Here is a 287,833-nt window from a genome sequence, read left to right as displayed (position 1 = left end):
CGATTTATATGACGCTTGACATTTCAACAAGTGGCTTTGTTCCTCTAAAGAGAAATCTGCCAAAAATTGCATGAATGCTACAGTTTGGTTGACCGCGAGGGGGGAAAAAACTCAAAACCCCAAAATACAATGAACTCTTGAGGAACAGAGTTTGGCGGGTTTAGGCTGAACCCTATAAACTTCCTCTTTTTGCTTCAATATTACGTGAACACATTTAAGTCTAAAAATATTAAATCTAAAAGGTTTCTTCTAACTGGGAACCCAACACATTCCTGCTGAAACTTTGAGTTCTCCTAAAAGCGTTTTCTAAAAGTTCAAATTTAGTCAGACAGTTGCTGTTTAAGGCGCCAAAAATTAATCTTAAAAAAGCAACAAAGAATCAAACATGTAAGCTGAAAGCTAAATGCCCAAAAAGTCAGATCAGACAATCAGAAAATATTAACAAAGTAGCATAAAGCTTTGTTAGGCCCCATCCCCACAGGTCTAATGTAATTCTCTTTGGAGTATTTTAGTGAGATGTTTCACAAGACACATGACATTTTGATCTGCTGCTGCATCAGAGGTAAAGTTAGAGGCTCGCAGGTCCTGTAGGCATGAACTGTGTGACGTCTGTAAAATATTTAATCTGACAATGTTGAGATGTTTCAGTCTGAACCAGAGTGGTGGACAGGCTTCCACCAGTAATCGTAAAAAGTCTTGAATAATATGGAAACTTATTAGACTCAGATGTGGATACATTTCTGAAATTGTCTGAAACTAAGGTGCACTGTGGAAAGTCTCTGCTTGTTTTCGAGCTGGTGTATGTGATGTGTGTTTACACAGGAGCTCGAGATCAGCAGGGAAAGACTAATACTGCAAATCAGGGCAGCAGTTACCGGTAAAGACCGATGACTTCAGAGAATAGCGCGAATCCATACGTCACGAGCGACATGACACTCGCAGCATGAGCAGGCGACTGTAAGAAGAAGTAAGAATAAAGCCTCTTACAAATACTTATTCTGTCACTTCAGAGCTAAAGGCAACACCTCAGATTACAGCCCACAAATCACTGTGCGATTATTTAGTGTGCCAACAGTGTGACGAAAGGTGTCCTGACAGCACAAGGGGAAACTGTGGTTACCTCTTTAAATATAATGGGGTACAATGCTCATCTTTTGCACATCCTTATTTTCTGTTTATTTTTTACAGTTACATAAAGTTAGTTGCTTTGTATGACGTGCATGTGCAGGTACCCTGTTTGTAACCTCAATTTTAACTTGCAGTAAGAATTGTGAGACTCAGAATTGAACCTCTTGTTTTTTGTACTTCCTCGCTTTCTGTTATTAGCAGGTTCTCTGTATCCTGCATGCAAAAAGACTAACGCTCCAACTTGTGTGCTATAGCCTAAAGTGTAAGAGTCATATTGTTGTGCAGCTCTGGGAGATTTAATGTAAGAACTGATATAAAAACCTTCTGAAATCAGTTCACTTGCCACGATCTATTGTGCTTTAATCACATCTTTATATCTGCATGAATTCAGAAACGTATTTCATCGTTATCCTCAAAGACTTCATGTTTCCAGCAGGATTTTCACGATGTTCTTTAAGTCATTGCGACAGAGACCCATATGCTTGTCAGTAAAGTCAGTGTTTACAGCATTCCTGACACAAAAGCATGCCAGAGAATATGAAAAGGAAAGAAGGATGGTAAAAAGAAAAAAAAAAAACAACTAATGAAAGTCAGAAAAAGAACAGACCGGAATAAAGAGAACATTTTTTATTCCTTTTGGACTGGTGTAAAATGTTCAACAGACTCTAAGAGGATGCAGTTTAGGTTAAAATTACAGACCCCGGCGCTCATATAGCCGGTGCTGCAAATAAACAAAGCAGAAGTAATGATTACATTATAAACAGAGGCAGAAATTAAAACTTGAGACTTCCTTCACAGACACTGTGTGTTTTCCTATTTCGAGATGACTTTGTCAGTAAAAACATGATGAAAAATGCTCGGAGATCTGCAAATGCATGACTATAACCGCTACACCAGATAATTTTTGAATTTCCATCACTGAATATACGACAACCTCTCTTGTACAGTTATTAAATCAAAGAAGTTAATCGCATTTTAGACTATAAGGATCAGGATACTCCTGTAGCGATTAAAGGCTATCATGGCACTTGGCAAGAGCCCTGTGTCCTCAATCTGTCATCACTTCTTTATAGACGTGTAATGGAATAACAGGTCACATGATCACCAGAGGACAGAAGTAGACATACTGAATATTGTAGTTTTCACAGCATCATTTGTTACATGTGTGACTATCACACTGGCTTTTAGGGTTTGGATCAAATCTGATGCATAAAGTGAAGAAAACCAGAGTTCATAAAGATTTTACGTGATGTTCTCATGGTACAAAATGAATCTAAAGTACATTTAGCTCATAATTTACATGTATACACTCCATGAAGATTTTATAATAGTGTGATTTTGTTTCTTTGTACATATTCTTAATACAGAGCTGAAACGCTCAAGTTACTTTTATTTAAATAGCACGTTTAAAGGTTGACTCCAAGTAAACCTAAAAACTAAATTTAAAAAATGCAAAAATAATCATGAAAATATGCAAAATACATAAAACACCATAAAAAGGCCCTTTTTTATGGTGTTTATAAACCTAGAATTTTAAAATGAGTCAAAATTAAATACACTTTATTTCTTTCACTCAGTAATTTGCTTTGTAAAGTTTCCTTGTATGAGTTTACTTGCAGACAGAGATGAAATTTTAGTGGCGTGGCGGTGATATAATGCACACACACCTGAGGTAGATGGCTTTCAGGTATTTAGACTGTGGTTAGATAAAAGCTGCCACTTTATCTCAATCATCAGTTACACAACTTGTAAACCTGTTAGGCTTTGTTATATCCTCGGTGTATGCGAACTGACTAATCCCCAGACCCTGCTGTTGAGCTTCTTCTTGCATCTGCTGGTGGCTCACTTATGCAATTTGCACATGTTTGTCATGAGGAAGAAGAAACATCAAGCGGAGAAAAGAAGAAGCACTTAAAATTATAAAAAAGAGGAGCTGAAATTATGACTTAAAAGCCCGGAGTCCCTTTTTGCATTTTTCTCCTACACATAATTATGAGAATAAAGAATGAATGAGGTTGCATGAAAAAGCTGTAAAAGGGGCAAATTTCATAAATAAATCACAATATGCAACATACAGTTCCCTGAAAATGTCTGCATGAAAAATAACCACTTATTATTGGAGGTCTTGAAAAATTCTTATAAGCTTTTTCCCCTTTTTTGATGTTGATGAAGGCCAGAAATTACCTGTAACAGCAAGATGAAGACAAAACCGACCTCGCAAACATCAAAAAGAATGTGATTAAAAAGAACTATATTAACTGTATGTATGAAACAGTAGTATACTGGCAACATTGTTATTATTTAAAATGATGCAGAGCTAAATTATTTGAATTATTATTCCAACTGCTGCTGATTTCTTTCTTAGTGTCATGTTTGGTCTGGTCATGGTTGCTGTGTGAGCGCTGACAGAGTCTTTGTTGTGTAGATTTCTTGGGTGGGTTGTGAACAACTTACAGACTGCCTGATCTGCTCAGCTGATCCTTGATCTCCACTCACCCTCTCAGTACTTATACTGCTCACTTCCACCTGCTCTCTGCCAGACTGTTGCCTTTCCATCGTAAATCAGAACCTGAAAGTGAACCTGAACCTGTTTGCCTGACTCATAATCTTATTACTAATTTAAAATTCCTCCCATCAAATATAGATCAATATAGAACATGGCTACCAAGGAAGAGCAACATCTTGACATTTACATGCAGGCTGCCAATTTGATCCCAAACTCCTTTTGCTCTTTCTCTGCTTCCTGTCCTGTTCTGTTCTTACTGATATTAATCGTATGTGTTGTATTAGGTGCAAATCCTTTCAAATGTGCTCTTCAAGTTTGAAACTTTAATAAAATTGAGGGTTGAGAAAAATGTGTGTTGGCATGTGTCCAGAATATTAATACATAAAAACCTTAATTTAAGTGAAAAAGTCCCAGTTTTTACATGAATGTGTTGCTTGTAAAAAGCTTTGGCCACAAACCTCTGACCCACATGGACGAGCTCCAATCTCGTTACAGCCACGAAAGCTGCCAGCTCGTCTGGTCACAGAGTGAAGAGTCACGCCTTCATGCCAGACCAAAGAACAAAGTGACAAACGGGGAACTGCTGATTAGTACATAGCATGAATCACCTGAGAGGTTCCAGGTTTTTCACTGCACTTGTTCTTACCTTCTGCATTCCAGCCCTGCAGATCAAATTTGGGAAGAAACAAAGTGTTTAAGATAACTGCCTCCACAATAGTCCCTGCTTTTCATGTGGTTCATCCACCCACCCATCCATTTTCTTCTGCTTACCCAACTCAGGTTCGTGGGGGAGCTGGAGCCCATCTCAGCTATCATAGCGCATCCGGGAGGCAACTGGAGAGAAACAACATGGAAACAGGAGAACATGCAAACAGCATGTCTAAGGGGTCACCACAGTGGATGGATCTGCACATGTGATTTGGCACAGATTTTTATGCTGGATGCCCTTCCTGTACTCCCGGCACTGGGAGACTGTGTCATTTCAATAACTTAACAGTATACATATAGAGTTGGGGGAGTGGGGGTGATTCTTGGATGTACAGGTTGCAGTTTGTGACAGATTTGCTTCTTAATACACTTGCAAACTATTGCTTCCAACAGTTGCCTGTAGCACTCAAAAACTAGAAATTTGGGGACATTTCTGGATACAATGCTCCTCCTTTCAGTTTTGTGGAAGAAGTAGGCAGCAGTTTGACTGACAGGGTTGTGGCTCGAGTATATGATCTTGCAGCAGTGAGAATCGTTCATATTTTTGTTGCATATATCAAATAAATTGATGCAGCAGACACTTTCAGGTTTGCCCATTAGTGCCAAATGCATCATATTGCATATGGTGGTCTTTGTCCATGCTTCAGGGCATTTAGAGGCTAAATTGTGTTGCATTGTCAGGTTCACTGTACACTAGCAGTTTGCAGTTTACATCTGTAGATTCAGCAATAATATATTCTTAATGAGAACACAAAACAAGGTGTACTCTGTACACTGCACAGACTGTCTGTGAGTGTAATCCTGTAAAAAAGACAGTAGAGGATATTTTTGCTCCACGTAACTATAAATACACTCTGAGCTTAGCTGAGCTTAACAAATGCAAAACCAAAAAATGTTGTAAGACGTAATTCAGAAACTTGCTTTTATTTCATTAACAACACCTGAAACAGTCGCCCGATGCTGATGCTGATGATGCAGCTGCGCCTGCGTCGAGCCCCCCTATAAAAAGCAACTTAAGGTGCACTCAGCTGCACTTGAAAAAGCAGTTTAAGGCGAACTGGAAGCCACACTGACAAAGCTTAAGACAATTAACACCATTAAGACTTAATTATCTTACATGGCTGTCTTTAAACAGCTCACATTTGCCTTTTACGAGTAACACAGTTTTGTTTGTTAGTGCTTTCTTTTTCTAATTCTCTTTGAATGCTTGAATGTTAAAAAATACTTGACTGTCAAAAAGACCTTGAATATTTTGCCCAGTGGCACTTTAAAGAAGTTCTAGCTCACAAAGTTTGCAGACTTTCCCCTAATGTTCATGTAAATTCATGGATTTTTTTTAAACGCATCAAGGCTTTGAAAATTATTCGAATTTTAGAAATGTATCATTTATTGCTGCAGGTAAAGTTAGTAGTTTTTTTACCTGCTGAGGTTTTGTCCATTTTATTTTTACTACTTTCATTCATTCATATTCACAGTGACTAACCCATACTCCGCTTCTGATGAGATCAGTTTTGTTGCAGACTAAAGCTCTGGTGGTCAAACAGCCGTGTCTCTGCTGCAGGCCCTCTTTTTAATGAACTGGCCAAAGGCTTTGGACTGATGTTTGTTATGTTTATGCCTCATTACACGAGGCAGTGTCCCTTTTGTCTGCTCACAGTTCAGAGGCTCGAACAGTTAATTGATGCAGTGACACAAAAGCACATTAGTATCCGGAGGCCTCACACATACTGTCACTGGCACCAACAAAAAGCACCAGACACACGCAAGCAGCAAAATGTTGCACTGCAAAGTCGCACTGAGAAGCTTAAATGCTGCTCAGAATACAGTGTAATTAAGTAACAAGTAGACACGCTTAAGTCATTTTAAAAACTATTTCTGTCTTCCATGAGCACAGACAAAACCCTGACACAACATCCTATTAACAGAATTTCTAATGTGTGAAATATACCAGTCACTTAGGAATACCCGTTTAACTGCCCATTAACACAAATATCTAATCAGCCAATCACATGGCAGGATTTCCTTGCATTCAGGCATATAGATATAGTCAAGTTGCTGCTAAAGTTCAAACCGAGCATCAGAATAGAGAAAAAAGGTTAAAGTTAAAATTACAAGTAAAGGAGGTGGGGAGAGAGTGTGTGTAACCATAACTGTATTTAAACAACAACAACAAATTAACCATTTTACTGTTGTTGTTCGTGTGTTATTAATAAAAGTTTCACTAACCAATTTGTCATGCAGTATGTCATGGTAATGGATGTACGGTGAAAAGAAAGAAAGAAAGAAAGAAAGAAAGAAAGAAAGAAAGAAAGGGGAACTGAGGCAGGCTGTCTTAAATACCTGACGCAGCCTACCTGTGCAGTGCTCAGTGTGCTCTTGTTTTACAGGTGAAGCATTCTCATATAAATAATAGATTTCATTTACATATCTTTGTTAATTTGTGCCACAATGTGTATGAAGTTACCTGAGAAATAGCAGGTGTCAGACTGCAGCTCTCAGACTGTACAATCAAAACTGCTCCCAACAAACACAGATGTTTACATCAGTGCTGTAACAACTTCTACTGTTATAACTGCACATTACTTTTCTCAGCTTATATATACACTAACTTATTGGAAGTTACATGTCTACTTTTTAATGCACAGGTACAATACACAGTCTGCACTTTTCTAATTATTCTAAATATTCTTAACTATTTAAACATCTTTCAGTATCCTGCTCTGTTTGCACACTATCTGTACGCTAATTTTAACAACTGTACTGTACTCTGCTCTGGTAACTACTGTCCATGATGTAAATATGTAAAAATTGTGTTTTCTGTTCTGTGTCCTGTTCTTTTTTGTATGTGTGTGGGGTTTTTTTGCTGCTGATACAACCAAATTTCCCCTTGTGGGACAATTAAAGGATTATTCAATTCTCTATTCTAAAAGCTATTTGTGGTATTTGTTAACCTAAACTGTTGCACCACACTCTATTTCCTCTTGTTTGACCAATAAAAGGATACCATCCCATTCTGGATGAAAGACCCAATAACGCATAAGTGTTAATTCCACCCATCCATCCTTTCCCTTCTGCTTATCCAGTTCAGATTTGTGTGTTAATATTTATAAATAAAATTAATATTAATCTGTAAAAAATTAAAAAAGCAAACTAATTTGTTTGCACACGTGCGTTTTAGTTTTTATCTGCCGTTAGTAAGCACAGCCTAATTGATGCTGATCGGCTAACCTAACACGACCTTTGCTGCAGTGTTCATTTATCAAACCTTTCTCTGCACTGGTGAAGAAAAAACAAAAGACTGCTTCTGTGAATAAGTAGGTCTGGTTGCCATGGAAACAGTATATTCAGTTACGCTCCTCGTCTTCAATTTTTTGCTCACAATTTATCCCTGAAGCCGGTTTTGTTTTATTTTATTATTATTTTTTTATTTTTAAAACAATTTGAGTTAATAACTGTGGATTTTACCGTTTTATACCCTGCAAATGAATCAGACCAGAGTCTGTGGTTATTGTACTGCTGTGTGCAAAATCCTAAATTAAACCTTCGGTGTTAATATGAGCTAAGACACAAAGACACGTAGTTAGTGGAAAATATTCTCATTTATTGAGTTCATTAAAAATATTTCCATTTACTGAGAAAATATAGGATTTATCTAATTCACTCAGGCGGGTTGTGAATTATAGACTTTCTCATTATAATAATGAAAAAAAAGCACAAACACACAAACACAAGGGAAATTTGCTAATACACAAAATAGACTGTGCAATGTTAATCAGCAGCTTTGGCGAGCAGAGGTGGTAGATGAGTTAAGAAGAACAGTCCAAAGATATCACAGATATCAAACTGTCTTTTATTCATTTTTATATTATTTTTTCTCTGCATGGGTTATTAGAGATGAAAGTGAGGGGTTCGGGAGATGAAGAGAAGCTGGGGATTAGGAAAAGTAGGAAAGGACGATGGAGCATTGGTGGAAAAGTGGGGGGAGGGTTGGGTGACAAAGTGCATGAGACAAAAGAGAGTGTGAGGGGGTTTGTTTTCAGGTCAAACCTCTAAAACATCAAAATCTGCCTCCTCTGTGCAGGTCGTAGAGTTCTAGCTGCTTAATTGACAGTAGGACCACATGAGGGGTAAACAGGGGGGAAAAAAGAAGAAAAACAGCTAAATGCTGCAATGTTTTTGCTAGCTGATCAATTTGTGTGCAATGTATCTCAAATTACATGAGGGACAATGAATATGAGGATGGGTATTTTGGGAAGGAGAAGGAAAGCTGGGCTGTGAGGTGAGAGACAGGAGGACTCGGTCCAAGAAAACAGTTGAGGTTTCTAGACGATTCCATATTTCGCCAGGTCGCTAAGCTCCATGTCCCCAAAGGCTTCCCATGGGCAGACCACGGTGAAGTCTGTGCCAAGACCCTCCATGCCGGGGATGTCGTCTCCAAATCTAATTGGAAGAAACAACAAGCTTTGATGAGCAAAACCAGCAGAAAGAAAGACAAAGTTATGGAAGAAAAGCTGCACGTGTGATGTTAAAAACAAAACAAAGAAAGCATCTCACCCCTTCTGGCCCGGTTTGGGCGCCTTGCTCTTGAAGGTGCGTGCGGCCCTCTGCTTAAATTTGGGAGGTGCTTTCTTGTCAGCGGGAGTTGCGACGTCTGCCATTGTGTTTGGTTCCTGAAAGAGAAAACAGGTTAAAAAATAACAGTAATATGTTGATTTCCTGCAAAGATACCACTAACAATTCAGATTTATTGGAGGAGAACTTGTAATTTCTTTTTCTCAGCATGTGTTTTGCTTATTCTTCTATCTTTGTGAATCACTTTCTGTGGGTTTCTTTTTTTATGCTGTTTCTTCATGCCTTTTATTGTCTTACATAAACCAGTTCCAGTGCCTTGGTGCTAAAGGTTGTTATAGAAATAAAACTGAATTTGCCTCTTTTCTTTGTTCGGCTACAGCAATCAATAATCTCCTCTTTACAGAGGAGTCATTGCACATCCCTTCTGGAAACACTTATATTTCACACTCAGGCTTGCAAACAACCAAGCAAATCACTAAATTATGACTGCATTAACCATTGGAAATAAAATCCTCAACCAGCAAGTTCACCCAAATCCAATCCAACAGTGCCTTGAGCAGTATTTACAAAAAGGCCATCACAAAGCATTGCTTCTTATGAAATGTCTCATTTCAACTCCATTTCAGGCGTGATACTCAGGAAGGAAAAGAAAAGCTGTAAAGCCAGTGCTCTGTTTTTCTCTGCTGTGAGGATGTAGTTACAAAAGCAGAAAAGAATCTGAGGTAATACAAAGCAATAATAGCCTAAACTCCTCGCACAAGAGCTGACAAAATTGCAGTTTCATCTCACCTTTTGTTCAAAGTCTCAAAGAGTTTTTCTGATGCTGTCTGGCGAGTCTGTCGTTTTCTCACTTGTGGTGTCTCTCTCAGACTGACGACCCGTTTTTAAAGTCCTCCGAGCTGCTAATCCACTCAGATGTTCGCTCTGTGATGTGCCAGCTCTGCCCTATTCTGAACCAGCTCAGCCACAAATAGAGGAGATAAAGGATAGTGAGATATAAATACAAGGTGTATTTCAAGATAGACATGCCTGTAAATGTGCAAACTGAAGCAAACTACAGAGGAGCCATTCACGGGCAGCAGCGGGCGACAGTGATTAACACACAAATCTAAATATGGAGAAAGATACCTGTCTATCTAACTGCCATAGCTACATTATCAATCAATCACTCATCGATCACCACACGCATCAGTTTCTACCTGAATCATGCAATCATTTACTGAATATTCACTGCCACTTCATTAGGCACACCTATTTAACTGCTTGCTAACATGGATATCTAATTAGTAAATCATGTGGCAGCAACTCTGTGATTTTATTCACGTCGACGCGATCAGAATGATCTGATGAAGTTCAAATCGAGCATAAGAATGAGGAAGAAAAGTGATTTAAGTAACTCTGGATTTTGGCTTGGCTTTTGGTGCCAGATGAGCTGGTCTGAGTATTAGTATCACAAACTGGTGGGACTTTCCCACACAGTCGTCTCTAGGGTTTACCGTGAATGGCCTGAAAAAGAGGAAATATTCAGTGGGCAGTTCTTCGGGTAAACCAAAACATTCCTTGCTGATGCCAGAGGTTGGAGGAAAAATTGCCAGACTGCTTCAAGTTGACATGAAAGCAAGTGTGACTTAAATAAGCACTTGTTACAACCAGGGTGCGCAGAAGAGCATCTCTGAACAGACAGCAGATCAAACCTTGAGGCAGATGGGCTACAGCAGCAGAACACCTCACCACTGTACACATCTTGCGATGGCTGCTTCACATGCAGGATGACGCCTCATGTCACAAAGTTCAAAACATCTCAATGTGGCTCTGTGATCGTCAACAGGCTGCGATGCTGAACAAAAAAGAAAATATGGAAATTAGATTGTGACAGTTAAGGAAATTATTTATACATTTTGATTGTGTTTCATTCTTTCAGTCCTGTTATCACCTGTACTTCAAGTACAGGTAAATTATTTTGTGCACAATCTCATCACCCTCCTGTGTGTTTCATGAGGTTATATTTATGAGGGTAAAATTTTGCATCCCTTCACTGACTTCACTGTACTGAAGGGGTAACCATCATTTCTTCTACCATTGTTTACCCAAATTTAATATTTTACACCTCTTCATGGATTGGAGATAATATTTGTAAACAAATGTGTCCTGACATAGCTTCAAGAGGATCTGGAGCACCACGTGATGTAAGAGCAGAGGTGCCCTGAACTCTCTTCAGGTGATGAATCAGATGCTGACAAATAAAGAACACTTATCTATTCAGCTTTTAATCCTTCAACACATGGCATGAACTGTGCCTAGGTACAGTATGTAGACCTTTAAATGAATGATTACCAATGTGACAGGTGTGGTCTGCAGGTAGTAACACACTAATGCTGTCTTTACAGTTAATGTACGGCAATAAAAAGAAAGAAAGAAAGAAAGAAAGAAAGAAAGAAAGAAAGAAAGAAAGAAAGAAAGAAAGAAAGAAAGAAAGAAAGAAAGAAAGAAAGAAAGAAAGAAAGAAAGAAAATCTGAGCTTTAAGGCTACTGTACAGCTTTTCTGGGGCTTTCCTAAATGTAATTATCTGATTAATACTGGAAGAAGTGCCTAAAAGCTCTGGGCAGGACTGGATTATTATTATTATTATTATTTTTGGTCAAATTTATTGTTTGTTTGTTTGTTTGTTTTTTCAAATTAAGAATGATCACAATCAGCTGATTATGATTTCAAGCTCAACTGTTATGTAGATTAACAAAAAGGTATTTGGTAAAATGCATCTACCAGAAAATATTCCTCTATTGACAGTCAGAATCAAGCCCCAAACAGGTTAATATCATTGAATGAACCTCTTAGTTTCTCTTCTCCGCTGTGCTTCATTATATAAGGAACATATGTCTTTATATGGCAAGACGCATTAGGGTGAACATATGAGGCCACTCCCTAAGCTAATCAAGGGAAAAATCTAGACCGTGCTGTAAAAAAAATAGGACAGAAAAGCTATGGATAAGCATGTTAGAGGGATTAGAGGGGAGAGTATATAAGCAGGGAGCAAGCCATAGACTACAACAACACGAACAGACCAGAGAGGCATAATCCAGAAGCCACCCGTGCTACTGCAACAACAGGTAAGATCTAACTCTGACTTTCACTCAGCTGTGGTTGACTTTCCATTCTGCAGTGAAGATTACTAAGAGAAGAATTAAAGAGTAAGAGTCACTTAAGAACTTTATTTTGGAGATATATTTTACACATTTCTAAAAAAATAAAACCAAAAGATCATTTCAAGCTTTATAGTTTAAAGTTTGTGCACTGTATGTCTTCTTTACATCATTTTTTTCTTCTTTATGCTTTCAATTTTGTAAATGCTGTTTAGAAAAGCATTTAAAAAGTCATTATAAGTTTTTTTTTAATTGTGTAAGACAGCCAAGGGAGGCTTATTTGTGGGGGGGTTTGCAAATAATGTCGAAATTAACAGAAACCTATGAAATATATCGCTCCCCTTGATACAAAAAACAAAAACCTTCAAGTAAACCTTCAAAAGGAAAAATTTATTTACACTGGCATCCTTTTAACTCTTTTATTTGTCTTATTATTTCAGCATGTTATAACACCTGTCACTATAGCCTTATTTAATTTGTACTAAAATTTTACGGAAAACCAAATAAAAAATATTCATTAATTAGTTTCTTTAAAATGATTAATTTATTTATGTAGTTGTGTTTTTGTACACAATTGCAATGTTATATATGTATATATGTATATATATATATATATATATATATATATATATATATATATATATATATATATACATATATACATATATATATATATATATATATAAAAAGCAGCAAGGTGTTGTAACTACATTATAAAAAGTTGAATAAAGGTGGGATACTTAGGAGTTAATCTGCTTGCTGTTACAAAAGTCCATCAGTGAGGTCAAAGCACATTTGTAATCAGGAGCACTGATGAGCTTAACTATGACACAGTCAACTGAGCCAAGAAAAGACCAGATTAAAGTAGACTGAAATTGTTGTTCAGGTCAAATCCCCTTATACCCGAGCTTATTATTTACACCACGCAGGTTAACCTTCAGTCTAACAGCAGAATTAGCAGAAATCCTGGTCTCTAAATATATGCCGTGTTAACTTGACCACACATGAACTCAAAAGTCAAGGTGTAAAAATAGCCACTGATGGTGTAACAAAGCTTAAGGTGCTATGGTAGCTTTGGTTTATAATTTGATCTAAGCTGCAAGTGTTATATCATCAAAGAGGAGGAGGACGACGAATGGTCTTAAACACCAAGATTAAGTGATTAACTGTTTATTCTTTTTCTCTCAGATCATAAACAATGGCAGACGCACCTGCACCTGCTGACAAGAAGGCACCTCCCAAGTTCAAACAGAGGACAGCCCGTACCTTCAAGAGCAAGGCCCCCAAACCAGGCCAGAAGGGGTGAGAGGAAGACACGGCACAACATTTCTAATACTTCACGCTCCAACCGCACTAAATATTAAAGCTAGCGCATGACAGTTAGGAGATAGTAGTCCATTTTAGCTTGAGGGATGACATTTAAAAATCATATTGCCACATCCTATAATAGAACAGTGTTGAAGACTAAAGCAGTGGCTCGTGAATATTTAATTTCACGGGTATTCGGATCAAACTTGTGATCGATTGGATTATTTTTGCTAAACTAGTTTCAAAACAGTTACATCGACTGTTGGACTAACATTTGCAACACAATACTTAAACAATCACAGGGGATAGTATTTCAATCACAGAACTCTTCTGCTTTCTTTGACACATGAAATCCTTGCTCGAGTATAGTCTTTGCATAGTACAGAGCATGGACGCCAAGCTCAATTTACATCGTGGGCCATGTACACCCCACTTTGATCTTAAGTGTCTAAGGAAGTTTAACTACCCATTCTAAAACTCAGAAATCTCTATTGTAGATAATAAAATATACTAATAGTTTCTATATTACTTCATTATTTTGGTATATTATGGGAGAGGTGTGTATCAGTGGGAAAAGGTGTAAAACTTATGAAAATACAGTTAAAAGTCCAAATCTAACCCCTCCTTCATATTCTTCGATGGCATCCAGTGGGCTGGACTGGAGTCTTACCCAGGCCTTGTGTTTGACACACCTGATATTGAGTACTCATTAAACGATACACAGTGAAAGCAGGTCAAGAGTTAAGACATACTTTTGTTGCTTTTTTTAGATTCGGAGACGACATCCCCGGCATGGAGGGTCTCGGTACAGACTTCACAGTGGTCTGCCCATGGGAAGCCTTTGGGGACATGGAGCTCAGCGACCTGGCGAAATATGGAATCGTCTAGAAACCCTCCCGTGCCCTTTCCTCAATTATAAACCTCCCTGCACTAATTTTCCTCCACTCAGTCCTCTTATCTTTCACTTCACAGCCCAGGAGGCTTTCCCCCTCCCCAAATCCCGACTTGGAGTTTATTGTGGTTGTTACACCCATATGTAGTTTGGGAAAAATTACACAAAACCTTCTATCCTCAAGGTTGATCCAACTATGTGTCAAAGCTATCATATATTACATTAAATAGCTCTATGTACATTTATTTATTTATATATGCTTCACTGAGGTGTCCGTGTGTCAACCTGCTCCTCCAAACTCCCTCCATTGTACTTTGTGCTGGTTTGTTTGTTCTGAGAGACCATTCAGATATGTTGAAAGCAAGTTTCCTCACAGCTGCATCATCACTAAACCTTCTCTCTTCTGCCTTTTCCGCTCCGCCCGTCCTCCACCTCTTTGGAGTTATTTTTTCTTAATGTACAGATGATGATGAATATATAAATAAAAATATTTTTATTTTTATGAAATATGAATGTAATGTTGCACATGCTATTAATGTAGGAATGGAAGTTATGTCAATAAATACTTTCCCCTATAAAAACCTTTGTGTCTTTTTGAACAGATACTATACTTTTAAGGTAATCAAAGAAAACAAACATTTATGCGAGCCAGACAACGTCAGAGATTTAAACATCTCAACATTAGTTACATGTATTATCACAAACTCGTGCAAGGGAACCTCATGGTTTCATGACATATGATGAAAAAATTTAGTTTTGTTAACGTAAATTATATAAAATTATATAGCTCCCATAGGTCATTTATAGCTATTTGATAGGTGGTTGCTGGGCAACGTGGCTATGTCATGAAATCTGATATAGATAAGAACCTTATGAAGCCTAAGATGGGCCTGCAAGTCGGGTTTGGGTGCTCGACTCCTGATCATGTAGGAGTAGTATGCGGACAAAGAAACAGACAAACAGACAGAAATGTATTATTTTATGTATAGATATCGATCACACAGACTGCTTTCCATGGATATTTGTGATCCTCGTTTTTTTTTTTCTTTTCTTCCTGTGTTCAACACAAGATTAAAGCTTTCACTTATCCAGTAATCCACTGAATCAATGATATGGCACAACATTGTTTATGGACCTTTGTTATGATTCCCAGGTAATATCAATGACTGTCAGGTTGCTATTTGAGGTTATGAACAAAGTATTTCACAAATACTGCCAACCAAACACTTGGGCACAATCACGGGTTGTTCTGATTGTGATTTAAAAAATTAAATCAACAACAACAAATAAAAAACCCTCCACTTTCCTCACTTGTATTTACTAAATCAGCCTCAGTGGTCTGCAAATTAGCTGTGGAAGATTCTCAAAACCATCTGTTTTGTCTGAAGGTTATCTCTGTAAGCTGTGAAAATTCATTGCAAATTTTTAGCCTGTGAGAATCTAGACCCAGTTTAAGGCCTGCACTTTTTCAAAATGGAGTCAAAATGTTTATTAGGTGAAAGAGTCTCAGTGCATGCTCAATAACAGGAAATCCCAGAAAGTAAATTGTGTTCATTTGAACAAAGCATTTTTTCCCACTAAAAACACTACAAATAGGATGAACGATCAACTTTCTGGGAATAGATGAGAGGATTGATGAGGTATGACCTTAACCTTGTGGACAGTTACACTGTTTTTGTAAAATGAAAATAAGACATTTGTGGGGCTTTATCTGAAGATGGTCTCTGCCACTTCATCTTGTGACTGGGGGGAAATAAATTCAGCCCATTGAAACTAGAATTTTGCTCATGCTTGATCAGCTTTATCCAAAGAACGGAAGAATACACTTGCTTTTAAAGCCACCTTCAGCTTCACTCAAGGGCTTGAGAGTGCTTGAAGGTCAGACAGTGACCCGAATTTTATATCTTTAGTCTACATAGAGTTTAATAGCAGAAAGAAAAAAGTAAGAAGATGTGCAAAAAAACATAAAAACAAAATAGATGGTTACCCGGCTTTGCTCCTTGGCCCTCAACTAGATTGGATGAACTGAAATAATTCTTCGTTGGTCATTAAAATCTGTGATAGTGTCATTTTACTTCTAGCACACTCATCCAGTGTAAAATCCTTATCAGCATGCTAACAAGTCACTTGACTTTGTCAGCAAACGATGGGAGGTCTGATTTGTGTGTGTCTCTCCAAGTGCTTTGATGTTTCAGTCAAACTACTGGGTTTACAGATGAGAAGAGCCGGATTCACTGACCAGACTTTAATAGGTATACCTTGCTAGTGTTGGGTTGGACTACATTTTGCCCCCTTTGGCTGCATATTTGTTGCTGCACATCCTTGATAGGAATCTTCAGCACATCCCCAAGGTCCTCTAGTCGATTAAAATCTGTGGACTCCTCAGGCCATCTGAGAAGAGTGAACTCACACCAACACCAGTCTGAACCATCAAGACAGAATGGATCAGTGTTTTTATGCTGTTTCAAGCCTAATTCCATCTTGACCATCTGTCACCAAAACTATGTCTTCAGCAGGTCTTCTTGGTCTTATGTGCATGCCTAAATGCACTGATCTGCTGCAGTGTGGTTGGCTGATTAGATATTTGCATTAACTAGTAGTTGAACAGCTGTACCTAATGAAATGGCAGTGGCAAATGCAATTCACAAGAGTTATTTGTGACCAAAACTGAGCTAAAAGTTGAATGTGGATTTTCTGGTGGAAACAGATACACCTACAGTACAGTGCATCCAGAAAGTATTCACAGTACTTCACTTTTTCCACTTTTTGTCATGTTACAGCCTTATTCCAAAATGGATACATTTATTTTTCCCCTCCAAATTCTGCACACAATACTCCATAATCCCAAAGTGAAAAGGTTTGTCCGAAATTATTGAAAATGTATTAAAAATAAAAAACAAAAAATATAATATGTACATAAGTATTCACAGCCTTTACTCAATACTTTGTTGAAGGACCTTGGCAGCAATTACAAGCTTAAGTATTTTTGAGAATGACGCTACAAGCTTGGTACATGCATTCATCTCTACCCTGACTGCTCCTCTGTCAAAAAGCATAATGCTGCCACTAACATGCTTCACTATAGGTGGTAGTGGCCAGGTTGCCTGGTTTCTTCACATCAAAAAAAAGTCAATTTTTATTTCATCAGACCAGAATTTTGTTTCTCATGGTCTGAGACACCTTCAGTTGCCTTTTAGCAAACTCCCGTTGGGCTTTTATGTGAGGAGTGGCTTCCGTCTGGCCACTCTACCATACAAGCCGGATTGATGAAGTGCTGCAGAAATGGGTACCCTTATAGAAGGTTCAGAATGACCATTTGGTTATTAGTCACCTCCCTGACTAAGGACCTTCTACCTTAGTAAAAGGGCCTTCCTATCTAGGAAAAAATGCTGTTGGTTCCGAACTCCAAACGACTGAGGCCACTGTCACTGTTGAAGAAATGTTCCTGTTGCGTTTGCCAGATCTCTCCCTCGATACATTGTGTCTCTGAGGTCTACACATAATCCCTTGGACTTCATGGCTTGGTCAGACATGCATTATCAACTGCGAGGCCTTACATAGACAGGCGTCCTATCAGCTGAATTTACCACAGGTGGACTCCAATCAAGTTGCAGAAACATCTGAGAGACGATCAGTGGAAAGAGGATGCACTTGAGCTCAATTTTGAGTTTCACTGAGATGGCTGTGAATACTTTTTTCACGTTGTCATTATGGGATGAAAAATGAATGAATTCCATTTTGAAATAAGGCGATGGTAATGTGACAAACTGTGGAATAAATTGATTGGACAGTAGAAATAAATAATGATGCTTATTTATAGTAGATACCATCATGTTCATCCTATTATCATGAACACAGTATCATGGTTACAGTTTGCTTGCAGTGGCCAGTGTGGACAATAAAAGTCAATCTGCATCTGGGTTTGCCAGCTGCACTATAATATAAGACTCAACCACTTTAATAATGCATAGAAAGAAAAAAACAATCTGAGAAGTTCAATCACAACAAAACATTTTTATATAAAACATTTTATATGGACATTCAATAACAAAAAAACATAATGGCAGTCAAGGGGGAATACAGACATGACAGAGGAAAGGGGACTGTCCATTGAGAAACCATAGCAACTATGAAGGATGACCACATAGTTTACTATAATACACTGGCAAGAAAACCACGACAGGAAAAAAAATGAAGCTGCCACGTGTCATTTGTGCGGCAGCCATTTTGTTTGTCACCGGGCCTTTTTGCCAAACAGCACTGTGCTCTTTGATGCGTTAACTAGCTTAGATTCGCTAGCTGCCTGTCATGGAGTTTAGTGGTAAAGAAGAACGCAGCTGGGCTCTGCTGCTCAGGAATCAAATATGAAAAGACACAAGATTCATGCAAAACTATTTTTTTATATATAACTCGACAAGTATCGCTCATGCTGGTTTGTCCATGCCTTCAGTGGCTCCAAAAGTCCATCTTAGAGTATTTTGTGTAGCACATGTCAAGCCAGAACATGCTGGGTACTGTTAGCATCTTTGGCTAGTGCCTTTTTTTTTTTCTTTTTTTAAAAAAAAGAAAAATTAAAAGTGTCTGAAGCACATTCTACATTAATATGGAGATTTTTTTTTAAAGTAACACTAAATGACTTGAGAAAATCCAACAGCAGCACATTTAAAAGAAAGGGAGAAAAAAAAGCATGTTAATGTTTTCCTGATTGTGAGAAGCAGAAAACACAAAAGGTAGCTTTGAAGATGGATAAAAACAACTTCATATCCCAATGCTGACAAATTGTTTTTCGCCAGGAACCTTAACCTGTGCATGTATGAGCGATAACACTTTTTTCAAACAAATCCAGAGTAGCCAAGCTGACAGATTTAGCCAGTGAAATGTAAGGAATCATTAAGATTTCAAACCAAAACAATACAGACTGCTTTAACTCAAGTGCTACAGGCCTATGTTCACTCATTCCAAATAGCTCAGTCGCTTGCAAAACATGGACACACGTACACAAAAAAAAGTGTTACTGTATATTTTGAAATATGATAAATGTCAAGCTAGCAGATCCTATGATCAATCAAAAACAAACAAACAAACAAACAAAAAATGACTGAATAGTCAACCAAAAGGACAAAAGTTTGGTGGTGTGACACGCATACCTTTGTTTGTCCCCAACCAGCTATGCTTTCCAGCTGAAGAACTTTACTCCCAAGAGAAAAAACAAAGTCACTTGAAAATGTCCTTGCACCTTACAGGACAAGGAACAACACAGAAGATGAAAGTAAATAATAAAAACAGCTGTAGGATTATGATAATAACAATAACAAAGATAATATATTTATACATACGGCAGAAAAATGTGCTTTCTACAAATCTTTGGAACAAAAACAAAAGCCCAAAAATAAAAAAAAAAGCCACATTTTGGAAATATAGAATACAATGGAATAGAAATATGCACAATTGTGTTTTGCATTTAAATATTTACTACAAACTCACTAACTGAATCTCTCTCTCTTGCTCAGCAGTTGCTGCTGCAGCATCTTAAACACAATACCAACAGAAGTATGTTTCAGGAAGACTCATCCATTGCTGGACACTCTACAAAAGATGGAATATGAGGGGAGGGGGATCCAAATAATATATTCCTACACTAAAAGGACCAACCACTATTTGAACCCCAGGGTTTAGTTTGGGTGTAAACTCCACTAAACGGGAACCTTTTCCCCCCCCTTCTTCTTCTGTGTAGTGTTGCCATGTTTGTAGTGTCGGGTGAAGTCCCGTGCACGGATATAAGCTGTTTTCATATACCTGACAGCATATTTGTACTTTGTTAATGACTTTTAACCCCAGGGTTCACTGTTGAATCCATGACAGCAGCGGCTGCTGACTCAAACATAAGAATGGTTTTATAAGAGTAATAATGAGAATAATTACAATTACAAATATCATTAATAATAATAATTTGGTAACTTTTTTTTCTCTCTAAACTAATTTCTTTGCATATAACAATTTTAAGTTTAAAGGTTTACCATTTCCACATACTAAGAAAACTTGAGGTAAGGAACAGCTCTAATAAACCCTCCCTCCTTCAGCTTTCGGACGTGATTTCTATAGCGTTATAAACCGTCACATCATCTCTCCAAGCTGCCACATTCAGTCTCCCTCTGCCAGAAAGAACACCGCGGGATTGGAAATCCTCTCCTTACTATCCGCCCACGTCGAGGAGGAATTATAAAATCCATCCGTGGGTGGTTTTATCATTTGACTCGTCATTCTGGTTCAGAATGTTTTCTCGGTGCTCTTTCTGCGCACCGTCTTTCTTCCTACTGCCCTGATGTTTTCCTTCAGCGGAGAGCGTGTGCAGGCCACACAACGCTCGGCTCTTTCATGCACTCACACACACACAAACACGCACACGGGTGACGGCTGTTTTAAGTGTCAGTTATCCACATGCAGCCTTTGGAAGAACATCTGGGCTCTGTCCCAAATCTTGTGCTGCTGAGTGCAGAGGGAATAAGAAGGGGAGACTATAATACAGCCGTGCAATAGGGAAGGAGGCCATCTTAAGTCTTATTTTTTTCTCTTCTTCTTCTTCTTTTTTTTTTTTAACATTAAGGCCATCCTTCAGTCTTTAATACAGCATTCCTCTATTTCTGTATTAGCGTATATAAGAAAACGTGGGACTGCTCTGGGGTGGGATCTGAAATATCTTCTTTGTGGTCAAGTCCACGTTTTAAAACTGGGTGCAGTCCACCTCCGTGACAACAGGGGGAGCTCTTTCAAAGTAATTCAATGGAAGAGAGGAGCTCCTGGGAAATGTAGTGTCTTTAGTAGGGAGCAAATCTACTGTAGCCTCCCCTGTACAGCGTAGCCTACAAAGCAATAAAAGGAACACTTAGTGAATAAAATCGTTCACTAGAGTCAGAATTGCAGTTGTTTCAAGCTGTGATTCGTCATTTTCGTCAATACATCACAGAAAAAGACCAAAACGAATTGATTTGTCAAACACGAGTTGCTGGTGTACGCATAGCCTAATAAAAGTACACAGAACCCTTATGCCAGATACACATTGGTAAAATAAAACTGCTCATTTTTCCTTAATTCAGGCTCTTTCTTAGTTGCATAAACACTATTATACATATTAATCAGTGACTACAACATAACATATTCAAACAATACTGATTAATACTAAAAATATTGACATTTTCTTGCGAACAGACCACAAAACAGTATTCACGCCCTACGTGGACTTACCATGGCTCCAACGCCGTAGGCAGCTGGGGCAAGTGCAGCGTGGTAGGGATCTGCCGTGTAAACTCGTCCATAACTATGAGGGGGGGGGAAAGGGTTACACAAGCTGATTTAGATTAGCTGCAAAATGATTCTGACATAGTGCAGGAGAGAAACAAGTGTTGTGTCTTTTTAAGAAGGCCCAAGATACCTCAAAATGTGAAGAAAGTTAGGCACACAAAATTAATTTTATCTTATTAGTATTTTTTCTGCTAGCTGTTAGAAACTACAACAGTGTCATACATACAGCCCACCCAAAGTGTTCAAATTACAGAGGAGGACGTCAACAAAATGTTAAACTTTTCCCTGTATTTTAGATCAGGAAACACGACACTGCAAAAGTTTAAGAACAGATCACATCGTTTCGTGTAAGCTAAAGGTTCATTTTTGTATTTAACCTTTACCTAACCGGGATTAAATGACTCCTCAGATTTAAAGTCTCTTTTGTAAGGGCGTCCCAGTCGACACAAGCATGACAACAATCACCTCTACATGCATCTGACATGGGAACCACCAGACGCTCAGTACTGCAATTATAAATATTGCAATTTATCACTTTTTTTCAACTGTACAATAGATCCTCAAATTTAAACTTTGCAAATATCTGTTTTATCCAGTAAAATAAAATTATCTGACTTCAGTTATTTTTTGTATTTTGTTGTGTTTTTGTATTTTATATTTTATATTGTTGTGTTTTTATATTTTCCTATTGTATATAGTATTTGTATTTCTATTTTATTCTATTGTATATATTATTCTATTTTATTCTATTGTATTTTATTGCATTCAAGTGTTTTCTAATATCTGCTGCATAACTTTGCACTTTTGCTGTAACAAAACAAATTTCCCACCTGTGGGACTAATAAAGGTCATCTTATCGTATCTTATCTTTTTTCTGCAAAAATGAGATCGTCGAGGAAACAAAACCTCCCAGAAACGTTGCCATAAGACAGACTCAGCCGCAGATTTTCTCCTAGATGTAAAAAGGTTGCTGTCTTATTTTTACTCGTGTGACTGAGGCTCTGAATCAGGAGGTAGCTTTGTCAACCTAAGCCTGGTTTTTCTGTAAAAGTTTGCTCACGTTGCTAATGTAACCTCAGGATGCTGGTGCATGAGATAGGCCTTGCTGTTCACAGTATTTCCAGAGTATTTTAATGTTTTTAATATATCGATATTGACACGATGTAGTTACGCAAAAGTAGCAATTGTGATAAAAAAGTGTCCAGGACACTACGCTCACCTGTCACTGTAAGCTGCCGCTGCAGCTGCTGCCGCCGCAGGCGTTGCTACTGCAGCCGGCTGGGCGTATCGATACGCTGCATAGCCACCCTGTGAGGAGTCGATGGAGACGAGAGAGGTGGAGGACAGAGAAGAGGGGAAGAGTGGAGCAGAGGAAAAGAGGAGAGAGAGAGAAAAAGAGATGCAATGAAAGGGCAGGAAGGACGGGACGGAAAGAAGAGAAAGGTCTTGTTTAAAGTTTGCCATATTTTCTCTGCAGACTATTAAAAAACACTAGCAGTGAATCTAACGTGTTACATTGTGAGAAAAAAAACTGCTGAGAAGAGAGCGAGAGATTAACAAGCAGTCAGTCAGCAAAACTGGCTAATCTGGTGCAGTACAGCATTCACAAGGATGTAGCTCAGGCTCTGTGTGGCTCTCTCACTTCATGGCTAATGTGGGGAAAAAAATACCCTTAATTGCACACAATGCTGTTGTTGTTTTTAGCGTTTGTAGCTCTGAATCGCCTTCATCTATCCCACAGTGAGTTAGACATGAAGGGAGAGAGAGTTCACAGCCATAACTGTGCCCCACCCCGGTTCCCCTACCAAAAACACACAGTTAAAGAAAGGGGAAGGAGTGGCAGGATGATCGTGTCATTATCTACGTTTGGATGAACAGCTGATGAACAGACACAAAAATAAAACTACAGGTGTAAGAAGACAAGTCAGCCAGTCGGATTTTAAAAAATGAAAAAAAAGAGGGCAAACACACACACTCTCACATGGCCAGCAACCAATCACTGACAGACACAGCATGCTTTCCCGAATTCAGAACAAACAGTGTATTAGGCCAAACATCCCTATGGAAACAAAAATAAATAAATAAGGAAAGAAACACACACCACTGCATTCTACCCTAAGGAATCAGTTCCTGCATTCAGGACCACACAGTTGCTGCTATGGGAGGAAGGCTGGACCGGGGGAGGAGGGGAAGATGAGGGAAGGAGAGACAGAGAAAGTAGAGGTGATGGAAAAGGATAGGAGGGAAGGTGGGAAACCACAGTGAACATAAGAGTAGAAAAGAAGGGTCTGATAATAATAAAAATGAAGAGGAAGAGAAAGTACTGAACTAGATAAGAACCTTTAGTAAAGGTCTACTTTAACAGTCAAAGGAGGAAAGGATGAATAAAAAGGGAGGTTGGCAGAAATAAAAGGAGAAGATTTGGGAGGAAAATACACGGGATGGGGGGCGGGGAGTCAGCCTTGTAAGTATGTCTGCATGCTGACATTGATTCAGTTAGCATGCCACAGGTGAAACAGATAGGGAGATTCCTGGAAGGGGTCTGAATGATCTGCTAATTGGATGAAGGAAAATCTCTCTCTACATCCCTTTAAAACTGCGAGTACTCTCTGTACTCAAATCACAGGTTTGGGTATTACTTATTTAGCTTATTTCATCTTCGTTAATACAGGAAATGCGACGTCTCGGAAAGCTACGGTGCACGATCGCTCAAGTGAAATTTAAAAAGCAGGTTTCACAAAATGAACAAGCGTTCGGACTCAAAAATGACAACGGCGATTCAACCCCAATTTTCAGGGAGTTTCTCACAAAATAAATAAAGAAAACAAAACGCAGTGATTAAAACATGAAGCCTAACATTTGTTTGTTCCATCAACAAGAAGCAAAAAGATCATGTTCGGGTCTACAGGGCTTAACAAATTTATTAGACCACCTGTCATAAATACAAGAAAACACAAATGAGTCTTGTTCAAAGACTAAGGATTATGTTTATTAGACAAATAGACCGATTTCATATTTTTACACCCAAAGTGGAGCCGAGCATCCTAAGAGGTCAGAAATTAATCAAGCTTAACATTAAAACCACTAAAACTATGTTTTTCTGCTCAGGGATGCAAGTAAATACCTGTAATTTAGCCGCTTAATTAAAAAAAAAAAAAGCTTTACTATTTTATTCTGCCTTTACTGTCAAACAGTACATTTTTAATTCATTAGTTACAACAATAATTAGCATTAAAAGTATCATTTTAATTAAAGAGCTTGTGCATACTGGCAGATTAACCATTACAGAAACATAAAAAATGATTTTGCTAATTACAAATCCTGTTAATTCAGGGCACTTGTGGTATAAACCAAACATTTGGTGGTGGTCTAATGAATGTGTTTAACACTGCGTGTGTGTGCACACTAATGGAAAGCTGAAGTGTCAGCATAGATCAGATTCAATCGAGTTTTTCAAGCTCTGACCAAACGTATATCCCTCGATCCCTTTTCCACTACTTCCGTTGGATACTGCACTTAATTTACAGAAAAACATATCAGACCAGCCGCCGTTTGGTTTTGTTTTTTCCTAATGTGTTTTGCATTCTTTCCTCCCCCTTCCGCAACTCCGCCCATGTCAGAATCCAGTGAGTTAGTAGAAGAAGACAGAGAAGGCATTTCAATCTCAGATGGTCAATAATGTCTAGCAGCACGCAGTCATTGGAGACGAGGAGGATGCACACTGGCTCTCACACAGAGTGTGTAAAACCCTACCTGGGGCAATCTGCCACTAATGTCCTGAAACACTAGTCTACAGAGAGAACAGAAACATCTATTGTCAACCTGGTCACACACGCGCGCACACACACCATTACACACAGGCACACACTCGTAATCACATTGGTACAAACTAACTCACAAATGCACAGAGACAAACCCTAGAGGAGTCTACTCACGAATGAGTGCACGGTTTTGCCGTGTTGTGCTGGACAGCTAAGCGAACGCTGGCGCGTTGAATGTGAGACTGTGCAAATTTTGATTTCAATCAAAGGCCTCGTTTAAGTTTCAGTAAAATGTCAAGCGGTGATGAGTCAAAACACTCAAAAGTACACGTCTCTACGGGTTTGATCCGTGCCATTTCACACTTGAAAACCCACAAGGCAACAAGGGGGAGGGGAAAGGTAGGTGACGAGGGAGGCAGTGGAGGAGAGGCAGGCGTACTTACATAGAGATCAGCTGCACCGTAAAAACCATCCTGATAGGCCATCACACTGAGAGAGAAACAGATAATACAGGAGAAAGGGGGGAGGACAGATAGAGAGTAGAAAAAGGAGCGGTGGTGGGAAGTCAAAACAAACAAAACGAAACAAAAGGGGAAAAAAAATGGTGTGATGCGCCACCATGTGGGCAGTGCAGAAAACAACAAAGAAGAGTGACGATTGAGGGGGGAAAGATGGGAAAACGGTGCCAAACAGATTGTGAGAGAGAGAAGAGAGAAAGAAGGGTGAGATTATTACACACCGTGCAACATGCAGGACAAAAATACCACCTCTTTGTATGCAAATGCCTCAAAGTGATACTACTGTTTCTTCGGCTGCTTATTAAACATTGAAAAAACTACTCAATGTAGCTATCATTACCATTTTGGACTTACAAGGAAATGGTATTTCAGCTCAGCCAACCATCAATGTCAACTCTCAATAAAAAATTATATTCAAACACACAGCATGCATTATTTTTTATTTTTTTACATAAAAAGTGCAGCCATGCTTCTAAGAAGACGATTGATCCGATCTGTGACATCATCGTCACTATTAGCGGTGTTGTTATTTTTGAGTGTGTTTACCCAGGATAGGTGGGGATGGCAGGCTGTGGGACAGCGGCCCTGACTGCGCTGTACACTGGCCGAGCCCGACCTCGGAGGTGAGCGCCTCGAAAGGTTGCAGCGGTCGAGGCAGCTGCTGCTGCTGCTGCTGCTGGGTACGGAAACCCTGGTACTGAGAGCAAGAGAGACAGAATTAAAACACGGTTTATTTTTACTGATGTCGATTAAACATTTAGATTGACTGAAATCACAATCATTTGTCCTACAAATCAATAAAAAGCAGCAAATGCTTGCTATAACTCCCCAGAGTTCAACTGATGTATTCAAATTCAACTAAAAACTAAAGATGACCTATCAACATCTATTATAAATCTATCTAACACACAGAAAGTATTGTACCTTCATTTTTAAGCATAAATGTCAAACAGCTGTAAAATACTGGAACAGCACGCTGAGTAATCCTTGCATTTCTTTTTTCTTCAATACACAGCAAACTTTTCGATGCAGACTAACTCTCGGGCTGGCGGTATTTTCTAGATGTCTAGTCACGACTGAATAATAGTCCCCCGGGAAAAAAATTCAACTGACATCGCAGAAGTTACCATAACGCCAGTTTGAGGTCACCTCAACGTTACCTGGATATCCTTGTAAGAGTTTTGAGAATTTTGTTTTGCATCGCTCTCCTTTTCAAGGAATTTTATTCCCAGATGAGATAAAAAAAAAATCTACATGAAAACATGTTTCTCAATGAAAAAGGAGAGAGAATGGGAAAGAAAGAACAAAACACCTCAACAGTGACTCAAACTCACAATCTCACACTTTCGGGTCCACCACTTCTCCCACTGAGCTAATTGATTTCACGTGTCAGTAGTAGCACTCCTTCCTGAGTTTAAGATGCTGACATCGCAGACAGCGAGGGGAGAAGTGTAAGCGTGTGATGCATCAAGTTCTTCCGGTAACAAGTGAAATGTAATTTGGGTATCTATTTAACTATTTAAAAAAAGATGTCATTAGATGTTGAGGTGACATTCACACAACAATGTGCTAGCTAAATTAGCTGTCATTGTTAAGAATAAATAAATAAATAAATAATCTGAACCGTGTTTTGCACTTTGTAAAAATCAGAAAAGTTTGGCCTGACCTCTTATTGTGATCAGTTTTGGGAGACATGCAAGCAATGTTTGCTGGGTATCAGTCAGGTAAGAATAAAGGAAGGCTTTCTTACCTGTATAGAGCTCAGGACTGTAAATGCCTCCAACCATAGGACTCAGCTTCCATCCAGCTATAATAAAGAAAATTGACAACAACATGTAAACAGAAACGTGTCACAGAAGCGACGGGCAGCCAGGGTTCACACGACATTTACTCATTCTTGCATGTTGTTTGTTTCTTTGGGGAATTTAATTTAGTGACAATAATTTCTGCCCCCTCTCTCTGGTCCAACCGTGCAAAATGCATTACCATATGGCAGTGCCGCAAGGCCCTCTCCGTTCGAGTACGGCGTGGTCATCTTCTTGTTTGTCATCACTCTGGCTGTGGCGTTATTAACCTGGACACCAAAGAAAGTGATCAGAGGCTCATTTCATTCACTTTTAATGGTTGACACAAGCACAGTCCAATCACAGGTCAGGTTACGCTGAGTTTTGTCTGTGACACTTCATATGATTACTGGAGCTTTCATATTCAGTGAGGTGTCGTTTTACTTTTCACAGTTTTGTACTTATGACAGGGGTTAATTCTGTTGATGAGCAGCGATGGTATTTGTTGCATGCGCTTCTTTTGAAGGAGAAAGACATTGAAAACAAGGATCCTGGTGAGTAGTCAGGCAGTTTTGCACGCAAACAATGCAACCATTGGCACACAGAACAAAGAAAACAACAAAATATCTGAGATCAAAGGCATTCAAAAAGAAATCCAAGACCATTATTTTGCTACCTTAAAAAAAAGGAGGGAAAAAGAAGGTGAATTAAGCGGCAGATTCATCAGTTGAACACAATGCAAAAAACATCAATCGAAGAGTTCATACACAAATTACACACGGCCAATCAAGAGCGCATCACATCACCAGAGGTGAGCAAAACTAGCCAGTCAGCAAGCATCAGATGCAGCAAGAGACCAATCAAATAAGGTCGGCAGCCCTCCCAATCAAATACACATCATACAGAAAAAAGGAGGAAGAGGAGGGAGAGAGAACAACAGAGAAAGGACAGAAATATAAAAGGGATGCAGAAGGAGGAGCCAGTCCACATGAAAACACACAGAAAAAACACACACATGACGTGGAGAAGAGAGACAGCGAGTGAACAGTCCATCCAAATGTGCAGTTCTTCAAACAAACGAACAATAAGATGCAATACACTCGTACAACATTCATCTGACCGTTTGCCTACATTGGATCTAACTGTACGTGAGCAGTGATGGAGAAATGATGGATGGAGCAAGAACGAGTACAGAAAGAGAAAAAGTCTAGATAAAAGACAGAGAGGATGGGGGATGCAAATATCATTCCTCAAATCAAAAAATAAAAATCAAATGAAAAAAAATCAAACAGAAACCACGGCTGTGAAACACTGCCAGGCATTTCAGATCAGTGTCACACGCCAGAAACACCTCGAAGCACACAACCACCAACACACACCATCCAGAACCAAACTTATCGAAAACAAGGAAACCGCTTAACAGAAATCAGAACAAAGAAAAGCTGTCGCTGATTTTAAAAAAATTCTACTAATTATTTCATGACAGCTTTTTTAAAATCTTTTGTATTTTTTTTTCTCAAATTACCACATTTAGTAAAATTGCTTTACGATATGCTTGCATCCCCTTTAGGGCAACACACTATTCATCCACAGGTACAGCTTTAAGAGGAAATGTCACGTCTGCACAGCCGTATCTCTGCAACTGTCTGCAGTCCGCAAATTGGTGCAGAAGGTTGTAGTCAAGCACTACAGCACGCCATGATATACAGACTACTATTATCCCCTCTCCAGTTAAGCTAACATTGCACACATGCTTTAGCATGCTGTCCCACTAAGGTGCAGAAAATGCAGCTATCAGCTGACACATGACACAGAGAGATGACATAGTACTATATGACGTCATACAGATGACGAGAAAGAGAGTAAACCATGCAGGATACAGCTCTGGAATTAAATGCTGAATGCAGTTAGAGAGGTGATTGGAATGAACGCATAAGAAGTGGTAGTCATAGTTGTTGCACTTGCAGATAGATGCAGTACATTCAGTTACACAAGTGGCCTTTTTGTAATGCCATGCGGTCAATGGCTAATCACGTAAATCGTTTCATTCACCACCTCCCCAAATCAATCACAGGATTAGCCAATCAGGTTCTGTCAATCGACCAATCAAGCCTCCCTTAAGTAAGAGGAGTCCTTCATTTGGGTGTTGGGTGCATCGTTATTTATTCTTTTTAATTTCATTTGGACGGATGGGGTTGGGGGGAGGGGTCATTCAAAGATGATGCCATGTGTACACAACTTACCGTTGGCAGGGAAACGGCGTGAGGACACGCGAGCAGTTACCGTGGAGACTGACAACAACAACAACATACAAAAATCATCAGGGAAATAGAGAAAATATATGTAAGAAAGAAATGATGAACCAAAAAAACCAAAAAAAAAAAAAAAGTAAACATAAACAAAACGAGGTAATGAAAAGCAACCCCCACCCTGTGGTAGAGAGGAAGTGATGTAACAGGTCACGTGTCAACAGTCACCTACAAGAATCAGCCACATCACAACAATCTAGCCTCTAAAAAAACAATTAAAAAAACAACAACAACAAAAAAACCCTCTGCGAACAAAGGAAAGAAATAGAACGGAAACAGAAAACGTCAGAAATTAAAATATAACTTGGGGAAGGAAACTACACGTTATAGTATTGTCCAGGTTATATTCAAATAACTGACAAAGTTATCACTCAAAGTCTAACTGATTCCCACTCTCTGGTGTTTGTGCTACCTGACTACATCCCAGGAAGGGGGAAATGGACAGAGAAATTTAGGTAGGAATGGACAGAAGAGATGAAGATGCATATGGGACACGGAGTGGGAAAGACAGACTGACTGGCCGGGTGGGGGGGAAAATAGAGTGGAGAAAGATGGAGGACCAATGAAATAAAAGGACAGGAGAGGGGATGACTATTCTCTTCACTTGTTTGTTCTGTCTCCACCCTCCATATTTTTTATTTATTCATTTTTTGAAACATTCTCCACACCCACACACAAGAGACAGAGAAGAGAGCAGGACATTCAGGACCATGCAGAAGAGCTTTAGTAGCAAGTAGAAATCATTTTTTAAAAAAGAAAAAAAAATCAAAAGCGTGATTTTAAAATCAAAAGAGCCAGAGCAAATGGCGAAAGCACGGTGTATTTGATCTCCCAGGCCATTTGCAACTGAAATCCGAGCTCATGCTAACAAATTAAAGGAAAAAAAAGGAAAAATAAGTCACAAGAAAAAGCACTTCCATGAGATCTAGTGTTGTTTTTCAGGAGCGCTGGATGCAGGTGTGTGTGTGTGTGTGTGTGTGTGTGTGTGTGTGTGTGTGTGTGTGTAAAACAACACTTCTCTTTTTATTTTTAACCGTTCATCTTGCACATCTGAGATTAAAGGGTGTTTTTTGTTGGCTTTTTTTTTTTTTACAAAAGCATCAGAAATGACACCACACTTCTCACAGCAGCCTTATTCCCAAAACTGCCCCCCTGAAAATGCCCCACCCCAACGCCCATCATGCATCAATCTCGTAAACACACCAAACGTAAAAAAACTACGACTCAGTGGCAGCCGCGCAATTTCAAGTGAAAAGAGTGAAAAATCCTTGACAACATCTGAGCCAGTGCTCCATCCATGCAACATACAGTAGCCTCTTACACCAGCAGCAAGCACTTTTCTCCCCCCCCACCCAAGAGGAAAATAACTGAGAGGCTTTTAACTGCTCATCCAGTCATAAACACAACCATAAATCAAGAATGGCCACTCGTCATGATCATGGAAGAAGTGACGATGATGATGAGGATGATGGAAAAGGTGCAGGAAGACAGATTAAACAAAAATAATAGTAATTTAAAAAGAAGGAAAAAAATCATCCATGCTGTGATGTAAGCAGATATCATCAGCAATCGTGTCGTAGTGACTTCTCACCAGCCATGCCTGTTGTGTAGCCACTCCACCCAGCATGCTTTGCAAACCACACGACTTTTAAGGATCAAGGTGCAATGGGACAGCGCACGATATCGAGAAGAACGAGAACAGCATTAACAGCACGAACATCAACAGGAAGTGGCTTCGAAAGAGACGCCTTTGCGTGCGGCACCACTGCACCATGCTATAGTGAAGCCGAAGGGAGGAGGGGTGGGGGGGGTGGGGGTGGGGGGGTTTAAACAACAGCCATCCGGAAACCTTCTCTGGGCCAGAAGAATTAAGGTCACAGTTGGACATGGAGGGGACACAGAGGAGAAAATGGTCACTGTTGAAAAAAAAAATTAAAATAGGAAAAAGAGGCGAGCGTGCCGTTACCTCGATTTTACGTCCTTCCACCAGCGTGCCGTGGAGCTTCTCTCTGGCCCTCTCTGCATCTGCGCTCGACTCAAACGTAACAAAACCGAAGCCCTGCAAGCAAAGGAGGGTAAAGAAACGACAAGGAGACGCAGGAGGAGGAGGAGAAGGAGATTGCAGTTAAGCTTCTTTTTTTTCTTTTTTTTTTGCTGCATTTTGAAATGCCTGACATGTTTTCTTTTTCCTCAGTGTCCTACCTTCGATCCCCTCTCGTTAAAAATGATCTCCACATCAAGGATTTTGCCAAATTGCTGAAACAAGAAACAGGAAAATAATGAATTAATTAATTAAAAAAAGAGAAGGAAAATGAAGAAGCTGAGCGAGCATGTAAGTCACACACACTGCTTCTCGCCACGGGGTGTCAGCACTGTTCAACCACGATGAGCTGGCACTGAGCCTACACTGGCTGCTAGGTCTTCTACCATATCTTCCTTTCCTCTGTTCTTTTCTCTGCACTGCATTTTAGAGCCGTTCCTCTTGCAAAACTGGAGGGAACCAGGCCAGATTATTACACTTCACTTTAAATAAGCTGCTGGAGAGCTGAAAATCTAAATAATCAAATAAGACAATGGATTCTGCTCAGCAAAAAAACAGCATGGCAAACCCTTGTTTTTATATAAGCGTCACTAGAAGATAGCAAAGGGCTGCAGTCACTAGATGAGGGGGGTTTAGTTTAGAGGGGATTTTACTCTGTTATGTAACGATACACAGTGGAGGGGAAAAAAGGCAACGTTCTGGTCCGCTTACCCCAAACATCTGCCGTAGGTCAGGGTCTCGGAAGCGGAAGGGGATGTTAGATACGTGAAGGCGTTTGGGGGTGGCCTTGGAGTCCGAATCGTCTCCGGCGTTCCCCCCGCCGCCTCCACCTCCCGAGCCAACCCCAGACTGGCCGTCAATCTGGGAGGACCCATCTGACTGCTTAGACACAAGGATGCAAAAAGACAAACAGAGACAGACAGACGAAAACAAAGAGGTCTTGTTAGGGTTGCGAAAAGACGATACGCAATGCACCATTAGCTGACAGACTGTCATCTGTCAGATTTGCACTGCAGTAGGCGCTGCTCGCTGCTTCCATTAATCAGCTGATTATTGTGCTGATTAGTTCATTAATCAGCTTGCACAAATTATGGATTGAACAGGAAAAATGTCCAAGTACTCGCTTTGCCTAGAAACAGGGAAAAAGCACAAAATATCGATTATGTTTCATAATCGATATTTTGTGCTTTTTCCCTGTGAGAAGAACACAAAGACAGTATTTTTCCCATTTTTTGGCGTGTCCAAAATTATTAAAGGGAAAATTAAAACCGTTGCAAAAATCTGTGAATTGACTCAAACAACCGACAGAACATAATAAATAAATGATTTAACCTCAACATATTTGTATTGCCTCTGGTTATAAGCAGCAGTGTACAACGAATGAAAACCATGACTGTTTTTATTCACTGTAAATTTTATTTCATGTGACGCTGTAGTATTTGATTTAAAAAATACTTATGGCACAGTCCAAAGGTCTTGAGCCACCTTTCATTTCTTTATATTTTGCTTGAAAAATTTGAAAAGGTTTGCAGTGATTTATTGAAACACGTGCAAACATACATGCACAATATAGTATATAAGGCAAAAAGAGAATTTGTACAATTGCAGCGTGTTTTACAGATGGCTGTAGACACTCACTGCTGCACCTCCATCCTGACCTCCTCTCTACAAACTGACAACAATTTGTACCAAAAAATGTCAAATTTGGATTCATTGCTGCATAAAATTTGTGGCAACAAGTATTTGTGTTGTCTGTGAGATCTTTACTGGATTTCTTCTTATTTCTTAAGGACATGACTTTCTGTTTATCTGGTGTAGGTAGTTTTCTTTATCCCTGCCACTTCTTTTCTCCTCCATTTGGCCAGTTTCCTCAGCATTTTAAGGACACGCTGCACACCCTGCTGAGATATGCCAAGTTTTCTGCTAATAGCTCTTTGATAATCACCTTGTTGGTGCAAAAATAAAATTTCAATTTCAAATTGTGTTATCGCTGGCATTTTTCACAGATTCAACTAAAGAAATGGGGAAAAAATTACGGGTCTTTGTGACACACTGCTAGTAACGGTGCCAGAAGTGCCAAAGATATCATCTAAAATTGGCTCTTTGCTCAGTTGTCTGCTGTGTGGAGACACAACACCGCTTCATATCTTGACTAAGGATTTTTTTCTTTTGCTTGAATTATTCATAAGTCAGTGTTAAGTTGCTTAACAAACAACGACAAGGGGGGAAAAAGCAAACATTACTTTAAAAATGAGAAACTTTAGGGACTGGAGTGAGTAGAAAAGCAGCCAATGTCCAAAGAAAAACTTCAAAAGACCTTCAGAAAATCTATATATAAAGAAATGAGGTGTGGGTCAAGACTTTTGCACAGTACTGTCATTCTCTGGATTTGCAAAATTAGACACACAGTCCAATCTAAACATGTAGTTTCTCTCAGCTGTCCAATTTCAATATTTATAAGGATTTATTGTTGATGATGTTTAAATACCACCATCTGAAAAAAATGAAACCTGAATTTTTCACCTTTTTTCCACCTGAAGAAAAAACAGTGGATAAAAATTAACTGTGGTGACAAAACATTGCATATAACATTATATAAGTGGCGGCCATCAGCAGTAACACCCATGTCAAATTCCTGCTTTAAGCAAATTGTGTTTTCACACTTCTGTCATTTTTTAAAAAGTTGGGTAGGCAATGTTACCAACAGTCGTTCTTTGTGTGAGCGTTTAGCTGTGTGGGCTTTTGCATGTCAAAGTGCTCAAAGACAAACAAAGCAAAAAGAAGAGTGAAGATTGGGCTGTAATTTGCAAGTCGACCAGAGAAGAAAAAAAAAACAAAAACCCTCCAAATAAATGTAGCTATTCCACCCTAACTGCTGGATGAGTTAAAAAAAAAGAAGCTGTTTTCCTATCATAATGATAGAAAGCACTTAGAGAGTGAATACCAAACCATGGCAAATGACCTGTTTTGCAATTTCAAAGAAACTGATCCAGAACTCTCCCACTCTTGCCTCCAAAACATTTAATGGGTTCTTTCTTTGCCCGCGCTCCACCTTTCCACAGTTTCATAAAATACGGTTTGGTAGTTTTTACATAAACTTGATGACAGACAGAAAAAGGCAGCCTTCACACTAGGGCTGGGTATCGTCACTGATTTCTAGAATCGATTCAATTCCGATTCACAAGGTCCCAAATCGATTCGATCCACGATTCGATTTAATTCGATTCGATTCGATTTAAATCTGGGAAATTTTGACAGTCAGAAGTATAATTCAGATCAGAACATTTACATATTTTTGTATCTATAAAAAGGAAGCTGACACTCGCAAGACTTTATCCAAGGTGTGAGCATCACAGCAGATGCCTTTGTGTCAAAGTAGCTGAAGATAAAACACAGAAAAACATGAAGGTGATTTTCCTGGCCTGGGATTTTATAAAAATATTCTGCAGTACATCAAAAACGAAAGAAAACCATTAATTAATGAACATTACCTCTGACGTTACAGCGGTTTTATTAGACACACGGCTAAGCATTTTGCATTTTGAATAATATTAAAAAGTTTAAATTTGTTCAGTATTGAACAGCAGAAATGAGGCTTTCTTTTCGGAAGAATGTAAAAGGGAAAAAAACAGCGGCCGACAGCCTGTAAACAGCGGTAGACTTGTGCGTAACAAGCAAGCGAATAATGAAGAAAGGGAAACTGTTCGAGAGAGAGAGAGGGTGGGGGGGGGAGGGAGAGAGAGAGAGCTGCGCATCGCAATGGAAGCAAAACAGTAAAAGAGTGAATTCATGACGATGTTTATGTGAAGCGTTTGGATCTTCTTTTGCTGCTGGTTCGGTCAATATTGTTTGGAGAGAGATCAAACTAACAGCTTTAGAATCAGCGCATAAAGGGCGTGAACACAAAGCGCGGACCCGGATCAGCGAGCTGTCGGCTTTCAGCCCCGACTGTGAGAAAGGCGACATCTAACTGATTCTGATCCGCGGGTCGCGCTGTGTGTTTAAGTCTATGTGCAGAATCCCTGTACCTGCTCTCATTTACTGTTTGGTGGTTCTTGAAATTTTGTGAGATGTCACCAGAGATTCTGGCATTTCGGACAAAATAAATTTATATTAAAAAATCGATTCAGGATTTTAATGAATCGATTTTACGTTATCCAAGCCAGAATCGATTTTAATCGATGAATCGATTATAAAAACCCACCCCTACTTCACACACTCTCTCAGTGTATGTTTCTGTGACAGCGAAGTGGCCACAGAATCGGTTATGACAGGTGGAATTATTTTTGTGTTTGGAGGAACGATCGTAACACAGAGAGGTTTATACGTTTTAATCCGAGCAAGATAAAAACAAAACAACATGTGAAAATGTTACAGCTCAGTTGAAAAGAAAAACTTGAATTGTGGTCACAATTAGTAATGTGCTCTTATAATATCCTCATTTCAGTCTGTAACGTGTATCCCACTCACTAAGCGCCCTCTCAAGGCACAGCCTGGGTGTGGGCTGCCAACAGAGGAAGGAGGCCGGTACTCACTTGGGCACTGAGGCTGTTAGCGGCGTTGGCTGCGCTATTCGCTGCTCCGCCGGCTTCCACGGGACCCTGGACGGCCCCTGCAGCATACAGGCTGCCCCCGTAATCCAGGGCCAGGCCGTTCTGGGGGGGCGGTGGTGGAGGAGGCGGGAAGGCAGAGAAAGGTGGGGGGACGAGTCCCTCCTGACCGCCAGCACTATCCTGAGAACCCTGTTGGAAGAAAAAGAGAGAAAAGTGAGGTGGGAGTGAGAACTAAAGTGGTCGGCTGGCGAAATACCACGGTATCTTTTACTAAGAGCATCACCCGACCACACAGAGACCACTTCCCCAAGAGCGTCAGTCTAAAAGTCATACAGGCATGGATATTATATTTCCATTTTCCTGTGTGTGTGTGTGTGTGTGTGTGTGTGTGTGTGTGCGTGTATCTAACCCCCCACCCCCACCCCACCCCCCAACCATTAAATATTCACTGCTGCCACATCTATTATTGAGGGTCAGATGCCTCCATGCTCAGTGTGTTGCACAATGATGAGTGTCTAATGCCTGCACGCACACTTACAAACGCCTCTGCACACAAACCACCTTTGACACGCAAACACCCACACACCTAAACGCTCACACAAAGACCAACTGTTTGCAAGGAAGCCGGCCCAAGTACTTCGTACATATTATCCCCCCCACCCCCAAGAAGATGTGTGTAAGATGCCAAAATTCGAGCTTGTAGGAGAACAACACAGGCGTCCATAAACACATGGTAGAGACACATAAACATGGCAGAGGCATTAACACAACACACACACACACGCGCACACACATTCCTTACTGCTGGCAGTGGGGTATGGATACCCTAAATGGTAACAGAGAGGCAGCAAGGATGGGAGAGGACGGGGCCGGGCTGGGGGATTTGAAGATAAAAGGTGATGACAGATTCAAGAGACGAGGCCCGATCCATAGCTGCAAAGGATTACTCAAACTTCACCAGATTTCTAATTCCAATAACTGCAGTGTTTGGTCATTTTATTAAAGACTATAAAAACACTACGATGGTTTTCTGGTTCAGAGAGGGATGCTTTAAATGCTAATGTCAGCACGTTTTAAGAAAATAAATAAATAAATCAGGACATTGTCTGAGTTTGTCCTTTTTCACGCAAAGTACCGCAAAGCATGAAACGGTCTACTTACGACGTGGTCACACTACCAGAAACAGATTGCCTGGATGAGACATGCAGAAGGCAGTAAGCGACACCCCCTCACTTACTGTAGCTGTGAACGCAGTGGACGTTTAGCGGAGCGATTTGTCAACCGGTACAATCTGACCTCTCACATGCTGGTAGATGAGCTGACATCCAAAGTGATTGCACTGGAGATTTGCTCACTGCCATAACACCTTTGTCAGGTGATGTGAGAAATGCTAAGGGCTGCAGAGAAAGTGTAAAAACAGTTAAAAGCAACAAACTTAACATACCGACATTTAGCAGGTATAAAGTATTCACTATATGCATCTTCCTGCTAAAAGGGAGTTTTTCCTTCCCACTGTCGCCAATTGCTTGCTCATAGTTTGTTGCCTAATGGTTTTTCTGTATTATTGTAGGCTCTCCTCCAATATAAAGTGCATTGAGGCAACTGTTGCTGTGATTTGGCGCTATACAAATCAAACCGAATGAAATCAAATTTTTAGTGGTAAGATTCATCTACTGGGGACCAAGAATGTACAAAACTATTGTGGTAATGCATTCAAGTGGTTGCAGAGATCACACTGATTGCCAAAATCCAGTTGACCATCATCATTAATCTGGCGTGAGCCACGTTAGCATGTTAGCCCTGATTTAAAAAAACAAAAAACTCTACCAACTCTCAATATTTTTTTCACCACACCTGATACATATGACATTAAAATGTACCAGAAAATGAGAACTAAACAACCTGATACCGGCACCAGAAAACAAAATCATAAAAACTAAATTATACATTTGTAAATCACAATAGATACAAATGATGACGATATCTAGAAACCCGGAGTAGCACCCATTGTGTAGCCTTTTTTGTTCAGCCTATTCTCCTTTGCTGTGTCTTTCTAACCTCTTTGTTCTTCTCATTTGACTGTAACAACTAATTACTACAATCATCATCATCATTGCTTTATTAGGAATAGTACTAATGTAAGACAGACTCGCAAAGACAGTAATACAATAATTAATTAGTAAAAGAAGTTACAATGTCGCCCCCCCGTCGGCATTATATCACTTCTAAATAGACTCAGTTGAGCCTACCTGACATCTGCTTGGCTATACTCACTTCAAGTGTGTGTGTGTGTGTGTGTGTGTGTGTGTGTGTGTGTGTGTGAGTGACAGGCTGCAGCGATGCCCATCTGAGCTGCACAATAGATCACTGTCCCTTTGGGAGTGTTATAAGTGTGTGGGAGGGTGAGTATGTACGTATGTGTGCGTGTGTGTTTGTGTGTGCGTTTGCGAGCATGCCATCTGTCTCCCAGCTTTTGACCTTTCTCAGCGTCACACCTGTGACACTGTAGTCCGGCCCCTCGACTCAGTAACAAACCGGGGGATGCACGCGGTCGACACGGATCACATCGATATCGTGACACGAGAACAGCTTCAGCTGAGCTGCTCCCAGCGAGCAGTGAGAGAGAAACTCTGCCGTGTACCAAGCAGACAAACTTAAGCAAATAAAGCTGGAATTTGTTAAACTTAACAACTTAAGTATTTTTTCTATTGGATAAATCCTAACTCTAAATACAGAACATAGATTTGTGTACATTTACTATAAACATCAATCTAATGATTTCTTCCTGGACTACTTTTTTAAGACATTTTATCAGTCAGAAGCATCGTCCTTGAAATGCTTTGTTATTAAAAGGAAAATGCCGCCCATCACACTTCAAAGAAATTCGTTCCTGTATGTACCTATATACAACCTCAATGGACTGAGTCAGACACTGGCACTGGTCAGGAGACTCCTATGAAGTTAAAACCAAATATCAGAATGAGGAGGAAAGGTGATTTAGGTGACTTTGAAAGTGGCATGGCCGTTGGTGCCAGACAGGCTGGTTTGACAAACTGCTGATCTACTGAGATTTTCATATGCAGCCATCTCCAGGGTTTATAGAGAATGGGGGGAGGGGGGGGGGGGGGGGGGGCGTCCGGTGAGTGGCAGTTCTCTGGGCGAAAATGCTTTGTTGACTGCAGAGGCCAGAGACAAACAGCCAGAGTGGTTTGAGCTTACAGAAACGTGGCAGCAACTCAAATAACCACCAATATGCAGATGAGCATCGCCGAACACAGCACAAAGAATATGGAAGCAGATGGCCCACAGCAGAAGACGACCACACCGGGTGCCGCTCCTGTCATCTCGGAACAGGAAATTGAGTGGCACGGGTTCACTAAAAATTGGGACAAAACGTTGCCTGGTCGCGATGAATCTCGATTTGTGGTGCAGCACTCAGACGGACGGGTCAGGATTTGGCATAAACAAAACGAAAGCACGGATCCATCCTGCTTTTATATCGACGATTCAGGTTGGTGGTGTAATTGTATTGCAGATGTGTTTTTTTTATGGTAAACTTTGAACCTCATGCTGTTTGTGACCATGCCCATCCCTTTATAATGACAGTGTACCCATCTTCAAATGGCTATTTTCAGCAGGAGAATGGGCTCAGTGGTATCCTCAGTATACTCCACAGTCTCCACATCTCAATCCAATCGAGCACCCTTGAGATGTGGGGGAACGGGCAAAAGGAGAAAAAAGAAAAAAAGAAAAACGGCTTCATGAGCTGCACGATTCCTTCATGCCAGTGAGGACCAAAATCTCAGAGGAATGTTTCCAGAACCTCGCTGAATCGATGCCACAAAGAATTTATGCAGCTCTAAAAGCAAAGCGGGGTCTAAAACTTAAGAATAATCATGTCTGATATACCGGAACTCACAAGTCGCTAAGTAAATGAGTAAAGTTCATTTTTATAGCGCTTTTTGAGACAAGGAATGGTCACAAATTGCTTTACAGAGGTAATTTAATCAAATCCAGCCCACGCCAAAGGCAAAGTGGACACACATGAATGAAGAAAAACAACATAGTGTCTGTCTGAACACATGAGTTTTAAGCTGCCTTTTTAAAGAACAACAAAAGAATGATATAATTATTCATCTAATCATTTACTGGAAGATTCCTGGTGCAGAAAATTCTTTGCATCGCACCTATACTTGTCTTTCCCGCCGTCGTGAGGCAAAAAGGAGGCAGAACCAGACGCTTTAAGAGGAATGCTTTGAACTCGTCCGTTAAAGGCTGCAGCCGCGTTCTGCCTTTTGTGATTTCAGGAGTGTAATTACAAACAGAAATCCTGCCATCTCCCTGGCTCTCGCTCACCGATAACGGGCACTAAAATGCATGTTATCGCTCATCTCAACACTGTGAGCCTTACCCCGAAGCGCCGCTGCCACACCATTTCGCCGCGCGCACACATCCCCGCAGCTCGCCTGGCAGGTGAAGAGTCACCACCTCGGGCAAAACAGAAACCGCGATCCTCATCTTCAGTGGCTGCCACTTGAGCAATACAGCCACCAGATTACTGACCACAGTGTCCAAGTTTAACTTCATTCACGTTTTCAGATAGCAGCTGTGTCCGCTCATCTAAACTCTGCAGCTGTATGAACCTCTTCCAATCTCGCCCACAAGCACTCAAATTAAGATTTTGATACAAGATAGCGCTCCTCAACAGCCTCGCCTCCGTGTCCTAAGTTTCACGTCGCAGCGCAAACACCTTACACCTTGGCGAGCCGTGCTTGTGATTTGCACAGATTGTTCCTGTGATTATTATAACCTGCCAGGGTTTTAGGATGCATGCTTTTAGAGGTGCGGCTTTGCAAAATTTCAGCTCTTCCAAGTTCCCAGAATAAATAAAGAGAAATGAACTGCTGCATCTCTTTTCCTGCATTACTTCACCCTCTCATTAATTTGGTTTCTGTTATTAGCCGTTATGATTTTATGCTCCAATTAGTGAACAAAACATGCATTTTCTCCTTGTTGTGGGGGAAAAGAAACAACACTCTGTTACTTCACTGGTGGCAATAATGTGAACATTAGCTGCAATCCTCTGATGAGAGATCCTGAATTCATTACATTTGCTCAATTCAGAGATGCAAAAAAAAAAAAGAAAAGGAGAGAGCAGAGATGTGGAAATTAGCTAGTTTAGATCAAGCTTTTAACTGCAGCTGGGAAAAAAACAGACATGTTAAGTGACACACTGAATGACTTCACTTTGCATAAACCCATCCTAGATTAAATGCATTTGCGGAGGTGAATATGAGAGTAGGTGGAGCAAGCAATTCTGGGTCACTAGGTAGGAGCTAACCTGGGTGGCAAACAGAAAGAGAGAGAAACTCGACCCGCTCCCGTGTCTTCCTTCGAAAGGGAAAGTTGATGACCCCAGATTGGGTGAAGCGGTGAAACGGGAAAAGCTGAAAGGGGACAATAGGCTGGCAACATTTTGTGGCAATGAGGGAAACCTTTTAACTGTTTCAGCCGCTATTAAATGCAGCGCCATTAAATTTTAATGATCTCTTTCACTTTTGATCTAGTGGCATCACCGCATCATAATGCAGTTCTGTGCTCTGACTGCCAAATATTCGCTATTTAGCTAACAGGCTAAATTAAAAACGGTGAAAACGGTGAAAACGGTAAACGTTACGGGTGTTACCATGTCGTCAGTCAGAGAACGTACTGGCTTGTCTTCTGCTCTGATGACCTGGGCCAAGACTTCCTCTTCCATCTGGCAGTCATTGTTTGAGATACATTTTTAAAACTAATTAAAAACAAAATTGGCATTAGATGATAGCTGGTGGTTTGGAGGCTGCATTTTCAAAAATGCAGCCTCTCTTGTGCCTTTCATTGGGACTGTTTACCTGCGTGCAAACAAAGCCTGCTCAAAAGCGACTGTTTGTGTTCCAACTAGTGTTAACCGGGCTACAAACGGAAACCAGAAGGCTTCCCGCTCCACTTCCCAAAAGATTCTGCATATTCATATAAGTAAAAAGCAAAGGTTAAAATAAAATGAGCAGATATTTGTTTATAAATATCGCCATGTTATTAACGCTGAGCTCAAAGCACCTCCACGCCTCCCCTCCCACCTTCAGATGCTTTTCCACCATCCAACAAGCTGCACTGAGTGAATACGCTGACAGCTCTGCTTTTATTTAAAGTCTAAAGCTATCATTTATTTTATATTTCTATCTTACTGCAAATTAAAGAGCTTCAATGGAATGAATTAAAAAAAACTTAACATATAAGCAAAAAAGGTCAAAAGGAAGATTGTTTTAACTGAGGGATCCCCCTGCTGTAGAGGCTTACATGAATAAATGCAATAAAAGTCTATCTTCTGTCCAATTTGATGGGAAAACCACCCTCCTACTGTTCATCACCGCTTTACTGCTGTCGTACTTGAGTCCCAACATTGATGACTCATGACACATCTCACTCGACTACAGATGAGTCAGTCTTGGACTTGACAAGTTGTGATGCAACTTAGACAGAATGATAGTGACTTGGATGTTAATAGCGCACGCTTTAAGCCTCAATTTCTGATTGCAGCAATATACATATGTAATTTCAGCAGCACAAACCACTGAGTAGAGGTATGACCCAGGAGGCAGATTTAGAGATGACGACTTCAAATCTTTGATCTTTTTTTCTGAAAGGAGGAGGAACATAAACTCTGTGACCCTGTGAGCCTCACCAGCCTTCTCTAAGGTTTTCTATACCAACCCTGAATCAGCTGTATCATCGATATCAAAGGTACTGGAACCAGTTCATTTCATAGACCAGTTGACGAATGTCACCAATGATAGAGAAATAGATCTGTAAATATGCAGGATTCATCCTCGGCACGGCATAAAATCACATTAAGAATGCATTAATGTAGCAATCTCTATGAACCTTTAGATGCCTAAGAGACTGATCAATGAGGAAGCATTTCTTCATTGATAAGCAAACAGTCGCACCTATGGAACAAATAAGTTATAGCAGCCAATATTGGACAGATCATCTGAATAATTCTGGTTGAGGACGATTGTGTTGCAGCTCTAATCACTAAAAACCAAAGAAAAACCAAAGTAAAGGTAGTAGAGGTAGGTAGTGAACAAGATCTCTCTGGATCTGAGTATTAATAAACATCAACAGCAACCCATGTTTTCACATACATGTGTGTCTTGTCCTTATCAGGCTAAATAATCTAAACTTTAAGGCAAATTCAAGAAAACAGTGAATGAATGAGCTGTGCTGAAATAAATGTAATAGTGCAAACTTGCTGACTCCAGTCTCCACTGGTAGTTTTGAAGATAAATCTCAAGACCAGCTCTGATTCACATTTCTAGCTTCTCTGGATTAAAATTCCCCGTGTTCAATTATATTTAGCTCTTAGCGAGGAATACTGGGAGCTTTTTCTGGGACTGAAAATAAGAAATTTGTGGTTAGAGTCGGAGTCTCTTTAAGTTATTTTCTGACACAGACCCCGATCACAACTCTGTCGGTTCTTCTCTTCTCCTCATTGTTGTTGCTCATGCACAGACTACAGCCTCGCAGGAGAATGGACAACCCCGGCTGTTGCCGCTCCTTCTGCCAGACCCAAAATAGAAGCGGGAATGCAAGCCAAAAACAACCTTGTATTTGTGTTTGACGATTGGCCTTTTCAGAGGAGATCCATTTTTGCAGCATCTCAACGGGCCTCTCTATACCTGATGCACTGTGTTAACAACCCCGTATCTCCAAAAACAGTATGTGCCCCCCTCCTCGTCTCCCTCCCTCTGTAAGGCTTTGGGGCCTTTTGCTGACTGCGAGTGGCCTTTGTGATTCGAATCAGGATAAAAGCATCTACTGAATAAATGCACACAGATAGCAGGATAAGAGGAGGAACACAAAGGCAGAGGAGGAGAGCATTCTTGGAGAAGTGCTGCCCTGTGCACAAGCAAACTGTAGGCTGTTCATTTGTGTCAGCACTCAAGGTTTGTGTACATTTTGTTTGTGTGCATGTCTTGCGCTTGTCTCGGTGTATGCTCCCGGTGTTTTAAGGGATTTTAAGGGTTGTGAAAGTGCATGCGTTGGCCAGGCAAAGCCAGTGACTCAGAGCGGTAGCTGGCTTACTTTCGGGTCAGTTAGCAGCAGCAAGTGTGTCTGAGGAGGCATGTTATAAAATGTGCCCGTCTGCGGCAGTCTCACTACGCTACTCGAGGAGACAAGGAGAAGAGCAAAGGAGAGAGGAGAGGAAGTGTGGTTAAAAGCTAACTGGGGCATCAGTGGGTCATTTCACATGAATAATGACGTTTCAGAATCGTACTTTCTCTGGCTTCCGGCCATAACGCTAATGCCTAATTCAACAGACTGGACTATGGAAAACGTGATTCATGTTGTTAGCAGCAGCTCGTATTTTGGCTCAATAATCGGATTAAGTGGTGAAGTTCGGTGTTCAGCTCAGATCTTGGCTTCCGAGTCTGCGCTGCTGTTACCCAAGCTGCAAACAGCTGGAGAAACGTTTTACAACATGCCTGTGGCATACCGATGAGCCAGGAGACACCCTCTTGTTAAATTATTCCATCCAACATCAACCCCTCCTCCATCGGTTCCCCCCTCCTCCCTTCACTCGCGCTTCCTCTCTGCTGCTGTTCTCCCTTTCCTCCCACTCTCTCTGCTGTGCGCTTCACTTCTTTACGCTTCATAAAATCCAGACGGGACCCTCGCATACGTCCCGCCCCCACACATGTCAATCAAGCTCATTTGCCTCATAGCAACAGGATATCAGCGCGATCCAGGCTCCTCCTTCCATTCTCTCCTCCATTTCCTTATAGGGTAACATGTGTGCTTGTCAAACAAACCCCTCCTAATCCACCCCCATCCTTTTCCTTGTAGGGTCTCCCCTTCCTCGCACGCCATTTCTGGGAGACTCCCCAGCCTCATACATGTGCACAGGAACATGCATTCGCGCGTGCACGCACGCACACACACGCACAACCCCGACTTTCCCCTGTCATCTCCTCAGTAGCTGCATAAATGGTCCGTTCAGCACCACTGCGGCATTTTATGAAAGATAAACACCCGAAAACAAAAAGGATGATGACATTATTTGTTCACATTTATTCCACATTAGAATCCACACGCCATCCCAGACAAACACACAGGCAGGTGAGCATACAAACCTGCAAACAGATATGTATTAACCCAACATGACTATGCCTCTTTCAATACATTAGACATGACCCTGAAACTAGTTTGTCCTGTTTGACGCTCACAGAGGGCTCTGCACTAATCGCCTGGTTGTCCAGTGTGGTTTAAAAACATACGGAAGCCAGCTGTAGGACGGTGTTGTCACTGTCAACTGCACCGCCTAAAGAGTCAGGAAGGGCAACCCCTGCCTTTTTCCTTTTTTTTTTTTGTTAAAGCTGCACTGATGCCTCACGCTGAGCACTTTTAGAGCAGTTAAGGGAAGCACACAGCTGGAGGAGGAGGAGGCCCGCTCAAGATTTACCCCCGTCCAGAAAGGTGTTTACATCACAAAAGGTTTCCCATCAACATTTTGCCTCATGCCTCGAACCACCTAACAATCAGCGCAAAATGAGTGACTCATCCAAGTTGCCACGGCAACACGGTTCATCGGGATCAGTTAACGACCACCATTGTTACCCCTGCAAAGAATCGATAACAAGATTTGGGAGGTGGAGGCGTGCCAGTGTGTGGGGGGGTGAATCCTCACGACCCGTTTCCAGTTTGTGCAAGCGTGGCAGGCTGCGCATAGCTTTTGCAGCAGGTAGGCGTCTCTCCCTTGCCTCAGGGCACACGCTTAGGTGGGGCTTGAGAAAATATTTCTTCTGCACCCGATCTGCTGCTCTCAACTCTCTCGCAGGAGAAAGAGACAATTTAAAAAATATATATATTTAGTTATATAAAATTAGCAAAAGCAGCGCCATCAAGGAGCTGATAAATTACCCCCGCTGTAAACAAACTCGGAACACTCACATATGGACATAACTGCAAAGTCAGCTTTACACACTGAAATTGCGTCACTGAGCAAACTAGCCGCCTCTAGTTGACCTACAATATGTGATTTTCATGCTGCTCGCCCGTGTCTGTTCTGCTCCCTCACCTACGAGCTTCCTTGACTGCGGTGGGGAAGCGTGGGGTGTCCCATCACCCTAAAATTGTTTTAAAAATCTTCTCCTCGTGCTCCCATTCCTTCTCTCCTTCTCTCCCTCTCTCCCTTCAAACCCCATCCCCCTCTCTTCCAGGGGCTCTTAAAGGAAAACATTGAGATAACAGCTGCCAGGGCCCCGGGGAGAGCGAGAGAAGGGAGAAAAGAGGTCAAACAGTAAAGAGAGCAGGAATCCAAGGTACAGCTGAAAGAGAAGCACACACACACTCATACTGACTCACACCAATTGAAATGTAATGATATGAACATGACACTTCATGCACCAACTTTGCAGCCCACTGTGTGCTCGAGCTTGTGTGTGTGTTTGTGAAATGTGTGACACAGAAATTACAGTGAGGAGGTGTTGTTAGCTGAATAGAAGAGATGCAGAAGGGAGGACGAGAGAGAAAGAACGAGCAATAAAAAAAGGAAAACACAACACAAGGGCAGGGACAACTGTTCTGTGGACACCTGTCCCTTTCGCTCACAGGCTGGAGCGATGTACAGAGACAGCTGCAGGGCCAATAAAGAAGAAAGAGTTTTCCACTTACCTCTCCTCTCCCCCCTCCAATTCCCTCTCTGCTTCCACTCTCCTGCTTCAGATATATCGAAATAGTTGACTAGCAGAAATAGCGCCACTGAACCGCTACATCCAGCTGACACGCTGTACTGTATGCTCACATAAGATTCTCCTGACCATACATAATACATGGCTGAGCGCAGTTTCTGGCAGTGGCAGCCCTTGATGTTCAAACTGCGTGCACTTCTAGCTTTTGGCAGGGTTGGGGGGGGGACAGATGCCACAATAACAGCGTACAATAACACACTGCCGCTCGTGCGGCTCGGCATAACGAATCATAATTGTGGAGATACGATCTCCAGCCTGTATCTCGCTGTCATCAACGCCTGCTACACTACTTCCAGTGTTTATATCCCACTCGTAGCAAGTAGCTGCCGAGTCCTGACAAGAGCCCGAAACGCTCTCTGACTGGACCCGCTCTAGCGATCGGGTCAAGTAGACTCCTCGTCTGTTAGTAGTTAATTAACATTTAATGCTCGATGACAGCCCGTTCTGATGCCGTTTCGCATACGGCCGAGCCCGAGCGCCGACGAAGAGATGCAGCGGCCGTGCACGCAGGCGGAGGAGGATATGAAAAGATACGGGGATAAACACTCACCGACAGCACGTTAGGATAGTACAGTCCCATCATCGTATTCTGTGCAACAACTCAAACTGTCGTCGCTCCTCTCTCCTCTCTCTCCTTTCCTCTTCTCACGCTGCCTCGCTTTCTCTCCCTCGCCGAGCCTGTGTCACCTCACCAGCTCAGTCTCTCTTGTCTGTCTCACAAATTCAAAATCTCCCTCTCTCTGCCCCCGCTCGCTCTGTCTGCCCTGCCAATCCCCTCCCCACCTCCTCCTCCTCCTCTCCTGGCTTCTGTCCCTGTCACTCTCCCTCACTTGCTTACTTGCTTGCTTTTCTTTTCTTTCAACCCCCCCTTCCCCTCTATCTATCTCTCTCTCTCTCCCCGACTCCCACTCAGTCTTTTCTTTCCCTCTCCCACTCGCTCCTTTGCTTTCCCTCTACCCCCAGCCTTCTGTTTTGCTGCTGTGCCCTTGCCTGCTCATCTCTTCTGTCTCTTCTCCGGTCCTCCTCCTCTCCTCCTATCTCACCCAGATAGCCTAACGCCTCCCCCTTCCTACTTCTCTGCCTCTGTCACACCTGCAAACTTTCCCCTCCCCTCTGCTTTCCTCTCATGTCGCAGTCCTCTTCTCCTCTCCTCACTCTCTCTCTCTCCTTCTATTCTCTTTCTCCATGTAGGTGAGTTAACTGGGGCTGCTGGCACCACTGGGAGAGAGCAATAGACGTCTTTTCTTCTCTCTCTCTCTCTCAGACACGCACCTTGTTACGCAAATGAGCCGGTAATTTTACACATCAGTCATTTTTTTCCTGCAAAAGTCACGACTGCAACGATACTAGGTCATACCGAGCAGCGTTTTTCATAACACCGCCAACATGGCCCAAGTCTGGCTGTTATCACATTCAACTTAAAGCTGTGTCGGACGATATTTCTATAAAAACAAGGAGGATGAAGCCACAGCGGTGTAAGCTCTGCAGCTCCCCTTAGGTTTACAGAGCATTTTAGCACCTTTTAGATCATTGTTTTGGCTTCGCGCTCGCTGCATTTTTAAAAATATGTATCAACCTGGTTTCAGCTCCCAAACCCCCACAGTAATCCGCGTCCAGCAGAGAGCTAAAGATAGCATCATTACAGCTAAACATATTGAAGCATTGAGCAGATTTTTCTCAGAAGAAAACGACACCACTGGGGGCACCAAACACGCCCTGAGCAGGAAGGCTCATCAAAGATGCAAGAAAAGATGCCAGCACCCGCCGAACAAATCGCCATCGTTTCTTGAATAACGACCATCGACTACACGAGTAATGAAGTGGCATTAATCTTCAGCACAGCACACTGCACGTGAATCCTTTGCTCAAATGCAGAACTCCAGCGCGGCACAGGTTTGCGCACCGGGTGACAAATACCATGCCAAGCCATTACCTGATGATTTTACTTTATATAAAAAAAGTTTGAAAACTACTTCAATAGGCAGCCTGCCAAGTTTCATACTCCATCTGCAAAGAGCTTGTCTTCCCCTTCACACTTGGGGCTTCTGCTACTCTCCAGGCTCTTCCTTCCAGGAGTCTTTGATCACATCATTCTCACACTGCTGCTGACAGTTTAGCACCTCAGTGTTGTGGAAGCCTCCGCTGCCCGGCATTGTTTTCTTCCTCTCTGTCATTTTTTCCCCCCTCCTGGTCAGAGGCCAAATCACACCTCCAAGCCCCCAAGCAGTCCTTGAATGACTTCTTTCGATCCCAACAAGAGGCTGTTCAGACAAGCCGAAACTTTAAAACATCATCATCAAAAGTAAGATTAAGAGTGAAATCAAAACTGTCTGTTTGACTTCCAGGCTTCTGCAATACCCACTTAGCTGTACTAAAAAAAAAAAGCCCATTCTCATACTGGGGCAAATAAAAGCATTCAAGTGAAGACAGATAAAGTGCAGATAAGCAGCCGGAGGTTGTCGGGCACCACGGAGTGCGAGGGATGAGGAGATTACGGGCAGAACATGAGAGGATGAGTGGATGAACGGAGGATGATCTAAGGATTAACCACATAAACTGAGCAGTCTAATAACACAATCAGCAGGCTAATACAAAGATGGGCAAACATGCTGTAGTCTTACACGCACACACACATAAACACAAACAAGATGCAATGCAGTGTGAGTGCGTGTTTGTGGGCAGAAAACTATAACATCAGCATGTTTAAAGGTGCTAAAAGAGAAAGAACAAGTTGGATTTGCCATCTGAAAGATGATTACTAAGTGTGCATTATTGGGAACAGAAAGGAAAGTGGGTGGAGGGTAATACTGGAGGGTTGTGGAGGCGTGTCTTTTACTACACGACTGCTAATTTATAATCTACACCCCCACCTTGTGGTTTGAAGAGCTACACTGAGCCATATTAATGTTATCTGAATACTGTATAAATGGAAGGAGTGGAATGAGGCCACATTACACAACGTGGATTTTGGCACATGTTTTTCCTCTTACCTGACTATGAGACGGGTATCCGTGATAGCTGAGCGCCAAGGGGTCGTTGTTCTGAAAGAGAGGAGCAGATTTTTCGGAAACATGGTCAGAAATTTGTGAAGAAAAAGGACAAGTCGCTTAAAAACATTTTCATGCTTCATTGTTATTCACTCAGACTTTTTTCCTTCTGTTTTTATGCCCACTAAGCTGTTGCCTCCATATTTGACTTTACAGCTGCGTGCCGTTTCTGACTCCTAATCAAATTAACTCTGTTCTGTGACACACTCCTGCTATCTCCCAAGTCAGTCTCCTCCAGAGTTTTCCACCCAGTGGATCTTTTGTCTGCTTGCAAAGCCGTGATAACGGGGGCGAGTGAGATCATGCGAGCAGTAGATGAAAGACGGGAGAGAAAGAATGAGTGTCACCGCGGCTCTTAAATCATAAATAGGTCAGGAGTGTCAGCGAGCATGAAGCCCATCGGTGTGAAATGCGATCATGAGCCCTGATGCAATCTCCAACACATCCCTCTCAATGTTCTGGCTGTGCAAAGCAGCGGCGGATACATCAAACATCTGGTGAGTAATTACAGTAACACAAGATGCAGAGGAGACAAAAAAATAATTTGTTTATGGCCAAATATTAAACATAAATCATTCCTCTACTCCCTAAAATAGTTTGTAACTCACTTTATTCACTCTCATAATACCGTGTTCCAGCTTTTATGCTAATGTATTCCATTAAATGGAGGCGCTTTTCACAGCAATTACAACACACTTTGAAGGGAGAAAAAAAACAGATTTGCCTGTCTCTGACTTCATATCACTAGATTAGAAAACAACCCAGCTTCTCCCTCCTCCCTCTGTCCTTCCCCCTCTGATCTTCCTTTCATCTGGAACCAATGTCCCTCGTCTGCTCTGTACCCAGGGGGAACACTTTGCTCTGTGCGCTTCACAGCTTGAGTTCGCCTGATTAATACTGTAGCCATCTAACTCTGGACCCCATGGGGCCGTTTCACTAAAACTAAGCACAACATTTCCAAATGTAAGAGGCTCGGTTGAGGAGGAGGGAGCAGGAAGCGTCTTCGTGATTGAAAAATGCAGCTTGCGCGAGTCTATCTCAGAGCCAAAAATGTACTTAGTGAACTGGCTTTGGGAGGTAGAAGCTCTAAATAATGAATCACCTCTTAGAGGCTTGAATAACATGAATAAAGTATGAACCTTACTTTACGGTGAGGCCAAACTCTAAACACAAAAAAATAAAAAAAAAAAACACTGAAGGTATGGGGGCGCACGAGATTCATGGAACGGGCACGCTGCGTCACAGTGAGGGTGGCGCTCTCACAGGCAAACATCTGGAAACATATGAGCAGGAAAATAGGGAAGGACTGGAAATTCAACAGGAAATGGGCAGCAAAGAAAAAAGTGTGGGGGGGGGGGGGGGGGATGGAGGGAGCAAAGACAATGACTCATACACGAGTGGAGTCATGTGCTTAATTTCCTTAAGCAACTCAGCGGGATGAGCGGGGGAGGGGGGCAGTGCACTGGAGTCAGCTCAGGATGAGTGTATCTCAGTGTCGCTCAACACCGCGGCCACTTGCACCGAACATGAGAAAATAGAAAACTCTGTACTTCAGGTAGTCAATAAAGGCGCGCTGACTCGTTCCGGGGATGGTAATGACTTTTTTCCTGGGGAGGGGGCTAAAACAACAGAAGAAACTGCAGGGGAAGACCGGGTGAGCAATCACGAGAAAGTAGCAAAATGACCTGAAGTCAACAGATGGCAAAGATGGGGAGGAGGAGAGGGGAGAGAGACCAGCTTGCAGGAGGTGGAGGGGAGACGGGAGCAGTCCTGTAATAATTAAATCTGAAAGGAAGCACAGGATGAGAGGCACAGTTACCTCCAGGTTTCTCCTTCACTCAGCAGAAGTATCCCACTGTACACATGAACCCTGATACCGCTCTTCAAAAAAAATAAATACAGGTGGGGTAGGTGTGTGTGTGATTGTTTAGCACGTGTGGGATGTCTAATTTGGTCACAAGACTCGTGTCTATTCCTATCGCGCCTTGGGACCGCTACTGTTCTGATGAGGAGGAGGAAAATAGGAACTACATTTCACTACTCTGAGAGTCATCCTACCTAACTGCAAAGCAGGGCACTGCATACACTCGAGAGGATGTGAATCCACTTCTTCCACAAAGCACTTATGTGCTAAGCCTCCAAACTGTTGGCCAGAAGATCTAAAGTTTATTTTCCCCTCGGTATACCTCACACAGTAAACCTACACGTGCTTCTTTGAGGGTACGCTGGTTGGAGTCACTGGGGGGGTTTTGGAGGCTGCTTCGACCCTTCTGGCATGAAGATAATCATGAAGCAGCATCAGCTGCTGGATCACATGCTACATAATGAAACCGCTGAACACAATTGTGATTTGGATCCCCCAATTTATTTCAGATCTGATAGAGAGAGAATTAACATTTGTATGTAATTATTTACGGCACCACATAATTGCCCATAATGATTAATCTGCATTATCCCTTCATTCCAGTGAAACCAGAGACCAGTATTGGATTTTTGGAACCAATGTTGATGACATTGTGGCTGCTGGCCCCATTTTTACATTTAATATGTCAGACTTCACTCTAAAAGGCAGTTAAACTCCTGTAAAAGGGTGGAGCCTGATGGGAAGACTGAGTAGCAATAACTGGACCCATACATCATCTCTTTTATGTACTGTATTTAAGAAATATTACACAAAAACTACAAAAAAATCATCACATTTTTCAGCCCTATGCCCCAGATGTAATGCTCAAATGGTTTCCCAATTAATTTACCAAGTGTACCAATAAAAAAAATTAAAAATCAAACTAGAGATGCGCGGATCAACCAGCCAGGGAGCGGAATCGGCTGATATCCAGCGCTCCTGGCTTTGACCGGTGACCGGCCGGTCAGCCTCACATTTGTCTGATTACAAGCTGGTCCGTTTCATGCACGCACAACACACACACTGCGGGGCAGGGAAAAAGTCAAACGTAAACTCACATTCACATGCCAAAATATCATTAGTGTTGAAGCTCCTTACTGTAAGCAAAGACACAAAGTTTGCCAAAGCAAACCAGAAGAAAAGCTACGGCTTACTTTGGCAAGTCTGAATAGATTTGTTCGTAGCAACAAACCTAATCGGGGTCATAAATCACCCTCACTCAACTGAAAATGGACATTTTAAAGAAGCTAGCAAAGGGAAAGTGGCTAAAGCTAAAGCTATCCAGAAGTCAGAGCTAGCCACGAGCCAGCAGCCTCGGTATGAGCAAAAGATCAAAGCAGTTAGGAGGAAAAATATGGAGACAAGAAGAAAAGAGAAAAAGGTTTCATAAATCTGCTTCACCTACTTTTTTTTTTCTCTTTTGGCTAAAGCAGTATTCATTTATTCAGGTAAAGGTGATTCAATCTTCTTCACTTTAACTAACAGGAACTGAGAGAAGACCCAGTAACAATCTGCATGTTGGATTTAAGACGTAATAACTTATTTTATTAAAGAAATGATACTGTTTCTAGCTACTCAGAGAATCACAATTTATTATCTAACACTAAACATTTTATTATTGGTGGTTGAAAGTCATTAATATTCATACTATACACTAGGGCTGAACGATTATGGAAAATAATCTAATTGCGATTTTTTGCCCCAATATTGCGATTGCGATGCGATATGCGATTATTTTTTAAGGTCTTTGTCTTCTGTATTATTAAACAAAGACAAGCAATACATCATATAGTATGGCCAATACTATATTACATTAATTTTAAACTGTTCTTTCCTGGAAGACAGACCTCTGTTATGATGACATGAGGTGATGCATGAATTGATGACTGACATTTTTATTTAACTTCTTCAATCACAACAGTATATTTGAACATACACAATAGTTTATTTTTAGCTTACAAACATCTGAGCATAAAGTGCTGACAAGGAACCCTGGTGTAAACATTAAAATGAAAGTCAGTACAATGTGCAGATTGCAGAAATATACATAAAAAAAATCAGTGGCTTTACCACACTCAGTTTTTCGACATCTGTGAACTACTAGACAGTCATTCAATTAAAAAATAATATTAAATAAATAAAACTAATAAATAAAAAATACACACATCTTACTGATCTCTGCAGTCAGTAACATTACACATAAAGTGCAAACATAATAGCAATTGTATAAACACACACACAAACACGCCTTTAAAGTTTAAAGGCGTGAAATTGGACGGTCTAGTTCTGATTAGCGTCACCGCTGTCTCGGTGGAGTTTAATAAACTTGGCCGTCTGCTTCTTGCTATCTAAAATATAACCAGACACTGGTGTAAATTCTCGACTGTCTCATACTTCTGTTTAATAAGTTTTCTGTTTGACGTTTAGTCAGCTGTGTGAAAACCAAGGAGGAACCCACCCGGGGGATTAATAAAGTTTTATTTTATCTAATCTAATAACTTTAATCTCAGCCAAACCGATTTACTCACGAACAAACAAAACACTGAAAAAAGCCCAACAATAACATTTTTAGGTTGTCTAAGTGACTTATATATTACGTTTAACCCGAGCAGCGAAACTCCGCGGTGATCTGAAAATGATGTGCCGGGAGTTGTGCCGTTCTCGGCCGCATCAGTAATCCTCGAGCTCCCGGCTAGCTGTCGAGCTGGTGGGTAGCAGACGCCTCTGAAAACGTCGAAGCACTTTTGCAAATATGGGATATCTTGATAAACCGAGCAGATATTTGATGTTTACACAACTACTTTCTCGCCTGAAAATATGTTAAAAGTTTATTTTGTGACCCAGAAAGATTAGTATGAGTAATTTTAAAACTTAGTAGCGGCCGCCATTGCTGGAAACTGGAGTTTGGCTGGGCCGCGCTATGAATTCTGGGATATGGTAGTAATTTGGACAGCCTTATAATCGCAGTATAATCGCAGCCTTTGCGGTTAGAAAATTGCACTTGATCATGTCGCGATATTATCGCAAATGCGATATATCGTTCAGCCCTACTATACACTATACACTTATATATAATGATTTATTAATAGGGGAGAAAGACCATAATAGCACCGTTTTGTGCAGTTTGCAAATAGAGATTGAAGAGCAATGTTTAAATAAACATCAGTATAACACTACACCCCATCCAAAGCCAGAAATCCTGGTAAATCCCCTAACCGCACAATTTGGTAGCTCAAAAGAATAACTTTTTAGTACTATGGTTAAAAATCACCCCAAGATATTATATTATGCAAAAACTGGGTAATACAAGGCAATAATAGCTCCGTTTTGGGAAATTCTCGAACACTGAGACTGATGTCTACCTTTCAAATAAGCATGAACTGATACACTGTTACACACCATCAACACTAGAAATGCTGTAAAGTCTCCAGACCGAAGTTAATATAAGGATAAGTACACTGTAGCAACATCAAATTTCCCCCCCAAAGCCAAGTCTCAAAACACCGCCGGTCTTCAACATGAATCAGTCGAGAGATTTCTCCTTGCAATTCATCACAGAAAATCAGGGTCCCAAAAACTAAACAAATATTCTCCACCGGCTGCAAGAGAACATTTTTCTTGCTGACATTTTCATACCATTTCAGTGCAGGGGCTGAGATGAAAGTACAGCAGGGTGATCCACCTACATTAACGTCCTAGTCAAGTCATTTGTCCTCAGCGCTGTCGCCCCAGGCAGGACCTTATTAGGTTAGAGAGAGCCCCGGTTCCTACGCAGAGTGACAACAAAACACGGGCCGCTCAGCAGCAGGCCAGATGGATATTGAAGCCGACAAGCTACTCTCGACAATTCCCAAAATCTGACCAGAGCTGAAGATGCAGGGTGCCGTTATGAATCCTCTGTCACCCTGAAAAATGCAGGACTTCCCCGGTGCTGCACTGGAATGCAATACAGACTGATTGTGTGTTGTTGGGTTGGCGGGGAGAGCAGCACGCTCATTTAAAATCGGAGAAGGGCAACGGCAGAGGCAGGAAATCAGTAGCTAATTTCTCTGAACTCATACTGCTGAAAGCACTCAGCTTCTTCTTCCCTTTTTCTTTTTTTTCTTCCTTTCACTGGCTTTATTTGCCCTCGTTAGCTGAGCATTCAGTCATTCACTGCTTGCTGCACCGATTTATAAACGCACTGCTGCTCTGTAGCTACTTTGTAGCTTTGACTCAACAGAGCACTTCCTCCCACTCCACTGTGATGACATCAGAGCCTAATGAGAAAAACAGCAGTGTCAATAACCAAACGGGAAAGATCCCATTATTAGGCCACAGCGGTATAAATTACTTTCTCTCTCTACCGCAACCACACCCCTGTTCTGCTGGCTTCACAGGTCAGAGTTCAACTCTTGCCGTGTCGTCAGCAATAAAGACTTTTTTTAAAAATCAAGAATGGAAAAAAAAAATAAGGAAGGGAGACAGCGTGCTTTGCAGGAGCCAGGGTACCAGATGCTGTAACATTTTCCAGTATTTACCCTCCTCCTGAAGATTAGCTTTACAGACGGCCTTCTCTGTGATTTTATAGACGTTTCTTGGAAAGTCAAGCGTCCCGATTTAAGGAACTAAGGAAAACTGAACGTCACCCACCCCAGTTTGCTTCTGAAACCTTAATGGTGTCAGCGGGTAAGAGGTATAAAAATACGTCAGTGTTTTACATACACACACTGAGTCTGGGGGGAGGGGGGTAATTCGTTAAGCATGTGGCACAAAGCACAGTGGAAAAATGGTCTGTACAGATGAGGGTTGTTAGTTTTTGTTTTCCCTAAAAGGCCAACGGTAAAAATTTAAACCCAGTGGAGATTTTGGAGTAATAATATAAATCTATGGATGAATTTTCTGCCTTTTACTTTTTTTAATGACATTATTTACTGGTTAATTTTTATAGTCTGCAAAATGTCAGAAAGAAAGTTTATGGTCACATTTCATGTCTTCAAACGTTCAGACTGCACATGTTTAATGAGAAAACATAGAAAAGTGGTGAAACTGCACGTACAGAATGTATGAATATTAAACTTAAGGACCACGTATGCTTTTTCTTATTTTCTGTCATATGTACAGTGTCACAGTGGTGTGCTATCATATTTAACACTCAAAATTTCTAATATTGAAGCTCGGTGCTCTAGTTTCAGACTGCTTTTTTTTTTTCCATTTTTTACGTTTGGGTCTGTGTGATGTCAGTGACAGGGGATATCTCGAAAACTGCCATCTCAGCTCTTGCTGTGAGAGTACAGAAGCTCCGCCCACTTTTTTTATTTAAGAGGGGCCGCCAATCCAGTCTAAAAGAAATGTGACCTTAAATGCAGAGGAATTAAACCAGCTCGATTCACAGCATGAAGTGATGAGCTAGACCAGGGCTCGGCAACCTGCGGCTCCGGAGCCGCATGCGGCTCTTTAGTCTGTATAGTGCGGCTCCGCGTGGTTTGGGAAAATAAATTTGAAGTATTTAGCTGAAGTGTATTTTATTTATGTTAGATCTTTTTTAATTTGTAGTTCTAAATTGGAAGATTATTGTGATATTGAAATATAAAAATTAAATTATATTCTATTATTTTTTCCATGGCTCAAAATAAGCGCGGAAGCCGGTTAACCCGCCGAAACGCCGTGCATTTATCGAGACTTTCAACCCCAGGTAGGCTAATTATGGATCTTCGGATCCACATTATGACAGCAGCTATTCTCAATCGTGAGCTATGTTAAAAACAAACACCGCTCACGCCTCACAGATGACACCTTACAGCCCTGCGTAAAGATGACGTGACTTCGTACAGCCCCGATTTGCAGACGCTGTGCGCAGAGGTTCGGGAGCAGAAGTCCCTTTGTAAACAAACATATGTTCAGCATATCTTTATTGACCACTTCTCACACACGGTTGCTGTACGCATACAGCCGGCTGTAGCTTTTCAGCTCACAACCCGACACATACCAACAACAGCATAGACGGCACAGAGGTTAAGGCGGCGAGGCGCGATTGCGGGTGCCGCTCAGGTACGTCCTCCTAGACCACGCCCCGTCATACACATTAACCAGGTAAAATACATATTTAGGCAGAATTTTGCAAATATCTATTTTTCTTTTTTCAGCAGCATAGTGCTCCAAAATCCCAAAGGCGATATAAGGGTGGCGGCTCACAACAGTTTTTGTTTGCTGGATCATTTTAGTTCAGCTGGGTGTCTTTCCTTTTGTTATATTTCTTTAAGAGTTCAAAATGTGTTAATTACATAAACAAAATGTAATTTTCTCTGTAGCACTTCATGGATTTCATAAGCAACACACCTTAGTTGTTCACACAAAGCATAAAGGTAAAAAACAATATATACAGTGTTATCTTGATTTTAGATGTCAAAAAGTATTTGCGGCTCCCAGTGTTTTCTTTTGCGTGGAAACCGGCTCCAAATGGCTCTTTGGGTGTTAAAGGTTGCTGACCCCTGAGCTAGACAAAGGTCCAAAGAAGGATTATTTTAGGACACTTAACGTGGAGTTGGAAATGAATCTAACGGCTGCCCTTTATTTGTTTGACTTCATCAGACCTGCAATGACAGCATTAGAAGAGAAATTCACTTGCTATATAAAAATATAGGGCTGGAAGATGTTTTTAATAACTCGCTAGTGCACTAATAGGAGCATTACACAATGGACTACAGTATATAAGCTTCATCTGGTTTTCACCAATATCTGTGTGACGGCATCCCATAAAATCCAGGGCCTTAAATAAGGATCTCAGGGATCAGTGCGGTTATAATGCCCCCTCCAGTTTGAGATGTGATCCCATTAGCTGGAAACAAAGCCTCTTTGCTGCCAGTGATAGGGCAAATCTGTTCCTGCACCATCTAGGGAAGGAGGGGGTTCTCCTACTCTAATTTCCGGACTGTCCAGCCAGTTCACGTTCAATACGTTTTAGGGGCTGAAGCTATTGATCCGTGCTCTTCTCTCCGACTCTCTCTCACACACACACACTCTTTTCCCTGCACATCTGTTTTTAAGTGCATTACATTTCTAGCCGTGTCTGTCAGCACTCCCTCGACTGACAGCAGGACGACGTTAAAGCCAGCCATTTAGTTTTCCAAACTGGAGCAAACAAGCCACTTCACCTCCATTACTGGAGCTTTCAGCGATGGAGAAATAGCTTTCTGTCTTCCACTGGAGTACTTCACCCTACATAATCCACTTTAATGTTATCCAGAGCATCTTCGGGTCCTCATGTGACGCTCTATTAATAACAATATTTGACCATTTTGGGATCAATGAGGGAAAGGGGGGAAAAAACAACAACAAACTGATTATGCTGACTGCTAGTCCATTTTAGCAGTGGTGCTCATAAAAGCAGGGGTGTTAGGATCCAGGCAATTGGACTGATGAGGTTTAGGCTCCTTGGTAAAATGATCATTGTTTACTCTAGATAGCCTGCAGTCTGCCCCCCCCACCAAAAAAAAGGTCAAACAGTCAGATATGGACACTGACTCGTTGTAAAGCAAATGTTGTACACACTTATGCCACATAGGAATGTTTTCTTTCGTGTTTGGTGTAGTAAAATGCTGGATGTGTTTACATTCTTCACCCTCAGCCAGGGCTGTCTGGGTTTTCATAGATGATCTTTGGACAGGTTTTCGAATAACTAACCAGTTAACTATGAACCAGGCCAATACAAACCGGATTACTGCTATTCCCCTTTAAATTAACTGTCTGAGCTTCACCGTAGCATCTATAACAGTCCAGTTAACGCAGTGAGTTACTTTGTTACTAATCCAGCTCCATCTTCAAACAGCATGTAGAGTCATCTACAGCTGTGGTGGCATTTCCTGCACAGCTGGTAATGGGATGAGCAGTCACAGGCCTGTGTGCTGGGCCCTCCGCTACAGCTCTAAACTATCCGCAACTATCACACTGATCACGCATCTGAAACACCGGTAAATCGTGAGATTACATTAACAGCATAGGCCAAATTATTAAGAGAAACCTGGCCTTGCACCACGATTGCGTTTAGCCGTCTTTGCCTTATTGTATTAGGAAAAAGAAAAAAAAGAAAAAAACAAAAAACAATCCTCTCTGTACCTGACCAACCTCGCCCATTCCTCCTGTGCCGTCGATGCGGGGACGCTTGCACTCAGCGCCGGTCGAGTCCACCAGAGCCGCCGCTGTCTGTCCGTCGGGCTCCGGGTCTCCTCGCTTCATGCCGCGAACAGCTGCAGGAGCGCCACCGGGGTTGGGATGCACCCCGGCCATGGGGTCCAGCTCTCTATCCCGGTCTATGAGACCCCGGGATACAGGCAGCATGATGGATGCAACGTCGGTCGACATTAACATTTAAAAATCTTTTGTTCCCTCTCTTCAGCTAAACGGGGCTAAAATAACCTAATCTAGTGCACCTCTGTGCTTAAATCGGCGGAGGGATTAAAACAGTCTTTTAATAATCCAAGTAGCTTTCACTGTATTTTGGGCCTTTGTATGATTCCCCCCCAGTGAGTTGATGTATCTGGAAATGTTTTGGCTGCCTGGCTTAAAAAATGTCACTTGAAAAAAAAATATATATATATATAAAAGGAAATCTCACACAAGCACCGTTTTCCCTGTTATTTCATAACAGAGTCCCCTGTAATGCGAGCAGCTCTGTCGGGCTAATTTGCAGCTGTGTAGCCCCTGTCTGCTGACCGTGTATGTATTTACTGCGGGGATGCCTAAGAGGCCTACGTTATTTCAGATCATAACAAGCCAATTAAACAAACACCGATCAAAACAATGGCTCCTGAGCTTAGCCTACTGCCTAGTTTCCATTTGCTCCCCCCTCTCTTTCTCTCTCTCTCTTTTTTAACCCCACTCCAGGAGAGCTGTGTGTTTTTTAAGAGCACAACATCAATACCCTACCGCAACCTCAAGATGAAAAAAACCCTCAACATGTCTTCCCCGTCGCCCTTTTTCCTCCCTGTTAGCCACAGACTTTTACCACAGAGCAGAGGTTCACTGAAAGTCAATCCTCCTCAGGAGCTCTCTCTTCCCATGTTAGTCCGCAAGTCTGCGCTTAAAGAAAAGACGGCTTCTTCCCTCCCCCCAAAAAAAACAAAAACAATAAAGCCAACCAACCAACCGAAGGACGGACAGGCGGACGGACGGACGCCGGGGCTGCAGCGTTTCCTTCTCCCTCTCTTTCTCTCGCTTATTATTTTCTTTCCGCTCTCCGCTTTCCCGGTGTGTTCATGTAGCGTGTGTGTTACAGAAAGGAAACTGTCCTCCCTCCCTCCTTTCCACCCTCCTCCTACTCTCTTGGTGTAGTCATTCCCCTCCTCCTATCTTCCGCTCTTGCCTTTGAACGCAGAGCCAGGCAGCCATGCAGCCTACAAAATACACGCAGTGTGCCGCAGTGCTTCCATACATTTCACCGAGGGGGAGGTGTGTGTGTGAGAGAGAGAAGGGGCGACACGCACTACAATTCAACCCCTCTCCCCAAAAAATAAAACTGTAACTGTAAGCTGCTTTTACTATTCACATTTTTGTTTGTGCGCAGTTCTTCAAAATAAAAGTTTTTGCTCTTTAATGTTGGCCACATTACATGGCTGAATATTGAAAGGGGTGGGCTGCTCGGGAAGATTTCATGCCTAACTCATTACACAACCGATACGCAGGCCAAGGTCTTCACACAAGCCCAGCTGTGAGTCATGCAGCATGGAGTACCTTATGTTCCTCTGGCATTTTTATTGCTTGGATGACACCCAGTGGTCAAAGGGTACCATGGGAAAGGAGCACTTCAAAGGGGAACTGTTGTAGCGATTTAAAATACAAACAAGAGCAGACTTGCAGAGGTTTATTACATGTGTTGGTTCAGCACAATCTCCAGTCGCTTGACCTGAATAGTCCCAGTTTAATTTATTTTGGAAAAAAAACCTTTTGCAGGAGCCATGACTCCTCCCACTCTACCTTGCAAACATTCTCGTTTTCCCTCCCCAACTCTGATAACTGGATATTTCGGGATATACACTTATAATCACAGTTGAGTGACTTCTGCACAATAAAGTCTCCCTTGCACATTACCGCAATGCACAGGTTTAGCATTTTAATCATTAAGAATATGCAACGGTTGTTTTTGGATCTCATGCTTTATAGCCTTTATGCCACACAGACAGCTGCAGCCTTACATTTATCATTTTCACATGTGGATTCTCAGAGTTAGTTTCTATGCAAAAATAATAAAATTCAAGCTTAATAGTAAAGTAGACAACTGCCCAAGGACACCAAGAGCCAGGGGTTTACTGTGAGTTGCACCTAAAGGGGTCTTTTAGGTGATTTGTGCCTTATTAAATAAACTCGAAGCTCAGCCCTTATTAGTGGGGCGACATTGGAGCATCTGTGGCTGAGGTGGTAATGATGGATTGATCCACAGCTCCTCTAGTCTGCATGTCAGTGTATATCTGAGCAGGTTACTGAACCAAGCTGGCCCTAATGCATCCATCGGCACATGTGTGAATGCTAGACAAAGTGTTAAGACCAGGGATGTCAAACTCATTTACATTGCAGGCTAATCTTATGTGGGTCAGACCAGTGAAACACCCCTTTCTTTGAGTGTACAGAAACTAAAATATACAATCTCCAAGACAGTATAAGGAAAATAATTTAAATTAACAGGATGTCTCAGTTTTTCCTACATGATAAAGAAGTGCAGCTGTAGTAGAAGAGTTCTGCTGACAGATTTACATACAATTTTTAGCTTAGAAATGTACCAAAAATCAAGAAATTATCAGGGTGTAGGGAAGGTCTACATACAAAAAAAAACAACCTGTAATGCTTTGTCCAAAATAGAAGTCCACCACTACATTCTCCAAAGTTGTCCAGTGGGCCAGATTGGAGGCTTTGCCAGTCCAATTCTTGCCATTGGGTCTCATTTGTGACACCTCTTTCAGGGAGGGAGGGAGGAGGGGGGGGGGGGGGGGTTGTACTAAGTACTCAAATTGAGTTGGGAAGTGCCATCAGAAGGTTTCCCCTGGCATACATGGTGGCTTTTTTGTAGAATGTGTTCAGTCACAGTTGTATTACTACTTGAAGCTGCATAATAATCATGAATAACATTCACATTCAAACTGTGGAACGAGCTTCCTTTAGAGATTAGACAGGCCAGTTCTTTATCCGTTTTTAAGTCACTCTTGAAAACCCACCTCTTTACCCTGGCCTTTGACACCGTGAGATGTTGGTTTTTATTTTAGTTGATTCGATGCCGTTTTATCTTGTTTTTGTTTTAATATAGGGCTGTTTTAATTTTGTGTTTTATTTATTTTGGTTTTTTCTGTTATTCTATTGTTTTAACTTCTTTTCTGTACAGCACTTTGTTCCTGTGCTGGGTATTTTAAAGTGCTTTATAAATAAAATTGGATACTGTGTAATGAGGTCAAGCATGTCATTTCTGTCCATGCTGAGGTTTCTACCTCATTCTTCGTGCATAGCCTCCAGTCATCCTGCTCTAAACATGCACATAGACTGAGCCCATGTGGGCTCAGTCTACTCCACAATGATAGCATGTCCACACAAAGTTGCCTCCCACTTTTTTTGATGTACTGCCACTTCCTACTGTAAAAGCTAATGGCTGTCAGTTTAAAATAAAAAAAATAAATAAAAAAAAAAAAAAAAAAACCCCACACATGCTACTTGAGAGCTTTTATTGGTAGTTACGAGTGATGGCTGAGGCCTGAAAAAGAAAAGGGGGGAAAAAAAAAAAGCAAAGAAATGGTTAAGAAATTAACTTTGAAGTATATAAACAAGACGTAAACACAGCTGTTTTACTAGTCAGACAATCATCTTGGCTAATTTCATGCATTTACTGTGGTGTAACTGAAAAAACAGGAAATGGCTCCATCTGAATTAATAATTCAAAACTGTCCTCATTACTAAAACATTGTCCTGCTGTCATATGGAACTGTAGCTACTACTGGCTCTCTGGCTGTTCTCGGAGAGTAGGCGGCTTGTGAAGGAGTTCATTCATGGCAGTTTTGTTGCGATCCACCCGAGTTCACAAGAGTGTGCTGGGTGATTTGAGGACAGAGCGCTAATTATCCTCACCGTCACTGGCCAAAGCATCCTTCAACACAAGGACCATCACGTGGCGAGCAGATTTCAGTCGAACACATGAAGTAGATCTGAGAGGGAAGAAAAGTAGAGCAGGATTTAATGTTGTGTCCAGTCTCCAGAGTGTGCAGCGTAATATTACAAACAGCTGCTGGCAATTGAGATGGGGCCAGAATTTGCAGCTTACAAAATGGCTCCTCCACATCTCATTAGGAATGCTGCCTAAGAGATTTAGAGATATAGCCACAAATTGTCTTCAGACAACACGTTTCCACTAGATGAAAAGATAACTCATCTGAACTGGCACTAATAGAGAGTCTAACAAGCACACATTTGTTCACATTTTAACCAAATTAAGACAGGAAGCCTGGATACTGTACTGTGCAAGAGTCCCGAGTCACCCCTCATGTCTTTACAGTTTCCTTGCAAGGAGTCACACTTGTAATTTTTAACATGTGTTAAAACAGTTTATACCCAATAAGTGTATCCAGAACAAATGTTGTACATGTATACATGTCAACTGTTATGTCACAGGACATTATGAAATCATGTTTATCATTTCAAGTTTGATTTTAACATGCAGGTCTGTGTCTCTGTAAGCTTTGAGCTAACAGAAAGGTGTATTTTTGCAAAGCCATGGCATCAAAAAAAAAAGTCATATCCCAATTTAACAAACAATCCTATGTCTACAGAAGTATTTACATGCCTATAGAGTAGCCCAAAACCATTATATGCAGAACTCAAGTGGCTGTGTTCCTGCTTACCTCTTCATCCAGATCCTTAAACTCACCATCAGGAAGGAACTGGAATGTTGTGATGGTGAAGCGGCGGGTCTGAGCATCAGGAGAAAGTGGCTGAGGATGCGATGGAACAGTCTGTGGCGGTGCTGGGTCCAAAGGGTTGGGACATCTGTGGAATAGATGAGAGCCAATGTGATAACACGTTTTACTTTCCATGTAAAAATCAAATATTTGTGAGAAGAAAGTTTTGATACTCCTACGGACCTCTCCTCCTCCTACGAGCTCAGTTTTTTCCCCTCCTATGTTCTTTTCACATTTTTAAACCTACCCATTGTACAGCAGCACCCACACAGCTTTTCCAGAGCGGGGGTAGGCCACGCAGAAGTGTACCAGCAGAACTAAAGTGGGATCTGGAGAGTTGAGGAGCCGCACTTCCAGATTGAGAGGCTTCCCCAGCATCATCTTCAAGGGCTGGTGATACTGTGGGTAGTACCTTTTGTACTGGTCATCTGCCGTGTAGGTATATAGGAATAGCATTTCACTCTTTCATAAGCAAGCACAAGATCTCAAAGCTGAACTGGATGCAGTTTAAGATATTCATACACTGCCTAAATATTTAATTTCCCAACAATTGTTTGTTATTCAATTATTTTTCCAATCCATCCCAACCAGTGTTGAATGGTTATTTGATATTAAAAAGCATTTTGTCTTGAAATTAGTACAATTTACCTTCAGCAATCCTTAGCTGAACTCCAAATGCCCCATAGGACTGAATTTCAGGACCGAGGGTGGGAGTTTTAACTATGTAGCTCACAGTCAGAACTGTTCCTGGCATGTACCTGCACTCCACCAGCAGCCTGAGAATTAAGACAGAAGATGTGATAAATAATATCTAGACAGTTTAATCATTTGTCATTTCTTCATCTTTGTTGCATGTTATTCATCCACCAAACTGTCCATCATGGAGTTATTCACTCCATCCTTCAGTGACATGACCGAAGCTTTCTGTGAACACTGTGGGCATATTAAAGGTAAATATGGGTCTGACCTGACAGGAGAATCTCTTGTGATAGTGCCATAGTTGAGGCTGATTGCCTGAACCATGTTGATGACTTCTACCATATAGACAACAGTTTCCCCCAACATCTGTTAGGACGGGGAAAAGAAATTTCTTAATGCAAACCAAAGGAATCATGGAATACAACTGGACTTTTCATTATTTTCCCCAATTAGCTATAGACTCATTAAATCAGCACTCTAGTAACTATAGGAAACACTAAATATTAGAAGTAAATTTGTGCACTGGTCAAATCTCACCACTCTGCGTGTCCCACAGCCATCCATCGGGATCTTAAACAAGGCGTAGTCAGAAGTCACTTTCTGAGGTCTGCAGGTGAAGTTGCCGGCAGCGACAAGCAGGGCAGGGGAAAGAGGGGGCTCCGTGATGGAGGCAGGCACAGAGAAGACAAAGTGGCGGTCAATAGTGCACTCTGGAGGGGGATGCAGAAAGACAAACACAGATACACATGCACAGTTATGTAAAGGTCAGATGAACCAAAGGTCAGAAATCTCAGGAGGCAATTGATAATGAGACCCAAGGTATCTTATACCCTTTTCACATTTTGTGTCACTGCCAGCTTGAATCATGCTGCGCTGGCCCTGAATATCCCTCTTCACACATCCAGCAGCTGTAGCGCTTACATTTCTGCACCCAAAACATCTCAAATGTACTCAGCTAAGTGGTGTGAAAAAGCCAGTGGGGACGCAGACTGCAGCTCACCATCCATGGGGTAGTAGCAGGCAGGGGGGTGCTTGTTGAAGCAGCAGCCCATGGAGAGGCACTGTGTCTGGGATAGAGAGCTGGATCCACAGGGGAGACGCTGTTCGTGAGGAAGGTTGCACTCTGAGGGACAGCACGACAAATGTCAGCCACACAGTTAAAATAACTCTGAATGGCCAGGAGAAAACAACCTTTGGCAAATTGAACAGCCTTTCAGAGGAGTAAATATTAAGTCTATCTACCTTGCCTGGGCCCCGAGATGGTAACCGGACAGGAAAACTGAGACTCCTTTTTGCCATTTAGTGTCATGTAGATGACAGTGATGATGTATAGTGTACCCTTTTAGAGAAAAATGTTTATACCAGAGTTAATAGGCACATAAAATAGTCAATTATACAAAAAGGTCATATGCTCAGTGTGAAATCCAAGTCAATACTTGCCTGCACACTCATGTGGCAGCGTGAGTGCAACTGTAGATTCAAATGGATTTTGCCATCTTTGCCTTTGCTTGCAGAGTACCCACATTGCTTTGGGGCATCCTTGAGGTTCATCTGGTTCCCCTTGATGTCTGAAAAATACATTTGGAAACGCACAACAAGTTATTTTTGTGTGCACTTTAAAGCGGCACAATTATAGATCTCAGCAGGCGTAAGGGGCTCCGTTTAAGCACTCCCCAGTCAAAATAAAGACCAAGTCTGCCACTCCCACTCACAGTAAACCAAAGCCCCTGAACTATGTAGTAGTCAACTCATGCAGAGATGATGGCAAACATATGCACCTGGAACGCATACACCACCACACAGACGCACACACCTTTAACAACTATTTCTGAAATGGGACCAAAGGGGAGCTCCACAGTCATCTCATGAGAAGAGCAGAAGATTTTAGGCTTTGGAACAGCAGACGGGCCGATCCCATCCTTGGTGGTGCTTGGTGGGGTTGGTGTGGGTAGTGGGGCATCTGTAGCAAGATTGTCAGAGGGGCTTTGAAATGGGCACTCCAGGTCCACAGTCCTGTACTGCGCCATGGAGAAGTCCCAAAACCGTAGAGGTAAGGAAATGGTCGTGGGAGTCTACAGCAAGAGAAATCAAAATCAATAAGAGCAACCACGCATGGTTTCAAGCGCCTGTATTCAAAAATAAAGTCTGCCAGTGGAGGTCACAAAACAGTTCAGCAGTTGGGTTGCAGAGAACATATTTAATTAAAAAAAAAAAAAAAAAAAAAAAACTCCACCCAACACAGATGCATGCAGAACCAGTGCTGCATAGTCCATATGGGATTAATCATAAATATGCGCTGCTGACTAGGAAGAACTGCCCGGCTGTGTTCTATATGCAAGCAGGACTTGCTGTAGTGACAACACAAATGGTGCAAACTGCCATCATCAGCAATTCAAAATAGCTTTATATCTTGCCATGTTGCTGTAGAGGACTGCAGTTCATCTGTGCATTTGTTCCCCCCATCCATTTATTCATAGAGTAATGAAAATTTAACAGACAAAAGAAAAATGGAAAGCAACCAGGCAACAGACTCAGAAATTAACAGTTTAACCAACACTTGAATAATTTTCCTGTCAGTCTGTCATTGTGATACCACTCAGTATCACAGTACTCAAGGATTCCCTTTGAGCTGCCTTGTTTTTAAATGCATGTGCCATTTTATCCTGCATATCCAAAACAATCGTCCACAAGAACAAAACCACTGACAGGTGAAGGAAACATCGATCGTTGATCATGTCATTACAACGCTGTGTTCTCTTTAACCTGCTGGAACCTGGCATCCTTTTGGCTCATTAGTATGACAACACCCACCTAAACACCATTACAATCTGAGTAGATAGAGGTCAGGTGTCAATGCCATAACAAGTCAGAACTGCTTTGATGGATAAATTGAACCTACACAAAATTTCAGGAGGTGGTTCTAAAGTTGTGTCTGACCGATGTTGACGTCTCATTCCAATTCAATGACTACACGCCTGAAGTTGGACATTGCATCATCAGCAACATTACGCGATTAAAAGACATACAACGGCTGCCTTATTTTCCAAGTTAGACATTTTCAATAATGCACACAGTTGGCATTTTGGGAATCAGTGTGCTATGCTCCCATTACAAAACACACAAAGCAACAATGCAAAAAACCCCCACAACAAACACAAAAATGACAGACTAAACGCACTGATCCCACCTGTAAGTAGCTGTGGCAGGCAGGCAGAGGAGAGTGGAGAATTACCCCAAAGCCCTCAGTCATCTGTAGCATGTACCCACAGAATGGAGCCACACTGGAGACGAAAGTCCAGATGTTTGTTTGGTCTGGAGTAGGAACCAATATTAGTTAGATAACTGCAGATTACATACATTTTTCATCTTGAAAGTAAAACCTGATTCAAACATACTGACAGTGTTTCTAAGCTCATCTGGGAAAAGCTACGTTATTTCAGACGTAAATGCACGCTTATTTTAAAACCATGGTTTTCTCCAATGTCTCTGGTGACAAAAATAAACAAACCAGCTTGTTCTTTCTGAAAGTCAGATTCTAAATTCTTACCTTACTATAACTGATTAATTATGAATGCAACAATAAAAACATACGGAAGCTAAACAAACAATGTTTCACCGTGTTTGAAAGGTTTAAATGTTAAAACATTTAAACAGGTCAGAGCCTGGTTAGAAATTAATTTCCACAGGAAATTATACTTGAGTCAGTGCGCCCCTGCCTCCACAAAAAGTGATGAAGACAAATTGTGTCGAACCTTCCACTAGAAAAAACTAAATCTTTGAGGGAAAAAATTAATAAATTCTTTAAAGCCATTGTAGGTTTCATCTTTGGTACATAGGTTTTACTAAGTTTGAGACTTCTACATGGTAAATGACCTGTATTTGTATAGCGCTTTACACTACATTTAGTCACACACACACACACACACACACACACACACACACACACGATGGCAAGCTACATTGTAGCCACAGCTGCCCTGGGGCGCACTGACAGAGGCGAGGCTGCCGGACACAGGCGCCACCGGGCCCTCTGACCACCACCATGGGATACATCACTGGGTTTTTTTTTCCCCCTTAAGTAATTGCACAATTTGTATGTCTAATGCAGCAAACATGACACCTAGTTAAATACTTATTAGTTATGAGTTAGAGTTATGGTTTAAAAAATAAAATAAACATACATGTCAAATATTAAGTATATTTTGCTGTGATTTCTTCAGCAGCACCTCAAATCACAAATATACCTGACTAAGGATTTCTTCTTTAACCGAGGCAGCTGGCAGTAAAATAATATAAAGTGTCACAGCTAGTCTGTTTATCTAACTACTTGCCAACACAAAGAGCTCTTATGTTTGGACAAACACCAACCTTTGACCTGTATAGAGTCTGGGTGAGTAAAAGGCAAGAAAGCAACCATCCTCCCAGTCATACACTGGAGATTAGGAGTCCATGGAGAGGGCCCAGCTGGGGTTGTAGAGCTTGTGGTGGGGGGAGTAGTAGTGGTGGTGGTGGAAGGCTTTGGTGTCGTCACAGGTGGTTGAATCTCTGGATACCGAGGCAGAGGGGGGTGGGGTGGAATGTAGTGTGGTGGGTAGAGAGTATGATAAACATGGTAAGGATAAGAGCTACATATTGTGTGACTGTAAGGCAGACAGATCTCTTGTGGAACTGGTTTCTGAGGTTCCTCATTGGCAGGTGTTGGAGATTCAGCTGGTTGTAGGTAAAACAGATTTGAGAGAAAGTTGTAACCCCTGGTTTTAATAGGGTCAAGTGGAGCAGCAGAAGGTTTTTGGTAGGACACTGGCCAATAACCATAATAGGAGCTGTAAGAAGAAGCTGGAGGACCTATAGGCTGTTTAGACTGAGATGGAGGAGGATATTGTGGACCAGGAGGCAGAGGAACAGGTGGCTGGTTTACTGGTTCAGGATAGTAAGGCATCTGAAGATAGTACTGAGGGTAAAGAGGATGTGATGGAGGTTTGGCTGGTTTTGTAAGTGGAGGAACAGTAGTAGTGGTGGTTTGAGGTGGTGTGGTTGTAGCTGGTGTCACTGTTGGGTAGTAGAATGACATATGGGAGTAATCAAATAGATACTGAGGAGGTAAATTAGGCACTTGATGTGGAGACTGTCCATTTTCAAGTGGACGAGGATTGGGATCAGGCCTGGCCAGCACCATGACTGGAGAACGGTAGTGAGAAGGTGGATATTTCAAGGAGCCAAAAGAATAAGGTGACTTCCCAGGAAAATTGGGCTGGTAACCGGGAGGACTGTCACCGGTGGGCTGAGGTGGCTCTTTGGCTTGTGGCCCAGGAGGGTAGAGCTGGAGGAACTGGGGCAGCTGGGGGAACTGGAGACCAGGATAGCTGTAGTCAGGATAGCCCGGAAATTTTCCGTGTTCTGGGGTTGGAGGTGGAGGAGGGGAAGGTCCAATGGGATCTGGGATGTTGGGATACTGAGGGTTGTCGGGAGACAAAGGTGGAGACCAAGGTGTAGAGGGTGCATAGGGGAACCAAGAAGTGACTGGGCAGGAGAGAATGTATTCATTATCACCAAATACAAGCTCAAGCTGGAGACCATCCTGTGGGGGGGGGGGGGGGAATTAAAAGAAGTGTTGCAGATATTATTGCAAGCAAACAGTCTGGTAATCCAGTTAAAATAGGAAAACTTACTCTACTGGTGAAACAAGGAGCACTGGAGTAGATGAACAAAGTATGCTCCTCAGACTGGGAGTCTATATAGTACGCACACTGTTCAGATACAAATGGATGCAAAGCTCCATTCACTGCAAGACATTGAACATACTTTTGTTTTTGTTTTTTTACTCAATTGACAATGAAAACCACCAGTGTTTAAAAATTGCATAAATTTCCACTATTCTTCAAGACCAGAAGCATTAAGCTATCTCCTAACTTTACATAAAATACACACACAAAACAAAAAACCTTTCACTCCCAATGCAGGTATATCCTTCTCCTGTGCATGTATCTGCACTGCCATGCCAAAGGAGGAGCAGAAGACTGAGGGTGGTGAAAGAGGGAACAAGGGTGTAGGAGTGGATATCCGAATTGGGCAGGAGAGCTTCAGCGGGGTGCCCCACCACAGCAGGGGCAGCATGTAACTGTTATTCTGACAGAAAGCAGCACGACAAAGTCAGGGGCAGTTAACACAGACCACGAGAGACGATGATGGGCGTCAAACGCTGCTGCTGGTACCTCCTGGGTGATGTAACAGGCGTCGTATGGCACCATCATCTCAAGGTCACTCCACGATGTCCTCAGAGTGTAACCACAGTATGGAGGCAACTGAAACACCGAGATCGGAGAGGTTCCCACTGTAGAAACAAAAAGTGTAAAGAACTGGGGGGGGGGTTTGTTTTTTTAATTTCTTATATATTGAAATCACATGTGGTGAGCCCTCCCTCTGAATATAATGGTATAATGGCACAAAAAATAAAATAAATAAAAAGAAGTACCCCAAAACAAAACAAAAACAAAACAAAAAACAAAACAAAACAAAACAAAACACACAAGACATGTCTTCCAACACCACAAACTTACCTCTGTCCACTGACAGGTGTGTAAATCCTTGACCGGAGGCAGTGAAGACCATGACATCATCATCACACTCCACCAGAGGACTCATAGCCTGCCACTCAGAAAAATGTGTACTGGACTCAGAGGATAGGCCCAAAACCTCCCCCTGAAAACCTAGAGGATTAAAAAGCCAAATACACATCAAAGATGTAGTTCTTGTCTTTAAATTACCCACCCAGTTTGGCATAGCAGTCATTAGATGTGCTGGGTATTGTTTGTTAATGATAGAAATGTGTAGCAGAAGCAGAAGTGACTGTTTTATCCTTCATGCTGGCTGCGCCCTACATTTCCCAGAATGCAAGTCGCTCACAGTTTAGTTTTCAGGTGTGCTGCAGCTATATGGGTATCCTTACTATACCCGACCCAAACTGACTCAAAGGAATTCCTACTGAAGCAACTAAAGGCTTAATAAACGCCAGCCTTTACTCACCACATAAACCACCTGTGAATAACATATGAGAGTTTGAGGTTAACCTGTAAAATCTGCTTGATGTCCATGTACAGACTCTGGAGTCGAGGACTTTGGTTTCACGCTAACATTCCCAATATTCCAAGACAAACTCTCGGGCACAAATTTGACGTCTGACTTCTTAAGGTCTTGTGCACTAAGATGTGGGTGTGGCTCTCCAGATCCAGGCTGAAGTTGAAGCTTGTGAAGTCTCTGTTCGTTAGATTCGCGCAGATCACCATATCCTGTCCCGGTGTGCTGTCCAGCTGGAGTTTTGTCCTGTTTAATCCTCTCCCCTTCTGTAGCTGTAAAACCATCCTCCCACTGTCCTAAACTTACTGAACAACACAGCTGAAACACGTAAAAATAAACAGTTGCCACAAATAAAAATATACTTTTTCCTCTTTTCTGTTTGCAAGACATCGCCGGAATGGACGCTTCTTGCCCGCGTGCGCGCAGAGGGCCTCACCTGAACGCGAAGGTGATCAATTAAGTCATCAAGCACGAGCCAATTAAAAAGCCTGCACAGAGAGAGAGCGAGAGAGGCTGTCGAGCGAAAGGCTTGATGGGAAATTTGATAACGTTAGCACCAGAATGAATATGTTTGCAAGTCTTTGGGTGAGTCTGGCTGTTATTGTTTTAAGGTTATATTATATGGTCCATCAGTTTTAGTATGTTAGGTAATTTTTAACGTCATTTCTAACAATTCCTGAAACTCAAAGACATCAGAACATTTTGGAAGCTCAGTATTTTGTAATTTTTTTATGAAATTAAATACAAACTTAAAATATTACCTAATTATCAAAGTAGTTGATTTTTACTTTAAAATTCGAATTGATGAAATATTATTGTGAAATGTTTTGTTTCTTGCGGACTTGTAACTATGGGGTTTTTTTTTTTTTTTTTTTTTTAAATAATACTGTTTTCTGAGTTGCAGTGTTCATGGTCTGACAGAGATGGAAGCTTGCTTCAGTCACTGAGTCAAATTTCAAGTTATTTTCTCAGCACTCCAGGAATTTTAAGGTACCCAACTTAAAATTTGTCAACAAGGAGGAGGCAGACAGGGCGACTGGAAGTCCCTCAGCATTTTTATTCCTTATTCCATATTTACATGATTCGGCGAAGAGAGTCGCGAGGTGTTAGGACACGAGGAGGAGATTCATGGGAGCGTGATAATGGTGGAATATTTCTTGGCTGTTGTGCCGCTGCTTGAGGACGGGGCTAAATCCTAAAGTTAAATGGCTTTGTTAATAGATTGGACGCCCTGTGCCGCGACAGTACTGCAGGGAGCTGAGGAGACTGGTCTAAGAAGAGCAAAGTGATTTGATGTGGGAAGATGGGTGTTGCAACTATTTCATCACATCAGTGTTTTAGTTGGAGGGGAAGAGGCGGAGGCTTTTATTGGTCTGCTAAGATAGCAAATAGAAGACTTTATGAGCTGTGCGCCAACACTGGAGGACATTAAACGGGGCTTTAGAAAAACGTGACCTTCTCCATAAAACTGAGATATTTTTAAGGCCAAAAAATAAACAGATTAACCAAGAAAACAGCAGACAAATGATTGTAATAACCTTTATTCACAGACATAATTGAAAAGACTAACAGTTCAAAGTTTTCCCCAAAATACACCCCAGTAAAAGATAAAGATGAGGTCGCATCGATTCCTTGGGATTTTAAACTAGAAGCAGCTACTTCTGCATAATACCCTTTCACTGGACACCCACTGCACAATGGATGTTAGACTGCACACTCTGCAGAGGCCCACATGTTGTGACAGGAATAGAAAACTCCACTGAGTCAGAAGTGGCATAAAATGGGAACCAGCGCTGCTCCACACCCACTCAACATTTACTGTGAGGATATGACGAACCGTCAGGGGTCAGATGTAATGGTTTTGACATCTATTCAGACTTACTGCCAGGAGAAAATGCTTCTCCGAGTTCATTCCCACACCCTCTGACAATAATATAGCTCTCAAATGATTTTCATCTCAGCAGCACTACAATAAAAACAGAGGCCTACACTATTAGCTCTATTATCACCCAGACGCCATTGCAAAAGGTTATGTAACACAGAGCCTGTGAGAAATGTATTCACTTCAAAGGAGACATTTGGGTTGAATGGCATTTCAACTGTGTGTCTGTCATGTATTTACGGCTGCAGCTGATCATTATTATTATAATTCTGGTGATTATTTTGTCAATGAAATTGTCAGCTAAATGTCAAAAAGTAAAAATGCCGTCCTGATCTATCACCGTCAGTTCAGAATCCAAAAATATTTCATTTCTTCACCAAAACTGTAATCACTGATTGCTTGATCTGGCAAAATTCATGCATCCCTCTATATAGCCATTTTCTTCCTCTTATCCAGTTCAAGGTCACAAAGGGGCAGAGCCTATCCCAGTTATTATATTATATATGGTTAACTGCAATCAAGTGATCACACAACAGTGCTTAAAGCATCTGCACATTCACATAAACATAAAGAGCATCCTCTCTGACCAAATAAGGAGGATGCTGGATTGTGTTTGTCCACTTCACTCTGGAGCTGCTGTCTAGCACTGCGGGACGGATCTGACAGTTATACGCTCTGGCCTGATCAGCAGCCACAATCATGAACAAATATGATGAATTTAAATAAGTAATACAGCAGCTGCAGCCAAACACAGGAAGTAAAGCTGGCAAATAAACTGCTGGCTAAGTGAATGTATTGCAAGGCTGATCAATATCTCTGCCCGATCATTACAAATGTATTTGAACAGAAGATGCCTACAGGTCTCTCCTCTTTGTTCTGAGCTCCTCACACTAAACAGGAATGGGCCTAGGGATGCTTATAGGCTTGGCTTTGTATTGTTTTATTATGTTTTTTGGATTTTCACCTAATCAGACATATGTACATCTATAAAAACTCACTGACCACTTTATTAAGGATACCTTAAAAAAGGTGGTTACTGGTTGACACAAATACCCGATCAATCAATCACATAGCAGGAACTCAATGCATGTAGGCATGCAGTTCAGTTCTGTGGATGATAATCCCATCAGAGGTCAGAGGAGACTGGCCGTACTGCAGTAACTCAAATAACCACTCATTTCAACCACAGCAAGCACAAAGGCCATCTCTGAATCCACAACACGTTGACCCTTGAAGCAGATGAGCTTCAGCAGCAGAAGACCAGACCGGCTGCCACTAGTGTTGGCCCAGAACAGCAAACTGAGGCTACATTCACACGGGCTCACCAAAATTGAACAACAGAAGATTTGAAAAACACTTCCAGTTTTAAAAAATCCAAAGTGCTTTACACTAAAATAAAATAGGGGGGAAAAAAAGGTTACATACTCAAATTTCCACCACTGTCACCCGATCCCATCGGTGAAACATCGTGGATGTGCAGCATCCAGCATCCACACAATAGTGATACTATTGTGTCAATATGGGTACAAATCTCAGAGGATTCCAGCAGCTTGTTGAATCTATGCAAGGAAGAATTAAGGCAGATCTGAACTCGAAAGGAGGTCCAACCCGGTGTTAGGAAGGAATACTTAAAGTGAGTCTATGTATCCAAGTTCCCCCTCTATGAAAAGGTTTCATCAGATTTGGCACACATGTTCACTCTGGCTCAAGGCTGAAGTAATTAAGTGGAGCTCCGTGCTAAACTGCACAAAAATACATCCCCCCTCCTGCTCTACTGTACATTCTCAACTTTCAACACTGAACTGTGTAAACTGTCCGGGTTAGGCTGCTCATACGGACTGAATCTATACTGTCAACAAATGAGGAAATAAGTGAAAGAGCAAAGGAAGCAATTACTGTATCTGTCTTCATCCCGCCTCCTGCAGGATAAAGCCACCGTTGTAGCACTAACACCAGAAGTTCCTCAGTCTCGACCTGAGTCTGGTCTTTAGTGAGCTACCAGAGCCCGAGGGGAGATAAGGGGCCTGCCAGGCAAACAAACTTCACATCCAGATAGAAACGTTCATTTATAAAGCTATTTATGTGAAAATGGGAAAATCCATAACCGCTTAAGCTTGCTTTAACCCAAGACAGATGATGAAAAGCTTTTCTAGATGTGCACTGTCTGACAAGTAATCCCTTAATTACGCGGTTCTATTTGACCAGAGCCGACAAGCAGAGCTATCTGACAATGTCAGTTTAGAATATGACAGTTTGTCTATAACTGAAGCCTCATGTATGTTAACATAAGGCGTTATTAATATTCATCACTGACATTTATTCTCTGCGTTACTCCTACCCTTTTGTTTTCTTATTTAACAAAGGCTTGCGTTTCGGAGGAAAACTAAATCTATCGGCGATCTATCACGAGTTCATAAAGGTCAGAAAAGGTTTATGTGTATATTATATAAATTGCATTTCTGATGGAAGCTCAGGCCACTGCGTGCCTCATTAAACTACCTGAAAATACCCAGGATTTGAATGTCAGTACCTCAGTATTTTTGGTATTTTACTGCGTGTCTGTGTCTCTGGGGTAATGACTGCCTATCTCAGTCCCGGCTGCTTCAGAAAGCAGCTGCTTTCTTACCAGCATTAGCAAAGAGCAAAACATAACCCCAGTCTGGGCTTCTCTGCACTGGCTTCCTGTACGGTTTAGAATTGATTTATTGATTTCTGCATTTTACTGGCCAGTTTTAAAGCACAACCCTGTAATGTCATTTGGGATTGCAAACCCCCTGGCAGCCTTAGATCATCACGCTGAAGCTTAAATCTAAAGCCGTCTGTGCGTTTGTCATCGGGGCTGTTCAGCTTTGGAACAACTTTGCTGAAGAGATGAGACTTGCAGAACAGAGTAATTTTCTTTAAATGGCTTAATAAAACACTCTGACATAGACACAAAAATGTCCTTTTATGTGCAGTTGTCTTTTATTGTCCTTTTATCATTTTCAATTATCTTTTTATTGTTTGTTACTGTTATTTCTTTTATTGAGTTTATTCTTTTTGTTGGTATTTATTATTTTATATTGACATTTTGGCATTTCTGCATATTTTCTCTCACTCTGTTTTAACCCTACCTTTGCTTTAACCTCATCACTGTTTGCTGGCATCACACTCTGGGTCTCTGTTTTTTACCCCCTGAGTAAAACACTTTGTGTTTTTGAAAAGAAACAAAATGAGAAAGACGGGAAAACTGAGGGAGCTGGACAAACTAAGAATAACAAGAAGAATAACTAAAAATCCAAAACTCAAACAAACTAACTAATGAGTCGAACCAGACAAACTGGCTTTTCACATTTACATTTTAAAAAAGCACTATCGGTATTTACAACTAGAACACAGCAACAAAATTGTGTGCAAGAGGTGGAAATTGCCGAATATTTGTAACTGTCCCTGCTGCATATGTATTTCTGGGAATTCCTTTCTCAAGGCACAAAATATAGGGAAGAAAATGTTTGAATTAAATACACAAACTGATTTACTAATAGATCGTGACATGCAATTTGCTGCTAGTTGCGCCGATATTCAACACAAAAAAGGGCACGTCTTATTTTTTTGCACTTTATATTGAAATGACCTGATGCCTCCTATCCTTAGAAAACAGCACAACTTTTGTAAATCACCTGTAAAATTAACCACACTTTTGAGTATGATCACTATTTGGAGATTGCACTCATATGGTATTTTGTATTTTGTGGCCCATAGTATCACAGTGTTACTAAACTAAAAACACTTTCTAAAAACTAAGAATTCATGAGTTAAAACACCAGAAATTAACTAGGAATTCACTTAAGACCCCCTCCTCCCCCATGAAAGGTTGAGTTTGCAGAAATGTCTAGAGGAATTTAATTCAATTCAATTTTATTTATATAGCACCAAATTATAACAACAGTTGTCTCAAGGCGCTTTATACTGTAAGGTAAACACCCTGCAATAATACAGAGAAAATCCCAACAAGCATATGAACCCCTTTGAGCAAGTGTTTTGGCGACAGTTGGAAGGAAAAACTCCCTTTTAACAGGAAGAAACATCCAGCAGAACCAGGCTCAGAGAGGTGCGGCAGGACAGGACAAAGATACATTGTGGAAGAGATTCAGAGATAAATAATAACTAATAATAAAGATTTGGATCTCAATACTGTGGATGATCAGCATCTACACTAATTAATTGCAGAGAGGTATAAACACATAGTGAGTGTAAAAAGGTGAGTGAAGAAGAAACAGTGCATCATGGGAAGGCCCCAGCAGCTTAAGCGTATTGCAGTAAAACTAAGATACATTTCATTCTGATGTAGCCATAACTATATGCTTAATTTATGTTTAAGCCTAATCTTAAAAACAGAGAGGTTACCATTAAAACCCTCAAGAGGGTCAGTCCATCACCAATCAGACAACATTTAGAGCATTTTCTGCTTGACCATCTGTGATTTGCATAAAGATTTTATGTCCAGAATTACAACGATTTCTGTCACATTTTAGCTTCATCAGCAAAAGGCCTGTGTTGATTTGAGGTGGAATGACCGAAGAACTACACCTCAGACTCTACAGGCCTCAGTTAGTATATAATGACAGTTAATCAGAAAAAGACTCAGACAGTATGGATTTATTTGAGAGGGCTGCAACACGTCTTCTGTCTTAAAAGAACACGTTTGCAAAGATGAGACCAAAGTGGACATGTTCGGCCACAGTGCACAGTGCCATGTCTAGTGAAAGTCAAACAGGATATCAGCACAAACTCTTCGTACCATCTGTCAAGCACGGTGGTGGAGGGCTGAGGATTTGGGTTTATTTTTCAGCCACCGGACCTGGGTACCTTACAGTCTCTGACTCAACCATGTGCTCCTCTGTAAAGCAAAGGATTTTAAAGACAAGCATAGCTTGTGGGACATGCAAAAATACAATGATCTCAAGCACAGCAGCAAAACTACAGCAGGTTGGAAGAAAAAGATCAAGGTGTTGCAATGGTTTAAAGTCCAGACCACAACCTGACTGAACAGTTGTGATGGGACCTTAAGAGAGCTGCACATAAACTAATGTTAGCAAACCTCAGTAAGCTGAAGCAAAGCTGTAAAAAAACGCTGGGATAAAATTCCTCCACAATGATGTAAGAGACTGAGAAACTGTGTGTGAGTGGCCTGATAGTGCTGCTAAAGGTTGCTTTACAAGAGACATGGTGTAATATTTCATATGTTCATCTGAGGTTGTATTTACCTAATTTTAAGACTCGGTGAAGATAATTTTTTCCAATTGTGTCCTGATATGTAGAGCTAACAGGGAGAGTACTTTCTTTTTATGATGACTGAAACAATAAATAATGAAAACAAAAGTTTAAGCATGCTCTGGCACAGCAGCAACTATTTCACTGTGAACACATGTCACATGACTTGCAATTACTGACTTTTATATAAATATCTTGTGCTACGGATGAGTGAAGCACTAACTATTCTTAAAATGTGGCCTCGAAACACAATGAAGTGAGCTGGGCGCTGATTATTTTTCAGCCATCTCTTATTTCGGCTGGAGTTTGTCTACATTTGAACATCCATCTTTTCTTCTTTGTTTCTGACGAACATTTGAGGAAAATCTTTTTTTCTTTTTTTTTCTTTCAAAACACAGTGTGAAGTGTGCAAATCCTTGTACCGGCTGGTTGCTTATGGGGTAAACAGAGTTTTTCCAAAGCCGTGACACAGCCCGGCCCACTGAGATCTGCAGTCTGTGTGACATCAAGTAACATGACCTTTTTCTTACTTTTCTTCACTGAGAGGTAATTACATCTCTCAGTAAAGAAACTATCCATATATTGTTTCGGACAGTATGAATATGTTAAGACCCTCTGATGTTTCAGCAGTTTTTTTTTCTGCTTTCTGTCAGTGGCGCACGAAACATAAAAGTGCATAGCGTGTGAGGCGCAGGTAAGAATCTATTTATATCTTTTTATCAATGGAACGATCTTACTTTCATTTGTTTGTAGCAGTCAAAAATGCATCTGCATGAACACGAATTCTGTTTTTCACTTGCTTGAACGTAAGTCTCAGCCATCAGAGTGAAACTGCTGCTGAATTGAATATGAGCTCCCTGGGGCTCACAATGCACTGCGATATTCCATGCACGGCTTCTTAATGTCCCATCTTTGGAGAAGTCAATTTAGGTACACAATGAAGCGGCAATTGTGCGTGAGTGGCCTGAAAACAAGTCCAGGATACACTATGGCTGCTCTGCAAGCGTGTCCAAAATGGCATTTTGTATCCATGTGCGACAAAAAAAAGTGAAGCTACAGCTCACACAGGTGAGCCGCTCAGAGAGAATGAAGATATTTCTATATTAAAAACATTTTCCAGGTAAAACACTAAAGAAGCAACTAAAATAGTGCGTGTGAAGCTGTCGCGTGTTTGTTTGTTTATTTGTTTGTTTCGTTTGTAAATGAATCTGACGATACGCAATCCTTCGAAGATCTTACTCGCCTTTACGCACACACTGGAGTTGCAGGAAGAGGCGACCTGACACCGTTTATTTCATTGGGACTTTTCACTCGAGAAACGTTATGGGTGGGGCTTGGTGAGGGGAAAGAAGAAGAGGGAAAACACGGTGATGTGTGTGCTGTGAATTCAAAGCTGGGTGGGTCCACAGAGTTTCACATTCCCAAATAACTCCCGCGCGGTGCGTTAAAGAGCGTTCAGGTAACGTTTCTGCTCTTTGCTTACTTGTAGAAAGGCGACGGTTTACGGAGCACACTCTGTGAAACCCTCTTACGGATGGCTGAAGTGGGTTTTTTTAAGCCTGTAGGAAAAACTTCAGTTACTTTAAGCGCAAGAAATATGACTGACCGTGAGCGCAAAAAAGTCCTAAAAAGACGCGCAACTGGAAATTTGGCGCACTAACATAGCGTTGAATAGTCCGTGAGTTTATGCTGTGCTTATTATTGTTTTCTGTTGTCGTACTATCGCGCTCTTTTTAAAGTTATCGACTACAGTGCGGGCCCTGTGTGTGTCATCCGTTTGGGAATGCCGTCTTAACAAATGCGCCTTTATTGTCGACGGAAACGCTCAAAAGACGTAAAAAAAAGAGGCTCAAAGCAAACTGCGGGCGTTTACAGGCGCAGTGATTGGAGCTAATGAATCTGAGCTGATTAAATATAATAAATAATAAATAAACGTAATGACAATGATTGAAAGCACTGATGTGTTTGACACCAGATGTGTTTTATTCAAAAATGTTTATGCCTGCATGATTTCTGCGGCAAGTCTGGGCTTGTATAAAACGGCTCTCTTCTCTGTTACTGTTATTTCTTTATTTCTTTGTTTCACATAGTTTCTCTCTCTCTCTCTCTCTCTCTCTCTCTGTGTGTGTGTGTGTGTGTGTGTGTGTGTGTGTGTGTGTGTGTGTGTGTGTGTGTGTGTGATTAATACTCCCTCATGTACGAGTCCGTGTTACATACGTCTGCGCTTGCAAAATAAATAACGATGTGCCTCCTTCCACTTCCCCCACCCCATTATCAGTTTTCAGAAGGCCATAATGTTGATGCTGGCAGCAATCGTTGTTCTGCACATAACCACCATCATCCTGCTCCTGGTGGCCGCCATTGACAATGTAAGATGATGTTATTTTCTGTATTAACTGGAGGAGATCTGACAGCGGTTTCTAGAAAATGTGTAACATATCTGCATGAACTTTAAATCTTTCCTTTGTGTCGTCAGGCCTGGTGGGTCGACGATTTAGTGTCAGCTGACCTGTGGGGCAGGTGGGACTTATCAAACAATGTGTGGCATTACACAAATCTGAAAGGCTACCCAGAAGGTAAACTCCACAGATTGTCCCCCTGTTAAAGTTAGTGATTTTTCATTATTTATATAATGAAGGGCAAAGATGATGACGGAACAAATCACGTATTACACTGTTTACAGTAAATATTGTCAGTCTGAAATGAGTAGATCTGTAGGTAGTGGTGTTAATACAAACATAAAACTGAAAAGGCCGAATATTTCCTCACGCCTGTGTTATTGTTGACTTTTTTATTATCTTGTTGCTGCAGATTATCTCCAGGCGGTGCAGGCCACTTCAGTGCTGGCCTGCGTTTTCACCATCCTTGCCTTGTTTGTATTTGTGGCCCAGCTGTTCACCCTGCCCAAAGGAATGAGGTTCACCTTCACTGGCATTTTACAGATAATCGCCTGTAAGTTACCTGCAGTCTTGTTTCTTTTGGCTGACTTTATGATTTTCTCTGGAGGATGTGCGACTGACAAACCTGACATATGTGATTTTTGTCTAACTAAATAAGTTAGCACGACGCTCGAACTTAAAGCTTCATAAAGGATGTTGGTAAATAATTAAACTAATTTTTAGCCTCATCCGTTCAACAGACCAATGAGCTCATTGCATGGCGAGGCATCTATCTATCTGTGTCAGTTCACAACAATCACCACTCCTCTTTCAGTACTGGGCAGAGTTTAATCGACTTACACACAAAGGTCATATAATGGCTTCTCACTACATGGATGTGGATGAAGTGGTCTGACTGGTTGACACCCAAATTAGGAAGGTGTGGTCAGGGCTTTCCTGTTACCAGTGTTGATAACATGAGTAATACTGTCAGAGCAGTGACATCCTGATGCGTGCACATCATTTAATTTCAACACTATTATGCAGATTTAGATCAATGTAATCTGTAAAAAATAAGATTTATCTCATAATATAAAATATAAATAAGTCAATTAAATTATATCATTTATTTTAAGTGGGCCAGTCAGATTCCGAGACACTGACCTGAGGCTGGAGGTTGGATACTAAATTGTTATTATTAACATTAACATTATTGACATCCACACCATGGTAATGTTTGTCTTCTGCAGCACGAAACGTTGCATCGAAGCGCAGGGCAAAGCTTCAGTTCTGAAAATGCTGATTAGCCTGCTTTTCCTCATAGCAGCCGCCACATACTTGCGTAAATACTTAAAGGCATATTTGCGCATTCACTACCACATCTAAGCATGCAGACACTCACACACACACCAAATCTACCTCATTAAGGAGATATTAATACCACCAGAACTCTTTTGGCCTGCTCTTAATGTAAGAAAGACTTCTGAGAAGAGAGAGTAAAAGCCGTTTCATTTTCATGCGCTAGTTTAGCTTGTATGTATTTGAGATTACTGTACTTGTTATTATTTGTTTTTGCAATTAAGAAAGTGTTGTCTTTTAAAAATATCATTTTAATATGGCGAGTAAAAACAAGGAAAGGGTCTATTTTTGTTTGTTTTTATTAAGAGATGTTTGCAGGTAAACTTGCTATTTTCTTGCAGTTTCTAAACTGAAAATCAATGAACAGTTCATTTTTCTCTTTTGAATATTTGTTATTTCTCATTAATAATAATAGACAGATAGATTACTAAAATAATGGGTAGCTGCAGCCCTGTCGTGTAATCATCAGTAGTCCTGAGTTCAAACACTTTCATTTGGTGCTGAACAAGATGAATCTGCCCTCGATATGACTGTTTGAGAGACTCTTGACTACTCAGTGGATTTGAATTCTCATTAGTTTGTACAAAACAGCGAACCAGTGATTAGAAGTTCTTCACTTTCTGTGTGTACCTCACACATTGCAATAACCAGTGAACTGTGATGGATCAGCAAGGTGAGCGTGTTTGCATCTCAGACACATGAAATCTGTAGAAAATCAGTAGAAGCTGATCTCAGCCACAGCACAGCAGTGTGTTAGTCTTTTAGGTGTCACAAATGAATGATTTTGACACTTCAAATAGTTAACAGTATCACATTTAACAGTGTGCTGCTTCTGTTAATGTCATGAGGTTCACTAGAAAGAAAAGTTGTCCAGCACACCTGCTCCAGCATTCTCAGGTGTGCTGATTTCTCAACAACACCCCCAAACATTTTTGTTTGCCGTCAATGTGCAACAAAGCATCATGTTTTCACGTTTGAGGAGCAAAATCTAGAAAATGTATTCACTCACAAAAGCCCGAACCACCTGTCATGTCTATGCTTTGCTTCCAAGGAGCCAGGCTTTCTTCTTAAAGTAAGCGATAGTTCTCCAGGCTTCCTGGAGGTTCTTTAAAGTTTCATTGGACATTGGCTGCTTTTTATTTTAGTCAAGAAACATTTTCATGCAAATCCTCCCTAACAAAAAGACCACAAACCGAGTCAGTTTTTTGCCACCATGTCAGATGTAAAAGAAAAAAAAAAAGGTCCCGAGTGATTAAAATTTCATGCTTTAAGTTAATTATGCATTATCAGTGATAGTACTACGAGCACATGAGAAACTCACACAAAGTGCGAATGTCATGAGTTCATAACACTGGAAAATTAACAAGGTGGAAGTGTCATGTCTTTCATTTCCTTGTGATTGCACTGGTCACATCACGAGCTTTATCTTATAATAGAAAAATAATTACTTCTTGATTGCCTTGTCTTGGTTGCATGTAATAATAATTTTCCCTCTTGCAGGCCTTTGCATAATGACAGGAGCCTCAATCTACACAGCCAAGCTCCATGTCAATGACACATCTGGAGGTTACGGACACTGCTACATCCTGGCGTGGATCTCGTTTGTCCTCACCTTCATCTTAGCGCTCACCTATTTCATCCTGCGTAAGAAGAAAGAGTGAGAGGAAAAACAGAGGGCAGGGCTCGTTCTCCTCTTTTAGAATTGATGAACACCATCTGAAGCTACGACTGTAGCAAAATGTCCAAATGCTAATGAGAGCCATTTGTTTATACAGCTTTTTAAAAAATATATATATATATATATAAAATGATATGGAGCAAATGCTAACATTACAAGTGTGAAACACATTTTTTCAGCAAAACTGACAAACAAAATAATGTTTTTTCTTTTTAATAATGTGACTAAAACGCCTTATAGAGCTGAATTATTGGGAATATTACCAGAACATAGCTAATAAATCAGTTTAGTCTTAAATAGTAGTAGTAGTTCAGACATAAGTACTTTAAAGGAATAGTGTGACATTTTGAGAAAGGCTTATAATCGCTTTGGGTTGTTTTGTTTGTTGTTTTGTGCTAAAAAAAAAAAAATGGCAAGATTGATTTGAGTGAACTTTTGGTCACCTTAGCTTTAGTGAAACAGTCACTGAGCTGTACATGAGCATTTTTGGCTGGGTGCAAACAAAAAGGGGAGACTCTAACTTCAGAGGTGACGGCGGTTTGAAGCCAGTGTTTTCACATTTTCAGTTCTTCTGCTAAGACTGTGCATAAAAGATGGTCACAACTTCCGAGCTGCATTCTTCCTAATGACCAGCAGGGGGCAAATCTGTGCAGCGTGGTTGCGTAGAAGACGATGGGAAGAGAAAACTGCTCAGGAAACTCTCTTTACATGGTCACGGTCTTTGTTTTGTTTTTTTAAAACCTTGGTCCTCTTTAGTGTACAAAGTCAAACAATTACCGTATTTCCCGGACTACAAAGCGCACCTGAATATTAGCCGCACAAGCTAAAATCAGGGGAAAATCCTGTTTTGTACATACATTAGCCGCACCTGACCAAAAGCCGCAGGTGTTTCAATATTGACTTATCATATGTAAGAGAATATGCACAAAGCGAATTGTCAGGAAAGAGATGGCTGTTTGGAGACACACCCCTTTTATTAATATTTTGAAAATCAAGTTATGGGTACATATTTGCACATGTGCTGTGCTTCATAAATGAGTAACAAATGTAGTACATAACAGTAACCTACAGCACACCAGAAAAATAGATTCGGACTACCTTTTAGGCTCAGGTGCAGTGACACGGCTTTAACAAGAAGAAAAGTCAGTCATTCACCACCATCTTCCTGCGCACTAAAACCACCAAAGTCCTCTTCTCCAGTGTCGGATACGAACAGGCTCAGGATGGCTTCGTCATCCACTCTCAGCTTCTTTCCTTCGTTGTCACTTTCAAAACCAAAGATAATCCTCATTGTCATTGTCAGTGTCGGAGTCGAACACCCTCTGAAGGGCCGTGGCGGTGTCCTCCTCTTCATCATGCAGCAGTCCAGCCCTTCGAAATCCGTTGGTGATCGTGGATGTTTGCACACTTTTCCACGCTGTCAGAATCCACCGGTGGAGTTGAGCACAACTTGCTTTTCGCAAGTTTATCGCCGCTCGTCATCCACGACTCCCGCTGAACGCATAGCGCTACTTTGAAGTTTGTTTTTCGCGCTACTTGTACGGCACTATGTTGCCTGGCGGACGGACATGTGACCAACATACCACTCTTGAACCCCGATCCTTCCGCCAGGCAACGTAGTGCCGTACAACAGCGGAACAAACAAAACAAATCGTCTTACGATATCACAAAAATCATGGAAAATCTATAGAAAAGCCGCACCTGACTAAAAGCCGCAGGGTTCAAAGCTTGTGCAAAAAGTAGCGGCTTATAGCCCGACAATTACGGTAGTATTAATCTCCTACTCAGCAAGATAGTAAATAATTTAGTCCCAAAATGTTTACCAGTTCCTTTAAGGTTCAGAAAGGTTGATGGAGACTAAATCTTATCATTTAATATGTTAAAATTCTAACTGAGTAAAAAACGACAAATAACATTCCTGTTGTAGTACTTGAACAATCAGGAAATAACAATCCTTCATTTACGACTAGCTGTTAATCGTTATTTTACAGCTAGAAAAAAAAAACAAATACATTATACATCAGTCTATGTACATTGTAACCATCATATATTTTTAAGCTCCTTTTTGTTTTTTTTATTATTGTGTTTACTTATGTGTCTGTAGGGGGCTGCTATCATAAGAAAAGTACATGCATTTGTACAAGTGAAAATTAAGTGACCCAGGGATGGAGGACAGAGGTGTCATTGCACCATATTACAGAACTATGCAGTAGAAGATTTTGTTATATTGGAATTTAAGCCATGTTATGTCATTTATTAATAAAAATGATAAAACAAAGCATTCGTGTTTAATCTACTAACCAGCTGTAAACACAATAAGTTCTTCTACATTTGAAACTTTTACATAATAAAAACATATGACGTGGTCCAGTTTTATAGTCTCCACTCAGATACATACACAACATTTATTCTTAGCTAAGCATTCCTGGCAACAGCAATCTGCACGTCTGAGGACAACAAAGACAGTTCAGCTTGATTTCCAAACCTACGTGACTGAATAAGCACAAAGTTTAACATTTCTCTGAGTCCAAGTTACAACACTGGAGTTTGAAAACAACCCTTCTCCGGGCCTTACAACAGACCCATTCAGAAACAGGAATGTTCCATTATATAAAGTATCGTTCCCAGAGGAAGCGAATAAAAACTGGACTGTATTAAATGCCTTGACCAGACGGCGTGATGCGCTCCTGAACCACCAGGTGGAGAAGATGGTTCTGCTCAGCTGTCAGAAACGGCCTGCAAGGGGAAAACCGCATAAAGCATGTGATCAATATGGAAAATTAAGAATGACAAGCAGTAAAAGATATTTTCTCACATGATGGAAATTAACATTTGTAAATGCTTACCATAGCTCAGTCTGAAGAGACTTTAGAGACTCTGTGTCTTTCTCCTGACACGCCATCTGCAAAACAGATCTGTTGTTATTCACTGCACTAATAAAAACATAACTGCAGATTCAGAGGACCCTGACGAGGCCTCTGACTTGTTAATATTTATTCTCTGTTACCGGCCATTCATTCCCAAAGACAGAGCGTGCTCCTTCGAGAAGAATCTTTCTCTACATTACACATGATTATTTTTTATTAACTTTTTTTTATTTATACAGTTATTTTAAAAAAAAAAAAAAAAAAAAAGAAAAAAGGATGGCCTCTGTCAATTCTTATGTGTTCCTTATCAGGACGCAGTAAAAAATATTATTTGGTCCATAGTAGGTCTTAAAATTAGGTAAAGACATCCTGAGACATTTCATCATTATTTAACAAAACAGCTAAAAAAAACCAAAAAAAACAGAAGCAGTGTGTGAAAAACATCAACTCAAGATTCAGTAAATTGTAGAACAACCTTAGTGGTGAGGTGTGTGTCCTTTGTTTATGCACAGCTCTCTTAAGTTTGTGGTCTAAACTTTGAGCCTTGTTTCTTTTCTTTTTCAGCCATTCTCTGTTTGAGATTTGCTGCTGTGCTTGGGGTCCAAAGGACACTGTTCCAGAAGTATTGTAGTTTGTTCAGATGCAACTTTGCAAACCCAAGTCATGCTTCCATATTCTGAAAGCAGAGGCTTTATCGTATGCTTTAACTGTATGGTCATGCAATTTAACATGTAACCTGCTAACTGAGCCTATGAAATGCAGCTCTTGGGTTCTTTGCGGTTTCTCTGACCACTGGATAATCTAATCTTGGGATTAATTTGCTGGGACGTCCACTCCTGGGAAGACTGACAGCTATCTTGAATGTTTTCCACTTGTGACTGTCTCACTGCAGAATGATGGACCTCAAATTGTTTGGAATCAGCTTTGTAACCCTGCCTAGATTGAAGGGCAGCGACAGCTGCTTCTCTCACATCATTGCTGATGTCTTCCACATTGGCACTGTGATTATGAATGCTGCAGGCCAACAAACTGCCAAAACGTCTGTGCATTTGATTAGCAGCACCTGGTTGCTTCTTACTCTCTTAATACCTACAGAAGAACTAAAGGTGTTTTTCACACAGTGCTTCTATATTTTGGCTTCTCTGTAAAAATACCGACATGATGTAATGTGTCATGTGTTGCTTCTTTTTACTGTGACTGGGGAAAAAAATGAATATCTTTAGTGTAAGAGGGAAAAATTCTGAGGCAGAAAACCTACACAAAGCTGGCAAACTGCAAATGCTGAAGCAAAAACAAACAAACAAAAAAAGAATCACTTCACTGCCAAAGGAAAAAAAACAAAACAAACTTCAACACACACAATACATCACTGTCATATGAAGGGCGTGAAGACCATTATTTTTCCTGTACGAGACAGGAAGACTCAGACCGTGTTATCATGAAACTCACCACTACGGACTGCAGGAGCAGGAAAACATTCTCAGGCAGGAAGGTCACTGAAACAGAAGACAAAAAACAACATTTACGCAACTTCAATAAGTGCGCAGGATTAATGACACATTATTATACTCAAGTAGTCGAGTGCTGAGGTGAATTTACATTGGCTGTGAGGATCAAAGGACTCCCACGCGTATCTCTCCAGGGTCTGGGCGTGTTCTGGTAACAACTTCTGAGGTGGAGGCTGCACCAAAAAAAACCAAACAAAACCACAACAACGTGGGACCATTTAAGTTCTGCTGCACCAACAATCCTGAATTTTTCAAGATGCACAGTAATTACTGTAAGATGCTGGATAAATAATTAACATTGTCATTAAGTGTAATTGCATTGTTTAAAACAGCTTTAAAAAACGATTCTGCTTTCTAACAGTTCACTGATTGGCCAGCGGAAGGCTGTTTGACACTCAAGTACAGGTGAGTGTTTAAGCTGCTGAATCTATGTGGTTAAAATAAAGAAATGAAACTCTATGCAATGCACACAACAGGTGCTTTCATTATGCTAATGTGTTCCTCCTCAGCTCTCTCACTCGAGTCTCAGCTCCTCGCTGCGAGAATTAAGTGCGAGAGACAGTGAAGAGACGTGAAACCGGAGGGTCCAAAGCTGCCAAATGAGAAATGCTTGCATTAATAGCTCGAGTCTCACGTCACGTCAAACTGTGTGTCGCATGTGGAGGTGCAGTACTTGTGTCAGGATACATTAGGACCAGCTTTTTCTCACTCTGTGCCTCCTCTCTCCTTGCAGTGCATTTAAAGTACACTGTATTTCCAACTGTGTACTGTGATAGGATGCCACCTGTGCAACAAGTCCAGTTGTGAAATTTCCTCACTACTAAATATTCCACAGTCAGCTGTTAGTGGTGGTATAATGACGTGGAAGTGATTGGGAATGACAGCAACTTAGTCATGAAGTGGCAGAGCACATAAAATCACAGAGTGGGGTCAGTGGATGTTGAGACGCACAATGCAAAGAGTTCTCCAACTTTCTGCAGAGTCGACTGCTACAGACCTTCGAACCTCATGTTGCCCCTCGGACTCAGCCCCTCAGTTCCAGTGAAAGAAACTTAATGCTTCAGCATAACAAGATATTTCAGACAATTTCAAATTCCCAACTTTGTAGAAATAGTCTGTCAATGGTACCTTCCTGTTTCAAAAAGACTGCACACGAGTGCAGAAAGCAAGGATGAGCGAATTTGGTGTGGAAGAATTTAACTGGCCTGCACAGAGTCCTGACCTCAACCTGACAGAAAACCTTTTGGATGAATTAGAGTGGAGACTGCGAGCCGGGCCTTTTCACCCAACATCCGTGACTGACCTCACAAATGTGCTTCTGGAAGACTGGTCAAAAATTCCCTTAAACAAACTCCTAAACCTTGTGGAATGAATTCCCAGAAAGGTTGAAGCTGTTATAGCTACAAAGGGTGGGTCGACATTATATTAAACACTATGGATTAAGAATGGGACATCACTCAAATTCATATGAGTGAGAAGGCAGCTGCACGAATACTTTTGGCAATATAGTATGTTTGAAGAGTGAATTTAAAGGTATTTATTGCAACTACCTATAAATAAAAACTTGTTAAAGTGCATATTTAGATCAATTTAAACAAATGGCCTGAATCATACCTTCAAAAACACAACACTGAACATGACTTTGCACTCAAGTCTGCAGTGAGAGAGGTTGTTTTAATTATCAGCAAAACCGATGAGCTTACCTCAAGCAACATGAGCAGAAGCACCCTGGATATCTCACATTTTGCCACAATGTCCAAAAAGGCACCTTTGTTGTCAAGAAAGTAAAATTAAAGATGAGAAATTAAGACATTTTTTTCCTCTTAGTGCAAATAACATGAAAAATCTGCACAGCAACGAAAAAAAAAAGACAATCACGAGGGAATGCAGCTCTTAATTATCCCAGTTTTCAAGTTGAATTGTGTTAATCAATTTAAGATGCTGGATACAGCTTTAGTTAAGAAAACACAAACTGCTAAGGCTGTAATAACACCCCATCTTTACAAAACTCTGCTAATATCATTTTTTTTAATCAGATGCTCACCAACAGGGGTGATGGAGCCTGGTAGCTGCAGTCCTTTCTCCTGACAGATCAGCTGCATCTCTGTGAACACTGACAAAGCACCGTCATAATCACCTGGAAAAGAAAAAAGAAAATCATAAAAACACAAGTAACACAAACTCAAACAAAAGTCCCGTCAGATCCTGTTTGCACAGCAAACAAACTGCAGCTACTCAATCAGAACCGACAGAACTCACGGGTGAGGATTTTACACGTGGCCATTTCTCCCATTGACAGCAAAGCTTCGATGGGTGTTTGCGTCTGTAACTCTGCAGCCCTCTGATAATGAACAATAGCCTCTCCTGGTCTGTTAATCTCCTATTGAGGAAGACAGGAGAGTAACGATGAATCATTTTTTCCATCATTTGCTTTAAAAAAAAAAAAAAAATCCCCAAAAAAACCAATTCTGGGTCATTTATCCTCAGAGACAGCAGCTTTACCTTGAGCGCGTTGCCAAGTTCCAAACACAGGCTGGCTGCCATCACAGGCTGGTTCATCTCAATATACACCTGCGATTCATTTGTACATCAGAATTCAGTCACTATACAAGAATGTACTCCACAATCTTTTCTCCAGACCCTGATCTAATGAAATATTCCATGGTGAATCTGCTTTATTTGCTGATTTCTTCTGGAGTGCATTTACTGCATCAAACTCTAAAAACCGATTTGAAAACTAGAGCTGATCATACCTTAGTGGCGAAGCTGTAGCAGTTGAGTGCAGCCTGGAGGTGTTCATCAAAGCCTGGAGCCTGCAGTGCCCTGTTCTCCTTCTCAGATGAGAGGAAGAGGCGAGCAGCGTCAGTTAATGCCAGTGCCTCTCCAGGAGCATTAAAGAGAGTCTGCTCACACCTGCAGTCAAGACATCGAGGATGTATAACAACAGCCGATAGGTCACTGTCATGACTATGAATGCTACGCTCTCCCTGTGGGCCAATTAAGACTACTGCTGACCACTGAGGACTCATCACTCCACCGACTGTACCTTTATGTAATAACCTCACATGCTGTTTCTTTGTTTTTTTTAAACAAGAAAAGTAGTGATCTGCTCTAAATATTTTAAGCTAAAAATATAATATTAGATTTATAGACCTTAAAAAACTGATAACAAACATGCGTGCCATTTGAAAGCTAAATAAGATAATTATGACATAATTATAATAACAAAAGTGTGATTTTTTTTTTATCTAATTGTCCTCATGAGGACATGCTACTTATACTTTTGTCAAAAATTTCATCATTTGTTTCTGAAAAAAATGATAGCGGATGTAGGAAAAATAACTAAAATTGACTTATTACACGGCAGCGTTATGTGGTGAAACCACAATGAGTAACAGAATTATTTTCAAGCTTCAAGTCAGCCCCCTCTTAAAGTCTTTTATGCTTGGTTCTACACTTGAATCTTTTATGACCTGAATGTAGGACAAGCGTGTGAATATTTGATCAATAAACCTGCGTGTGATCCTTGAGCATTTCACCCCAAAATAATGATGATGAGCAAGTTTCTGCAGTTTCCTGGCAGAGATCCCAGAAATTTTGGAAACAAGCATGAAGGATTTACTCACAGTCTTCTACAAGAACATCAGTGAAATCAAGCGCCTCGTTACTGAGTGGAGTGGCTCAGCTCACGAGGCAGAGCAGGTCATCTGCTAATCAGAAGGGTTGGTGGTTCGATCCCTGGCTGCTCCAATCTGCATGCCAAATATCCTTGTGCAAGATACCAACCCAAGAGTCTCACCCATCAGAATATGAATGTGTGTAAATGTTAGGCAGAAAGCGCTTAAAGAAAGAGGATAGAATAAAAGTGCTTGTGTGGGTGAATGAGGGAAGTTGTGTAAAGCACTTTGAGTGCTCAGCTAGACTAGAAAAGCAAAAGTGTGTGTCTGTGTTAAGGCAATAAGTCTGTGTTACTGTATTTGAAATCTATGCATTTTTACCGGTTTCTGCATGGACTGCACAAGTGTCTGGATATATTATGTTATTGAGGAACTGCTCTCCATTCCAGGGTGAGTGCAGTCTGCAGCTGTGCAGTGCACCCTGTTTGTTGACTCAGCATGTTCCAGGCATGTTAGATAGGAAACATATCAGGGTTAATGCTGGCCAAGGAAGTCTCAGGATACACCACTGATCTAGAAAGCCCTGCACTACTCTGGCACTCTGGCAATGACACACCATCTGGTGGCAGATAGCTACATAGCATTAGGACGCAACAATTTATCAGAATTGGTTATCAATTAAAATGCAAAACAATTAGATTAAACGACTAGTACATCCTGTGCAAACTAGTGACAATAGCAACAAGCCATCTAGTTACACAAATTCCCTAGTTGGGACTCTGGTTGTCCAGTCCTTAGCTGTTGAGGCTGGCTAGCTGCTATTCCTGTTGCTCTATGTATGCAGGACAAACGCTGCTGTTCTACATGGTTCTGCAAGAGCATTTTTCTTGTTAGAAGGGAGTTTTTGCTTCCCACCATTGCAAAGTGCTTGCTCATGGTGGGTTGCTTAATTGTTGGGGTTTTTCTCCAGATTATTGTGGGGTCTTTACTTGTGCGAGGTGCTTTTACACCGTAAGGTGCCTGTTGCTGTGCTTTGGCACAATTCAGTTAAAATGAATACGGATCCACTCACCGAGCCATGGCCAGGTTACAGAAGGCAGCATACTGAAGGCAGTCCTGCTGCTTCAGCTCCTTTGCCAGCTGACCTGAAAGCACAGGTAAAGACAAGCCTGGTGACATTTATTCAGCCTCTATCATTTAACAGCACAGGAGAGGCGCTGACTCTTCTGTGCGGCAGTATAGGCTGGATCACAGCATTTACATGGATGGACTAATGTGGCACTCACCAAATTGCTCACTTGCCTCTGCCACATTGGGCTTCCGAAGAAAACGCCTACAAAAGAAAACAAAGTATTTTCACATTTTAAAACATCTTAGATAGCCAACTGTGATACACGCCAGCTAGATAAACATAGAATATCAGTACTGTGGCAAACTACCGGCTAGTTATGGGTTAATAATAATAATAATAATAATAATAACGGATTGCATTTATATAGCGCTTTTCGGGGCCCTCAAAGCGCTTTACAATTAGCTGTCAAACAGCACCAACAACTCATCGCTTATTTTTCGATGAACCTGGGCTAAATATCTCAAAATGACCAAATATTTCACTACAAAACGAGCAAATGGCTAACAGTAACGCTAGCTTAGCCTATTAGCACTAGCTGAAAGCCGTTACCTCGCATTCAGTCTAAATAACATTTAGCTATTCCCGATATTCGTCCGTCTTTCTTCTTAAACAAAGCCATTTCAAAGCCTTACTTTTTCAGTTTATTTGACACAGCTCGGTATCTCGCCAGAAAATCGCCCTCCGCAGCCATGATCAATGCCAGGAAGTCCAAGTGACAGCAGCCTCAACTCACGATTTCATTGGTCGGCGTCGGCAATTGCGTGGCGCATGACGTAAAGGACATGCCCAAATGAGCAGTGTTGCCAACTTAGGCTACGTTCACACTGCAGGTAATGCTCAATTCCGATTTTTTGATCAAATCCGATTTTTTTTGTCTGCGTGTTCACACTACAAATAAAATGCGACAGCAAACGCGCTCTAGTGTGAGCGTCCCACATGCGCAAAAGAAGACGTCACACACAACGCGCTCTGTTTAGACCCAGAGCAAACTATATTGTTTGACTGATGGCCCTTAATATAAAGACTTCGGACTTCATGTTTTCCAATTTTTGCTTTAAGTTATTTTGTTATTTACATAATAATGTAGATAACCTAATAATGATCCTTATTGCTGTTTTAGAGGAGCGGTGCTTCAAAGGATAGTTGCAGATTTCTGTCAGAATCTGCAGGTTATGCAGTACAAATAAAATGTTCACGTTTCTCCAACGTTGTCTTCCCAGCAGTTTCACCGGATGGCCAGGAAGCGTTCGCGATGTTTTCTCGGGCGCTTCTTTGGCGCTGATAATTGGCGTCTGTCTTGTATGTGAAGGTTCTCAGTCATCCAGGTCATCGTAGTCAAAGGAGCTTGGCGTCTGTGGCGTCTGTCTCGTGTCAGTGACGTAAAAGATGGATTTAATGCGACTTGACCGTTCACACAGCAGTTGCTTTCTGAAACATCGGATATGTATCGGATTCAGTACCACATACGAAAGTGACCCAGATTGGATTTGAAAATATCAGATTTGTGCCGTTCACACTGTCATACCATGATCGGATATGGGTCGCATAGGGTCAAAAAAATCGGATTTGATGCGCTTTCGCCTGCAGTGTGAACGTAGCCTTTGTCGCTATATTTAGCGAGTTTTCAGACCCCTAAAAAAGACGTGAAAGCATGTATGGCTTTTACTCTCAACAAGCAGCAGGTGCTGTAACGCAGTCAGTTCTTCTTTTACTCTTTTACTCTTATGCTGTTTTGTGGATCACAAGGTTTAAAACTACTTATAAACACACACACAAAGTAACTCCACCAGAGTGCCTATTTTGGGTCACTTTTACCGGTGTTCCAGATCTACTGGCGTTTAGATCAACTGGCGTTGGTCGAACAGATGTGTGGCAGTCTTGCGTTTCAGTAGCTACTACCGACAAACCAGCAAAAAAACGCCAAATGTGTCATCTGTGACACTTGTGAGGTTGTCTCAAACACACTCCGTCAGTCTTGATGCTGTTGAACAACAAAATGTATAAAAATGTGGCGAGTTTATCTGGTGATATCCTCATGCGCGACGCGATCGCGAAAACAGCAAACAATTAACACCACGCCGATGTTGTTCACAGGACAGCAAGAGTAAACGATCGGGAGAACCTTGTCGTCGTTATCGTTCCCCTCGCACGGTTTATTTCTCCGAATTCAGCGTTTTTGCTTCACAACTAAAGCGAGCAGTTTACTTTGTGCACTAACATGGAGTCGAGTCAACCAGCGCCACCTCTGGCCAAGTGCCACAGCCTACAGCCAGATCAACCTGTGACACATCTGCACCACGTTTGAATAAGTGTCATGCACATTTGTACCTGTTGGGGGAAAACTCTGTAAAAAACCCAGGAGAAATAAAGACACAATGAGACAAGATCACTTTTTATGCTTTAACGTGCACACGGGTAAGCTGTTCAGAACAACTCACAACGTGTACAGAGGCTGGGCACTTTTTATAGGAAAGACAGTGAGAACAGGATAAGAAAATACAAAACAAATAAAATAAACAACTCCATATGTGGCGCTAGTCTCGTCAGCAGAGAGCTGTGAGAAGGCTGTGAGAGATAAAACAATCTAAAACAATATGTCCCAAAACAGTATGTCTTTGCTGAGAAAGTCTAAAAAGATAATTCTAAACTAATCTAACCATAGACAAAAGGGCATGCTTGCACATTTAAAAGAAGGTAAAGAAACATAGAATCATTTTTCCTGTAACATTCCCTCCTGTTTTAACTTATTTTAAATGTATACAACAATTGTCTGTGAAGGTTATTTATTAAGTATCTTAAGCAATTTTTTAATTTTCAAAATGTCAGCATAGCAGAAATGGAAGTCATTTGGTCTAAAGATTAAAAAAATAAAATAATAAAAAGAAAAAAGAAAATCATAGTAAATGAAAATCATAGTAAATGAAATAACAAGTGGAATAAACAAGAAAAAATAATACAACTAAACTACAAAAAATAAAGGATAAAAACCTTATATTTTAAAACGAAAACCACAAAAAATAAAAGGATGAAAACTAAAATGAAAACTTTGTATTTAAAAATGATGAAAACCTAATATTTAAAATGAAAACTTCAAAAAATAAAATGATGAAAACCTTATATTGTACCTGCATAAACTACTAATGTGTTAATCAGTGCATGATCACTTGAAAAAGGCAGAAGTCATTTTTAATCACCACGTCATTCATTAGCAGTTATTACAAGTTCTCCTCTAACAGAATTGCAACAGGATGCTGGTCTTCTTGAGGCACGGCAACATAAGCAGTCATTGTAGTTGTTATCATCTTTGAAATCATTACTCTTAGACATGGCGGTGTAGCTGCTCCAGATGTGTGGTCAGTGACATATTTTTGCAGAATGGACAAATTCTGCAAAGCTTCATAAATGTCTCCTCCAGCTTTGTATCCATCAGGGATAAAAGTGCAATATGTCTCCCCGATCAGCTTGCAAACTCCTCCTTGTGATGCTGTTAGCAGGTCTAGTGTCAGTCTGTTCTGCAGCACCATCGTTCTGATGGCCTGCTGTTCTCCTGCTAAGGCGGTTCCCAGGGTCTTAGTCAAGTTGATGTGTCGTAGCAGAGCATATCGGTTGATTTCCACGTGATCCCGCACCTCGGCAACTCCAATGCCGGGGATCAAGCTCTGTAAGAATTTCACTCCTCCTCAGATGCGAAACTCTGGTTCCTTTACTGCTTGGTGCCGTCCGTGCACATCCTGTCTGGTAATGAGTCTTTGTTTGTAGTATCATTCGGTAGCTGTAGTTGGAGCGACAGTTGAGGCTCATCAGTGTCGCGTTACTGGCACAGGTTTCGTTGAGTGAACAGTCAATACACTTCCTCTCGTTCCTCGGTGGGCAGAAAGTGTATATGTATTTGCATAGCAGTCAGTTTTATTATTCAAGTAAGCTGTAGTGTTCATAAACTGCCACCAGAAATTAGTGGCATAGCCATGGGGAAACTTGGTGTACTTTCCTTTGTCATACAGTGTCTGCCTTTTCTTCATATAGCGTGACTTATTGTCCCTCACGGAAGCAAAGATGAGGAGCCCGGCCATGGTCAGGGCCGCTGCAGTTGTTAAGAGCCACCACCTCATGACGACGGGACACACCCTCCTGTCGCGAGTAGACCCCCCGGCCAGGAAAGCTGACCCCTCCACCGGGCGAGATCACAACAAGTAGGCAAGCCTGCCGTCAGCTGTGTTTAGATGGCTTCACTGACTCGCCTGCAGTGACTCTGACGGATCCAGGATGGTCGTTCCGCTATTTTGCAAGCTCCAGTTTTTCCTTTGGAGCACTTTGATCAGAACCCAGTCACCGGGCTGTGATCTGCAAGACACTTGATAGACATCATTACATTCTTCGTCATTTACAATCATGTCTTTATTTTCCTACAACTTAGACATACATTTTGCTACTGAAATTGTATCTGCCTTTTTCACTGGGTAGATTTCTGGCCCACTATGTGTCATTGTGACTCTCAAGTATTGTCACAAGTTCGTTTAAATTCGTTTCCAAAACCAACAAAATAATCAAACAAAAACAAAAAACATAAACGTGTCAGGACACAAAAGAAAAAGAAAAATGCTGCCACCCGAACAAGGCAGAAGTCTGCATATGTTGGCTTTTAATAGCATGCAGCTTGTAACATGGTAGACTAATGTGCCTGTGTTAATTCAGCTCCATATTATTGTGTGAAGTTGCACTGGGTTGGGAGTGGTTTTGTGGTTGTCACAGTTTTGGTGAGCCAATGGCTGGAATGGGGTTGGACTAATTAGAGGCAGGTGTACTTGATTGCACTGATACACTGGTCTACATATAGCCCACAGTACAAACACTGCTGTGTTGTTTTGTCTCTCTGTGCAGTCCAGGGCCTATTATATGCCACAGCCTAAAGGCAGCAGAGTTCCAGAGGCTTGAGTGACCACTGACTATATGCTTGCAGGGTGGTGGGTCTCCAAGGACAACTTCTAACCCTGTTAAAGGCAACATGTGGAGTGCAACTTGGCTGTGTGGCATAGCTGGCTCTGGCCTTGGGACTGTGTGTTTTTATACAATTCTTAAGTGGGACACTGGACTGTTTTATCTTTTATCTCTTGATATATTTTTCGTCAATAAATTATCTTTTAGAATTTTATTGACTGACATCTTTTTGCCCATGACTGAAACGGTTGGTCAGACCTAGAGTCTTTCTTTGGGCAAAATAGCAGCTTCTGCTCTAAAAGAAACAAATAAATAAAAAGAAAAGAAAATGTGGAACATGCTCATCAGCTTAGCAGTGTCTACATATTTAATTCAGCTTCTCAATCCTGTAGTTTTAGCTGTTGTCTACAGGGTTTTGCTTATTGGTTGTTATTATAGGTGTGCTCTATATCTCAGCAATGTGTCATTCTAGGATGATAGGTTTCAAGCTGGTCAAGTGCCTCTATGCACTTCATTAGTTTAGTTATTCTCCGTATTGTCTTCATCTCACATGTCATTACACTGAGTTTCAGCAAACCTTAAGCTTGATGCAGACTACTGCTTAACAATTATCCACCTCACATCATAACCGATTAAGGTGCCTCTTCATATTAATATTATGTCATTGTTAATATTATCCTCTTTGTCTTATATAACAGCAATAGCATATTATAATATTTTATCAGTGTGTACCACTATACTACTCCTGAGCCAATTTGTTAGTTAGGATCATCTTATTCAGCAAACAGATAATTTAGAATTCATCCAATCTGCGGTCACATTTGTTCTCTCTGTTGCATGGCGGACCAGGCAGTTCTATTATAATATATTATTTATATTTTATTTTGTATCCATCAAGGGCTTCAGATGACCTGCAGAATCATCCTTTTCCCAAGGTGGAGACAGTTACCTTTTCACACACTGTCCTTGGCTGAACAGTGACACAGCCTTAATATACTTTATTTATGTTATTAAAATATTTTCGTGTGAATTATTTGCTTTATATTCATTTTATACATGCTGGGCATGGTCATCATGCCAACTGTGTTTCATTGATAATATCACTTTACAGGTTGTTATCCTTGCTATTATTAATTTCAAATACTCTAAAGATAATTTCTACTGTAACTTTCCCTTCATCTTTATTTCGTACTTTTTATATTTATATCTACTCAGTGGGGTCTGTTTTCAACCCTTTTAAACTACTTCAAACTACTTTGATCTCTAGTTTTCACTTAATAAGGGATTATTAAGTTCTTCCTGATATGGGTGTTGCTGCAGATGCGGCTGCAGGAGTGAGTGATGGCTTTCTAAAAGGGTTGTGGGAACTGCACAGTGTCTCGTCTTCTGGTTTTACTAAACTGGCAGTTGAGTTCTATTCTTCTGACTGTTTATATTTTGTTTTCTTAAATCTCTCAGTTTACAGACACTGTTTTTGTCCGGCGTCTGGACTTTTCTTTTCTCACCACTGCTCGTCAGCAGGAGTGAGTTTTAATTTCACTTGCTTGATTACCCATCTTATTTATGTATTTACTTATTTTTGTTTAAGTAATATATACACAATACAGCTGCTATCACCTTCGCTGGTATTAGAGACGAGAGTGGTTGCTCACACGCCCTTCTACTTTCAGACTATTTCCAAAAGCGGTGTGAACTTTACGAGACGGAACTCGACCGTTCTCTCAACTCACCAGCACGTCAGTGAACAGCAGTAAAAGAAAAACACAGTAGGAGCAGCTCAGTCTCTTATTGGACCGTGAAAATTCAGCTTGCTCCGTTAGTTACAACAATACACACACATACATTCACATTCACACTTATTCGCGCGATCGGAACCCTTATAATAAAGGGGAGCTGCCAGTCTTTCTGTAGACGAGCTACTTATTCCCTTGACCCAGCTGGGGGAGCTACCCAGAGCTCCAAACCTAACCCACAAGAGTGGGGAGCTTCCAGTCGACGAGCTCCAAGCTACCAGCCGACGAGCTACTTTAAACCCACAGAAGTGGGGAGCTTCCAGTCGCGACGAGCTACTTTCGCTATTTTAAATTCCCTGAATTTAAAATACGCTTTTACGCAAGATTGTGTCAGTGTGTCTGTATCTACCTGGTCAGTGTCGCCGGGTCTGGTCCACCTCGATCGGGCCCCACCACCGTGGGTCGCTTTCTAAGAACGTTGGCCAAGACTCGAATTTAACGCCCTTGGTCTTTGACCACACACCTAGTGTGTGGGCTGTCGACAGACGAACAACGTGGACTGGTCACGGAGATGGGACACGATGGAGGCGCTCCGGCTCCGAAGGACCAAGAAATGTTGGGGGAAAACTCTGTAAAAAACCCAGGAGAAATAAAGACACAATGAGACAAGATCACTTTTTATGCTTTAACGTGCACACGGGTAAGCTGTTCAGAACAACTCACAACGTGTACAGAGGCTGGGCACTTTTTATAGGAAAGACAGTGAGAACAGGATAAGAAAATACAAAACAAATAAAATAAACAACTCCATATGTGGCGCTAGTCTCGTCAGCAGAGAGCTGGGAGAAGGCTGTGAGAGATAAAACAATCTAAAACAATATGTCCCAAAACAGTATGTCTTTGCTGAGAAAGTCTAAAAAGATAATTCTAAACTAATCTAACCATAGACAAAAGGGCATGCTTGCACATTTAAAAGAAGGTAAAGAAACATAGAATCATTTTTCCTGTAACAGTACCTTTCAATTGTCTCTGTTTGTGCGTCATGCAAATAAACCTTTGAAAAGAATGAAATGATATCATATATTCCTTATTGGCCTACATTTGTACAAAATTCCAAATTATATACACAAAGTCATAGACATCACCACTCCAATTCGGTCATCATGATTTTGATATTCTCTTTTTCCATAACAATGAAATACACCTTGGACAAATATGACACATCAATATTTCATTAGTGTTGTAACATCACATCCTGTAAGCATCGTCTGTCTGTGTCTTTTCCCTGGAAATTAATATTTCCAGCCAATTTACGCAATCCATCAACATGGCTGGAGTTATATACAGTCTGTATAAGTGTGGTTAATCTAATGAACATTTGTAAGGAGATGGCAGTTACTGTGAATTCACAGCAGTTACACAGTGATTAGTAATAAACAGCCAGTGAGAGTGAGTGGATTTAAGAAAGTCAGTGACTCAGGTGTGTCGCTTGGTTTGTCATCTGTTTGTGAGACTGGAGGAGACGTAGAAATCTTTTGTTTTAAATCTTAGTTAGGAAGATTCCTGTTTGAAAACAAGCACTTTCTGTGAGGAATGCAAGAAGTACATCTGCAGAAAGCACATTTTGTCCAACATGTGGACAAAATTGAAAATGTTGAGCATTGAAAAACTGAGAACGTTGGGCAAGTTCAAAAGAAATGTGTTTGTAAGAACGAAAAACCAAATTGTTCCTAAAATAGTTATGGAAAGTCTAACTGTTGTATGTCTGTGTTCTACATGTTTATCTAATGGAAAATAAAGTTGCTATTGTTTTATTGCAGTTTTTGGATAATTCTGAGTGGATTTACACAGTACGGGTCAAAATGACCCGCAACAAAATCAATGTCAATTGTTTGTTCTTCAACATAATACAAGGGTTAATTTCCAAAACTTGCTTATGATCTTCAATTTGTAGCAGATCCACTATCACACAGCAGCTGGAGCAGTCTCCAATGGAGGTCAGTCCACTACTACCATAGCCTACTACTAGATTAACTTGTGACACATCTGCACCTGCTGCTATGATCACATTGAGTAGAGGCTGAGTGGCTGCACTTACCCCTGGTACATCCAAATCTGCCCACAAACATGTTGACAGATGCAATGCCAGCAATGTGGATTGTCAACACTAAAAACAATCAGTAAGCAAAGACAACAGGGATCACTTTTTTCTGTTTATTTCGCACCCACAACATTTGTCCACAACACTGTGTGGTACCACTTTCCACAGAAGGTGCATTCAATCTGCAAGATTGAATGAGATTGTCAGGGTCATTGTCTGACTGTTTATTACTAATCACCTGCAGTACATTCACAGTAACTGCCATCTCCTTACAAATGTTTATTAGATTAACCACACTTATACAGACTGTATATAACAACCAACTCTGAAATGTTCGTTTGCAGAGGGAAGACACAGACAGACTATGCTAACGACATGTGATGTTACAACACTAATGAAATATTGATGTGTCATATTTGTCCAAGGCGTATTTCATTGTTATGGAAAAAGAGAATATCAAAATCATGATGACCAATTGGAGTGGTGATGTCTATGACTTTGTGTATATAATTTGGGATTTTGAACAAATGTAGGCCAATAAGGAATATATGATATCATTTCATTCTTTTCAAAGGTTTATTTGCATGACGCACAAACAGAGACAATTGAAAGGTACAAATGTGCATGACACTGATTCAAACGTGGTGCAGATGTGTCACAGGTTGATCTGGCTGTAGGCTGTGGCACTTGGCCAGAGGTGGCGCTGGTTGACTCGACTCCATGTTAGTGCACAAAGTAAACTGCTCGCTTTAGTTGTGAAGCAAAAACGCTGAATTCGGAGAAATAAACCGTGCGAGGGGAACGATAACGACGACAAGGTTCTCCCGATCGTTTACTCTTGCTGTCCTGTGAACAACATCGGCGTGGTGTTACTTGTTTGCTGTTTTTGCGATCGCGTCGCGCATGAGGATATCACCAGGTAAACTCGCCACATTTTTATACATTTTGTTGTTCAACAGCATCAAGACTGACGGAGTGTGTTTGAGACAACCTCACAAGTGTCACAGATGACACATTTGGCGTTTTTTTGCTGGTTTGTCGGTAGTAGCTACTGAAACGCAAGACTGCCACACATCTGTTCGACCAACGCCAGTTGATCTAAACGCCAGTAGATCTGGAACACCGGTCCAAACCCGAGTAAAGGAGCAGGGTTGGAATTGTGACATTAAAAAAAACAATAATTGCTAAAAGAAATTTAATTTGTAGTTCTAAATAAACTCTAAATGCATTTAGGACGTTTTTTACTCACTTTATGTCTCTTCCACGATGTTATTTCTCTCTCCAACAACATAGGTTACAATTAGATTAGCATGACCAATTATGCAAATTAGGCGATGACGTCATTTAGCGACTTCTAGCGACTTTTAGGACAGCCAATAGCGATTTTCCTTACTGAGGAGTTGGCAACACTGCAAATGAGTAGAAAGGCTACAGCTCCGGACAGAAGCAGGTGACAAGAGACACATTTATTGAAAATCAGCTACCTGTTACCCACAGTTTCTAAGGTGAGAAGAAGACATCAAACACTAGACTCCACTTGGAAAAAAAGTGGAGATACATCTGACCCTTCAGTTGATCCATGTACTGTTCACTGAAGCCTCATCAGAAATGGTTTCAGTGGAAGGTGGCTGTTAAACAGCATTGTTAATGAATGGAAAAGGGGAGAAAAGGCTCTGGTGTGCAAAATTAAACAAGAACTGGACTGAAAATCAGTGGCCACAGGTCTTATAGAGTGATGAATCCAAATTGGAAATTTTTGGTTTAAATCATCATCAGTACGGAGGAGCTTAGGAGAGAAGTACAACAGAGAGTATGTGTAGCCATGTGTATAACACGGCAGAGGCTCTGTCATGGTTTGGGGCTGCCATTCAACTGGGGGTCAAAAATGAATGAAACTATAAACACAGGATTTTGATCTTTCACGCAAAACCATTTGGCATCTGATTGTTAGCTACTCCATTTTTGAGCATGAAAGTGATCCCAAACTAACTGAACTAAAGGAAAACCAGCAATAATAATATTTAAAAAACAACAACAACAACACACACACACACGCACACACACTGTCAGTTATGGAATTGATCTCCCCAGAGACCAGACTTTATTCCCACACCAACATTATTGAAGCGGTGTGGAATCATTTCAACAGAAAATAGAGCAAACCCAGTCAACATCCAAAGAAGAGCATTGAACATCCATCAAGATGCCTGGAGAACTATTCCTAAAGACTACTTAAAGAAATGACAAGAAAGTTGAGCAAGAAATTTCAGGCTTTGGTGGAAAATATAGGTGCTCATACTGAATACTGACTTTTAAGCTCATTAGAACTGTTCAAACTCTCTTTTTGCCTTGGCTGTTTGAATAAATTGGTGCACAAAATCTAAAGAAATGAGGTGTAGCTAAAGACTTTTACATAGTACAGTCGTAGTATTTAGTGAAAACTTTTAGTACTTTTGATACACTGTGCTCATTCTGATGGGAATGCTTCTGTTCATTTACATTTTTTACACACTTTTAGAAATCTTTGTGTTGTACCAAACTACTTTTACTTTGCATTTGTGGTTTTTGTTGATTTTATTGAAAGATGATTCTCTCAGTGTCGCTGACACAGATGAGATTAAAGTAGAAAAGCGCTGGATTATGATCCCACAATCACGAGTTGATCTAAAAGTTCTCATAAACAGACTCAAAAACACCTTCATCCTTGTCTTTTGTCTTTTGCGCTGCCTGTGGAGGTAAAATGAAAGGCAGGTCAACATTTACGCGTTTTATTTTGACACCACGTTATTTTGAAAAGACACTCAAAGTTCGCTGACCTTTTTGGGTGGTTCCTTTTTCATGGGTTTGGCTTTGTCTTGGTCATTCTCTCTTCTGGCAGGTGAGCTGTCCAGTACATCATAAATAGATCTGGGACGAGGCTCTAGACTCTGAAAGAGATCTTCATGTCAGTGTCCAAATAAATGTTGGAAATGACCACATGAATGTAAGGAAGTTCAGGTGAAAGACACTGATGAGGAGAGAGGTGCTCACGGCATAGTAGGACTGAGCTGCTGTTGCATCCAAGCTATCGTCCTCCTTCTTTGTCACCTTCTTCTCTTCTTGGCTTTGCTTTTGTTTTTTCTCGCCAGCTCCATGTTTCTCAGTCTAAAGATGGAGTTGGATTCATCAAAAAAAACCAAAAAACAATCACAGGTGTGCAACATACAAACGAGTAAAACACGAGGCTTTCTTCACAGCTGCTCCCTTTCTAGTTTTTTGTCTTGTGTTTGTATTCAGAGTTTATGGCGCTAACTTCATTTTCGCATTCAATGCACTTCCTGTATAAGAGCTCAAGTCCACTGGGACTACAAAAGAAGCACAGCCACTGATAAGATGAAGAAATTGAGCATGTTGCAAATCAGAGTATTAGGTTTTCTTTGGCTCAAATCAGTGTGTAAATGATTATAATTCAGTAGTTCAGTAACAGCAGTCCCAGTGCAGTTTATGAGGCAATAAAGACATGACAAATCTGGTGGCATGTGACTATTTCCATTAATCTGAGTTGGGTTTTGTGATTGAGACTGAGATGACACTGCCTGATGTTGGACAGCTGTTTGTTATTGGCAGTATAATTGTTCACACTTATTAAACTTAAGTATAATCAGGATTAAATCATATAATCAGTTTCAGATGAAAATTCTCACTGGGGCATTTTAAATTCCAACTTATAACTTAATCTAGAGAGCATGCCTCGGGTTGTGTGATTACTCATGTGATTAATAGTGGGTCAGTGACCCTCAGGACCACGTCCAAAGGGGACAACCATCCCACTGAGGTTAAATACCTTTGTTTGTAGAACTGAGCAAGCCTGGATACAGTTAAAAATTTGTCAAAATATCCCTCATTAAACTGTGACACAACTCTGGTGTGTTGTAACCTGCTGTTTCTTAACTACTGCTTGCTTAACAGCAGGATCAGTCTTACCCAATGTCCTCTGAAGACATACACCGAGCCGAGCACACTGAAGATCAACAGCACACCCGTGAAAATGGCCATGATGATGAACTCTGTGTTAACAGGTTCCTTGTAGCCTTCATCTGGAAAAACCACAAAGACAAAAAAATAAATACATTAAAAAAAAATTATGTCACCCTGTGGTGGACTTCATCACAACTGGATAACATGCAGATCAAATGGCCTTTGGCGTCTGTTCTGGCTAATTTCTCAAGACGTACAAGGGTTTCCAAAAGAAGATTCAGGACCTTTCAAAGGGTCGGAAGATAGATCTCAGGGATAGCAAAGCTACTGGAAGGATAAGAGAGAAAAAATGTTGTTTTTATTACACAGAATGCTGTTTATTTATTCTTTTCTGTATGAACTACGCAATACTTTTTCATCAGTACGCATGCCCTTCAAGAACCAGTGGAAAATAGCAAACTGTATATGATCCCCCTTTGTGGGACTGTAAGGATTTGAAAGCCTATTCTTAATTAATTCACCTTAAAGCTGTGTTACAACTTATTTTGATTATTCCTTGTATTTGTAAAGGATGCAACTATAAAAACTTCTTATTTTTAGTGTTGTTCAATAGCAGCAAGGTATCATCGTACCCCACCAACCTCCTCGACACTAATAATATGTATCAAAGCAGCCCTGATTCAAGCATCTTAATCTTATTTTCAAAACATGTTTTAACTGCCCTGCCACTGCAGTAGCTTTCTTTTGAATTTATCGTGTTCATCTGTGACAGGATCACAGATGGACGCTGCTTCATTTGAAGAAAGAGGAAGATTTAAAAAGAAGGAATAAGAAGGGAAAGTTGAGAAGTTACACTCATTGTATGATTACAAACAGTTATCTTCATGTCCTGCATGTCTTTAACAGAGAGCCTTTTAAACACATTTACTCTTTAAAAAAAAAGAAATCTGAAAAAATGCAGTGAATCTGTTTCTTAAGGCAGGTCTTCCTTCCTTAGAATGCTTTACTGCTGAGTAACTGTGATAAAGATGTCTTATAGTTGGAGCTTTCATCTTCATTTTCTTTCTTTTGGACTAACCTGTCACTCGAAGAAACCAATCCACCTTCACCGTTTGATACTGGCAGGAGTAAAGTCCTGAAAGCTTCAGGTTTTTCAGCTCCAGATGCCAGGAAAATCTTTCCTGTTTGGTATCCATTGTGGGGATGGTATTATTGTATATTGTTTTGTTTTTTGGATCAAAGCATGTCAAGCAGCCATCTTCCGTTTGGTTTACTGCTTTGATCAAATTGCATGTAATGTTGAGATTTTCACCTCTAAAGGCCACAAAGACTTCGCGCTCCAGACTGATACCTGTGAAAAGACATGTTAGAGGTTCACATTAGGGCTGAAATGACTCAGCGCTGGACACGAAATAAATTTGCTGCAGTTCATTTATTCTCCGATCTATTTCTAGACTACAGGGTTAGTCGCACACGTAAGCAACAGAAAACACTCATCCCAGTCAAATAAATATCAGTCACAACACAAATGTGGTGGCTCACTTGGTGAATCCATTGCTGAACAGACAGTGAGAAGGAAAAATGCAGGTATCCATGTCAACTTGAAGAAAAGGGTCCAAAACGGTTGAGATTCCATGGTGCGATTGGATAGTTTGATAAAAGTGTCTGTATTCTTTTTCGATGACAATGTTTTGTGACTCTATAGACTGTTGAAGTTCCTCTTTCTGCCAAAAAACACTTCCCCAAAATGTTTGATGGACACTGACGCACTCTAAAGGGAACAAGCAAAAACAGCATTTTACATGTTAGTCTAGGACATGGCAGACAATATTAAAGTCTAAAAACACTAAAGGTTAAAGACTTTTCACAGGCAACTCTAAAAGTTTTTGTTTTGTCCAAAGAAAGACTTCTCCTGGTTGCAGTTTGCTGTTACGTCAGCGTCTGGATGGGAAGCAAACTGCAGTTTTGGCTTTCGTCCACAGTGAGACAGTGTTGGCGAAGTAACAGAGTGAGCCACGAGTGCGCACCTCGTCATGTGGTTTTCAGACAACAGCAGAAAGAGAAGACTCGAGCAGGGAGCGGAAATAAGTGTGTGTGTGTGTGTGTGTGCGTGTGTGTGTGTGTGTGTACATGGCTGGAATTTAGCTGAAGGTGACAAATTGCCTTTTGTTAATGTGAACCAGCTGTCGCGGGTTGTGTGACTTCTTCACGGCAGTAACTCTCTGCTGATTCGCTCTCTCTGAAGCTGCCAATGGAGATGTGCAGATGTTAAAGTGTGGCAGTTATTGTTATTTAACTCCATTTGTCTTTTTTGTTCCTACGCCCTCCTTCTTCTCTCCACCCGTCCACCTGACTTTTTCAGCGTTTCCTTTCTGGAGAGATTACCGTCCAACTCTGACCTCACCTCAGCCCACAGCATGAAAACAGACATAGAGAGGGGGAATAACATCTGGATGCCAGTCACTGAGAAATAACTCTTTCCATTTCATACCCACTATAATGCACTTCTTATTTCTCCTCCTTCCTGGGGAGTGAAGTATACAGTAAAGCCACAGATAGTCAGGTTTACAGGAGCACAGCACAAAAGGGCACTTAACCTAAGAGGTCCTTTTAAATCTGACATGCAAACAAGTGCCTCACTGGAATTCTGAACCAGTTGAACTGGAGTCACTGTATTGCCTTTTTAGCTTTAATCGGTGCACTGAGAAATGAGGTTATGTGCCTTTAATATACTGGATTGGACTCCTAACATCCCCTGAGTTTAAAAGTTTCCAGTGCTGAAACAAAGGTTTAATGAACTACTAGGCTTTGCTGAGGAACTTTACTTAGCTGGTGTTTCCCTTTTGACGTACATTAGCCTTCTGCTCTGTAATATTATATAAGGAAGATGTTCAAGTTTTGATTTACTGTATTTTGTAGAGGCCGTTTGGGTAAAGTGAACTTGATGTCATGTTCAAGAAACCAAGTTGAGATGATTTGCACTTTGTGAACTGGTGCATTATCCTACTGGAAGCAGGCATCAGAAGCTGGGTACACTGTGGTCATAAAGACATGGACATGATGAGCAACAACACTCAGGTAGGCTGTGGTAGCCACCACTCAGATAAATGTTCTTCATACCATGACAACACCACCAGTGTGAAATGTTTACACAGGGATCCATGCTTTCATGTTGTTTCCACCAAATTCTGCCCGAACTATCTGTTTGCTGCAGCAGAAATCTACATGGAGTTTCTGAAATATGAAATAAAATTATTTAGTTCGCTTTTCTTCCCCATTCCAATGCTCAGTGTGAACTTCAGCAGGCTCTTCGGATCATGTCTAAAAACCTTAATGGGTGATTAAACAACAATTATAAGTCCTTATTTACTTGTTAATGTTAAATCATTTGAATCTTTATCTCAAAGTTTAAGGGAAAATTATTTATGAGCACAGTATTAGTAAACATATTGGAGTATATTTTATGCTTATACTTTATGCTCGCTTTAAATGGATTTATCTATACTTAACGTTACGTGTTACAGAACTTGAATACTTTCCTGCACTTAATCAGATTACATAGAGGAAGTCAAAATGACTTCAGTTTAACTTACTGCAACATTTTCCACAATTATTTTTCATTTGTGTTTTTAGCATGCAGATAACAGCTTCTATTTCTTCACAATATACATATTTTATTATTATGACTGTAAGAGGATTTTAGAGACGCTGGAGGATGAACATCAAACAAATTACAGAGAAAATATTCTTCAACATATTAAATAAAGAAAACAAACTAATGCATGTTATGTATATATTGTTAGTTGGTTTAACCTCTAAAAATGCATTATATTTTGTATATTTATTCTTAATTTACAGAGTAAGTGGGTCTACAATACAGTGTAGAGTAAACATGCAGGTTTTCTATTAAAGTTTACTAGAAAAGTAAAAGATGTTTCTCTTGTTTCTCTGTTTCTGACATAAATACTAGCAGCAGTTGCTTCTTATAGTTGAATATCGCTGTGTGGAGGGCAGAAGGTGTTAAACGGTCAGATAAAAAGGATTTGTAACATTTTTAAGGAGACCACGGTGCAGAGATGTGATCCTCCAGCCTCCAGTCTCAAATATACATATACCCACGCTGAAGATGAGACAGAAGGAGTACGGGGTAAATCACATCTCAGAGAAGAGGATGTGCCACACATCTGGCAGCAGCTGGGTTGCAGAATTTGTCTGCATGTGATATGCATGAGAGGGAGAGAGAGAGTTGGAGGTGGGCGTGTGTTGGGGTCTAAAAGCTAGCACAGCTCCCAAACCCTAAACTTGTTTTAAAAAGAGCTCTGTACCGGACCTGCCGCACACTCTTCTCTTAATTATCCCAAAGCTGGGAGAAGAGGGTGGAGAGAGCGTCGGAGAAAACAGGAGAGAAGGGAGAAGAAGTAAGTAGAGGGACCGTGGCAGCGACAGGGTGGAGAGGCGAGAGGAGCAGAGACATCTGGTATTCAAACCGCATGGGAGAGGGAGAAGGACTTCCTGCTGAGTCTTAAAAGCATCATCATCATTTCAAGTCGTGAGTATCGGCTCATTTGCTTATTTTTCCGAAACAGCTCCCAGCTTGTGATACTTCTGCCGCTGCGGCATTAGTTTGCAAAGTTGCAAAGTGTTTTTGTTCCAGCACAGCCACAAACCATGATCATAACAGGTGACGGCTGGTTTGCGTGGTGCTGTTGTGCGGTTAATTTTCACTCCTCCTTTGATCAGCCTCCAAATTCAGACCTCCTGAGAACATTTACAATACCTCAGCAGTGAGTCATCGACTTATTACTGTCCAGTATGATTCACAGATCTGTCATATGGATGCAGTGCTGATGTTTTGCTTTTCCCTTTGCTTGGTTGGTTTTCTGGGTCGCCTGCCTTTAGCATTTCTCTTTTCTTCCCCATTAAAACTGGACTCTAAAAATCAAAAACTTGCCTTCCTTTTCTTTTTCCTAACTGAACTGCTGTTGCTCTCTCCACACACACAGACAGGTCCAACTGGAAAAAGCCTGTTTTCTTCATCCCTTCAGTTCGACAGGGAACAAGATTTTTTTGGTTCGCATCCTGCCCCATTATCAAGTAGCTGTGTTGTCATCAGTGGGGTTTTATTGGAGGGAAAGCAGAGACATACAAGTGTTTTTACACGTCTTCTTTTTCCCTCTGTGGATCCTGGATCTGCCACAGTGACTGGGAGTATTACACGAGTCTCCAGCTTTCTAACCCCACCAGTGATCTTTTTAACCAAAAATAAGGTCCTGTTGGACTCACCGGATCAAGCTGTGGTCGAAACATCCATAGTTTGATTTTATGAAAAAGGCTGGAGATAAAGCTGCCAGACAAGAAGTGAAGTCGCATTGCATTTATGCTTTGAGCTATCAGTCATACTCACAAACATTTTTGTATTTTTTGGTAATAAAGTACCAGGTTCTAAGGCTTTTTGGTAAACTCTATACCGGGGATGTCAAACAGGAGGCCCAGGGGCCAAAATTGGCCTGGGAAAGACTCCAAGCTGGTCCACTGGAAAGCTTTGGAATATATGAAGAAAGGCATAATTTTGGACTGTATTTTATATTATACAGCTTTTCCTACTGATAAAGACCTTCCCCACCACGATTCATACTCTAACAAAGGAATGAAGTAATAGATAAACAATCAAATGACAGAATTGTTCCTGTTTTTTCACTATTGCATATAGTAATTTATTTATTCATTTATTTGTATATTTATTTATTATTTGTTTTTTCATCAGTATGCCTCCAAAGTAAAAAGTAAAATAAATACATTTTAAAAAAATAATTTCATTTTCTGTGAATTAACATAAACATTTTGCTTCAAAATTATTATAGGAGGGTTACAGAATAATTACAATGAGCTAACTTTTTTCATAATTATACACATTTATTTCTTACAGTTTAAGTGAAAGATGTCTTTTATTTACTAAGACAGTAACAGTTATTACTGGCACACGTGTGCCAATTGACCCAAAGACTGTATATGAAAGATGCACATAGCCACTGCAAAGTCAGCCCAGTAGCTGGCGAAGTCCCACTATGCCTGAAGCTGAGCATTGTACTGTTTTTACTGTTTTCAAACAGGACAGATCATTTCACAGAGAAACAGAGAAGCTGAACGGGGACATAATTTACCTAAAATAGCTTAGATTATGGTTAGTAAGGGCAGTTTTAAACAAGCGGGAGTAGTCTGTTTATTTTGTCAAAGATTTCTATACAAAACTATGATTTCCAAACAGAGGAGGCGCCTCCTGCTGGCCATTAGAAAGAAGTGATGTTTAAGACACTTTTGATTTGGTTTACTTTTTGTACTCAGAAGCTACGTCTATCTTTATCAACAAATTTTCTTTGATCACTTTTCCATTTTTTAAGCAGTGATTAGTCTTAGCACGGGCAGATTCCAAGAAATTGTCCTAACTGAGACAATAAAGTAAAATATAATAAAACAAAAACAGTAGCAAAGTTGCACATCGCACTGGCAAAACACACACACACAAAAAAAATGCTCGCCTTTTCACTAATTAGTGGCACATGAAGTTGCTTTGATTTCCACACATCTTTGTCGGCGATGTAAACACATTTTTTTTCTGCTTTAAAAACAAGGAGGGGAAAAAAAGGTTGGTTTGAAAAATAACTTTGACACAGGCACATTTGTTCTCTTCTTCTTCATCTTTTATAAGGGGGAGCGTGTATCTGCTCGACATGGGCCCTCACTCTCTGTTGATGGCGCTGATGGTGGTTGCCACAGCAACTGGGGCCTATGCAGCCGAGGAGGAGAATGAAGTGGATTACGGGTACTGGAACTACAGAGAGGGAGGTATAAATCACAAGCCTGTGTTTGATCTATTCTGTTTGGAGATACGGAGCCCGTAAATCACTGTGCGTTTGAAGCCGTGAGCTATGGCAGCTGAATGAAACGCAGCAATCCGAGACACTTCAGAGAAACAGTTCTTGAACAATTAAAGCACACGCTTTCTTCATTTTCATGATTCATACAGGATGTTTTGTTGTTCCATAAATTGAAGCCTGATGGTGTCACGCTTCGCTTTCAGCTGAGAGCGTGAATGTGGCCTCAGTGCGCAGTGTGACCAGAGTTTTAGATGCCTGGGGAAAACGCATCTTCAGTGAGATCAAAACTCTGCTGCACTCACAGCCCAGCACGCTGCTGCCCGACTACTCCAGGTGGGCCTAACCTTTATCACCCATCATCATGATGTCTAATCAGCCTGAGGTTTGTTTACTCAGTTTCTGAGGATTAGACAAAAGAGTCGCTTTTATGTGATTAGATGACTACTGTTTAACAGTATCTGCTTTTAAGGCAAATGTTTATTTCTTCAGCATCGTTTGTTGGCAAGAAGAGTTCACTCTGTGTTTTTTTATTTTTATTGAGGCTTGTTTTAGTCAGCCTGGGAGAGTTCATATTTTATTAAGACCATGTGAACGCATTTCCCATTACTTTGTAGGGTACACCAATGCCCTGCTTGTTGACTGCTTGTTAATGCAAACCTCTAACTAGACAATCAAGTCTGTGCATTTAGGGACGTAGACATGGTCGAGGTGGCCTGATAAAGTTCAAATCAAGCATCAAAATGAGGAAGAAAGGTGATTTAAGTGACTTTGAAAGCACGGTTATTGATGCCAAATGGCTGGTCTGAGTGTTTCAGAAACTGCTGATCTACTGGAGTTTCCCCACACAGCCATCTCCAGGGTTTACAGAGAATGGTGCACAAAAGAACAAATATCCAGTGAGTAGCATTTTTCTGGATGGAAATGTCCTGTTGAGGCCAGGGATCAGAGGAGAATGGCCAGACTGCTTTGAGCTGATAGGAATGCAACAGTGGCTCAAATAAACACTCGTAACAACCAAAGTATATGCAAAAGAGCATCTTTTGAACTCAGCAGAAGACCATATCTGTCAGCTAAGAAGTTGAGGTAAAATTAAGGCTAATATTTGCATTGCTTGAGTCTCAACTTCTGCTGTGAAATTTCAATGGCAGGATCATGAAAGCATGAAAGCGTGAATCCATCCTACCGTGTATCAATGGTTTGGGGCTGTAGCTGCTGGTGGTCTAATGGTGTAACTGTATTTGGCACACTTTGGGCCCCTTAGTACCAACTGAGCATTGTTTTACACGACAGTATTGTTGCTAACCGTGTCCATCCCTTCATGACCACAGTGTACCAATCCTCTGATGCTGCTTCCAGCAGCATAACACACCATGTCATAAAGCCGACATCATATCAAACTGGTTTCTTGACACTGAGTTCATTGTGTTCAAATGGCCTCCAAAGTCACCAGATCTCAATCCAAGAAATCTGAAGCAGCTGTCTAATGCTATCATGTCAATATGGACCAGGCAATAGCAAGATATGCCCAGAAAGTTTCCACCAGTGCATTATGTATATACTCACCATTTTATGAACTGGATTACTTAAATTAAACTTTAGCTGAACTGAAAAAAAGAGCAAGTTTTTATTCTAAAGTGAGATATGAATGAACTGCCACAAATGTATTTTGGGAGCATCAAAAGTCACGAGAGAGTAAACCAATCCAATTTGAAGACGAACAGGAGCATTTCTTACTCTCACCTTAGCCTGTCTTTGCCTCCTTTGTCTCCTGTAACCACACAGATTGCTTTGGATCAAGTCTTTCAAGACTTTATCCACAGTCATAATTAATTTCATACAGCGCTCCATATGTGTGAGCGGTCCTCTGAAGTTAACCGTCCTCTGTTCCTCCTGCAGGGTGCGCCCTCTGTCCGAGTCTGTCAACGACCTCTTCAGGGAAGTCTCTCTGCTGCACCGACGCATCGCCGAGCTCTCTCATCGCCTAGCAACGCTGGAACCATTTCTCCGTCGCTACGGCTACCAGGGGGAGGATGGGGAGGATGAGGAGGAGGAGGCGGAAGGCAGGCGGGCTCACAGCCTGAAAGGGAAGGTGGCGAGTCTGGCCCGATACACCCCGAGGAGCGCAGTGAGCGTGAGCCCGCCCAGAGGGAGCAGGGTGGTGAGGAGGAGGCGGGTGAGAGTCCTGAAGAATAGGGGAGTGAAGCTGGTCAAGAGTGACACATAGATGGATGGACAGAGTTGGGGGCGGGGGCGTGCGACGGAAAGAGGGAAAAAGTTGGAGGCTTTGTTGGGTTTACCGAAACGAATTATAAATCCCTTTATAAACAGTGTAAAGTTTCTACATATGCAATATAACCTCTGATTTTTATTAGTGAGAGACTAAAATTCTTTAATAAACTGTTATCACCATTTCATTGCGGTTTTTGCCTCATCAGTTCCACTTCTCATTCTCTCTTCTTTTATTTTATGGATCACCTCAACTTGGGAAACAACCTTACACAAACCTAATTGCTGTTCCAGAAGCTCTCTGCTACTTTAGCCGCACTGTATCTAATCCGTGTAGATTGATTAGATACAGAAATAATGTGACGGGATAATCCAAAAAGCTGTCCGCTATCAAGGACGGTTGAGAGCTAAAGAAACTGATCACTAAACAAAACCGAATACATCAGCCAACAACTAAATTATCTTCTTGTTGTTAGTGGCTGTTTTATGTTTATTTAAGGTTCACTTTCAAAGGGCTATTTATAGAAAGGTTAGAAATCATGCCTAACGAGTAGCACAATGTCTAGAAATAAAATAACCATTACATCACTTTTAAGCCACGTGATTCCTATTGTTTTTATTAAAGAGCATTCCAACCCCCCCAAACGAAGCAATACTCCCACGCCACCTCCTTATTGGATTGAATATAATATATTACAGCGCGCAAAATGCAAGGATGGTGTGCGCGTAAAACAAGAAGAAGAAAGACTTGTTTCATTAGGTTATTGTCAAACCTTTCTCTGGCATGCCCCCACTTAAGGAAGTCGAAAGAAGTTCACACCCCACTTTTTTTTTTTAAGTCTCTCGCACTTTAAAAAGAGAGGGTCTCTATTTGATTTGACTGAAATAAAGGTGCTTATCATGATAACCAACACAGCGATAGTCTACATGCAGACAGCACAAGTCCTTGAAGTTCACAGTCGGGTGTAGCATCTAAAGGATAAGGACACATTATTTTTCCCACATATCTGTAACTAGGCATGGACAAATGATTTCAGGGAGAGCGAGGAGTTCTTATGTGAGGAGGAACAAGCAGAATAATTACATAATGATTTTATGTAAGAAATCGAACAGAAGCATGAAAATCGTCGGGGTTTCCGTCTTTCTTCTAGACCAGAGTAACTCACCGTGAGTCATGCCTGCAGAGGACATAATAAAAATGGAGGTTTGTAGACAATTTGGCTAAGTTTTTTTTTTAAATGCCCAAAACAGGAAAAAATACACCCTTAAAATAAGTCCACAGCGCAACTAATTTTATTCATGGAAACATTAAGTGTGCGTTACTTGATTTAATATTCAAGCCTATATTTATTACACAAATAACCTTTGAAAGGCAGACACCTAACCGCACACATAGGGCTGACGGTGAGAGGCGTGGACGTCTGCAACACTGCAGACGAAGGCTGTTCTCCTGGTACCTGTGCGTGTCCCAACAAGGCGGATGCCCTGTTTTTGCCACAGGGTGTCAGTGCTCGTCTGCCGCCGTAATCACACGCGGCTTTACACCGATTCACGGAGGCTGATCTTCATTTATTTATTTATTTCAGCTGAAGTCCAGGAACGACCCTCGTGGGCCCAGCAGGGGCTGCCCATTATTTTCTAACATAATTATAATGTTTGTTTGCGTATGGTGATCGTGTGTGTGCGTCTTGAGTGCAGACAGCCAACTTTATGCCTTCATTAAAACTTTGTCAAGTGTTTCTACAGCAACCAGCTTCTCCCTACTCCTCTTCTACAACTTCACTTATCATCCTCATCTCATACTGCAGGGTGGCGTGTCCATTCTCTCCCTTTTTTCTCACTTTCAACTTGCAGCTGCACGCTAATTCCTTCCTTTTTTTAAATCTTCCACCAGTGATCCCCCCACCCCCATACTGTATATCAAACCACCACACCTCTCTTTCCCCCCCTCCTCTCCCTGCACGCCCCCTTCCCTCTTCGCTGCTACGTGTGGGCGTTCAGCTCAGGCTGTACTTTCCATTTTGGTACTGTATTGTCAATGCATTGTTGCATCCAATCCAGTTAAGATGCCGTGGGAATACTGTATAAATCTCCCCTCCCCCGTCTCTCTTTCTACACCCCTCCCCATCTCAGCAAAAAGAGCCAGTTGCTAGGTAACAGTTAATTGTCAAGAAGTAGTTACATGTGTTGCAATGCATCCTGGGGTTGTTGGGTTGATGGAGGGATCGAAGAAGTAAGCAAAAAAAAAAAAAGGCTGATGTTTTTCCTTTTTTTTTTTCAGAAGCTGATTAACTTATGAAAAGGTTATTTCTACCTATGCCTCACCTTGTTCTGTTCAACCATCCAGGACTGCAGCTGTTAAAAAAAACCTTCCCTCCAAATCTGTAGGCAAGGCATCGGTACATTTTCAAACCGGCTGGTTTCTTTAAATAACTCCTGTTGCTGGACAAGAGTAAAGAGAGAGTCTGAAGAGTAAGGGGAGGGGGAGAGAGAGGTTTTTGGGGGCTTTGATCTCTGCTGCTCGGTTCAGTTTGCATCACTTCTCCTTTCCCTCAATATATCTCCCATTATTTTTTGTTCTCCTTATCTCCTCTGCCTCTCACATGCCTCTTTGTGGTTTTTTTCTTCCCACTGGAAAACAGAGAATGACAAGCAAAAGATGCAATGAAAGAGCAAAAAAGATGGCATTCTGCAGCAGCCATAATGTCACAGGACCGCACATGGACACAGCAATGTTATCCCTTCATGTGACATCACGGTCAACCTACAGACATGCACATAAACTGCAGGAGAAAAAGAAAAGACCAACCAGCTGAAATTTCTTATTTTTTATTAATACTTAACACTTTTATTCCAAAGAGACAGAAGAATAATATTTCTCAGCACTTATTTTCACATTGACTGTGTTTAATCTCATTTTTCAATATTACTAAATATTCAATCAAATTTGAAATACTCTCTGCACACAAGTAATTTCTCTCCATACAAAAAAAATGCAAGGATGAACTAGATTTTTTTGACATATGTACATTTTTCACAATCTGTACAGCTCGGGAATAGATTTGTTCGATCTCCTCTGTGACCAAACACAACATAACAGAAGATTTAGCTAAAGAGGGACAAAAAAAGAGACCACACCTCTGTAAAAATGCAATAGATAATCTATTGTGCTTTCTGGGTAGCAATTATTGGCGGTGGTTTACGATCTCCCCTCGCGAGAAAAAAAAAACAGCCTTCTTAACTGGTCAAAAAACAACAAAAAAACCCCAAAACGCAACACTCGTTAAATGTGTGCACTATCTGTGTGATAATAAATGACTGCACGTATCCTGGCCTGAAGTCATTACAAAAAGCAGTTCTGCATTGGGGATCTCAGAATGAAAGATTTATCCCAAATAGATGTACTCTCTGCTGTTGTTTTGTACAGGTTTTTATCAAAAGTCCATGAGCGTGAGGTAAAGTATTTACATACAGCTTTATAGTACATGTACAACAAACAGCTATATCTCTCAGACGCACTCTGTCTCCCATATGAGCACACACAGAGGTAATCAAGCGTATGTTTTCAGGCACATACAATAACAGAAATAATGAGCTATATTCAAAAGGGAAAAAATCGTTGAAATGAGAGGGAAAAAAAGTTTTTTTTAAGTGACAGCGAGTGTGTAAAGCAAGAACTGAGCCACAAAGTATCAAGAAAGTTATATAAGGTTAACAGTAAAAAAAAGAAAAGAAAAGTGTCTTCTATCTTTACCATAGTGAAAAGTTTTACTCAGATTCGGCATTTGAGTGAAACTGAAAAATTTTGACTTTTAGATCGCTCTTCTCTTACAAAAACACACACACACACACACACACACCTATAGTACTACATGGATCATCAGTACCAGTGAAAGTGATAAAATTCCAAATATCATTCAAGAACACACATTTTTTGGGCTAAAATTGAAAGTTAAAAAACAGAAATAAAGAAAAGTGTATACATGCAAGTGCTTACAAACACTGGACACCCCCCGCCCCTCATCATCACCCTTGTATCATACATACTGACTTGTCCACCAAGGGAAGGAAAGTCTTCTAAAAAATTGACCGGGATGTTCTACAAACTAAGTATTAGATCCATTCAGACAGGATTGTGCTTTGTAGATATCAAAATTTGGTTTGGTAACATGACTTCAAGTCAAACTGGACCAGTGACTTTAAGTAGAATATACTTTTCATGAATAATAATACAATTTAAAGGACAGAGAGAGCAGGAAACTTAGGAAATACACAACTTAGTTTTCACCTTCATATTCAGTCAGAGCAGAGATCATCTGAGTGTCTGATGTGGATTTGGAAGCTGCCTGGTTTTTTTTTAGCAACATAAAAATAAGTCAATCGATAATAAAGGTGGTGTTTTTCACACAGCGTCCCACCTTATTTTAGTGCGCCTACATCTCTTTACTCTGTTTTCCCCCCTTACAAAAGTCTGCAGTTGACACAATCCACACAGGACCTTGAACTTGAGGGCCAATTCTCTTCTTCATCAAAAATCTCAGCATGTGAAACAGATTAGGGCCGGGTGGAGGGATAAATCAGGGCTACAGTACATACTGAGATTTCTTTTTTATGTTTTATTTGAGGGATTTGTTAATGATGAGTGTAGAAAGGATGACCGAGAGCACAGAGGGGTACATTTATTATATATCCAGGTCCACTGCAGGATAATAACCTGGAGGAAAAAGCTGACATGTTGCTAATGTAGATTAGAAGGTTGATATTATGAAGCTACAGTCAATTAGCTTGGGTTAGCATAAACTGGAGACCAACCAGCAAGCCCAGGGCTGAAAAATGAAGCTGAATTTGATTTGTAGTTCCTTTAATGGCGTTTCGAGGTAAACAATTCCCTATAGACTTCCATATTAAGTTGGCTGACTTTACATAAAAAATAAATTTATTAAAAAAATAACAGTTTTTGGTCTTTATAGCTTATTTTTTCTTTTATAAATTGGAAGAGGTTCTTTTGTATAACTCATCCATTTAAATTTAATAAAATCTTATAGTTAGCCAACACATAATTTGCTGTTTGGAATGACAGGGGGAGGGGCTAGTCTAAGCTAGGCTACTAGCTGTGTGCTAGGGTTAACTTCAGCTAATTCAGTAAACCCGACATTTTGACAGTTTTTGTGGCTTTTGAAGCAATTTTAATAATATTAGTAAAGAAAGCACATGCTGTAACAAACTGTCCAAACCATGTGGTATTTTATTTCTATGTTACTGAGCTCTTATAGGTAAAGAGCAGTATGCCTACAATGAATTATATGTCCAGTGAATAGATTCACCATGCTAACAGTCACTTCTGCTCCCAGAAAGAAATAAAAACAGACGATGAGTTCAATAAAACTAGGATTAAGGCTTCAAAACAGGAGTATAAAACAGTAATCACTGTCTTGCTAATAAACCAGAACATCAATGATGTAGTAGGCTTATGAGCCCTACAAATGTGACCCTGACCTTGAGCACTATCTGGATGATTGATTAGGGGATCACTGTGTGCACATTTCACTGAAATCTAACTAATACTCTCGGAGGAGTAGCGATTCTTTTGAATTGTGGATGGATGCTTTTCCGTGGCAGAAGGTTATTGGACCTTTGGCTGGATGTGCTAAAAATGGAAGTTTCTGGCATGGCAACAGCTTACAAGCTCTCTGAAAAAGTATTTATGTCAATTTGAGATAATTAAACTAATAGGATACAACATGTTATTAGTGAGCCTTAGAGGCACTGATATGTGGATTTTATTATTCCAAGATAGAGCCAGGTTAGCTACTTCCCCTTGTTATCTTCAATCTTTATGGTCAGCTAAGCTGACTGCAAACTTTTTTTTAAATGTACAGATCCTCTGAAAAGTGTCTTTTAAACTGCGGTGGCACTGTTCTGAGTTATGAGATAATTATGTGGGACTGTGTATTTAAAAAAATTCACGAGCCCGCTGTGGTCGTTGACACCTGCACAATACAGCGATAAACCCCACTTGCCATTCCTCAAATGTGACTATCTAATGTGGCAGGCAAGGCTTGTAACAGTAATCATAAAAAAATTAACTGCTCATACCAGAAACAGAGGCCTCTCTCTGAAAGTCCATTATGTTCCTGTCCTGAACAGAAAAACTGTCACGGCCAATTGAGCCAGACCCAATGAAACGCCACGGCAGCAACAAGAGGACATTAAATACGATTTACACATGATTAATGGATAGTTGACTTCTGGGTCATCTGTTATGAGGAGGGGAGGAGTGATGAAGCTTGTGGAGGTAAATGATTTCAAGGAAAATTACTTGTGGTTAGATTAACTGTGGCGTTAATACAAGAAGACGATTCTGCATTTAAACTGTGCGATCCTGCCGCTGCTTTCTTTTATTGGTCGGGGATCAAAGTGCAAATTTAAGCTTCCTCCGTGTCTAGCATTGTGTTATACAGTCAGCTAAACACCTCGAACTCTGCTCTCGTATTGGAAATGGTGACTTGGATGTTCAGTTTTCAAACCAATTGATTAATTACTCGCAGGTGAATCTGTCTTTCCAACAGAAGATAGATGGAGAATCAGTATTAGTCCTTTAAGGCACATCCAGCTCAAAATGTGAGACCCATTTGGAACTGCCAGGCAGAAAGAAATGACAGCAAAACGGCAAATCAGTATGATGATGTCGTTTCTGCAGCTGAGAAAAAAAAGACCTTTGCAAATTTTCCAAGTACACACGATGTACTCAGCAAATCATGCCTTTCACGTACACTTCACAGCAATCAAAAGTGAGAAAAGTAAAAGAAAACAAAACAAAAAACATGAAAAATTGATAGCAAAGAAGAGTCCAAATTACAGGAACCCCCCCTCACCCTCACCCCCCACGAAAAAAAGATCTGTACCGACATCGGGTCTATCAGACTCCTGTAAATTGGTAAGCTAAGAAAGAATCAACATCATACAAATATGTAACATGAACTATTCAAATAAATAAACTTTAAAAACAATCCAAACCGATCATCATTAAACACTGGAATAATATTCAATAATATTATTAACATTATCAATACAGTTATTGTTAGTGTACCCTGTTACTTCAGCAGAAGTGTTGATTTCTCATTCATGATTGTATTTCCGTTGCTAAACAAAACGTTTGTTTTGGTGTTGAGGAGCTGCAGGAGGGAGGGAAAGACAAAGAGCATGTGACGAGAGCAGAGGCTGGAAATTTGATTTCACCCCCCCTTCCCTACTACTTCCCTCCCATTCCTCCCTCCCTCCCTTTAGATCTTTCACTGAGCATCGGAGCAGCACCAGAATCCTCTCTTCTCATTAAAAACTTGTCTCCCGCCGGACTTCACCACAGCTTAGCCGGCAGTGGCCTGTGTGCATTGTCCAAATTCTTTCCATTTAGTGGAGTGAGAACAGCACACACGCGCGCGCGCACACACACATACACACAATTGTGCCTTGTCATTTTCTTCACGCAGAGAGGTCATCAGCCTGTGCTGTTTCTGCTTTTTCCTCTTCCCCTCATTTTCTTCGCCCACTTCAACTCCTCCCTCTCGCCTCTCTCTTTCTTCCACTGTCTTCGCTCTCAAACGTCTGACTCAATGCTGGAGAGCTTTTCATAAACGTGTCCATTGCTGGCACCGTTGAATGGTCTCTGTCCCTGCCCCAAACCTAACGTGTCCCTGCCCCCAGGCAGTAGTTTGTTGCCCCCGTGGTGGTTCCCCATGGGCCCTCCCACCCCGCCCAGACACAGCTCTTGGGGGAACCTGGGGGCCACATTGGACATCACCCCAGCTGTGGCGGATGCGGGCAAATAGGAAGTTGCTCCCATGGAGCTGCGGAAGTCCCCTCCTCCTCGGCTGTTGTTGAGAAGTTGCTGCTGCTGCTGCTGTTGCTGCGTCTGTGGCTTTTTGATGTAGTACGGTTTGGCACCGTGTAAAAGACACTGGTCGTCGCCGAAGGTTGGGATGAAGGGATTCTGGTTCACCTTATCTGGGTAGAGAGATTTAGACAAGGAGTAAGTCCCGGCCCCTCTGCTACCACCACCACCACCACCACCACCACAGCCCCCACCTCCCATCATAGCTCTATCTCTGTCCCTCAGGTCTCTTTCCCCCACCGACCGCCGATGCAACCCACCTTCGCCTCCACGGAACAAACTGCAGGAGGAGCCTCCCTTGGCCCTATCCCCGCCTATCCCTCCAAACATTGGAGACTCTCTATCACCTGAATACCTCTCAAACATGTGAGCATAAGGGCTGGGGCCCTCCATGGAGCGATCTCTGTCTTTCAAGCTCACACTCCGGGGCTGTTGAAACTGCCCCCCAACGCCCCCACCCATCCCCATGCGACCTGCCCCCTCCCTCTGCAGGTCCACAAATGTGTCGTATGAGTGCTGCCTCCGTAACACCCTCCCGCCCGGCCCTAGCTTCCTGCGCTGTGCCTGAGTTTGTGTTTGGCTGGGTCCTACGCTACCCTTAACTCCAGTGAACATCATGTTGTTATCCTCACTAATGTTATAAAGGTTGCTCGGCTGAATCTTACAGGAGTCACAGCGTTTGGATGTGGCGGAGCTGGGACGACTGCTGGTCCCCCCAACTCCACTAACTGGACAAGTACTGCCTCCTCCACTATGGTGGCACACACTGTGGCAGTTACGACACTCCCAGTCACCCCCTGCTATGCCACCCCCTCCTATCCCTGACACCCCCTTTTCCCAGCAGGTGTGGGCCTGCTGCCCTGCCGACACCGGACAAAGCCCATCCGATTTCTTTTCTTTACCTTTGAGGAAGTCTTCCACAGGTACTAAGCTTTTACAGATACCACCACCGCTACCACCGCCCACACCACTTCCACCCTCTTGCTCCCACATGGCCTTGCCCTCCTTGGAGCGGAACTGGTCCGCATAGAAATCCCTCAGGTTCTCTTTATCCCTGCGGAATAAGTAAGGTGAAGCATTACCCCCTCCTCCTCCCCTCTTCCGCTCCAGGGGTGGTGAGACCGTGCGGTGTGCCTGGGGCCCGTGGGGGAAGTGGTGGTGGACGGTGTGGTGGTGGGGTCTCCTCCTGAAGCCGCTCAGCTCTATCTCGTCCTGCTCCCGTCTGCACTTGGCAGAGGCTGGCCTCTTTTTCAGGCTGTCCCTGTACTGCTTACGCCGCTTGGCGTTTCCTTCCAGGTTGCCGTAGGTGACGGTGTGCGTGGAGATATCCGACACATCAGAGCGAATGTTCCCATCGTCACCCCCTGAACCTCCCCCACCCCCACAGTACCTGTCATGCCCCCCGATGAGCCCCGTGCTGGATGCACCTCCTTTGAAAGAAAACCTGCCGTACACATTGCTGCCCTTGAACCCACCCTGGCTGGAATCCGCAGGGGTGTGGCCAGCGATCAGGTCAAATTTACTGGTATTCCTGTGAGTCATGGAGGGGCGGGGCTGGGTGGTGAAGATAGGCGCTACCCCTCCCCCCAAACTGTCGCAATCGAACATGCCCCCCTCCAACGAGCTAGCGCTGCCTAAGCTACGCGGCCTATTTGGCGGGGGGCCGGACATACCCAGAGCCGGGTGGTGGTGCCGGTAATGGTCCTGGTACAAGTTGCTGTCCTTCAGGGGCAAGTTGCCAAAAGTCCTCTCCACCTCGCTGATGTAGTCACTGAACATGTTGTCCTCTGGCATGTAGGGTGGCGCAGACTTGCAGTCTACAGGGTGACCCACCAGGCTGCGCCGGTGCTCCTGGATATCGTATATAGCCGACTCACGGCCGCTGTGGCTATATTCCAGGGCGGCGTGTGGAGAGCCGTTAACGCCCGGAACGGCAGTCATGTCCTTGGCAGTGCGGAGCAACCGCAGGATGTTCGAGTGAGTGTTGTTCATGTTCTTCTTTATGGTGGATGAGGGGGAGTCTATGGTGGACTTGTTTTCCTCGATTTGGACTCCATGGATGCAGCTGTAGATACCCTGCAGATTGATAATGAGAAGAAAAGGGAAGGTAGAGAGAGATAAAGAGAGGGTGAGACCATGGAAGGGAGAAAGAGTGAGTGTGATAAGGTATGACTCCCAAGAGAGATCACAATAACAGCAAAATGTGTGGCAGGAGTAAGGAGTCAAGAACCAGAGGAGGGTTTAATGTTAAGAGAGACGGAGGCAGATACCAGACACAGAGACAGACAGAGAGAGGGAGAGAGGGAGAGGGAGGCAAACAGAAACAGGCAGAGGCAGAGAGGTTAATGCATTGCCATGTTCTCTATGACCACCCTCTTGTTTACACACTATTAAACAGTAATAGGGTCTGAGTTCATAAATGAATTTTCTCTGGGGAACGACGAGGACCCTCACAGCTGCTGCTCAGCCCTCAACCTCAGACACAGAGAACTGAGTGAGAAGAGACAGAGCAGATCAGAGCCTTAATTGATATCACAAGGGGAGCAAGTGAGTCAATAGGTTTGATCAATGTCATTTAAATTTAGCAGACACTCGCCTTGCTGTCTTTCTACTTACTTGTTTCTCTTTATAAACAATAGGGATCAATCACTTTTGTCTCACAGGTAAAAGATATAACCACTGACTAAATTTTACTCATAAGGTCACCATCCATCAGTGTGTGTGTGTGTGTGTTTGCTATGGTTGGTTAGTAGAAGCAGCATTTTCATGTGAGCGGAAGATTTTGCGAGTGGAGTCAAACAAGCATATTTAAATGGGGGCTGGGGGAATCTGTGGTTTAGGCAACAGCCAACTCTGAAAGGTCGAGGACGCACTACCCACCAGCCAGTGTGCAGGCCAGTATTCCTCAAAGGCGTCAACTTGTCAGAAACTGTTTCCGTCGGCCTCTTAGTCACTTTCATGAATGCGATTCGTCAACCACCCCCACCCCCTCTTTTCCTTTATGCCTCCATTCTGTCTTTGGGTCTGCCTTATCTCCGTTTCCGGGTGCTTTGGTGAGCAGCAGCCGCTCCGATGGGATTGTCTGTCTTTATCTGTCTGCATCTATCGCTACTACAGCTGCAGTGAAAGGTAATGAAACACAGGTTCTAGGCACACCACTGTGTCTGTTCTCTGCTACCCTTTGTCCTGTTACCAGTTTTATTCTTTTATCATGACTGTTGCTAACTTATCTTTTGATCTGTCTCTGAATTTTCTTAGCCCCTTGCTGTCCCATCACTTGTCACCTTCTTGCTTTATGTGACCTGCCCTGCCATTTGGAAATATTTCTCGCAGCTACAATCTTCAAACAGGCATGGAAATGTATGACAGACATCTGTATGGGCAGAAATCTGTGCCATCAGAAACTGAATTTGAATAAGTTCAATTTGAATTTGAATTGCTCAGATTGAATCTGAATTGTAACTTGAATAAATGCTTTTGAAAACTGAATTTGAATTAGTCTAATTTGAAATTGAATTTATGGTTTGAAAATGAATTGATTTGCTTTGAAACTGCATTTTATCCTTTAAAAATTCAGCTCTCGAATAATTTCAGTTTCACTTCTCACCATTCAGTTTCAGTTCTACAATTCAATTTCAGTTCCAAAATTCAGTTTTTTGGAACTTACATCCGGTTCCGGTTCAAGCGCAGATTAATAGAACTACGTTTTACTAGCGAACCGAAAGTGTTACCGACGGGCATCTACAGCGTCTTGAGCTGAATTAAGGCTTCAGAAGTCATTCGTCATGTCGAATGACCAGCAGATAAACTCTCAGGTTGGTAATAAATGTATTACATGTATAAGAACAAGCGTCATGTTAACAAAAGATAGCCGTACAGTAACTGTTATGCTTATTGTAGCTGTTAGCTAAAAACGCTAATTTAGCGTAGTTTGCCCTGAATTCAGCTTTGACAAACAAATATGATCGACTGTTTCTAGTAGAATTCCAAAGTTGTCATCTTGGACCCTCTCAGAATGCTTGCAGAGACCCCTACAGTAGGGAAACATGCAAAACGGTGCCCAAACCTTTGTATTTTAGCTTTATTTATGCCTTACACAGCATCCCAACTCTTTAGCTAACTTCATAACTTTAGCTAAAGTGAATAGTTAGTCTAATTCATTAGTGCAGATATGATATGTGACTAGCACTGTGTTTAACTACCATAATAATTTTTAGGGTACTGAGTGCATGCTTAATTAGATTTTTGCTTTTTAAAAACACACTGCTCCATTACTATGTTTGACAGGCTGAAGTTGTCGGGTCACCTCCTAAATCGACCATCTTTTACAGGTGTTTTGTGCCAGAAATGGAGTGTCCACTGAAGACTGAAGATACTGAATCTCTACGCCTTGCCATTGATCCCTCTTGTGCCTTCATATAGACAAGAGACATTAACTTAACCATTCTCATATGCTCTGTACCTACATCACCTTCCCTGACAGTCGTAGCTTGGCTCATCTGAGGGTGAAATTATAAGAATGTGTTATTTTGCAAAGTGCTCTCTAGGGTTCCTAAATAAAATATGGCATTGAGGTCATTTCTTTTGAATTAATCCCTTCTTCTGAAATATAAGAACCTCTGCTGGTTTTAATGGCACTTTGGATTTCTTTACTTTCTGTTCCACTTCCAAACCCAAATAGATGCTGACAAGCTGACACAGTAACATGGAAGAGGGAAAGACGTTGGAAAGGACTACTACAAATAAACCTAATGCCTAACAATGAAAAGTGTAAAATAAGAACAATAATAATAATAATAAAGATAAAAGATGAAGTAACATGTTTTTAGTATTTTATTTATTCCAAATGATCATCCAGATGTCTGTGACATGTGATGACAAACACCATAATGGAAGGCCTTAGTCATCACATGCTTAAACTCATATATTTTTGCATATGCTGAACAGGCAGTCAGACATGCTGTAACTGTGGGGTAGAAAACAGCATGAACACCATACGGCAGGTGTCTCAAACTCCAGTCCTCGAGGGCATGGAAAAGTTGCATGACACTTTGACCCTTGAGGACTGGAGTTTGAGACCCCTGTCATATGGAATATGACAGGTGTGGTTGAACTGCATGAAGACTCTGAAGTTTGTCTTCTCTTCTGGCAGGACAGGAATGTAGCCTTGTCCTGTGAGCCATTGTAAGGATGTACTTAGAGTAGAACTGGACTGTCACCGGCCTCAGGCTCTTCACCCTTTTCAAAGACAAAGCAGTCATTTAGATAAAATATTAGATATTGTTTACCTGTAAATGCACAAAGTAAATTTAGAAATGTAATTATTGTCAAGAGTGAACAAGTACTGATAGTGTAATCTACAGCTGTGGCCAAACGTTTAGAGAATGAGAAGTGTTGTTTGCTTATTTACAAAGTTTGCTGTTTCAGTGATAGTTGTATATCACATTATATCACTTCAAACAGAGGTGATCCAGTAATGCTGCACTAATGAATTAGACTAACTATTCACTTTAGCTAAAGTTATTAAGTTGGCTAAAGAGTTGAGATGCTGTGTAAGGCATAAATAAAGCTAAAATACAAAGGTTTGGGCACCGTTTTGCATGTTTCCCTACTGTAGGGGTCTCTGCAAGCATTCTGAGAGGGTACAAGATGACAACTTTGGAATTCTACTAGAAACAGTCGATCATATTTGTTTGTCAAAGCTGAATTCAGGGCAAACTACGCTAAATTAGCGTTTTTAGCTAACAGCTACAATAAGCATAACAGTTACTGTACGGCTATCATTTGTTAACATGACGCTTGTTCTTATACATGTAATACATTTATTACCAACCTGAGAGTTTATCCGCTGGTCATTCGACATGACGAATGACTTCTGAAGCCTTAATTCAGCTCAAGACGCTGTAGATGCCCGTCGGTGACACTTTCGGTCCGCTAGTAAAACGTAGTTCTATTAATCTGCGCTTGAACCGGAACCGGATGTAAGTTCCAAAAAACTGAATTTTGGAACTGAAATTGAATTGTAGAACTGAAACTGAATGGTGAGAAGTGAAACTGAAATTATTCGAGAGCTGAATTTTTAAAGGATAAAATGCAGTTTCAAAGCAAATCAATTCATTTTCAAAATATAAAATTCAATTTCAATTTAGTGATGATCATTTTCAAACCATAAATTCAATTTCAAATTAGACTAATTCAAATTCAGTTTTCAAAAGCATTTATTCAAGTTACAATTCAGATTCAATCTGAGCAATTCAAATTCAAATTGAACTTATTCAAATTCAGTTTCTGATGGCACAGATTTCTGCCCATACATCTGCTTGACTAATCCGCTCTTGAGTTGTAGGAGACAATTCTGAAATTTGTCTGCAACTAGAATTTATTTAATTCAACAAGTGACAAGCTCTTCTCACGCTTTGTAAAAAAAAAAGAAAGAAAAAGAAATCTAACACAGATGGAGGTTGCTACCATTTCAAAAACACAGAAGACAGTGTGCTTCAGTAGCGCTTATGGCCTGCACTCTCTTTTATTGTCCTTCTGGTCATTCTGAGTAGGTGTAAACCAGATTACCTTACAATTAGAAACACCTTCATCCTTAAGACCAAACCCATAAACAGCAGTGTCCCTTTTTCCTGGGCAATAATAACTAAGGCAATTTGCATACAACAGCAACCTGCTTCTTAAAAGGTAACATTATGCAAATGCTTGACACTTCAAATGACTATTTATATGGACCCAATTTACATGGGGAGGAGGTGACAAGGTAAAAAAAAAAAGGTTTCAGCTTCTCTCAGGTTTCATTTTTAGCATGCTAACTCCCTCTGCTTACAAACAAGCACGGCACAATGAATGACTTCCAGGAGAGAGGCTCTGAAAATGTGTCCAAATCTTAATGATTTCTGTGTCTCGCTTCTTGACGATGGCTCGCTTTTCACCTCAGCTCCAAGTGCAGGTATTTCTAGCAGACAGAAGCACATTTGCTTTTCAGATATGGATAACAAACAGTTTGTGTCAAGCCTCTGAAATGCCTACTTTTTGTGTTAATTTGTTATTTCCAAAGAACCAATCAATTCCATTCAATTCAGTTTTATTAATGTAGCACCAAATTACAACAATAATTGCCTCAAGGTGCCTTATATTGTAAGGTAGAGACCCTACAATAATACAGAGAAAACAGAGAAAACCCCAACAAGCATATGACTCCCTGTGCTCATGCCCCTATGAGCAAGCACTTAGGTGACAGCAGGAAGGAAAAACTCCCTTTTAACAGGAAGAAACCTAGAGCAGAACGAGGCTGTCATCGACGAGGGCCGGTCATCTGCCGTGACCGGTTGGAGGTGAAGGGAGGAGGATGTAACAAAACTGATAAAAATACAGGATAAGCCATTTGTGTTAGAGTTGATGGGCGTTATCGGGTGTTTAGCTGATGACAAAGTGTCTCAGTACTTCTTTACGGTCATATTTGTAGAGGCTGGAAATTTTTTATTTTTTTTTAAGTTTTCCTGGGCTTTGTTTCTCTTTTTTGTACTTATACCTGGCCTGCTGAGAAGCACCTGCAGGATCGAACATCAGGGCCATGAAGCGTCCTTTCTTCTTTTTTCTGTTTTTGCACTGACATGTGAACAGCAGAGCTTCAACATCAACATATTGACTTGTCATCATAGAAAAGACAAAAATGCACCCAAGTTCACTCAGATTTCTTGTCTTAGTGTACTGATCATGTGATTTAGCACAGCATTTGCTCCATGCTCTTTAGGAAGAGCTGCTGTTGTCGCTCCTGGATGCTGTAACGTTGCATAACTTCTCATATATGTAGTCTAAGTGCTATCTTTTGAAGCTGTTTTTCACCATTTCATGTGAACATGCAGTTCTGGTAACCATTACAATTAAAGTTATGGCTTTCTCCCTGTTAAGTGTGACAGAGACCTCGAATTAAATGCCAAATAAGTTCCCCAGAGGTGTTACCAAGATGGCTGCCAGAGGGTAAGATCAGTTTCTGGAAGGACATTTGTTGCCTATGTTATTTATTTAAGATGCAGCTGTTGTAAACCCATATATCAGTGCTTTCAGAGGTCAGTTATGTTACTGCCCTGCAATGATCTCTAAAGTAATCCACCAATAAAGTAAAATAGGATTTTTTCTTGTTGCATTAATTCCACTAAATAAAATATGAAATAGATGTTAACTAACAAAAGTGACACTGAAATGCACATAATTGGATAAAGGATAAACACCTTCTTTGTCTATGACTGGCAGTATTAAATTGAGTTTGAATAGATAATAACGGGCTCTAGCAGCTATCTGGAGTATTTTTTTTATATCACTAGAATTTGTTTTTGTTGTTAACAACAGCCTGAGCTAAAAAAAAAAAAAAAAAAGAAGCCGCAGGTAGCTCAGGTGAGTCATCGCATCTCCCTGACTGACTCCATCCACCTCAACCACAGCCAGTGGTTTTAAAACAGCCACTCCTGTGATCTTTCTGTCAGAAGGACAGAGGTCAGACCTAAAATAAAACACGAGCACACTCACTCTGCTAATGGAAAAGGTGAATCCGGGCTTTCCAGAGCACACGCCCATGAAGCAGAAGCGCAGCTGCCAGTAGAACAAATGTTCACAGATGAAGGTGATGAATGACAGAACCATGGCAGCCCCGAGCATGTAGAAGACCCCTGCCATGTTGTCCACGTCCAGCTGACTGCTCATCACCTCGTTCTTCTCATTGTGGCAGATGCCCGTCAGCCAGAGGGCCTCCAACTCCTCCATCTCACCTGGAGACACATACACACCGGTCAAAAGCGCTGGTCAAGTGTGACATGCAGATGGGTTTGTAGGTGTCTAAATGTATAAATATGTGTACAAAACAAGACGGCACTTGTTTGGTTTTTTCTAGATGGGCCATTGTTGCCAAAAACAGCTCAGGTCTCATGTACATGCAACAAATGTCACGTTCTATTATTCTGACTGAATGCCCCCCAGACAAGCCTCCTCATTAAGGACTGCTTATGCAAGGCTAACCCCTTTGTTGTGTTGGTGGGGGGGGGGACCAAAAATACAACTGCCTGCTGGGACTCAGCAGTCCTAGGAGAGGAAGTGTGCATGGTCATGTGAGAAGGGTTTCCGTCTAAAAACTGTGTCGTCGCCAGTTCCGCATCCCCGGGGAGATTACTAAAGGGGGAGGACACGTCCAGAGAGATTTGTTAGATCTGTGTATGAGCTTATGGTGTGTATAAGGTATTTTCCTGCTGCTTACATAAAACTATTGTGTGTGTGAGTGTTTGCACACATAGGTGTGGTCATGTGCACTGTGTTTGTATCCAGAGGGGTCAAATTCTGCTTTTCTACCAGATTTGATGGGTGTCACAGAAGTACACACAAGTCCTTCAACACTAGTGTCCTGATGATTAAATACAGCGAGATAATGGCCCTGTTTTATAGAACAATAGAGTCTGCATCAGGAGGTTGGAGCGGTCGAGGGAGAAGTGGTTGACACAATATCAGATTTTCCCCACACAATTACGATTGCTGTGCATTTATTGCAGTGTTTGTCAATTTACAGTGAACAATACTAACAAATTAACACCAATAAAGTCCAATAAGAACTTTTTGACTCCACTATTCTTCCTAATGAGGCAAATAGTAAAAACGAAATAAATAAAAAGACATGGATAAACAAGTATGAACAAACATTGTGTACCCACTGCTGAGTTTACATAGAAAATATCACGAAGCAGCAGAGCACAGTGACTTTGTTCAAACCAGTGCTCGGTGGTTCTGGATTATTTACGCTTGTATCATATGCACATTTTTTAAAATTATTGCTGGTATTTTCAACACACGCAGATTACATTGTAGATCGTTTAGGAGTTTTGTGTTTTGCACTTTGGAAAACATATCAAATGTTTAAACAAAGAAAATGTAAGAACAAAATAAGGTCATTTTGAATTTGATGGCAGCAACATCACGAGTTGAGTCCATTATTATCTGCATAATAATGTTGCTCTTAATTAAACCTATATATACCTTTCAGCATCAATGGTGCCTTTCCAGTTCATTAGACTCTAACAAACATGTTCCCATCCCAACACATAACATCCCAACACTATGTGACAAATCGTCAGTATGTTATGCGCTCGGAGGCATGAGAGCTGTTTGGAATCACTTTGGAAAACACGATCTGATAGGGTTAAGGTTTTGGTTAAGGATTAAGGTTATAGTTAGGCCTGGAATGGAGGGCTGGAGCCTCTGCTCTGGAAACGGAGATGTGTTACCGCCACAAGTGGTAATCTGTTAGATTCAATTGAGAATCCGGATCGTCTCAAAAGGATGTGGAAGGGTACCTTTCACGTTACTATGCAATGCCTCGGGCCGTTACAAATCGTCGGTATGTGACACGTTGGGAATGAGAATGCTCTAACACCAGATTCAGGCTTTTGAACTGAGCTCTGATTACAAGCCAGATGGAGCCTCTTCTCTTTGGTCTGGAGAATGCAGAATTCATGTTTTACGAAAAGAATCTTAAATTCAAAATTGACATTTTCCACTTAGTCTTATTACATTTTCAAAGAGGTTAGGTCAAAAGAAGACGGCGGTGTTTCTGGATCATTTTCATTTATGACTACGTTTTTGCAACATACATTTTTAGATGACGCAGTCGTCTCACAGACACTGATTTCTGGAAGTGTTTCTGAGTCCGTGCAGTGATTTCTATGACAGAATCATGCAGTCCTGCCCGAGCAGCCAAAGATTACAAACAGTTTTGATTTATGGACTTGTCCCTTGCGCACAGAGATTTCTCCAGATTCTCTGGATGTTTTGCTGATACTATGTAATATACATGATTAGAACTTCAGTTTTGCAATTTTACATTGCAGAACAATATTCTATAATTAGGATGAAGTTCCACAGCTTGCAGACACAGTTTTGTTTGCAGATTGGGGAATCTCTGTCCATCTTTGCCTCTGAGAAACTCTGCCTGTCAAACATGCTCTCTTTATAGTTCAGTTCAATTCAGTTTTATTAATATGGCACCAAATCACAACAATACAACTTTATGCTGTAAGGTAAAGACCCTACAATAATACAGAGAAAACCCTAACAATCACATGTAGCCAGTGTTGGGAAGGTTACTTTTAAAATGTATTCCATTACAGAATACAGAATACATGCCCCAAAATGTATTCTGTAACGTATTCCGTTACGTTACTCAATGACAGTAACGTATTCTGAATACTTTGGATTACTTAATATATTATCATGCTTTTTACAACAACGTGAATGTACTATTGCTGTGTGATTTATTACTATTACTGAAGGTCCGCGACTCCGAGCTGTAGTAAAGGGACCTCTGACTAATACGGCGGGGTCGCTGTCGGCTCGTAGCCGAAAAATAGCTTTACTTTGTTGTGTGGGTCAACTTTTCTTGCGAGAGACAGAGAGAGACATTGAAAGACTGCTCCAACGGAACTTATTGTTTTCGGAGGAAAACACGAACACGGTGTACAGTCGAGTCTTAATAGCTTACTTACAACTGGGCTCGTCAGGCACTCTTCTTGGCTGAAGTGGTTATTATTATATTTACATGCTTCCAGCTCCCGTTTTTCCTCGATGACAACTCCAACCTTTCCACTCCCCTTTTTGTAACTGTATTCTGAATACCACCTTTTTAAACGGTAACTGTAACGGAATACAGTTACTCATATTTTGTATTTTAAATACGTAACGGCGGTACATGTATTCCGTTACTCCCCAACACTGCATGTAGCCCATGTGTAATCACTTGCGTGACAGTAGAAAGGAAATATGCTTTTTAACAGGAAGAAACCTCCAGAAGAATGAAGCTCAGGGATGGGCGGCCATCTGCCGCTCGATGGTCCAATCATTTTACTGACTTGTTGAAAGTTCACCTAATTAGTTACAAAATGTTCCTCCAGCTGTTTCTTTTTAGTACCACTTAATTTTCCAGCCTTTTGTTACCCAACGTTTACTGCCAAATTCAAAATGAGCTAATATTTGTTTTATGAAATAAAAATGTCTCACTTTCAAAATGTCATGTTTTCTGCATTTTACTGTGAATAAAACATGGGTTTAGAATATTTGCAAATCGATGCATTCTGTTTTTAGTTACATTTTTCAACTTTTGTGTTCATTTAATTTTTGTTTGGGTGTATTGACGAAAAACTACTTTGGTTTAGGGAAAAATTGTTGCTTAGGATAAAATATTAACCCTGCATGTTAAAAAAAACAAAATATGCATGTCATCTATGTCCATATGTCGAGGTGAGAGTAAGAGACACAGTGCCAATGAAGACGGCAAAGCTGTGCACGTGTTTGAGACTCCATTGATAAAACAAAAGTATTAGACTTGCTGGGACAAACAGTAGGTTGGTACATTAAGACCAAAATGAGCCTCAGTGAGGGATACAGAGCACTGTGTTATGTGGTAGTATTAAAGTGGGGGGCTGACAGTTTTTTCATGCTGATGAGTAACACACAGATAGTCATTGGATGGACTAAAACAAGGAGTATAACCTTTCAACTTGGGGAAATGCAATCCGTTGCAAGGTGATTTTTTTGGTGATTAAAGAACTACTTTTGTCACATCAACAGAGCTGAAACAATAGAATGAGCATCACGTCACATTAGGGCAGAAAGATTTGGGAAATAAATGGCCTCAAAAAGGAAATTTAAATGATCAAAGTGGTGGGAGATTGCCTGAGAAATATTTGATAGAATAACCTACTTTTTAGACTGACTTGTGACTACAAAGCACAAATGGGAATTCATTGATTCCCTTTAAATTTCCAAACAGATGTTTAGCTCCAGCATGACTGATTCATCTAAACAGTTTGCAACAGCTCTCCAAACTGAATACTTACTGCTATTAAATCTGCATAGCTTGCGCTTTTTTTGTAGAATGTGAACCAAATTGATGATATATTAGATTAATGAGCAGAATTTATCATGTGAAAGAAATATCTATGATTAAAATTCTTCTCCTATTACTCTGCTTATTCTTATTTTTCATTGTTCCCACCCCACCCCTCTCCTCCACCTTTACCTGTTCCTCCTGATCCTGCATCATTCCTGGCTGTTCTGTATGCAGTTCCACTATTTCCTGTTGCAAAGCCGCTACTGACCCCTTCCCCTCTGCATACAACTTGACTCAAACAGGAAGCAACGGAAATGAGCAAACATCGATGAGTCTGATCTCTTAACCTGTATGTGTGTTGACAGCCAAACAATCTGCAAGAGGTAATGAGAGGTAATGCTTGATGTGCTGGCCTCGTGTACACGGCAAGATTTTACTTCCATTTGGATAAATTCGTGGAGATGTGTCACAACACTCAAGCATCCACACAGCTACATGTCACAATCACATCCTTTCACAAGCCAGCACTTTAATGTACGCCACTCGGGAAGTTCCCAACAGTGTGTGTCGACGTCTGGATCAATCTGACTCCGAACGATCTGATCCAAGGTGAATGTTCTCTCCGTACTGACCTCTTTATCCATCTCGCACGACACAATGGAAAGTGATAGCACCTGGAAGGCCACGTCTGTGTATGTATGAGTGTGTGTCAGCGTGCTGTAGAGTATAAGATCTGGCAGGTAGTGAGGTGAGCAGTGTGGAGGACATGCTATCAGTCGAAGTGGAGAAGGTGTATTCTCTGAAGGCAAAGATTCACATCAGGAACAGTTGTGTCTTTTATTTCCTGAGGTACAAAATGTAACGGTAGTAGGCCAAGGCGGTAGTTTCACTATTATTTTTTTAGTACAGTAGGGTACTGTGCAAAAGTCTTGAGCCACCCCTCATTTTTTTAAAATTTTGCTTGGAAAATGAGGAATAAGTTTACTGAAACATGCCATCACAGATGAAAAGATAATAAGTAAAACAGAATTTGTACAGTTTTAACAAACTTAAAAGTAAATTTTTGGTATGACCACCTTTATTCTTCAACACATCGTGAACTTCTGTGAACAAGCTTTCTGGTAGTTTCTTTAAGTAGTCTTGAGTAAATGTTTTTGAAGGCTTCTTGAAAGACATTCAAAGCTCTTCTTTGGATGTTGGCTGCCTTTTGTTCTCTTCTCAGTCAAAATGATCCTAAACTGCTTCAACAGTGTTGCCGTCAAGGCTCTGGACAGACAATCCATGACTGATAGGTGAGTCATGCTGAGTGTTTTTCTATTCAAAACACTCAGTGTTGAATAGAAAGTGTAACATGGGGCGACCGTGGCTCAGGGGGTTGGGAGGCGTATCTGTAACCGGAAGGTTGCCGGTTCGATCCCCGCGCTCTCTGTCCTGGTCGTTGTGTCCTTGGGCAAGACACTACTGGTGTTGGCCAGAGGGGCCGATGGCGTGATATGGCAGCCTCGCTTCTGTCAGTCTGCCCCAGGGCAGCTGTGGCTACAACCATAGTTTGCCTCCACCAGTGTGTGAATGTGAGAGTGAATGAATAGTGGCATTGTAAAGCACTTTGGGTGCCTTGAAAAGCGCTATATAAATCCAATCCATTATTATTCAGGTTCTATTTTACTGCACTGGCTGAGCGTTTGGGATCATTGTCATGCTGAAAACTGAAACTGTTGCCAATCAGATGCATGGTATCATGGTAAGATTGGCTTCTTAAGGAAGAGACCATTTCTGATTAGGCTTCAGCAGAATCTTTGCTAGGTTGTCTGTTATGTATTGACACATCACCTTTATACCTTGAGTGTGGTGTCTTTTTATGCTTGAATAATTCATAGGTCACAGTTATGTGGTTTAAAAAAAAAAGAAGAAAAAAATCCCTGAAAATAATCAGCTACAAGAACTAGACTGAAAACTAGTGAAAAAGCAGTCGATATCCAAAGAAACACTTTGAAAGTCCTCCTGAAAGCCTCGAGACCTCTTTTAAAAAATTACCAGAAAGTCTGGAAACAAAATATAAAGAAACGCAGGATGGCTCGAGACTTTTGAACAGTATTGAATATATAACTTTAAAGGTCAGACTCTATTTTCTGTTTCACACAAATATCAGACAGACTCTTCCGGGTCGGTCATTTCATTTAAATTAATTAATTAGACTGCATTTCCCTTTCACAGCTACCAATATGCGAAGGACATCAAACTATTTTCCTGGGGTGCTTTAGTTCCCCCTGGAGTACCCCTCGAACTTTTCCCTTGTTAACATTTCTGACTGGACTAATTTATACAAATAACACAGTCTACATTCAGCAGTTGCACGTTTCATGGGTGGAGAAACTACCACCACTGACAAGTTGGTGACAATTGGTGATTTACAGTATGTACAGTCACATGAAAAAAAGAGCTTTCCCAGGTTTCAGTGCAGTCCTAGGAAAAACTAAGTATACCCTTACTGCTTCCTCAGGAATTCAGAGGGTAAGTAGCAGCCAGATGCTACGGGCTTGAGTAAATGATTGACATCTAGTGTATACACTTCTACAAAAGCAGAAAAGTTTTCAGTTTTCCGGTCTGGAGCATTAAGGTGTATGTTAATACAACGCCACAATCTTCTGAGGAGTGGACATCCCAGCAACTCCAATTCACCCCAAAGTCAGACTCAGAGAAACTGCAAAAAAACTCTGTAGATACAAATCAGACTCCACAGGCCTTAGTTAGCGTGTTATGACAGTACAATTAGAAAAAGCCCAAACCAGTATGGCCTGTTTGGATAGGTTGCTTTTCTCAAAAAAATGAACATGGCAAAACAACTTAAGTTTGCAAAGTTTATCTGAACAAATCACAAGACGTCTGGAATAATGTTCTTTGGAAAGACAAGACCAAGGTGATTTTTGGCCAGAATGCACAGTCTATGTTTGGAGAAAACCACCACAACTCGAAACAGCATATCAGCGAAAACACCTCATGCTAACTGTCAAGCACGGTGGTGGCGGGGTGATGATTTGAGCCACAGGACCTTGGCCCATTGCAGTCATTCAGTCAGCCATGAACTCCCTAAAGCTTGGTTCATGCAACAGAACAATGATCCCAAGCAGACCAACAAATCTATAACAGAATAGCTGAAAAAGAAAACAACTAAGCTGTTGCAATGGCCCAGTCAAAATCCACACATCAAAGGTCGTGGTCAGACCTTAAAAGAGCTGTGCATAAAAAAATGAGTGCAAAAATCAATAAATTGAAGCAATGTGTAAAAAATACTGGGGCAAAATCCCCCAACAAAGATGTGAGAGACTGACAAAATCACAGAAAAAAAATTCAAGTTATTGCTGCTAAAGGTGGTTCTACAAGCTTTGAATAATGGAGTGTACTTGGTTTTTCACGGGACTGTGATACAGATGAGCTGAATTCATTCTAGGTTCACTATAGTTTCATTTGTCACCTATCTCACTGCACGAACCTCTGCCAGCAGTTTGTAGCCAACCCTCGTCCAAAAGGAGTTGCAAAGTTTGCACCATCACTGTGTACCCAAACCTTGTTTGCTAGCCCAATACTCTGATCATGTAGAGGGTGGCAGCTCAATACTAAGCCTCTCGTGGATCAGTGCTCTCATCATCATCACTCTTTTAGAATGACATCAAACATCCTGCTGCTTTCTTTCAGTCACCACCCAAAACACACGGAGCTGGAGCTTAAAACAAAACAGAACCGGCAAACTGAGAGCATTGCTCTGTGATGCATACAGTATCACATTTCACAGACGGTGTCAACACCATTATTTTCTAGTTCCTCTCCTTTGAGTCCTGTATTCAGGACTCTGCCTCCTTTATATTGAAATAACACCATATTGATGTAATGGTGCCACCATAATATATGATGAAGCTGCAGCACCAATTTAAAGAAAGATAAATGTGCTGGTTATAAGCACTCAGCCCCAGAACTCCCTGCACATATCACGTATCACACACACAGATACATATATCTGTGTGTGTGTGTGTGTGTGTGTGTGTGTGTGTGTGTGTGTGTGTGTGTGTGTGTGTGTGTGTGTGTCAGAAAAGAATAATAGGTCCACTTGAAAGTAAAGTCCTTCCCATTTTTTGACTGATGTACAGTTTAATAGATACAGACATATAAAAACTTTAAAGCTCAGTCTACAATGAAAAGTACATACATTTTTAAAACCTTCACCACCTCCACTGTATTTATACATATATCTGTGTGTGTGTGTGTGTGTGTGTGTGTGTGTGTGTGTGTGTGTGTGTGTGTGTGTGTGTGTGATAAAATATGGCCAGTTTTTTTTCTAATTTTGGATTTTTGTGAATGACAGTAAACATCCCTGTTCCTATTTTTCTGTTTAAGATGGCTATACCCACCAGACGATACCTACCTGGTAACCATACCCACCTGAGATGAACACACCCACCTGCTGTCCATACCTTGTGTTCACGAGGAGCAGTCGATCATAGTAAAGGAGGCTTAAAGTGAGAAGAGGTGCTAAAACTGCTTATTTTAGACAGTGGATGATCTATGGGTGTTCAATATTACAAAGGTAAAAAGAAAACTTTGACTTAAGCAAAGTTACTATATTTTTATTTTGACTCAAAACAGAGTCAAAATCGAAATATAGAATTTTTAATGGCCGTATCAAACCCCCTTCGATATATTACTGCTGCAGACAAACATTCAAATCATGTCACTGATATATGTATAGGACCATCCTTACTGATGTGCTCCAGACCGAGCCTGAACAAATCAAATATATTTAAGGTGTTCGAGCTGAATTTGGTTTTTCCACCTAATCACTCTGCCGTTCCGTAGGCCCTGTTCCTGAAATCAATGTGGAGACATAAGACGATCACAACAATCGAACAACATCTACAGGGTTCAGCATTTCAAGACCACCTTTGTCCAGCTTTACTCCTAGCAATGTTCAGTTAAGGTCAATATTTAATTTCTTTGCCAAAGCGGGCTTTTGCAAAAACACCTCCCGAGCTACCAAATAACCAAACCATCCCCCGTTGAAACTTTCATTTCTACAGCCACAGCAGCTGCAGCCTTTCAGGCCTGCTGGTACCGCGCTGTTGATTAAGGCCTGCGATGAGCCAACCTGGCTCTGGAGGCCTCATCCTGCAGCTCGACAGCCTCGCTGACTGCTGGGTTTCATCAGCAGGCTCTTGGGTTGTCACCATAGCGAGCACCGGCCACCTTCTGAGTCACTGCTCCTTCCATGACTCCAGTTTTACTACCCCGATGAGAGCATGACTTCACTTTGTTATTTTCAACCTGAATGATTATTGTACAAATTAAGGCTGCAGCAGAAGTTTCTTAAAAGTAATGGTCTATTTAATTTGCCTGTAATATCACTATCACAACATTACTTGCCCAAGCCCTCTCTGCAGTAGGCAATAGTCACTGCAGTTATGACACTAAAAACACATCATTATCTTTAAAAAACTAAATTTACATGACAATTATCTAATCTTTTAAGACTGTGATGACTTGCATAACTTGTATAATTGTTATATGAGATACGAGACACTAGAATATTTATTAATTTCCTGTATTGCATCATTTCACTCCTTACCATCTCCAAATAGCATCAGAATAGCCAGATCCACGGCCCGTTTCCACCCTGAGTCTTTCTGGATGGCGATGCCGTATCCGGTGGAGGCAAACACTTTGCCGCTCCCGATGGTGACCAGCTTACACCCCTCATCTCTGCCAGCCATGTAGTTTAGCACTGCAGCGTCATAGATGAAGGCATCCAATTTGCTGTGAAGGATGACAGAAGAAAAATGAGCTGGAAGTCAAAGCTGTGAAGCCACCTTCACCACAAATAGTGACAATGTTCAAATCACCGATTCATTATGTCAAATGGAGATTTTAAGACACTGAATCACAATCATCTGTGTCATTGAATGGTCTGAGAGGTTCCCTGTAAAGTACGGTGTGATTAGGCAGTAAAGAAAAAAGGCGGGTAAGTCATTTTTAATGATATGTTTGTCTCTGCACATTTTTGCATGTTGACCTGACCTGGTATCCACTGCACTGACTGCAAACTCCAAGCTATGCTTGTTTATGATTAATTGGTATTAATTCTCTTTTTTTCAGGTAACAGTTAATAAGAAATTGCAAAACACTGAGAAAATTTACAAGGAAATTGAGTTTCTCTCATATAAAGTGCTACAAGGCAAGACTGTGTGATCTTTTTAAGGCAGTAATAGCACAGAGGCAATTCAAGTAAAATACAAATAAAATATAAATTAGTACAGTAAACCAGGTAGGAGAAATTTAGGCCATTAACTCTTCTGTAATGAGGAAAGGAATCTATTTTAGGTTGTTCTCTTGTCATGGAAATTGTTTAGGTGTCATCATGTGATAGATAACACCTAAACACCGGTCATAGAGTTCAAATATAAACCTCGCTGTTTAAATGACCAATTCCATTCAGATGTGAAGAAGTAAAATATATCACTTTTGTTTCCAGTGTTGAGAACGAATCTTCAAGCTCAGTAACTAAACTGACCATGAGACCAAAGTGTTTCAGGGTCTGGGGTGGTGAACTGCCATGTTTCCTGTAAAACCTCTGCATTGTGTTCTATCCATATTAACCCTGGGTTAACAGATACAATGACATGACGGTCTTCAGATTGGTGACAAATCTCCACCAAGGGCCCCTCAGGGCTCCAGGACCTCTGTGCCCTTCATCACAGGTTCGTCCCTGTTCTGTTTTCTTCAGCCGTGGTGGGTGAAAGCGTTTGAAGACAGGGAGAGAGAAAGAGTGAAGAGGAAGTAAAGATGTTACCTAGCTTTCAGAGCAAACGCATGCTACGCTGCTATTCTGGGTGCCAGTGGCAGGCAGATACGCTGCCCACCCACATTACCCAGAATGCTCTCTTTTCCTCTGTCTCCCTCTCCTTTTTCCTTCATCATCTTTTCTGTGTATTGCATCAGTACAGGACCTTACGGCTCCATAACACAGTCTCTCTTCTCCCTCCTGAAATCTTTTCAACTCCCTCCTAGCGTCCCACATCAGGCCCGCTATCTCTCTGCTCCTCACCCAGTCTTCAGACTGTACAGGGCTTCGTCTACATTCTTCTGGTGGAAGCTCGTCATGTAGGCATGCATGTCCCGGTAGTTGTTGCGGATGTTGCGTTCTGTGCTCCCATTGGGCACCGTGCCGAACCGGAACGGCGGTGAGAATTCGTTAGGCTTCTGGAACTGCGGTGGGGGGTTTCGGGAAAAGAAAACACACAGAGAAAAGAGCAGTGAGCTGCATCAAATATCCTTTTAATGCACTGTTAAGCAGGACTTTAGCAAGCTTAAAATCAACTAACTGTTTAGAGATGTGAAGAATCCTTGGACATGTTTAGACAAATATGTATGACTCATCAGATCAAGTTCAGAATAAAGATCTGCAATTTATGTTACAAGCATAAAAATGCTGAAAAGATCAAAACAGCAGTTTTAGTTTCTTAGTTTTATTTCTTATTTAATTACTTGATGCAATCGTTAATTTTTTAATTTTTCTAGATTAAATGACAAATTCAAAATGCACATCAGTCTCATCCATCCATCCATACAGGGTTGTGTCCCCTTATGAGAAGCAATCTGTGCAATCGTTTTGCAATCAAGTGTGGAAAGATGTTGAGAGTGTAACACCCTCGACCTCTGGACAGAGGAAAAATAAAAATTTAAATGCAACCGCCAGGCAAGCATTTTTTTTATTTGTTGTAAGGAGGTTCTATCTATTTTTACTCTGTGACTGAGCTATTACATTAAACTACCAGTTACAATAAGCTAACGGCCCCATTCTGAAAAACCACATGTTGCACCTGCATCAAAACTAGCTACAGTAGCAAGTTAGCAGAGAGATCAAATAAGTTCAAAGCACTGAATCGAAACACTCATCCATAATATTTTGGGGGTTTTTGGTCTCATCTTCCTCCCCTCACCCCCCACCGGTCACAGCAGATGGCTGTTCCTCCCTGAGCCTGGTTTTGTCGAAGGTTTCTTGCAGTTAAAAGTGAGTTTTTCCTTCCCACTGTGTGCTTGCTCAAAGCAGGCTGCTGTCTGCAGTAATACAGGCTCCTTAACTTACAAAATAAAGCACCTTTAGGTGGCTGTTGTTGTGATTTGCTGCTATATAAATAAAACTGAATTGAATGGTAAATGGTAAATGGCCTGCATTTGTATAGCGCTTTTCTAGTCCTAAGGACCCCAAAGCGCTTTACACTACATTCAGTCATTCACCCATTCACACACACATTCACACACTGGCGATGGCAAGCTACATTGTAGCCACAGCTGCCCTGGGGCGCACTGACAGAGGCGAGGCTGCCGGACACAGGCGCCACCGGGCCTTCTGACCACCACCAGTAGGCAAACATGGGGCTAGTATCTTGAATATTCATTCTAAACAGAAAAAGTAAATTAATAAAAAAATAATAAAACAGACACTAGTTTCACTCCAAATTAAGTAGCCCACTCTCACATGTGTTCACACCCATCTGCTCCTTCACCCCACAAACTATCACATTGCCTTAAATTCACACCTTTTTGTCTGACAGGCCTGACACCTGGTCAACGTACTCCTCCTGGATCATGAAGGCAGCCAGGTTGGCAGTGTAGGATGCCAGGAAGATGACAGCAAAGAAGGCCCACACTGACACCATGATCTTACTGGTGGTGCCTTTGGGATTCTGCACAGGGACAGAGTTGTTGAAAACCAGACCCCAAAGCAGCCAGATGGCCTTACCGATGGTGAAGGAGGGGCCGCCGGGCTCTGGGAGACAGAATGACAGGAGAGGAGGGGGAGGAGGAGGAGGATGCAAAGCAAAATGGGAGAAGCCATCAGACTGCTGAACACGTCATAGACACCTCAGCTTCACTATTGGAACTTCAACATTATGCACTCCACACTGTATATAAATGCCACTTGTTTTGCACATATTCAACTCTGTATATTTTATATATTTTATTATTATTATTATTATTATTATTTATTTTTATTTTTTTTTACTATTTAATTTGTAAAAATGTGTATACACACACACACACACACACACACACACACACACGTAGGAAAATATTTAGTATACACATCCAGAAATGCATACACTATTATATATTGTACATATATTTATTAGTTTCAGGTTGGCCATTCTTGTATTTTGCTCGTTTGTGTTGTTGTGTTTGCACATCTCTGTTGCTTGTGGGGCTCGCACACAAGAATTTCACTCGCATGTGCTGTGCCAGTGTGCCTGCACATGTGATGTGACAATAAAAGTGATTTGATTTGATTTGAAAAAGGGATCAGTTTCACAGATCACAGGTATTACCTTGCTTTATCTGCATTTACTCATTGAAGGACTCATTTGATGGATGGGAGGAACACGGCATAGATTTAGCCCCATCCTTTAGTTTGTCAGTGATCGCAGGATGTGCTCTACAGTCAACATCTGTTCTTCCAGACATGGCAATGACAACCCACTGTTACACACTACTAACTCTGCTCCACCTACCTCTACGGGAGTATGACAAGGTGGCAGGAAGGATACACTACCTACCACAGAAATGAGGAGAGGGACGAAGGGAGGTGGGGGGGAGATGGGCGCACAGCAGGCTGCAATTACATATGCTACAGCTGCAGCAGCAGTACAGGACAACAGCCTTACACAACCCAGCGATTAAGTGACACAACCCATAAGACATTCAGAAAACAGCACTGTAGGAAACATTACTCCAAACTATTTTATTCCCTTCGGTCCTTGAAAGAAAAAAAAGGCTGTAAGCAGCAATATAACACTTCTCTGATTTTATCTTGAGAGGTTGCTATTGTGGCAACCTAATACAATCCTCAGAGTCAAACAGAGCGAGCATATAAAAGCTAGAGGGAAAAAAAGGAAACCCAGAATGAATCTGAGCCATTGATTTTGATAGGCAAGTTGATATGAATGGAGTGCTGAGACTGCATTTGATTCAACAGGGTAGTGTTGTTTGATACTGTCAGACATCATTAGACCTGACATACATTTTCAGTGTAAGGTACCAGATCTTGTTAACTGTATACAGCAGTTTTACAACCGTAGATGTGGCGGTGTAATGCTGCTGTACTATTTGAGAACAGAAACGATTTTGTAATGCAGGAACAGAGGAGTCTTTGTTTTTGCGCAGCGATGCTAAGAATACTTAAGATCAGCTATCTGGTTCTTGCCAATGATCCTTTTCATTAGTGAAAGAGCTTAAGTGACTATAGATGCAGATAAGCACTCAAGACATCAAGTAGGAAGTCCCAGAGCTCCAGTTGAACTCATTCAGACGGGATTGTCAAAGTAATTTAGCACCTGGAGGGCTCAGTTTGAATGCTGCATTCAAGTTAACAAAGCCTGCTGGCTAAGACTGCATTAGAGCACATCAGATTGCCTAAAAATGTACCTCATTGTTACCTTTTAGCAGCAGGAATCGAGTGGGTCTGGGTTTGTGTGTTAATGGACGTGTGTGTCCTCTCACCTCGTCCGTCTGCCAGACAGCGATTGTAACCCACCGGGCTAAAGTACTCAAACACAAACACAGCCACTGCCGACACGATCAGCAGCATCACAAACATCATCACCCAGACGTCGGCACTGAAGGGCTCTGAAAGAGAGAGGGAAACAGGGAGGGAGGTTGTGAGAAGACAGAGAAAGGAAGTTCATTAAAGCAAATGAAAGCAAATTATAATATAAACCCCCACCCCCTCCTCCCCACCACCACCCCTCGGGTATCAACATGCCTATTTGTATTCAGACGCTATGTGCTTTGTGCTTGTCACATTTATGGATTTTGTCTGAGTTTCTGTGAACACTAACAAGCACCTCTGAAGAGAAACACTGAGAAGGAGGCACGTTTTCCAATTGCTTTGTAGTTTGTATCGTATATTATGGTCTGTGACAAACACCACAGTGTTGTAGCTGACAAAACAATCCCCACCAAAGGTTCACCAGACAGCTCTTCCTGAGCAGTTCACAGTCAGTTAAATTTGTCCAATTTTCAGCTCTATAGTATTTTGCAGTTTCATTTTTCTAAGCACTTTCATGAGGTCCAACTCTTTTCCTTTCATTCTTTACATTACATCACTTTTTAAACAATAACAAATCAGCATATTTATAGTACTGTTTAAAGTCTTAACAACCCCTCATTTCATTATGTTTTGCTTAGAAAATGGGACATTTTCTTTATTGAAATGTGTGTAAACATATATGGAAATACAACATGTAAGTATATAAGGAAAAAAGAGTTTGTACAATTGTAATGAGCTTGAGAGTCGATGTTTGGTACGTCAACTCTCTTAGGCAGCATTTTTGTCATTTCTTTCTATAGGAATAGTTCTTTAAGTGTTTTGGGATCATTGTGATGCTGAAAACGTAATTATTACTTAATTAATTTGCCCATCAGACACTTACCAGATGGTGTTACACGGTGGATCAAACTTTGATGGATGTTTATAATTCTAATGAATTTTGACAAGATCCCCAACAACACTTTGCCGAAACGCATCCCCAAACCATGACAGGGCCACTCCATCAGACCTATTGTCACTGATTTTCAGTCCAGTTCTTGTGTGTCCTTTGCTTAATAATGGATTTTGTCCTCCACTTGTGCAGTTTCCTCAAATATTTTTTGAAGTTTTTAAGTAATAGCTCTTTGGGAATCACCTTGTTGGTGCAAAAATATTTAATACCTGTTTTTTTGTAGATTCAACTTAAGAAATGAAAGAAGAAAGAAACGTGTTTTTGTAACAGGCTTATTATATTTTTACTGCTAGCGCTTTAAATATTATAAATAGCTAAACTAATAAAGGACAGAGGACCTTTTACTTTGACGGAAACATGCACTGGAAACACACTGCATTTGTCAAATCATGAAAAATTAGCTGACAAAACAAGATGATTGTAGTTTCTGCCTACTCCTTTTTCACTTTAAAACATCCCAATGAGCTTTAGAACAACAGAAAGAGTGTCCTGATAAATGTGTGAAAAACGCCTGCCCCCGTGTGCAACATGAAATGAGATTCTCTGGCACAAAGGAAAAAGGACAGAACTTTAAGTTCCTTCTTCAATTATTAAGAAAGAAAATTCCTAAAAATGTTGAACATCTGCTATTCCATTAAACTTTCAGAATAACCTCTCCGTGGACCTTGTTGTGAGATTTTTTTGTCAGCTGCTGTTTTCAAGGCCATAAATTTATCATTTCTCTGTAAACCTGCATTGAATGCCAACAATAAAAATGATTCTTGAAACTTTTTTCAATACTCATCACTGCAGCCATACCTTTTTCAAGTGATTTTGACTGATATCTTGCTCCCTGTTGCTTTTTATGTCTCTGTGTTGTTAAAGTTGTTAGTTTTATTGCTGCCAGAACAGGTTGTTCACCAGAGGTGTGGACTCGAGTCACATGACTTGGACTCGAGTCAGACTCGAGTCATTAATTTTATGACTTTAGACTTGACTTGAAAAAATGTTCTAAGACTTGTGACTTGACTTGGACTTTTACACCAATGACTTGGGACTTGAATTGGACTTGAACCGGTTTACTTGAAAAGACTTGATATTTTACCCCAAATATAAAATTTAACATGCATATTATATAGAGATTGAAAATGTGACGTCATTCACGGGTAGAACCGCAAAGGATTCTGGGAACTCGTGGCAAGCGGTACTAGCGCACGCAGGCTTTCAATTGAAATCAGTCACACAGCGATAAAAAGAAACACAAAAATGTCAAGAAGCTGTTGTATTATTAACTGCAATAGCCGGTCGCATGACAGCCACGGGAAGCCGACGGGTAAAGAGATCGGTTGTTATCGGATTACGTCGTTGAAGAGAAATTGTTCGAGCCATGTTTCCAAAGTAACAAAGACGCGACGGATGGTCTGGATTGCAGCCATTCAAAGATCAAATATAACGTCCCAGAACACTCCAGCTCACAGGTTAGTCTGCTCCAAGCATTTACACGAAGGTCAGTGTCTTTTAGTACTTAATACGTCATTTTCATAACATAATTGGTGATATAGGTTACAAGCAAGTCTGGCGCTGAACAGAAATTGTGGCGCTATGCTCCTTTGTTTATTGTGCATAAATAGTGAATTGTCCTGACACAATATTGCGTTTCACTTCTGTTATTATGGTACATTGACAAAAACATATACTTTTATTCACAGGATAAAACAGGTTTTTTGTATCACTAATTGCCCAGTACGATTACAGCATACAGTATTATTGTCACTGCTACATTTCTGTGATGCTACCAGAAATTATTTCCACTACTAATTAATTACCGTTGAGCTCAAAGGTCCTATTAATAAACGGTTAACGAATGTGTATTTATGACGACGATTTGTGAGACTGGTAAACTTATGATACGTACGATGGTCTTTCGTTCTACACGGTGCATTTCAAGGTCCTGCACCCATCCGTCGGTAAACTGTACCTGGGCTTGTTGCAGTGACCGGAAGTTACTAAACTTCATGAGTGTGTGCACTCACTCCAAGAACCGTATGATTATAAATATGCATATAAATATGCTAAGATGAGATAGCTGACTTCATCTAACTAGCAAATGTTGTCCAGGCTACGTTGGTGATTCAGTTTTTTTTAATATGTATGATATTTTTGTCATGCGATTTTAAAGCCGGTCCTACAAGCGCATCCAAGAATAACATGCAGCTTATCTCAGAACTGTCGGTGAAAATTATTCTTGGAGCTAGGTTTAATTGAGCTGCATTTTAAAGAGGTGCAATTTCACAATTTGTGTATATTTTCTAAGTTCACTATTTTGTCATGTGTTGAGAAAAACACAGATTAAAAAATTACATGGTCTAATATTTACATTTAGCATAACTGCAACATTATTTTTTCGTTTTTTTTTTTAAAAGACTCGAAAGGACTTGAAATTCAAAGTTTCAGACTTGTGACTTGACTCGGACTTTTACACCAGTGACTTGAGACTCGACTCTGACTTGCCTGACATTACTTGAGACTTGACTTGAGACTTGAGGATAAAGACTTGAGACTTACTTGAGACTTGCAAAACAATGACTTGGTCCCACCTCTGTTGTTCACCATAAACAAGCAATGTACTCACCTAGTGTCATCTCTGTCTGTGATTCTGCATTTATTATGCGATACGAGCGTGTGTGCGCATCTGATTGTTCTTGATTGTGCTGTACATCTGCCAGGACCATCAGGTGTGTTTTTACTTACCTAGAAAGGCCGACGGGGAGACGGTCCCATTGCTACGGGAGACCATGACACTGATGCCCGTCTCAATGAAGGGCACAGAGAAGTCGATGACCTCTGACCTCTCCTCGTTGATGGTGAGCGAACCCACCGCCATGTGGGCGTTCTTATCCACTACCTGAGGAACAAACAGGCAGACACGGACAGGAGGGGAACATAGAAGCTCAGTGCTGAATATTCCCAGGTCTTTAAGGGGGATGGTAAATCAGTGCTATCATTTTTAAACTATCCACCATGTTTGCTAAGAGACCAACAGGCTTTTCCCAAAGATTGAAATCAGGAGGAAAAGGAGATCATTTCCACACTGGGTCAGAGCTGAACTCCCCACCAGCCCAGCCTCCCTCTAAGTGTGTACAGGTATATTTAGTCCAAAGTTTCTGGAGCCTCAGGCCATGAATAAAAAAGGAGCACAAAAGACTGTTAAAAAGGGATGTATGTACGCCAGAGTGAACAGGAATCCTGCATGCTGCTTGTTCCCTCTGTTTGTCACACTTCTTCATAGTGGCCCGCTCTCTTCTTGCTCTCTCGTTCTGTTCTGTTTTCTGCATCTGTTGTCCTATTTCCCCCATTCAAATTAAATCATTAGCTGCTTGCTTAAGCATTTAAGGATGTGTACTAATGAATTTGTGCATGGGTGCATTGCACATTTGAATAGCACTGCCTCTATGCCAACGTACAACAGCAGCAAATATACACCACAATCTATGGTAACTGGTCTGGAGATTTACTTAGTTTACACTACACTGCACATCTTCACTAATCAATGTTCCCATCGTAATAATGAAATAATTCGCTCGATGTCATGATAAGTTAGGTCTGACATCGCGTTCATTTGTGAAGGCTGCATTGTGGTGGATGTGCAATGTGCAGGAGAGAAATGGGTCTTTCCTTGAGGCTGCTTTCTCCCTCTCTGCCTCTCTTGCCCAATCACTCCGCCTTTCTCTACATGCATTTTTCTTTCCCCATCTCTGATTAGGACCATCATAGCGTCCTCTTGAGTTTTTGTGGAGTTGATCACAGCCTCCCCCACCCAAGGCCAAGCTATAGGGAACAAGTGCTGAAGCAGTGAGAAACCAACAGAGAGATGACGCAGTGTGCGAAAACCAAGCTGAAAGGGTTTGTTTTGTTTTTTTCCTCTTTTTAACGTCAAAAATTCCAAAACTTCTAAATTAACATGGAAAAAGTTTATTATCTATGATTAACTCAAAGATGTCAAACTGTTGCAGTTCTTTGCGTACTGTGTTTTAGTAACATTACAAATAGGCGATGATCAAACTTCTGGTTTATAAGAAATTACTGATCACAATCCAAACAGAGTTAGCACCATATGCTAACACTGTTCAAAAATCACCAGCATTTGCTGGACCAGGATTTCGGGCAAAGTAATGTCTCTCTTATTTATAGGTTATACATCAAAGGCCGTTCAAAGAACTACATTTTTGACATGGCCTCGATACTTGCAGACAGTTAAAATAATAAAACTGGAAATTTTGGAAAGTCTGGTCATTGTTCACTGAATCATTGCTTGTTTTTTTGTGTGTGCAGACAGGATTTTCTGTCTGCGTCATATACAGTTAGAGCGAAATAAAACTCACTATAAAAATAACCAATAATTAAACTAAAGCATAACACTTACTGACTGTAGCAGTATCTGTATTTGATTTCATACTTTAGGCACTTGATTGCTTAATTGATTTTAAAATGCTTAAAATCTGAAAGTCTGTGTACTCTAATGATATTTTCAAACAAATCATTAAAAATCTGGGGAGAATTAGAAAATAATGAAAATATGTTGAATAAATAAACATAAAGCATACTAAATACATTCAAATTGGGTCCACAGTCCCAAAGGCAGACTCGCAGACCAAAGACAGCCTGGGAGAAAACTTTGAAATTAACACGCTGCTATACATAACATACATAAATCTATGACCCAACCACAAAAGGAGCAATAAACAATATAGATAACATCACGATAATGGCAGCATTATGAAACCGATGGAGGTAAAATGTTCAGAGCAGGTTTTCTGTAGCCGAGCTCTGGCAGTTATTTCCTGATGTGTCCTCCAGCTGTTATCATGACCACACCAGGAATGACACAGTGTGGAAAGAAATAGCAGAGAAATTGCAGCAGTTTTATCATGATGCAGTCTAAATGCATTAAATTTGATGTCTCACTCAACGGTAAGGTTCAATCCATGTCACACAGCTTAGCTTTCATTAAACCTATCACATAATTGCTATAATCTCATACCCTGTACGCGTAATGTGCCAGTGTAATGCAGCCATCATTAATACACCTGTCGTTTTCCTACTGTGACAAGTCAAACATCTGTCAAGAAAAATGTCTGTTAATTAACAGACGTTAAGTGCTCGCCTTCCACTTAATTCTGTTACTCTTTTTGGATATCAGCTCTCACCAAATGTTACAACACTGGCTAATAAGTGACTAATAAATATTTATAAAATGAAAAGAATTACGGTCACCTGGCTGCCTTTTTAGGGCCTTCTAGCAAAGAGATGTTTCTGTAGAAGAGCTGTTTCAAAAATTATTTCACTATCTACAACAAAATGAACTGAACAAAACACTCACATATAAAATGTGCTGGTCTTACTGTTTCTTAGCGATCTTTGGGTTTCTGCTTTAGTGACACTGTACAGGTGTGAGTCATAGTTCATGTGATTTTGAGTCCTTATTCTACCTTTATGTTTAGTCTAGTGATGAGTTTCAGGTTTGCAATCCAATGTTTTGGTTTAGATTTGTGATTTTTACAAGTTGTAGCTCCTTCACTGTTTTCTGTGCCTGTTCCATGCTTAGTTATGCTTGTGTGTTTCTTTTATTTCCTGTTTTGCCTTTAAGGTCAGTTTTCCTTCATACACTCAACAAAAATATAAACGCAACACTTTTGTTTTTGCTCCCATTCCCCATGGAATGGACGTAGAGACCTAAAATTCATTCCAGATACACAATATAACCATCCCTCCCAAACAGTGGTCACAAATCAGTCCAAATGTGTGGTAGTGGGCACATCTGCTATATTGAGATAATCCATCCCACCTCACAGGTGTGCCACATCAGGATGCTGATCTGACATCATGAGTAGTGCACAGGTGTACCTCAGACTGCCCACAACAAAAGGCCACCCTGGAATGTGCAGTTTTGTCTCACAGCAAAATGCCACAGATGCCACAAGCAATGAGGGAGCGTGCGATTGGCATGCTGACAGCAGGAATGTCAACCAGATCTGTCGCCCGTGCATTGAATGTTCATTTCTCAACCATAAGCCGTCTCCACAGGCGTTTCAGAGAATATGGCAGCACATCCAACCAGCCTCACAACCGCAGACCTCGTGTAACCACACCAGCCCAGGACCTCCACATCCAGCAGGTTCACCTCCAAGATCGTCTGAGACCAGCCACCCAGACAGCTGCTGGAACAATTGGTTTGCACAACCAAACAATTTCTGCACAAACTGTCAGAAACCGTCTCAGGGACGCTCAACTGCATGCCCGTCGTCCTCATCGGGGTCTTGACCTGACTCCAGCTCGTCGCCGTAACAGACTTGTGTGGGCAAATGCTCACATTCGATGGCGTCTGGCACGTTGGAGAGGTGTGCGCTTCACGGATGAATCATGGTTCACATTGTTCAGGGCAGATGGCAGCTGAGAATGTCCCAGTTCTTGCATGGCCAGCATACTCACCGGACATGTCACCCATTGAGCATGTTCGGGATGTGCTTGACCGGCGTATACGACAGCGTGTACCAGTTCCCACGAATATCCAACAACCTCGCACAGCCATTGAAGTGGAGTGGACCAACATTCCACAGGCCACAATTGACAATCTGATAGACTCCATGCGACGATGTGTTGCACTGCATGAGGCAAATGGTGGTCACACCAGATACTGACCGGTTCTGGGTCCCCAGACCCCCAATAGCGCAAAAAAAACTGCACATTCCAGGGTGGCCTTTTGTTGTGGGCAGTCTGAGGTACACCTGTGCACTACTCATGATGTCAGATCAGCATCCTGATGTGGCACACCTGTGAGGTGGGATGGATTATCTCAATATAGCAGATGTGCCCACTACCACACATTTGGACTGATTTGTGACCACTGTTTGGGAGGGATGGTTATATTGTGTATCTGGAACGAATTTTAGGTCTCTACGTCCATCCCATGGGGAATGGGAGCAGTAACAAAGGTGTTGCGTTTATATTTTTGTTGAGTGTGTATATATATATATTACTTTTGTTATCTGATGATCCTGATTGCTCACACTTGTCTCTCATTCTTCTTTTGTTTCTTGTTCCCAATCAGCTCAGGGTGTATAACTAGTCTTGACTTTTTGTTTGAGTGTATAACTACTCCTGTCTGCTTCTTTCGTCTCGTGATATTTTTCGTCTTTGTTCTTTTTCTGATTGCTGTGTGTTTCTGTGATCTCAATACTCTTTTAGATTCCTGTTATGTTGACTTTTATGGGGGTTTTTTGTTTTGGTTTGTCTTTTTGTTTTGTTTGTTTTTTTTTGGGGGGGGGGGGGGGGGGTGTTATAAGCAGTCAATGAATGGCTTGCATGTTGTTCTTGAAGCATCCACTTCAAGTCCTCTTTTATACACTCCACCCATGAAAGGAAAAAGTAATAGACTCATGAAAAGCAATGCAACCTCAGCTTATGATGTCTTGCTCTAGTTGCAATAACGTATCTCAGTGAGCTAACTAAGGATCCAGTAACACAGGCCGAGATACCAGTCAGTGACTCTGGCAATCACAGGTTGTAAAGAAAAATGTTTATTTCCTGATCATTTGTCAAATTGTCGTTCCAGCCCTGTATTCCAGCCCTAAACCTAACCTTCTCCCTAGCCCTAACCATAACCTTATTCCTAACCTTAACCACCACTTTGATGACGTTAAATAGTGTGTCCGCAAGCGATTTTAAGGAGAAGAGCAAACATGTGTAGATTGAGTCCAAACGGTTCTCACAGGTCCTCAGTTTTCCGATGTCGTCATGTAGGAAGGTGTTGGGTGCCTGAAAACGTAATATGTTGACGATTTGTCACCTAGCGTAAAATGTTACGCTTTGGGATGAGAACGTGTTGTTCCAGAAAACCCAGCATCTTCTTTGTAAACTAGAAGATGAAGCAATTTTCTAGCGACCGCAGGAGGTTTTGGTGCAGCACACCTCTTCACCTGGTCTTAGTTAGCAACTTCCACTTTTTGCCCTAGCGACCTGAGGTTTCCAGGGAGTTGTTAGCCTGTGCGACTGAGGACTGACAGACAACAACCGGCATGCAAGTTTGCCATGAAATAACACAAACTTACACAGAGATATACATTGAAAAAAATCATCAAGTATTAAGAGTCTGTGCACGTGGAATGGACATCACGTGGCTCTCAGATCACAACCATTTCATAATCAAAATAGTTGTCAATCAAATCTCTTACTAAGATGAAGAAAGATGTGCATTTGCTTTCTTAATCGCAATAACACAATCAAACAATCGGCCGCTATTGTGCAAGGAAGCAATGTCTGCATCAGAATCTGTCTATTTATGGTGCACCTTTTTCTGTCATACCTCATTCATGTTGACTAAATGAATGAATGAATGAATGCAAATAATACAATAGATGGTAGGCACCACCATCAGCAACACACTGCTACCAATGATGAGCTATACAAATATAAAGCACTGCAGTTATACTGTAAGTCCAATCGTTATGATGGAAATCAGAGAAAGAAATTAAAAATACTTAGATTTTGAGTATAAACTATCATTGTGTCTCTCTAATGGTTCAATAATGGTTGTATGGCAACGTCTCCAGTGCTTTTCTCCAGCATTCGGCCAGCTATGAAATCCACAGTGAGCTGATTTGCCAGCAGATCTGAATGAAATTGACCAAACTGTCCCGGAGGGTATTTTCAAGCTGATGCTTTCTTTTTTTCCCAGTGTTGGGATGAACTTAGAACACCATTGATCAGTTTTCTGAACAACAATACACTGCATTTATATCTACATCTGCCTACTGCAGTGCAACAGTATCTAAGGCAGTAATTTATTTTAAAAAGATAAAAAAAAACTAACATGGAATCTGGAAGAGTAAAAGAAAATATTCTCACCTCTCCAACCATGCCGTTCCAAGTCCCATTAACCTTTTTGCCATGTTTGCCGTTGGTGACCAGGTAGAGGTCATAAGTAAACTTGACCGTCTTGGCGATTTTCTTCAGGATGTCGATACAGAAACCTTTGCAGCAGCGCTTGATGTAAATCCCTGAATCACCTGTTTGATTGCTGGACAAAGAGGAATAAATGCAAATCAGAGAGCAGGATAAAAGGTTTCACGAACTCGAGATCAAAGTTTTGTTTGGTCTGAGTACATAAAACCAGCAAATGCAAAAGAAAGAAGACATCACCAAGGTTTGGCACTGATTACCACACCTGGAAATACTAGGTTCAGATATAAACACTTTTAATGTGGATCTTTTTTTTTACTTACATACTTTTTAAGTTTGCTTTTACAATGCAAATTGTTGTTTGTTTGCTTTTTTTTTTAGCAGACTTTTTCTGATTTTGCACTGTTGGATGGACAATAATTTCCTCAGTGATTAATAAAGTATTCTGGCTGTGATTCGAAACAAGGATTTGATTTAACTCTGGGAAATTAAAATTTTTACCATATTTTATGACCTTTTTTAGATCAAACAATTAATGAAAGAATCAGAAGCAGTTGTAACAACAGTAAAAATCCTTCCTGGACGCAACCAAAAGATGGTGCCCATACACATTCTCATTCAGGATGGCTGACTTGAGAAGACTTTTTACAGAGAGAGCTTCCTGATTATCCTGATTGCTTTCACCTGTGTCTCATTCCTCTTTTGTTTGTTGGTCCCAATCAGTACAGGATGCATGAATAGTCTTTTTTTTCTTTGGTCTCATCAGATTGTTTGTCTTCTTTCTCCGTAGTGCAGCCTGTACTTTATCATGCTCTTTGGTAGTCGTGTTATGTAGACCTTGTTTAGTCTTTTGGATTTTGTATACAGTCAATAAATTTGTCTTCCTTTATACACTCCACCCCGATATGAAAGGAGTAAGAAACTCATGAAAAGCTAGTCCACCATGAGGGAGACGGCAGTTGATGACCTCTTGCTTGAAATTGTAACTCACCCTAGTGAACTAAGGCCCCAGTCACATAGGCCTAGAGACCAGCCAGAGAGCCTCTGGCAATCGCAGGATGTAGGAAAAATGTATATTTTCCGGCCGGAAAATATTGGCTGGCACTCAGTAGGTGAAATTAGTACCAAAGGGGCTTTTTGAGGATTGACTGCGGCTTAGATTCAACTAAAAGAAATTAAAATTTTACTGTTTAGATCAAATGATTCCTGAAGAACCTCAGAAGCAGAAGCAACAGTAAAAATCCTTACTGGATGCAACCTTATGACCGTTCACATGCTCATCAAGGGGGGCGTGCTACTCTCATTTAACACCTTTTTTATTCTGGGACTCCTCTCGAGATCTATGTTAAATTTTTCTGCTGTTACAAAGACAGATAAATAAAATCTTTCATACCTCTTGCAATAACTCTGAACAGTGCAACTTTATGTTACGTTACCATATGTTATGTCCATATATGTTTTTATATCCTGCTACTTCTGAGCACATAACAGAAGGTTTTCTTTAATTCTAACACTGGGTACCGGACTGACTAAGCCTAACAATGTAGATTCAGTAGTTGTTGTTTTTTTTTTTAACTGATTGAACTGAAACTAAAAATTTAATATTCATAACAGATAAAGATAACAAGTCGATTCAAGCTTTCTATCTGAAGCCTTTCAGCCAAAAATCCAAAGCAAACTACTGCCAACAGCTTAATGGGTGACACAAAAATATAATATATTCACAGACATATATATACACATATACACATATATATATACATATACACACATATACATATACACACATATATATATACACACATATATATATATATATATATATATATATATATATATATTTTAGGGGTGCAACGATATTCGTATCGATATTGAACCGTTCGATACAGTGCTTTCGGTTCGGTACGCATATGTATCGAACAATACAACATTTGTAATTTATTTTATCAACTTTCCTTCTGACGATGCTGTCTGTGTTGAGCGCTCAGTGAATCTGCGTTCGACTACTCTGCCTAGGCTGCACTGTTGAGCGCAGATCCACTGAGCGCTCAACACAGACAGCATAGTCAGAAGGAAGAGCGCAGGGCAAGCTAGCAAGACAGAAGTTAAGCTCTCCTTGCAACATGGACCTTCCCTAGGGTTGCCAACCGTCCCTTAAAAAACGGAATCGTCCCGTATTTAGAAACAAAAGTACACGTCCCGTATTGAGCTAATAAGGGACGCACTTTGTCCCGTAATACAGTGATAATCAAAAGTAGTCTATAACTTTTAATGGAATTAACGCTTTGTTTGAAAACATAAATCCCAGTCCCTCTCCTGCTTTGTGACCAATGAGCTGACAGCACACTTATGACAATTCGAGTATGACAAGTCAGATTACCGCTTATCTCATTGGTCGAGGAAAGGTCGCTTACGGAGAAAATACCGGAAGACAACAGATGACCACAACAAGAAGCATGGCCAACAGGGAAACAAACGCCGACACTGCGGTGCAAGTCCCGGACGACAGTACACCTAAAGCTGGGCAGACACTGTGCGATTTTCAAACTGCACAATTGACTCGCCTCTCCCTTAGAGATAGGGTGAGAAGTTCGGCCATCCGGGAGGGGCTCAGAGTAGAGCAGCTGCTGCTCCACATCGAAAGGAGCCAGCTGAGGTGGTTCGGGCATCTGACAAGGATGCCCCCTGGGCGCCTCCTGGGTGAGGTGTTCCAGGCATGTCCCACCGGGAGGAGGCCCCGGGGCAGACCCAGGACATGCTGGAGAGATTATATCTCTCGGCTGGCCTGGGAACGCCTTGGTATTCCCCCGGATAAGCTGGAGGAGGTGGCTGGGGAGAGGGAGGTCTGGGCCTCTTTGCTTAGGCTGCTGCCCCCGCGACCCGGCCCCGGATAAAGCGGATGAAGATGGATGGATGGATGGACAATTGACTCGCAGGGGTTAGAAGTTGGTAGGTCACGATGCAGGGTCTCACCCGATGCTCTGATGCGACCTGAGTGCGCACACTGTGCCTCCATAAAATGAAGGTTATAACAGAAAATTTGTCGCTCGCTCTCTCTGTCTTTCACTCACACAGACTCACCACCACCATCAACTTTGCTAAATTGCTAATGAAAGACATTGTTCAGGCAGCTGTGATTGAGCAACAGTGTAAATCCAACTATTTTCACGGTTGTTGTGGTCGTGATAATTTTGTGATGCCACATCAAAAAGGCTCGGATGAGCTTTCCAAAGTTCTACAAGTTGTGCCTCCATCGCTTGTGTCCAGATCACACGCTGCACAGCCGTGCTGCTCCATCTTTTTCACCGACGTTTACGTGTTTGCGTGTGAGCAGCTGCGGAGACACCCTCACGAGCGATTGATGATCGGGAGCTGGTCGTGAGGTGTCCCTTATTTATTTTTCAGGGAGTTGGCAACCCTAACCTTCCCCACCCTCATTCAGATCTGGCGTTTGGAATTATTTTGGTTTTCATGTGACGTATGACCCTGAAGGTAAGCGAGTCATGGACTAAAGTAAAACAGTATGTTGGATGTGCCATGCAATGCTCAATTACATGGGTGTGAACTAGTGTGTTAGCGCAGTTAGCTCGTTAATGTGTTGGCCGTATAGCCCCATGCACGGGGCGATCGGCGGTAGCTCGTTAACGGAGATTTGCCGTGTTGTGGCGTTAAGGTCATTTCAACGAGATTAACTGTCACGGTCCGTGGAGATAGACCGTGTGGGAATGTGTGTGTTGGACCCAGACGCGAACACAAGCGAAGATGCAGGAGTGGATTAAACAAAAGCGAGCCTTTTATTATGGCTGATAACAGAACAAACCAGAGCGAGGGCAGTATAAGGGTAATAGTTCAAACAGAAAACCTAAACTGGACATAAACTAAGAAAAAGCTATGGCTGGAGATACGGAACACAGGGGGTGGTAACACAGACGACGCGACACAGACTGCATGAAACACAGAGACTAAATACACATGAGGGATAATCAGGGGAAGTGGATGCACACGGGGAACACAGGTGACACTGATAATCATAACAAGACACGGCAGGAGTGAACGCAACACTGATGGGAGATGGGCAAAGTAAAACAGGAAGTACACAGAGGTTCAAACAGGAGGAGAGAGAGCACGGGGAGAACGCAGACATAACGGGCTGGGGAAAACATAGAATAAAACACAAAGAGAGACGAGGGCTCATAAATACACAGAGGGGCACACAGGGGGTAAGAGTCACGAAGGGAAAACACTTAGGGAACAACACAACAGGGCAACTCAGGAAACATGGCCTAAATAAGGAACGAAATACAAAAATACAAGGAACTAAGAATACTGGGCCCACATGGCCCAGGACCATGACATTAACCCGAAAGCACTAGTGGGAACACAACAAATATGACTGCACATTTATGCCGACATCATCCTAGTGCAAAGACAAAAACAACAAGCATGCTACTAACTTTAGCCGAGTCATTTAGACAGCTGTTAGCACGTGATTCTCCTTATGCTGCTGAGAATATAGCCCAGAAGAAGCGGATAGTATAGCTTTTATTTTGGAAAGAGACATTTCTCTGTAATAAACTCTCTTTTCCAAAGATGAGTGATTCCTCAATCAGATACAGGGCTTGAAATATCGCTAGCCCGACGTCCCGGAGCTAGCGATTTTTTTCAGTCGGGCTACCAAAATCTATCTCTGCCCTGCCTGTCGGGCTATTGTAGGAAGGAAAAATATATGTCAATGCTTTTGCATTCTTTCAGAAATGTAGCTGGGTAATTATGTCATTGGCATCGGTGAGCCACTGTCAATATGTGACATATTGAAATCGCGTTTGAAGTTGCGCTTGTTTTTTTGCTTTCACTTTGCAATCGTGCGAACTGTGTATAGAGAGCGACAGCACTGATCTGTGAGTGATGATAATTTGTGCACCAATTCCTCTGACATCGTCTTATTAATCGTTAGCTTACTATGCAAACATGACAAGTGAAATCTCCCGCAGCAAGCTTAAACATGTGAGAGGTCGATCGCGCAGAGAATCGCTGAGCTTATGTGAGTGCGTGTGTAAAAGCAGCAGCATATATATTTTAGTTCTGCTGAGCCAAATAAGACAGGTCAGGGTGAAGAAGTGACAGCCAAAGAAAAGCTTACCACAAAACGGAGAAGTTATGACAAATCAGACTATAAGGCAAAAAGAAAGTGCAGCTTTATGGTTTCATGGACAAAAGAATTTCTGTGGCTGCAATATGATGAGCTAAATAACCAGGGCTGCACATAAGTGGTCCGCAGGTGTGCATTCGCTGTCAAAATAAAAAACACGCACAAGGGTTAGGGTTAAATTTAAGAACTGTACTTTTGAGTTAAAATATATATTTATAATTTTAATAAATGACAAATTAAAAAGGCATGAACATTTTTTTTGTATCAAAAAAATATCGAACCGTGACACCAAAGTATCGAACCGAACCGTGAATTTTGTGTATCGTTGCACCCCTAATATATATATATATATATATATATATATATATATATATAGATCCATAGAGGCTGGGGTCTATCACACCAGGCAAGACCCCAGGTGCAGGCTGTGTAAAGATGCCCCAGAGACAATCCAGCACATAACAGCAGGGTGCAAGATGCTAGCAGGCAAGGCATAGATGGAACGCCATAACCAAGTGGCCGGCATAGTGTACAGGAACATCTGTGCCGAGTATAACCTGGAAGTCCCGAGGTCAAAATGGGAGATGCCCCCAAGGGTGGTGAAGAATGACCGAGCTAAGATCCTGTGGGACTTCCAGATACAGACGGACAAAATGGTGGTGGCTAACCAACCGGACATAGTGGTGGTAGACAAACAGAAGAAGACGGCCGTAGTGATCGATGTAGCGGTTCCAAATGACAGCAATATCAGGAAGAAGGAACACGAGAAGCTGGAGAAATACCAAGGGCTCAGAGAAGAGCTCGAGAGGATGTGGAGGGTGAAGGTAATGGTGGTCCCCGTGGTAATCGGAGCACTAGGTGCGGTGACTCCCAAGCTAGGCGAGTGGCTCCAGCAGATCCCGGGAACAACATCGGAGATCTCTGTCCAGAAGAGCGCAGTCCTGGGAACAGCTAAGATACTGCGCAGGACCCTCAAGCTCCCAGGCCTCTGGTAGAGGACCCGAGCTTGAAGGATAAACCGCCCGCAGGGGCGTGCTGGGTGTTTTTATATATATATATATATATATATATATATATATATATATATATATATATATATATATATATATACACATACATATATATATATATATATATATAAGGGTTAGGGTTAAATTTATATATATATATATATATATATATATACACACACATATATATATACACACATATATATATATACACACATATATATATGTGTGTATATATATATGTGATACCCAACATCCACAATGACGGCGAAACAACTAGTAGCTCAGTGTTCCAACATTCGAAAGAAAGGACTGCTCTCACAGCTAGAGATTGACGAGGTACAACACAAATGCTACGGCAAGGAGGAGTCAGGACGCCAGGTCAGGAGGGAGATATCATCACCCCCACCCGAGATTGGGTACATAGCCCCAAGTGCGATAGGAGAAGGATCGTTGAGTGCGAGAGGAACTGACCTGAAAAATAGGATCATGGCCAAGCTTGAAACCTGGATCCCCCGTAGCCGGTTACCAAGATTACGTGAAGTACCCTCAGAAGGTCTGCTAGATGATGTTAATGCAGCACTACGGGCAATACCTACAACCACGATTACCGACACTAACAAGCTGATCTACAATACGGCAGCAGTGATCAGTGAGATGCTTGGCTACAAGTTGAACAGCAACAAGGGGCAGTACCCTCCATGGAGAAGGAGGCTAGAGGGCAAGATCAAAGTAGCACGGAGGGAGGTTAGCCAACTAACGGAGTTGCAGAAAGGTGCGACAAATAAGGTGCCTAAGAAATACAGCAAGCTGTCCATACCTGAGGCCTTGGAAACTGCCAAGCAAAGACTCACAGCCTTGGCCAGCCGCTTGAGGAGGTACACCAGAGAGATAGAAGGCAGGAGAATAAACCAGCTGTTCTCCACAGAACCAGCAAAGGTGTACTCTCAGTGGCAAGGGAACAATAAGAGAACAGCACCACCAAGGCTGGAGACGGAGCAATACTGGAAGAGCATATGGGAGAAGGATGCAACCCATAACGGCAATGCTCAGTGGCTAGAGGATCTGAGGGCAGACCACAGCGACCTCCCTGAACAGGGTCCAGTAACCATCACAGTGGCAGATATCCAAGAAAGGGTCTCCAGTATGAAGAGTTGGACAGCACCAGGGCCCGACATGGTTCACGCCTACTGGCTGAAGAAGCTGACTGCACTCCACGAGCGTCTGGCAGCACAAATGAACCAGCTGCTAGTTAACGAGAGACACCCGGAATGGCTAACTGAAGGCCGGACGGTCCTGATCCCCAAGGACCCCAAGAAGGGACCGGTCCCCTCCAACTACCGACCAATAACCTGCCTCAGTACTACATGGAAGCTCCTGTCAGGCATCATATCGGCTAAGATGAACAGGCACATGGGTCAATACATGAGCGGGACACAGAAAGGAATTGGCAAGAATACCAGAGGCGCAAAACACCAGCTACTGGTAGACAGAACAATCAGCCGAGACTGCAAGACCAGACTGACCAACCTGTGCACTGCCTGGTGTTAGAGTTTGTATTGTTGATTGTTATTTATGCTTAGAAATATTTAACCATAGATGCTTAGAGGTGTATAATCAATTGTGTAGTGATAAGTTGTGTGATCTTTAACAGGCTACAGAGGCTTGGTGTGCATTCCACACTAGAATGCACACCTACATCCTGGGAGCACGGGAAGAGGTCGCATCTTGTTTTAATTGTTTTATGGTAGGATTAACGTAGCTACGTCTGTTCTAGTCTAAGTGCTTTTCTGTTTAGATGAACTGCTGGACTTCCTCACCGGGGGGGGGTCTAGTCTACCCTCTTCCTGACCAAGGATGTTTGACCCTTTGATCAGCAACACACACACACACACACACACACACACACATACACACACACATACACACACACACACACACACAGGCAAGGTACTCTTTGTTTGTATGTAGACGTCGTATGTTAATGAACCTATACATATTCATGTAACCTCAATAAAAGGACAGTGTTACGGGAGGACGGACGAGAGCTACTGGGGTCAAGCGAAGGAACGGCGTTTGTCTGGTTCTCTCCCGTGCACGAGTACCATGAAGAAGTTTGCCTACTTGCGTCTTGCTTGCAGTGTAATTATATTGTCTTCAACGTTCCAGCGGATGGGTTCAAGCTACAAACCTATCATTAATTGGTCCTTCGATGCCGGAGCCCTGGAATCGCATTCACCGAGGGGAGGAGAGGCACGCTGAAAGACTGACGTCAGCCAGGAAGTTCCTGTGGATTCGCGGTCTGTCTTTTCTCCTCGATGAATGACGGTCGGCGGGATTCGGGCTGATATTACACTCTAAGCAATGCCAAGTAAGTTTAAAGAGGCCGACTCTATAACCGTGTCGTTGTGCAGTCTCCGCCACTGTGTGAGGCGTTGAGAAGAGCCCGACTCTATAACCGTGTGGTTGTGCAGTCTCCGCCACTGTGTGAGGCGTTGAGAAGTTCGCTACTTTGTGGAGCGATACCCGGGTTCCTTGCTACTTTGTGGAGCAAGAGGTTCCTCGCTACTTTGTGTGGCGAGAGGTGAGTTCTCCGCCACTTTGTGGGGCGTTGAGAAGTTCCGCGGGGTCCAGACTGTGCTGGACGATAGGCCTATTTTGTGTTGTTTTTGTTGTCGTTGTTGTTGTTGTGTGGGTGTGTGCGGAGCAGAACATGTGGTCTGTGACACCGACTGTTGTTGTTATCATGGGTTTCTAAGCAACCAAGAGTGAGTCGGAGGGAGACAGACGTTTGTGCTGGACTTTGCTCCTGGCAGCACAAAGTATTTATGTAAAAAAGAGAGGGAGCGACGGCTCCACAGCTGCGCGGGTTCACGCGAGCGCGGTCACGCGGGTTTCACGCGGACCTGAGCCGTGCGGTTAATCGCAGGCTTAAAAATGGAAGAGATTAAAATGTTAGAAGTTTTCAGAAAACACACCAGCCTTGAAGAGCGTGTGGAGAAGGCCAGCCCACATCAGCAGCTATGCTCTGGTGGGTGGCTTTCCCCCCACCCCTTCCTGACACAAAATGTTAACAGCCTGTGTGCCAAACCATAGACGTAATTGAGGTGGATAGTTGTTAAAAGTAATCTACATTAAGCTTGTGGTTGCTTAAATTCAGTACAATGACATGTGAGGTGAAGTGATATAGGTAAATATTTAAACTAATGAAGTGCATAGAGGCACTTGACCTGTGTGAAAGACTGTCGTCTTATTATGAACCATTGTTGAGATGTAGAGCACACCTGTGAAAACAACTAATATGCTGAACCCTGTATGAAACATCTAAAAGTACATGATGGAGAAGCTGAGTTGAATATGTAAGTGTAAGACTTTGCCACTGTGGGCAGAGCAACTACTGTGTGATGTTGCGTTGCAGTTTTTTTTTTTCTTCTGAGCTGATGAGCAGGCTACACATTATCAGATCGAGAGCTGTCTGAGAACTACTCTAAGAGAGGGAAACAGCACTATGTTAACTGTGATAACTGGAGTGTGCAGCGTTTCCATGAGCAGTTTTCCTGAATCTTGACTCTTGTGTGTGGAGTGTTCATAGCATCAGCATTATGTTTTTGTTTATTTGTTTTGTTGGGTTGGAAATAATTAAATAAACGTGTGATCATGCCTATGGATCACCATGGCACATATCTCCAGCCATATGATTTATTTATGCAGATGACAAAGTGAGTGTGAATGTGTCTGACATCACAGTGTTTTTGTGCACTGTGCAAGAGTAATTGCCTTTGATTGTGAGTGACAGCGGTGATTTTGCAGGTCACCAGCTATTGTAAATAAAAAAAAAAAAAAAAAGAGTGAATAAGAGGGAGAATTTATATTGTAGAAAAAAATAATCATAGGAAAAAGGTTTTGTGTTGATCAACCAAAAAAACAACTATAATTTCATTTTCTGCTTTTAAGAAAGGATTGTTCACAAAAACAGAGAGAGAGAGAGAGAGAGAGAGAGATATGTGTTGATTAAGCAGTGATGATAATATTGAAAATGTCTTAGTTGTCACTTTCAGGTGAAAAGCAGACCTGAATCAATTTTCCACATGCAGCGGTCGGAAGAAAAGTTATAGTTTAACAATTGGAAACGTTCAAGCCAAGTTTCTGGCTGACTTATTTATAGCACGATCTGTCTCAAAACTCTCACTCTTCCCTGAAAAAACCTGATCAGCAGCGGCAGTATCGGAGCAGAGGCTGCAGAAGCAAAAGCAGCAGAAGAAGAAAGCAAACCCATCTTCCTGTCTGATTGAATGAATTCCACGGAAGGGCGAGCAAGATGGCGGCGTGAAGAGGAGTTTTTGTTCGAGCGCTTAGCACGAGACACTTATTTGACGTCTTTCTGGCTTTCGGGACTTTTTTGGAGATCAGCGCGCTAAACTTGCTGGATCTGAGGCCAGGGTCTGCGGCGGCAGCATGTTGAAATGCTCAAAAAGGACTGAGTGACTCGGGCAAGCCACATGCGGCTAGCGACATGAAAGAAATGGACCCTTCATGATGCGTTCAACGTGCCAGCGCTGTGGTGGGAAAGGCTCCATCATAAACACGCCCTGCGCCGAGGTTCAGGCCAAGAAGAAGAAGACGATGACTTCCAAGCCCAAGAAGGTCGGCTTCAGCGTGGGCGAGCTGATTGTGAAAGCCGTGGCCGCTCTCAAGAAGGCTCTGGCTGCCGGAGGCTACGATGTGGACAAGAACAAGGCCCGTGTCAAGACCGCCATCAAGAGTCTGGTGGCGAAGGGCACTCTGGTGCAGACCAAGGGCACCGGGGCCTCCGGATCCTTCAAGATGAACAGGGTTACTGAGACCAAAGCTAAGACGCCCGCCGCGGCCAAAGCCAAGAAACCGGCAGCAGCTGCTAAGAAGTCGCCCAGGAAGGCAGCAGCAGCAGCACTTCAGCCACTAGCACGAAGTCAACCGCATCAGAGGACAATAGTGAGAGTGGCTGTGACTTCACTGTGCATGTGAAGAAAACGTTTGAGGAGAACTGAACAGTTGGAGTTTGACATTTGCCACCTGTGGAGTAAAATGGCAAGAAGAGACAGTGGGACACAGGACAAAGCTGAAGGAGAACTGCCGGCTGTTGGACTGTTGAAGTGGGAGAGGACAACAGAGTGAGAAGACTAGGTGAGAACACATAGGAATTATTTAATGTGGGAAATCAAAATTTGGGTTAGCAAACCTGGGAAAAACAAAACTGACTGCTTAAGTTGGAAAATTGTGAAGGAGTCTGAAACAAATAGAAACATACAAAATCACACAAACAAGCAGAATTAACTCTACTAACAATTCCAAACACAAAATGACTCATGAAGTTAAGAAATGAGCAAATAATAGCAGAGAAGTGTGTAGGAAAGGCAGCTTTAAGAACATGCTCTGCTGGAGATGCAGCTCCACAGACATGCATTAAACCTGCCTAATAACAAACACACATGCAATGAAAATTAGCTTGTTATCTTTCATCAGTGTTACAATAGTGTCACTTTAGCAGACACTTGTTATTAAATACTGAATTTATCCTAAAAAAAAAAAAAAATTGACTCTCCAAGTTGCAGGACAGCAATTTAACTTTTGTGAAAAAAAATCCTGGTTTGATAAATCAGTGATCAGGCAATAAATTTAGTGTTAAAATGGTAAATTGGGAGAAGCTTCCTGCTTGATTAATGCAGCATAAGTAATTTACTGTATGAGGGAAATTGTCTTATGTGATAATATTTTGAACATGCTTTCCTGTCGTCCTGTCAACTTAGTGGGTTAATGGCTGATATGCAAATTAGTTGATTGGTTTTAGATTAATGAAAGGTGACTGAATTCTAGTATGAGTGAATGAGATGTGTTGGAGTTGTTGTGTGTTGAGTGGAAACTCTAAAACACTGAGTTCCTGCTTTGATGTGCGAGTGAATTCTGTATTTAGATATACAACTCTGAATACGTCAGAACAAACTTTTTTTATGAAGTGCATGACAGCATGTCACATGTTTTATGATGAAGGGAAAAAGGAAAATTGAATAAAATAGATCTGTGATTTAGATGAGTGAAGAGCACAGACCTGGTGATTAAACTCATAGCTAATATGACACATTAGGCTTATGTGTGTTTTGTGCAGCTGATGGTTGGTTTGGAGTGAATCTAGCTGATGATTTTTCTTTTGTTGTGAAGTCGAGCCTGCCGATTAGTATGATGGTATGATGAACCATGCTAATGGTATGATTTACCTGAGATGAGGAGTTTGTGTCATGACTTAACAAGGCCTTTTTATTTTGATACTTTCACAGTGCACTGAAAGTTTTGTTTGATAATCTCTGTTATTTTTCATTTTTATCTTTTGAACAGGCACTGATTTTGTTTGTCTATTTTCTTTTCTTTAAGCAGATCTGCACGTCGGGAATTAAAAATGCTACACGTCGTCGAGAAAATTGTGCCAAGTGAGTTCTCCACATTTAAATGGACTCTGGAGAAAGCCACTTATTTGGGACAATTATTAAATGACAGTCCCAGTCCAAAAGGATTCAGCGATGTAATCCAAACTAAAGTTCTTCTTTTTCTTTTTGAAATGACGTCATTTTGCTGAGAGTGGAAACTAAATGCGACGATAGGTTCCACTATCAGCAAAGAAAGAAAGAATGAATGCATGAATGAGTGAGTGAAAGGAAAACAAACTGACTGACTGGTAAAAGCTGACGAAAGCTGACAAGACTTTACTGATGTAACACGACTGTGTGAAGTTGACCCCCGCCTGGCAGGGGTGCAGATGAGTCTGTGTGTGCTTCCCTTTACAGAAGCAGAAAGATGACAGCAACACTCGAGGTTGCGTGATGATTTAACATTTTAAATGCCATTTTCTGTGTCTGTGAATTTACTATGTGTGTGTCATTCACTAGCTTGTGTGCTCACAGAGATAGCTGTGACAAAGTATGCATACGCCTGCGCAAGCGCTAACATTTGCATTTTCGTTTTTACAGCATTACGGTTCTTCATGTGTTTGATCATGTGATTTATAGGAATACTGGCGAATGTTTCTCTACTACAAGATTTTTGGGTTTATGTGTGAAGAAAACTGTAGTTACAGGCTATATGTTGATGGAGAAATTAATATAGTTTGAGACATACTGTGATGAGACCAGTGTTACTTTTTCCACAGCGTGTGTTAACTTTATGGTGTTTTATGGCACCTCTGGAATGTGGATGGCCGACGCCTGCCCACCAGGATGGTCAATGTGTATTGCTAATGTTTGTTTTTCTGAGACTGCATTTAGAAGATTCAGCTGAAGCGGACAAGTGACATGAGTAAAACAAATAAGAGATTACGGTAATTATGGAATAGTTTATTATGGGCTCATTTGCTGGCCACTTTTGAACCCATAATAATAATATATGAGTGGAGTGACTTTGCTTAAGAGAAGTCACTGATTACATTAATGTTAACAGAGTACGTGGGATAATCCATGTCTGAGGTGAATTAGGGTAATAGTTGTAGTTACTGCTTTGAGAAAACCTGCACATGACACTTGTCTTGCTGATGTTGAATGCTTATTACTCTTATGATACAATTGTTTACAGGTATGAAGTTTGATTTCACTTCCAGATTTTGCTTTCCAGGCCGTGATGGTGTGTATGCAGGCTCCTGGGAGAGCCAGGTGTTAAGCAAACTTAATATGCAACACACGCTAACATCTTTTATTGCAGGGTTACGGAGCTACTCCGGAGGGGGTGCCCTGATGTTGCCTGGGACATGATCTAGCTAATCTTTTTCTTTAAGACAGGGATCCAGGTTTGGTGAGTTGACGCATGGGAATGTCCATGCGTCAAGAGGTGGAGTGCAAGGATTAACATTAAACAATGTTTACTATTATTGTTGCAGTGATTTGTGTGATTAGCCGTTTATTTACAAGTATTAAACCTATGCAAGTGGTGCATCCATGTTCAGATGAGGCTTTGATGGCCTATAAGTGAAGTTCACTGAACTAAAGAATGTGGTTTGATGATTGTTGACATGCTCTCCAAATAGAAGTTTTTCTTCTTAGCAAGGAAATACAGGTGCAGCAGTAATCTCCTGAGAAATCTTCAGAGGCCCAGTGAGAAGCGTGAACCATTCCAGGCATAGCTGACAGCCAGGCAGTGGTTGAGGTCAAAGGTCAAGCTGGTTGGGGCCCATCATGAGATCAGACCTTGGAGCCACAGCAAGGACCATGAAACTGCCTGCAAAATAGAGGAGAGGATCGTCCACAAGATGGGAGCTGAGGCCAGGAGAGAGGCTTCAGGAGGATCAGAGATCATCTTCAGCACAGCAGACATCACACAGAGAGCTGTGCTACTGAGCTTCCAGGAGATTTTAAATAAAATGAAAGATTCAATATTGACGCTGAGGAAGACAACTAAGGTGTACGACGTGCTCTGCCTTAAACCTTCAGCAGCGTTGGAACATGAAAACTCGTGGGATGAGGGGAGCGTGCCAAGCTCCATCGACAGCGCAGAAGGAGTTCGAGGATGACATCATGATTCTGTGAAAGCACAGGAACCAGAAGCTATGGTGGTGATGACAGCAGTTTCCTATGAACATCACCTAATGCTGTGCCACTATACTGTGCATACGATGACACTCTGAAGGCTGCTGGGATCATAACAGCAGTAAGACAACTGAACCCTGCACCCTTTCCACAGAGGTGTTTCTCTGCAGAGCGTGGACAATGAAGGAGTCATAAATATCCCCCTCGCAGGATGAAGGCCTGAAGTGAGGTGATGGGAGGCCATAAAACTAGAGTGCTGAGAGGTCTGCAGCTTTGGAAATAGCTGAGACCCATGTTGACAAACAACAAAACTAACTAGTATGTTTGAATGTTTATTCTACATACATTTGGACTCTGGTCCTATGGACAACGAAACAACTAGAAGAGACATTCATGACGCCCTGCAGAACTCAAACCACTCTGCAGAGAGACATGTGATTTGCACACCCGGAGGAAGCATCACCAAGCTGAGATGTTTTTGAAAATGTTACTTTCTTAGTTTCACTATTAAATTAACAATTTCTTTGGTTGCTCGTAAGATGCAGTTTGCCATGAGATGAGCTCAATGAATGGGGTAACTGCTAATACATTTATTAAACTGTGTAACTTTTACAGTAATTTAGGGTGATTTGACATATGCTGAGTAAAAAAATGTTTGCATCGAAACTGTCAGACATGAGGTATGCATAACTGGGAACTTTCTAGCATAAAGGTCAAAAACGGGGGAATGTTAGAGTTTGTATTGTTGATTGTTATTTATGCTTAGAAATATTTAACCATAGATGCTTAGAGGTGTATAATCAATTGTGTAGTGATAAGTTGTGTGATCTTTAACAGGCTACAGAGGCTTGGTGTGCATTCCACACTAGAATGCACACCTACATCCTGGGAGCACGGGAAGAGGTCGCATCTTGTTTTAATTGTTTTATGGTAGGATTAACGTAGCTACGTCTGTTCTAGTCTAAGTGCTTTTCTGTTTAGATGAACTGCTGGACTTCCTCACCGGGGGGGGGGGGGGGGGGGGTCTAGTCTACCCTCTTCCTGACCAAGGATGTTTGACCCTTTGATCAGCAACACACACACACATACACACACACACACACAGGCAAGGTACTCTTTGTATGTAGACGTCGTATGTTAATGAACCTATACATATTCATGTAACCTCAATAAAAGGACAGTGTTACGGGAGGACGGACGAGAGCTACTGGGGTCAAGCGAAGGAACGGCGTTTGTCTGGTTCTCTCCCGTGCACGAGTACCATGAAGAAGTTTGCCTACTTGCGTCTTGCTTGCAGTGTAATTATATTGTCTTCAACGTTCCAGCGGATGGGTTCAAGCTACAAACCTATCACCTGGATTGATTACAAGAAGGCCTATGACTCAATGCCCCACAGCTGGATACTGGAATGCCTAGAATTGTACAAGATCAATGGGACCCTAAGAGCCTTCATCAGGAACTCAATGGGGATGTGGCGTACAAGACTAGAGGCCAACTCCAAGCCCATAGCACAAGTCACCATCAAGTGCGGGATCTACCAAGGAGATGCTCTGTCCCCACTGCTGTTCTGCATAGGCCTGAACCCCCTCAGTGAGATCATTAACAAGACTGGCTACGGATACCGACTACGGAACGGAGCAGTTGTCAGCCACCTCCTGTACATGGATGACATCAAGCTGTATGCCAAGAGTGAACGAGACATCGATTCACTGATCCACACTACCAGGCTATACAGCAATGACATTGGAATGTCGTTCGAACTGGAGAAGTGTAGTCGGATGGTAACAAAGAGAGGGAAGGTAGTCAGAACTGAGGGGATTGAACTACCAGAAGGCAACATTGCAGACATAGAGGACAGTTACAAGTACCTGGGGATCCCACAGGCGAATGGGAACCATGAAGAGGCCGCTAGAAAAGCTGCAACCACCAAGTACCTGCAGAGGGTCAGGCAAGTCCTGAGGAGTCAGCTGAATGGTAAGAACAAGATCCGGGCCATCAACACGTACGCCCTGCCCGTGATCAGGTACACTGCTGGGGTAATAGGCTGGCCAAAGGAGGAGATAGAAGCCACTGACATAAAGACAAGAAAGCTCCTTACCATGCATGGAGGGTTTCACCCCAAGTCCAGCGCCCTGAGGCTGTACGCTAAGCGGAAGGAAGGGGGCCGGGGACTGGTGAGTGTCAGCACCATAGTCCAGGATGAGACAACGAACATCCAAGAATACATTGGGAAGATGGCCCCAACTGACCGAGTGCTCAGTGAATACCTCAGGCAGCAGAAACCCAAGAAAGAGGAGGGAGACGAGGAACCATCATGGAAGGACAGGCCCCTGCACGGTATGTACCACCGGCAGATAGAGGAGGTGGCTGATATCCAGAAATCCTACCAGTGGCTGGACAAAGCTGGACTGAAAGACAGCACAGAGGCACTAATCATGGCAGCACAAGAACAAGCTCTGAGCACAAGATCCATAGAGCCTGGGGTCTATCACACCAGGCAAGACCCCAGGTGCAGGCTGTGTAAAGATGCCCCAGAGACAATCCAGCACATAACAGCAGGGTGCAAGATGCTAGCAGGCAAGGCATACATGGAACGCCATAACCAAGTGGCCGGCATAGTGTACAGGAACATCTGTGCCGAGTATAACCTGGAAGTCCCGAGGTCAAAATGGGAGATGCCCCCAAGGGTGGTGGAGAATGACCGAGCTAAGATCCTGTGGGACTTCCAGATACAGACGGACAAAATGGTGGTGGCTAACCAACCGGACATAGTGGTGGTAGACAAACAGAAGAAGACGGCCGTAGTGATCGATGTAGCGGTTCCGAATGACAGCAATATCAGGAAGAAGGAACACGAGAAGCTGGAGAAATACCAAGGGCTCAGAGAAGAGTTCGAGAGGATGTGGAGGGTGAAGGTAACGGTGGTCCCCGTGGTAATCGGAGCACTAGGTGCGGTGACTCCCAAGCTAGGCGAGTGGCTCCAGCAGATCCCGGGAACAACATCGGAGATCTCTGTCCAGAAGAGCGTAGTCCTGGGAACAGCTAAGATACTGCGCAGGACCCTCAAGCTCCCAGGCCTCTGGTAGAGGACCCGAGCTTGAAGGATAAACCGCCCGCAGGGGCGTGCTGGGTGTATATATATATATATATATATATATATATATATATATATATATATATATATATATATATATATATATATATATATATACACACATACATACATATATGTGTATATATATATTTAGTATATATTGATACAATATATATAAATATGTGATATACATATGCCCTATTAATAACTAATTTACTAAAAGGATCACAGTTTGACTTTGCGGTCACGCTGTTAAGATGAACATATGAAGACAACTTGATGATGAGCTGACTTTACTTCAGCACAAAGTAGAAAAAAACATTGACTAGTCTGAAGCCTAAGCTGTTAGTGCATGTTAGTTTAGTGCATTTCTTTTATATTCTTTTACACTTGAATTCGAAGCCTGTGCTATGTTTAATACATCCATCTAACACTGCAAATCACAAGGAAAAGTTTAATATGTCACGACTAATACTCACTTTTCTCAGAGCAAGAGCAGAGAGCACGTAAACACATTTAGAGGCTGTCATCCAAATTACACAGTCATGAGGGACTAAGAATAACGCACTTTGGGGCAAACATTTAACCAACCTGTGCGTCATCAGTCAATGGGTTGTTTTGGCTTACAGCAGATACAGGTGCACAACAGCTGTGAATGGAAGCTCTGGCACTGTTTGCTGGATATTTCCAGTGCCAGACTAAGGACAAATGTATTTGTTTGAGTGTTTTGTATTCACACAAGGGTGTGTCAACTTCTATTTATCGAAATTGTGGTTTTATGAATTCAGCTATATCAAATGAACAACCTTCATGATTGCGCATGGACTAAAGTGGTTATTAATGTTTATTTCGGTTTTGGCAACAATACTGTGCCCGTTTATTTATGCTTTTGTGCATACAAAGGTGACTCTGCAGCGCTCTGTGAATCTGGCTCTTGCAGTATTTTTTGGGTAGAAATAACTCCTGCATATTGCCTTCGAAGTATTGATGGCTGCTCCTAAAATGCTATATGTGTTGCTGAGAGAGAAATCTTGAGAAAAGAGGAACGGGAGAAAGAACACGGTGAAAGATCTGTCAATAAAAACAATGAGCTCCAAGATGTAGCACACCCTGAGGAGATTTCAGGTACGCCATTGATAGAAAAGGAGGCCAATGAAGAACAATTAATTATCACACTCTAAGGACAACGGGATGGCAAGAGGGTCATGGTGAAGAGGAGGGGGGAGGCAGAAAAACAGGAACAGAAAGCAAGTCAGTAATCTGGTTAGCAGAAGTAAAACAAGTGGCACATTTAGTAAAGACAAAAACAGGAGAACCATTACAGCATGCTGCAGGGGCGGCGCGCTGTAATAAGAAAGCCAAAGATACACAAAAAAGAGAAAATGCAAGCAAAACAGAATTATTCAAGGCTGTAAGGAGTGTGTTTGATTGTAGCACTTCTTCTTTTTAAAAAGAAAACTAGCACAGACTTCAAAATATTCTATTAAACTACAGACACAGCTGGTCCAAGGTTGATGTTATTATTAAAAAATAGCAGTGCCACAAATCTGAAGGTTTAACAGAGGAAAACTTTAAATTCTTACACTCCAACTTAATTTCTCACCTTAGTTTGAGCTGTTTGCGGCATGGCACCGTGTTCCTCATGCAGGTCCCGCTGAGCGGGTCCACATCCTCCACAATTACAAACGGCGCCTCCTCCAGAGTCACGATGGACAGGTGGTCCTTACGCTCCTCCGCTCCTGAGTACAGCTCAAAGCGAGGCCAAACGTGGTACCTCATCGTCAAGGAGCCTCTCTCCCATTTGCCAACCTGTATGAGTGAGTGGGAGGACAGCTGTGTGTAATGTGCACGCCACTGTAACGAGTACTTCAAGTGGCAGAAAAGTGACAGACACATCGCAGAAGCATCAGAGGAGGAAAAGGGCAGAGAGAAGAGAAGAGAAGAGAAGAGAAGAGAAGAGAAGAGAAGAGAAGAGAAGAGAAGAGAAGAGAAGAGAAGAGAAGAGAAGAAGGTTTACCCTGTCCCACTGTCTGTCCTTGTCTAGAAGAATGATGACCAGCTTGGGAAACATCTGGTGGCCTTCTTCGCTAAATGACAGGTTTCGGCCTTCAAATGTCACATTCATAAGGTACCTGAAAATGGAAAAATCCAATATCAACACGCGGTTGTTGACCACAAAGCAAAATGTGGAGAATTTAAACTTCATTCTGGATTTCCTTAAAACATGTTTAATGAATATTTAAATGCTGCTTTGCCATCTTTAACGCTGATCTAAAACAGAATTACTAACAGCAAGACGAACCAAACACGCTGTGGATGTAAAAGATTATCAGGAATTCATCTGAAACCTGAACTGACATATTATAACACAAGCTGTGGAGGCTATATGTGTACAAATACCAAACATTTTTCTTTTTCAAGTCTTTTTTCATTATTATTTGGCGTTCAGCTGCTAAAATTCTCCACATTGTTCAGAATCTAGTTACAAACTTTGCTGCACGGTGTGAGCAGCTACAGCACTAAACAGTGGGCGACATTTCTCTGTGAGGTCATCGCAGTAACACCTTTACATAGAGGCAAAGTCATCTTTAAAAAAGAGCATTGATCGGTGCAGCTTTAAGGGCTACGAGGCAACATGCAAGCAGCATCAGTACAGCGCACGGGATGCTGCTGTACCCTTATTCCAAAACCGGTGTGAGGGTGCACTCAAATCAAGGGCCACTTCTTATCAAATATTTTTTAAATGTTGAAATATTGCAACCAAAACATTTCAGCCACATAGATGGCTCATATTGGTAGTGAGTCAGTGCTGTCAAATATTCAGTCCAATTACTTGGCAACGTTGTATTTGTCATTTTTGAAATCTGTTGGGATGTCGTTCAGAAACATAAAAGATTGAAGGAGGCTGAATATCTGACACCCACTGGTTTCCTATTATACTTTTGAACACAGCTGCCCTTCTTCTTTATTAAATTCTTTATGTTTTATTTATTTTAATGTCTATGTCATATGTTTAAAATAAGATTTTACTTTCTTAGGTCTGAGGGTGAGATGTGGCATTTTGTTATTTCTGTATATAAATAAATCTGGAATTGAATTTAAAATCTTTCTCACATACAAGATCTTGAATAATCAGGCCCTGTCTTATTTGAAAGACCTCTTTGTACTGTATCACTCAAACAAAGCACTTCACTCTCACGCTGCGGCCTTATGTGTGGTTCATATGATATATAAAAGAAGAACTTGTGCTTTCCGGGCCTTTTTCTGTGGAACCAGCTCCCAGTTTGGATTCAGGAGATAGAAACCCTCTCTACTTTTACGATTAGCCTCAGCCTTTCTTTAATTTGCCTTTTTATAAAGCAAATTGTTAGGCCTGGATCAGGTGTTCTTGAATCCTCCCTTAGTTATGCTGTAATTGGCCTGGGCTACTGAGTGTTTTTCTTCTTCACTCACTTATTTTCACTCTCTTTGTGTTTAGACATCTCATTGCATTTATTCATGAGTTATTATTCATCTCTGGCTCTCTTCCCCAGCGTGTCTTTTGTCTTGTTTTCCTCCCCTCACCCCCACAAGCCTGGTTATGCCAGAGGTTTCTTCCTGCTAAAAGGGAGTTTTTCCTTCCCACCATCGCCAAGAGCATGCTCAAAGTGGGTCGTCTGATTGTTGGGGGTTTCTCACACTATTCTAGGGTTTTTACCTTCCAATATAAAGAGTCTTGAGGCAATTATTGTTGTGATCTGGTGCTACATAAAAAAAATCCATAATAATTGTATTATTATTAATATTCTTTTCATTGTTATTGTAATTATTATTTGTGGCAGCAATAGCAATCTTGATATTTTATGCAGTCTCTTAACTCAACCACGACCACAACGAAGGTGACCCAGTTTGAAGCATAGTTATAGTGTTAAGAAGAACAGAGCAGGAGCAGGTAAAGCGAGAGTGAAAGGTGGAGGAGTGGGTAAAGGAGGAGAGAGTGCGTTAAGTGCTGTGTGGATAATAATCAGCATATACAGTATGTGTTTCAACAAGTGCACAGCAGTGGCAGATAAGGTGGAATCATCTCTCTCTCTCTCTTTCTCTCTGCCGCCTCCTTCCCGCACTCTTCCTCATCCTGATCTGTGGGCTGCCATCACCATGGAGACGCTCTGCCTCTGAAACAATCCACCGGAGAAATAAATATCTTGTCTGAATGCAAGGAGTAAGGAGCTCAGTGTGTGTGAGCGTGTGTGTGTGCTTAAAAGGATGTATGAAACACATTTTACCCACCATTATCTCCAAGCAAGTCAACAGTGTGAAAAGAAGGACAATACATCTTTTCACAAGTGAGTAGAAAATAAATAAATAAATTGCAGACAACAGATGAGCAATGGGCCTGAAACTTGCCCAAGATTTTATCGCAAGTACCTCCCACTAGAACATTCGGTACTTCTATCTGTGATCTCTTCAACTATATTTATATCCGACCTCACACACACACACACACACACACACACACACACACACACACACACACGCAGAGTTCTAAGTAGGCTACATGCTTGGAGCAAGTCAATAATATGACTCAAGCCTCCATGAATTGCCTATTTGCTGCGTACTGGCTGGCTTGCGCACTACAAGTGCTGTAATGCACGTGTAACATGGGATTAGCCTCCTAATACAGTTTGACTAAAACAATGAATCCTGTTCAGCGTCCTCCACCAACTCACAAATCCAACATTTTCCTGGAAAAGCCTTCAAAAATTTTACACCTGGTTAGACACTGCTTGTAAATATCCTTCACCATTTTTGCAAAAAACCCATTCTCGATCACTTAAGCACATTTCACTCGGTGCACGGCGCACTTGTGAAGCACAATGTTAACCAAACAACTACAGCGCCGGTATCATCGCTTATTGGTAATGATATGATGCGTATAAGCCTGTAGGAGTGCACAGGCGGCACAGGCGAGTTAAAGGTTCATACCAATAATGGATGGTTGTAATCTGAGAAGTAGAGAAGGAAGACTGTGTAAGAGCTCTGAGGGGGGGTAAGGAGGAGGAGGAGAGGATGTGGATGGTTTGTGGAACCACAACCAACAGAAAAACCTCCATGAATACATGTTTCCCAGCATAAGCAATTGCTAAAGAGACAGCATAATGTTTATTTGATTGATATTTACAACTGTTTTTTTTTCTTTTGTATTAGTAGTCAACAGTGAACCTTTGATAACTATAAATGTTTGATAACTAAAGGCATCTGCACTCGAATGCGGACCAAAACAACCGCACCCAGAAGGTTTGGTGTGAATTATCAGGCGTCTGGGCTAAATGCGTTCTCATAGCTAAGCATGCTTTGCATTCTGAGCAGACATGTGGTAGAGTACCACTGATGTGCATTCACTGTTCCTGCCCCAGACACATCTGTGTACCACTACAAACTGTTCTCACATGGTTTCTAGTGAGGCATTATGGTTCATGTGAATTTTTTTCTGTGTTTTCTCCCCAAAACACTGAAGAAAACTTCAAGTGTACAAGCTCATCAGCTGATCAGGGCCATAGTAAATGAACTACAGGTGTGAAAACACCTGTTTTGGTGCGCCAGCATGTGATGGAGGTTTTGGAATGTGTCCCCTCAGAGCCTGACGCCGTATGCTGGCAATAGAGGTGTCATGGTAACTGCATTTTACGTGGTAAAGGCAAAAAATGTAAACTGTATCAATAATGCACATATAATAATTATATGTAAGAGCAAAAGAGAAGATTTACAACATGGTATTGAAACCTGCTATGATGTATGATTTGGAGATGGGGGCACTGACAGAAAGATAGGAGACAGAGTTGAAGATGTTAAGATTTTCACTGGAAGTGATCAGGATAGACAAGATTACAAATGAGTACGTCAGAGGGACCGCTGAAGTTGAGTGGTTGGAAGACAAAGTTAGAGCAGCGAAGTTAAGATGTTGTGGACCTGTGCAGAGGATAGTGGATATACTGGAGAAAAGATGTTGAAGATGGAGCTGCCAGCCAGAAGGAAAAGAGGAAGGCCCCAGAGAAGATTCATGGATGTAGGAAAGAAAGACATGTAGAGGGTTGGTGTGACAAACGATGTTAGGGATAGGGTGAGATGAAGGCAGATGATCCTGTGGCGACCCCTGTGTAATCTTTTTGTATAGGTCTTTGTTCACATGTGGTTAAAGACTCTCTCACCACCTCTATGGCTTTGATTCATTTGCCAAAGAAAACAAAGTACAAGTTGCAGAGAATCTGAATTTGACAGCTCAGTATTTGTAGTTTTACAAAACACTCTCTGCAAATCTTTAAAAAACATATTCGCTCACAGCGGCGAAGATGCTGCTTCACCATCAAATCAGCATCGCATGTGATGCAGAAAAATGTTTTATGGTAAAGTAAGCTGAGGTCAAATTTAGCCAAATTCCCAGTTGTAGCAGTTTTATATTTTCTTCTCTTGTGCTTTTATTTGTTTGACGAGCACTACAAGATTGTAGACAATAAAAATAACTGCGTATCTGTCTATATTAAGTCTCAGTAATACTCAGCAGCTCAGCAGTGTTATTTTGACTGCAGACAAGACGGCTTTGACGTGTCGTCACAAGCGGGTGACGCAAGCAGGCGTACGTAAAACTGCAACATGAGCAGGCAGGATAATTTAATGCAATGTGTTGCCATGGCTCCCACAACCACAGCAATTTCTGTGCAATCAGCTGCGTTGCCATGGGAACAGTAATCTCACAGATGAGAGGCTGGTTGAAGGAGAGGAAGAGAGAGGAGTATTTTTTAGTCTGAACCTGAGTGTTTACTGACTTCCCCTCATGCTGTCTTTCAGTTTCAGATCAATCTCTCCATCTAACCTCGGAGAAGCGCGTCGAATCACACATCAATAGGATTCATCTTCCCGTACATTAACCTGTGCCTTTACAAAGACTGATGCACGCTGTGAATTTACAGCAGAGGAGGCTGCTCTGTTTATCATTTTGTAGCCCTGTACTATTGATGTAGCTTTTATGTGCTGTTTGATCCCTCTTCGTGTCAGAGCTCCCCTCTGGAGGAGGAATATAAAATATATATATATATAAATAAATAAAAACATAAAAACTACTGGGATGAGCCACTAACCGAAGCTCACGCGGCTTCATCACAGCCATATGCAGCGCTTTGTGCGCCTCGCTCACCAACTGTTCCCCATCTAATCACTGCCTGTGAGGGGAATTTATTTTTTAGCAACAGAGACAATGAATCATCAATGGCATGGACACAATCCCTATTTTTGTGTGTGTGTTTTTCTATCCCCCAAATATCTTCAAATGTGTTTCTGAGCCATTTGATATCATGACTCCTTTTGAATTTCTCTTTTTTTTAATCTCAGAGTGAAGCAGAACAAGGTCACAAATTCTCTGTCGCTGCAATGCAGGGATGTAAAAATATATATCTCTGGCGCGCGTGTGTGTAAGGAAGTGTGTGCATGTATTCGCACACACACTCGCATGGACAAACTGTATCAGGTTGCTGTGGATGACTCCTGAGGCCTGCCTTTCAAAAGTTACCAGTTACTGATAAAATGTGTACTACACTTTACATGTCCTGCAGGATAGAAGCTGTGACAGCGAGTAGAGAGTGGACAGCCTCACAATACCGTGAATTATGAAAAATACAGAGTAGAAATGATGAGCCGTGCTACTCAAGGTCCACTTCAGAACAAATTAAACAAGGTGGCAACAGGTGGGATATGGGTGCAAAAGCTGCGATTAAAAGACAAAATATTTTCTGGTTGCAGCGAGGTTAAAATCTAAAAACAGATATCTGTGTATGAATATGCTGAATCTGTGGGCAAAGGACAGGACTTTTGGTCCTAAAAGCTGGTAAACAGTACATGTAGAGAGCAAATGAGGATTTGCATTTAGATTCTCAAAGCTACTATCTCTCGACTGATTTTGCTTTAGGAATAAGAAGCCACTGGTTTCCCAGACTGTAGCGAGAGACTGTTTAGCACACAGCAATTTCACCAACACTACAACCGAAAGATTGTCAGCCGTCACAATGCAAACACATATAAAACCGCTATGTATTTGTAAACTTTAACAGTGGCAGGTTCACAGTGTGACCTAACAAGTTTTAGATTAGCCTAATAGTTCTCACTCTGAGAGTCTGCAGAGGTAATCAAAGTGTAATTGAGCCTATTAAAAAAAGCGTCTTGAACACGAATACAGAGAATAATTTCCATGTTTCGCCTGATTGCAAATCAAATTCATTAGCTTGAAATAGCCCTTCCTCATGAGTTACATGACCAGCATGACATCTCCAGCATGTATCATAATCAAACATTTTCTGTCATTTGAATATAAACTGCTTTGTTGCTTGTAAACGAGTTTCACAAATCCAATGATTTTATTTCTTATTTATTGAGCCATGTTTTTCAAGTGCCACAGCCCCGAAAGCTAAATACACAAACACAGTGCTGCCGGACTCCACACTGAAAAGATGTAAGGCTCCGAATCTCTTTGAGCTGCAGCCTTTAATAAGAGAGTCCACAGGAGCTCCGTGTGATCCGGGCCCGCGAGGACCCCTGATGTGCAGGAGACATCAGACAGCTACCTGTGGAGTCTGAAGAGAGGGAGCGTGTATCACAGAGATCGCTTACATTTAAAATGTGAACAAGGGCAAAAGAGAAGATGACAATGACCTTTCATAGTTATGTTTTTGTTGTTGTTGTTTTTTACTGTGGCTGATTTGATTTTAAAATTAGTAAATAAGGACACACTCATCAGTCCTTGTTAACCTCTACAAATAGAGCATATTTGTAGAACTAAAGACCTAATTTGACAGACGGTGATATAAAGAAGATTTCTAACATTTGTCAATAAGAGGACCAAATACCTCAGATGATCCCATATCCCCGGTAGCAACTAGCTAAAGCAAACCTGAGTACCACGGGGAAAAGCACAAGCTTGTCAATTTACTGTGCTGGTGATAGTCATGTAGTCATGTGTCTCAAACTTTCCTGTTTTTGTGTCGGCTGCTTTTCTTTTTCTTCTCCTTGTGATCTCCATATACTTTTTTATTCTTTGAGCGTCTCAGGAACATCTTTGTGTCCGTATGTTGTTATTTTTTTTCTTGTCTGAGACTGTTCATGGTGGACACACAGCTACTGCTGCTTCCTTAAAAAAGGTAGGTTTACGTTTTTAAACGGGAAGAAGCAACAAAATTATTAGGTGTCTGAAAATAGCGAGCTAGCCTTGTGTGTGTGGGTGAAGACGCTGAGCAAAAGGCAGCTTAAACTGTAGGAAACTAGAGGGCATAATTTGTTATCAGCTCGCATTTGAACATGTTTGAATGAACACCTTAGCTCAGCCTGACAGCCAGATTAAATACTGCTGGAGGATACATTAAAGTCCACCCAAAAACACGTTCTCATAAATTCACAATGATGTTTAACCATCACACAGAGAAAAACATCATTTAAGTGAAATTTTAAAAGAATTCTTCTCTGACAGCGAGCCCCACATAGCAGATTTTCACTTTGTTACTTTTTTTTCATTTAACATTTTTGGACAGACAGGGAATGTTGGGAAAGGTAGCAGGGAATGATGTGGGGAAAAAGCTCACTGGCCAGGAGTCAACCCCCTGAAATCTCATCATCAGTGACTAACGCGATAGTTAATATTTAACTGTAAACCTGGTAATCAGAACATGAAACTTTAAAACTTATTCTCAATTTTTAAGCTAGTCAGTGTTTTTTTATAGGGTTAGGGTTGGTTTGCATCTAATGCAGAAGCAACAATCCACCCGGTTAAGTCCTAAGTACATGGTTATCAGGGCGCCCAGATGTTGAAATTTTATATAAAAAAACAAAAAAAGAATGAAACTTCCAGTTTTTCCTCACAAGTAAAACTTTTTGTTGTAAGTATAAGAAAAAATACTAAATATAATCTACATTTAAAACCAATTAAAGGGCCATACTGACTGACCAGAGCTCAACTACAGACCAGAAAATGTCAGTGAAATTTGGATGGCAGTAGGGGTGACAGGAAAGGCAGAAGGGGTGAGTACAAAGCTAAACTCATATTTAAATGTTCGAAGCAAAAAGAATACAGACAGCTGGGGCAGTGCCTTGATAATAATGGTTAATATTTACATGAAAATGTCAAAAAAGTGTTACTGACTTTTTCTTACACTAAATAGCACGCACTCAGTGACAACCAACCGAAGCACATCTGAGAGAGAGGTTAAGTATTAAGCAGTCATGTTATACTTCCAGATAAAACACTACCTGGGATACTTTTGTGTTTACATTTGACCACATTTGCTGTGTCACTGTATAAATTGCTGAGTCACTACCATTGTACTAAAATGATGCTGCTGTTGGCACCGTGATAGATTTCTGCTTTGAATTAGGTAGTCTGTCATCAGTGGCAGCAGCTCGCTAGAAAAAAAGGATTAATTTTGTTTGGGCTAATAAACGCTGCTGCCTCTGAGCTACAATTATCAATAAAATGTTCAATTTTCATCATATTTAAAATTAGCGCAAAATTATCTGAAATATGACGACATTACGTGATAAATATTGTGATATCGCTCTGAGGCTACGTCTGAACAGATGACTGAAAAGGGAACATGTTGTGAACTATTCTGTTTACAGCTTGAACATTGGTTTGCGTGTCCTTTCTCTGTATTTCAGTTAAGTATAGCCTCCCCAGTGTAATTCTTTTACTTCCTGTTTTATTTTGGTAATCACATGTCTCTTGTGATCTGTGCAGTTTTCTTCTTGTTTAAAGGAAGAAACTACTGTCACTGTCACCAAGTGCTTTCTCCTGGGGATCGTTGAATAATACTAGAGAATAACTATTATTAGAAGAAAAAATATCCAAAACATACATTTAGGTTTTTATTTTACAGTGCCTGTTATAAATTAAATTGTACTGCAACATCAATTAATACAAACTTTAAGCTGTTGCTTTTATATAAAGATATAATTTCCTGTTTTTCTCTACTTTAGTGATTTATTGGTCGGTTGGAAAAATGTGCTTAAGAAGTCCCTTTGGTGTCTGGAAAAAGGCAATAAAAAACAATTTAGAAAATAATCAAGAGATTAACATAAATTATGTTAATCATTTCTTCCAATCAGAGCGCTTTAATTAAAATATTGACATGAGTATGGCGGTGCAGAAATAAACAGTCTTCATTAAGTTCTCACACACTGTATCGTCTCGAAAGTGAGCAGGAGCAGCAGCACCGGGAGCAGCGTTACAGATGTGAACCACTGTTTGCTGATCCAGTAAGCGAACAATACAATAAGTAAAAGGCCTTTTGAAATATTGATTGGTTATTTCTGTGGCATTTAAATCTCCCTTACAGCAATTAGTTATAAACAGGGCGCGGATAGAAATTGAATTCATGTCAAATATAAGTGATTCAGCTCTGAAACACATAAATCCTCCCTCCTTTCAATGTAGCTATAAATAGAAAACTAGGATCAACAGTTTTTAGCATGAGATGGGCAAAAGAGGGAGGAGGGGTGGGATGTGGAAAGCTTAAACATTACTTTCTGAGTCAACATTTTGTAACTGAGACATGTACTTGATACAGGTTTTCAGGAAAAATGGACGACAATCTTTGAGTGAGAGGTGGAAAAAGGAAAAAAAGAAGCGTTAGCAATAGAAAGATATTTAAAAGACTGATGCAGTCTGTAGATAGATAGCATAGGCTGCATTTAAAAGATGAATACCAGTCACAGTGGCCTCACTCATTGTTAGTGAGTTCCTCATGTGAAGAACTGACCTAAGTTTATAAGCTGATGCCATCTTACTGGACTGAAACCAGATGTGATGATTGAGGGATGCTTTTGATTGATAAGCTATTAACATGTCAAGCTTATACAGCACAAAGCAACAGCAAAAAAAGGTAGGCCTGCCCTAAATTCATCCATCTATTCATCTTTGCTCAGGTACTGGTGTGCAGAAACTGATGCCTTGTTTTCTACTGACTTCTATACAATCAGACTTCATTTTGCACCCAGAGAAGATCGATGCAGGTCTGAGGTTCTTTCAGACCTGGAAGCTTCATCTATAATAAATCTGTGTTTTGTAGAAGGCAAACAGGCTGAAATCCTGTGCAGTGTCGCGAGATTTAACATTGCTATATTATTGAACATGATATGAACAATTTAATCCACCCTCTCTGTATATCATGTAGTTTCTACACTATATAGTTACACTTCAGGGGGCAGGGATAGCTCAGTAGGTAGAGTGGTGGCCCCATGATCGGAAGGTCGGGGGTTCGATTCCCCTGAACAGCTACCCTGAGGTACCCCTGAGCAAGGTACCGTCCCTACACACTGCTCCCCGGGCGCCCAGTGGCTGCCCACTGCTTCACTGAGTGAATGGGTTAAATGCAGAGAGGGATTTTCCCCACGGGGACCAATAAAGTACACTTTCTTTCTTTCACTTTAAAGCATGAGGCAATTGTGTTAAATACACGCAAGATGCTTACATAAATCCAACTTTTTTCAGTGTAGATGGGCCATAACAGAACTAAAATGAACATCATGTTATATTAAAAAAACAGCATTGATAATATAACCGTTTGTAGATCAAGTTAGCTTATGACTGTATTCCTGTAGACTTCAGAGGGTTGCTTGAAGCAGGTTTAACGTTTTATAGGAGACTCACTGAATACCTGGAATTCTACAATTTCAGATCACAAGTTTTATTGCAGGATATCACAAGAATTTTATTTATATGTTTCTTGTTTTGCTCTTTTTCCCTTTTTTTATGTTGCAAATCAGGTTATCATGTGTGATATTGCCCAAAAGGGTATATTTACCTTTAATATTAAATGTAAACTTCTTTCAGTTGTTTCCTTTTCACAAAGGGTCACAGTCAGGCAGATTTTTTACACCAGATCAAACCCTCTTGTGGATTTGCATTTCCACCAGGTCTCAAACTGTGGAAGTTTATATGTTAGACAGATGTGTAAACTGGAACGCTATGAAGCCCCGTCTTTTACATATGTTACAAAAAAGAAGTCCAGTTCCTCAGACTCAGTCTGTCAGTCAGAACTGCCCACCAAGTACATTAAAACATCAGTATGATGTTGGCAAAAAATGCTCCCAGCTGGACCTCATGGTGGGAACCATCTTTATTTACAGTCTATAACTCTAGCCCTCTTCAGTGGCGAGGATTCCCAGAAGCACAATGCAATGGCTTGTTTGCCATCTAATAAACACAGATTTATTAGACAGACACTTTTATTGTGCATATTAAGAAATGTAATAATGGTGCTCTCCTGCTGCAGGACAAAAAACAGGAAGGAAAAAATACTTTAACCTCCTAGGACCTGGCGTCCACATATGTGGACATCACATTTTGGGTTAATACAGAATTTTGCTCTACAAGGGCCTGATATCCACTTATGAGGACATTATACTGCTACTGTTCTCTCACAATTTTAAATGAATATCCTCAAAAATAAGGTAAAAAAAAAAGAAATCTGGTAATTCTTTGTTTTTACATTCATCGGGCCCCAATGTGACCAAATATCAAAGAGAAAGTAAAAATGCATGCCGTGGAAGAGTTCTGGTCTTAGGAGGTTAAAGGTAAAAGAAAACGAGAGGAGCACGCTTGCCTCGCGTGCACAGGAAGCAGCAGTGACTTTTTTGGGCTGAATTTTACTGAATGCTCAAAAGAATGGCATGCAGCGAGCCCACAGCCGTGAAGGAAAATGTCTTGTCAGACTGCATAAAAGCACACTCACTACAAAATATTTATCATGTCTTACATCATATCTACCGGTGAGGAATTTGTAACAGCACAGGGATTTGAGAGAATTTTGAATGCCAGCCCTCACACACACACACACACACACACACACACACACACACACACACACACACACACACACACACACACACACACACACAATAAAGAACATCACTTTCTCTGCACACACAAATAAGCCCCTTAGCGCCTCATCCAGAAACCACTTGGAGCACATTTTCTCATTACCCCAGTGTTCCTGTCCTCTCTGTCAGGCAGGAAACAATGGATGGCCTCTAGAGCTCTGTGCGCTTGTGCGTGCATTTGCTTATTTGTCTAGGTTTCCATGTTGGAGTAACTGCAGCCTGTGTGTGTGTGTGTGTGTGAGAGAGGTCAAGCAGCCCCTAAACAAATTTGTGAGCGTGACTCACCGGGATCTCCCATCTCCGTCCATCAGCGCTGACAGGATGCCATGCTAATCCAGCATGCATGCAGCCCACTGTGGCCTGTAGCTATATAGGAGTTCATAGAGACATATGGCCTTATTATTGCTTTTGTCTCTTGGGATGAGTGAATGGAAGAGTTGGAATTATGCATATGCAGTGTGTGTGTGCGCTTGTTTAAGTATGTGTGTTCTAGACCCCTGCTAGCCCCTGGAGTCACCATCAGGATCCAGTGGTCCAAATTCTCTAGCTTCACTCAGTCAAATGGGGAAAAATGGAACGGATGGCTGGAAAACACACAGTATCAACACACATGCAGCACACACCCACACAAACAGAGCACGGCAACATCCCAGGTGTGTGCCCGAAGGATGATTGAGAGCTAACCCTGGGTCTAATAGCGTCCTTTGGAAACTGAAATATTCATGGCCGTGGCGCTATTATTATCTCTGTCCTGTTGGTGGCTTAAACCTCGATGGCACGCATAAGTGCTCCACATATAAAAACAACAACAACCCAGAAACAAGGGTAAAGACAAGACCCAAATTTGCAGTAATACATCAACCTCAGCCTGGAGATTAATGCAGTAGTGGCAAGGGAGGTTGCCTAATATCTCCCTGTTTCTTCGCAATCCTGAAATTCAAACTGACAGTGAAAAAAAAAAACAAATAAAAAAACAGAGAAGGAGAGAGAGAGAGAGAGGCAGACAGGTGAGTAGTTTTGTAAGGCTAAAGCACCGCTTTTATTAGAGGAGATGTCCTCAGGAGTCCTTAGTTTTTATTAAAATAAGCCCTAAGGAGCACTTAAATGTCACGCTATACCAACACATCTGTGTTTACATGCGTGTTTCTGTGTGCGAGTGATAACCCCACTGTTGTTCTATGGATCTCTTTTTTTCCATTAATCCGGCAGTCCCCGAGCATTCAATTAGCTGTGGAATCTGTGATCAATGTGAACACTAAAAGCATGCCCCATGAAGTTAAATGGGGATTAATTATTGAATACCAATGCTCCGTCTTGTTCTGTAATGTGCCAAAAAAGCAAAACAAGGAAGTTCAGAGGAAGAAGGAGAGGGGGGCGAGAAGGATGTTTTTCTTTAAAGATGGCTGTGAGTTAAGATAAAGATAAGAAGGGAGTTAATGTTTCTGTTCATCTTTTTTAAGTTTTTATTGGCCATTAAAACAAATTCTGGCTCTCCCGAAGGAAACGTCTCTGCTTTGTTCAATGTCTGTGCGTGTTTTTTTGTGCCCACGTTGTATTTCATGTGTGGGGTCGCACATTTTCTAGATTTGTAATAGTAGTTTTTCCTCCGGCAACCAAAAACCAGATGGCTGCTTTGGCTTTGATATAATTAATTTAAAAACATATTTTACTTCTAAAGGCATTTTCTTGTAACACACCATGTCCATTGGCTGCAAATATAAATTTTAAGCTTTATAAAATTAGGTGAAAGAAGCTTATTGTTTTTTTTTCAGTAAGGGAGATTATCTTTACTGGATGGTGCTCGTATTAAAACAATGTCTGAACACCAATATATGTTGATTTTGCAGCTGGTTTTCACTCAAGACTCTTCATGTACATTGTAAATACTGATTGGAATCACTCAGTGCTGGATTTATGAGAATGGCAGATAGAAGCTAAATGTCTTATACTCCACACACAGCCAAATTTGTTTTTTCTTAACCGAACCAAACAATAACGGAAAACCAAAAGTGGAAAAAGAAAATAGATGTTCCACTTGTACACTACATCCATGTGACTGCATGGCAGGTGAAATGAAAAGGAGAGTGATTGTGGAGCAATAACAAGATAAAACAAGTTGTTGATTTTTCATATTTGTCTCCTCTTGTTTTCCACCCAGCTTCTGCCTCTGTTGTTGTCTTGATATGCACGTATTTCTTAAAGCTTTCAAGACAACTGGTGCTAAAAAAATATGATGGAAAAGCAAACCAGTTTGTCTCAAGGGGCAACTGGCAGCCTCCTAACCCACTGATTTGTGTCCTACCCCACCTAGCTACTGCTGTACCACCTGCTCACCTGTCAGCCTCTTTGTTCTCACATGACACAGTGGATCTGCCTCCATCTCACCCTATCCCTAGCATCTCCCTCTGTCACACCAGCTCTCTGCATGGTGTGCTTCAGTACAGCCATGAACCTCCTCTGTGGTCTTCCTCATTTCCTGCTGCCTGGCAGCTCCATGTTCAACTTCATTTGGCCAATATATCCACTAACCCTCCTCTGCACATGTCCAAACCATCTCAACCTTACTTCTCTAACTTTGTCTCCAAACTGCTCAACCTGATATGTCCCTCTGTTGTAATCATTTCAAATGAGTATCATATCCAATGAATATCTTAACATCTTCAACTCTGCAGGCTTCAGCGTGGCCTCCTGCGTTTTTTGTTAGCAGCTCTTTCTCCAAACCATTTACCATAGCAGGTAAATAGCAACCTTTCCTTTCACTCTTGCTGCTATCCTTCTGGCACACCTGACACTCATCGTCACTCATCCCACCCTACCTGCACTCTCTACATCACCTCTCCTGTGCACTGTCCATGCCTTCCAATAGAAGTCATGGACAGTGGGAATCTTGCTTATGCTAACATTCATTCGTCTTCTCTCCAGAGCATACTGCCACCTCTCCAGACTCTCTTTCACCTGCTCCTTACTCTTACCGCAGGTCACAATGTAGTCTGTGAATATGATCATCCATGAAGACTCCTGTCTGTCTCTGCTAATCAGTCCATCAAAATGTCCAAATAATATCAAAAATGAGTAAAACCAAGAAAACGATTATTGCAAGCTCCATGTAAAAATCTTAAAAATTAACCTTGAAAACATTAAACCTCTCCACATGAAGTAGCTGCTACTGAAAGACACTTATCTTTGGATAAACACCAGCAAACACTTTTATTACAGCCACACAGAAAATGCTAACCCGACATGCTTTATTGGGAAGTTGTCCGTGGCAGGTGGTTGGAGGTATCCTCTATCACCCTCTACCACAGGCTAACTTCAAAGAACAAGATCAATGAACACAGGCCACAAAGAAAAACGAGCCACAATCTGAGAAGCTTTAGGAGCTAGGAAAGCAGTAAGTGTAGTAAACAATGTAGCTCATGTGTTTTTAGACAATGAACGTCCCGCAGAGGTAGCTGACTGCCTGGATTCTCTCGTGATGAAGATTATAGGTTCTCAAGAATCACGCCGCTTTGCAAGGTAAGCACAGTATTGCATTGCAGGTCTGGTTCATTAGACCGGGACATTCAGAGTTGAGGGGTTTGATTTCTTTACACATTTCACCATGTATGCACATCATCCAGCCAACTCACTTCAGTATTTCCTTGGAGTGTCCGGTGTTTGAGCTCTTCTTGTCAGGTGTCCCGAGGCAGCTTGACTTCTGCATGGTGTGTGGCCCTCGATCCAGTATCATGGTAGAGGTTGCCGTAGCAATGACAGCCACTGCATCGCGTACCCTGGCCTCGATGTTGTAGTCCCATTCGTCATATGACACTGAGATAAGCCCTGGGAGAGATAGTGAGAGAGCAAAGGAGAGAGAAATGAGGTGAGAGAAAGGGATGTATGGAAAGAGAGAGGGAAAAAAGAAAGATGAAAGGAAGAGAGAGAGACAGTAGTATGAGAAAAACAGGCGAGCTGAGTGCTGTGAAAATTAGCCAGAGGGTGCAAGATATACAAAAATAAAAGCATTTTAGAGAAGGTGAAAAAAAAGAGACAAAAGGGAGACAAAACTCAGAAGGAATGTCTAAAATGTTGAAAACAATATTGAAAAGGTGAAAAAAAGAAAGAAAAAGAAAGAGCTAAATATGAGCATCAGTTGAGACTACGGTCACTCCTGAGCTCACTTTGTTATGCTTGGTTTTCCAAGCATGAGAAACCGCTGGCTATCACACGTCAACATCCATTTCTTGCACACAGAAACAACTGCGTTTTCAGGTCATTTTTCATGGCTGGTTAGGATTATGTGTGTCATTTGAAACCTGGGCTGCAAATCTATTGGGAAAAAAGAGAAAAGCCAAAACACCATTTTTAGCCAGCCTAAAAATGGTGTTTCTGCTGGTTTCAAACATATGTTAAAATCTGATTTTTCACCTGCTCAGGCAAATGGAAATACGGTAATAAATTAACTGTAGTTGAAATAAATGGCTTTAAACATGCTCAGTGAGTGGAAGGGCTCTAGGGAGAGCCACTGCAAAAAGGACCTGAATCCCTGGAGAAATACTTTGAAACCATCACTGGGAATTTTGGTAACAATGGGGCCAGACTTCAGCTTATTAGTAAAACAATAGCTACAATATAAAACTAATGTGTGTTTAGTCATGATTTATCACTTATTCATGAAAAATCAGTGGATTCAAAACGATAACACACGATAAAATTAATTTCCAAGCACATTATGAACTCAGTTCACAAAAATCAGCGTGTACCTAATCACTGACTGCCACTGGTGTGGTGCAAATACAGCAGGAGAACATTTGCATATATGCAAACAGGCCCATCTGTCAATTGTGCCCACATTTTGTTACAAAGTCTTATGAGAACCTACCACAGAATAAAGCAACATTGCAGACATTTCAGCATCTTGATGTCAGCTTGGTAAATGGAAATGCAAAAACCGAGACCACAGTCCTTCAGTGTGTAGTAGACTGTGTAAATTCAAAGCACATTACATTTATACAAAGCTCAGGAGAGAGTCCTCTCACAGGACAGACAAGATGTTATGAGACTGCAGTGGAGCCTTAACAATACACTTCAGACCTCATTGATCTGGTTTAAAGGAACAAAGAAATTTTTATGAACATTGACAGTTAGTGAGGCAGAATAAAACGATGAATGGCCAGTATAAAATATGATGCAGCACAGGAATAGCCGTCCAAAGACCCCACGATGAAGAGCGTCATGGGAAGGGGCAGGCCGGGTTATCCTTTGTCTTTTCTTTTCTAACACGTCCTCGAATTTCAGGCAAAGTGGTGCGCGCCACCTTTAGGTGGGGTATTGTCGTCTAGTCAGTCCTTTCCACTACTTCTCAGATTAAATGCAATCAACTCAGCAGTATTTGAAGGCAGCAGATTTATCTGGCAGCAGATCTTCACCACACTGTCTTAACCTCTGTGGTGGTACACTGCAAAAACTGGCTATCTAAATATATTAAAACAAACATTTATTTGAGAAGATCCAGACTATAATCAAGTGGTGTATAAGTGTGTGAAATGTTACTAAGAGGTCTTGAAACAAGATTTCTAGCTGGAAATGTCATCTCAAACAACTACTTTTAGAATTTATATACTAAATAAGAAGTAAAAGACATATATTCTCAAAACGAGATTAATAATCCTATTCCCTGTGCTCATGCTTAACATATCACTCTCAAAACAAAATCTAAAAGACTTTTTGGCTGGATATAAGATTGTAAGACTTGGTTAGACAGACAGATTTCTGCAGTGTAATCAGACTCTCCTTGTTGGAAATCAGGAACCTGTTTTCCAAGTAACTCAATACTGTTGCTCCGTCTCTTCTAGTTAACTCACTCCTCGTTTAAATTCCTATCTTTGTTTCCCATCTGACGTTTCGTGGAGGTCAGCGTTGTCTCCAGCCCCGGCTACTGCTCAGTCACACCCTGCATTGGAAGGATTCGCAAAACCCTACTTCCATCAGAAAACCTCCTTTCTGGACCAGAAGCTCGCGAGTAAAACTGTTTCCATTACTCACTCCACAATCATACCTGTGCAGCTCTTCTCCTTCTCAGATAATCTTCTCCTCTCCTCTCCTCCCCTTCACAGAACTTCTGGCCGCTTATCTCTGCTCAGACCCAGCTCCACGTTTCGGTGCATTACTTGCTGTATTTTCAATAAAGCTTTCGAACTGCATTCTGGTGTTTCCACTCTGAATTATATGGCAGAATACTACGCACGAGCCAAGCTATGACGCAATCAAGCCTTCCCATTATTTCCAAACTATATGTGAAAAATGTAGTTCATTGAATGCACTCTGATGCATAAATACTAAATCCTTGCCCAGCAAACCTGTCGGCTGTGAGCGTAAAACCCCCACTCAGCGCTGCCACATACGCCTGGGGATGCGAACTGGCAGCTCAGTCACTCAGAACTTCCCCCTCAGAGATGTTGGCAACATTTCTTTGGCCCGTGCCGACAACGCGGAATGGATTATTGCTCAACAGTTTCTTGAAAAACTGATCAGAATTCATGGAAAATAAACACAGATAAATTAAATCTGTTTAACACGTGTTAATCTGGAAGTTTAGAAATCTTAGGAAACATAAAGAATGAAAAGTTCAGCCCCGCTTCATCGCAAGTGTCCTCCTGACTCGACTAACTCTAGAAACGAAACTCTAAACAGTAGAAATCTACTAATATTACAAGAGAGAGAACGAGGTGGATCTTTCACTCAGGTTAAAGCATCACGATAAATATCCTGTGTGATACTAAAATAAATACATTCTATTTTTAATGGGCTGCATTAAAATACACCTTGAAACTGAAGTATTATGCTTTCCCTTGCTCACGTTGGAAATGCTCATATTAAACATGGCCAAAGTTTCAAATAACGAGGTCAAGTGCAAATAATCCATGTGAGCTGAGAGCTTATGTGTCAGACTGCTCGAGTTTTTCAGACTCTTTCTACTGCAGCATGTGCATGGTGCCAAAGAGATGGGATATTTTTCATTTGGTCATGTCGGTAACATGAGGGGACAGCCAATCAGAAGAAAGATGATTTAAAGGGTGAACAGCTGAAACAGCTTGCTTCTTAAAGAGGATAAATCGAGGCACAATATGAAAAAAAAAAGGGGTTTATCTATGAATCACACAAAATCTTTTCAAATGTGGCTCGATCAGCGTTCAGGAATAAAATTATGTTGCTGCAAATCAATCTAATAGGTCCATTTCAACCATATGACACATAAACCTAAAATTTAAAATCTTGACAGACTTTCTTCTGCTCTGGTGTCTGGGTGTACCTGTGGGGAAGACTGAGGGAACGTGGTCTGCATCACCAGCCACAAGCGAGGGCACAATCCAGGTGAAGCCGTAACCTGTGAGGCCCACAGAATGAGCCACTTCAAAAATAGTGGTAGCCTCTTCCTTTGTGCAGTAGAGCAGAATGACAGGGCTCTGCAGTTTCTTTAGCTGGTTCTGAATCTTGAGGTCGCCATCATCCACGGACATATCCAGTAGGAGGACTTCTTCTAGCTCCCAGCCTACAAAGCTGTTCTCGATGGTGCTGCGGACCTGGAGAGAAAGCAGGAGATTGTTTGAAGACGCGTGGGCTGCACACATGCAGTGTAGTTGTGAAGGAGATATACTGGAACAAAACTGACTGAGATGTCTCCTCCTCCAACCTCGAGACTGCCAAACAGTTAGTCTCTACACATCTCCTGGGAGGAGGAAGCCATGGTCGATTAGGTAAAAAAAAGATTAGGTAATCTCCTTTTCCCAGATATTACAGCTATATCTTCACACACAGAAAGAAAATTCTCTAGGAGATGGTGCTGGTTTTATTTTTCCGTGCTCACCTGTAAACAGATAAATGAGCAACGCAGGAAGACGTGAGTTTTTATTTAGCTTGTCTCCAAATCTGTATTTATAGATCTCTAACTGAAACAGTATACGGCACTTGGATGCAGTAAGTATTGCAGCTTTTGATAATAGCTGTTCCTCAAGGGAATCATTTCAAACTGAGTTGTACGAGATTAAAAATAGGCAACTTCTCATCACAGCATTAACTTTGTTTTGTACTTAAGGAAGAAAATTTGGGTCTTCGAAACATTTTTAAAATTTGCTTGAGAGAGGAGAGCACAACGAGATTTATGATGCTCATGCAAAGCGACTATAGAAATACAATCAGTTTTTTCTTTGGGCTTTTTTTCTTATTTTCCAAACACACAGAGTTTATGTTATAAAGATAATACGACTCCCCAGAGAAGTACCAGACTCCAAATACCCTCTTTATGTTTTTTTTAAAGAAACAGATTGGAGACTAAAAGGAGAATGTATCTTATTAAAGGAAGTACATTAATCTCAGGCTTCTTATATTAGGTAGCCAAAAGACAAAAGTAATAATACCCAGTGTGAAACATATCTGTTGGATGAATCTAAGGTTGAAAAACGTGACGACCATTATAAACCAGTTCTTATCACAGGAATACATTTATCTTTGCAGATAATACTCCTCCTTATATTTCTGATTTCAACTTATTATCAAGTAGTTGTATATTTTGGATAAAGGCAGATAAGATACTTTTACGTAAATGTGTTTTTGTTTCAGCATTGCAGCTGAATTTTACTTTGAAATGTCTCCAGTTCTAATTTATGTCGCACTTTCCACAAGTTCACTACTGCACGAAGAGTAGCTGGCGAGTGTTTGCGAACAAGTCAGTGTTTTCCATGCACACTATGGCTAACTGATTCGTTAGCAACCAAAGCAATCGCTAGATTTTTACTGACCAATCAGGGAATTTTGTTTTATTATATTTTTTCATACTTCATTCATTTAAATTTGATTCAACCCTGAAGTTAGGAGTGTGGTTCGTCTGACTGCCAGGTCAAGCCCAAGGAGCTCCCCATAGCCTCTCTATAAATGATGGATGTAGCTATCGTGACCCTATCCATTTGTTTCTGAAATCTTGTCTCGTTTTGAAGCCTCTAAATTAATTTCACCGTTGCCATCTCAGAGTAATAAAACAAATAAACAAAAAAAAAAACAGCTGTGATGGGCAGGGGTGGGTCTGACTGTGAAATTGCCTTCTTGCCCATCACAACATCAGCTCAAGGCACTTTTGCATTGGCTCCATTTTTGCAACCAAGAATCTTTGTCCTTCTTTTACACAGTCTATAAGGCAGCCTCCTTCCATTCTCTTTTGCTTATCCTTATCAGGACCATGGGGGGGGGGGGGGGGGGGGGGGGGGCTGGAGCCTATCCCAGCTGCCACAGGACGAGGCTGGGTGTTCTTGTCGATGCAAACCCAACACAGAAAGGTGGTGGAGTCGAACTTGGGACCTCATTGCTGTGAGGCAATAACTTGGCAATCCACACCTTCATAAAGGTGTGACTAAATAAAACCAACAAGACAAATTGCTGAAGCTTCAAAATGCACAAGTCAAAACCAATGAGTGATGTCACTTAATGGTAGCTACGTCCATCTTTTTTACTGCACGTTGTCGGTGCCTTTTGGTGCATTATTAAAGCAAATATCTGACAAAGACTCATTTTTTAGGTCATGGTACAGTCTGTCTAACACATTGGCTACATAGTAACAAATTCATGATGCAGTATAATTGAAAGCGTCTGTTTTTTGTATTTATTTACCTTGTTGACAAAGTCCTGGTAACCAGGGTAATACGTGGTGACTATGGAAAAGATGTACCAGTCATACTCCTCCATAATGTTCAACATGACGGAGGCCTGCTGCTCGATGGCTGGACCAAACTGGAAAAACATGGAGTGGTCGTCCTGGAAACGAGATACACAGAGCCAATCAGCAAATAAGGTCATGAGTCATACAGCATGAGAGAGAACTGGAAGGTAGGGCACAGATGATTATGGAGCGTATCCAGCTCCTGCAAGCCAGAGAAACAAATATAGTCTTGTCTGTAGCTCAGAGTTTACCATCCTCCTTTAATGCTGTCTGACTGCACCACAGAATATGCACCAATACTCTGTGGCTCAGTCACAGAGCGCATGTGATGCAAACCCTTTTGATATCTTAAAGATATTTATGAATATTCTAACACAGACAAGGTGACATTCATAATCAGAGAGCCTCATCACATTTACTATGCTACTGAGTGCACAATTAAGATGGCCACCTGGTTCAATGATATTTATTGCAGGGTAGCAACTTTGCAGCAGGAGTCAAAACATTTCTCTGCAAGGGAAAAAAAAAGAAAGCTCTTTTTTTGCTCCAGGAGTCACGAAGCGGTTAAGGGAAGGTCAGTCATGTAAAACCACCAAACAACTTATCAGGAGAAAGAAGTTACGATGGATTATTTACAAACGTCCTCCCTCCGAGGAGACGTGACAGAGCTGCTGTAATGAGAACAGCATCGTGTCAGCAGCCTTTTTTAGTCTGTCCACAATGAGGCCTTCTGTTAAAGGGCGACTAGAATAGAGATCTCACCTTAAGCTGTATAAAGAACTACCAGAAGTTCTTTAAAACATGCGTGTAAGACACTGATGCTTAGACTCACTTTCAAAATAAAGTCAATATTGTTTCTATACATGTTTTCAAGTCCACACTTTTGCTTATTTCGGAAATCTTGGAGCCATTCTCCCTCCTTTACCGCCAACATTAATAATGTCTCACATTCAGCTTTCTTCCAACTACGCAACATTTCTAGTCTACGCCCTTTTTCTTTCTCAACACCTCACAAGTTCTGGGTCGCGACCTGGCCACCTCTTGTTTGGATTATCCCCCTCAGAACTTCTTAATCAACTTCAAATGGTTCAGAACTCACCCAATCATTTTCATTTCATTTCATTTCATTTTTATTTATTTCACACTTGGTACTACAAATCAAACAAAACAACCACATCTTCTGTCAACAAAACACAACAACCATGTGTGAAAAGGAGCAGGAAGAAGAAAATATTCTTATTAAACCCTGCCCCCTATCTACCATCGAACTTATATCACCGGTGGGCACCAAAAATCAGGAACAAACTAATATTGACATTTCTCTCCGGTCGAATCCCAAACCAACATCACATTCATTCGCATTCTTCATACTGAGCTATCGTTTTAAACATATAACACTTTTTAAAACATTGTAAATTTATACAATTCTTTAAATTATAATGAAGTGAATTCCACAGTCTTATACCCCTAACCGTTGTGCTCATTAATCTTTGTGTAGTCCTGGCTAACTGATGTTTAAAATAAAATTTCCTTCTATTCTCTTCTCCCCTTGAACACATCAAAAATACTCTTTGTAACTTAAAAGGCAAAATATTATTTTTAGCCTTAAACATAATTAATAATGTCCGTAATTTCACTAAATCTCCTAATTTTAATAATTTTGATTCTATAAATAATTTATTTGTATGTTCTCTATATTTAACATTATGAATTATTCGTATAACTTTCTTCTGTAATAGGTTTAAAGGTTTTATGGTATTCTCATATGTATTCCCCCAAACTTCAACACAATAGTTGATATATGAAAAAAACAAAGAAAAATATAAAATACGCATTGTTTTATAATTTAATAAATCTCTTATACTACCCAAAATATAAATACTTTTGACCATTTTCTTTCTAATATGTTCAATATGAGATTTCCATGTCAAATTCTCATCCACTATTACACCCAAAAAACGAAATTCAGTAACTCTTTCAATCAATTCTTCCTCTATAAACATAATGACTTTATCCTCCTTTACACGATTGCCAAATATCATATATTTCGTTTTTGTCAGATTCAAAGATAATTTATTTACATCAAACCATTTTTTTATTCTTAACATCTCAGAAGTCATAATTTCAACCAAGTCTTTCAAATTCTCTCCAGAGCAATAAAAATTTGTGTCATCTGCAAATAAAATCGAATTTAACCTTTTAGATACGTCACAAATATCATTAATATATAAATTAAAGAGTTTAGGTCCCAAAATAGAACCTTGAGGAACACCACATACAATCTTCAATCTTTCAGAAGTATTGCCAAAATAATAAACATATTGCAACCTATTCTCTAAATAACTCATTAACCAATTCAATGCTACTCCTCTCACTCCATAGTTATACAATTTAGAAATCAAAATAGAATGTTGTATCGTATCAAAAGCTTTTTTTAAATCAACAAATACTCCCACTGTGTATTTATTATTATGTGTTGCAGATGAAATATCTTCAATAAAAGTCAACAACGCTAATGCCGTTGACCTATTTTTACGAAATCCAAATTGGTTTTCATGTATTAGTTGATATTTTTCAATAAAACTATCAAGTCTTTGTGCAAAGAGTTTTTCTAGCAATTTTGAAAACTGTGATAAAAGAGACACTGGCCTATAATTGTTAAAACTATGCTTATCTCCTGATTTATATAATGGTATTACTTTTGCCACTTTCATTCTGTCAGGGAATACTCCTGACTGTAGCGAAAGATTAAAAATATAACAAAGAGGAGTACTTATACAATCTATTGTCTTTTTAATTATGACCATGTCTATACCATCACAATCAGTAGATTTTTTATTTTTACAATTTTTTACGGTTGCTACTATTTCTTTTATGGTAGTATCGGCTAAGAATATGGAATTAACCATTCTATTATCACCTATCCAGGCTTCCTCATCTCCTGGATCATCATTTTTCCTGATTAGATTTGCTAAAGTAGGTCCAACATTTACAAAAAAAGAATTGAATTCGTTTGCTACTTCGGTCTTATCTTTAACAACTTGATTATTATTAATAAAATAATTAGGCCGAACTTTGGGTGTGTTCTTATTACCCAATACCTCTTTAAAAATATTCCAAATGCCCTTAATATTATTTTTGTTTTCCTGAAAAACTTTATTATAGTAATCTTTCTTAGCTTTCCTCAATATTAATACCAACTTATTTTTATATAGTTTATATTTCATTTCCGCATTTTTAGTTCTATATATTATATACTCCCTATATAAATTATTTTTCTTTTTACACGCATTTGCAAGACCCTTAGTTATCCAAGGTTTCCTATTTATATTCTTTTTCTTATGCTTAAATGATATCAATGGACAATGTTTATCATACAAGGCCAAATATATATTTAGAAATACTCCGTATGCAATGTTGACCTCATTAACATAAACCTCCTTCCAGTCCGTTTCCATGAGATCTTGTCTAAACCTATTAATTGCTTCATCATTTCTTAACCTTCTATAACTCACAAAACTAGCTTCTTTCTTTCTTTTCATATTTAAATCGAAAATAAAAATATTACATTTATGATGATCCAGCTTCATTCACTCACTTTTCCCTAACACATCCTGCTCCTCACTTTCATGGCACCCCCCTCCATAACTCTCAGACCTCCATCATCCTTTCACACCCTTTCTCTGCTCAGCCTAAGCTCCACTCCTGAGCCCCTCTCGCTTCAGACTTAACACCACGGGTGCCAGAGCCTTTAGCTGCACTGGAACTCACCTCCACTTCACCTCCGTCAACTAGACTCTATTACACAGTTCAAATCACAGCTGAAAACTCATCTGTTCACATCAGCGGGTCAACTATAACCATAGTGTTTGACATGTTTTACACTCACATATTATTCCAAGGTTTTAATCTCTCCTATTATTCTTGCTATTCTGATGTTGTATTAGGTGAACCTTAGTGTTTTAAAGGTGCCAAAAAAATAGAATTTCTTATTGTTATTATAAAAGCTGACCATGCCCTCATCTCAGTTTAACCTGTTAGCATGCCAGCTTTAACTAATAACCGTTAAGGCAATCACAAGATGCAGTGCAGCTGATGGAAATCTCTTTAGGTTTGCAGATATTTGGCACGGTTCCTTTTTTTAAATCTTTGATTTCTGCTTTCAATTTTTATTGAACACATTTGTGTTTGAGTTTCAGTTTAGCTTTCTGTTCTCATGTTGGAAGTTTTGCCTCCTGATTGTTTTCACTAGCATCTCGTTGCCCTTCTGTTTCTGATTCCCTAATCAGCCCTCTGTGTATAAATATTCCCGTCTGCTTCTTTGTCTTTGCTGGATCGTCTGTTGTACTTCCCGGTTCCCTTGTGTCAGTTTTCAGCGTTTCCAGGCTTCATGTCTAAATGTGTGTGTTGTCTGTTATTTGGGGCTTTTCTTTCTCCCTTCTGGACTTGTTTACCTTTTGTTGCTTCTGTGGACTTTAATTATCAGGTTTTAATAAAGCTCGCTTTTTGTTTTACTCTGTGGTTTGGTCTGTATTTGAGTCCACCTTTAAATGGAAATCTTGAGTATTTGAGCATAAAAGAAAATTTTATGCAAATGAAAGCATGATAATGGTGCTACAAGGAGATTAGAATTAGACTTAGAAGTCTTTTGTTGCTATTATGCAACATATAACAAAACTGCAGAGAGGCTACACCTTCAGAAGCAAAAAGAAAAATAAAGAACAAACATGCAGTCATTTGCATTTAACTATTTAAAATGTACTATATATTATATTATATAGTAGGGATGGGAATTGAGAACCAGTTCCCAGAATGCTAATTCCTTGGAACCATTAGTTTGCTGGCCTAATGATCCTGCTTATTGGTTGCACTTGTACTACAATTAGCTGATTTCAGTTCAAGTGCAGGATTAGGAAAACAGTGGTGTAGTCTTCAGCATGGATATGGACATTGCTTTCATTTTTATTGCACAAAAGAATGATATTGTGATGGTAAAGCGCAAACTGCATCCAGGACAGAAATAAGTACACTATTTTGTAAACACAACTTCACTCCTTGCAATCATCTGCACAGATAGCATGTTAATGCTAAGTTAGCCAGACAGCCTGCTAATGCTACCCTGACCCCAGCCCAGCAGCCAGACATTGAACTTGAACAGGCAACAAACTGATGAGCAGTCAGGCTGCAGCCTCCAAAAAAAATCAGAGAAATACCCCCAACATGCACAGACATTTGACCACACAGCAAGAATTAATTTGCAGGAATGTAATATCTTTGATATGCTACTTAATGATAGTGGTTACACAAAGCAGAGCCAGTGAGAACACAAGGAGAATCGATAAGAGAATCAAATCAATAAGTGATATTGATAATGGAATCGAAATTGCTAAATTCTTATCAATTCCCATCTACGCAAGGTATGGTAACCATGTAATGTGATAACAACAAGTGAGTTTCAAGAATTTTGCAATTTCACAATGACTTAACCGACAATAGACACTATTACACAAAGGATTCTGATGATCTAAGATATTGCTCTATTGGCTGTGATATTGCACAAGAGCGAAATTATTGCAGGAAGGAGGTAAAGGAGAAATGGAAGATGAGGTGGTAGTGGTGTTGAGGGGGAGAGGTCATGACACTTGAGAAGAAGCTGGGTCTGTTTGTCTTGCTTTCAGGAACCTGTAACACCTGCCAGAGAGCAACACGTTGAGCAGGTGAGAGTTGGGATGTGACAGTGATCAGGATGACCAAATGATAAACACGAACTTGTGTACCAAATTTCACTGGAATCCAACTTAAAATGATCTACCAGCAAAGGCTAGCAGCTGGTACTGTTAGCAGATAACTGCCCATCTCTACTTCTGATTAAAATGTGATCCATTTGGTTACTAAACAAAGATGGCCATGGCAATAAATTAAAAGTCTTCAAAATTACCGTCCACGAATGACTGGTTGCCAGGTGCAGTCTGGAAGGAGGCTTGAGCTAAAAGTACATATTTAAAACCAGCTTACATCCATGTTCTTATTTATTCTTTTTTTCAGCTTTATTGGGGTTTGTTGGTCCAACATAAGGCAAAAAAAGATGTTACAGGCATAACTGTAGACAAAAGTCTCCTGTGACTTGGATTGATTAAAAAAATTTACATTGCTTTTTAATTCCGTCTTGTCTTGTTTACTTATTTGTCATTTTAGATAAACTGTGGCAAAAACCGATGTGAAATGTTGGGCCATAATTCACAGCAGCACCAAGAAAAGAAAACTTTTAATCAGTTAGCGCTCATTTGCTTCGCTTCACACGATCTTCGATTTTAAAGTAGAAGATTCAGTATTTTGTGCTTTCTTCTATTTGCCCCCTGTGGAACATCTTACCCATGCACGGACTAATTATATAAACCTGCATATGCACATGTTAGTCATGCAGGAAGCAGAGCAGCGCTCGGGTTACGTGCACGACCTCCACTCCACATCAAAGCCAGTCTTCCCTATTCCACCACTTTCTTACCCAGAGGGGGAGAAAGGATGTACTACCTACCTTTCACTGCGATTATATGCTAACAACATTGCAGTGTCAAGTGACGTTGGAGGGGCTGGCAACGCTGGAAATGAGTAGAAAAGTCGAGTGTTTACATTTGTGTGTGTGAGCAGGCTGAAGCCTGGCGTATTCCCTGCTTTGACAGTTCATACACTCAACTCGGTAATGAAGGTATTTTCAGGCATGACCGGCGGCTAATGCACTATTCATCTCTAACCTCACACTTCCATCAAAATCCATCATTGTTTGATGACTGCAGCTTCAACCTGCTGAGTTTTAAATTTGTGTGGATGAGTGCAACATGTGGTTTACCTGACATTATACTACCCTCTTCTTTCACACACGTCCTCACTTTAAACAGATGAGGCTGGCGATACTCTTTATAATAATGTAATGTAATTTTTTATTATCGGCGACGCGACGGTTCGCGTGAACCAAAACGAAGGATGATGTCATCCTACTAACACGTGTTGCCCGGGTAGTCAAATTTGAAACAGCTCGTTCTGCCGTGCCTTCTGTTCTTAGAGGCTGTTTAAAAAACAAACTATTGAAATGCGTGACTTGAGGTGTCATTACAGAGAGCATGGATGCCGTAGACCGTGCCCTAAATAAATGTGCTCTTGGAGTGTAGCTGACAATGCGAGTGCACTGTTTCCTCTTGTATTAGCAGTATCTTCCAAAAATCCCCAAAACTACAAAGCTCGCTGCTCAAAGCTTTTTTAAAAATGATATTTCATATTGAAGAACCGCTCTTAAAGTCTTTCTCTCTGAGTAAAGAGTAAAAAGAACAGCGCTGCAGTGAAGCACTGAGGGCTGGATGTTTTGATCATTTTGTGGGATTTGGTATTTCCAAGATTTCTGAGACAGTTGCGAGCACAAATGTGGGAGAACTCTCCTCCCACAAACCATATACTGTTTAGTGAGATATTTAACCAGATCAGTTCAATAAAAATGGCACAATAGAAGGCTGGAAAATCATTGCCTGGTCTGGTGAGTCTTGATTTCTGCTGCGACATTCGGATGGAAGGGTCCGAATTTGGTGTAAACAACATGTAAGAGTGCCTTGTATCAATAGTTCAGGCTGCTGCTGTCAGGGCTCTGTGTGCGGGCAGGCGGAGGTGAGGATCCAAATGCAGGACTCTTGGAGACTGAATGGCAAACTCAAAGAACCTCAGCTTTATTGCTGGCACAAAACAAAACATAAACCAAACTGAGAATGCTAAGACAAGAACACACAGGCGATTCTGAGGGTACGACGCGACGCTGAGCGCTGGAGGACACACAATAAATACACATGAGGGAACAAGGAACAGGTGGGAACACAGCTGGGAGAAATTAGACCTAACGAGACAGAGGAAGCAAAACTAGAACACTGACATAAGACATGGGCCTTCAAAGTAAAACAGGAAACAATTCCCAAAGACGCAGACTTGACACTGAACTAAACCTACACTAAACACGAGGGCGCAAAACACAAAACCTAAGAACAAAACCCTAAACCAGAATAAACTGAAACAGAAAATGCTGGGTCAAAATGACCCAGAACCGTGATAGCTGCTGGTGTAATGGTGCGTGGAATACCAACTGACTGCGTTTAAACACCACAGAATACCCGAGTATTGTTGCTGATCATGTCCCTTTATTAGCACAGTGTACTGATGACTGCTTCCAGCAGGATAATGCATCATGTGCCAAAACTCAAGTCACATTAAACTGGCTTCTTGTGCGTGTTCTCTGCACTCAAATGACCTCCACAGTCACCAGATCTCAATACAACAGAGCACCTTTGGCACACAAAAATTTTAATTACGGACTCCAACAGCAGTTGATTCATTCAAGTGCTTTCTGAAAATCTGTGTAATTTAATAACCTGAAGAAATATTTAAATACTGCACTTCAAAAATGCTGTAGCTGTTTTATAAGATGTTCGATTCTCAGAATGTACTTCTTTATGCCAACAAACGTATAAATAGCTAACATGCTGGAGTTTTAATCGTGGCCCTAAAGAGGTTTCAAAACAGGTTTTTGACCTTCAATCATAACTGTACAATTATCTCTATTAATTAAATATGAAACATAAAAAATAAATAAAAAGAATGAGAGCCTCCTTTTTAAATAAATAATAATAATGATAATTTCGTACAGGTTTAATGTGTGTTTCCTGGATCCATCCATCTGTGAACTATGTCTATGTTTGACCCTGCATATTAGTTAACATTAGCACTTCAATTCATCATGTAAATATACCACATTTAGCCACACGTGCTAATTTTCATCTGCAGGCCCCGGCAGGTTGGCGGCATATTAAATTAATCAGCAAAACTAAACACAGAGGAGCATGTAAGCATAATTAAAAGGCGGAAATGTGTAAAATACAACACAGAATATTATATGACTGATCAAACACACCTCACACTTTTTATTAGTTGTTTATATTTCGTCTGCCGCCCCACAGTTAGAGACCGACGTAACTAAGACTCACGATTACACCTATGTCTCCTCCAACTATACACAACTTTGGTTATTTATTTATGTATTTATTTTTTGGTAATACCAAGTGTATTACATTTGATACATGATTTTTTTCTCTGAGTTTTTGAGACTTGACTTGACGTGATGTTTTTCTTCCTGAAAAAATTACAATAAATTGCAGAATATATTTTTAAGCAATAAACTGCAAAATAAATAAATGCCAGATGTAGCAAATAATACACAAATCTAAACTGATATTTGCAAATTCATATTTTATTTGTTTTATTTTATCAGAGGATAGAGAATCAGGGAATGAACAAAACAAAAAAATTCAGGAAAAAATTGAAAAAAAAAGGTTCAAACTTTTAAGGGCTTAAGCTGAAAATGCTTTAGATTACAGGTGTCCAACATAAGGCCCAGGGGCCAAAATGGGCCTGGCAAATATTCCAATCTGGCCCACTTCACAGCTTTAGAAAATGTGACTGAGTGAATAAATTTTGAAGTTTTAACTGTATTTTATTATAAGCGTTAGAGCTTTTTCTAATAATAAAGACCCTCTCCGCCCATTGCCACCCACACTACACCAAAGGCATAAGGACATTTACTAAGAATTAATGAAAAACTATACTCTAAATATATAATAACAGGACAGTCTGAGCAACGATCGACCAGAACCTTATCTGTAATGTTTGTGTTGGTCTGGCCCACTTCACCTTACAGTGGGTTGTATGTGGCCCAGCAGGTAAAATGACTTTGCATCCCTGTTTTCGACGGTCTTACATGAGCACTTTCAGTCTATAGGAGTAAGAACCAATCTACTAATCTAGTTAAAAGGTGTGCAGAAAAAACACAACCACAAGAACACATCCCACTTTAAATGGGGCTGCCAAATAAGGCCAAACCCCTCTGCGAGGTCAGATACCAAAAACAGATAACTGGCTGAAGTGGCGCTCTGGCAAAACGGACCCACTTTGCTTCGCTCACCTTTAAACATTTCCTCTCTTTAACTCTTTTTTTGTGCAGCCGCCACCTCTCATGTACATCGAAGCTACTTAGTCATTCCCTATCTTTCTTTATCACGTCCTCTCACTTACTTACTCACACAGTATCCCCCTTCTCCTTAAAGTCCCTCTTTGTCTTGGTATCGCCTTTCTCCTGATTCCTACTTTCTAAGAGGGCTCAGAATGGTCTAATCACTCGCGAGACCAAACCGGCCATTCAGACGGATTGTGAGGGCACTACTTATTTCATTCTCTGCTACTTAGATTACAGCTAATCATCATCTCATTCTACTTTCTCTTTCTTATCCTAATCACCCCCAATTTAATTTCTGTCCTTTATTCGCATGGCATTAGTGTCTCCTTTTTCTCCCTCTCTCTTTCTCTTGAATCCTTTGACCTTGCCCTGTCTTTTTCCTCTCTGTCGTTTATTTTACATAATGTCCTGCAGCTCCATTAGTTCATTTCACATTGGTGTGAAGTGTCCTGTGGGCTGCAGGTGTGTGTGTGTGTGCCATTACCGAGGCAGCCTGCCTCTCTGCCCGCCTGCTATCCTGCCTGTCATTTTGCATCACACGCCGCTTGACCGACAGCCTGCGAAAGCGGCTTGTCACCTAATTTTCAAGCTCTGTTTTTGTGTCTCTTTTTCTATAAATCACAAGTGTGTGTGTGTGTGTGTGTGTGTGTGTGCATGCGTGTGTGTGTGTGTGTGTGTGTGTGACATGAATTCCAATGTCTAATTTAAGGTGTCTGATTTGTTGAGAATGTCTGCAGGTTGGACAAATATAAAGGACTGATCCCTGAAAGCAATTACATCTGAGACTCACACTGATAAAACCAAACAATTATTTCTAATGAACTGAAGACACTATATACACTGCCATCATAGTCGACTGTTCACTAAGCCCTACTGTCTGAAGTTATTGTTGCAAGCTCTCCATTTGCACCCATTAAACAGGCCGCTTACAATGATAACAATAGCAGATGAATCATTTTTCAAACGTTTTTTTTATTCTAGACAGACGCTGATGAAAGAAGCTTTTGCGTTTCTCGTCTGTGGCCATCACTTTCACCACTGATGGATGATTATATGATAATTAATAGAATTAATGGATATGGATAATTAGTAGAAGATAATTAAACTGACAAAAATTGAGGCTTTTTCTAACAGACATTTTAATATTTCAAATTGTCTTTTTATAAAATTTTCGAAAAGGGCTTCATGTACATGACTGGTTTTTAATAACACTAATAGGCTCAGCTTGAGCAGTGGATGTGTAAAACAGGGAAATAAAACCACATTGTTTTTATGCAGTCGTTCATAGGTTCTTAATCCGAAGTTTAAGAAAACCTGAAACACTGTTATGTCATCACAAAATTTTTTGGCTGATAAGCATAGTTGTTGCATTCTGACTATATAACCCTGCTGATGAGCATTGTGTAGTGCTAATGTGCTAATGCTGCTTGCTTCTGGTTAACTATAAATTCCTCAAATCCAGTAAAGGTGGAGAGGTGAGCCAGCACACAAGACAGGACAGGACTGTCTTGTGTGGGTTTTCTTTATGTACTCCAATTTCCTCCCACAGTCCAAAGACCTGCGCATTACATTAATTAGTGAAACTGAATTCAGCATAGGTGTGAATGGTCGTCTGTCTCTCTGTGTTAGCCTTGCAATACATTTGCAACCTGCCCAGGGTGTTCCCTGCCTCTCACCCCAACACAGCTCGTTAAGTAACGAGTGGATGGATAGTAAAAATGGGGTGTGGACCGTGTCTGCACACTGGAGACTAAATATGTGAAGGGACCTATGACCCAGGTTAAATATCATGAACATGCTTAGAGTTGTTCACATCAGAGGCTGCACTGAGTGCAGCATAGATAGTGGCATAAATGGTTGCATGCGACTGTGAAAGAGGAAGATTTATCTTCCCTGTGTGCATCTCCTGTTGCTCCCTTTAGTGGTCGCCACAGCAGATAATCTGCCTCCATCTCACCCTACCCCGATCATCCTCTTTTGTCACACCAACCGTCCGCATGTCCTTCTTCATCACATCCGTGAATTTTCTCTGTGGTCTTCCTCTTTTCCTCTTACCTGTCAGCTCCTTATTCAACATCCTTTGTCCAATGCATCCACTATCCCTCCTCTACAATTCGCTCACCCTTTGCAGCTATAATAGCCTCAACTCTTCTACCCAGACCTCTGCTTACTATGCGCCTCAGCATCCGCTGACCCCGCTCTGTGGTTTTACATGTACCTACCACTTTGTGGCTGAGTTGCTGTCGTTCCCAATCACTCTTACTTTGTTATAATACCACTAACAGCTGACTGTGGAATACTTAGTAGTGAGGAGATTTCACGACTGGACTTGTTGCACAGATGGCATCCTGTCACGATACCACGCTAGAATTCAGAGCTGCTGAGAGCGACCCATTTTTCACAAATGTTTGTAGAAGCGGTCTGCATGCCTAGGTGCTTCATTTTATACACCTATGGACAAGGAAGTGATTGGAACACCTGAATTCAAAGTTCAATCATTTGTGTGCAGCGCCTCGCTCTGGTTGCCCCTGGATTGACGTCAGATGGAAGGCTTAGCTCTTATTAGCAGAGAGGTTCGGTGACCGTGACACCATCATCATTGCAAACAAGAAGGGACTCGGAGCCGATCCAATGTAATCCCGCCACCACCTTGAACCCCATCTGTCACTCCTACTGCACACCTCACCAAAGTCTTGCTCTCCTCATACATGTCCTGCACCATCCTCAGATACGTCTGTGCCACTCCTTCATGCAGCACCACAGCTCCTCTCTTGGCACCCTATCATACGCTTTCCCTAGATCCACAAAAGACACAGTGGAACTCGTCACGATCTGTATTAACACAAAAACACTTGTAGCATAAAAGCTCAAACGGTTGCCAGATTTATTTATATATTGTTTTTTTAGGTATTGCTCTGAACTGTATGTTGAATGGGATTAATAATGCTTGTTAAATCAATACAGGATGTAGATTACTGAAAAACAGTAACAACAGTAAAGAGCCCACCAGCAGACATTATTATTATTTTTTTTTTATTATTAACCTTTATTTAACCAGGAAAAGTCCCATTGAGATTAAAAACCTCTTTTATGGCTCCCAAAGACAACTAAATTACATTTATAGACTATAAACGTCAAGAAGGCCTAGTGGTTCCATAGTGTAGTGGTTTTCACATTCGCCTAACAAGCAAACAATCCCTGAATCAGTCCTGGGAGGAAACACAAAATACCTTTGGCATTGCATTAAGAAGGGTTTAAAAAATCCAAACTAAATGTGAATTTACCCGATGTTGCGACCAGTTGTGAATACACCTAACTTGCATATGACAAATAAAACTGAAAACCTCAAAGACCAAGAAAACAGCTTGCTAAAAAAAAAGGCAAGTTTTAATAAGTTGTTGTTTTTTTTTTACCACATCCACTTTTTTTGTCTAGTTCCTAAAAAAAATCCGCAAAGCACTGAGGTACGTTTATTGTGGAGAAATGGGAGGGTAACTGTTTTGGTGCTCAGTTTGCTTTATTTATTTTTATTTTTTAATTTTGCCATCATTGTTTCTCTCACACTCACAGAGCACGTGTAAAGCTCATAAAAGTGGTACTCTTGAGTAATTTAATTATAAATAAATAAATAAAAGCAGCACATTTACCGCCCCATCCCTTTTTTCCCCTTCTCCTGTGGCATGTCATGACCATTTACTGTATTACAATTGTTTTTTTCCCACACTAATCACCACACTTGCTCGTTTTGTATCATGCCAAAGCTTCTTTTTCATCCAGACACATTAAACACGGCTCTGGTGTTTTGGCTACACTACAGGAATCTCTAAAAGGCCTAGGTGTAGCACCACAGAGTCTGCAACAGTTATTTGTGTCAATTGGGGGGGGGACGAAGGCGGGTGGAATCACTTGAGAGGCATTATTCAAACTTTGGGTAGATGTGACACCAGAGAGCCAGATAACGAACACAAACCTCTGTGTGTGTGTGTTCCTCCAGCTCCCTGAGGTACTGCTGCCTAACATGTGAGCATAACCTACAGTTAAATCAGTGACTCCGCAATCTCGCTGAACTCACTCGAGACCCAGCAGACGACAGAGATACCCAGTATTTTTAATGTGCACACTCATCTGTGTGTACATAAAGCACAAGTCCCCGCTGTGCTGGCAACTATCCCTCTCATTCTTACACGTATGAATGAATTATGTCTGCCGGAACAGCATCAAGTGGCTGCTGCATGATTTAAACCCATCAGGACAGCGGGCGTTGGGTGCGTTTGATTTTTTTTCTTCCTCAGATCGTCACAGACACTTCTCTGGATACGTGGCCGGAGTCGAGGCCGCCTCTGCGGCTGCAGCCTCTGTGGCTGCAGCCTCTGCGTCAGCGAGCGGCGCTGTACAAGAGCCGAGCAGAGAGAGCCTCTAGCAGGAGGGCTGAAAGGATTTGGCAACTCATCTCCATGTCATGCCAATGAAAGCCTGTCTCCAATTAGATTTGCAGAGGAAGAGCGACATATCGGCCCACCGCTCAACAAGCCCTGGTGGGAGAGGATTGAAGGGTAAAGAGACAGCAGAGAGGAAGAGAGGCAGACAAAGAGGACAGAGAGTGAGTGTGTGTGTGAGACAGAGAGAGAGAGAGCAATAGCTGTTAAGGATGAGCAAGAGTAGAGTAGAGTCTCGCTTGAGAAAACAGGCAAACCCTAAGAACTCCCAGAGACGAGGGCTCACAAACACACACACACACAAAACATGTGCACAAGTGGCAGTGCACACACATCCCACCAACACTCAGCTTATTCCACTTCATCACACTCGTCTTTCACCACCTTTCATCTTTCTCCCTCTGTCTATCTCTCCTCCGCACATCCCGAGCACCGCCGCCCGCCATCGCCGCTGTCAATCTCTCAGTTTGAGCCCAGCTTGCTTCATCATCATATTTTTAATCAAACACACACGGCGCTTTAATTAATCTTATATTCGGCTGTTTAATTATCAACGACCCTGTTTCGACGTCTAATCCTCGGCTCCATTCAGTACACTTCATTTTAAACATCCCATAATGTTCTGATTGAATTACCCTTGCTATTTTGGGTCTAGGAAATGATTTCAGAAGCGCTGAAATATGATTCACTCCCACAACTGCCAGTGGAGCGATGATGATGATGATGGCGGCGGCGGCAGCGGTGGTGGTGATGGGTTATTTTACAAACCCATCGTCTGGATACGAGGCAGCATTTGAGATCATAAAACATACAGACGGCGAGTAAAAACAACATTCATTAACTCGTTATCATTTAATGTCTTCATTAAACATTGTTAGCGCTGATAAAAGTTGGCTTGGACTGATTAAGCGCTGCTGGTGTAAAGAGCTGATCTCTATTTGGTCCCCTATCATGTGCATAATTATGTAGGAGTAAACATAACGGAGTAATTTAAGCAATATAATGTAATCATTAGTGCATGCTTGAACAACTCCCATGCTACTGGCTCAAGTCAGTGAAACGAAAAAAATAAATAAAAGAATAAAAATAAATAAATAAGAATTTATTACAATTTTTTAAAAATTAAATAAATTAAACAAAAAATGTACAAATATATATATATTTTAAATTAATTAAATTTAAAAAAAAACATAGTGACAAATTTCTTTTTAAGCTTAGAGAGAGAAAGAGAGGCTGTGGAGATGACTGAGAGCGCGCTTGTCTACATTTGCCTTAACAAGTAACCTAATGAAGCTTTTTGCTGTAATTAAAAGTGACGGTTTAATTCGACACTGTTTTGGGAACATTTGCAGAAGTACCAGAGGCCACTCCATGTTAGAAAACAGCAGAACGGTCCAAGCAAACCTCCTGGGATGCAACGTTCCCCCTCGCTGTGGGATTTAACAAAGACTACACACGCTTACTCTCCCCCTGGCTTCAACAAACGCACACGCGAGCACGCACATGCTACGCAAACAGATTTTTAAAAAGATGGTCACTGTTGTTGTCAAACCAACGTCCTTACATAGAGTCTAAAATAAAATGAATGAAGGCTACATAAACCGAATGTGTATCGCGGCGTATTCTAACAGTCCTCAGATTTTGTGTGTGTGTGTGTGTGTGTGTGTGTGTGTGTGTGTGTGTGTGTGTGTGTGCGCGCATGTGCCACCTCATATTAATGTTAATGGAATGTTTCTTTCTAAATTAAGGCATAGCAGAGCAGCCATGTGCAGTCCTTAGGATGGAAATGTAAATGGATGTGGAGCAACTTAAGGACATCGAGGCGGGCTTTTAAATGGGTGCTCTCCACCAGGCGAGGAAACATTTAGACGTCTTTATTTTTTGTTTTTACTGACCCACTGGGTGTGTTCCCAGCGTGATGTGCCAGCTTTTGATATTCCAAGGTCAACCATTTTTAGAGATGTGAACAGAACTTAGAAGGGTATCCTCATATGTAAGTGTGAGGTCATTTTCTTTCCCAAAAACACCTCTGAGGAAGTGAGCTGAGGATGTGGATGGCTGACACAACACAGGGCCTTCGGTAAGGCTTGTGGGGGGAGGCGGTAGATGGCTGTCTCATATGAATTTCACCACCAGACAGTTACTTTAACTACAGTTTCATCCAATTCAACTTTAAGGCATCCACAGACAGTAAAGGGCAGCGTCCGCTTTCTTTACATCTACCTGTTCAACAAGCCTAAACAGGCAGAAAAGACTTTTTTTCAGATTCTTCCATCCACCACTTGTATATTTGTGACAGCACGGATTAATTAGGAACAATCTTAAATGAAAACTGTGACTACTTGCTCACTCAGTTTGCCACCTTCAAGTCCTCTCAATGAAGTGGACGTCTGGCGTAGCAGTTTCCTGTCCTATATGTGCCGCAAGAGGAGTAATGATTAGCCGATCATGACTCAACTAAAGCAGGGCTAAGACCATTGTCAACATTTGCTGAGTGGAGTGCCTCCACCAGGATATTTTAAATATCCAATGCCATCCTGGAGGCACATGGTGAACCAATCTAAACTGTTTTGTATGAATCCGCTCCTATACTCCTACAACTCAGTATGTTGGCATGGCTACAAATGCTGCCATTGGCTTCAAGAGCTTATATTAGTTTCTAGTAATTGGTTGGGGAAAATCGAATCCCTTCCTGCAAGGGAATCAGCTAGAGTGGAGGCAATGCCAGAGTGAAGAAAAACAGCGCCAGGTAACTTTTTTTTTCTTTTCTCGTATCAAGCTTTGAATCTGCAAGACAGTTTTAAACTGACCTGCAGGCTGAGAGCATCTGTCTAAAAATGATACCTGCAGAATGCTGGGGCGTGTCTAAAAGGGACCACAGGTGTGCTGCATTACATGTGCTTTACACAGTATACTGTGTATATGCCGTATTATATATAATAAAGCAAATACACCCTGTTTTCTGGTGAAGGAAGAGAAATGAACCCGTTTATTTCACAAACCATCTTCAGGCTTCAGATTATATTAATTTAGAACGATAATTGTAGTCATAATTATTAGTAATTACAAGTTTATTAACAACTAAAAACATAATCAAATGTTCTTTGAAAACAATTTCTCTTCTACTGAAGAATCTGGATTGAATTACCCTTTTTAAAGATTTTTAAGGATATTTATTCTAACTAAATCTGTCTTTACAAAACTGCATCAGAATGTATACATGGAAGCACGGTGGATCCAAAAATAATTATATGTTGAGTCTCCCACTAGTGACTGGAAGGCAGCTCCTTTCTTCCTCCCCACCTGCTGAGTAAAGCTCACACATCTGCAAATTACATGCTACAGCCTTACAGCAGGCTCAGTGCATCAGCTCCCTGCAGAAAGCTGTTATTGGTTAACAAACAGCACACTTCTGCCTAAAGGTACCGACTGCCATCAGCAGGATCCTTGGTTATGTGGTCCCTACAATCTAAATTAATTTGTAAATGATTTCTTTTAATGCCGTCACCTAATTATTCTTTATCTTTATAAACACTTATTCGACTGAGTGTTGCCTTAAATATGGCAAATATAAAACCGAGTCCTCTGTGAACCGACAGTGCCGATGCAGTCTGCAAGAGTCTCATGTCTGACGAGTGGGACTTGAATTTTATGCCTTCATTCAGAGCATCTGGTGCTGAAATTTCAGATTTCCACACAGAGAAATAAAAGCTCAGCTCTCACCATAATGCGTCTCTACTGCTGGGATGCTGACAGCGGTGATGAACGAGTCAATGACAGTGGACGGCAGCATAAGAGGCTGTACCAGCATGGATCAACAGCAGTTTAACCAACTTCAGCACTACGGCTAAAAAACCCAAGCAGAGCTCCAGAAAACAGAAATGGGGGACACTGACCCCTTTTTCCCCCTCAAAATATATATATATTTTTAAAATAGCTCACTATATGTTTCTAAGTAGCTCTGACTACAATGTTACAGCTAAAAGAAGTTCAATTTTTATTCTTCTTCACTCACGTACTGACTAAATCTTTTTTTTTTTCACTTATTTCCATGTTTTCATTTGATATAACGCCTCAGGCGAGTTTTCAGTTGGTCAAGACGTACCTATAAGATTACCTTTTTGTTTACTTAGAAAACACATGATTTCTGCAGAATGACTTTTTAAAAATAACCATATAGTACGGTGCAAAAGTCTCAAGCTACCTCTCACAATTTGCTATCACAATAGAATGCAGGTGCAGGAATTAATTGAAATGTGCAAACATACAGGGAAAAACAGCAAATGAGGCAAAAACAGAGATTTTACGACTCTAATGCGCTTATGTTGTGTGTGTTATGCAGTGGTGCACATTTTGATGCAGTATGACTGCCTTTATTCTTCAAAATAGCTTTTCTTCTAATTTATTTAAGTAGTTTTCAGGAACAGTTCTGCAGGCTTCTTGAAGGACATCCAAAGCCCTTCTTTGGATGTTGGCTGCTTTTGTTCTGTTCTCTATTAAAATGATCCCACACTGCTACAATAACATGTAGGTCCGGGCTCTGGGAGGCCAATCTATGACTTTTAGCGATCAATTGTAGGATTTTGTTGTCAGGTATGCTTTTACGTTCAGTGTTTAGTTTTTTCATTGACATGCTGAAAAATTAATTAATTTGCCAATCAGATGTTTTCCAGATGTTATTACCCAGTGGATAGAAATCTGACGGTACCTTCCTGTCTTCATAATTGCATGAATTTTAACACCACTGACTAAAATGCAGCTATAAACCATTTACAAGCACTGGCATACCACTCTCCTGACCTCAGTACATACTGCCGACGATTTGAATAAAGATTTTCAATTTGGTTTCATCACTCCATCACACCTGTCGCCACCGATTTTCATCCAGTTCTTGTGTACCTCAGGCTTTTCTCTCCGTTTCCCTTTCTAAAGAATGACATCTTGAAAGACACTGAGATCATGTCTGCTGAGGTTTCAGCCGACAGCAGATGGATCTAATGAATGGTCAGGTCCTGCGTCAGGTCTGAGGTGGATTTTTTCCTGTTTTAACATGTGATTTCCAGACACATGTCACCTGTTGTAGACAGTCTGACCTGTCATAGAGCTGCCACCTCTTTTTTGTCCTTTACTTGACCAGGTTTCTCAAATCCTTTTGAGAACGCACAGTACACCACACTAGCAGATGCAAAGTTTTCAATTAACAGCCCTTTGCCTGTCAGACTAAATTACCTTTGACATTTATCACAGATTCATTCATTCATATAATGATGTGTTTTTGTGACAGACTGTTAGTAACAAAGAGCCTAAAGACACTACTTCAATTTGGTTCTTTGCTAAGTTGTCTGTTATCTGTTCACACGACACTGGTTCATCCATTTTAAGCAAAACAGAGAGCCATGAGGGGTGGCTAAAGACTTGTGCACAGTCTCAGTTTCAGTACATTTAAGCCTTCCCTTCTTGGTCCTCTTAGATCATCCTAAATTACAGTCATACTAACGAAATTATGAGTCATATCTCTATTATCCCCAGTAGTGAGGCAAACTATTTTCTAGCTATTCTGAGAAGAATAACAGGATTATCAATACTCACGCCCTCTGCTATGTCAAAATTAAAGTGTGTAATAGAGTAAACATATGAAGTCATGTTATAAAGTGTTTAAAGGTAACTGATCATTTTTAAGACATTAAGCTGCAGCAGGATCTGTTATTCACAGATGAGAACCTGCTGCAAAATCCAGCCTAAAGTTTCTCAGAAAGGTGATGCACCACAGCAAGGCTGTAGCACATGATTCACATCAACTTCATACTCGTCCAACCTTTCAGGGCTCTCTTGTGTCTCTTCCAGGAAGAACAGAGGTGGTGGCATCCAGGAAGAGACCACTCCCCACAGGACAGAAATGTCTCATCACATGATAAAGGTGATCACTCAGAACAACTTTGTATTGATTTGCGGTAATCCTCCCCTCTAGAGGCAGGAGTAGACCCAAACCATTTTAAACAGTGACATCATCTTCAAATCACACACTAAGCAGGGAGAAAAAGGCTCAATCACTGGCTGAGGAAGAGTGCCACATGGCTCACACTTGGCTAAGCGAGCAGCGCTAGGTCACAGCTGACAGACTCAGAGGAGGCGGCTGCATTCAGTTATCACTCAGAGAATAAAAGTCCCTTGTGTTGTGTTATATTCGAAGGGTTTATGATTTTACATCAAACTTTAAATTGTCCCTTAAAAAGCTTATTATTTGAATGAATGCAGGCAGTGCTCATATTTGTTTACTTCCCCTTTTGAAGACTGAAATTGAATGAAATACCGGAAGGTACACCTGTGCAGTGCTTTTGTGTACTCAGACAGCTGCAATTCAATAAGCCAGCCCAAACATCAGCCTCCAGATCACATCCATCAAGCCCTCTCTAAAGCGATTCAACTAAACCATCACGAAGACAGGATATATTAGAGGGCTGTTTAGAGTGTAAGTAGTTAGGTGCTTCACTGTGCAAAGGTCTTCAGTCACCCCTCATTTCTGCACTTCTGCTTCAGAGTCTGTTCTAAGTGGTCTTAAGCAATATTTTTCCAGACTTTCTGGAGGTCTTTAAAGCTTTTCTCTCAACACTGATTGCTTTTTCACCCATCTTCAGTCAAGTCTTTGTTCCATTTCAGGTGTATGTATTGTTTGCTTTCTTGTTTTTTTAAGCCACTTAACATTGAGCGAGGAATCCTTCAGGCACAAGAAAGGCACCTAATTCAAGGGATAAACCACTGTTGTGTCTGTGCATAATGGACAACTTAACAAAGGACAATTTTAAATTGTATCTTTATGCAGTTACCAGCAGCCTAAGATTTATGATCCACCATGCAATACCATCTGGAAAGAATCTAGCTGGTAATGGTCCCAAACACACTGTCAGTGTAGTCAAAGCATACCTGGGTAGAAAAACATACCCTGTAGCACTGTTGGTCATGAATTGGCCTCCCCACAACCCAGACCTCTCCATTATTAAAGCAGTGTGGTATCATCTTAACAGAGAACTAAACAAAAGGCAACAAACATCCAAACAAGAGCTCTGAATGTCCTTCACGAAGCCTGGAAAACTATTCCTGAAGACTATTTAAGGAAATTAGAAGAAAGTTCCGACTCCACAGTGCTATAAACACTGATTTAAAATGTTTTTTTCCCCTTACGAGTTCTTCTCTTATGGTAAACCAGATGTGATAAACCTACAACCAGAATTCATTAAAACACCAGAGGGTTTCTATTATCTCCTCTAAAAGACTCCATCATGGATTCAATTCTGCACCACTAGCTACTGAAACATAATCATCAACTGAATGTCTAATTAGAACAAATTAATCTCCCTGTCTCACAAATACATTCGCTACTACATATAAACACATGCACACACTTATACACACCAAATGACATGTAATGCCCAGTAAACCCCTGCAGCACGCACACACACACAGAAACACAAGGGCTCCTTTGAAAGCACAGAAAACCACTGTTTGCCTCAAGCTTTCTCCACCATTCCATCACCACTGTGTGCACCGAGAGGGAGATACAATTAATTGTCTGATTCAATCTCCCACTGTTACATGTGACGCTCCGGCAGCACTCACGTTATGTCAGTCAAGACCAAAGCCTTGTCCTAACACGGAGTGGCAGAGAAGACGGCAGAGAACAACAGATTAAATCAAGTCTGCAAAGCAAATGTGTAAAAGACGGGAAACCGTTCATTATAATAAAAAATGACAGAAGATAAAGGTGAGAATGTAGGTTTTTGCTCCACGTAGCAATCTCCGACTAAAATAAAACATGAACGTGGGGAGCTTGTCAGACATCGCAAGTCTAAGTAAGACAATGAGACAGGGTGGAGGGGGTGGGGGTGAGAGGTGGAGGGTAGGGAGCATCACCTCTGGCCCAGCCTGCTAATAGAAAGCTCCTTCATGAGGAGTTGATTAAGCTCGTTAGCACAGCGGAGAACGCAGGTAATTAATCACTGACACATGGGAGCTTGCATGCTGATTGGGCCATATCCCACCAATCCAAACGAGCACGAGACATAATTAGACCTGACCCCGGCTATCACGTGGCCCGGAGAAGCGACTGGTGTGCCAAATAAAAATAGGAGAGACACATATGAGCATTAATAGATGGATTATAGATTTTTTTTATAAAGTACGATCACTTTTTCATGAACCCTGTGAGTTTTAAAACTAATTCAATTACTGCAATGTAATGAGGGCAGACAAGCAGAGACTGAAATATGTGAAATATATCCCCAACTTCTCACAATGCAACAGATTACACTGTTTTCTTTGACCCAGAGAGCAGCGCAGTGGTGCAGTATTTAGCACACTTCCTGTTCGGCCGTTTGAATGTTCTTCTTGTGATTCTGTGGGGCTATTGCTTCCTCCCACAGTCCACAAATATCACCCTAATATTAGCATGTTAGGGTAAATTGACCTCTCGCTGCCTCACACCCCATGACAGCTGGAATAGGCTCCATCCCTCGCGCGATCCAGCTGCATGATTTATGTTTCTGTGCTGATAAAATCAAACAATATAAAAAGAGGTGATTGAGTTTTATATATTTTCAGGTTCAACAGTGGCAAATAAAAAATGGCAGAGAGACAAATAAGGTGCAGGACTAGAAGAAAAGTGGAGGTTTATTTAACCCTTCGATTTTAAACCTCTGTAAATTGTTAAGTTACATTTTTATATTAAATAAACAAAATATACCATCAATATGTGACAAAGCTGTGTGAATTCCAGCACATTTCAAGAGAAAATGCTGAGCTGGATGACCAATTATTCACCGCAACCTCCAACGGATGGTGTTTGACGTATTTTCTTTTCTTTTATATTTAATTAGAATCTGCAATAATTTGTGAGGGACAGTTAAACTAAAAGAAATGATCATAAACTTATTGTAAAAATAAAAAGTTAAATTACAGAAGCAATGTTATGTGGTTAAATCCAAGTTTGTCATGCTTCAGAAAATATTAACCTAAATTTGATGTTAAGATAAGAAAACTGATTTCTAAGCACTACCAAGTCACGTCACATAATTTTTTTTACATTGTTAATGTAATTGTTTCTTTCTCAGCTACAAATGGCACCGATTCTGTAGAATCACCTGTTTAACTGTGCGTTTTTTGCCCAAACCTAACCATACAGCTTGTGAAAACAGAAGAAATGTCACGAGATAATGAAAGGTAAGCAGACCAGAGCAGAGAGCAAAGTGGATTCAGGCAGCGCCGCCTCTTCAGCCTTCAAATATGGATGTTTGCTGTTGTTTTAACCTGGAAACGCATGGCTGTGTACTGCTTCTGTACAGCAGGGTGCACAGCCTCCATTTAATGAGGCGATAATGACCTACTGCTAAGACGGAGGAGGCCGCCTTCTGGTGGTATGTATTTGACTGATAACATTATTCTTCAACTCCAAAAGGGTTGATTGATTAGTACAATCATTGGATTTGTTGAGCTCTGTTGCCGACATAACCTTCATGATATCTTTTAAATGGTCTCTAATGATCTCCTATGTGTGTGTGAAGGGAAATAAAGTTGGCAACATAAACAAACATGTGCTAACTCAACAGCTGGAAACACTGACTGAAGATAGTGGAGCAGAGAGTAAATCTGAGTAAATCTAGTTTCAGAGTAAATCTGAAACTGGATGATCTGATATCCTCGTGTTGGTGTTGTTCCCAGACCATCATGAAAATGTTGTTCCAGGTTCAACATTGCAAGTGACCAATCACATTGTTGTGACGTTATTCTTTTGCGCGCCAAGCCATTCGTGCATTTATGAAATTCCAATGTTGCAAGGACAATATCAATTCTGCTTACTGTTTATTAAAGGGTTACGGTTAGGGTTAGGGTTAGGGTCCGTTGATCGGCGGACAGAGGCGGTTTCTCACAGCTTAAGTACAGTTTTTTGTTTTACGGCGGTTTTTCCCGAAGTCGCAAAAGTATGACGTCACAACATTCTGATTGGTCACTTGCAATGTTGATCCTGGAACAACATTTAGTATGATGATCTGGGAACAACACCAACACGAGGATATCAGCTCGTGCTCTGAAACTAAATCACATAAATCACCCTTTAAAAACATGTTGAATGAATAATTAAATATTTACCTGAAAGCCATCGTGTAAAAATAAGAACTTGTGACACTTTTGAGAGGAACAAATATTAACCAACTGTAACGTTTAGACAGTATTCTCTGACCTCCAGGTAATTTTAAGTGTATAATAAAATAAAATCTGTATTATTTACTTAGTATTTATGGAAGTATTTATTTTAGTTTTATATGCAGTCCTCAGAGTGCAAAGAATCTATATCCTGCATGTAGCATCTCAGCAGAAGTAATCTGAGTGAGCTAATGCACATCACACAGCAGAAACACAATACTCAATGAAAGAACTGCTCAGGACAGCAGAAACTCAGGTTTAAGTTTAACGCTAATCATAAATCTAAAATCCACTCTGTGGAACTACAAAACACTTGAAGTGTTTTTGTTTTAGAGGAAGACCAATAATAGGTACAAGCCTAAAAGCAGAGTCTTTAATAAATGGACTAAAGTCATGAATGGATGACAGGCAAGAAGGTAAAGTCCAAAACCAGGGGTGGAAAAAGGAGAAAAATTAGGAAAGAAACTAAAATATACAAGAAATCTTAGAACTGCAGAACTAAAAAACAAACAAACAAACATGAGGAACGCAAACTGGCTTGCAAGCTTGATTGATTAAACTAACAACACAATCTGGCGAACAGAGAGGGAAAGGGAATGCATGAAACTGTCAGGAAAAGAACAAAGGCAGGAAGCAAATAGGAAGCATAAAAACCAGGGATTACAAAATAAAAGAGGAAGTTACAGAACAGAAACCCTTCACTCCTCAACACATCAGGAGCAGAAAAGCTATTTCATTTTGAATCATAACATCTGCTGCAACTAAAACGACTGCATGTGTGGCCAGTACAAACAACAGTTTTGATGGCAGCTTCAGTAACTCTGGACTGCCATCAAGGCTAATCTAAGGTTCGGTGTCTCTTTTTAGAAGCGGAGGGGCCGGGGATTTAACTACCAAGCCCCGTGATTAACAGACAATCTATTCTACAGCTGGAGCCAAAGCCACCAATAAAAAGTGGATTCAGAGCTCGATATGAATTCAATAACAAATCCTCTCAAAACCTTCTTGAAGCAATTAACGGGTACCTTTAGTCTGATTGCTCACATGGGGAATTCAGTGTTTCATTAGCAGAATAGGCTCGTGACACTGTCGCCACTCCATTTCAATATTTAACAGATGTCCTGCTTTCACTTATTCACTAATTATTTGCAGTCAGATTAACCCTGCGCTGTCAATAAAATCCTGCACTTCCTGCAGGTTTTTCACATTAAAAGCCTTGCAGGAAAAGGGGGGGAACTCAAAGCTTTGAATGTGGAACATTTATGGAAGACATATGGCTTGACAGCAAATTTAAAGAGAAAAAAAGAAACATCAAGAGGAGAAATAATGAAAAAAAAAAAAGGTCTTCCGCACACAGGGAGGGCACATGTGACGTGAATCTGTTGCGGTGCTGGTGGAGGAGCAGGAAGCAGCAACTGCAAGGTAAAATCAAAGCAGATAAACACTAGAGATTCAATATTTGCTTAAAAGAAGACAAATCAGGCAATTAAAGTGAAACAAGGTCGTAATCTGCACTGTGAATGCGCAGCATACTGCACTGCATTACTAGGCTGATCTACAGCTGTAAGCCTTTAGTGAGCCTTTAACTGTGTCAAAACTCATATTTGCCCTCTCTCCTCCCTCTGCCTCACCCTCCTGCTTCCCTCTATCTTCCCTGCATCCCCACACTCAGCCTTTTCAATTCAGCTTTCCTCTATAACAAGCACACAGGGTGAGAGTGCAGGCTGAAGTCAAGAGCGCAGCGCAAAGAGAGACATGCGGTTCAAAACCTTGTCATGACGCGCCTTCCCTCATCACGTCTTAACTCCATTTCCCTTTCAGAGTTCCCTCATCCCCTCCCTCCACTTTTCTTGAAGCGTCAATCTCTTACTCCTCCGCGACTTTCAGACATTCATGAGAGCCCGGTGAATGAAGGCGATTTCCCCCCCAATATGTCATCATCCCAATGCCTCCACTCTGCTTTGTCTTCTTCTCTCTATGCCTCTCTGAGTCGCTTGCACTTTTTCTGCCCTCTTTTTTTTCCTTGCATCGCTCTCTCTCCCATCCCTTTATCACGCGCGCCTCGGTTAAATCAGATAGGCCGGATAAATGTGGCAGCATGGTTACACAGATACCACGGGCACCAGAGAGAGCAAAAATCAATCACTTCACCCCTTCCCTTTCATCAGCTATCTTTTCCCTCTGTCTTTGTAGCCCTCCCTCCTTCAATCTTCCCGCTCTTCTGTTTCACAGCATCTTCCTCCTCGTTATCTTCTGAATACCATTCAGCATTTCCTTCCTATTTCAATATGTTGCCTTTTCCCTTCTCACCCTCTAAAAAATAAAAAAATTAAAAAAAATAGGATGCCCTCCCTCCCTCTGTCCCTCTCCTCCAGCACAGATGCCAACCCATCTTTCCCGCATTTCCTCCATTTGTGCTGCACGTCTCCTTCGACAGTGCAAGACTTTTTTGACTGACAGCAGCTGGCCTGTCAAAGCCAGGGAAGTCGGGGAAGAAGAGGACTGGGAAGCAAAGAGCGAGCAAGAGACACGCGGAGAAGGGAGAAGCGAGGGATAGAGAAAGACATTTCTAATTCAAAGAGACGTGCAGTGTTTCCGTGGCAACTCGGTTTCTATAGAAACGGTCTTGCTAAAGATGCCATTAGTGTGAAAAAATACCTACTTACACTCCGCCGCACTGTATGCACACAAATATAGGAACATATCCGTTCCTATGTGCTTAGTCTGCATTTGAAAAGAGAGCGAGAAGAACGCACATGTGAGCGCACTCCTGCTCGTAGTTTTACTCATGCACACACCTGAGGTCAATTATAATAGCTCAATTACAGGCCACTTATGTTCGTAGCTCAATTACACATTTGGCCCTTTGGGAAAAGAAGTGACAAATTGTCTCGCTAATATTATTAGCTGTACTAGTCCCAATTTTGTTTTGACTTTGCTCTTCAAATCAGTTCCTTCAGATCAGGCTGAGGAGGCCAAATTCTCCGTATATCATCTCATTGACGCTGACGGTGTGCAGATCGCAAAACGCCCACTCGTCCTCACACATGGAGTCTACTACATGTAACTAAAATAGGCTAACTCAATCTGACAGAAGTGGACTGTATATTGAGTCCTGCCTGCTCGTCGTATGAGCTGGCGCCTATAATGAAGAGCGAGCTGTGTGTGTGTGTATCCTTGTAACATCTTTGCTGTTTCGTGGCTTATGATTCAACATAATGAGGTCTCGCTACAACAGCGGAGGCAGAGTTATGTCACCGTTTCATCAGAACAAAATACCCCACCGCCACACCCTTCCCTACAGCACATGAACATGGGCCTGCTGCTGTAGGACTGCAAGTAACAAATCATTTTTGAATAATCTGTTAAATATTTTCAAAATGTAATGATTCATCATATCATGTTAAAGAAAAAAAGACCCCACAAAGACTGAGACTGTCATGCAAGACTAGCATCACAACCTGACATTTGGAAAGCTTACAAAGCCGCTACTTGCTATCGAAACATTTTATTTTTCAAGATTTATAATAAGTTGATATAATAAGCTGATTCCTGCAAGCTCTTATTTTATGCTGGATACATTCAGATTTTTCATTTAAACAAAACATATTACCTATTTCAAAGAAAGCCCACAACTCTGCTTTAATGAGACAGATCAGCGTCCTTGAGCAAAACTTCAATTTTTATTTACCATTAATTCAGCTCACTGATTTCTAATAATCAAGCATAGCGTTAGCCCAGGCAGGCATCTTATATAGGGTGTGCTATTTAAGCAACTTTAGTCTCCTTACAGTTGCTGTGAATATTGAACAACTCAAATACTGCATGAAAAGGAGGAGCTGGGACAGAGGTGGGTGTCAAAGCAACTTACACATTCAGAATATTTGGAATCAGAATCAGAACCAGAAGACATTTAGGGATTAAAAAAGCATTTGATTCTGATCTTTCTGAATCTGCAAGCTGCTTTGCAACCCACCTCTATCCCAGTTCCTCCTTTTCATGTTGTGTTTGAATTGATCAATATTAGACCATCTGCCTTCTGCTGTGATGGGTTTCTTGTTGCTCTTCTTCCACCTCATGCCTTTCATATATGCACAAAGTATGGTGGGGAGGTCCCAGAACAGAACCATACGGGTAAAAATAAATCAACCCTGTGCAAGACCGTCTTTCAACATTTACATTACTCTACTTTACCCTCCTTAAATGCACTCACCTATTAAAGTGAGATCAAAGGAGCGCCTCCTGCTGCTTGAATTAACTACCACAAACATAAAAAATGCACATTATGCTAACAATAAAGTCAGTCTGCATGAAAAATAATGGTGTGATTGGCCTGAAAAGTTTACTTTATTATCATTAGTTTGCATTTATTACATTTTACATATTATTTATGGGAACGTGTGAAAGGTCCCTGGTTCAAGACGAGGGGGAGAGACAAACCCGGCGTTGGGGGTCTCAAGCTGATGCCAAGCCAAGATAAATGGGATGGCGTGTCAGGAAGAACATCCGGCACAAAATCTGTACCAAATCAAATCATGTGGATCGCCACGGCGACCTCTTGGGAATATGAGAGAAGCCGAAAGTACCTATGAGATTCACAGAATAACTAATAACAAAATTTTGTTAGGTATGATGTAAAATATGTGTGATAACTGAAGAGGAAATGCTCCTAAACAGGCAAAAAGCTTTATTATATATGTGTTAAACCCTCTAATTGGGTTTCTGATTTTCTTCCCCCTTCTGCCAATTTCCCCTTTAGACATTTTAATTTGGTAAGAGCCCATGTGAAAAGGCATGTACTGACTCTGGTTGGTCAAATTAAACATTGATATTTGTCTTTAATATATTGATCAAATTTGACAAATTAAACCAAAATAATATTTTGTTGCATCCCTTTAGTTGAGAGAAGACAGTTTTACCTTAAGCACTGAGTGTGTGTGAGATTTCTGAGAGCATTTCATTTGTTAATTTTCACAATGATAAAAGAAGCTTTACACTTATTTTTGTAAGTCGACGTACAACAGGACCCTGAATGAGGAAACGCACTTCTATAATTTACCATTTATACTCGTATTTCCCTTGACATCTCGAAAATGCAAGCTGTATTGAATTTGCTTCACTTATACCCGAGCAGTGGCTTTGAAGGGCGAGAACGTAAGCTTTGAGCCGGTGCTTGCCGGGAAGCTCTGGCTTACTTTGAAGCAGAACAGAAGGAAGAAAAAAAAGGAAATAGGGGAAGATTAGAGGGAAGAGACGAGCAGGAGAAAGATGTGGTTTAAAGATAAAGTAGGAAAGGAGAGACAGTGAGGAATCCGCAGAAACAATAGGGAAAAAATGAGAAAAACAGTGAACACACAGAAACAGGCAGAATTTATATACAGTAAAGCTACACATTCTGGGATTTGGCACTCCCCGGCAGTGCTTGCTGAATGAACTGGACTGTGTGTGATAACACTCTGCAGGGTCTAACAGCTGCACTGTCACATTCCCTCTTCACCTTGGTATCATCAGCCTCAGAGTGAGCATACTCAAAGAAAAACCCAGCTCGTGACAACTGATCTCTCCAAAGGTGCTTTGTGGTAGTGTATCAACTAAGATTTCACAATCACACTGTTAGCAATAAAGTATCCTGTATCTGCAGTGGTAGAGACTTACATGACGCTTTCTGTGTGCTTGCATTTCACATCCCTTGTACTAAATATAGAACGCAGCCCCCAGAGCTGAGAACCACTGATATTTAATACAGGAGTTATTGTACTGTAGAGTCATTGTATAACTCCGTCACTGTCATCGTTTGGCTGTCTCAGCAACAGTTTGCAGGCCCGGTCCTCTGCAGAGTGACAGTTTGATGGCTCTGCAGCCGGCAACAACCTGAAGCTACCTGAAGCACAGTGTGCACGCTCCACTGTATATTTTCCATCTGAGGCGAATTAAGCAAAGCGAGGCTTCAAGTGCACACTAACAGCCGATGTTGCTGTAAGCCGCAGCAGGAGGCCCGAGTGCAGCGTAGCGTAAGTGTTGAGATTCAGGCCAAAGCTGATTGAGATAAGTGCCAGCAAAGGTGCCACTCACTGGGTGTCACTCTCACCACAGATAAAGACCACTGAGCCGGATGTGTCAGTCTCTCCTACTGGAGAGACTCGCCAGCTGTCACCAACAGATATTACTCGCCGCTCTCCATCACTAGCACGCTCGCAGTCCGTGGCAAACAAACACTCGGCTGGGGAAGATATGAACGTAGCAAACATGTTTCTGCATTCAGACAATGCTGAGAGCACATTTTCATTCTTTAAAAAGGGCATCAGTGTTTCTACTGTGCAAATACACTCAACGTGAGACAGGATTACATAATCGGAAGCTGCTCAGGTGGCGAAGTGAGTGGGCCGGCCATTAATTGAATGATTGGGGATTTGATTCCAGATTCTCCCTAACCTCACATCCGAGTGTCCCAGAGTAACACAGTCAACCTAAAATGACTCCTGAAAGAAGAGATGCAATGGGCTTAAGATGTGTTTTTCCAATCCATGACAACAGCATGGATTGGAAACAACAGTTTGTTGCTATGGACTCCGTCAAAATCCACACTGGATCCTGTGTCTTTGGGGATCTGGTGTAAAGTGCATGCATGTAAAACAATCTCTCAACAGCTTTAGTGCTTCATCTTTGATTGCCTAGGACTAGTTTGACTAAAACACCGCTACATGGTCAATTATAGGTGTTTGCAAACCCACAGTTACAGACATACAAGCAGGTTCCACTTAAAAAAAAAAGTTTTCTTTCTGTATTTTGTACTTCTTGTGTTTTCACTCAACTTTTTCTTTTTTTGCTGAAACTGACAAAATGCATCATAATAGGATGACGGTAAATTGCACTTATAGACAGCGTGGAGCAACACATTGTGGAATTTCGTTGATACGAGAACAAAACTTCAATCCTGCACCAAAATGTCTCTTTCCGCTGCTGCCACGCCGCCGCTCTCTCTTCGCTTATCTCAATCCCAAATGGAGGTTCGCTGATGAATGTAAATGACTGCACTCCCCTGTTCCATGCAATTAGAACAAACTCAACCTTCCTGCCTGTTTGGGATTAAATACCCACAAGTCAGCCAGCTCTCTCTGTATTTAAGAGACCTTGCTCAGCCTGATGCAAAAGCATGAAAACCACCAGAGTTTTTGTGACAGTTTTTTTTAAGCTCTGGCTCTTATCTTTATATCTTTTATCTCTTGTCGACTTTTTTTTTTATATCTCTCTGTATTCCCTAAACATAACAAACAGTACCACGATGAAGGTCAGTTTCATGAGCAATGGCATCGGGAGCTTGCACTAATATCCGCAGCAAATACAAATTCGACATAGTGTGAGTTTTTGGGGTGTAACAAGGCTTTGGGATCTGAATGGTGTGGAGTTATGTTAGTGTTCTGTATTGTAAAACTACAGGATTATTATGCAAGGTGATTTAATGTAGGCAGGCTTTACTCCATGAAAGTCCATGATTACTTGCCATAACTGAGGCATCTGTCAGCATTAATATGTTCAATCCCACAGGCAACAACTTGATGTTCAGATTTGTAACCGACCAGACAGCAGCTGTGATTGGCACACAAACAGAAAACACAGAAAGCAACAGGATGGTCCGTCACTCAATCTGATCACTGCTTTTTTCTTAAAGGTCACGGGAACCAATTCTTTGTCAGTCTGTGATCACAACAAGTCCTCTAAACTTAAAAAAAAATATTTGCTTGTTACTGCCTCCTAAAACAACACATCTGAGCTTTTCCTAATCTGACGTCCCCGTCGACAAAAAGATATCCGAGTGCTTTCCAAGAGAAATGACTCATGCAGTAAAACCAGGTTCTTATTTTTAACTGCGCCATAATTTTTAACATTGCCTAAAAATCAACATTTTCACAGTAACAATATAAAAACTATGAGGTATAATGCAAGCTAAAAACCCAGTAACCAATCCCCCACTGTGGGAGCGTCAAGTTGACTTAAAGTCTGAGCTACTTTATGTCAGTCAGGGGTTTCTTTCTCCTCTGAACTATTTTCAGAAACATGTTTGTATGAACTCATGCACTGAATTTAAAAGATGGGATAGCTTTTAGGTGACACCCTGCTCGGTGTTTATGACATATATCTTTATGACATATTCAACAAGAACTGGAAGCATTCCTCAGAGACTTTGGCCCATATTGACATGATAACACAGAAGGGCATCCATGATGTGAATCTCCGGCTCCACCGCATCCCAAAGGTGCTCTATTGGATTGAAGTCCAGTGACTGTGGAGGTCATTTGAGTGAAGTGAATTCACTGACACCAAGAAACTAGTTTGAGATTAAGCTTTCTAAGATCCTGTAAGTAGCAGAGGATGGGTACACTGTGGTCATAAAAGGGATGGACATGTTCAGAAATAATACTGAGGTGGGCTGTGGTGTTTAAAACAATGCTGTTAATGGGCTAAGGAAGGATACGAAAATATCCTCCAAACAATTAAACCACCACCAACCAAAACTGTTGATACAAGGTAGGGTGGATCCATGCTTTCATGTTGTTTACACCAGGTTCTGACCCAACTGGTGTGCTCTCCTGCTCCTCTAGCTGTCTGCTTCAAGGTGCAGAGATGCTCTTCTGCTAACTAGGTTGTAGTGAGTGTTTATTTAAGTTACATTTTCTTTCCTATCAGGTCAAAATAGTCAGGCGATTCTCCTGTGACCTCTGATATCAACTAGGCATTTTCTCCCCGAGAAGTTCACTCACTGGATATTTTCTCTTTTTTGGACAATTCTCAACCTAGATATGGTTGTGTGAAAAAAAATCTAATCTCATAGATCAGAAGTTTCTGAAACACTCAGACCAACCATTCCAACAATAACAATCATGTCACAATCGAAATGGCTTAACTCCCCTTTCTTCCCCATTCTGGTGCTCAGTTTGAACTCCAGCAGGTCAGCTTCACCTGCTGAAGTTCAGAAATGCTTAAATTCACAGAGTTGCTGCCATGTGATTGGCTGATAAGATATTTGCAGGAGTACACTTGTACACCTGTAGCTGAACAGGTGCACTTAACAAGTGGCTGGTGAGTGCTAATCAATACTGACATTTAAAAACAAAATAAATGGAGACAGTTTTCTTAAGGAGAAAAAGTCGTGTTGATCAATATGTGTTAACATAACTGGTCTCAAACTGTTTGGTTGGAGAGGCGCTTGAAATATAATATCTATCTGCTGGTGTCATGAAAGGCTAATCTGATTCCATTTAAATCATATTCCATCTTTAGTTAATAAGATTAGCCGGGTAATTAGGCCTCATTTATTGGAATGCTAAAAAGCTGGATAGTTACTGCTGGCAGGGAGAAGCCAAGTGAGGCTCCCAAAGCCTTCTGACAACCTGTTGTAACCGAGTGCAATGCAGAGAAGTCTCCTGTGATCTCGAAAATTACTCATACTGTCCACGCACAGCGCAGCGGCTGATAAAACGAACTCATTAAACGGGAAGAAAGACAAGGAGGGAGAGAAAGAGAAAGCGAGAGGAAAAGGGGGATTTGCAGCTCATTTGAAGGGCACAATTAAAATGTAGAAATTTATCAAGAAAAACTTAGAGTAGAGAACAAGCTCATTGTGTGCGCGCGGCCTGATATCATAGGACAGTGAGTGTGGGACCACATTCGTAAACAGTCTATGGTATGTTGTTTCAAAGACCCCCGTACAGAAGATGAAGATGAGGAGATGAAACGGGATGAGGAAGCGATGGGATAAAACACTTTAGCCGCACACCGCCTTTTACCTGAACCTTGATGCCCGCGGTCCCTTGTTTGTGTTAGAGAGAAAGTGCTTGAAGCGGTATGAGTAAATCTGTCTCATCCTGGGAGCGCTTTGAAAACAATCTAAGTGGCCCACTGTCAGGAAACAGCGCTGACATTAAATTTTTAGCTCCACAAACTGGCAGCTTGAATGTTTTCTCTTGCTGCCGCTGCATGTAAGCTGTAAGAAAGCAGAACTGTGCTGGCCATAATGAGCCAAGGTAGAATCACTCATGCACGAGTATTCAGCTGGGATTTCAACACATTAGGAGAAGGAATTAGATGCTAAATTACAACTTGGGCTCATTGAAATAAATTATACAGACCATTTTATTTCCCATAAATATGTTTTAAAACAGGAAAAGTGACCACAGCAAAGAAATTACCAGGAGCCCTACTGAGTGAGCCGGCAGAGAAGAAGGGGGGCACGTGGTTAAGTAACACAATGATTTGGTTAGACGCTCGACAACCAAACTGTAAACTTTAATTTAAAACACAAGAAGCAGTCTAAGAGTGCAAACCTCCACCAAGGCAGCTCGCTCCCTGCACAGTATGTACTTCTAAAGGAACAGTATTGTATTTTTTATATATATTCATTTTGTTTTCTTTGTTTTTTTAATGTACTTTAAGAAGTCGTGCAAATTAGATAAGAGCGTGACAGATGTTTTCTCCGACTACACAAACATTATGTAGGAGTGGGTAATGGATAATAAGTATCGATTTGTAAATAAGTGGACATGAATAGCTTGAGCTGATTATATAATATTATATAATAGTGTATTTTTAACTAACTAGGCAGCTCATAGTCTTCCTCTTTACAACACGTTATTTAAAGATATAACACATTTTGGGAAGAAAGACAGATGTGAAATTTAAAGGTCAGAGGTCAAATGTGACATTATATTTTAAATCTTTATACCAGTACTTTCTATATGTCGACACACCACACTCGTAACAATCACAGTCTCTATGTTTTGTGTCTATTTTCAGTATGTCATTAAGTTGACCTTGAAGACTTACATCCACCACAGTCACCACAGTGGATCGTTAACATGACTCGACTCTACATTCCTAGTTTTTATCAGGATTTATTCAAAACTTGACACGCATGCATGCAAATAGTACCAAAAACATAACCTCCGAGGCAGAGGAAATACTTTACTTCAAAAGTCTGCAAACTAATACTAGAAAATAATGGTTACATTTTTTTGGGGGGTTTTTTGAGTAGTAACTTACAGTTGATGATAAGTTAGAATAATATCTTTAATAAGAATGAGCAGTAATTATCTTAGTAGCACAACGAGCATAAAAGTCCAGCCACACCCAGGCCTGAGATCTACTTAAATAGAACCCGTCTGACAAAGTAAAGTAGGCTAAAAGAGCTCAACAAGCAACACACCATGCCACATTCGAAAGAAACTCAAGAACAGCTGAGAAACAAAGTCATCAACAAGTCATTTCTAAGGCTCTGGAAATCCAGTCAACCATGGTGAGAGCTGCAAACTTGGAACAGTTGCAAATCCTTCCCAGCAGTGGGAAGGTTTCCCAAAATGACTCCAAGAGTGCATCGATGACTCATTCAGCAGGTCACAAAAGAATCCAGAACAACATTTAATAACTGCAGGCCTCACTTGCTTCAGTTGACATCAGGGTTCATGATTCAATAATATGAAAGAGATTGGGCAAAAATGGCATCCATGGGAGAGTTTCAAGGAAAAAAACACTGCTCACCAAAAAGAAACACAGGCTTCTCTCACATTTGCTAAAAGAAATCTTAATGACCCCCAAAATTTGGGGGGAAATATTCTGTGGACTGAAGAGACAAACGTTGAACCTTTTGGAAGGTTTAAGTCCTGTTACACGTGGCATAAAACTAACACAGCACTTCATAAAAAATGCAATATAGCAACAGTTGAATATGGTGATGGCAGTGTTATGGCCTGAGGCTGCTTTGCTTCTTCACGACATGGAGAACTAGCCATATTTGATGGAACCATGAATTCTGCTATCTAGCAGAAAATCCTGAATGAAAATGTCCGGCCATCAGTTCATGCCCTGAAGCTCAAGCAGATGTCAGGTTATGCAGCAGGACAATGATGAGAAACACACCAGCAAGTCCACCTCTAGAAGTGGTCTAGTCACAGTCCTGACTTAAATCTGACTGAGATGCTCTGGCCTAACCTTAAACAGGCTTTTCATGCTCAAAAATCCTCTGATGTGATTGAGTTAAAACAAAGAAGAGTGGGCAATAATTTCTCCACGGTGATGTGAAAGACTTGCTCCCAGTGATCACAAATGCGAGATTGGAGTTCTTGCTGCCAAAGGTGGCAGAACAAGTTATTATGTTTAGGCCACAATTCTATCAGCCTACTAAACATACCTCCGTTTGGCTGATCTAGAATAATAATAAAATAATAACTCAGTTCTCCTTTTCTGGTCTGAGTGAGTCTTTGTCAAGTTAGTTTCTTTCATGCAAATTATGGTTGACTGTGGCTATTTCCTTGTCACCAAAGCAATTTCAAGGTGGTTCTTCATGTTGAACCCTCTTCAGACTGATTTCAACTGATGACAGCCAGCAACCTCAGGGAACCACTCACCAACCTGTCAGGGAACCTACAGTTTTCCCTTATGACCCAAGGCTGCCAGGAGTCACTGACTGATTTCTAGGCCTTTGTGACTGAGGCCTTAGTCTCTTCATGAGTCAGCATGGACTGAATCCGCTCTGCAACTACTGGATGATGCAGAAAATTCTCACTGCAGACAATGACTCTGGTAAGCTGCTCAGCAATTCATGAATAATGACTGATAAATGAGTGGTAGCACAAGACTTTTGCACTATATTGCATTTGTCCTATGTTAGGCAATGCTGTGATATATATGTGTAGCCCCTCAAACTACATATCATCCTTAAAGGAGTACAGTATCAACTTCGGCATCTGATCTATGACTTTGCTGTCAGACTCTTGATGGATAGCAAAAATTAAATTGATGCGACAGATAAATGGGTGATGTCGTGTAAGTTGCAGTCTATGTATCGTCCAGTGAGAAGGTGGATTTTGTTTCGTATTTCTTGAGGTATGATTTTCAGATACTGTTCATCTGCTGTAGATAGATTTTTAGGGTTCCCACTTTTATCCTCCACTCCACAGTTGTTTTTTAAGGATGAGCAGAGAGATTCTCCAAAATCTCCAGTTTTTACTCACTGAAATATTGCAGTGAGTGGTGTAAACAGATTACATGTGCAAAGATTTCACTTTGTTAATATAATACTGTTTTTCTTCTTTTTAGAAGTGATCTAAATATTGTTGGCATAAGCGGGCTTGTGCTGGCATTGTGGGGAAAATATCTAAAGTAAGTTGTCAGTGAACATTTTTCAACTTATCTGATATGTTCATTAAATTTTTTGCCTCATTTGGACCAAAAAGACGTGCGTCAGACCGTGTCCCATTTTACATGCAAACTGTAGGAGACAGGTCTGAAAATTGAGCTGCAGCTGCGGGCTTTTAAAAACCAAATCACTAAACTCACCCTGAAAAAACTACCTGGACGTCATTACAGATTTAATTAACTCCTTTCCATTTGCGATTCACTACGAAAGACCAGCTTCAGGCTTTGTTGTTTCACGACACCTCAGATTAGACTGGGCTGCCTTGATTTTTAGCTTTGAGATTCAGGCACTCGTGTCCTCATACAGTACCTAAATTCAGCTGTCGAAGGCCAGAAGAACGACTGTCAAGCAGGATTATTTCAAGGCAGATTTCTTCCCTATCACAGCCTCCATCTGTTAGACTGGTAAAGGGTTAAACGTACAGCTAGGCTAGGAAAATAGGGACATCAATCAAATGCAGACTGCCACGGTACGTCACGAAGACAAAGTGAGCGAGAGAGAAAAGTATGTTTAAAGCTCTAATAGGATGGGATTCGTTTTACAGAGAGAGAATGAATAGAGTAATCATTACTGAAGCGTGCCTGTTGTTTTACCCCATCCAAATCCAGTCACTTCTTTTCTTCCCTGTGCAAGCCTACAAAGTAACCCTAACATGCCCAAATAAAAACAATCCAAAAAAAGGTAATGCCACAGATAAAATCTGAATTGGGGCCAGCGGCTCCAACTGACAAGAAAAGTCTTGTTCAGACTTTTCTTTGCTCTTGTAAACCAGCTGTATCACTGCAGTACAAGTGCATCAGCATCAATTGTGGAAGTTACATCAGACATATGGAGCATTTTTGTTGCGGTGACACTACACAAATGGGGCCGACACTCCCGCCTGTGTCATTTATGAGACTGATTGCAGACATCTCCTGCACAAATTGTCTTTCCACGTTACAGATGCCCTGTGTTAATGATTATGTTCTGCACATTTTCTGGAAATGAAGAAATAGGATTTAAAAATGAAAGTGACAAAAACAGGAAAGCTGATGAGCTATAAGTGATAATAGGTATACATGCAGTTTGTTATTGTAGTTTGCGCCTTAATTCTCTTGCCTTTCTGGATTTGAACTAATTGCCAAAAGGGGGCATTACGGTGGTAGCCCATTATCCCCTCATGTACAACTAGCAAGCATAATGGGATACCTGGTGCACGCAGGATGAAAGGACAGCACCCATAAAACCACAAACTGGGAATGAGAACAATCGCATGAGGAAACAGAGTGCACCCTTGGCTCAAAAAATCATCAGCTGCAACAGATTGGCAAGGACACGCATCACTGTACAGCTAGCAGTTGGCCTTACTAATGTCAGACAAAGTGGCCAAACAAGTCCGGAAAATAATTTACTTCTCCGATCATGTCTGCCTTACAAGAAGTCCACACATGCGTCTCTGAAAATAATGCCTATTTTAAGATAGAGAGGGTGTATAATTGCAGTAATCAATCAGGGAGCAGTGAATCAGTTTTCAGTGGCAGAGAGAGCTAGGTCTGCATAAAAAGATGAGTTTTTTGTTTTTTTATCCTGAGGAGATACGAAAGCAGCTTGTTCTTCTTATACAAAGAAGTTTACATTCTCTTTCAAATGGACAAACCACGAAGCCACAGCACAGCAGCCCATTCATCCATGTGCTGTATTACTGCCCACCTGACAGACAGTTTTTCACCCAAGAGAGGCAGACGTTAAACAAGCAAGAAGTGCAAGCTGCAAGGCCCCTGTATGGGTTTAAAAAAAACACAGTAAGAAGTATTGAATAGAGCAACAAAAGACTGGGCAAAAAAAAAAATCACCTTTAAGACAAGCAGACCATTTATGAGAAATAGTATCTGGATGCTGTATGCCTCTAGGTACCTTGTTTGTGGCGCAGACAACTGCTGTAATCTCCCCAAACACAGGCAAAGAGGCTATTATCACTGAACACCAGCATGCTCGACGTATCCACATGCATGCACAGACACACAGCTTAAGTCCCAACAATAGATCTGAAAGACCTCATTAGTCTTCACGAGAGCCACAGTTGAGTGCGGGCCAGGACCAACTCTGTCGCCCTATTATGCCAATACCAACACATGGCACACACTGAATTAATGGCTAAATGGAAGCGTGCAAATGGTTTGGTGCATAATGGGCCTACCTGCAACTGTCACAGTTTCATTACAATGAAGTACTGGAAAGGGAAATAAAGCCAAGGACTCTGCAAAGTATGAGATCAGTTTATTATTTGCTCGCATCATCTCAATATAGACTGTAATGCATGTGGAGGAGTCTCGTTTAAAAGACTGAATGCGATAAAGAGGACAAGCATGTCTAGTGCTGTTTTCACCAGTTCCTGAGAAATCGAGTGGCTTGCTCTAAAGTTTGAAATAAATTAAAGGCTTCAGCAGGAACAACAGATTAGACATCTACTGTCTGAGAGAGAATTGACTGGTTACAGTATGAGAACTAAGTTACTGATGCAGGAAAACCTCTCCATGTTATGGTCCTGGGTCTTGCGCCAGCATTTTGTGTTTTTGGATTTCTAAGTTGCGTTGATTATCGCTTATCTTCAGTTTGATTCTTAGTTTGTTTATTCAGTTTTCAGCTTTGTGCTTTTGTTCCAGTTACTGTTTATGATATTTACCCTGCCTCCCTCGTGTCCATTGTGCATAGTTAAGTCTCTGTCACTGATGTTCTCTTGTTTAGCTCTTCCTGCGTCATAGTTTGGAGTTTTCTAGTTTTGTGTATCTTTATATACTTCTATATTCTGTATTGTTGACATTCAGGCTTTCTGTTATGATGTTGTAGCTCTGTTCCATGATCTGTGCCTTAAGTTAATGGGAGGTTGTTCATCACCTTCTGCATCTCCATTCTGTTCCCTTGTGTCTTTTAGTCTTGGTTTCTGTTTGTTACTTCCTGTTTTATTTTGATAGTCTCCCGTCTTGAGTGCATTATGTTCAGTTTTGCTTCCCTTGTTGCTTTAAGCCCCTTTTCTATTAGTACCTACTCGGATCGACTCACCACAGCTCAAATCAGATCGACTGTTTTTTTATACCACCTAATGTGCGTGCTTGTTGTTATAGCAACATGTCCAAGCCCCTGTGACGTAATTAGTATATGAGACCAATGCTAAAAATTCGAGGCAACGATATACCTGCTGCTTGGTCTGTGACTTCTCAGTCCAACGCGTTGTTTTTGTAGCCATTTCCCTCGTTGCTGGGTTTCAAAAATGGTGGTTGTAATTTCTGTGAACGAGATGCTGTCATACCTCATCAAGTGACGCCACTGACCAGTCAATCAGTCGAATGCTGTCGGACAATGTCGCATTTTGAGTACTTGTTGGATCGCTGGAACACCAGCTAAGCAGGTACTATGTCCTGATGGAAAACCCTGAAAACTGTGGCAAATTGATCGGAGTAGGTACTAATTGTTTCTACTAGAACCTAATTCATTGTTTCTAACAGCAATAAAACTGTCTCTTTTAGTTAATCTCTTGTCTCTTATAGTTAGTCCTACTCTTCCTGCCACACAGCAAACCTGACATCCTGTTTGATTTTTGATACTCTCCTGTGTCATGTACATTGTATTTGGTTTTGCTTCCAATTCCAAGTTTTCCCGATTAGTTATAGCTGTGTTCCTTGGTGTTTCCATCTCCATAATGACCTTGTATGTGTTTACAACTCTTGTTTCCCCTTATTTTTTTCTGGTTACTGTTCCTGTCGTCTGGTTTCATAGCTCTCTGTGTGTATGTCTGGAGGTCCTGTGATTCCTTATGGACCAGGTTTCCTTCTTTAATAGAGCTTTTTTCATTTGACACCAACCTATGAGTCTGCATTTGGGGTCACCTCCATCACTAAACCTGACATCCAGCTGCTTTTTTGCAGACATAATTGCACAAACATGCAAACACATTGTTAAAGATATTCTATTATCAAGTACTCAGATGCAATGAAATATCACTCAGACACTTAGAGCAGTTTTAAACGTGCACGGGTGAGAGACTCAGGGAGAGACTCACACACCTCCTTGGTGCAGTCTGGCTTTATTTATACACATCATGAAGCATACAAAAAAGGAAATATCATCCTTATCTTGTCAAGAACGCAGGTGTGGTTTCTCAAAAACTTTGTGTTTTCTACAAGGTTGTTTTTTACTCTTGGGTGGCGGTTTCCTGCTGCTGACAATTAATGTGAAGGCAAACAGTGACAATGTGAAGGCAAAAGAGTGATTATGTGAAAGCAAACAGTTTCCGTTATAAAGTAGGGAGCCAGCAATTAAAATATACAGCTGGTTGAGTACAGAAGAGAAATATAAACACTCTTAGTTGATTATTATATGAATAATCAGTCTTTAAAAACAAAAATACTCTGACACACATGTTTCTGCAACTTGTTGTGTTTCTAGTTTGGTCTTTTGGACTTCCTGTATCTATTGCCAGCTGCTCTAAACAAAGTCAGAGGTCTTCAACAGTTCACACATGTGAACTGTTAAGAGCTCCTTTTTTGAACGAGCAGCAAAGCCAGTACAAGAAGAGGAGGGGTTGCAGAGGTGTTCGATTTCACTCACATTTGTTTCGATTTACCTCACTGACTAGCTGATTAGGTTTAGGAGAAAGTCAGGGTTTGGTTTAAAAAGAGACATAAATAAGTTCACAGAAATAAATGCACACTGTGATGGTGAAGGTCACCAGTCTGTTGTGCCAAGTTGGGAGAGACACTGGGTCATTAAAGCTGAACTGATCGGGTTTTCATCTCCATGCTTTGCCACAATTGTATAAAATCATGCACCAAGCCGTATATCCTGCATTTATAAACATTTACGAAAGAACGGCGTCGGTTTTGAGAGGTCACTGGTTTGGTAGTTGGATGGCACCACAGCAACAAATCAGTCTCTAAAATCTATTTCTTCTTAACAATGCACGATCAACTATCAGTAAAGTTAAAGAGTGTTGTCGTGGAGTGCTGAGGTGCATAGTACATAAAAGTCACGAGTCCTTTAGGTGTATATATGGCTCCATTACTTTTGCCATATATGTAAGGTTTTCCAGGCTGGTCCTCTCCTCAAACTATAAAACCTCAGGTCAGAGTGGTGCTACTTGAATTTTTATGTTAAGGAACTGACCAAAATCTAAAAAAAAACCTGATGTGGCAGTAGCACGCCACTGTTAAAGGAGACATTAATGTCAGTGGTTTGGAATATTTACAACACAGTAATCCCAGTTTACTGATGAAAACTTATATCAAATGCAAAATTTATTTGCCTCCTGCAGTAGAAATTATTAGAAAACCAAAATGTTCACCCCAGTCTTATGACAGCTCATAAAGCTATTTGTTACTGTGCAGGAGTGACAACATCATTTTAACTGATTTCCAAGAGAGGCTTTTTACTACTTCTTCCTCCCAGCTTCCTGTCGTCTTTCCAGTGACTCAGGTGTTAGAGTGGTTTAAATACCAATCGGGCTGATCCCTGATTCTCCGGCCACATGCCCAATAATCTTTGAGCAAGATACCGAACCCCGAGTTACATCCATGAGTGCGAGTTTGTGTGTGTGAATGTAAGAAAGATAAAAAGGGTGTGTGTGTGTGTGTGTGTGTGTGTGTGTGTGTGTGTGTGTGTGTGTGTGTGTGTGTGTGAGAGACTGGGTCAGTGAGACCTGCAGTAGAAAGTGCTTGGAGTGCTGAATTGAGTAGAAAGGCGCTATATAAGTACCATTCCATTTATACCCATGAGGGATAAAACCTCCAAGATATCTTTATAAAACTGCTTCAAGCATGATTTTGCACTTGCATTCCTGAGATTATTCCCTGAAGGAACTCATCACACAGGTAAACTGAAAGTATAAAATATTTTCCACCAGCTTCAACTAAACATAACCACAAAGTTTTGGCTTCTTGCTCTCAGCAAATCTTTTTTTGTCCGCCTAAAGCTAACTAACCACTGAATGAAAACAAAATTTAAGTATAAAACTCTCAAAGCTGAAGATCTTGTGACTTTTGCCACCACATCCAACAACACGCAGCTCTTTCAAAGACTGGAACCGCAACAAATTTGGTCCGCGAGCACAATTCAGTAATTTATTTTACACTAGTTTGCAAAGTGTCACAGCTGTTGTTTGCGTGAATCTACACAGATTACATGAATCTAAATCGGAAAAACGGGGCAATTTTTAATGGTTTGTGTGACTGCACAGTTCAAAATAAAATCCAGCCGCTTTAAAAATTTGAACTTACGCCACTGAAAGGCAAATCACTTTTCCTCTTAGTCTCGCTGGCCTGTTTTGGATCCTCTCTGCATTTTTAACCTCGTTTTTTTTTAGCGTTAATCTTTTCATCTTTCAATTCAAAACCTCACCCACCGCCACATCCTTAGCAGCCATGACCTTTTCTCTTTCAGCTCTGCTTTTGTCAGACTCAGAAATAATCATTGCTTTCCTCTATCTCACACTAATTGCTTTTATACAGTACGTAGAGGGAAATGTGTAAGCAAGTGGTTGCCGTGCCAACCGTATCCACTGCATTCACCCCCTCGTGTGTGTGTGTGACTGACAACAAGCAGAAGAAGAATAAAGGTTTAAGGAGAACGAGCCAAGTGAGCGGTAATCACTGAGAATGAGAAACTACTGAGATTTCCTGAAAAACTGTGTTCAGCATCAAATGCATTAACCCACACACATGCACACATTTCTCTCTCATGCGTCGCATTTCCTCAGCAGTGCTTTTACATGACTCTCACACTCTTATCAATCCTTTCGCCTCTGTCACTCTCAGCCTGTGGCCTCTGTCTCCCTGTCAGCTGCAAAATGCGATAATTATAGGTTAAGCAAACTCCTCTTCCTCCTTCACACCCACACACGTTGTGTTATGTCATAACCTTCACCCCCCCCCCCCCCCCTCACTTGTTTATTCTGTTCGCTCTGTCTTCATCTCTTCAGTATCATGTCTTCATTGCATTCTTTCTCTACGCAACGTCCATGCAACTGTCTTTTAGAGAAGCGGGGAAGAAAAGGCTGCGTAGGCTCTGAGTGTTTCTCACTGGAGAGAGCTCCTTCTTGCAAGGACATTAAAGCAGCTCTCTTTGATTTGGAGCATTCATTTGATTCTTTGTTTACTCAAATTGAGAGGTATCCTTGATTGAAAATGTTCTTTGAAGCAACAAGTCAAGGCACAAGATGCGATTTCCAGATCATATTAAACTCACTTGCTGTTTCGGGGGATTTTATGATCCATAATAAACATATTCGAGCACAGAATCAGTTCAAGCAGGCACAAATTCAAGCCACAAACAGCCATAACAGGCCGATTTCAGTTCAGCTCGGGCTCAATCACTACCCAGTTCTAATGGATTGCTATTTAAGTTGTGGTATTTTAAGTCACTTTAGCCTGCCTACAGTTGATGCATATCTGCAAGCTACTTTGCAGCCCACCTCCACTCCAGCTTCTTGTTTTCATGCTGTGTCTAACTTAATATCTGCTGTTGGTTTTGATGTCTGCTGTGTTCTGTGCTGGGTCTTGCTGCTATTCGTGGCAGCAACCCCTGGCCTAACCGAGCTGCTGAAGCTCAACCTGAGCATCAGAATAGAGGGATTTAAGTGAATCTGGATGTCGCAAGGTTGTTGGTGCCAGGCGGGCTGGTCTGTGTATTTTAGAAGCTGCTGATCTGCAAACTGTTTTTAACAGTAATTCAAAAAACACCCTCACTACAACTAAAGTATGCAGAAGAGCACTGAATTTAAAAAATACTGGAGCATGATGCAGATGGGCTTCAGCAGTAGAAGAACGGGACACTTGATCTAAAAGTCTCACAAAACTGGTCTACAGAAAATTTGAAAAACATTGCCTGGTCTGATGAATCTCTATTTCTGCCGCAACATTTAGGTGGCAGGGTGAAAAAACAGATCGTTGCCGTGTAGCAACTGTTCAGGTTGGTGGTGGAGAATTTACATTTTCACAATACACACGAGAGCTGCTAATGTGAAGTCTTTAACTGCAGCAGTTTTAAGCAATCTATCTGTAATTTTTTCTAATGATTATTTTCATCTCTGAAAAATTGCAAGTATGCAGTAGAGAAAAATGCATGTGCTATTTATTGCATGATAATATTTGCAGCTTTTTCATCGGAGGTTTTCAATCAGTATGAGCATACAGTGGTTTGACTTTTATGTGAGTTTTGAAAAATTATGGGCAATGGAGCTTTTCCGAGCCGACCCGAATCCCTGATTTAATTGCTGTCATTTCCTTAAAGTCCTCACCAGCCTCTAACATAATGCAGTACTGCGATAAAACTTTCAGGACTTTTAAAAATGTTCAATACACTTTAAAAAACACACTCAACTTATTCCACTAATAGATATGTGGCTGGAAGGTAAGATTTGTTTTTCCAAACTATAACAAGGTCAACAGAAACTTTTGCACTTGGTAACAAACAATATGTTGAATCTACTGTACGCCCCACAGCGAGCATGCATCTAAAAGTTAATTTAAAAAAAACTAAAAACAAATTTTTTAAAAACTCCTCCTGCACGCTTGTACGGACCCCGCCATTCCTCTGTGAGAAACTTAAAAGGCTATTAACATGACATCTTTGAGGCTACATTTCAAAGCTGTTCTTCCATTTCGGGGTTATGGATTCTACTTGTGCAGCCCAGTTTGTGCCAAATCTCGTGTATCTCAGTCCCACAGAGATGGTTTTTTGACTTATTATGTATTCTTTTGTTTTCCACTGTGAGTCCTTTGAACGTTGAGTCGACTCGCTGTCAGGAGCTCCGATGTGACGTCAGGCTCGGAGGGCAGGGGGGGGGGGTCTATTAACAGCAAAGTCAATCAGTCGAGAGGCTGGTTTGGAATAAGAAGCAGCACCGAGCACCGAGGGGCTGATGCAACATAAAAAGTACAAGGACAAATTAACAAATGATACTACTGATAGACTTCACACTCATAAAAAAAAAACCAGTTCATTATCTCAGAAAAAATGATTCAGCTATTTGTTTTCTTTCAGTGAATTTTGACTGGAATTATTGCAGCTGATATGATTAATCTAGAAACCTGCACGGGAATTATATTATTAGTCGTAAGTACATTACTCTAAATTGTATCTAGGAGGCATTATTCTACAGCAGGATGAGGTATATCTCTTTTCCCTTCACCTTAATATTTGTTCCCGATTATAGTGGACTGTGGATCAAAGCATTGATGCACTCAGCCGAGTTCTCCTACCTTAGCAGCCATGACCATGGCAGATCCTCCTCTGATGCCCAGTATGGGGATGTGTGTCTGTGCAGAGATGAAGTCCAGGATCTGAGCGATGGCCTCCTGATCTGTGTCGTCACCGAACACGACGCCTTGCAGTGGGTTCCTTGTCATTTGAGCGCAGATCCGATTGATGATACTTTTGGGGTCGGTCTCGTTCATGGTGACCACCTCGACTTTGGGAGGATACGGGATGTGGAGGAAGTCCTCCTTCTCAAGTCCAGCCCCCAAGGCTACTTCACTAGAGTTGCCCACCAGGATGACAGCAATGCTGAGCGAGTTGATCAACTTGGGACTGATGGGGGGAAGTGCTGGAGAGCCGGGGGAGTAATGCGGAGGGATAACTACACCCCTCTGGTTGCTGCCTCCCCTCTGGCCTCCTTGTCCCCCTGGGGAACCTCCAGGCCCAGTTCCTGGACCTCCGCCCCTGCGGGACTCGCAGACGGGCAAGAGGACAATGGAGAGGAGGAGCAGAGAGAAGGACAGAGAGAGGAAAGGCAGCGTCAGCCGAGGGCACGGATAAGGGTGATAGGATGACTGGTCTGGAGGAGGGGAGGGAGGATGGGGGGAGGAGGGGGAGATCAACTGCTTGTCCTGAAGATGGGAGTGAGAACGGTGGAGGCTGACAAGCATTGTGGAGGAGTGTAAATGCCGTCCCTGGAGGCAAAGAGAACAGAGACAGAAAGAGAAGATAAATGCAAAACATCTGAAAATGATGTTTAACACTTTAAATATGAACTGAAATATAAATTAATTAATACACAACAGTGATGATGCAAAACACGACCACCTGCAGAAAACGACAGTAACCACAGCCCACGTCAAGAGCTGGGACATATCAGATCACAGTACATTCAGAAAAACAGTCAATGACACATCAATTTGCAAAACAGGTCATGAACAGCCTGCAAAGTTTATCATCATCATGTTCTCATTTTTTCAGCTTTGCGAAAAAACATAAGAGAAACTTCAACAATATAACTCAGTTTACCTGTCGGTTTGCTGTAATTATAAAGAAACATTACTGTCATAAAACAAAAATGCGTAGGCACGGCTTCTCGAATTAGCCGTCCTACTTCGGTGGTATGGCAGAAAGGACGCTGTAAAACTGACAATAACACAGATAATAATAAATCATTTTGCTCTTGGGATGTGATCTTTTCTTGCAACCGAGTGCTTCCTGATGCAAAATACAGGAAAAAGCCAAAAGGTGTAGCCTAAATCGCTGCAATTCCATCCACTGAGCTTGATTGGACCCTTTTGTAGGTTGATTCTGGCCTGCGAGTCAGCTTTTTGACACTCTTTTATTAAGCTTGTAAGCAGCTGGATCTCACAGTCAACATCTTGCATATTGAAGGTGTAAATACCTGAGCTGTTTTGGCATGGGTTGCCAAGGTCCTGCTGTTTGAGAAAGGACAACCCCTGGCAACAGGGCTAGGATTCAAATCACCTCACAACTTAAGGACTTGAAATTGTGTCCAACATAATATTTTTTCCCAAAAGTTTGCACTGAGGAGTGTTCCTAAATACACTCCTCAGTTTGCCGACATCTGTTTTCAGTCTCACTACAGCTTTCCTTTCAAACGGGCCAGTAACTCGCCATTACGCTTGCCGGACATACACTATATTGCCAAAAGTATTCACTCACCCATCCAAATCACTGAATTCAGATGTTCCAATTATTCCCAAGACCACGGGTGTATAAAATTTAGCACCTAGGCATGCAGACTGTTTCTACTAACATTTGTGAAAGAATGGGTCGATCTCAGGAGCTCAGTGACTTCCAGCGTGGTACCATGAAAGGATGCCACCTGTACATCAAATCCAATCATTAAATTTCCTCACCAATATATATTCCAGAGTCCACGGTTAGTGCTATTATAACAAAGTGGATCAAATTTGGAACAACAGAAACTCAGCCATGAAGTGGTAGGTCACATAAAATCTCAGAGCTTTCTGCTCCGTCAATCGCTACAGACCTCTAAACTTCATGCGGTCTTCAGATTTGCTGAAGAACTGTGTGTAGAGACTTTCATAGATTAGGTTTCCATGGCCAAGCAGCTGCATTCAAGCCTTAAATCACCAAGCACAATGTAAAGTGCCGAATCCGGTGGTGTAAAGCATGCTGCCACTGGACTCCAGAGCAGTAATAATGTCTTTGCTCTTTGCTTTATGTTAAGGATAAGGCTAATAAGCCCAGTTCTGGCCAGGCTATCAAAATACAGAAAATTTGACCCTTTAACCGCAGAACAAGCTAAGTGACCCATATAGCTGGAAATAAAACCTCACAGAGAGAGAGAGGGCTGTGAGCTCTCATAGAGCATCAAGTGACAACGCCACATCCATTAAACTGTGCCGTGACTTCCTCGGAGGAACCCTGTGGCACACATCAAAGACAGAGCAGGAAAGAGAGGGAGTTTTGTGTGTTTGTGTGTGTGTAAGTGAGTGTGTGTGCGTCTCTGTTTTAAGGGAGTCATGATAGCACTGGGTGCATTTTGACAGATTGACAGCCTCACAGCTTCATGGACTTGCTGCCAGGCTAAGTGACCATTAGACACTCACTGAGTGTCTCTCCCTCCCTCCCTCCCTCCCTCTCCCTCTCCCTCACTGCTTCCACTGCTTTTCTCTCCTTAGCCCTCCAAACCTGTCTTTTTGGTCGCTCCCTTCAACCCTCTGAGACCCATTTGCTGATCTTTGAAGTCAACTGCAGACCTGTTAGTCAGTATTATTATTGCCGGTATTCGCTGCTACTATTAGCACATGTACAAAGATGAGCGGAGACGAGCATGGAAGGAAGAGGGGCGAAGGGAAAGAAAGTGGGAGAGATAGAAAAGGCAGAGGCGGGGTGAAAGATGTAAGCAGAGGGAGGTGACAGGCAGGGAGAAACACAATTAGTCATAGCCTGATGTGAGAATTGTGGTTTCTGAGTGCGCGCACATACAAGTGAACAGGGAGTGCAAATTTGGGCATATTTTCTGCACAGATAAAGATGAGGAATCCTAATGAGTATATGTTTATGCCTCTATTCTAAATTAAGCACAAAGGAGCACTTGAGGAGAGGGATAAATGAAGGGTAAGAATAAAAAGCTTTGTCTCTCTACCTCCTTCACACAACACCTTTGCTAATCTTTTATTTATCAAGCAGCCTGTGTGTTGCGGAGCTGATACAGTCAGCACCCATAGCATAAAAGTCCAAAAAAACCAAAAGAGGGAGAGAGAAGTTGTGAGCACTGCTGATGTCTGACAGAAACCAGCAAATCTGCGCTAAAAGAAAGAGGCCGAACCGCCTGGATGTGATCGCCACATACCAAAGAAAAAAAACCAAACAGTTTGTCTAAAAGGTCTAATTACCAGAGGTTTGTCAGGCTTAATTGCAGGTGCACATGCTAATTGTAAACGAGCTGAATTCTCCATGAAGACACCAGAGCCTAGAGAGAGAGAGGAGGAGGAGGAAGCGAGTGGGAGGAAGGCAGCAGAGAGAAGAGGAGAGAGAAGAGAGGGGCGAGAGGAGAGAATAAATAGAGACATACACAAAAGAGATGGAGGTGGAGGAAGGAACAGCAATAAGAAACCCAAAGGAGGGAGTGAAGGAGGGAGGCGTGGAAGGTGGAAGAAGGGAAGATTAAAAGAAGACATGATTACCATGAGATGATAAAAGAAGGACCAAGGGTGGGGAGGAGGTTAATGAAATGTTTTGGGGTCTATTTTTGTTTTGTGAAAGCTATAGTGTACAGTAAGTTGGATAAAAATGGCTGAACTTCTGAAAATGAGCAGATGAAATCACTCAGAGAGGGCAGTGGAGAGAAAGTATGAAAAAAATGTTTAAAATCCCACAAGAAGTGTGACAGCAGCAGGAGAGGGAGAGAGAGCGGAGAGACGCACAGAATCATCCGGGTTCCTGTGTAACGGCAGAGCTCGGTTTCCATGGTAACAATTCAAATATGCCTCCACATAACACCCTGGACAGGAAGATACACACAACCCGCACAGTACACTACATGCAGTGCGTGCCCTCTCCTAATAATACACAATTTACTTTTTATCTAAGCTGGCGCATATTGCCGGCGCCGACTCTCACTGACAAAAATAAAATACTTGTAACATAAAACAAACATCACGAGGGCCCCTTCCGCGCAAACATGTGCACAACACCTGTGAGGTGAGTTAACGCGCTCCTGCAGACGGAGAAGATCCAGTCCTCCTTTTTTCTTTTTTTTTGACCGTCCCTCACATTAAAAATGGATGTCCAGAAGTGCTACCGGCAAATAAACAGAAATAACACGATGGATGGGAGCAGCCAGCCGGCAACACTGAGCAGGAGCGGCTGTGACATGTGGACTAATCAGACCTTCATGCAACGTCTCCGCCGTCATTAACAGCCCCCCCCCAATTAATAACATTTAAACGCAGGGTGTCGAGAGTGGATTATTTACTCACAGCCTATTAGAACAAAACAGCATCAACAAATCCGAGCTGACATTTGAATCTATGTGCTCATGCGTGCCCATTACAGCGCACACACAGCAATTACAAAGAGAACATGGATAAGTGGCAATGGGCGCTAACACAAGACACTGCCATAAGTGCACTTCTTGTATCCAGTAATTTACTGCAGACGTGATTAAACGGCACGTGCAGACACAAAGCCCAAATGTGTGCTCCGTGGGTCAAACACGTTTCTGAAACCAACAAATTTTCGATACACCCCTCTGCCCTTTTGTCTCTCATTATGTTTCTCAGACAGGCATTGTTAAAGTTAAGCGAAACAGCTGTGAGGGAAACAGAGCCAGGTTTTATGGTGAAAACATGATCTGTATATAAAAGATGGCCTTAACAATGTCAAAAACTTGAATAATGGCCAATAGGGGACGACTCTGCTGATTACATAATTAAAAAAGCTTGAATATAGATGTCTATGACAAAAAAATGTCCTATTGGCTCGCATATTCTATTGCTGTGTTCTTGAATAAGTTGGAAGTCTAACTTTCCGAATCCCAGTTCTAATGTTAATCTGGAACACTCCCTCAGCTTTTACCACTTGGAAAGCTAGAGCAACCCCAGCAACTCTGAGTTAGTATTCCAAGATGGCAGCACTGGATGTAAACAGCAAAACCTTTCATTTATATTGCCACTGTTGTGTATTTATGACTCGTTAACTAAGCTATGCACAGAGCACTGACCAAGCTCTATCCACAAATGTCCTGTGCAGTGTTTTTAAGTGCAAATAAACAATTATTATGCTGTATTGCTAGTGATACCCGAATGGCTCTACATTGCTAAGAACCAACACAAATCCTGTTTTTCCTGCTCTTCCTGCAGTGTTCCGAGCTATCTGGAAGGCAGCATATACAACACAAAGGGCAACATTTGCAGGTGAAGAACAAAGCCAAAGAATGCAGTTCCTATAGGTCCCACTAGAGGCTGCCTCCAATGTGGATTCAGTTCTCATGTTAAAAAGTTTATAGCCAGGTACAAAAGATCAGATCAGAAAAAGTGAAAAGTGCAACACAATTCAGAGATGGAGAGAATTTGCCTTAAAAGTAAAAGTTGCACATTTTAAAACACGTTGGTAGTTCCAAGGAACAATTCTATTTTGAAGTCAATTTACCATTTGTGTCGCACTTTTCCAAGTTGTACTACTAGTACACAATATTTACAGACAAGCATGAAAAACTACAAGCAACTATGGCAATCTGCTAGCAACCAAAGCAATCTCTTTGGAAGTTTTTGGTGCAGCACCTTCTTTGCATCCAGTTTAATCCAGTGAGAGCCAGGAACCACTGCCAGCCAGGGAAGGATAACACATTTTTCCCTAGCAACTGGCAGTTGTATCACATATAATATTGTGGACAACTCTTAGGCAATCCACACCAAACTTGCTTTAAAAAGCCAAAATGGCAACAGTAAAAATGCTCAGCTTGAGGCTTCACAGTATGACCTTGTTAACTAATGGGTGGTGGTTATGTCCATCTTTTGTATACGGTCTGTTTGTGAGTGAAATAAAGATAGCTCTTAATGAAAAATGTCCTATGTGTTGGTCCAAGCATGAGTGTAAATATAGGTCCAGAAATAGCTTCTTGCATTAGGTAACGCTATGTTAATTAGCCATGTGCTCATGTTGCTATTTGGTAATACAGAATTGATAATGTAAGGCTAGAGCAGGTGTGCCTCAGGTTAAGAGTGAACAGATTCATCATCAAGCCTGCAGTTGAAAAAATATTTTTTACTTATTATGAGCAGAAGATAAGGAGTGTGGATCTGGAGAATGGTTAAATCCTTAATACAGTCAGACATGTCATCCCTCCTGATTGAGTACGTGGCCTCATGTTTTCCCCAATGTGAGAAGATGAGTTTGTGCCCTCCCTACATGCACCAATACACACACGCACACCGTGAGGTTAATGTGCGCACAGCACCATCTGGGCTGAGCTAGATCATGCCAATAAGATGGCGCCATCAACCGTATCGGCCTTAACATTTACAAAGAACATTGATCACAGAAGTCTGTCAAATGGCACAGACCACCAATTGAATAACCAGAGCTGCATAAGACATGCAACTGCACAAGCTCGCCATCACAGGGCTCCAATCTGCCAGTGAAAAATCGACATGATCAATCAGTCCATCAATAGTTTGCTTTGATCAGCTTGTCCCCTGTCAATTCCCCCAATTTGTGAGGACTTTACTGGTCACATGTTTCCCATGGATATTGCAGCGGATTACAGACTCCAGGGTGTATGCTGCACAGGCTCTAAGCAGCCGTCTGAGACATTAAAACTCAAGCTGCCACTTTATTTGAAACATACGTAGGCCATCATTACCAGGCCCTGCTATATCCCTGGGGGCTTGATGTGGTGGGTTGAACTGTATAGTGACTGAAAGGCATTGTGGATAACATAAGCTGACAGGCATATCTATTAAGGAGCCCATTTACATTCAGTGGGTGGTCAGTTAAAGGTAAGAGTGGTACTTTTCTCATCCGAGCTGAAGCACACGCTGCATCAGACATGACTTATAAGTAATATCAAATTGCACTAAACTCGACGCTTTGGTGAATTAGAAAACTACTTGACTTCGAGGAATACACACAGTATGAGCCGACAGTCCAACAGCGGAAAAAAAATCTCAGCGTTGAGGGTTTTTATTTAATTTAAAGGTCTGGATTTCCCTCGGTGAGACGCAGCAGCAGGTGACAATGTTTGACATTTCTGCTTATTGTCGTAACTCCAACACAGCATCAATAATTCAAAACTGTACTCTATTAGCTGGTGGAGATTGGGAGACTGGTTTTTCAGCCACACAGGAGCAAATCAGCAACTGTCTCGCGTACTATATCTCAATGTCCAAAGGGGCCTTAAAATCACAGAAGGAAGCTAGTTTAAAATAGAGATGGACCGATCCGATATTACGTATCGGTATCGGTCTGATACTGACCTAAATTACTGGATCAGATATAGGAGAGAAATAAAAACTGTAATCCAATCCATTAAATATCACAAAAGCACCTCACAAAACTTGCCACATGGCGCAACTCAGCTGATAACCTTAGCAGGTCGGGGCAGCATGCGTAACATGATAGAGCGGCTTTGGAGTACTAGACCTGTTGGCGGTCTGGTTGAGCATTTGGAGCCTCGCTACCAAACCGGCATTTCATCTCTGAAAAAATTATCCAAGAGAGAAGTAAAGCAAGTGTGTAAGTTCATCTCTGAATGTTTGTAAAGCATTTACACGTTAAGCTTAACAACCGATACATGGAGCGACTGCCTCTCTCCCCCTCCCTCTCCTGTTGCTACTTCAATCATGACACTGATCAATGATCAGCTGATCGGCTTTTCTGTCGCGACTCTCGCCTCTCTTGTTTGTTTTTGGCCCACTTTACACCAGAAAGAGGAAACCAGCGGATAAACAACAGCAGCACGTTTAAGCTTAATAAGCTGTTGTTAGAATTTATTTAATATTATTTTCTACACCAGGATCCTTTTTTACGTAGCTGACAGCTGGTAACCAGAGATGGGCAGTAACGCGTTACTGTAATCTGATTACTTTTTTTAAGTAATAAGTAAAGTAAGGGTTTACTATTGCAAAAACGGTAATTAGATTATCGTTACAATACCTTGGTCACACTAGAATAAAAATAGGAGGGAAACTTCCTGACTCTGATTGCATTGCTATAAGTAGCTACCATAACCAGTTGGTCACCCAGAGATTGAGCTTGCAAGTTTGGCAATAATTCTGGTCATGCTTTATTCAAGGTAAATGTTGAACCCTTCATAGCCGCATAGCAAGTAGTTGGTGAGTGTTTTACTTCCATGCAAAATCCACCTAATGCACTTGAAAGGAGGAAACCTCTGTGCGACCAGTGTCACCAAGTGACACCAAGCAACCTCCTGCCAGGCATTTTTGCCTAGCGACCAGTCGTTGCCAGGCAGTCACTGACCGATCTCCAAGCTTGTGTGACTGGGGACCACAGTGAAAGTACCTATTGATCTTACGTTTTAGCTCAATGCTTCCATTCATGTGCTGGTGACATAATATGTATTTTAATTTATTTTAACTTTTTGCTGACATAATTTTTGTTATTTAAGCTGCTAAACGACACATTGAAGTGAAATTCTGAAAATGGGTTTTGAGCACTCACTCTCACTTTCATTTTGAGGACAGTCGTTTTCGGTGTTTCGATGTCACAGCTCTTTAGGATGTAACCCTTTTTATTTTTAACAGAATTAGAAAACTGACTCACGAGCTGTTTCATAGATGGAAAAGACGTGTGCTCCATGGAACAGCTTGTATTTCACCAAAAAGTGATGTGTCAGTCAGACTCATGTGATACCGTTGTATTCACTCAGGTAATCAGACATCATGCAGCTATAATGACTCTCCTGCAGAGGTGGTGGAAGCTAACAAAAGTTCTATTTACATCCTCTATAATTATTCAATTCACTCTCACAAAGTCTCACAAAGTCAACTGTCAGCGAGGCCTGGCTGTTAGCAGCAAAATACCCTGCCTCCCCACTGTGCTGTTACAGTCATAACTGGATAAAAAGATACAGACTAAGCTGCTTTTGTTCACCGTGAAATCAAATGACCAGAACCAAATATGCCTCGGTCCATCTTTAAACGCTTCCCCACCCTGCTCTATCTGTGCCACTCCCGTTTACATTTTCCTAAATATTATTCACCCCTCTTAAACAGGAATCTAAACATCTTTTTAAAAGACGAAAGACCTTATTAAAACAGCCCGATCCTTTCATTTTTCAGCCAATATTTCTCAAACATGAGCAAATTGTTTATTTGCGTGAACTATTTCCAGCTGTGGACGAATACTAAACACAAATAATAATTTGGTCCTCAAATGAGTATTTAAGGCTGCGGGATGGTGATTTAAAGACTAAAGAAAAACGTCAACAGCTACAGCTGTGTGGATATGCGTGTGTTCTTTTAAATTACAGCGGAGGGTCTGTAAGGAATAAACCATATAAACCACATCGCACTTGTTAATTGGTTTTTGCCTCATATCAGGAATGCATTGACCATTAGATAAATAGCCTCTTGTACTGAATCATGCTGACACTTTGGATGCTTCAAGATTTTAATTTAGTCACTGAGTGGGATGAGAGAGGCTGAGAGAAAGCAGATAAAAAGATATATAGTTTTGAAAAAGAAAGTAGACCCTCTGAAAGTTCTAAGGTTTTACATATTAAAGCAATAAAAATAAATGTTTCTCTTTCAGTTTGTAAAATACAACCTCAGATGAACAACAAAATATGGCCTATTATACCTAAGCCAAGAAGCAGAAGCAGTGTGTGAAATCTAAGTACACCTTCACAAACGAGAGGGTCAGTAACACCAAGGTGCTGCTAGTCAAATGCACTTGATTACCTGATCATCAGCAAATGTGAGGACCTCCATGAAAGCAGCAAAAGCGGTTTTGGTAGTTAGTAGCAATTGTAACCACCCATCAATCTCAGAAGGCTTATAACACTATTTCAATTTGTAATCTTTGTATAGTTAGAAACATCTTCCCAGGCGTCGATGTCCCAGGAAACCTACCACAAGGTCAAACCCTGCAATCCTCAGAGGAATTGCAAAAAACCTTGAGAGCCACTTCACAGACTCCATAGGCCTCAGTTAGCATATGAAATGTTAAAGTTCATGGCAGAACAGTTAGAAAGAGACTGCACATGTATGGCTTATTTGGAAGGGTTACCAGGAGAAAGGCTTCTCTCTCTGAAAATAACATAGCAGCAAAGTTTAGGATTGCAAAGGTGCAACAGAACACAAGACTTCTGCAAAAACCATATCTGCACAAACACCTCACAGCAGCTGTTAAGCACAGTGCCGGTGAGGTGATGATCTGGGCTTGTTTTGCAGCCACGGGACCTGTGCACCTTGCTGTCACTGAGTCCAACCCCAAACTCCTTTGTATACCAAAGTATTCTAGAGTCAAATGTGACACCATCTGTCCGGCAGTTAAAGCTTGGCTGAAAATGGTCATGCAACAGGATAGTGATGCCAAGCACAGCATACTGCAACAGAATGGCTGGAAAACAAAAGAATGAACGTACTGGAAAGTCCAGACCTCAAACCACTTGAAATGCTCAAGACAGCTTTCCAAATGTGAATCTCCACAAACTTCAATGAACCTAAGGAACGTTGGAAAGAAGAGAGGAGTAAAATCTGTTTAAGTAATCTTTAATACTTCTTCCCTACCGACTAATCTGTCACCTTGCGCACTGCGTTGCATACGGGCCAGAATGGCAGAGAAAAATCACTGCCTTATTGAAGAGGGTCTTGGGTGTTTCATTAAGTGCACTTTAGTTTGGTCGAGAATCCTCTCCCTGCTAATTGCACTTATAACGAGACGCACTGTGGATCTCTACTGTTGTACTGAAGCTGCCTCAGCCCTCGAAACAACATTATATGGTCTCTTCATCAGAGGCAAATAAACTGACTGGGACAGAGAGTGCGCACACGCGGACAACAGAATATACACACTCAGGCAAAGGGACGATGACAAACACAGGGTTGAGGCAGGATCCATCTATCCCCTGAGGTCTTCATTACCTCATTGAAGCCATTTATTCCACTGAGGTTACACTGCCACAGCAGTCCTCTGTTTCGTCGGTGCATGCTTCTGCAATATGTATGTAATGGTACAATAGCCTACAGTGCACACTGTTTTTTCTTTTTCTTTTTAAAAAGGGTCTTGTAACTCACTCTGATACAATGTGCTACCCACAGCACAGTGTATAAAAAGCCACTCACACCATGTTTTCAACCTCGGCTGAAATGTATTTTCGCAGGTTTCTTTTAGTGGCCTTTCTGAAAAGCAGAAACATGATACCGTAGTTTTCCATCCACAAGCAATTTTGGTCTCAACTGCTTCTCTGGTGGCACAATCTGAGTGTTGAACAGCTACAGCTCTCTTGAGGATTTGATAGCAAGCCTGTGGCATCAAGGGAGTAGATAAAATAACTCAGTGGCTATCCACTCTGTCTGTTTTATAATTCCCCTTAATTACCTGAGGCCACAGACCTTTGAATTCCTCTACTACACATCGTCATACCTCCTCCAGCATCGGCAGCTGGTCTGCCCTCTCTGTGCCAAGAAGACAAGTCATTTTGTTGGATTTACTGAGCTGTTGTGCAAATATAATACCCAGACTGTCAACCACTGATAACAAATATTACAGGAAAAAATGTCCTTGATGTGTCTTAGAGCGAGTCTAAACGCTCGGCACCAAACCTCTCAGCTCTGTCAGCTGGTCACCATTCAAATAACATCCAGAAAACATCTGCTCCAACCTCTGGCCAAGTTTTCCTCAGTGTGCGGATGCACGTGTCACACCGAGGGCTATGGTGTGTTTCTGTTTTGTTTTCTCCCTTGCACGTGGCAAAAGGTGGAAATTCAAATAAAGACCTGACAAATTTAATGTGTTTGAGCCAATGATTTGGGGGGGGGGGGGTTTCTACATAAAACACATTTTAGCATCTCTAAAAGAGTTTTGACTTTCCATCGAAAGAAAATCAGAAGGACAAAGCTTGTGACTCTGAACCTGCCAGACAACACTGTTTTGCTTGTTTTTTTGTGATTATCTAACCAGAGTTTCTGAAGTACAGTCATTAAAAATCTTGGCCACAGACAGAAGAAAAGACTGTGGAGTTCTGCAGATCCAGCAGAGACAGACAAGCTTATTCCTTAAAACGTGACAACACAGTGACAGAGCTGCTAATGATGAGGACACTGCATACAGACAAGCTGCACAATGCTGAAACAGCTGAAACATTCAGATTAACACATGAGCACCGCATGAAGTGTTACGCTTAAATGTGGATAGCAGATATTTGCAGTATTAGAAGATTATGGTGTTCAGTATTAATATATTATATATTTATTCTTTAAAAGGTTCCGTTTCTGTTGTTTCAGTTTAGTTTGAGATTGTCGTGATTACACAGTGAAACGGCTTTAGGGGATTTATCCAACTAGGGCAACAGTTATTTTTATTACTAACTGATCTGCAAGTTTTCTTCAAATTGCTGTCCAAACAACTCATAATCCAATGATATTAGGCTTACAGTTAAATTAAAACTGAGCAGCAAATCCCCACAACTGAGAGACTATCTCATAATGGGCATTTTTACAGAGGGAAAAAAACCCATCAGTTAATCAAACTGTTGGTAATTTCTAATCAGCTCCTCTTTGTTTAAAAATGGTCTTCACAGTCTGCGTACAGTATCTCCTGTAAGGATGAAACATTCTATTTCTGTGGGGCTGTTTTTTAAGAATAACTACAACTACATGGTGGCTTTTTAATAAAACGTATTCCAACTGTGAACATGTGTGTATTTAATTAAAACCCAGTAAGCTTAACAACATATCTTAGAGGTAAATAACCTCCATGCAGTACCGCCAAGGCTTTACTGTGACCAGCTGTAACACAGTGGTTTTATATTTACCACTTTATATTTTATATTTACCACATCCACACGCTGTTTAGTGTCAGGCTGCATCCACACGTATACGGTTATTTTTTAAATGAGGGATTTTTAATCTAGTCTACATGAATGCACGAGAGCATATCAAACAAACAGGTAATATAATCAGAACACTAAAAAACGTCTGGCTTATCAGAAGCCTATAAACAACAACACAGGCCGATGTGAAGAAAAGAACAGATAAAGTGTGCACCTTGTACAACAAAATCTTTATTTTGGGTTTCTTGGATTATATAGAGTTTCTGAAAATCTTCATCTTAAAAGTCCTTTTTGGAGTCTTTTATTTTTTCAAAAGCTCCATTTTCATTGACCTAAAACACAATTTATGTGTAGATGAAAATCCAAAAAGCTAAGAAAAAGCTGCATTTTCCAAAATATCCCAGTCTGTTACTTCCTGTTTTACTTTGAAGGTTTTGGTTTCACGTCCTGTTCTTTTCCCACCTTTTGTCATCGTATAGTTCATAGTGCTGTGCCATACTGCACATTTTAGTATCAATCAGTATCAAGTAAATGCAGGGAATTGCAAATACCAGTACCGATGCTGATACCTTAAGCCTATAACGCCAGTTTATGCAGGGCAGAGCAGTGTGTCATGGTTTATGAGATGAACCATCATCACTTGTGTGATGTATTTTGAACCTGGATTTTTTTGGTGACCTTGAATGTAAATGTGTCTGTCTTTGAATCCCTCTGGGTCAGCTTCTGCTTAACTGTGCTATAGGCAATAAATAAAACAGAGGTGACAGTCAAAACACGTATATTTCTTTCATTTTAAAAGGAACAATTTATTTAGCACAATTCAGTGGGCTACTGAACCTGATGGACTTTGTTCAGTAACAATTTATCGATGCTATCATGCTAGTATCAATCCAATATCACTGTCAGCATTGTTATCAATACTATCGATATTTAGATTGATCCACCTACGTCTAATAGATGAGCTGAACTGCTTTCATCTGCGTCTCATCCACAGTCATCTCTGAGTGTGTACGCTGCACAGTCCTGTCTTTCCCTTTGTCATCTGCTTTGTGTCACGATGGTCCGCTGTGCATTCCTGGACTCTTTGGATTAAACTTTTCTTGTAAACACTGTCGACTGAGTACATTACAGTAAGTGCAATCAGCAATCAGGGTTGATGATTTTAGAATTGTTATATCTGAGGGTAAATCCACTGAAAGTGTACACACATAGTATTTTTCTGTTAAAAACCTTCCCACCAGTACATTCTCCATCATTTGGGTTGGCCTTTACTGAAAACTCTCAGGAAACAGGAAACTGGTTTTAAATAAAAATAGTATCTGTAAAGCGATACTGGGTGTACTTCCAATTTACTTCTGAGCCTTTGTTATGTCTCAGCTCCAATATTTTCCTGCTATTCTCCTCCAAATGGATGGTTTTTGATGGGCTGAGGGTTTCAACAGATGTGGGAAAAACTCTATTGCTGAATCTAAAAGCATCACCCAGAATGTGGTGAAGGAGACTTGTGGTTTTTTCCTGAAAGGCAACTTGTGTTTCTTTGTTGCGGGTATTTGTGTATTGTATATCATGTTGTAGAGCTTGCATTTTATGTTGTATCTGTGGCATTTGTAAAATGTATTGCGTTTGTATGGCTGCTACCTTGGCCATGTTTCGCTTTGTCAGGAAATCTCAGCTTAATGGGGCTTCCTGGTTAAATAAAAGTATGTAATGAATGCTAAAAGATTGTTTTGGGGGTTTTTTTTGTTGAATTATTTGGCCTACGGAGCCCTGCACTTGGATCTCCAATGTTCTCTTCAGTGAATCATAACATCAGGTCAGTGTTTTACCCGTGAAGTTCACCTGTGAGTGCATCGCAGGCGTGCACGGCTGCTGTTGCTGGAGGTTTTCAGGAAACATCAGTGCGTTTTCTAGTTTGAATATTAATGTGAGAGCTTTCTTTCAGCTCTTGGAGGCATTTGATGACTGATTGCAACAAATATCGGGAGGGGCAAATTGAAATCTTTTATACACTGAGGATGTGATCTGCCCTCTGCGCTTGGCTCACACACACTCCTACACTTAGACCTAAATCTCGTAGAAGCGCTCACCTTCCAGTTTACCCTCCCGAGAGGTTAACTCTACCTTTAATCCTCCTCTCTGTCTCACTGATCACCTGTTCCACAGCTTCATTAAGGGGAGAAGAAGAAGAAAAAACGCTGACAGCCGCAGCTCCTTCCCCAATAAGTACATCTCGCTGCTTCTTGTTCGGCTCTGTATTTGAGCGGGGGCATTTTCCTCCTCATTCCTGCAGCTGTCTGCGCTTCAAACCCACTCTCGGTCTCAAGTCACGGCTAATTAATTGACAAGTTGCCCCCACTGAGGGTCAAATGGAGACAGATTCACTGACACTTTGAACAGGTTTGGCAAGTAGATACCACCTGCTGTTAACACTGCTAAATATAAACAAGACGGCACGGCACAGCAAGCCCTGCAGTAAAATCCTGATTTTACCTTACAGAAGATGGAAACTATGTTACTTTCTTATCCAGCAGGTGGTGTTTCTAGCATATCTGTAAATAAATTAGCCATCTGGCAGCAAGTTTTGTGTTCTGATGAGTCCCATCACACAAACCTATTTCTTCTTTTGATTCTAATATATTTGTTCCTTCTCTATCTTTCATCATCTCCCTCTTTGAAAACATAATTATCGCCTTATAATCCCCTCTTAGCGAAGTCATCTGCACAACGTGATTTCTCGGGAGTCCCGGTGTCTCTTTCTTGTGAGCCTTTTGAGGACAATATCATCAAATATGACTCAATCTTATTCTGCTATCTAACCCTCCATCAGTTCTACTTGTCTCTGCACCTCGGCCCTCGGTGCCAGATCTTGTCTTTTGTTTCAGTCTCTTCTATCTGTGTTTTAAAAAGAAAACCGATTAAAAAAGCCTCTCGCTCTAGTCCCTGCCTGTCGGTGGAGGAGCTTCAAACAGGCTCCCCTTGGCATGACATAAAGAGTGACTGTTTCTGATTAAATCTCTCCATGTGTGACAGTCAGATCGTGTTATTATCGAACACAGGAAGGATGAAAGAGCCATTTCTAGCTGAACTTCTGCATCTGATACCTTGACGAAAAGAAAAGTATTTCCACTGAGGTAGCTGCAGTGTATATGGTGAGCAGAGCCTGCACAAACAGGCCAGCAGAAATGGTGTCGAGAGCACGCTCAGTTACAGAACGTGGGTAGCGGCGGCATCACAGCATCGGGCCCCCTTTTCTCTATTCTTAGCTCTTCCTCCTTCTCTCGCAGTCACACATGACTAGGTACTGAAGAGGAGAGGTAGAAGAGGCATCTTGGGTTTCTCTCACTCTCTAATAAAAATGAGATTGCATGTACACTTTGTGTTATCACACTGTCTGTATGAACCACCAATCACCATTTTAATCTATCTTTTATTTTTTTTATCATGTAAATGTATAAAAGTGCAACTGACTGTCCAAATGACAAAGTTCTACGCTGGGCTGCCATTGTTTTCTATTGCTATGCTATTTCTCCAGCTAAATACAGACCACTTTTGGCCCGGGCAGTTTAATTATTCATCGCTTAATTTACATGCCACACAAACACGTATAAATATGAACCCCGTATGTTGCGGTAAACACATTTAAATTGCCATTTTATGTTGCCAAAGCTAGATGTAGCACAGGTTAGGCCAGGCATTACAAATGATGTAACACCAATACAGCCGTAAATATCAAAAGATGCTCGATAAAGATGTGAAATAGCTGGTTATCTAAAAGCTGATTCTCACAGCCAGATGGTTTCTGGGCTAAGAGCTTATATGCGCAGATAAAGACCAATAAATGAAATTTATTGGATGTAAAAGTAACATCTGGTTGACAGCGCATATAATCAGAACCTCAACACAATGGGTTCTTATTATGGGGTGACAATGTCTCTTGTTTTCTCTCATATTTGTATATATTTCTCTTGTTTGCTAGAGAATGGATTTGAGCTGATAGAAACAGGAACTTAAATAACCACTTGTTGCAACCAAGGTATGCAGAAGAGCATCTCTAAAACCTGTCAGACCTTGAAGGAGATGTGCTACAGCAGCAGAAGACCGGGTGTCATTCCTGTCCCCCATGAACAGAAAGTGAGGCTGCTGTTCACTCAGCATCGCCTGCTGTCAGGTCGTCTAATTTCTCGGCATACCTTTGGGCCCTTTAGTACCAACTGAGCATCATTTAAACGCCACAGCCTGCCTGCGTACTGTTGCTGACCATGTCCAAACCTTTGTGACCACAGTGCACTCATCTTCTGATCGCTGATTCCAGCAGGAAAGCATCGTGTCACAAGGCTCAAATCATCTCACCAGATCACAGTTCAGTAGACCACCTTTGGGAATTGGTGAAGTGGGAGATTCACATCATGGTGCGGCTGACACATCTGCAGTAACTGTGAGATGCTATCGTGTCAACATGGCTCAAACTCTCTGAGCACTTATTTGAATCTGTGCCATAAAGAATTAAAGCAGCTCTGAAGGAACCTGCGTGACAGCCGAGTAGCTCATCCAGTTTGGCTCATTTACCTAAAATTATTTCCAAATATTTTTTAGTAGAAGAACATTCTGATTCTTGCCTCCTGTACTCGATGCAAGCAGCACCCTCACCTAAGACACGCTGAAGTGTTTTTTAGCAGTAGCCTGCTGTGTGCTAAATATTAGAAAGTATGACTTCACAGTTCATGTGTCACAGACATGAGTCTCACCTAAGCTTCTCTCTCTTTGTTCCCTGTTGCAAGATTTCTTTTTGATGCGATGACAAAACAGCAGCTGGGTGTGAGTTTGACATCACTTTTACACCAACAAAAAGCAATTTTAACCTCACTGTTTGTCTACCATTTAGACACCTAATCACCGGGAAACTGCTCAGTGGGTCGGCCCAGGGACTTTACAAATTCTGACGAATAAATAAAAAGAACAACAAATCACCTGAGAGATGACGCGAGGAACCAGTCGCTCTGCATAACAATGAAAAATTAGGCTGTTTGTTGACCGTAAAAAGGCAACTCCCGTACAGCTACTCGTACCGTCGATCAAGCGAGCGAGCAGAGGTGCCGCAACCAGAACAGAACAATGTTACTCCTACAGCGTAATTTAGAAGGAAAGTCAGACTAAAGAGCTTTCGCTACATGTCGTCCTACCTAATCAGCTCTGAAGGGCCTCACTTGAAGGTGAAGTGAAAAGCTGGCCGTCATCTCAAGAGAGGAGGTACAATTACTATTAGAAATTCACATGGCTACGCTCTGAGGGTTTCTCACCTGCACTGAGCGGGTCAACCGCTGCGTGGAGTGAGTGCGAATGTTAAATTGTTGGTTTCAAAGTTGATGAAACTTGGATCTAAAGCTGTCGTTCGTCAGCCCACCGGTCGTCGATAAGCACGGTGGAAGGGGGCTGCACTGAAATGCATTCAAACTGATAACGTGGCAGCACGTCTTATCTGTTCAATCTGGTTTCTAATAAGGTGTCAGAGCTGTTAGGTGTTGCGTCAGTTCTACCTTCAGGCGGGACTGTTGTATTTACCTGAAATATTAACACAGTAAGATGCTGTGAGGACCTGCGTGCCAGGCAAACTAATTGGAAGCATGGAAGCAGAAAAAAAAATACCGAACAGGATACACATGGAAGAATCCAGATTTCAGCTGTGAACTGGCGACTGAGTGAAGAGCATCTTTTCAGAGGTTTTTTTTTTTTATCATTATACACGAAGGAAGAACCCCACAAATGCATGGGTGGATGAGGAATTTCTGCACCTTAGCTGCTTTGCACTTCTGCCTCTCCCTCTCTCTCTCTCTGGCTCTGGGTAAGCAATAAACACCAGGCTGCTCAGCACCTGTAATCCTTCGACGACTCAATCAACATTTGTAAAGCTGGTCACATGAGGCTCGCGTCCAAAACTGACTCAGCCGGCTGTCTCTGAGCTCCAGCATCAAGATCTCGGCTCGGTACCGTCATGGCAGTTCACTGCTGCCACTCCGTTCACGGTTCACCGATCAAACTAAGGGCCACGCTTCCCGCCTGACAAGAGAGCCAGTGCTCAGATCCAGTAATCCTCTCTGCCCAACCCGCCCTCCGGAAAAACACGCAGCATCACAGCGGCGCAACAACAACGCACACCCCTCCAAGGCCTTGCTGCTTATGCACTCCGAGGTACATCTGTCTACAAAGCTGCCTCCTTCATCCAGTGTCAGTGAAGCTCCCTCAGGATTTGGCGCCTGCGCCTGGATCTTTGCCTGTTTTTCTTCCTTTTTCTTTTTTGTCTGCCACGCCTTAACCCCTCTCCTGCTCGCTGTCATCATAACGGAAAATCAGAGTGTTGAAATGGAAAACGAAGTTTTGATTGAAATACTGTGGGCAGGAATTTGGACACCGCGGAGCCTGAACAGCATATGTTAATAAGTGAGCAGAATACAGCCGGTACATTGTTGAAGCTGTTGTGTTTTGCGAGGGAGGGACACACCAGCTGTCACACCTCCTCCAAGTCACGCTTCGGCAAAGACGTGCATCATAATCAGATAGTTACATCAGACTCCTGTGAGCCGGCGAGCGCAAATTAGTTCAAAGATTTGGGAGCGTAAACTGGCCTCACCCGTTGCTAAACACCAATCCGGCCAAGAATCTAATCCGCGATGCCACCAGGAGACAAATCCTAGAGCTGCTCTGCTGGCAGGAGCCGGACGCAGTGACAGAACAAAGGATTTTGCACATATTCTGTTTCAAAACTGTCGAGGAAGACACGAACGCACTTTCCCCTGATCTAACGGTGCGCTCTGTTGCTAATGAAAGCCATGCAAATTCTCCTTTAAAGGCTTATTTTACTTGCAGCCTCTCAGACACCTCGTTCCATTGTCTTTCTGCGCCCCTCCAACTTTTAAATATGCCTTTCATCGGTCGAACTCCTGAGCGGCTGCCAGGAGCACGAGCTCAGCAATAAAATCGGCTCCAGCTTCCTCCACTCTGTTGCTTTATGCAGTCACTATTGTCTAGACCTGTTTTCCCTCGTAAAGCGGCACAACTCCTCGTTTTGATGTGCTTATTGAAGCTAGTGTCTCGTTATCCCTTATCTCAACACCGAGCTCCCTCACAAAGCACCACGAGAAAGAACAAGTGACAAAAACAAAAAAAACCCACACACACGCAATTTGTACTTTTTTTCCTTTTGCACTATAAATGTTTTGTTTCTTCTGTTTCTTGTGATTGCTCACTCTTACTGAAAATAAACATGGCCACAGAAAGTGACTTACCCTCTAAAACAGGCCTTTTGTTAAGCAATGTGCATGAATAGAACTGAAGATTTATTTAAACTGCATGAAAAATGTGCAGTGTTTTATTATCAGACCTTTTTTTTAACTATACGGAAAAATACATTTAGTTTGACCCGATCAAACCATGAAGGAAATCCTTCATATTTCACAAAGCGGCCATTAAGCCATTATTTCCACCTCCTCTCGTAGTTTACATGACCTGAAATTATCATGAACGAGGGCAGTTTCTAAGAAGGTTAAATAAGGGTTGAGTTAATCGCAACTGCCGGATATCAGCGGTCACAGTGGTGGCAGCGTTTCAGATGTTACAGTACATGTGAAAGTTCATTAAGTTGATTAAAGTAGTAAAAGCTGTGAAATGTGAGAAAAACAAGGCAATCTAAGTCAATTTTCAGTGGGAAATGCCACCCATTTGCAGCCTCTGAAATAGAAAGAATCTGCATTTGCATGGCTGCTAAATGTCATTTTAAATTGCACGTCGTTTATATTTGTGTGTGTCACCTTAGACTCCGCTGAGCTGCTGCGATAGAGATTTTATTCACCATTTTCTGATTCCCCGGCTTATCAAAGATGTAATTTGGGGTGAAGTTTTAAGCGATACCCATGGACACATATGCACAGCCCCAATTACTTAAATCACTGGCCTACCTTGAACATTGCCAGCCCGGATCTCCTCTCTACTCTTCAGAACTGGCATGATGGAGTGATCTGGGATTCGACTCCTCCTCTCATAGCCTCGGATGAAGGGATGGTGGACAGACGAAGGCACACGCGGAGGGCTGAAAAGTGAGGTCTAGCAGGCTGAGGGATGAGCAGAGTTGTGCTTGATGGGTGGAGAGGGGTGACGCTTGGGCTGTTATCAGTGTGAGGGGGTAGTGGTAGTGGTGGTGGTGGTGGTGGTGGTGGGGTGGGGGAGAGCAGGAAGGTTTAAAAAACCAAGAACAAAAAGTCTAATCTGCAAAGAACCAGATCCAAACTGGCTGAAAAATGCTTTTCACTGAGCGTTTTAGAGGAATTTAAAAACGGATCATCAACTCAAAATGTCAGCACTCTTATGGGGAAGAAAAGCCGAATGATGGCGAACGGAGAGTGTCGAACAGGCGGACTTTCATTCGTCTTTTTCCATCTGATTGTCTTTCCTCTTCCTCCAAAGTTGGTGATGCAGGTCTCCTTCCTCAAGTCTGCAAGTGTGTGAATACTGTTGCCGTGGAGATGAGGAGATGAGCAGCAGTGTGTGTATATGTGCGCGTACTCTTCGTCTTTTTCTTCTTCTCCTGCTTCCCTCTATTCCTTCTTCTGTCGCTCTGTGCCTTTGCTTAATTTAGCCAGTCATGATCCTCGGCTTGCCGGCCCGCTCCTCGTCTGAAAGAGACAAGGAAAGAGTCAGATGGCCGAGTAAGGCTGCGGATGGCTGAAAGCCACTGTGTACACAAGTCAATTGCCTCTGAGGTCAAGGCTTAACTCAGTCAAGCCGCTGTGTCTACATGCCCCTTTCACTGCAATCTGAATGTGCTGAATGTTGTTACATTGTTGTTGTTGTTGTTTTTTCACAGGAGATACTTTTGGTAGTTTTTTTTCCTTCTCAGGCCTTTATAAGGTCTGCCTGTACTCAATAAACACGCTGGCTTTAAGGCTCGTTATTAAATTAATGAATCAATGCAACACTGATTTTTTTAGGTACGATTTTTTGGAAAGATATGCTAAAAAATTACTTTCTTCCGCCAGAATATATACCAACACAGAGCACACTAGGAGATTATACATCCACATCCTGGTTTTCATCTGTTACTGTTTCAGATTGCGATTGTTTATGTCTGATCATTTCAGAATTGCAGCCCTCAATTTATCACATGTCACATGATGCACATTACACCAGTGGGGATAGGCATGAAGAAGACAGCTTAAAAAGCAAATGCTGAATTTAAAATATTCAAAAACAGGAGTTGGCTAGTAGAGTGTGACTGAAATCCTCAAGACTCTAATATTTTATAGCTATAGATATTTATTCCACTATGTGCTCAGGTCAGTGCACAAAACAAGTGGCTGTTGTAAAGAATTCAATGGGCTTCTGGGAGTTTTATGGGAGCAGGACAGTACTTTTGGCTTTAAGCTTAAAAAGTCTCTGGTGTGATTCCCCTTCATGGTTAAAAGTGTCATTATTGATTTTTGATCAATTTATTGTTTTTCAAATGTGCAGAATCCTTAAATCTATGTGCAAATTAAATGATTGTTTTTCAACTTGCTTGTTCCCTGTTTTTACACAGATCTTCCAGGGCCGACAGAGTAAAGCAGCGTAGGCTAAAGGTGGGAGGATCAACCCAAATATCGACAGTATTGAAAACAACGCTGGTATAGGTGTCGGACCGATACTAGCACAATAGGATCGATACTTTGTTTCTATCCTCTAACTTCAGTATGCCTGTTGAATTGTGTTGAAAAAATAGACCTCAGACATGCAGTATGAAAAATGTTTAAACCTTTTTATGTTGACTGTCACGTCTATTTTATTTTTAGCATATTTAAACAACAGAAGCTGACCTAAAGTGCTTTAGAGACAGCGCCATTTACATTCAAGGTATCCAAACAAAAAACAACCCCAGTTTCAAAATACATGAAAATCTGAAAGGTGTGTTTTTAATTGTGATGTAATTTGGCACATGAACAGCTGATCACAGGAATCATCCAGCCTGCTTCAGGAAATAAATAAATAAATAAATCCAAACTTTCCTAACCTTAATGATCTAAACCAGTCTCAGGGATAAAAAGCCTGTAAATCACCCCTACTTTGTCTTTCCCATGAGTCTGAAGACATACATCTGCATACATTACTGAAAGATGATATCCTTTCAGGGATGACAGCTTAAATTCTCAACACTATCAGGGTCATTTAAGTTAAAAAAGTGTGATCTGGTTGTTTGGGCTCTCTCCTCATGCCAGGCAGCTCTCTGTCTCTCTCTCTCTCTCTGTATTACCGCCCTGTCGTTTGCATCAATGGTGAAAATAAAATTAGGGCTAAAGTTCTTTTGAACCAGAGAGCTCTGACTTTCTGCTTGTCCTGTCCTGCATTCATTAAACAGCGACATTGTCATGCAGATTATAAGCTTCAGATATTGCATGCCTTTACCTTTATCTATTTTGTTGATTTTGCTATTGTTTCTATGAATAAAAATATAAAAATAAAAAGCAGGATTGGCTTTGAGGTATCTAGGACAACGCTCTTTGGGCGAACTACTAGAGGCGTAACTTATTCTGCAAGTGGACTAAGAGTAGTGGCATAGAGGGACCAAACTTTGAAAGAAAGGCCAAAGTGGCAGAGATACAATCAAGAACAAAATCAGGGAGAGAGAACACAGAAGGTGGAGATTAAAGAGTCGAAGTGACAGGCTTTGTATTGAGGCTAGGCTAAATTTGGGCGCAGCATTGTGACTCAGGTTGTGGATTTTAATTCGACCCTAAATCATCGTCAGCTGATCTTTTGGACTCCTACGTGGTGTCTTAAAGGGGAGAAGAAGGTACAAGTAAAAAACAAGTGGACGTCATCATCAGACAGCAGGTTGAAAAACACAGTATATACGCAGGACTGGATGCAGCCATGCAGATGCATTATTTAGCTTTCCGTGCTTGCTTTTTAAAACAGCGGGAACGAATAAAGCCTAGGCTGTTAGAGACATGAAACATTTATGGGAGGAAATTAACAGCACTGTGCATTATTCTACGAAAGAACAAGCAGAGCAACTAATTATTATTTACACACTACAGGAACATTTTACTTAATATGTACAAATAACTTTGAAAGTAAGTTATTTTTTACAAGGAAGTGTTTAAGAAGTGTTAGAAATCATAGTTAAATGTTCACGGTGAGTTGTTTTTTTATACAGAACTACGTGAACTTCTTTTTAATGTTGGCATTAATTGTACATTCATATATTAAATGAATGTTACATTTGGTTTGTAAGCTGAATTAAATGGTTTTTCCTCACTCTGGGTCGGACATCGCATAAAAAAATTGAATAAGATTCACCGGCCACCACTGACAAACTTCAAAACACTGATTAAGTTTTAACGGACTGCAATTCAAAATTGCAAAATGTTTTTGTATATCGTGTAAAAGCTCCACTAAGGACCAGAGTTGCTGCAGCGCATCAGTCTCGTGCTCTGTGATGGCTTGGTCACATTAGATGACCACCAGCTTGTGACCTGGAAAAATCAGCGGTTCCCAGTTGCAACCAAAGACAAGGTCACCCAAACATCGAGCACGCAACATCCTCATCATCTGGGCAACCACTTTAGATTGAAAGGTGACTGCGGAGGCAACCTGTCTCCAAAGATTCGCAGCCCACCACAGTTTGCGGAGGAATTTTTAAATTTCTGTTTTATCTCTCTGAGGTTAGAGCTCAACTCTGAATGTAAGGAGTTAATGTGCATTGCTGTGTATGCAGATAGCTGCGCATTTGAGATTCATCACAGTCAACTGATCACAAACATGTTGCACATTAATAAGGTCAAATTCCCAATTTGACCTTATTAATTTACAGACTAATAGCAGACTAACTCTGTCTTGATGCATCGAGGACAGTAACTGGTCCCCATCTATGCATAACCATTACAAAGGCAAGAAACCTGCAAATTCATTGCACATGGTCGCAGTCTCAAATCACTAAGTTCCCTTGTGGTGGTATAAAATGATGTAATGATCCATCAGTATTAAAAATATCTAAGCTGTAGCCTGACTAATGTATGCTATGTCTAGTTTTTCATCCTTTAACAGATCTTTACTGGCACACGCTCATAAGATGGGATATGCCTATTTCTGGCAACATGTGCGTATTTATTGCATCTTGAAGTAGATGCAGGATATGTAGGTACACAGAGTTTAGCCCTTAGGAAAACTGTCAGAGGATATGTGCATGTGTAGAATTTTAATCCCGTCTGGCAGTGAAATGAATTATTCATTCAACAAATTTTATTTACAAAAATCCATCTTTCTCTCTGACTCCTTCTAATTATCTCTGACTCTCATAGTGGCATTAATATGATTCTGATGGCTTGACTCGTAGAATAATGCGGTACATCCTTACATAAACCTTTTGCATTAAACAACTGGACAAGGCTTATTTGTTTATTCATTTAGTATCCTCGCTATGAACCAACAGCTTCTCAAAATATTGAATTATGCAATCCCAGAGAGCCATTTTATGGATGTAAATGTGAATGCTTTTATGGTTATGTATACGTAACTCAATATTACTCAAAATGAACAGCGGCTAACTGATTACTTGTTTTATGGCATGTGAAATTAGTTTGTTTTTAAATGGTGATTTTGTGTTTTTCATGTACAGCATTAACGGACCAAAGTATTGAACCACACATCTGAATTCAGGTGTTTTCAGCCCAGTTGCCACTGATGTTTAAATCAAGCACATGGCCAGCCTGCCTGTACAAACATATGTGAAAGAATTTTAAACGAGCTCTCCGAGTTTGAGCGTGGTACTGTGATAGCATGGAAACTTTGTCAGTTTTTAAAATTTCATCCCTCCTAGATATCCCACAATCAGCTGTTAGATATATTATTGCAAAGGTGAAGGCTTTAGGACTTAGACCGTGCCAGGTTACAGAGCAGTGCGTAAAAGTCGCCAACACTCATTAACATCAGCACAAAAACTGTGCGCCGGGAGCTTCATGGCTTTGGCTTCTATGACCAACTGGCTGGTGTAATGTGTGGCCCAGTACTTTGGTCTATATAGAGAACGTCCAACATCATGTATGAAGACTGCCTAAAAATCATGTTCTATTTTACAGCTGCTTATGAGAAATGCCTAGAAACTGTTTTCATACTGACACAAAACAGATTACATTAATAGGAGATCATTAAAAGGTGTGACTCTTATTATTTAGTTATTGTTATCCTGTAGTTATTCTTACCTACAGACTCAGTTCACTTTTGCTCTCTTTTGTCTAATGGTGCATTTTAATCATTTTTAGGATATTTATTCTGTTTTTACTTTTTAACAGCTAACTGGCATCAAGAATATAAACACATTACTTGAGTACAGGCAAATTCTCACTTTGTATTGATTTTAAAATCTCACTGATCATACATCTTTCATCTGAAGCACATTAAGGGCTTATTAACCTGTTACATAGGGCAGGGCGTATACAGGGCGATCTGCTGGTTATCCCAAAGTTTCTGCTAGTAGACAAAGGTCAGCAGGTGCTTGCTGTCAGAGCTGCCAAACTGTGGCACAGTCCGACCTTTGAGGTCAAAAAGGGAACTTCTTTACTGTCTTTTAAATCTCTTCTTAAAACATTTTTATGGAAAAGCTTTCATGGATGTTTAAAAGGTAGCAATGTTCTTTTATTTTTCATTATTTGCCTTTCTGTTTTTTTCCAGGAGTTTTTTTAAAGCTTATAAATTTCTTCCTGTGAAGCAGTTCCTAACTTTGTTAAATATTAGTATTATTTACCTAACCATTTTAAATTTGAAATGGGACTTTATAGCCTAATTCCCAGCATACAGTCTTTTGCATCGCCTTTAGTGTGCACTGTACTCAATAAAGTCCTGCTGAAGAGTCAATTAGAGCAAAGCTGGTGTATGAGTGATATTAGGTCTGTGATTTATTCACTGTCAACGATCTGTCGCAGACCCACTGGGGAGGAAACAAGAAGAAGAAAGGTAACACAGGAGGAGGATGACATCAGTTTGGCACTGGCTAACGCACCTCCACCAGCTTAGGCGCACAATAAGGAATGAGAGAATAGTAATGAACAGATGTAAATCCATGCACCTGCACGCTGCACTGGACTAACTGAGTGAGTCACCTGGTATAAGCTTCATTCTGCGCGTTAGAAATAGTGCATGAGTGAGGGATATTTTGTGCTCCGAAATGCAGCTGAACGTGTGAGAGTGTGAAATTCTTGAAGATGTAATCTCAATTATACAGACTTTTTTTTTTAAGTGGATAAACAACCAATTAGTCACAGAGCGACGACGAAAGGTGAAACCGTGCAAGCAACTGTGGTGGAAAATACAAAAACAGCCATCACCTGCAGATGAAAGTTCATGCAGAATACATTTCCACCAGCTTCATGCAGACTTCCGAATGTACACAAACGCATGCACACTCTTGCTCCGTCAGCTGTGCTCTTGCACACGTATTTAGGGTACACACCTTCTTTTCATGCATGTGCATACGCTCACTTGCAAAGAAGAAGTGAGTGCTTTATTAATTCACTACTCACCTAATTAACTCTTTTCTGTAACACATAATTTATAGACTGTAGTGGAGATGTTTTACAGAGGAGCAGAGTTGAGACACAAAAGCAAAGACAGAGCAAAACGAGCGGTCCTTCATATTCCTTCATGACGACATCCCACTCTCAGAACAATCAAGAAAGAGGGATTCATTAAGCCTCTTTATCAGTCCATAAGAAGGGGGTGGGCGGTGAGACTAAAGTAGCTGGTGTGGGCCTATGCTAGTAGGCAAAATTTTTCACCTTACGGCTGAGTGCACAGGCAATTTTCAGTTAAATGTCCATGTGTATATGGGCTAATTGAGAATAGACTAGCAGTGGTAACGCTTTAAAGCAGCTCTCCCAAAAAAGGTGTGGCGGTGAGAAGTAGAGACGTAGCGTCAAACAAAACACAGAGGGAAAGGGGACAAATGTGACAGAGGAAAAGAGGACGGTAGTGATGAAATGGCGCGTGAAGTTCTACCTATTTTAATCTGTCTATCAGTCTGTCTCTATCTAAAGACCTGCTGTCTATTACACCTTAAATCCACAGCGAGGAATTACCCGCTGAATCCACTGATCAACATCCAGCTAATGGTAACCGGTCTCTGTTGGCCCGAAAGGGAGTGAGAATGAAAGCGGGGAATAAAAGAAAATGGAGAGATTTGGGTAAAAGAGGGAGGAAAACTGAAAACATGCTGAAGAGGGAAGATTGTGTGTCTGTGTGCGTTGGTGTGTGTGTGTGTGTGTGTGTGTGTGTGGGATGGGAAGGGGCAGGGAGGCAGTAAAAGTACTAATGGCTGCTGATGGACTGGCAGAATCAAAATAAGCACAAAATCAAGCATGAAATGGGATACACTATTAATGACTTGAGATGGCCATTAGCGCCAAACTTTGAATGCAGCTCAGCAGATCATGTGAAAAGAATATCATTCCTTTTAGGACAAATATCCCAAACTTTGCCAAAATTCGGCTGTCAAAGTCAATAAAATTACACCAGTGAGACTGCAAACTCATTTTTTTCCATTTCAAATGTGTTACAAATGTGTTACTAAACAAATAAATATATATAAAGATTTTTTTATTATTAAATCATGACATGTGTACAGATAAAAAAAAAAAGATTTCTCAAAGACAACAATTAAAAATGGGCGCACTTGGCCATGATGATGAGGACAGATGAGGAGAAGGATGCGAGACCAGACCGATGTCGACTCACTGAACGCTCATCCTTTAGGCGTAGTTTAGTGTGCGAGTGCATGTGTGTGTTAATGTGTGTTTTATGTATACGTAAAGCACACACAAATACACACAGACAGACAGATAGACAGACACTAAACGATATTGAACCTACCTAGAGTAACAATTAAGAATCCCGCAAGAGTGTGATGCAAAAGAAATGGGTGTGGAGGGGACCAAAAGAGAAGGAAAAGGGGGGGAAAAATAGTCATTCATGAGGAGTTTTTTAGTTGTCTTTGAAAAAAAAATCATCCAAGATCATTAATCATCAGACTTTAGACACAGAAAGAGGCGTAGGATGGGGTATGATGACCTGACGAGCAGCATTTTGATGTGAAATGCAAAGGAGGGAATGACAGGAATGATATGGTTTGGTGAAAAGAGAAGAAGGAAGAGTGAAGAGGGAGAAAGAAAGGGCAAAAAAAATTGGAAAAACAAAATTCCCTTCTTTCCCCTCTATCTCACTCATAAATATAAGAAATTGTACACCAGGTAGATGGAGAAATAGATGAGGAGGCAAATGACGGAGAGAGAGACTATATGAAAAGATGAAGCACCTCCCAGCACTGCGATGAGGAATAAGAAAAATATAAAACGAAAGAAAAAATTGAATACTCCAAAGCCTTCCGTTTTTGCTCTGTTTAGTGAGGCGAGGAGGGGGCTTTCAGTTATATCCCCCCCTCTCTCTCTCTCTGCAACTGGTCAGTCTTCTTTTATCTTCTGTCCTCCTCAAAGCAAGACGCTACCTTCCCTTCAGATGAGCGGTAACCCTTTGCCAACACAGCTGTTGGACATGGCACTCAGGCTGGCTGCATGGTTGGGTGCTGCTACGCAGAGATACAGAGTGTGGAGCCGAAACACACCTCTGGCTGGCGTAGAGCGGCGAGCGCAACTCAAACTGCGCTCGCTCTCCTCCCCCTCCTTCCAAGAGAGCGAGAGAAAGAGAGAGCGATGTGGAGGTGGGTCCTTCTGTAGGGTTGTGAATTAGAGATATGCTACAGTGAAGCCAGGCTGCTGCAACAATTGTCAAGAAAATTGTTTCCAATACAGAAAGCAATGGCTCCCTCTGTTGTTGCTCTGTTTTAATTGGAGATTAGACTCGGCAGCATCTGAGGGAGACAGCGGAACGAGCTGAAAGAACAGTGCCACACTGCGAAACGATACCCCATTACAAGTAAAACACCTGCATTTCAAAGTACATTAGGACTGCTAATGATGCTTTTTACAAAAAAGTAAAAATCTAAAGTTCTGCAAAGCCGAAAGTCACAACTTAAAACTGTATTAAACTCTATTTTGGCATTAAGACTAGTTTACTGTTATTTAATAGATAGATAGATAGATAGATAGATAGATAGATAGATAGATAGATAGATAGATAGATAGATAGATAGATGATAGATAGATAGATAGATAGATAGATAGATAGATAGATAGATAGATAGCAGGAAAATGTGAAAAAGAGAGAGCTCCATTTTCTTTGACTTAAAACAGGAATGTGTCAAGAGTTAAAGTGGGATTCAGTGGGGGGGGGGGGGGGGGGGGGTTCTTAATGTACAGACTGTGATCAGCTGACCTCTTGCTCTTTACAAATTTACACACCTGACTCAACCAGGTGTCAGCAGATGTTTCATGAGTTGTCCTGGCTGATTTCCATCCTCTGCACTGAGGGTACACTGTTTATACTAACTAGACAGTCACTGTGCACCAGTCCCACACTTGTTCTTTACTTTAAATCCATCACAGTACAGCAATCTAACCTGTTAATCCTGCACTAATCAGCAGAGGATTTTCATGCTTTTAATGATTTTGATCCATAACACAGTCAACCTCAGCTTGTTTAGCCATTTCACACAATATGAAAACAGATTATCTCACATGTAAACTTTAAATTTCCAGTTTGTCAAATCTCACTGAGCAGTCCTTACCTTTGCATCTAACCTCTCTTCTTCCTCTCCCCATCTTTCTCCATCTCTGAGTGAAGTTGGCTCTTTCTTTTCTCTCCCTGTGAAATACAGCAGCTGGACGTTAAGCTAGCAACAAACTGCACACAAACAGTTCGCGTGTTTGTTGATGTTTGTTGAGTTGAAAGAAACGTAGCGTTTGAAATGACCTGCCACTTAAAAAACGTCGCTCCAAACAACAGTTCTGACAGACAAAATAAACAAAACAAAAACCTTGCTTCCTTCATGCTCGCTACTTTTCATAGGGCTATCTACATGCTGAAGTACCAAAACTACCAAAACTTGTGGATACGTGCAGTCCTTGTGATCGTGGTGTTGTGAAAAGAAAGTACAGATTTTTTTTTATGTAGTGACTAAAGTAGTTATTTTAGCACACATTAAGCTGGGCAAACACTGCGATTTTTTTCAGTCGCGTTATTGCTTCTGCTCAAAGTGTACGATTGACTCGCAGGGGTTAGAAGTTCGTAGGTCACGATGCAGGGTCTCAACTGAAACAAATTGTACGCGAAAACAAAACAATTTACAGTTTCAATTCATTGTTTTTCACTATCATTTTTTTCTCAGTTTCAATACAAGATTTTTCAGTACATTTATTTCAGTTACAATATTTTTTCTCGGTTTCATTTCAAGGTGGCATCGTTCTGATCCCATAGAGCGACAGATTTTCTGTTATAACCTTCATTTTTATGGACGCACGGTGTGAGCACTCGGGTCGCATCAGAGCATCGGGCCGTATAGTGTGAGACCTGCATCGTTACCTACCAATTTCTAACCCCTGCGAGTCAATCGTACAGTTTGAGCAGAAGCTGAATAACGCGACTGAAAAAAATCGCACAGTGTTTGCCCAGCTTTACTCTGTGAATGTATTGCCTGACTTTTCTGTTGTTAGCTGAAGTGGCAACTTGTGCTCTTCTACGCATGTTGGTTGTAACGAGTGGTTATGACTAATGGCATCAACAAGGCATTTTCATAAGTGAGCTAGTGGATATTCTCTGTTAACACTATGACAATAGAGATTAAACAATAGAGATCATTTCTGAAATACTCAGACCAAGCTGTCTGCCACCAGCAACCATGCCACAATCAAAGTTACAAAATTACCTCTCCTACTTATTCTAATGCTCATCAGTTTGAACTTCAGCAGGCTGTCCTGACCCTGTCTACATGCTTAAGTTTGTGTCATCTGATTGCATTAAGCAGTTAAGCAGTTAACCAGGCGTACCTAATAAAGTGAGAGGTGAGTGTATATTTGACAGTGTGTTCTGTGTTCCTGTGCTTGTACATTCACCCCCATAAAAGCTCAGTAAAGGCCCAAATAAAATGCTAATGGAAATTCTTTGCTTACACACAGTAGGCTGCAGCTTTTTTTCAATTATTGGGTTATCTACTGTATTCGATGTGTGTTCACTTTTTATATTACAGCTCAATTATTTACATAAGAAATATGCACGCAATCAGCCTGTGAAATAGAATTTACACTTATTTACACTCATCAGTATATAAAAAAGTTACAGTTTGCTTGAAGTCTTTATATACACTCAGCTTATTGTACTAAATATGAGTGGTAGAACTGGGAATTTTGAGTATTAGTTACATATATGTTAGGATTACTGTTGCAGTGTGAAACTAAGTTTTTCTAATTGTGAAAATATAACTTACATAGGTTTGTTGTTATGATTTTGTAGTTTTTCTTCTTCTTTTTCTTAAATTCATTTACTCTTTCCATCGCTGACTTGTGTTAATTCAATAGACAAACAGGTATGATTCTGTACCTTCTCTTTGGTGCAGAAAGTGTGTTATTTACAGTTTCATTCCGTGGGAAATATGAAGCAGTAGATTATGTGAGAGACCTCTAGTGGTAGTTTGTATAGGTGCATGTATGATTCGCCTAACAACACAGAAAATGGAGCTTTCTAACATGTGGGGGTTTTTTTTGTTTTTTTGACACTGATAGTTTTGTCACATCTAACATGTGGTTTTAATTCAAAACAAGCATTTTTTTTTACTTTATTTTTTTTTTTATTCTTTGTGCCTGAACTAAATATGTAATAAAATCAAACAGAAAGGCATCCCGCTTATGTGGCGTGTTGCCACAGAAACCTGCCAGCTTGTGAATGAAGCTGCCTACAGGTAAAGTTTATGGGAATGTGTGCTTGAAAAAGGGTATCCAACAACTCCTGTAGTTCGTATTACTGCATCAGCATGATTCTTACGGTGCCTCGTCACTTGTCCATGTGGGTCAAAGACTGTATTTAAATGATGGATGTAGCCACAGAGCTATCACCCACTTGTGTTGTGCTAAACATTTTGAATCCTTAACATTAGTGCCAAAAAGTTCATTTTTTTCTTCCATAGCCAGCCTCAATAGCCCGACATTGAACTGTCAGAGCCCCCACTCTTGATCGCCGTACAACAAATATTATACTAAACGCCATACAGCACCTCCTTCAGGAGGTGGGCCCATGTCATCTCTTTGGTCTCCATCGGCCCAGCCACCAGGCATGTTCCCTCAACTTCCCTCCCCAGGCTTGCCTCCAGGGTGCATCCCTGGTAACGATATCCCAGGCAGGGTGGAAGTGTCCTTTGATATCTTCTCTCTCAGAGGGATTAAATGTTCCAGGCATGTCTTAGTGTGAGGAGCCCCCGGCGCAGATGCAGGATATGTTGGAGAGATTACATCTTGCGGTTGGCCTGGTGATGGATGGATGTTTGGAGCCAGATTTGGAAGACAGTATGGATAAAATACATAAAATACACCATTATCAGAGAACTTACTTACTGTAGGAAGCTGCAATAAGGAACTGTGGATTACTGCTAATTTCATTAAAAAAAAATTGTTTTCAGTTCTTGTTGCAACTAGTTATTATGTTTAGGGGGCATTTTTTTTTTCCACATAAGACCAGGTCGGTTTGTATAACTTTTTTCCTTTGATAAATGAAGTAATTATTTAAAAATTGTATCTTGAATTTACTTAGGTTATCTTTGTGTAATATTTAAATATGAAACATGTAAGTGTGACAAATATCCCAAAAAGACAAAAAGAAAGAAAGACTGAAACTTCATGATGGCAGTAACAGGATCCACAATATTTTCCATGTATCTGTGAGACATAAAATTCCACTAAAGTAATCTTTTAGCATTGTGTCGTGCATTATGATGAGAGATTAGAGCACCAGTCTCATGATTTTTCTTCTCTGTCTTTTGTGTGTTCTTCTGATATGTTGTTGGTGTGGACTGTGTGGATTTGCTGTTTAGCTGTAGCATATTAAAATAAAATACACAATATAACAAAACATTATCTGCAGCAAACCTCGATTGTGATTAGGAGAGCAGACCATGATGCACAAAACAAAGAATAATACAGTTTGGTGAGTTACCAGTTGTTAGAATTGTAGCCATGACAGCAATAGCTGTATTGGCAGTACTTGATTTTGAAGGCTCCAGGGCTCCCCTCTGTGGCAACTGAAAGTACTGCAGGTCAGCAACGAACAGTGGCCACAAACTTGACTTTTCGTTTCATATCATTACTTATTGTAGCTAGGATTAAATAATATCACAGCAAAACCTGTCAACTGCAATGATAACCACAGACATTAGTGTGGAGGTCGCAGCATTAATGTGCAGTTCTTACGCTCATGTTAACAGTAGCTCACATGCTTAATTTAGGAAAAAAAAAAAACACTGAGCTGAATAAAACCATAATAATTCAAGAATCCGGAAAGATCCACCTTTAAGTCTCTGTGTCTTCTCTTTTTGTCATTACAGAGCTGTTGAATCAAAGAAGTTTATATGTAAGATCATTTTCTTTTAGGCCAGTTTACCTCTTTTACTTATCGTGCAATGTTTTTTTCTGTCAATGGAAACTTAAAGTTTCCATTAGGCATCTGCTTACTCTAATGCCACTGATGTATGCGTTTACCTACTGTTTTCTCTGCACTGTGGATTATGCTTTAATGCTTTTATCCTCTCCCTCCCTGCACTTTTCTGCAGTATCAGTGGCGCCAGCAATGTGTGGTCCAGAGTTGTGGTGGCTACTGGATCTGCTCAGTGTTTATTGTCTGTTGTTTTTACAGTGCTCAGTTTTCCTCACTCTGCAGTCTGTTGAGGTAAATTGCTGCCAGAGGTTTTTTTTTCCTTTCTTTTTGGTAAGTGCTTCCTAAATGGGAAATGTTGGGTTGTCTATGTGAAACTTTAAGGTCTCTGTTGAAGTCAAATAATCAAAATGTATGGCACTTCAGAATGTTTTTAACCCAAACTGACCAGATGTTATTTATAATATAAGAGAATATAAAATGAATTTCACTTCAGTGCTTAATGTGATGTGTTCATCTTTTCAATTCTCACTAGAAAGGCACAAAGGAAACACTAAGATATACAAAGCAGCTCAGCTACTGAGAGCCTTGGTCTGACTGTGGCCACATTAAAGCAGCAGTCCCCAACCTTTTTTGCGCCACGGACCGGTTTATGTCCAACAATATTTTCACGCACCAGCTTTTACGGTATTGCCGATAAATACAACAAAATAAAACCAGTACCAGTACCAAAAAAAGAAGATTTATTCTAGCGCTGTCAGTGTTAATCTCGTTAAAATGATGTTAATGCCATAACCACATTAACGCTGCAAATCTCCGTTAGCAAGTTAGCGCAGATCGCCCCGTGCGTGGGGGGTGTAAACTGAGACCTTTTGCACATACAATAATAACAAACCATGGTTTAGTCCAAATCTGGGGAAGCAGTGCCAGACCAAGGAGGAGGCCTACAGCAGCGGGAACCGGGCCCTGTACAAGCAGGCCACAAACAAGCTGAGCAAGGAGATCAGGGTCGCTAAGAGGAGTTACAATGAGAAGTTAAAAAAAAACTACTTCTCAGCCAATGACCCTGCTTCAGTTTGGAGAGACCTGCAGCACATTCTAGTAACAGGAGTCCATCCCCCCTCTGTGAAGAGGATCCTCAATTGACTGACGACCTTAACACCTTCTACTGCAGATGTGAAAGACAACTATTCACACGTCCCTTATGCTCACCCTCACATCCACACAAAAAGAATCAGCAGCCCTCACTCCCTCCCCTCTGACCCCCTGCTTACATTAAAGATCTGTGAAGAGGATGTTTGTCTGCTCTGTCAGAGACGGAACACCGGGGTTCCAGGACAGTTTGCCCCCCTTGTATCTGAGACTCTGTGCTGACCTATTGCCCCCTCCCCCCATCATCCTGCTGTGACAAAACAAATTTCCCACGTGTGGGACTAATAAAGGTTATCTTATCTTATCTTATCTCCACCATCATCCTGCCGCCATGATGTCTGTTGTCATTAAGTCCTTTGAAAGACTAGTGTTAACCATACTTGCCAACCTCAGAATTAGTGAGACATTCAAAAGGGCTGTTGGGGGGGGGGGGGGTAAATACATTTTACAGTGTTTATTTATCGCATAAAACGTTAAATGTCACCGTTGTAAACAACGTCCCGAGGGATTAATAAAGTTAAATTAATTTAATATAATCGAATAACTTTAATCTCAGCCAAACCGAGTTACTCACGAACAAATAAAACACTGAAAAAGCCAAACAATAACATTTTTAAGTTGTCAAAGTGACTTATATATCATGTTTAACCCGAGTAGCGAAAGACCGCGGGGGTTTGAAAACGATGTGTCGGGAGTTTGGTGTTCTCGCCGGCTCAGATATTTGAAGTTTACACAGCTACATTCTCACCTGAAAATATGTTAAAAGTTTATTTTGCGACCCTGAAAGAATAATAAGAGGAATATTAAAACTAAGTAGCTGCCGCCATTGTTGGAAACTGGAATTGGCAGGGCCGCGCTATGAATTCTGCGATATGGCTTTTCAATTTTGTTGTCCGGGTGGAAAATCGGGAGAAATTCGGGAGAATGGTGGCTCCGGGAGATTATCGGGAGGGGCACTGAAATCGGCAGGGAGGCATGTATGGTGTTAACACTCCTGAAAGACATCAAAGAAATCCTGCTCGAACCCCTGCAGTTTGCCTACTGGCCAAACAGGTGAATCAAGGATGCAGTCGACTGCTCCAAAGACGCTCCAAGCGTGATGTCACGGGAGGGGGCGTGGTCAGGATTTTTGGTTGAGGCGCCATATTTCTGGGTCAAAAAAAGCGCTAGCGAAAGAGGAGCGAAAGCACACGGAGAACATTAGCTATGGTTCGTACTTGCTGTGTAATCGGTTGTAACGTTAGTTCGCGCGACCGGCAAAGGAACAAGCCTGAAAACGGTTTATCTTTTCATTCTTTCTCCACCTGGAAGCAACATGAGGGAGCTCATGTTGCTGATGTAACCAAACGACGGCGTCTAGCCTGGATAGCAGCTGTGAGAAGACCTGATATCAAGTTCTCTTCCATCTCCAAACATCTGTTGGTGTGCTCCAGACATTTTCAGTCCGGTAAGTTCTAAATATGTACAAATCAAGCTTTATAGCCTATTAGTTTTAATGTTGATGCGCTCAGAGGTGCTGTATGTATTGTGATTATTTCTCTTAAGACATAGTAATTTCAAGACAGTTGGTAGTGCGTTATGTTATAAAAACGTTGTCATTACATTAATGTATTTGTAAACTGTAACTGACACTTATTCGTCACTGTAACTACTTTGATCGCCTTTGACGTTGTTGTAATAAAAGTAATGAAAGGCAAGAAAAAAATCTTTTGTTTCTTTATTTACATTTTGTAAAGTGGTATTTTGTTAGTACAAAAGTAGTGAAAGCAAATTGTGAACATGTCTACGCACATCAGGCATAAATGTAGACCCCAGAAAGAAAGAATTAGATATTCAGAGCTGCACTACGCATAGAGAAAAATATTCGAAGTTCAGGAAGGCACTTTTTTTTTTTTTTGATTAACTCCTGTGCTTTCTTCAATCGTGGTTCACAGAAGTCTACATCAGGGAAGATGCTAACCACAGCCATGTCTCTTTGGGTCCATACAATGAGGTCACAGTGCTTGGCGCTGGTCACGAAGATTTGTGTTTGCACTTGACAGTAGTAAGAGTGCGTCCTCTTTAAAAGTGAAGTCCATTTGCAGCTAACTCCAGGCAGAAGTCTTTATCCTGCGCATCCACTGCTTGCTTAATGCTGTCCGTTCTGTATTTAAAAGCACCCTTTCCCACAACATTCACGCATAGTGAGTCCATCAGGAGATGCTCCAAGTTCAGGAAAACGTGTGTTCACAATAAAACCGCACAAACGAACCTGCAGATAGTGGTGAAGTGCTGCAATTTTTTCAGTGTAGGCCTTTCGTGCGTCCTCCTCATGTTCCAGTCCCCATCTTGTTTGCACAATACACATAGACTTTTCAGGGTAGCACACACGATTAACCACGCTTTGGGCGGGAGTTTCTAAACTTGTGGCAAATACAGCGTGCCTCACCGAAGCTGTGATTCTCCCGGCACGCCATCGGAACCAATCAGGGCTCTTGTGCTGAAGTCTTGTGTGTCCTTCAATAGCTTCTGCCTGCTCTCCAGTAACTGTTGCAGCATTTTTATACCTTACACAGTGCAGCTGTAGATCAGAAAGGCCAAGGTCAATCGATCAATCGTATTCAACTAGACTCAAGCTGACTTACCTTTGTTTGAAAAATGACGTACTCACAGTTTGACTGCTGCTTTTCTACCTCTACAGTAATCACTGCACCTCAGAAGAACCATCTGTGAAACTCCTAAAGTTTGTGGATGACACCACTATCATTGGTCTGATCCAAAATGAGGATAAATCCGTGTATAGTTAGGGAAGCAGATAAACTGGTCCACTGGTGCAGTTAGAACCACCTGAAGTTGAACCCGCTCAAAACTGTGGAGATGACGGTGGACTTTTGAAGAACCCAAAAAACCTTCCCACCTTTTGCCATCCTCAACAATACAGTAGTTACTGTGGATTAGGGCTGCCACGATTTGTCGACTAGTCACGATTACGTCGACTATCAAAATCGTCGACGACTGATTTAATAGTCGACGCGTCGTTTGAAGCTTTGTAAGATCCCAAAAGACGCAGGAATAAGTAGCAGGATTTAAGAGTGTAATAACGGACTGAAACAGAAGATGGCAGCACTGCATGTACAAGGATGTCAGCTGCCGTTAAAACCCGAAGAAGAAGAAGAAGCAGCTGTGTCCCAGAATTCATAGCGCGGCCCAGCTTAGTTTCCAACAATGGCGGCAGATAGTTAGTTTTAATATTACTCTTATTATTGTGTGGATGCCTTAATAGGCATCCACACTATTGAGTTCCTGTTTCTCTTTATTCTTTATTATTCCGGGTGTTTCCGTACACTTTTCGCCGTGGATCTACTTCCACAATTTTTGTGCTATTTTCACCGTTCAAACTCTAAACTGTTCTGCTCTTTCTGCTTATGCCGGCTATGACTTTTGGTGTTTATTACTATTATACTTTTTAAAATATTACACTTTTTTCCTTTAATTTGTCCCATTGAAATGAATGGGAAACTTCCACAATTCTGCTAAAACTTTCTTGTCTTTGAAACTTAACTACTGCCTCATACTTTCACCTAGAAACTCCATTCAAACTTTAAAACGTTCTCAAATGATTGGGCTATTCCTGTATGATTCAGCTTTTTCAGATCTTCTACTGTTTTCATCTTATCTCTCTTTAAGTCTTCAGTTGCAAAATTGTGATTTTTCAGAAAATACATGCGTTGCTATGGTTGCTATGCAATTAACTCAGAGGGGACAGTGAAACTGTTTGAATTTTCTCTTCATGTCCAAACAACTTCTTGCTACTCGCTCAATTTCCACTCAAGCCCCACAGATTATACACCAAAACGTAGGTATTTTTGCTGGCTTTCAGAAAATGTCCCTATCATTGTTGTGGGACTCATAGTTATTTTGCAAATCTCCTCAGAGTAACACAAAGTCAGAAAACTCTCCATATAAACTCAATGGAGAGTTTGTTCAAAATCACCGCTGGATTTCTCTAATGAGAGGCATTTTCAAATTGTCATATCTCCTTAACGAAGCGAAGTTAAGACATGAGGCTTGTCCCGGTATATCTTCAGACACTCCTGATGCTCACAATTCAAGAATTATTTTCTCACCTATTACCGTTCTGAGATGAGTTAGACTTGTTTGAGGGTAGGAAATTTGTCCCTCGCTCAGATTTCATCAGATTTCAAATTCTGGAAATGAGTCACTTTTTTCTCTCATCATATCTTTTTGATGGATTTCCACAGAGCCCTGAAAATTTCCATGACTGTTCACCAAAGCCTGCTGTTTCTTACGGTGAAAGAATGATTTTGATGCTCCATATAGATTTAGAGTTACCAAAGGTTGTTTGAGAGCAAGTCAAGGCAGTTTTTGCTTCGCCTCTACTCAGTTACAGTGTATTACAAGTCATATATCTTTAATAATTTATATTTTATCTCTGAATTATGAAGACCTGAAGATTCCCCCATCTCTTCTGAACAAAACAATGTCTGAATGACCGTTCTAGCCTCTACGGTTAGGAAATTATGGCCATTTGTTCGAGGGGAATCCTGAATGTCAGAAATACACTGAAGAAAACTCACACCTCTCTCTGTGTCTGCGTGTGTAAGGGCTGACTACAGCAGGTGCAGCTAATTTAACTGACCTACATATACCAAGCCCAGACTCTCAACAGCTCCTGTTCCCTTTACTGTCTGTGTATGTGTGTCTGTGTATCAATATTTCTCCTATGTTTAGGTATTACTCCTCAATCATAGTATTTCTGCTAAAGCAAAGTACTTCTACTACATCTTAGTACTTCTGCTAAATCATAGTATTTTTTGAAAAATCATAGTATATTTGCCAAATCATGGTATTTGTGCAAAATCATGGTTTTGGGGCCAAATCATAATATTTCTGTTATGTTATAGTATATGTGCTGAATATATTATATGTGCCAAATCACAGTATTTATACCAAATTATAGTATTTATGCCAAATTACAGTATTTCTGCTAAAAAGCAGAAATAGTCCTTTTTAGCAGGAATTTCTGCCAAAAGATAGTATTTATGTTAAAACATAGTATTTCTGCTAAATCAGAGTATTCCTGCCAACTCATAGTATTTGTACTGAAACATAGTACTTCTGCCCAATCACATTATTTGTACTAAATGATAGTACTTGTGCCAAAGCATCGTATTTGTATGGAGTCATAGTATTTCTTCTAAATCATAGTATTTCAATCAAATCTCAGTAGTTGTTGTTAAAACGCAGTATTATTGCAAAATCATAGTATTTGTACCCATTCATAGTATTTCTGCTAAATCATAGCATTTGTGCCAAATCATGGTATTTGTGCAAAAACATAGTATGTCTGCAAAACCATAGTATATCCCTTATGTTATAGTATTACTACTAAGGCATAGTATTTCTGCCAAATCATAGTATTTGTACTAAATCATAGTACTTGTGCCAAATCATAGTATTTGTTGCACATCATAGTATTGGAACCAAAACATAGTATTTGTCCCAAAGCATCGTATTTGTATGGAGTAATAGTATTTCTTCAAAATCATAGTATTTCAATCAAATCTCAGTAGTTGTGTTAAAATGCAGTATTATTGCCAAATCATAGTATTTGTACCCAATCATAGTATTTTTGCCATGTCATTGTATTTGTGCCAAATCATAGTATTTTTGCCAAATTGTGGTATTTGTGCCCAATTAATAATTCTGTTATGTTATAGTATTACTACTAAGTTGTAGAATATCTGTTATGTTATAGTGTATCTGCGGAATATAGTATTTGTGCCAAATCATAGTATTTATACCAAATCACAGTATTTGTGCTAAAACATAGTATTTCTGCCATATTGTGGCATTTGTGCAAGAACATTGAACTGTTATGTTATAGTATTACTACTAAGTCATAGTATTTCTGCGTTGTTATAGTATTTGTACTAAAACGTAGTATCTCTGCCAAGTCATAGAATTACTGCAATTTCA

At 41.1% G+C, this 287,833-nt stretch overlaps 8 protein-coding genes and 1 long non-coding RNA gene across 20 annotated transcripts; 3 read left to right on the top strand and 6 right to left on the bottom strand.

The window, feature by feature from the left end:
* Positions 1-18,249: 18,249 nt before the first annotated feature.
* On the bottom strand, positions 18,250-61,658 carry rbfox2 (RNA binding fox-1 homolog 2). 8 transcript variants are annotated; one of them, XM_082537337.1, is made up of 14 exons: positions 61,385-61,653; positions 60,355-60,548; positions 50,301-50,351; positions 36,503-36,709; positions 32,679-32,849; positions 32,129-32,182; positions 31,893-31,985; positions 27,820-27,907; positions 27,584-27,640; positions 26,380-26,530; positions 25,759-25,804; positions 22,774-22,862; positions 21,498-21,570; positions 18,250-21,115 (listed from the first exon to the last, which is right to left on the bottom strand). In XM_082537337.1, the coding sequence occupies exons 2-14, from the start codon at positions 60,523-60,525 to the stop codon at positions 21,071-21,073; spliced, it is 1,296 nt and encodes a 431-aa protein (XP_082393463.1). In that variant the 5' UTR covers positions 60,526-60,548; positions 61,385-61,653; the 3' UTR covers positions 18,250-21,070. The 8 variants fall into 8 exon arrangements, with proteins under 8 accessions (XP_082393463.1, XP_082393462.1, XP_082393461.1 ...); XM_082537336.1 differs by having other exon boundaries at positions 60,364-61,658; XM_082537335.1 differs by lacking the exon at positions 25,759-25,804 and adding an exon at positions 25,308-25,344 and having other exon boundaries at positions 60,355-61,657.
* A 2,269-nt stretch (positions 61,659-63,927) lies between these two features.
* Positions 63,928-73,426, bottom strand: LOC309708583 (uncharacterized protein). 2 transcript variants are annotated; one of them, XM_082536758.1, is made up of 18 exons: positions 72,935-73,426; positions 72,425-72,574; positions 72,080-72,198; positions 71,810-71,993; positions 71,537-71,649; positions 70,236-71,445; positions 69,055-69,179; positions 67,681-67,939; positions 67,308-67,435; positions 67,110-67,206; positions 66,868-66,990; positions 66,405-66,577; positions 66,136-66,233; positions 65,817-65,944; positions 65,416-65,596; positions 65,112-65,256; positions 64,342-64,418; positions 63,928-63,970 (listed from the first exon to the last, which is right to left on the bottom strand). In XM_082536758.1, exons 1-17 carry the CDS (start codon positions 73,329-73,331, stop codon positions 64,344-64,346), a joined length of 3,705 nt encoding a protein of 1,234 aa, XP_082392884.1. In that variant the 5' UTR covers positions 73,332-73,426; the 3' UTR covers positions 63,928-63,970; positions 64,342-64,343. The 2 variants fall into 2 exon arrangements, with proteins under 2 accessions (XP_082392884.1, XP_082392883.1); XM_082536757.1 differs by having other exon boundaries at positions 63,928-64,418.
* Positions 73,427-81,380: 7,954 nt separating this feature from the next.
* Positions 81,381-87,769, top strand: LOC309709190 (epithelial membrane protein 1). 2 transcript variants are annotated; one of them, XM_082537705.1, is made up of 5 exons: positions 81,381-81,473; positions 82,355-82,445; positions 82,553-82,652; positions 82,888-83,028; positions 85,314-87,769. In XM_082537705.1, exons 2-5 carry the CDS (start codon positions 82,371-82,373, stop codon positions 85,472-85,474), a joined length of 477 nt encoding a protein of 158 aa, XP_082393831.1. In that variant the 5' UTR covers positions 81,381-81,473; positions 82,355-82,370; the 3' UTR covers positions 85,475-87,769. The 2 variants fall into 2 exon arrangements, with proteins under 2 accessions (XP_082393831.1, XP_082393830.1); XM_082537704.1 differs by having other exon boundaries at positions 81,402-81,535.
* On the bottom strand, positions 87,761-95,437 carry f8a (coagulation factor VIII associated). Its single transcript, XM_082537702.1, has 12 exons — positions 95,248-95,437; positions 94,770-94,816; positions 94,556-94,628; positions 92,620-92,779; positions 92,369-92,437; positions 92,126-92,246; positions 91,911-92,003; positions 91,570-91,634; positions 89,958-90,039; positions 89,808-89,854; positions 88,338-88,393; positions 87,761-88,227 (listed from the first exon to the last, which is right to left on the bottom strand). Exons 1-12 carry the CDS (start codon positions 95,304-95,306, stop codon positions 88,146-88,148), a joined length of 954 nt encoding a protein of 317 aa, XP_082393828.1. The 5' UTR covers positions 95,307-95,437; the 3' UTR covers positions 87,761-88,145.
* A 10,013-nt stretch (positions 95,438-105,450) lies between these two features.
* nfam1 (NFAT activating protein with ITAM motif 1) lies at positions 105,451-109,337 on the bottom strand. The gene is made up of 6 exons (XM_082537703.1): positions 108,884-109,337; positions 108,420-108,692; positions 107,348-107,460; positions 106,415-106,528; positions 106,201-106,311; positions 105,451-106,111 (listed from the first exon to the last, which is right to left on the bottom strand). Exons 1-6 carry the CDS (start codon positions 108,975-108,977, stop codon positions 106,049-106,051), a joined length of 768 nt encoding a protein of 255 aa, XP_082393829.1. The 5' UTR covers positions 108,978-109,337; the 3' UTR covers positions 105,451-106,048.
* A 2,204-nt stretch (positions 109,338-111,541) lies between these two features.
* On the top strand, positions 111,542-116,625 carry LOC309709092 (uncharacterized protein). The gene is made up of 4 exons (XM_082537550.1): positions 111,542-111,890; positions 114,048-114,184; positions 114,420-114,549; positions 116,113-116,625. Exons 2-4 carry the CDS (start codon positions 114,070-114,072, stop codon positions 116,438-116,440), a joined length of 573 nt encoding a protein of 190 aa, XP_082393676.1. The 5' UTR covers positions 111,542-111,890; positions 114,048-114,069; the 3' UTR covers positions 116,441-116,625.
* A 2,668-nt stretch (positions 116,626-119,293) lies between these two features.
* On the bottom strand, positions 119,294-267,230 carry grin2bb (glutamate receptor, ionotropic, N-methyl D-aspartate 2B-b). 3 transcript variants are annotated; one of them, XM_082536749.1, is made up of 15 exons: positions 267,109-267,230; positions 246,153-246,842; positions 199,013-199,156; positions 196,665-196,935; positions 193,003-193,195; positions 177,495-177,609; positions 177,081-177,286; positions 157,628-157,799; positions 151,475-151,628; positions 147,744-147,869; positions 145,787-146,016; positions 144,292-144,452; positions 142,816-143,003; positions 132,863-133,101; positions 119,294-126,409 (listed from the first exon to the last, which is right to left on the bottom strand). In XM_082536749.1, exons 1-15 carry the CDS (start codon positions 267,115-267,117, stop codon positions 124,040-124,042), a joined length of 5,268 nt encoding a protein of 1,755 aa, XP_082392875.1. In that variant the 5' UTR covers positions 267,118-267,230; the 3' UTR covers positions 119,294-124,039. The 3 variants fall into 3 exon arrangements, with proteins under 3 accessions (XP_082392875.1, XP_082392877.1, XP_082392876.1); XM_082536751.1 differs by lacking the exon at positions 267,109-267,230 and adding an exon at positions 250,623-250,801; XM_082536750.1 differs by lacking the exon at positions 267,109-267,230 and adding an exon at positions 250,338-250,556.
* LOC309708587 (histone H1-like) lies at positions 168,099-169,091 on the top strand. The gene has a single exon (XM_082536770.1). It carries the CDS (start codon positions 168,374-168,376, stop codon positions 168,842-168,844), a length of 471 nt encoding a protein of 156 aa, XP_082392896.1. The 5' UTR covers positions 168,099-168,373; the 3' UTR covers positions 168,845-169,091.
* Positions 267,231-267,276: 46 nt separating the features above from the next.
* Positions 267,277-277,188, bottom strand: LOC309709250. The gene is made up of 3 exons (XR_014277456.1): positions 277,040-277,188; positions 276,855-276,931; positions 267,277-267,822 (listed from the first exon to the last, which is right to left on the bottom strand). It is a non-coding gene; the product is annotated as an uncharacterized lncRNA (long non-coding RNA).
* Between the last annotated feature and the right edge of the window lie 10,645 nt (positions 277,189-287,833).

The sequence above is a fragment of the Aulonocara stuartgranti genome (genome assembly GCF_965226115.1).
Source record: "Aulonocara stuartgranti genome assembly, chromosome: 6".
Classification (NCBI taxonomy): domain Eukaryota; kingdom Metazoa; phylum Chordata; class Actinopteri; order Cichliformes; family Cichlidae; genus Aulonocara; species Aulonocara stuartgranti.
The sequence above is the reverse complement of the archived record's forward strand: the minus strand, read 5'-3'. Positions and strand labels throughout refer to the sequence as shown.

Bases quoted from the DNA above. Each gene is read 5' to 3' on its own strand.
- rbfox2 (XM_082537333.1), bottom strand. From the start codon at position 60,606: ATGTTAATGTCGACCGACGTTGCATCCATCATGCTGCCTGTATCCCGG. The intron at 27,908-31,892 runs GTAACGGCACGC...TTTGGTGTCCAG, and splicing joins TGGAAGGACGTAAAATCGAG to GTTAATAACGCCACAGCCAG. The intron at 21,116-21,497 runs GTAAGTCCACGT...ATTGCTTTGTAG, and splicing joins CCTACGGCGTTGGAGCCATG to GCTACGCTGTACAGGGGAGG.
- LOC309708583 (XM_082536757.1), bottom strand. From the start codon at position 73,331: ATGTCTTGCAAACAGAAAAGAGGAAAAAGTATATTTTTATTTGTGGCA. The intron at 71,446-71,536 runs GTAAGTTTTCCT...CCCCCCCCACAG, and splicing joins CTCCTTGTTTCACCAGTAGA to GATGGTCTCCAGCTTGAGCT. The intron at 67,207-67,307 runs GCAAGTATTGAC...TTTCTCTAAAAG, and splicing joins GCTGCCACATGAGTGTGCAG to GGTACACTATACATCATCAC.
- LOC309709190 (XM_082537705.1), top strand. From the start codon at position 82,371: ATGTTGATGCTGGCAGCAATCGTTGTTCTGCACATAACCACCATCATC. The intron at 82,446-82,552 runs GTAAGATGATGT...TTGTGTCGTCAG, and splicing joins TGGTGGCCGCCATTGACAAT to GCCTGGTGGGTCGACGATTT. The intron at 83,029-85,313 runs GTAAGTTACCTG...TCCCTCTTGCAG, and splicing joins CATTTTACAGATAATCGCCT to GCCTTTGCATAATGACAGGA.
- f8a (XM_082537702.1), bottom strand. From the start codon at position 95,306: ATGGCTGCGGAGGGCGATTTTCTGGCGAGATACCGAGCTGTGTCAAAT. The intron at 89,855-89,957 runs GTAAATTCACCT...CTTCTGTTTCAG, and splicing joins CTTTGATCCTCACAGCCAAT to TGACCTTCCTGCCTGAGAAT. The intron at 88,228-88,337 runs GTAAGCATTTAC...TTCCCCTTGCAG, and splicing joins TCTCTTCAGACTGAGCTATG to GCCGTTTCTGACAGCTGAGC.
- nfam1 (XM_082537703.1), bottom strand. From the start codon at position 108,977: ATGGAATCTCAACCGTTTTGGACCCTTTTCTTCAAGTTGACATGGATA. The intron at 108,693-108,883 runs GTGAGCCACCAC...GTCTTTTCACAG, and splicing joins TTCAGCAATGGATTCACCAA to GTATCAGTCTGGAGCGCGAA. The intron at 106,112-106,200 runs GTCAGCGAACTT...TTACCTCCACAG, and splicing joins AAAAGGAACCACCCAAAAAG to GCAGCGCAAAAGACAAAAGA.
- LOC309709092 (XM_082537550.1), top strand. From the start codon at position 114,070: ATGGGCCCTCACTCTCTGTTGATGGCGCTGATGGTGGTTGCCACAGCA. The intron at 114,185-114,419 runs GTATAAATCACA...CTTCGCTTTCAG, and splicing joins CTGGAACTACAGAGAGGGAG to CTGAGAGCGTGAATGTGGCC. The intron at 114,550-116,112 runs GTGGGCCTAACC...TTCCTCCTGCAG, and splicing joins CTGCTGCCCGACTACTCCAG to GGTGCGCCCTCTGTCCGAGT.
- LOC309708587 (XM_082536770.1), top strand. From the start codon at position 168,374: ATGATGCGTTCAACGTGCCAGCGCTGTGGTGGGAAAGGCTCCATCATA.
- grin2bb (XM_082536749.1), bottom strand. The intron at 193,196-196,664 runs GTACACCCAGAC...TATCTCTCCCAG, and splicing joins TCCCTCAGTCTTCCCCACAG to GGCTTATCTCAGTGTCATAT. The intron at 133,102-142,815 runs GTAAGGAGTGAA...ATGTGTCTCCAG, and splicing joins TCTGATGCTATTTGGAGATG to GTGAGATGGAGGAGTTGGAG.